Source organism: Dendrobates tinctorius, unplaced genomic scaffold (genome assembly GCF_039654945.1).
Source record: "Dendrobates tinctorius isolate UK_male_01 unplaced genomic scaffold, ASM3965494v1 ptg000114l, whole genome shotgun sequence".
NCBI classification, from domain to species: domain Eukaryota; kingdom Metazoa; phylum Chordata; class Amphibia; order Anura; family Dendrobatidae; genus Dendrobates; species Dendrobates tinctorius.
The window spans coordinates 9,146,736-9,435,093 of record NW_027361782.1 but is presented as its reverse complement, the minus strand read 5'-3'; the positions used below and the strand labels follow the sequence as shown (position 1 = coordinate 9,435,093).

The following is a 288,358-nucleotide window of genomic DNA, read 5'->3' as shown; positions in this document are numbered from 1 at the left end:
TGGAGCCCAGGTGAGTGCAGCCACAACACTGCAGCACAGGTGAGCGGAGCCACAGCACTTGAGCACAGGTATGCGCAGCCACAGCACTGGAGCAAAGGTGAGCACAGCCACAGTACTGGAGCACAAGTGAACGCAGCCATAGCACTGGAGCACAGGTGTGCGCAGCCACAGCACTGGGGCACAGGTGAGGGGAGCCAGAGCACTGGAGCACAGGTGTGCTCAGCCACAACACTGGGGCACAGATGTGCACAGCACTGGGGCCCAAATGTGTACAGCCACAGCACTGGAGCAAAGGTGAGCGGAGCCACAGCACTAGAGCACAGGTATGCGCAGCCACAGCACTGGGGCACAGGTGAGGGGAGCCAGAGCACTGGAGCACAGGTGTGCTCAGCCACAACACTGGGGCACAGATGTGCACAGCACTGGGGCCCAAATGTGTACAGCCACAGCACTGGAGCAAAGGTGAGCGGAGCCACAGCACTAGAGCACAGGTATGCGCAGCCACAGCACTGAAGCAAAGGTGAGCACAGCCACAGTACTGGAGCACAGGTGAGGGCAGTCACAGCACTGGAGCAAAGGTGAGCACAGCCACAGTACTGGAGCACAGGTGAGGGCAGCCACAGCACTGGAGCACAAGTGAGTGCAGCCACAACACTGCAGCACAGGTGAGCGCAGCCACAGCACTGGAGCAAAGGTGTGCACAGACACAGCACTGGAGTACAAGTGTGCACAGCCACAGCACTGGGGCTCAGATGTGCACAGACACAGCACTGGAGCAAAGGTGAGCGGAGCCACAGCACTGAAGCACAGGTGTGCGCAGCCACAGCACTGGAGCACAGGTGTGCGCAGCCACAGCACTGGAGCACAGGTGTGCGCAGCCACAGCACTGGAGCACAGGTGTGCGCAGCCACAGCACTGGAGCAAAGGTGAGCGCAGCCACAGCACTGGTGCAAAGGTGAGCACAGTCATAGAACTGGAGCACAGGTGAGTGCAGCCACAGCACTGGAGCAAAGGTGAGCACAGCCACAGTACTGGAGCACAGGTTTGGCAGCCACAGCACTGGAGCACAGGTGAGTGCAGCCACAAAACTGCAGCACAGGTGAGCAGAGCCACAGCACTGGAGCACAGGTATGTGCAGCCACAACACTGGAGCAAAGGTGAGCAGAGCCACAGTACTGGAGCACAAGTGAACACAGCCATAGCACTGGAGCACATGTGTGCACAGCCACAGCACTGGGGACAGTCACAGTACTGGAGCACAGGTGAGCACAGCCATAGCACTGGACCACAAGTGAGGGCAGCCACAGCAGCACTGGACCACAAGTGAGGGCAGCCACAGCACTGGAGCACAGGTGAGTGCAGCCACAACACTGCAGCACAGGTGAGTGCAGCCACAGCACTGGAGCACAGGTGTGCGCAGCCACAGCACTGGCACCAGATGTGCACAGACACAGCACTGGAGCACAAGTGAATGCAGCCATAGCACTGGAGCAAAGGTGCGCAGAGCCACAGCACTGGAGCACAGATGTGTGCATCCACAGTACTGGAGCAAAGGTGAGCACAGCCATAGTGCTGGAGCACAGGTGAGCACAGCCATAGCACTGGAGCACAAGTGAGGGCAGCCACAGCACTGGAGCACAGGTTTGCGAGCCATAGCACTGGAGCACGGGTGTGTGGAGTTCAACCATGAATTAGACCCGGTGAGGTCTAAACGCGCTGGCTGTACCACCTGAGACATCACTTGCTATTTTGTCCATCTATTTTTCACTCATGTATTTTTAAGTATATGTTGCATTTTCAAAAAAAACGAAAAAAAATTTTTCAATAAATGTTTGTATTTTAACATCCAGTCAGCGCTGGAAATTCCTCTTCTCATTTAGTTGTTTCAATGGAACCTCATGTTGGCAGGATAGTTTTAAGTTGGCCACTTCATCAGGTCTTTATTGATCAATTGGTATTGATGGTTATATTTGTGTCTTGGCTCACACCGGGCAGACAATATTTGGCCAGAGTCATGGAGATCTCGTCTTGTTAATAAGAATTTTATGGTTTTAGAATTATTTTCATTGTTATTTGCTTTGGAGTTATGGACCCCTGAATTAGCGAATTTGAGAATTTGTTTCCCAACCAATGATAAGGGAGTTTTATTAGCTTTGAATACGATGACTTCGAAATGTGTTTGAGCATTGCGTTTGTTGCGTTGTATTGTTTTAGTGTGTCGTCGCCATAATACTTGTTTAAAAGGTGTTTCTACGAAAGCAGAGGCGAATATTTCAGTTGAATTTTTATCTTCACAGCAGATTCATCTTTTCAAATCATTTTTCCCAGAAGCCGACAAAAGCAGGATCATCTTGCCTGACAAATTTATGGAGCATCATTTAAATATAGTTCCTTCATGCATTCAAAATTCACTAGCTCCCAGACCTTGGGCCGATTATGTGGCTGCTAGGCAGGAGTGGAATACCTTTTGTATATTTAATGGTCTTAAAGGGAATCTGTCACCACTTTTTTGAGATATCATATAATGATATCATTCAATTGTGTGTCACATAAGGATTCTCTTAGTACTTTTGCTTCCTCCTGACCCCGCACCTTTCATGCATAAATACCTTTTTTATATTGGTTCAGATGTATGTAAACTGCCGCTGTCTGGTCCGCTGGGCGGGGCTTATTCAACTGCTCCCACCCTCCCTGCCTTGCTCTACACAAGAAGAAATACGCAGCGCAAGACAGGGAGGGGGGAGCAGGTGAATAAGCCCCGCCCAGCGGACCGGACAGCGGCAGTTTACATACATCTGAACCGATATAAACAAGGTATTTATGCATGAAAGGTGCGGGGTCAGGAGGAAGCAAAAGTACTAACAGAATCCTTATGTGACACACAATTGAATGATATCATTATATGATATCTCAAAAAAGGGGTGACAGATTCCCTTTAAAGAGAATTCTGGTTCTGCTCAGGCAGCGGTTTTATTTGTTGAAGCAATGTTTCGTCGTGGTTTGTGTTAGGGTACGTGCACACGCTGCGGATTGGTCTGCGAATTTTTCCGCGCGGATTTTGCAAAATCCGCAGGTAAATCCACAGGTCAGAAGACCTGCGGTTTATCTGTGGATTAGCCTGCGGGTTTGCCCTGCGGTTTATCACCTCTACAATGGAGGAGATGGCAAACCGCAGCGGAATCCGCAGAAAGAATTGACATGTCAATTCTTTCTGTGCACTGCGGTTTCCATTTTCCATAGGTTAAAATGGTACTGTACAACGCAGCAAATTCTGCTGCGGATCCGCAGGGCCAAATCCGCTGCGGATCCGCAGCAGAATCCGCAGCGTGTGCACATACCCTTATTCGTCGGTAGCAAAAGTCATTGCAGGTACTTCATTCTTTTTGAAATTATTGGGTTGCCCACCTTTGAATAGTTTCTTTGCAGTTAAACAAGCTTTGAAAGATTTTTAAAAAGTGTTTTCTCAAACGGATGGTCAGTGCCCTATATCAATAGAGCTACTTTGTAAAATATGCTCGGTATTGGATGAAGTTTGTAGCTCACATTACGAGGCAATGGCTTTTTTCGCACTGCATTCGTATTGGCCATTTTTGCGTTACGGGTTTCAGAATTAATGGCAGAGAACAAATTTGGTGTTTCCAGCTTGATGGCTTCTGATGTTCAGGTTTCTCATTCCTCAGCTAGGCTTCTTTTATGATATGTGCACATGTCCGGAATTCCCGCGGATTTTATGTGTTTTTGCCACGAAAACGCTGCAAAAACGCATAAAATAAGCAACCCATTGAATTCAATGGCATTCTGCACATGCTGTGCTAATGCTGCGTATTTTTCCGCAGCGGAATTGCATTGCGGAAAAATGCGCAGCATGCTCATTCTTTTTGCAGATTTGCGGGAATTCCGCACACATAGGAATGCATTGTTCCGCTTACTTTCCGCATGTGGCTATGCCCACCATGCGCAAAGTAAGTGGAAAATGTGCGGATGGTACCCACGGCCCGGAGGAGAGGAGACTGTCCTACAGACCCTGGGTACCATATCCCTGTAAAAAGCAGAATTAAAATAAAATGTTATTCTCACCTTCCCGCATCCCCCGCAGTGTCCCCAGGCCTCAGCGATGCTCCCGGCAAGTCCCTTTCCCAGTGATGCCTTGCAGCAATGACTTTTGATGACGTAGCGGTCTCGCGAGATGCTACATCATCTGGGGTCATTGTCGCAAGGCATCACTGGGGAAGGGACTTGTCGGGAGCATCGCTGAGGCCTGGGGACACTGCAGGGGATGCCGGAAGGTGAGAATAACATAATTTTTTATTTTAATTCTATTCTTTACAAGCATATTTTCCACTTACTTTGCGCATGGTGGGCATAGCCACATGCAGAAAGTAAGCGGAACGATTTTTTTTTATTATTATTATTTTAAACTTTATATCTTTTTACTACTGATGCCGCATAGGCAGCATCAATAGTAAAAAGTTGGTCACACTCTTCAAACACTATGTTTGACGAGTGTGACCAACCTGTCAATCAGTTTTCTAAGCGATGCTACAGATCGCTTGGAAAACGCTAGCATTCTACAAGCTCATTACACTTGCAAAACGCTAGTTTTTCGTGGGAAATATGCGGGAATTACACATGCGGATTTCTCGCGTATTTCCCACGGCAGGGAGTTGCAGAATTGACGCAGAAATTTCCGTGGGAATTCTGGACGTGTGCACATGGCCTAAATTAAATCGAAAATAGATCACCATGGTGTAGGTAGTATTATTGTTCTTCATCAGGCTGGGATTGGAGCGATTTTCCCAGTGGCAACTCTTCGTCGATGGCTATCCATGCGTTCGGGAAATGCTAGTCAGCTTTTAAATCATATGAGAGGTTCTCCAGCCACGAGGTATCAGTTTTGTTATTTTTTTTTGAAAAGGTGTTTAAAAAAATTAGGGTTACATGATCACAAAATTTCATCTCATTCATTTTACACAGGGACGGTCGCGGAAGCTTTCTCTATGGGTTTGGGTGAGCAATCCATTAAAAGAATTGGCCACTGGAAATCTAACAGATACCAGTTATATATTAGTCCTCATCTTTCTCTGAATGTTTAATGTTTCTGTTTTGTTTCCCCCTTTTTAGGCCCGGCAGTAGTTTGGGTGGAAGGCCACTCATTCATATATTGGGCTCAAAAGAAGGCGGCAAGATGAAATTATGCAGAAAATCTCTCATTCTCGCCAGATAGTGTTCAGGTATTGTGGCATGGAAGTATGTTGTGAGTTCATTTTCCACTTCACTACTGAGGCCCGGGGAGCTCCCTCTTCTGGTGGAGAAAGGTGGTGAGCCTGATTATCAAACACCTGAGTCTGATGATGATGACTGGCTGAGTGGAGTTACTGACTGGATATAAGGCTGCCGACGCCCTTCTGCCCTGCGGGTGATTTCTCTGTGGACTTCTTTGAGACCAGTCTGATTCCTGCTCTTCTAAAGCTAAGTTTTCTGCTCGGCTTTTTGCATTTGTGCTTAGACTTTGTTTTGCTTTGTTTTTCTGGATTTCTGCCATTCCCTGCTGGGGTGTGCTGAATTCCTTTAGCTCTGTCTTCTGAAAATACCTGAGTGCTGATTTAGTTTTTGAAGCCTAGCTGCTTCATGGTCTTTTTCATATCAGCTTGTTGGCTTATGTCTTTGATAGGGTTTTGGCAGATTGCAGACAGCAACCTTCCTTTCCTGTTCTGTTTAGCTAGCTTGGGCCCCATCGTTTGCTCAGCCTATCTTTCTATCTGTGTGAGTGTTTTTTCATCTTGCTTCACCGTCATTATATGTTGGGGGCTGCCTTTTACTTTGGGGTCTGCTCTGGGGCAGTTTAGATTTCCTTTTCTGTCTTTAGGCTATTTAGCGCTCCGGCTGTTATCGAGGGGTCTAGGGCATCGTAGGAACCCCCCACGGCTACTGCTAGTTGTGTTGATAGGTTCAGGGGTCTGCAATCTGATAGTTGCCAACTTCTCTGGTTTTCTGAACGTAGCTTCTATTTTTGTGTCTGCCTCTTACGGTGACTCAATCATAACAGAATCACCCGCCATACCGCAGATCCTAGGGTACTCAATAGCAGGAAAGAATTGTTAAAAAAAAAAAAAAAAAAGTGTGTATATTTTTTCCTCTATATCTCTGAGGCCGTAGGGGGAATTTTTTTTTCTCTCAATGGAGATAAAGCAATTGTCTGATCGTGTGGAGCAGCTCGCTGCGGAAGTGCGGGGAATTTCCGCCTACCTTGCTCATTCACATGCTGCTGAACCAAAGATTCCTACACCTGATGTATTTTTTGGGGATCGGTCTAAATTTTTGAATTTCAAAAATAATTGTAAATTATTTTTTGCCTTGAAGCCTAACTCGTCAGGGAGCTCTGCGCAGCAAGTTAAAATTGTCATCTCTTTGCTGCGTGGCGATCCCCAGGATTGGGCGTTTTCTTTGAAACCAGATAATAATAATAATAATAATCTTTATTTTTATATAGCGCTAACAAATTCCGCAGCGCTTTACAGTTTTGCACACATTAGCATCGCTGTCCCTGAAGGCTCACAATCTAAATTTCCTATCTTTTCCTATCTTTGGAATGTGGGAGGAAACCCACGCAAACACGGGGAGAACATACAAACTCATTGCAGATGTTGTCCTTGGTGGGATTCAAACCCAGGACTCCAGCGCTGCAAGGCTACAGCGCTAACCACTGAGCCACCGTGCCGCCCAGATGATCCTATTCTGACTAATGTCAACGCATTTTTTCAGGCCTTGGGGTTGTTGTATGACGAACCTAATGCCATTGATCAGGCTGAAAAGACCCTGCTGGCATTGAACCAGGGTCGTGATTCTGCAGAATTGTACTGTCAAAAATTCCGAAAGTGGGCAGTACTTACTACCTGGAATGATAATGCCTTGGCTGCTCTCTTTCGGAAGGGGTTGTCAGAAGCCGTAAAAGATACTATGGTGAGATTTCCTGTTCCCTCTGGTCTTGACGATTCTATGTCATTAGCCATTCAGGTTGATCGGCGTTTGCGCGAACGCAAAGCTGCACGAGAGGTGTTGCCACCTGTTGAACAAATGTCTGAACCTATGCAATGTGATAGAGTTTTTTCCAGAGAGCAGCGTCAGGAGTTCAGAAGGCGTAATAAGTTGTGTTTTTTCTGTGGAGATGCCTCGCATATTATTTCTGTCTGTCCTAAACGAGAGAAACGCTTTGCACACACGTTTTCTGTTGGTGGTGTTCAACCTAAGTTTCTTCTGGCTATTACTCTGATCTGCTCCCTGTCCACATTTTCCGCCAAGGCTTTTGTGGATTCGGGAGCAGCCCTAAACCTAATGGACTTAGATTTTGCTAAACGTTGTGGATTTCCGATGACACCTCTGCAGACGCCTATCCCTTTGAGGGGGATTGATGCTACTCCTTTGGCTAAAAATAAACCTCAGTTTTGGACCCAGGTGGCAATGCGGGTCGCCCCAGACCATCAAGAAAATTGCAGATTTTTGGTGTTGCATAATCTGCATGATACTATTGTTCTGGGGTTTCCCTGGTTACAAATTCATAATCCAGTTTTGGATTGGAAATCTGTGTCTGTGGTGAGTTGGGGTTGTCGGTGTGCCTTTAGTGAGGCTCCGGTGTTTTCCACCTCTCCTCAGTCGCATGATGTTCCTGATTATTTGGCGAACTTTTATGATGTAGTTAGTGAGAATGAGTCTGCGTCTCTGCCTCCTCATAGGAGTTATGACTGTGCAATTGAACTGAGCCCAGGGTGTAAATTTCCCAAGGGTCGGCTCTTCAATTTATCTGTACCCGAGCACGAGGCTATGCGATCCTATATTAAGGAGGCGTTGGAGAAGGGTCATATTAGACCATCCTCGTCACCCTTAGGTGCCGGTTTTTTTTTTTGTAGCCAAAAAGGATGGATCATTAAGACCTTGTATTGATTATCGTGCCCTCAACAAAATTACTGTTAAATATCAGTATCCGTTACCCCTGATTTCTGATCTATTCTCCAGAGTTAAAGGTGCTTGCTGGTTTTCCAAGCTTGACCTCAGGGGGGCGTATAATCTTATTCGCATTAAGCATGGGGATGAATGGAAGACGGCGTTTAATACTCCGGAGGGACATTTTGAGTACCTGGTGATGCCTTTTGGGCTCACTAATGCCCCTTCTGTCTTCCAGTGCTTCATGAACGATATTTTCCGAGATTTTGTCGATACATTTTTGATTATCTATCTGGATGATATTTTGATCTTCTCCAAGGATTGGGATTCTCTTGTGGAACATATTCGGACTGTGTCCCGGATCTTGAGGGAGAATTCCCTGTATGTCAAAGGATCTAAATGCCTTTTTGGAGTACAGAGGATTTTTTTGGGGATTTATTTTGTCCCTGTCAACTATTGAAATGGACCCGGCCAAGGTACAGGCCATTTACGATTGGGTTCAGCCCACTTCTTTGAAGGCCCTCCAGAAGTTTTTGGGTTTTGCTAATTTTTATCAGAAATTTATAGCAAAATTTTCTAGTATTGCCAAGCCATTGACTGATTTGACTAAGAAGGGTGCTGATGTGTTAAATTGGTCTCCGGAGGCTGTTTCTTCCTTTCAGGAGCTGAAGCGAAGATTCACCTCCGCCCCGGTTTTGCGGCAACCTGATGTCTCACTTCCGTTCCAGGTAGAGGTGGATGCTTCTGAGATTGGTGCAGGAGCTGTTTTGTCCCAAAAGGATCCTGTAACATCTAAAATGAATCCCTGTGCTTTCTTTTCCCGAAAGTTCTCTCCATCTGAACGTAACTATGATGTGGGGAATCGGGAACTGTTGGCCATGAAATGGGCATTTGAGGAGTGGAGACATTGGTTGGAGGGAGCTAAGCATTAAGTCGTGGTCCTCACTGACCACAAGAATTTGATTTACCTAGAGTCGGCTAAGCGCTTGAACCCTAGACAGGCTAGGTGGGCCTTGTTTTTTACACGTTTTGATTTTGTGGTTTCTTTTCTTCCTGGAACTAAGAATGTCAAGGCAGGCGCCCTCTCTAGGAGCTTCTTTGCTGATTCTCCTGTGGTGACCAAGCCTGCTACCATCTTAGGCAAAGGGGTAGTTCTTTCTGCCATCTCGCCCGATTTGAGACGTGCTCTGGAAGAGTTCCAGGAGGACAAACCTGAGCGTTGTCCCAGTGGAAAGTTGTATGTTCCTGACCAGTGGAAGAAGAGAGTGATGTCTGAAGTTCATTGCTCTGCTTTGGCTGGTCATCCAGGTATTTTTGGTACTAGAGATCTGGTGAGTCGGTCTTTTTGGTGGCCCTCCTTGTCTCGTGATGTCAGGAATTTTGTGCAGTCCTGTGGGACGTGCTCCCGGTCTAAATCGTGTTCTCGCTCTAGTGGGTTGTTGATGCCTTTGCCTGTCCCCAAGAGGCCATGGACCCATATTTCAATGGATTTCATCTCTGATATGCCTGTCTCTCAAAGGATGACTGTTATTTGGATGATTTGTGATAGGTTCTCTAAGATGGTTCATCTTGTACCACTCCCTAAGTTGCCGTCTTCCTCTGAGTTGGTGCCCCTGTTTTTACAACAGGTGGTTCGCTTGCACGGGATTCCTGAGAACATTGTATCTGACAGAGGAGTCCAGTTTGTGTCTAGATTTTGGAGAACTTTCTGTTCCAAGCTGGGAATTCAGTTGTCCTTCTCCTCTGCTTTTCACCCTCAGACCAATGGGCAGACAGAGAGAACAAACCAGACCTTGGAGTCATATTTGAGATGTTTTATTTCTGCTGATCAGGATGATTGGGTTTCATTTTTGCCCTTGGCCGAATTTGCTTTAAATAATAGAGCTAGTTCTGCCACTTTGATGTCACCTTTTTTTTGTAACTTTGGGTTTCATCCTCGATTTTCTTCAGGGCAGGTGGAGCCCTCTGCCTGCCCAGGTGTTGACACTGTGGTGGAGAGAATGCACCAGATCTGGGACCAAGTGGTGGATAAGTTATCTCTCTCCCAGGAAAAGGCCCAGCGGTTTTCCAACCGACATAGGACCATTGGTCCCCAGTTTAAGGTTGGTGATATGGTGTGGTTATCATCAAAAAATATTGCTATGAAGGTGGCTTCTCCTAAGTTTAAGCCTAGATTTATTGGACCTTGCAAGATTTTGGAGATTATTAATCCGGTCTCTTTTCGTTTGGCTCTTCCTGTCACATTTAAAATCCATAATGTGTTCCATAAATCTTTGTTGAAGAGGTTTGTTGAACCTGTTGTTCCGGGGGTGGCACCTCCAGACCCTGTATTGGTTGAAGATAACATGGAATATGAGGTAGAGAAAGTACTGGATTCCCGTCTGGCTAGACGGAGACTCAAGTATTTGGTTAAGTGGAAGGGTTATGGTCAGGATGATAATTCCTCTGTCTCTGACTCTGATATTCATGCCAAAAGATTGGTGCGTGCCTTTCATCGGGCTCACCCTGATCGCCCTGGTGGCGTGGTTGAGGGTTCGGTGACCCCTCCTCAAGGGGGAGGTACTGTTGTGAGTTCATTTTCCCCTTCACTACTGAGGCCCGGGGAGCTCCCTCTTCTGGTGGAGAAAGGTGGTGAGCCTGATTATCAAACACCTGAGTCTGTTGGTGATGACTGGCTGAGTGGAGTTACTGACTGGATATAAGGCTGTCGACGCCCTTCTGCCCTGCGGGTGATTTCTCTGTGGACTTCTTTGAGACCAGTCTGATTCCTGCTCCTCTAAAGCTAAGTTTTCTGCTCGGCTTTTTGCATTTGTGCTTAGACTTTGTTTTGCTTTGTTTTTCTGGATTTCTGCCATTCCCTGCTGGGGTGTGCTGAATTCCTTTAGCTCTGTCTTCTGAAAATACCTGAGTGCTGATTTAGTTTTTGAAGCCTAGCTGCTTCAGGGTCTTTTTCATATCAGCTTGTTGGCTTATGTCTTTGATAGGGTTTTGGCAGATTGCAGACAGCAACCTGCCTTTCCTGTTCTGTTTAGCTAGCTTGGGCCCCATCGTTTGCTCAGCCTATCTTTCTATCTGTGTGAGTGTTTTTTCATCTTGCTTCACCGTCATTATATGTTGGGGGCTGCCTTTTACTTTGGGGTCTGCTCTGGGGCAGTTTAGATTTCCTTTTCTGTCTTTAGGCTATTTAGCGCTCCGGCTGTTATCGAGGGGTCTAGGGCATCGTAGGAACCCCCCACGGCTACTGCTAGTTGTGTTGATAGGTTCAGGGGTCTGCAATCTGATAGTTGCCAACTTCTCTGGTTTTCTGGACGTAGCTTCTATTTTTGTGTCTGCCTCCTACGGTGACTCAATCATAACAGAAGTAGAGGGTTGTTATGGAATAAATTGTGTTCTGTGTTAGTTGTACTGGCTAGTTCTCTTCCTCCACCTGACATGATTATTTTGCATGTAGGGGGAAATGATATAGGGCGTGCTAGGACCTTAGATTTATTGAGCAACATGAAAAAAGATATAGCTTGGATTAAATATCAGTTTCATAACACATTTTTGATTTTTTTCCAAAATAATTCCCAGATTGCTTTGGCAATCACATAATATGTTTTTTTTTTTTTTTTTAAATTTGGAAAAGAATTAACAGGGACCTTCACAAATTCATGCCTGTGGTAGATGGCTTTACTTCTAGGCATTCAGAATTGGAAGGCTTTGTTTCAGGATTGTCCCGGGCTGAGTCCACTCATTTATCTGAAGTCGGTTTGGACATATTTAATGTAGGGATACAGAATGCTTTGGAACAATGGTTGAGGTGCTCGGGGGGGGGGGGGCGCTTTGTTAATGCGTCCGGTGGGTAAAATCACTTTAGGTTGGGTCGATTGTTTCTTGAAGTTAGGAAAATATTAACTTATTCTTATTAAGTTATTTATGGTTTATTATTTTATTTACATTTATTAATTATGTAATCGCATAATAAAGCACCTCGGCCATTGTTTTTACCACTAAGAAGTGTCCTGTGTCGTTTATTTATATATACCGAGATGTTATTTTTTGGGGATAGCTAATGGGCCTTGTGCCCCCATGAGAAACCCCATTGACCCTAGCAGGGGGTGGGCTTGGGGGCACAGGTCCTTCCCTCATTTAATTTGTTATTCTTGTAATAAATTTGGTTAAGCGTATATATCTAATTAGGGGATTTTGGGGTATGTTATTAACATAAAGATGGTGTTATTATAATTCTGAGGACTGCCAATAACTTCTTCATATTTGTGTTTGTCCGAGTAATGTATTTCAGGAACAAGGATAATGGTGGTGAATGGTTTCTTCCACCCTGTGTGACCATTGGTGATTGGTCAGTTGAAAAAGGGCGGGAAAGTGAACTATATAAACAGCTGTTTTCAGTCAGCTGCCTCACTCCAGCTGTGGAGAAACTGACAGCCGCCCTCCCTGTTGATGTGATTGATCTTCATGGATTCCTCGAGGTGCAATATTAGTGAGAATAGTCGCCTCATGGTATCAGGTGGATTGTTCTTGTTGGAGTAAAGTCTCCTTGGGTAAAATCGCCCCTTTAGGTTGGGTCGATTGCTTCTTGAAGTTAAGAAAATATTAACTTATTCTTATTAAATGAATTTATGGTTTATTTTATTTACATTTATTAGTTATGTAATCTCATAGTAAAGCACCTCGACCATTGTTTTTACCATTTATAAGTGTCCTGTGTCGTTTATTTATATATATATATATATATATATATATATACCATGATGTTCTACTTTGGGGATAGCTACTGTAATGGGCCTTGTGCCCCCATGTACACAGACGCGCACACTACGGACGATAGAGACTAGTGACTGATACATTGTGTTCATCTCATCTGTGACATTGTAATAAAATCAGCAGATGGGTGAAATGTTCCGGACGAGCCCAAGAAACGTTCACTGACAGTAAGCAGAGCTCTTCCCGATGAAGTAAAAAAATGTCATTATAAAGTGTCATTACTGTTATTAAAAATGGTTCTTCCTCCTTCCATTTCATTTTACAGTGTCGGAAATTCCGGAAATTCACAGCACATCAGGTGTCAAAACGTCTAAACGTAACTACGTCCATCCAGCTGATGAAAACTACAAATCCCAGCATGCCTTCAACTGCCAGGGCATGCAAGTAATGGAACTCCCTCAACAAAGAGACAGCTGCAGGTTGTAAATCACTGAGTTACAATGTCCTCTACCAATAGCTGGTGAGTTCAGGGTTTGGCAATCAAACGATTTACACGGTGGGTTGTCAGCGCATATTGGGAGTTGTAGGCTTTTCCTGTGTGGAGAGCATTAGGTCGCAGGTCACTCATTTACCTTGTGTATATTGATCAACACACACATAATTTGCACTGCGCCTTTAAAAAAAGCAGGACCGTAATACTGTGAATTGTGTGGTTTGTCCACTAGATGTCTCTGTTGTGCCTTCTCAGAGTCTGCAGCACATTGATTTTCTTTCTGGCACAGGAGGATGTATAGGATGAAGGAGGCAGGAGATTGTGCAGCTCATCAATGTGTTATCCTGGAGAATAACATGGCCGGAGAAGGAGCCGTCTAAGCCAATGGTTATATTACCTGGAATCACATTCTGGGACCCCCAGGAAGCCCCCCAGCATTGCTGCAGCAATCTGCTCCTCCTACACACATTTACTATTAGATGAATGGAGCTGATACTTGGTGCAGTGTATTTTAATAGATTTCATAGGAAAATAACAGCTTTGACGACCATATTGTGTGATGTTCTTCCAAGCACACATTAATATTCAGATATGGAGGAGACCGCGGGCTTATATACACCAAAGAGGAAAACTCCGTCTCCCCCGATGCCGAGATCCTGAGTCCCCTAAGATTGGCCGTCCCTTTGCAGCCGAAAGATAGCGATTTAAAGGGATATTACACCTTTTCCTGAATTGCTTTATTATTTCGGAGTATCGGCTCCGTCTCATATGAGCCGCGATTCATCCAGCAGTTTTCACCAGAATTCTGCGCTTTTGCATTGGTGTTTTTATGTTATGGCCAGTGGGCAGCACTCCGTCAGGAAGCAGATATAGGTGCTCACTGCAGCACAGAGTATTTAAGGAGAGGAGAGCACAGCCTTAACGACTATGAGATTTGGACTAATTTTCACAGACTCCTCAGTAGCAAAACTGCTATGTTTTAGCTTTTTGTGATATTTTGCAGGTTTTTTGGGGTGTGATCCGGGCATTGTTGTTATTCACATGTAGCGGAGGTGGCAGCTCGTTAGCGGAAATTTGCTCTTGGTTCGTTAGCAATGCTTGGCGATGATTTAAAGTGCTCATCGTCATCTCGTGTTCAGTGCATGAAACTTCATTGCGGTCTATTAAAAAAGTTCTGCCACTTTCTGATGAATCATGTGCTTTAGTTCTGCGTTTTCAAGATCTCTGCTTGCGGTCAGCATTTTTTTTAGCTGGTGATAGTGATTTTTTTTATTTAGCTCGCAGAGGATTTCCTGCACTAATATCGTGCCACAAGTAGTGTTGAGCATTCCGATACCGCAAGTATCGGGTATCGGCCGATATTAGCTGTATCAGAATTCCGATACTTAGTTCCGATACTTTTTTCATATCGAATACCGGAATCGGAAGTTCCCATAATGCTAGGAGCCCGCTCGATTTGATTCAGCCAATGGGGATCCTCAGAAGTGTGGGCATATCCTGTTAGGCATGTAGGCATGTTAACTACTGGCATGGCTGTGATTGGCTGCTGAAATGATGTCATGATGCACTATAAAAAGCGCTGCAGCCGCCATTTCTGGTCACTCTGCTGTGAATTCAGTTAGGGACAGGCTGCTGTTGAAGACTGTGAGGGACAGTTAGAAATAGCGATTCCACAAAACATATAGTGCTTAACCCAGGCTACATAAACCACCACTGTAGCTTGCTTTTCCCTAGCAGCGCTGTTTTCACAGCTGTCTGCAAGGGCTGTGTGAGTGCAGACCCACGCTGTGTAGTGTGTCCTGCAGGCACGTCTGCTTGTAGGCCGGCCAGCGTGTGTCTCTGCCTCATACACATTTTTCTTTTATTGCTGCTTTTTTTTTCTCCTGTATAGTGTGCTTCCATACGTATCCATATACGTTGGTTGCAAACACTAAAGGAGTGGACAGCGGAGCCTTTCAGCAGCCTTTCAGTGCTATAGCCCATTTCTCTGCACTGTTTTTGGCTGTCTGATAGGTCTCTCTGTGTGTGAGTGCAGCTCACGTTGCAGTGTGTTCTACAGCCACCGCTAGCTGTAGTCCGCTCAGCGTGCGTCACTGCCTCATACATAGTCCTTTTTTTGCAGCTAATTTAGCCAGATTTTTGCTCCTATATTAGTGTGCTTCCAACCGCATCCATTGTCATTGGTTGGTTGCAAACACTATATAGGATTAGATAGATGAGCCTTTTTGCTGGCTTGTGCCCTTCAGGGCCAGCCAGGCTAGTATCACCCTATTTTTTGGAGCCTCATCAATTGCATTGTAGGTTAGCTTCCTGCATTGTAATCGCTCCAAAAAGTTTGTGATACTATAGCTTTCAAACTTTGGTCACATCCTTTCCTTTCCCCCCACCCAAAAAAAAAAAAGGAAATAAAGTTCACCAAACACTCCACTTTACAGTTGTCTAGGCCACATTAGATCATATTAAAGTGTAGTACACACACTCTTAGCCAAATTAGTGTTTCTTATACTGGTTAGCAGGTGTTCAGGAATAAGAACACTAAGCCACCCCTTTTTTACTTTTCTGCCTATCTTTATCAGTCTACCAAGATGAAGAAGGCAGGGAGTAAGGCACGTGGTCGTGGCCGTGGAGTTTCAGCAGGGAGAGGACGGGGGGATTCAGCAGGGAGAGGACGTGGGGATTCGGTATCTGCTGCGGCCACCAGTGACCCGGCATCCCCCACTTTTACCAGGCAACAGTCCTTCATGCGCAGCTTTGTAGGACCTCGCCGTACCCCACTGCTGCGTGACGAACAAATTGAAGCCGTTGTCGGATGGATGGCAGCTAACGCATCCACTTCAATGACTTCCGCATCCTCCCAAGGCCAGAGCACTGAAGAGCAACCATCTGTCTCTTCACCACCTGCCAAATTGCCCAGGCAGTCTGAGAGCCCTGGACAGGAGCCATCTCAATCTTTACTTTTGTTCTCAGAATCTGTTGGCTTGGAAAGAGGTGGCCAGCCAAGCAGCATTCTAGAGCGTGAAGAAGAGGGAGTATGCAGTGATGCGCAACTGCTTTGTCCCTCTGAATCTGAAGAGGCGGGTGGGCCAGTGCCTATGGTCAGCACACCTCAGTATGCATCAGATGATGATGAGACTCAGTTGCCAATTTCTGGTGCGTACGGTGCTGGCGAGACAACCCAGGACCAGCCGGTGCTTGAAGAGGGGAGTGGAGATGATGAGGTCCTTGACCCATCATGGCGTCAGCCACAGGAAGGTGGTGGGAGCAGCTCTGAGGAAGAGATTCCCCGAACGGCCAAAAGAGGAGGGAGAGGGCGGGGGCAGACTTGGTTGCCTGTAGCCTCCACTTTGGCACCCGTGAGGAGCAATCCTCTTCCAAAACACAAAACGGGCGCTCCCAGGACTTGCAGTGCGTGGTCTTTTTTTGACACAGTTGCAGATGACATTTGCTTTGTCAAATGCAAGCTGTGTCATCAGAAAGTGAAACGAGGCAAAAATGTGACCAACCTCAATACCACAAATATGTGGAAACATGTGCGTACCAAGCACGAGGTGGAGTTACACAGACACACTGAAGATGTAGGCCAACCTTCAGCAGCACCTACCACCTCTTCAGCTCGTGTTGGGGCCTCTTCCTCCAGCTCACACACAGCTGGTTCGGCTTCCTCACTGGAACACCATGGAAGAACCACTGCCACTGTTGTCCAGAGACCCAGTGAAATTCCACCCACTGAACCACGTTCGCAGTCATCAGCACCCTCCCAGGCCACTCACCAGCAATCGGTAGCACAGGCATGGGAGAAAAAGCGGCCATACTCGGCAAACCATCCCCGAGCACTGGCTCTGAATGCCGGCATTGCCAAACTACTGGCCCTTGAGATGCTGTCATTCAGGCTGGTGGAGACTGACACATTCCGGAACTTTATGTCATTGGCAGTTCCACAATACAATGTGCCGAGACGCTTTTATTTCAGCAGGCAAGCTGTCCCTGCCCTGCAAAAGCATGTGGAGGGAAAAATTAAAAATGCGCTACTAAATGCCGTCAGTAGCAAGGTCCACCTGACCACCGATGCGTGGACCAGTAGCCATGGACAGGGACGATACCTTTCCCTCACTGCCCATTGGGTCAATGTTGTGGAGCCAGGTACAGATCTGGAGAGTGGCTCTGTACGTATTCTGCCAACTCCAAGGATTGCAGGAATGCAGTCTGTACATATTGAGTCCTCCTCCTACTCTAGTTCCTCGGAATCAGCACTGCGTGAGCCTGTTAGGCCAGATATGAGCACAGGTGTGGCCAAACGTCAACAGGCCGTCCTTAAATTAATTTCTTTGGGGAATCGGAGCCACACAGCACAGGAGCTCTGGAATGCCATCAAGCAGGAGAGCGATGTGTGGTTTGTGCCAGCGAATCTCCAGCCAGGTTTGGTAGTGAGTGACAATGGCCAAAATCTAGTGGCAGCTCTGGACCTAGGCAACCTCACTCACATACCATGTCTGGCACACGTGCTCAATTTGGTCGTGCAGAGCTTTCTGAGGGACTATCCGGATCTTGATGCACTGCTGCACAAGGTTCGCCTAGAGTGTGCTCACTTGCGGCATTCCAGCATGGCAAGATCGCGCATTGCATCTCTGCAACGCCGATTCCGCCTGCCAGAACATCGCATCATATGTGACCTCCCCACCAGGTGGAATTCAACGTTACATATGTTGGAGCGGTTGTGTGAGCAGCAGGCAGCAGTAATGGAGTACCAGCTGCATCAGGCGCAAACAAGTCGCACTGTGCGCCGGACACACTTCACCACCACTGAGTGGGCCACTATGAGGGACATCTGCCAAGTTTTGCGTGCCTTCGATGACTCCACGCGGAAGGCCAGTGCAGATGATGCACTAATCAGCATGACTGCCCCCCTCATCTGTCTGCTTCAAAAAACCTTACAAGCACTAGGTGAGGAGGTTTTTGAAGAGGTCGAGGATGAGCAGTCAGAAATGCCATCTGCTTCTGGCAAGTCTGCGCAACGTGCTTCCACACAAAGGCCCAGGCAGGGGACACTTAGTGAGGAGGATGACGAGGAGTCAATGGAGGAGGAGGAACACATCTCTCCAGAGGAGGGAGGTACACAAGGCTCTAGTAGTCAGTGTGTACAGCGAGGGTGGGGTGATGCTGAGCAGGCAGAGATGCTGCCTCAAGCTGGGGACAGCGTTTCCGGTCCAGTTGGCAGTCTGCAGCACATGGTTGATTTCATGCTGCAGTGCTTGTTAAATGACCGCCGCATCGCCAACATTCTCCACACGGCTGATTATTGGGTGTACACCCTCCTAGATCCTCGCTACCGGGACAACTTACAAAGCCTCATACCACAGTTGAACCGGGAGCGAAAAATGCGGGAGTACCAAGAAACACTTGTGCAGGCCATCATGTTCTCCATTCCCCCCACAAGTGTTGCTGGTAGTGCTTTTCAAACCAGCCATGTGGGTAGAGGCAGTGGAGGAAGCTCTGCACAAAGAGGTAGCAGAGGCAGTGCCGCAGGACAAGGCAAGGCCAGTATGGCCCAAATGTGGAAAAGTTTTGTGGGTCCGCCACAAACGGCTACACCATCACAGACGGCTCCAGTCTGCAGGAGGCAACGTTTCCGTCAGATGGTGACAGACTACTTGTCGTGCCCTGTTAGTGTTCTCCCAGACGGCTCTTCCCCGTTCAAGTATTGGGTCTCTAAGCTGGATACATGGCCAGAGATTAGCCAGTATGCATTGGAGGTGCTGGCTTGCCCTGCTGCCAGTGTATTATCGGAACGTGTCTTTAGTGCTGCAGGTGGTGTGGTAACAGACCGTCGCACGCGACTATCCGCCGATAATGTTGACCGGCTTACTTTTGTGAAAATGAACAAGGACTGGATCTCACCTGAATTTGCCAGTCCTCTTCCAGAATAAATAATTGGCTGGCAACAGGATCCAGGTCTCCTGTTGTGTTCATGTTTCTATGACCTGAACTTTATTTCCTGGGCTACAGCAACGCCCGTTGTTGCTCAGAAGTGCTGTCCGCACAGACAAAACACTCGCTCATGTGTAAGTGGGGTTCAGTAACGTCAGCTGATCCCCTGCTGTGTGTACGGCAAACTCTCCTGCTGCCTACAACTTCTGACTACCTCTGATTTAATATGTTCTCTGATTTGCCCTCTGTCTCCACTCTGTTTTGAGTATTTCCTCCGGCCTACAACAGCGCCTGTTTCTGCTCTCAAGTGCCGTCTGCACAATCCACACTTGTTCCTGTGGTACCTGGGTCCTGTAACATCTGCTCATCTCCAGAGTTGAGCACGTCAATGTCTCCTGCTTTGTCTACATTCCCACTACTTGTAGTGGAAATGTGGACAGAGCAGGAGACATTGCCTGACTCACCTCTAGGGAGAAGCTGCTGTTACAGAACCCCAGTAACACAGGAACAAGTGTGGGTTGTGCAGACGGCATTTCAGAGCAGCAACTGGCGTGGTTGGAAGCCAGAGGAAATACTCGAAACAGAGTGAAGACAGAGGCCTAATTGGAGTACGTTGACAGTTAGTAGTAGTCTAGAAACAATCGCAAACTGCCACCAAGTAGGCCTCGGCCTACTACCTGATTTTCCCTGGGTTCCGACACCGCCAGTTGGTGCTCAGAAGTGCTGTCCGCACAGACAAAACACTCGCTCATGTGTAAGTGGGGTTCGGTAACGTCAGCTGATCCCCTGCTGTGTGTATGGCAAAGTGTCCTGCTCCCTCCACAGTCAAACAACCTCAGATTTACACCTTGCTCCAAGTAGGCCTCGGCCTACTACCTCATTTTCCCTGGGCTCCGACAACGCCAGTTGGTGCTCAGAAGTGTTGTCCGCACAGACAAAACACTCGCTCATGTGTAAGTGGGGTTCGGTAACGTCAGCTGATCCCCTGCTGTGTGTATGGCAAAGTGTCCTGCTCCCTCCACAGTCAAACAACCTCAGATTTACACCTGGTTCCAAGTAGGCCTCGGCCTACTACCTCATTTTCCCTGGGCTCCGACAACGCCAGTTGGTGCTCAGAAGTGCTGTCCACACAGAAAAACACACTCGTTCATGTGAAAGTGGGGTTCGGTAACGTCAGCTGATCCCCTGCTGTGTGGCGGGCAAACTGCTGCTGCCTCCAAATTTTAGCTACTTCAGATGTAAACATTCTCTGATTTGGCCTCTGTCTCCACTCTGTCTCTAGTATTTCCCCTGACCTCCAACACCGCCAGTTCCTGCTCACAGTTGCCGTCCACGCATTCCACACGTGTTCCTGTGTTACTGGGGTTCTGTTACGTCAGCAGATCCCCCAATGTGTGTCCGCCACTGTCTCCTGCGCTGTCCACCTTCCCACTGCAAGTGGTGGGAATGTGGACAGAGCAGGAGACATTGGCAGACAAACATCAGGGGATCTGCTGACATTACAGAACACCAGTAACACAGGAACACGTGTGGATTGGGCAGACGGCTACTGTACGCATAAACTGGCGGTGTTGGTAGTCACGTGAAATCCTGGAAACAGAGTGGAGACAGATGCCTAATTGGAGCACGTTGACAGTCTGTTGTAGCCTACAAACAATGTAAAACTGCCACCAAGTAGGCCTCGGCCTGCACCCTGGTTCTCCCTGTGCTCCAACAACGCTAGTTGGTGCTCAGAAGTGCTGTCCACACAGAAATACACACTCGTTCATGTGAAAGTGGGGGTCAGTAACGTCAGCTGATCCCCTGCTGTGTGGAGGGCAAAGTGTCCTGCTCCCTCCAAAGTCAAAATACCTCAGCTTTACACCTGGCTCCTAGTAGGCCTCGGCCTGCTCCATGATTGTCCCTGGGCTCCAACACCGCCAGTTGGTGCTCAGAAGTGCTGTCCACACAGAAAAACACACTCGTTCATGTGAAAGTGGGGTTCAGTAACGTCAGCTGATCCCCTGCTGTGTGGAGGGCAGTGTCTTGCTCCCTCCAAAGTCAAAATACCTCAGCTTTACACCTGGCTCCTAGTAGGCCTCGGCCTGCTCCATGATTGTCCCTGGGCTCCAACACCGCCAGTTGGTGCTCGGAAGTGCTGTCCACACAGAAAAACACACTCGTTCATGTGAAAGTGGGGTTCAGTAACGTCAGCTGATCCCCTGCTGTGTGGAGGGCAAACTGCTGCTGCCTCCAAATTGTATCTACTTCAGATTTAAACATTCTCTGATTTGGCCTCTGTCTCCACTCTGTCTCTAGTATTTCCCCTGACCTCCAACACCGCCAGTTCCTGCTCACAGTTGCCGTCCACGCATTCCACACGTGTTCCTGGGGTTCTGTAACGTCAGCAGATCCCCCAATATGTGTCCGCCACTGTCTCCTGCGCTGTCCACCTTCCCACTGCAAGCGGTGGGAATGTGGACAGAGCAGGAGACAGTGGCAGACACACATCAGGGGATCTGCTGACATTACAGAATCCCAGTAACACAGCAACACGTGTGGATTGGGCAGACGGCTGCTGTACGCATAAACTGGCGGTGTTGTTGGTCACGTGAAATCCTGGAAACAGAGTGGAGACATATGCCTAATTGGAGCACGTTGACAGTCTGTTGTAGCCTACAAACAATGTAAAACTGCCACCAAGTAGGCCTCGGCCTGCACCCTGGTTCTCCCTGGGCTCCAACAACGCTAGTTGGTGCTCGGCATTGTCTTTGGCACGGGGACTCCCTGTTGCCCAGCCTGGTTCCAGCACGCCTGCTGTTTCCGGGTAGTGTCAAGGTCACTATGCCACCAATCCGTTGTCCTGTCGTCTTGCGGCCGGGTTAGCCGACTCTACGGTGCCTGCAGTTTAGGTGACTCCTATGTGGGCTGCGGGAACTGGCACTGAAGGCTGGATCCGTAGTGCCAATGGGACATGGACCCCCTGTAGGACTGTGGGTTTCGGTAACTGCGGCCGCCTTGCGGCCTGGCTACTTTGCTTTGAATGGGTACCTTCTGCTACCCACCCGGGTTCCAGCACTGTCTGCTGGTTCTCGCCAGAGCCTTTGGCCTAGGTGCCTCCATCTCGGTATCCGAGTTCCAGCACCGTCAGCTGGTCCTTGGTAGTGCTTTCTAGCACAGGTACCTCCTGCCTAGTAACCGTGGTCCAGCACCGTCAGCTGTTCCTCGGTAGTGCCATTGGCTCTTGTAGCTTTTGCTACCCATCTGGGTTCCAGCACCGTCAGCTGGTTCTCGGCAGTGTCTTTGGCACGGGGACTCCCTGTTGCCCAGCCTGGTTCCAGCACGCCTGCTGTTTCCGGGTAGAGTCAAGGTCACTATGCCACCAATCCGTTGTCCTGTCGTCTTGCGGCCGGGTTAGCCGACTCTACGGTGCCTGCAGTTTAGGTGACTCCTATGTGGGCTGCGGGAACTGGCACTGAAGGCTGGATCCGTAGTGCCAATGGGACATGGACCCCCTGTAGGACTGTGGGTTTCAGTAACTGCGGCCGGCTTGCGGCCTGGCTACTTTGCTTTGAATGGGTACCTTCTGCTACCCACCCGGGGTCCAGCACTGTCTGCTGGTTCTCGCCAGAGCCTTTGGCCTAGGTGCCTCCATCTCGGTATCCGAGGTCCAGCACCGTCAGCTGGTCCTTGGTAGTGCTTTCTAGCACAGGTACCTCCTGCCTAGTAACCGTGGTCCAGCACCGTCAGCTGTTCCTCGGTAGTGCCATTGGCTCTTGTAGCTTTTGCTACCCATCTGGGTTCCAGCACCGTCAGCTGGTTCTCGGCAGTGTCTTTGGCACGGGGACTCCCTGTTGCCCAGCCTGGTTCCAGCACGCCTGCTGTTTCCGGGTAGAGTCAAGGTCACTATGCCACCAATCCGTTGTCCTGTCGTCTTGCGGCCGGGTTAGCCGACTCTACGGTGCCTGCAGTTTAGGTGACTCCTATGTGGGCTGCGGGAACTGGCACTGAAGGCTGCATCCGTAGTGCCAATGGGACATGGACCCCCTGTAGGACTGTGCGTTTCGGTAACTGCGGCCGCCTTGCGGCCTGGCTACTTTGCTTTGAATGGGTACCTTCTGCTACCCACCCGGGTTCCAGCACTGTCTGCTGGTTCTCGCCAGAGCCTTTGGCCTAGGTGCCTCCATCTCGGTATCCGAGGTCCAGCACCGTCAGCTGGTCCTTGGTAGTGCTTTCTAGCACAGGTACCTCCTGCCTAGTAACCGTGGTCCAGCACCGTCAACTGTTACTCGGTAGTGCCATTGGCTCTTGTAGCTTTTGCTACCCATCTGGGTTCCAGCACCGTCAGCTGGTTCTCGGCAGTGTCTTTGGCACGGGGACTCCCTGTTGCCCAGCCTGGTTCCAGCACGCCTGCTGTTTCCGGGTAGTGTCAAGGTCACTATGCCACCAAGCCGTTGTCCTGTCGTCTTGCGGCCGGGTTAGCCGACTCTACGGTGCCTGCAGTTTAGGTGACTCCTATGTGGGCTGCGGGAACTGGCACTGAAGGCTGGATCCGTAGTGCCAATGGGACATGGACCCCCTGTAGGACTGTGGGTTTCGGTAACTGCGGCCTGGCTACTTTGCTTTGAATGGGTACCTTCTGCTACCCACCCGGGGTCCAGCACTGTCTGCTGGTTCTCGCCAGAGCCTTTGGCCTAGGTGCCTCCATCTCGGTATCCGAGGTCCAGCACCGTCAGCTGGTCCTTGGTAGTGCTTTCTAGCACAGGTACCTTCTGCTTAGTAACCGTGGTCCAGCACCGTCAGTTGGTCCTCGGTAGTGCCATTGGCTCTTGTTCCTTCTGCTACCCATCCGGGTGCCAGCACTGTCTGCTGGTTCTCGCCACAGCCTTTGGCCTAGGTGCCTCCATCTCGGTATCCGAGGTCCAGCACCGTCAGCTGGTCCTTGGTAGTGCTTTTTAGCACAGGTACCTTCTGCTTAGTAACCGTGGTCCAGCACCGTCAGTTGGTCCTCGGTAGTGCCATTGGCTCTTGTTCCTTCTGCTACCCATCCGGGTGCCAGCACTGTCTGCTGGTTCTCGCCACAGCCTTTGGCCTAGGTGCCTCCATCTCGGTATCCGAGGTCCAGCACCGTCAGCTTGTCCTTGGTAGTGCTTTTTAGCACAGGTACCTTCTGCTTAGTAACCGTGGTCCAGCACCGTCAGTTGGTCCTCGGTAGTGCCATTGGCTCTTGTTCCTTCTGCTACCCATCCGGGTGCCAGCACTGTCTGCTGGTTCTCGCCACAGCCTTTGGCCTAGGTGCCTCCATCTCGGTATCCGAGGCCCAGCACCGTCAGCTGGTCCTTGGTAGTGCTTTTTAGCACAGGTACCTTCTGCTTAGTAACCGTTGTCCAGCACCGTCAGTTGGTCCTCGGTAGTGCCATTGGCTCTTGTTCCTTCTGCTACCCATCCGGGTGCCAGCACTGTCTGCTGGTTCTCGCCAGTTTCTCAGCCTTCTTGTACCTTCTGCTACATTTCCAAGATCAAGCTTTTTGAAATTGTCTTTGGTAATCCTTATTGATCTCCATGACGATGACCCTGATGATGACGACCCTGAAGACCACACCAAAGAAGACCAGAAATATGACCCTAAATAATAAGACCAAGAGGACAAAGAACATGAAGACAACCACCAAGATACAGAACAAAAGACAGAAGAACAAGAAGCAGAAGAAGCAAAAGCAGAAGAACAGAAAGCAGAAGAACATTAAGCATAAGACAAAAAATCAGCATAGAAGAAATCAAAATTATAAGCAGAAGAAGACTAAGCAGTAAATGGGGGTGAGTCCGTTCCTCCTCGTGATGCCCCTGGAAAATGCCTGCTGCTGCAGGCCAAACTGAACGCGGACAAATCCTGTTGTAAATCTTTTGTGACAGGCAGAACGTAAGGTGTAATCTTATAACTTTTATAGATAAGTACTACAGGAATGCCTGTCACCATAAGAAAATGAAGAAAAAGAAGAATAGGAAGAAGATGAAGAAATAGCATATGAAAATTAATAATAGCTGAATAAGAAGAATATGAAGAATGGAAAAAAAAAATTAATGGGAAGAAGGTGAAGAAGAAGAAGATGAATAAGGTGAAGAAAAAGTTGATGAAAAAAATGCTACTGCTGCGGATCATGAAGGAGAAAGTGTGGGAGAAGTACAAAAGAAGGTGAAGAGCATGGAAGTTGTGAAACATACAGTACATATCTGACTAAATATAAAAAAGTTAACATAGTCAATATCTTTTTAACTCCGAACGTCTTGAAAAAAAAAAAATTGGAATTAATGCTATGCCATGTGATTTGAATAAACCACTATGCTTTTAATGTCTCCTCCACCTCCCACAATACATTCTACATGATTCTTATTTGTTTTCAATTATGTAGAATTAGCCAACAAGGAAATAAAGGCCTTTTTTTTAATTCCGATACCGGAAGTCCCATTGACTTGAATGGGACTTCCGGTATCGGAATCGGCGATACCCGATATTTTTTTCGTATCGGGCGATACTATCAGATACGATATTTTTGGGTATCGAACGGTATCGCTCAACACTAGCCACAAGACCTCAGGTGTGAGAGCGGGATGTTGTCAGAGCTGGCCATGTTTCCATTCACTGACAGTAAGCAGAGCTTTTGAAGTTTAAAGTTTGTAGTATGGAGTTAAAAAAAAAACGCAGAATATTAAATTGTAGCATAGATAAGCTTTATTTCCGTAAGAGTGAACAATCTGATGTGAATTACACACAATGGCCTCTTTATGGTGAATTACATCATGGTTTTTCCGGCTGTGACCACCAGGGTGCGACGCTGTAACACAGACATCTGGAGGCTCCATACACAAGGAGTTAGCTGGCCCCTGTTATGTGGCTGCACGTTCCCCTGGGCTGCACAATGGCATCCCGGCACTTATATATACTGAGTATAAAGATACATATGTTTACTGAAGCAGTCCTGCGCCCCCCTGTTTGTTGGCATAGGTGTATATATTAGTGAGAGAGACTGGCTGTCACCTTAGAACAGGAGACATGATAAAAGAGTTCATGGAATAAGACTAGAAAAACATGGCTGCTTCCCTCCTGAAACAGCGCCACTCTTATTCTTGGTTGTGTCTAGTAATGCAGCATTTACTTGAATACTAGCAACTTCCTATGGACAGGAGTTAGGCAGCACTGGATCCATTCATCACCTGGTGGTCCTATGTAGGATAACATCACTTGGGAAGTGTCATGAAACGTCCCGTGCTACATACACTTCTGTTGTTCTCCTATATGGTTTTCAGGGTTTAGCCTAAAAAGTAGTAGGAGAGCCCACTTGTGACCCCCCCACCTCAGCACCCCCAAGAGCCGCAATACAATTTAGCAAATTACCAAATTTGAAGGGTTCCTTAATCACTATTCACTTCAGTAATGTGTTGTTACAGTGGTTACGGAAAGTATTCAGACCTCTTTAAATTTTTCACTCTTTGTTTCATTGCAGCCATTTGGCAAACTCAAAAAAGTTCATTTTCTACTCATTAATGTACACTCTGCACCCCATATTGATTGATAAAGACAGAAATGTAGAAATGTTTGCAAATTTACTAAAAAGTAAAAACTGAAATATCACATGGTCTTCATGGTCATGATATTCAGACCCTTTGCTCAGACACTCATATTTAAGTCACATGCTGTCCATTTCCTTGTGATCCTCCTTGAGATGGTTCTACTCCTTCATTGGAGTCCAACTGTGTTTAATTAAACTGATAGGACTTGATTTGTAAAGGCACACACCTGTCTATATAAGACCTCACAGCTCACAGTGCATGTCACACCAAATGAGAATCATGAGGTCAAAGGAACTGGCCAAGGAGCTCAGAGACAGAATTGTGGCAAGGCACAGATCTGGCCAAGGTTACAAAATAATTTCTGCAGTACTCAAGGTTCCTAAGAGCACAGTGGTCTTCATAATCCTTAAATGAAAGAAGTTTGGGACCATCAGAAGTCTTCCTAGACCTGGCCGTCCAGCCAAACTGAGCAATCGTGGGAGAAGAGCCTTGGTGAGAGAGGTAAAGAACCCCAAAATCACTGTTGCTGATCTACACAGATGCAGTAGGGAGATGGGAGAAAGTTCCACAAAGTCAATTGTCACAGCAGCCTCCACCAGTTGGGCCTTTATGGCAGAGTGGCCCCACAGAAGCCTCTCCTCAGTGCAAGACATATGAAAGCCCACATAGAGTTTGCTAAAAAACCACATGAAGGACTCCCAGACTATGAGAAATAAGATTCTCTGGTCTTATGAGATAGAACTTTTTGGTGATAATTCTAAGTGGTATGTGTGTAGAAAACCAGGCACTGCTCATCTCCTACCCAATATAATCCTAACAGTGAAACATGGTGGTGGCAGCATCATGCTATGGGGGTGTTTTTCAGCTGCAGGGAAAGGATGACTGGTTGTAATTGAAGGAAACATGAATGCGGTCAAGTACAGAGATATCCTGGATGAAAACCTTTTCAAGAGTGCTCTGGACCTCAGACTTGGCCGAAGGTTCACCTTCCAACAAGATAATGACTCTAAGCAAACAGCTAAAATAACAAAGGAGTGGCTTCAGAACAACTTTGTGACTATTCTTGACTGACCCAGCTAAAGCCCTGACCTAAACCCAATTGAGCATCTCTGGAGAGACCTGAAAATGTTTGTCCACCAACGTTCACCATCCAACCTCATGGAACCGGAGAGGATCTGCAAGGAAGAATGACAGAGGATCCCCAAATCCAGGTGTGAAAAACTTGTTGCTTCCTTCCCAAGAAGACTCATGGCTGTACTAGCTCAAAAGGGTGCTTCTACTCAATACTGAGCAAAGTATGACCATGTGATAGTTTTAATAAATTTGCAAAATGTGTACATTAATGAGAAAAAAAATGAACTTTTTTAATTTATCAAATGGCTGCAATGAAACAAAGAGTGAAAAATTTAAAGGGGTCTGAATACTTTCCGTACCCACTGTATGTCTGCATACAGCTGAAAAGGACATGAAGGAGGTGCATAATGAGGAGAGTCCTGCCAATCAAATACTATCTGCTAATCTGCATTGCTGGTCATGCCTTATGAAATGATGGCTGAGAAAAGATGACTGACAAGACTCCTCTCATAACGATTCTCTCCTGTCCTTTCTAGTTGGATGCCAGCCAGTCACATGTGATGGTTTCACTTTACAACAATCAATTGGATGCAGAATAATTACTGTTACCCTTCTTTCCCAGGAAACCAAAACTTGGGGTAAGTGTGGTGACGACGTGCACATGCGCCATACCCACACAGCCGGAGATAGGCTGGATCACGTTTTTCACATGACCTGTATCCATGGATACTTAAGGTCCTGTAGGAGTGTGATACCAAACCTCCCCTTGAGAAAGCGAGGCTGACAGCAGCGAAACGCATGTCGGGGTGTGTTCGGTGTGGCATCACAGCACATGGAGAGAGCTCAGTTTTCCCTCTGCGTCCCCCCAGTTTTCTGTAATTTGTGCACTAAGGAAAGAGTGGATTACTCATGGATGGGCATACTTGGGTTTAAAGAGTGCAACTTCTAAAGCAGCCTTTATGATATGGACAGAATGGAGACAAGGGAGTCCTTATGGATAATTGATTTTCATCAGGCATGCTTTGGGTTATTATATGAGAGGGCTGTCTCACCTATAATGAGACAATATATGGGATATGATTAATATATTTTTGCTCTGTGCCACAATTTTGGTGTCTATTACAACACATCTTTTTATCATGTTTGTCTTTTTTACTTATTTGTATGGTGACAATAAAATGTTTTTGTATTTTTTCTAAATGCCTATGATTCTCTGGTTTTGTGGAACAATCAATTGGAAGCAGAATTATTACTGTTATCCTTCTTTCCCAGGAAACCCAAACTGCAAAGCTTTCACCTCTGACCATTTGTCTGTTGCCTCTTCACCTTCCTTCATAGAGACACTTATGGCAAGAGGCGAGACCCTTCTTAAATGCAGCTCCAGATGGCGGTAGGAAAACAAAAGTGAAAATTAGAAAATGACAATACAGAGAATTCACCTTTAGAAATTTGCAGAAATCTCGTCTTCTTATTGCACCAGCTCTCAAAAAGTCTTCTAGCACTGGTGTAAAACGCGTGGGTTTCGCCTGATAAGATTTGTTCAATATTTAATGATCATGTAGATTCTTTTATTTGCTCCTATTTCCTGTCTGCTGTTCTAATAATTAGTTGCTTGTGATTTGCAGAACAGTTGGGATGATTAGTCACAGGCTTATCGTGTGCAGGTTCAATGTGCTGCCACAAAGCAGGAGCCCACTGTTAAGCAGAGACAGGCAGAACAGACTCTGCTCTCAGGTAGCAGTGTCAGATACAGAACAATGGCTTCTGCCTCTACTGATACATGCTGCATGAATACATTGTATCCACTATCTACCTCCACTGATACATCCTGCATGATGATATACAGCAGTATCAACTGCCTGCCTCCACTGATACAGTCTGCATGATGATATACAGTAGTATCAACTCCCTGCCTCCACTGATACTACTCTATATCATTATGCAGAATGTATCAACTGCCTGCCTCCACTGATACAGTCTGCATGATGATATACAGTAGTATCAACTGCCTGCCTCCACTGATACTACTGTATATCATCATGCAGGCTATATCAGTGGAAGCAGGCAGTTGATACATTCTGCATAATGATATAGAGTAGTATCAGTGGAGGCAGGGAGTTGATAGTACTGTATATCATGCAGACTGTATCAGTGGAGGTAGGCAGTTGATACATTCTGCTTGATGATATACAGTAGTATCAGAGGAGGCAGACAGTTGATACTACTGTATATCATCATGGAGACTGTATCAGTGGAATCAGGCAGTTAATATTACTGCATATCATGCAGAATGTATCAGTAGAGGCAGGCAGTTGATACAATGTAATCATGCAGAATATGTCAGTGGATGTAAGTAGTTACATTCTACATACTGTAGTATTATCAGTGGAGGCATGCAGTGGATACTACTGTATATCATCATGCAGATTGTGTCAGTGAAGGGAGGTAGTTGATACCACTGTATATCATGCAAAATGTATCAGTTTAGGCAGGCAGTGGCTAATATTATTATTATTATTATTATTTATTGTTATAGCGCCATTTATTCCATGGCGCTTTACATGTGAGGGGGGTATACATAAAAACAAGTACAATAATCTTAAACAATACAAGTCATAACTGGTACAGGAGGAGAGAGGACCCTGCCCGCGAGGGCTCACAATCTTCAAGGTATGTATTCATGTAGAATGTATCAGTGGAGGCAGGCAGTTGATACTACTGTATATCATGCAAAATGTATCAGTGGAGGCAGAGAATTGATACTACTGTATATCATCATGCAGACTGTATCAGAGGAGACAGGCAGTTGATACTACTGTATATCATCATGCAGAATGTATCAACTGCCTGCCTCCACTGATACATTCTGCATGATGACATACAGCAGTATCAACTGTTTGCCTAAACTAGTACAGTCCACATGATGATATAGTATCAACTGCCTGCCTCCACTGATATATTCTGCATGATCACATACAATAGTATCGACTGCATGCCTCCACTGATAATACTGTATATCATCATGCAGAATGTATCAACTGTCTGACTCCACAATGTATCAGTGGAGACAGGAAGTTGATACTACTGTATATCATCATGCAGAATGTATCAGTGGAGGCAGGAAGTTGATACATTCTGCATGATGATATACAGTAGTATCAACTGCCTTCCTCCTCTGATACATTGTGCAAGGTGATACACTATCAGTGGAGTCAGACAGTTGATTCATTCTGCATGATGATATACAGTATTATCAGTGGAGGCAGGCAGTCGATACTGTTGTATGTGATCATGCAGAATATATCAGTGGAGGCAGGCAGTTGATACTATATCATCATGCGGACTGTACTAGTTTAGGCAGACAGTTGATACATTCTGCATGATGATATACAGTAGTATCAACTGTCTGCCTAAACTAGTACAGTCCGCATGATGATATAGTATCGACTGCCTGCCTCCACTGATATATTCTGCATGAGGATATACAGTAGTATCAGTGGAGGCAGGCAGTTGATACATTCTGCATGATAATATGCAGTAGCATCAGTGGAGGCAGAGAATTGATACTACTGTATATCATCATGCAGACTGTATCAGAGGAGGCAGGCAGTTGATACTACTGTATATTATCATGCAGAATGTATCAACTGCCTGCCTCCACTGATACATTCTGCATGATGATATACAGTAGTATCAACTGTCTACCTAAACTAGTACAGTCCGCATGATGATATAGTATCAACTGCCTGCCTCCACTGATATAGTCTGCATGAGGATATACAGTAGTATCAACTGCCTGTCTCCACTGATACATTGTGCAAGGTGATACACTATCAGTGGAGTCAGACAGTTGATACATTCTGCATGATGATATATAGTTTTATCAGTGGAGGCAGGCAGTCGATACTGTTGTGTGATCATGCAGAATATATCAGTGGAGACAGGCAGTTGAAACCATATCATCATGTGGACTGTACTAGTTTAGGCAGACAGTTGATACTACTGTATATCATCATGCAGAATGTATCAGTGGAGGCAGGCAGTTGATACATTCTGCATGATGATATACAGTAGTATCAATTCTCTGCCTCCATTGATACATTTTGCATGATGATTAGTGTTGAGCATTCCGATACTGCAAATATTGGGTATCGGCCGATATTCGCTGTATCGGAATTCCGATACCGAGTACCGATATTTTTTCAATATCGGATACCGGAATCGGAAGTTCCCATAATGCAAAGAGCCACTGCTGTGGCTCTGATTGGCTGCCGAAATGACGTCATCACGATGCGCGGTCTGTGCGCATCATGATGCGCCGTCAGTTCGGGCCTTCCGGGGGGTCTATGCCGACTGCCCGGGGGTCTGTACCGGCCTGCGGGGGGTCTGTGCCGACTGCCCGGGGGTCTATGCGGACTGCCGGGGGTCTGTACCGGCCTGCCAGGGGGCTGTGCCGGCCTGCCGGTGGTCTGTACCGACTGTCCGGGGGTCTGTGCAGGCTGCGGGGGTCTGTACCGGCCTGCCGGGGGGCTGTGCCGGCCTGCCGGTGGTCTGTGCCGACTGTCCGGGGGTCTGAGCGGACTGCCGGGGGTCTGTACCGGCCTGCCGGGGGGCTGTGCCGGCCTGCCGGTGGTGTGAGCGGACTGCCGGGGGACTGTACCTGCCTGCCGGTGGTCTGTGCCGACTGTCCGGGGGTCTGAGCGGACTGTCGGGGGTCTGTACCGGCCTGCCGGGGGGCTGTGCCGGCCTGCCGGTGGTCTGTGCCAACTGTCCGGGGATCTGAGCGGACTGCCAGGGGTCTGTACCGGCCTGCCGGGGGGCTGTGCCGGCCTGCCGGTGGTCTGTGCCGACTGTCCGGGGGTCTGAGCGGACTGCCGGGGCTCTGTACCGGCCTGCCGTGCCGGCCTGCCGGTGGTCTGTACCGACTGTCCGGGGGTCTGTGCAGGCTGCGGGGGTCTGTACCGGCCTGCCGGGGGGCTGTGCCGGCCTGCCAGTGGTCTGTGCCGACTGTCCGGGGGTCTGAGCGGACTGCCGGGGGTCTGTACCGGCCTGCCGGGGGGCTGAGCCGGCCTGCCGGTGGTCTGTACCGACTGTTCGGGGGTCTGAGCGGACTGCCGGGGGACTGTGCCGGCCTGCAGGTGGTCTGTACCGACTTCCCGGGGGTCTGAGTGGACTGCCGGGGGTCTGTACCGACCTGCCGAGGGGCTGTGCCGGCCTGCCGGTGGTCTGTACCGACTGTCCGGAGGTCTGTGCAGGCTGCGGGGGTCTGTGCAGGATCATCCGATGGGACTACAAGTCCCATCGGGCGATGCCTGCTACCATGACGGTGATTGACACATTAGCCAATGATGGGACAGTAGTAGTCCCATCACCCGGCTAATGTGTTGAATGTAAAAAAAAAAAAAAAAAGACATACATACTACATACATGCTACATACATACTACATACATGCTACATACATACTACATATATACCACATGCATGCAACATACATACTACATATATACCACATGCATGCAACATACATACTACATATATACTACATGCAATATACATACTACATATATACTACATGCATGTAACATACTGTACATATATACTACATATATACTTAGTGTTGAGCATTCCGATACTGCAAATATCGGGTATCGGCCGATATTCGCTGTATCGGAATTCCGATACCGAGTACCGATATTTTTTCAATATCGGATACCGGAATCGGAAGTTCCCATACTGCAAAGAGCCACTGCTGTGGCTCTGATTGGCTGCCGAAATGACGTCATCATGATGCGCGGTCTGTGCGCATCATGATGCGCCGTCAGTTCGGGCCTTCTGGGGGGTCTATGCCGACTGCCCGGGGGTCTGTACCGGCCTGCGGGGGGTCTGTGCCTACTGCCTGGGGGTCTGTGCCGACTGCCCGGGGGTCTGTGCCGACTGCCGTGGGTCTGTACCGGCCTGCCAGGGGCCTGTGCCGGCCTGCCGGTGGTCTGTACCGACTGTCCGGGGGTCTGTGCAGGCTGCGGGGGTCTGTGCAGGATCATCCGATGGGACTACAAGTCCCATCGGGCGATGCCTGCTACCATGACGGTGATTGACACATTAGCCAATGATGGGACAGTAGTAGTCCCATCACCCGGCTAATGTGTTGAATGTAAAAAAAAAAAGACATACATACTACATGCTACATACATACTACATACATACTACATACATGCTACATACATACTACATATATACCACATGCATGCAACATACATACTACATATATACTACATGCAACATACATACATACAACATATATACTACATGCAATATACATACTACATATATACTACATGCATGTAACATACTGTACATATATACTACATATATACTTAGTGTTGAGCATTCCGATACTGCAAATGTCGGGTATCGGCCGATATTCGCTGTATCGGAATTCCGATACCGAGTACCGATATTTTTTCAATATCGGATACCGGAATCGGAAGTTCCCATACTGCAAAGAGCCACTGCTGTGGCTCTGATTGGCTGCCGAAATGACGTCATCATGATGCGCGGTCTGTGCGCATCATGATGCGCCGTCAGTTCGGGCCTTCCGGGGGATCTATGCCGACTGCCCGGGGGTCTGTACCGGCCTGCGGGGGGTCTGTGCCGACTGCCTGGGGGTCTGTGCCGACTGCCTGGGGGTCTGTGCCGGCCTGCCAGGGGGCTGTGCCGGCCTGCCGGTGGTCTGTACCGACTGTCCGGGGGTCTGTGCAGGCTGCGGGGGTCTGTACCGGCCTGCCGGTGGTCTGTGCCGACTATCCGGGGGTCTGAGTGGACTGCCGGTGGTCTGTACCGACTGTCCGGGGGTCTGAGCGGACTGCCGGGAGTCTGTACCGGCCTGACGGGGGGCTGTGCCGGCCTGCAGGTGGTCTGTGCCGACTGTCCGGGGGTCTGAGCGGACTGCCGGGGGTCTGTACCGGCCTGCCGGGGGGGCTGTGCCGGCCTGCCGGTGGTATGTGCCGACTGTCCGGGGGTCTGAGCGGACTGCCAAGGGTCTGTACCGGCCTGCCGGGGGGCTGTGCCGGCCTGCCGGTGGTCTGTGCCGACTGTCCGGGGGTCTGAGCGGACTGCCGGGGGTCTGTACCGGCCTGTCGGGGGGCTGTGCCGGCCTGCCGGTGGTATGTGCCGACTGTCCGGGGGTCTGAGTGGACTGCCAGGGGTCTGTACCGGCCTGCCGGGGGGCTGTGCCGGCCTGCCGGTGGTCTGTGCCGACTGTCCGGGGGTCTGAGCGGACTGCCGGGGGTCTGTACCGGCCTGCCGGGGGGGCTGTGCCGGCCTGCCGGTGGTCTGTACCGACTGTTCGGGGGTCTGAGCGGACTGCCAGGGGACTGTACCGGCCTGCCGGTGGTCTGTGCCGACTGTCTGGGGGGTCTGAGCGGACTGCCGGGGGTCTGTACCGGCCTGCTGGGGGGCTGTGCCGGCCTGCCGGTGGTCTGTTCCGACTGTCCGGGGGTCTGAGCGGACAGCCGTGGGTCTGTACCGGCCTGCCGGGGGGCTGTGCCGGCCTGCCGGTGGTCTGTGCCAACTGTCCGGGGGTCTGATCGGACTGCCAGGGGTCTGTACCGGCCTGCCGGTGGTCTGTGCCGACTGTCCGGGGGTCTGTACCGGCCAGCCGGGGGGCTGTGCCGGCCTGTCGGTGGTCTGTACCGACTCTCCGGGGGTCTGTGCAGGCTGCGGTGGTCTGTACCGGCCTGCCGGGGGGCTGTGCCGGCCTGCCGGTGGTCTGTGCCGACTGTCCGGGGGTCTGAACGGACTGCCGGGGGACTGTACCGGCCTGCCGGGGGGCTGTGCCGGCCTGCCGGTGGTCTGTGCCGACTGTCTGGGGGTCTGAGCGGACTGCCGGGGGTCTGTACCGGCCTGCCGGGGGGCTGTGCTGGCCTGCCGGTGGTCTGTGCTGACTGTCCGAGGGTCTGAGCGGACTGCCGGGGGTCTGTACCGGCCTGCCGGGGGTCTGTGACGGCCTGCCGGTGGTCTGTGCCGACTGTCCGGGGGTCTGAACGGACTGCCGGGGGACTGTACCGGCCTGCCGGGGGGCTGTGCTGGCCTGCCGGTGGTCTGTACCGACTCTCCGGGGGTCTGTGCAGGCTGCGGTGGTCTGTACCGGCCTGCCGGGGGGCTGTGCCGGCCTGCCGGTGGTCTGTGCCGACTGTCTGGGGGTCTGAGCGGACTGCCGGGGGTCTGTACCGGCCTGCCGGGGGGCTGTGCTGGCCTGCCGGTGGTCTGTGCCGACTGTCCGAGGGTCTGAGCGGACTGCCGGGGGTCTGTACCGGCCTGCCGGGGGGCTGTGACGGCCTGCCGGTGGTCTGTGCCGACTGTCCGGGGGTCTGAACGGACTGCCGGGGGACTGTACCGGCCTGCCGGGGGGCTGTGCCGGCCTGCCGGTGGTCTGTGCTGACTGTCCGTGGGTCTGTGCAGGCTGCGGGGGTCTGTGCAGGCATCGTCCGATGGGACTACATGTCCCATCGGGCGATGCCTGCTACCATGACGGTGATTGACACATTAGCCAATGATGGGACAGTAGTAGTCCCATCATCCGATCTATGTGTTGAATGTAAAAAAAAAAAAAAAAATACATACTACATATATGCTACATACATACTGCATGCATGCAACATGCATACTACATATATACCACATATATAATACATGCATGCAACATACATACAACATATATACTACATGCATGCAACATTCATACTACATATATACTACATGCATGCAACATACATATATACTACATGCAACATGCATAGTACATATATACTACATGCATGCAACATACATACTACATATATACCACATATATACTACATGCATGCAACATACAATATATATACTACATGCATGCATACTACATATATACTACATATATACTACATGCATGCCACATACATACTACATATATAACACATGCATGCAACATGCATACTACATATACCACATATATACTACATGCATGCAACATACATACTGCATGCAACATACATCATATATACTACTATACTATAATCAACAGACAGCCCTGGCACACCAGCCTGACCAAAGAGCTGAGGCGAGCTTCCAGGGCTGCTGAGCGCAGATGGAAAAGATCCCACTCCAACGAGCATTTCATCGCATTCAAACAGTCCCTCACTACTTTCAAGACCACACTCGCCACAGCTAAACAAACCTACTTCTCATCTCTCATATCCTCCCTGTCTCACAACCCTAAACAGTTATTCAACACCTTCAATTCTCTCCTCTGCCCCCCAGCACCTCCTCCCTCCCCACTCATCTCAGCTGAAGACTTTGCCTCATTTTTCAAGCAGAAAATTGATAACATCAGGGACAGTTTTGGTCAACAACCCCCAGAGCCCTTCCTCCCGACTTCCCAGCCCTCCACCTTCAAAACCAACTTCTCCACCATTACAGAAGATCGACTCTCCACTCTACTCTCAAGATCACATCTCACCACCTGTGCACTCGACCCGATCCCATCCCACTTCATCCCAAACCTCACCACAGTCTTCATCCCAACCCTAACCCATCTCTTCAACCTATCACTAACAACTGGTGTTTTCCCCTCAAGCTTTAAACATGCCTCCATCACACCTATCCTCAAAAAGCCCTCTCTTGACCCATCCTCTGTATCTAGCTATCGCCCTATATCACTTCTCCCATACGCCTCCAAGCTACTGGAACAACACGTCTACCTTGAACTGTCCTCCCATCTCTCTTCTTGCTCCCTCTTCGACTGCTTACAATCTGGCTTCCGGTCACACCACTCCACTGAAACTGCCCTTACTAAGGTCACCAATGACCTCTTAACTGCCAAGAGCAAGCGACACTACTCTGTCCTCCTCCTCCTGGACCTGTCGGCTGCCTTTGACACAGTGGACCATTCCCTATTATTACAGACCCTCTCATCCCTCGGCATCACAGACTTGGCCCTCTCCTGGATCTCATCATACCTAACAGACCGGACATTCAGCGTCTCCCACTCACACACCACCTCCTCACCTCGCCCCCTATCTGTCGGAGTCCCACAAGGTTCAGTCCTAGGGCCCCTGCTGTTCTCTATTTACACCTTTGGCCTGGGACAGCTCATAGAATCTCATGGCTTTCAGTATCATCTTTATGCTGATGACACACAGATCTACATCTCTGGACCAGATATCACCTCCCTACTAACCAGAATCCCTCAATGTCTGTCCACTATTTCATCCTTCTTCTCCACTAGATATCTGAAACTCAACATGGACAAAACAGAATTCATCATCTTTCCCCCATCTCACGTGACCCCCCCTACGAACCTATCAATTACAGTAAATGACTGCCCACTCTCCCCAGTCCCACAAGCTCGCTGCCTCGGAGTAATCCTTGATGCTGATCTCTCCTTCAAACCACATATCCAAACCCTTTCCACTTCCTGCCGACTTCAACTCAAAAATATTTCACGCATCCGTTCATTCCTCACCCAAGAATCTGCAAAAACCCTAGTCCATGCCCTCATCATCTCTCGCCTTGACTACTGCAACCTCATGCTCTGCGGCCTCCCCTCAAACACTCTCGCACCCCTCCAATCTATTCTAAACTCTGCTGCCCGACTAATCCACCTGTCCCCCCGCTATTCCCCAGCTTCTCCCCTCTGTCAATCCCTTCACTGGCTCCCAATTGCCCAGAGACTCCATTACAAAACCCTAACCATGACATACAAAGCCATCCACAACTTGTCTCCTCCATACATCTGTGACCTCGTCTCCCGGTACTTTCCTGCACGCAACCTCCGATCCTCACAAGATCTCCTTCTCTACTCCCCTCTTATCTCCTCTTCCCACAATCGCATACAAGATTTCTCTCGCGCATCTCCCCTACTCTGGAACTCTCTACCACAACATATCAGACTCTCACCTACCATCGAAACCTTCAAAAAGAGCCTGAAGACCCACCTCTTCCGACAAGCCTATAACCTGCAGTAACCACCGATCGACCAAACCGCTGCACGACCAGCTCTACCCTCGCCTACTGTATTATCACCCATCCCTTGAAGATTGTGAGCCCTCGCGGGCAGGGTCCTCTCTCCTCCTGTACCAGTTATGACTTGTATTGTTTAAGACTATTGTACTTGTTTTTATGTATACCCCCCTCACATGTAAAGCGCCATGGAATAAATGGCGCTATAACAATAAATAATAATAATATACTACATGCATGCAACATGCATACTACATATATACTGCATGAAACATACATATATATACTACATGCAACATGCATACTACATGCATGCAACATACATCATATACACCATGCATGCAACATGCATACTACATATATACCACATATATGCTACATGCATGCAACATACATATATACTACATGCAACATACATACTACATATATACTACATGCATGCAACATACATACATACTACATATATACCACATATATACTACATGCATGCAACATACATACAACATATATACTACATGCATGCAACATGCATACTACATATATACTACATGCATGCAACATACATATATACTACATGCAACATGCATACTACATATATACTACATGCATGCAACATACATACTGTACATACTACATATATACCACATATATACTACATGCATGCAACATACATACAACATATATACTACATGCATGCAACATGCATACTACATATATACTACATGCATGCAACATACATACTACATACATATATACTACATATATACTACATGCAACATACATACTACATATATACTACATGCATGCAACATACATACATACTACATATATACTACATGCATGCAACATGCATACTACATATATACTACATGCATGCAACATACATATATACTACATGCAACATGCATACTACATATATACATACTACATATATACCACATGCATGCAACATGCAAACTACATATATACCACATGCATACTACATATATACCACATGCATGCAACATACATATATACTACATGCAACATATATACTACATGCATGCAACATACATACTACATATATACTACATGCATACTACATATATACCACATGCATGCAACATACATATATACAACATATATACTACATGCATGCAACATGCACACTACATATATACCACATATATACTACTTGCATGCAACATACATATATACTGCATACAACATGCATACTACATATATACAACATATACTACATGCATGCAATATACAACATATATACTACATGCAACATACATACTACATATATACTACATGCATGCAACATACATATACACTACATATATACTACATGCATGCAACATGCATACTACATATATACCACATATATACTACATGCATGCAACATACATATATACTCCATGCATGCAACATACATATATACTACATGCATGCAACATACATATATACTACATGCATGCAACATACATATATACTACATATATACTACATGCATGCAACATGCATACTGCATATATACCACATATATACTACATGCATGCAACATACATGCATGCAACATACATATATAATACATATATACTACATACTACATACATACTACATATATACCACATGCATGCAACATACATATATCCTACATGCATGCAACATACATACTACATATATACCACATGCATGCAACATATATACTACATATATACTACATGCATGCAACATATATACTACATATATACTACATGCATGCAACATATATACTACATATATACTACATGCATGCAACATACATATATACTACATAAAATACATTCATACAATACATACATATAGACATACAGTACATATAACAGAGTACATACTCACCATCACTTGTCACTTTGATCCCCGAAGCCATTGTCATCTATGGAATAAATATTAAAATAACAAAGCACCAATATACTCACCCCTGATCCGCAGAAGTCCACGAGTGTCCCACGACGATCTTGCGTGGAGAACGGCAGCATCAGCTGATGCTACCGTTCTCTACGGGCCCCAGGAAACCAGTGTCGGGGGGTAGGTATCCTTCCGCCCTGTATTCCTCCGCCACTGTAAAAAAAAAAAAAGTCCCTAGTCTCATTTTATGGCACTGTTGTGTGAGAAATTTCCCACGCAGCTTTTGCCATAAAGTGAGACTAGGGACTTTTTTTTTTTTTACAGTGGCGGAGGAATACCTTGCATGCATGTAGTATATATGTAGTATGCATGTTGCATGTAGTATATATGTATGTTGCATGCATGTAGTAAATATGTAGTATGTATGTTGCATGTAGTATATATGTATGTTGCATGCATGTAGTATATATTTAGTATGTATGTTGCATGTAGTATATATGTTGTATATATGTATGTTGCATGCATGTGGTGTATATATGTGGTATATATGTAGTTTGCATGTTGCATGCATGTGGTATATATGTAGTATGTATGTTGCATGCATGTGGTATATATGTAGTATGCATGTTGCATGCATGTGGTATATATGTAGTATGTATGTATGTTGCATGTAGTATATATGTAGTATGCATGTTGCATGTAGTATATATGTACTGTATGTTGCATGCATGTAGTATGTAGTATGTATGTTGCATGTAGTATATATGTTGTATATATGTATGTTGCATGCATGTGGTATATATGTAGTATATATGTGGTATATATGTAGTTTGCATGTGGTATATATGTAGTATGTATGTTGCATGCATGTAGTATATATGTAGTATGCATGTTGCATGCATGTAGTATATATGTTGTATGCATGTTGCATGCATGTAGTATATATGTAGTATGCTATGTACTGTATGTATGTTGCATGCATGTAGTATATATGTAGTATGAATGTTGCATGTAGTATATATGTATGTTGCATGCATGTAGTATATATGTATTATGTATGTTGCATGTAGTGTATATGTAGTATATATGTATATTGCATGCATGTAGTATATATGTAGTATGTATGTTGCATGTAGTATATATGTTGTATATATGTATGATGCATGTGGTATATATGTAGTATGTATGTATGTTGCATGCATGTAGTATATATGTTGTATGTTGCATGCATGTAGTATATATGTAGTATGTTTGTATGTTGCATGCATGTAGTATATATGTAGTATGTATGTTGCATGTAGTATATATGTATGTTGCATGCATGTAGTATATACAGTATGTGGTATATATGTAGTATGCATGTTGCATGCATGTGGTATATATGTAGGATGTATGTATGTTGCATGCATGTAGTATATATGTAGTATGCATGTTGCATGCAGTATATATGTATGTTGCATGCATGTAGTATATATGTGGTATATATGTAATATGCATGTAGTATATACTGTATGTGGTATATATGTAGTATGCATGTTGCATGCATGTAGTATATATGTAGTATGTATGTTGCATGCATGTAGTATATATGTAGTATGTATGTTGCATGTAGTATATATGTAGTATGCATTTTGCATGCATGTGGTATATATGTAGTATGTATGTATGTTGCATGCATGTAGTATGTATGTAGCATGTATGTAGCATGTATGTAGCATGTAGTATGTATTTTTTTTTTTTTTTGCGCATTCAACACATTAGCCGGATGATGGGACTACTACTGTCCCATCATTGGCTAATGTGTCAATCACTGTCATGGTAGCAGGCATCGCCCGATGGGACTTGTATTCCCATCGGACGATCCTGCACAGACCCCCGCAGCCTGCACAGACCTCCGGACAGTCGGCACAGACCACCGGCAGGCCAGCACAGCCCCCCGGCAGGCCGGTACAGACCCCTGCAGCCTGCACAGACCCCCGAACAGTCAGTACAGACCACCGGCAGGCCGGCACAGCCCACCGCAGCCTGCACAGACCCCCGGACAGTCGGTACAGACCACCGGCAGGCCGGCACAGCCCACCGCAGCCTGCACAGACCCCCGGCAGTCCGCACAGACCCCCGGGCAGTCGGCACAGCCCCCCGGAAGGTCCGTACACCCCCCCGAGAGGCTGTACAAGGACAGAAAAGGGTTTTTCTTATTCCGATACCGGAAGTCCCATAGACTTGAATGGGACTTCCGGTATCGGAATCGGCGATACCTGATACTTTTTTCGTATCGGGCCGATACCATCCGATCCGATATTTTAGGATATCGGATGGTATCGCTCAACACTAATGATGGTATACAGTAGTATCAACTGCCTGCCGCCACTGATACATTCTACATGAATACATATTAGCCACTGCCTGCCTAAACTGATACATTTTGCATGATATACAGTGGTATCAACTGCCTCCCTTCACTGATACAATCTGCATGATGATATACAGTAGTATCAACTGCATGCCTCCACTGATACATTCTACATAATGTAGTATTAACTACTTACATCCACTGACATATTCTGCATGATTACATTGTAGCAACTGCCTGCCTCTACTGAAACATTCTGCATGATGATATACAGTAGTATCAGTGGAGGCAGACAGTTGATATGTGGCGCCCCTGAGGCTCAGTCGCCACAGAGGTACTGCACCTTCTCTTAAGGTGTGGTGCCCCACCGTCTGGCTAAGTTGGGAGCTCCTTTCCATGCTCCAACACTCGTACCCCACACAACAAGGTAGTTCTGCACAATCACATTGCGGCTCAGTGCTTAGAGAGTAGCAGAGCACCTCTGGTGGCTCCCTGCTTGAAACACTGAATGTGTTGGGAGATGGGTGGAGTTTAGATCCATATAAAAGATTGGGAAGGCTTAGAACTACAAGTTCAGTCTGACAGAAGGTCGGCGGAGTAGGAAGTCACTCAGAGAGGAGTGAGAATCCCTGGAAGAAGGGATGGAGGAAGGAGTGCTGCAGCTGCCTCAGTGACCGTATGCTTGACTCGTCTTGAGATCACTTCCGGTATTCGGCGTCTGTATGCTTGTACCTATGTGTGGCTGAATGGGCGTTTCGCTATGTTACGGATGACGTTGATTTCCGGTTTCGTCGCCTATGTGCCTGAGATTGATTATGCGGATGGTGCGTCATTTTTGCAATTACACTGGCGATATTATTCTGCGCGTTCATTGGTTGCCTGTTCGTTTAAAAACCCTGTTGTTCTCTGTCTGTTTACGCCCCTGACGAAGGCTAGGCCGAAACGCGCGTTGGGGTGGGTGCAGGTCCCAGGGCATCATTACTATTACTTTGGTAAGATCAGCTGTGCTGCGGCGCTCCCATGTTTATTATATATATATTCTATACTTAATACTTTTCATATATGGGTTGGCGCATTGAATAAGCATTGCCTATATGGATATTGATGTGCTTAATATTTTCTGATGCCCTGTGTAGATCTGTACCCTTTTGGTATTTTGTTTGTCATGCACAATTGCACTTTATGTCTCCCCCATGTGTTCGTTCTTCTTTGATGTAACAATAATAAATTTTGATCTTTATTAAATAAGTGAGCTTTTTTTTGATCGTAGTCTCTTTTCTATGTCCCTGTTTGTTTATGATTAGCTCCATATGTAGTCCTAATTTTTCTGCATCAAAAATGTGTTATTTTGACATGGTAATTATTGATCTACTATAATGATGCGTGGTTTGCTGCTATGTGTGTGTTTTATGATGATATACAGATAGTATCAACTGCCTGCCTCCACTGATACATTCTGCATGATGATATACAGTAGTATCAGTGGAGGCAGGCAGTTGATACTATCTGTATATTATCATGCAGAATGTATCACTGGAGGCAGGCAGTTGATACTATTGTATATTATCATGAAGAATGTATCAGTGGAGGCAAACGATACTACTGTATATCATCATGCAATATGTATCAGTGGAGGCAGACAGTTGATACTATATCATCATGTAGACTGTACTAGTCTAGGCAGACAGTTGATACTAATGTATATCATCATTCAGCATGTATCAGTGGAGGCAGACAGTTGATACAACCTGTATATTAACATGCAGAATGTATCACTGGATGCAAACAATTGATACTACTGTATATCATCATGCAGAATGTATCAGTGGAGGCAGATGCTGATGGAATGTAATCATGCAGCATGTAGCAGTGGAGGCAGGCAGTGGATACTACTGTATATGACCATGCAGAATATATCAGTAGAGGCAAGCAGTTGATGCTACTGTATGTCATCATGTGCAATGTATCAGTGGAGGCAGGCAGTTGATACTACTGTATATTATCATGCAGAATGTATCAGTGGACGCAGACCATTGATACTACTGTATATCATAAGGCAGACTATCAGTGGAGGCAGGCAGTTGATACTACTGTATATCATTAAGCCCTTGAGAAAGCTGTAGTGTTGACAGCGAACCTTAGGGCCCCGTCACACATAGCGACTCACCAGCGATCCCGATAACGATATGAACTTGTCAGGATTGCTGGTGTGTCGCTACATGATCGCTGGTAAGCTGCCACACGGCGCTTAGAAACCCGCTGATTACCTTGGTTACCAGCTCCCTGCACCAGCTCGCTGGTAACTAAGGTACACAGCGGGTTTCTAAGCGCCGCGTGGTGCTTAGAAACCCACTGTTTACCTTAGTTACCAGCTCCAGCTCGCTGATCGCTGGTCTGCCGCCTGCCACACGCAGCGATGCGTGCTGGCCAGCGGGAGACCAACGATCAAAAAAATGTCCAGGGCTTTCCACAATGATTAGCGATACCCGGCAGGGGTGCCGATAGGTGTCACACACAGCGATCTCACAGGTGAGATCGCTGTTGCGTCACAAAACTTGTGACTCAGCAGCGATCTCGCTAGCGAGATCGCTGTGTGTGACGGGGGCTTTACGTCGGGGCTCTTTTTCCAAGTGGGGTCACCCTATCCTCATTACTAACCTGGTAAGTCTTTATATATGACTGTATCACTAGTCTTTTATTTACTCTGACCTTTTGACTGTTGTTTACATTAACTCCTAGGCTTTCCTGGTGTTAGATTTTTTGGACACTATGTTACTATTGTGATATAAAATGTCTTCTTTTTTTGTAATGAAGGGGTGATTCCCACCCATGTTGTTATCATCTTGTGCCCTCAGTATTACATGCCTTTAAAATGATTGTGGTTTTAACTCTTTTTGATGGGTAACTAATAAAAATTTTGATATGATTTTTGATAATCATGCTCGTAGCTCATTTGTTCTCCTGGATTGTCATGTTAATGTTTGAGTGATTATAGTCTTCCGGGGTGTTTAGGCCTGCCATTTGGCACACCTTCCCCTAGGGTTCTTACTAATACTATGAAACTGGATTGGTTTTCAGCATTATATCATTGTATTAGGTTCCCTCAGAATCAGTGGTACATGCAGAATACTTATACAGGCAGGTATGTGATCAATGTCTGTCTCCAGCTGCGGAGAATGTGCTTCTTATAAAGATACTGAATGAGATCCATTAATAGTTTCCATTACACAGCACCTATAGCGAGTGCCACCAGAGATAACGACGACCATCAAGTCCCACAGATGCCATCATAGTAATTGTTTTCAGGATGAATGACGGCGCACTGGAGGAATGATTGTTATGTATCTACCACTAAGCACTGGTGAGGCGCATTCTGCAATGGAACTACAACCCTCAGCATCTCCAGTCAGTGTAAGGGGCCAAAATCAGTGATATACCAACCATACAGTCAGGGCATACAGCTGGGAGAGGGACACAGATGGGAGGGCACAAAGTACTGAGGTGCTTGCGTTGCTTGCACTACAATTACCTGCTTACAGATCTACAGAATGTAGCAATACTCAGGATCTTACATTGTGATGTCATCATTTAGATGCAGTGGTGTCACTATTTCTAGCTCAGGATCTTACATTGTAAAGTTATTATTTAGATGCAGTGATGTCACTATTCCTCTCTCAGGATCTTACATTGGGATGTCATTATTTAGATGCAGTGATGTCACTATTCCTCACTCAGGAACTTACATTGTGATGTCATTATTTAGATGCAGTTGCAGAAAAGAGGAAAAATGTGGATATAAACCGCGCTGCTGTAGAATTCACAATCCAGGTATATGGATAAAAAGGACTGGTATTTGGTCAGATGATCTGATCTGTGTATCTGCGGCAGCTGTTGGCTCTGAGGAGTCATATATGCGTATTTAATATGGATGACTAGGTGAGCCTATTTGTGCCTTTCTCTCCGAGAGGTGTTTGTATTATTATTTAGATGCAGTGATGTCACTATTCGTAGCTCAGGATCTCACATTGTGGTGTCATGTGTAGGATGCAGTGATGTCACTATTCCTAGTTCTTGATCTTACATTTTTGTGTCTTTATTTAGATGCAGTGATGTCACTATTCCTCGCTAAGGATCTTACATTGTGATGTCATTATTTAGATGCAGTGATGTCACTATTCTCGCTCAGGATCTTACATTGGATGTCATCATTTAGATGCAGTGATGTCACTAATCCTCACTCAGGATCTTACATTGTAATGTCACTATTTAGATGCAGTGATGTCACTATTCCTCACTCAGGATCTTACATTGTAATGTCATTACTTAAATACAGTGATGTCATTATTCTTCGTTCAGGATGTTACATTGTGATGTCATGTAGATGCAGTGATATCACTATTCCTCATTATGGATCTTACATTGTGATGCCATTATTTAGATGCAATGATGTCACTATTCCTAGCTCAGTGTCCTACATTGTGATGTCATTATTTAGATGCAGTTATGTCACTATTCCTCACTAAGTGTCTTACATTGTGATGTCATTATTTAGATGCTGTGATGTCACTATTCCTCAATCAGGATCATATACTATGATGTCATTATTTAGATGCAGTGATGTCACTATTCCTCACTCAGCATCTTACATTGTGATGTCATTATTTAGAAGCAGTGATGTCACTAATCCTTCCTCAAGATCTTACATTGTGATGTCATGTGTAGGATGCAGTGATGTCATCATTTGGATGCAGTGATGTCACTATTCCTAGCTAAGCGTCCTACATTATGGTGTCATTATTTAGATGCATTGATCTCACTATTTCTCACTCAGGATATTATGTTGTGATGTCATTATTTAGATACTGTGTTGTCTCTATTGCAAGTTCAGGATCTTACATTATGGTGTCATTATTTAGATGGGCTGATCTCACTATTCCTCACTCAGGACCTTACGTTGTGATGTCCTTATTTAGATGCAGTGATGTCACTATTCCTAGCTCAGGGTCTTACATTGTGGTGTCATTATATTGATGCAATGATGGCACTATTCGTCACTAAGGGTCTTACATTGTGGTGTCATTATTTAGATGCAGTGATGTCACTATTCCTCGCTCAGGATCTTACACTTTGATGTCATTATTTAGATACAGCGATGTCACTATTTCTCGCTCAGGATCTTACATTGTGATGTCATTATTTAGATGCAGTGATGTCACTATTCCTCGCTCGGGATCTTACATTGTGATGTCATTATTTAGATGCAGTGATGTCACTATTTATTGCTCAGGATCTTACATTGTGATGTCATTATTTAGATTTGGTGATGTGACTATTCCTAGCTCAAGGACTTACATTGTGATATCATTATTTAGATTCAGTGATGTCACTATTCCTCACACAGGATCTTATACTGTGATGTCATTAATTAGATATAGTGGTGTCTCTATTCCTCACTCAGGGTCTTACATTGTGATGTCATCATTTAGATGCAGTGATGTGACTATTCCTAGTTAAGGGTCTCACATTGTGATGTCATTATTTAGAAACATTGATGTCACTATTCCTCATTCAGGATCTTACATTGTGATGTCATCATCTAGATGCAGTGATGTCACTATTCCTAGCTCAGAATCTTGCATTGTGATGTCATTGTTTAGATGCAGTGATGTCGCTATTTCTAGTTCAGGGTCTTATAAAGTGATGTCATTGTTTAGATGGAGTGATGTCACTATTCCTCACTCAGGATCTTACATTGTGATGTCATTATTTAGATGCAGTGCTGTCACTATTCCTAGCTCAGGATCTTGCATTGTGATGTCATTGTTTAGATGCAGTGATGTCACTATTTCTAGTTCAGTGTCTTATACTGTCATGTCATTGTTTAGATGCAGTGATGTCACTATTCCTCACTCAGAATCTTACATTGTGATGTCATTATTTAGATGCAATGATGTCACTATTCCTCATTCAGAATCTTACATTGTGATGCCATTATTTAGATGCAGTGATGTCACTATTTCTAGCTCAGTGTCTTATACTGTGATGTCATTATTTAGATGCAGTGATGTCACTATTCCTCACTCAGAATCTTACATTGTGATGTCATTATTTAGATGCAGTGGTGTCACTATTCCTAGCTCGGGATCTTACACTGGGATGTCATTATTTAGATGCAGTGATGTCACTATTCCTCATTCAGGATCTTACATTGTGATGCCATTATTTAGATGCAGTGATGTCACTATTTCTAGCTCAGTGTCTTATACTGTGATGTCATTATTTAGATGCAGTGATGTCACTATTCCTCACTCAGAATCTTACATTGTGATGTCATTATTTAGATGCAGTGGTGTCACTATTCCTAGCTCAGGATCTTACATTGTGATGTCATTATTGAGATGCAGTGATGTCATTTCTCCTAGCTCGGGATCTTACACTGGGATATCTTTATTTTGATGCAGTGACGTCATTTTTCCTTGTTCAGGGTCCTATAAAGCAGATGCCAGAATATTCCTCCCATTTTGCAGTGTGTAATTATAGGCGGTAATGACATGGCGGAGGATTTGCTTTTCTCCCTTCCTGAGCTCTAATAGACATCTGCAGATAGACTTTCTATTAGGTCTCTCCTGGGATCCGGCTACTGCTCGGCTCATTCTCTCTTGTTGTGTTCATACTTCTTTTTTTTTCTCTGTAAAGTTAATAATTTTACCTGAGTAATTCTTCCATTTCTAGTTACCTGGGGGATTGTTAATAGCAGAGCAGCCCATTCAGACTCTTCTCTGCTGCTCAATCAAATCTTCAAGGCGCCAGTTCCTTGTATTGATCACTGGGTTCCTGACAGACTTTGCCACAAGGATGCAGCATCTTGTACTTCAGCCATCGTCAGGCTCTGGCTAATAGCCTGTGTGCATGTCTGCAGCACAAGAGCAGGCGGCTGTCCGCCCCAAGAATCACACATTATTCTCCTAACCACATGTGCAGAGCCCCCACCCCATTACTGCAGCACCCCCACTCATTAGTCCAGCACCCCCACCCCATTACTTCTTCACCCCCACTCATCACTCCAGCACCCCTACCTCATCACTCCAGCACCCCACCCCATTTCTCCAGCACCCCCAGTAAATTACTATAGCACCCCAGTCCCCCACACCATTTCTCCGGCACACCACCCCATTACTCCAGCATCACCACTATATTACTCCAGCACCCCCACCCCAGTACTCCAGCACCCTCATCTTATTACTCCAACACCCACAGTCCATTACTCCGGCACCCTCACCCCATTACTCCAGCACTCCCCAGTAAATTACACCAGCACCTCCACCCCATTACTCCAGCACCCCCAGTCCATTACTGCAGCACCCCCAGTCCATTACTCCAGCACCTCCACCTCATTACTCCAGCACCTCACCCTATTACTCCAGCACCCCCAGTAAATTGCTACAGCACCCCCACCCCATTACTCCAGCTCTCCCACCCCTATTGCTCCAGCACCCCCAGTCCACTACTCCAGCACCCACACCCCATTATTCCAGCACCTCTGCTTTACTCCCACCCCACTACTCCAGGACCTCAACCCTGCAGGTCTCATCACCTCCTCCCAGGTTATGCACATTGCATACTCCTGACTGGTGCACCATCAGAGGGGATAACATTACACTGCCTCCTGCCTCTTGTCAATACATATTTGTATCCAGCCTTGTATACATATATCTTCATATTCCCTGCCCAAGTCTCAGCTTTCCATAATGTGATCGCTTCATGGCTCTTACTTTTGACATGCACTCTGATGAGCTTAACCCTCTATGCGCTAGTCAACATTGGAACAGAACAGTTACCCTTTTGTACTAAATGCTGAAGATAATCCATTATAATGAAGATCTATTCATCTATCAATTCCCTGTATCTGTTAATTGTTCTGTATTTGTACTCCGTATCTAATATATATCTTTATAGTATAGTCTATTCTCACAGCTGACAGTGCAGCCCTCTATAATGTGACACCTAGAGTTGGCTTATATCTATTTATCTCTCCATCTTCACAGCCCCCTCTATACACACCTTTACCAGGCTGTTATCTATTATCCATCCCTCCAGTCATCCTTCCTTCTTATCTATAGATACCCTAGTCTGTCATCTATCTATCATCTATTCTCTATTACCTATGATCTATCATCTGTTAACTATATATTATCTATCATCTATCTATTACCTATCATCAATTAACTATCTATTATCTTTCAATTATATAACTACAGTATCTATTATTTATTTAGCTGTCTATTATCTATCTATCATCTATGTATCTATCTATTATCCATCTATGTATCTATCATCTATCCATCTTTTATATATCTATTTATTATCTATCTATCTATAGATCTATCTACCTATTATCTATCTATTATTTATATGTCCATTATCTATTTATCTATAGATATATCTACCTATTATCCATCTATCTACTATCTATTAATCTATCTAATCTGTTATCTATCATCTATTATGTATCTATCTATTATCTGTCTACTATCTATCTATCTATATGTTATCTATCCATTATCTATCATCTATCTATTATCCATCTATGTATCTATCATCTATTATCTATCTATTATCTATGTATCTATCTGTTATCTATCCATTATCTATCTATCTATCCTTCTATCCCTCCCCCAGCCCCCCACCTTGCCCGCTGTAACACTAGATGAACATCTCACCATTAACCATGGCCATTGATTTCCGATCCCAGTGATCCACCTCTAAATAATGTGACAAGATCTCCTCTAATCTGGATATTAAGCGTCTGGAATCAATGGATCTGATTAAAAACACATTAAATAAAGCAGGTCCCCGATGGCGAGCTGTCAGTCTGCGCTGTCACCCCGGTGTATGATGGCGGCTCCATCCGGCGCTATTAGCACCTCCAGCCTCGGAGCCGCGTCTTTACCGCAGGTGCAGGATGCGGCTTTATTATTGGTCTGGAGATGTCAGCAGAGGCAATGAGTGCAGCCGGGAACGGGTTAATGGACGGTGCGTGCCGGGGTTAACGAGCTGCTCCGGGACCCCAGGAATTCTCAGTCACACCTGGAGCAGCAGGGGCACCCGGTGGAGCCCCCTCTGCGCATGCCCAGCCGGCAGTGATGGGGGGCTGCAGGCTCGGAAGCACAGGCACAGGCTGCAACCCAAAGCTCAAGTACATCACCGACCCTCACACCAGCTGATGGAGGGGCTGCGGCGGACTGCACATAGGAGAGCGCGGAGGCACCGATCCGGCGGCAGCACCCCGGACAGCTCCTCCCGCGGCTCCACTGCTGCTGACTGCTGAAGTTTTACTCCCTGGCCGAAATTTGAAGCTCCCCAGCTCCAATGAGAGAGGCCCGCACCCCCTCCTCCCCCAGCAGCGCCGATTGGCTGCAGCCTAAGCGCCCCCTCCCTGCTCCTCTCCTCGGTCTCTCTCCTTACAGACTGCACTGGCAGTAGTTAGCAGCAGCAGAGACAGCGAGGTGCCTATGTCTGGGAGGTGCAGAGGGGCACTGGGGGCTGCAGAAGGAGCCTGGCTGCCAGCGGGGGCAGAGGATGGATTGAGCGCAGCCTAACGCTTGGATTTTAAACTACTTGATTGGGATTTTGTGCATTGATTTGTGGCGGAGCAGGACCTCACCTGGAGATTACCGACTGGACTGGATGTATCTGCTGGCGGGGGGCTCTGTGTGCACCCACCTGCTCGCCTCGGTGACACCCTCACTTTCTGGAGATCACACGCATAGGTGGGACTTGGCTTTTTTTGGCAGCTCCACAATTGCAGATGCCGGTGGGCGCCGAGGTCTGCGCAGATGAATGAGCGCTGCTGACACTCATTATCGCCTGTGTGCGGCTATGGAGCGGCAGCTGGGAGCTCACTGACCGGACTCCTCATCATCCCGGCAGCTGTAAGCTCACTGACACGGTCCGGACTCCTCACCATCCATGGTCCCGGACTCTTCATCATCCATGGCAGCTCTGAGCTCCCTGATGGAGTGACTGCGAGTCATGAGGACGCGCTTAAAGTGTCCATCCAGAGCGCTCTGATGCCAGTCGGCTCATTACACTGGGTGTCCCCTAAGTCCAGTGCACGCTCCTGCCCCTGAGCCCAGTACGGACTATGTGGCTGTGGAAGGAGATGGACGCCCTGCACTTACTGCTGCTGCTACTGGCGGCGCTGTCCTGGCCCCGGACCCGGGCGCTCATTAACCTCAAGTACTCGGTGGAGGAGGAGCAGAGAGCCGGCACCCAGATCGCCAACGTCGCTAAGGACGCCAAGGATGCCGGCTTCGTGCTGGACCCCCGGCAGCCCGCCTTCAGAGTGGTCTCCAACTCTGCCCCCCACCTGGTGGACATCAACGCCTCCGGGGTGCTGGTGACCAAGCAGAAGATCGACCGGGACCTGCTCTGCCGGCAGCTGCCCAAGTGTGTGATCTCCCTGGAGGTGATGTCCAACTCCATGGAGATCTGTGTGATCAAGATCGAGATCAAGGACCTGAACGACAATGCCCCGAGCTTCCCCACCGACCAGATCGACCTGGAGATCTCGGAGACCGCCAGCCCCGGCACCCGGATCCCCCTGGAGAGCGCCTACGACCCCGACTCCGGCATCTTCGGGGTGCAGACCTATGAGATCACCCCCAACGACCTGTTCGGCCTGGAGATTAAGACCCGGGGGGACGGCTCGCGGTTCGCCGAGCTGGTGGTGGAGAAGCCCCTGGACCGGGAGACCCAGTCCCACTACAAGTACATCATCACCGCCCTGGACGGGGGCGACCCCTCCAATTTCGGCACCGTGGAGCTGAACATCAAGGTGATAGACTCCAATGACAATAACCCGGTGTTCGAGGAGGCGGCTTACACGGTGACCGTCCCCGAAAATGCCCCCCTCGGCTCCACCGTCATCGACCTGAACGCCACCGACCCCGACGAGGGCACGAACGGGGAGATCGTGTACTCCTTCCACAGCTACGTGTCCGACAAGACCCGGGAGCTCTTCAGGATCGACCCCAAGACCGGGGTGATCACCGTGAGCGGCGCCATCGACTACGAGGAGGGCCACGTGTACGAGATCGACGTGCAAGCCAAGGACCTGGGACCCAACTCCATCCCGGCCCACTGCAAGGTGACGGTCAGCGTGCAGGACGCCAACGACAATGTGCCTGTCATCAACCTGCTGTCCGTCAACAGCGAGGTGGTGGAGGTGAGCGAGAGCGCCCCCCCTGGCTACGTGATCGCCCTGGTCAGGGTCTCCGACCGGGACTCGGGCGTCAATGGCAGGGTCCAGTGCAAGCTGCTCGGCAGCGTCCCCTTCAGGCTGCAGGAGTACGAGAGCTTCTCCACCATCCTGGTGGACGGCCGGCTGGACCGGGAGCAGCGGGACCAGTACAACCTCACCATCCAGGCCAAGGACGGGGGCAGCCCGCCCCTGCAGACCACCAAGTCCTTCACCGTGAGGATCACCGACGAGAACGACAACCACCCGCACTTCTCCAAGACCTTCTACCAGGTGATCGTGGCCGAGAACAACACCCCGGGGGCCTACCTGCTGTCCGTGTCCGCCCGGGACCCCGACCTGGGGCTGAACGGCAGCGTGTCCTACCAGCTGGTGCCCTCCCAGGTGCGGGACATGCCGGTGTTCACCTACGTGTCCATCAACCCCACCACCGGCGACATCTACGCCCTCCGCTCCTTCAACCACGAGCAGACCAAGGCGTTCGAGTTCAGGATCGCGGCCAAGGACGGGGGCACGCCGCCCCTGCAGAGCAACGTGACGGTCAGGGTGATCGTGGTGGACGTGAACGACAACACCCCGGTGATGACAGCGCCCCCGCTGGTCAATGGCACCTCGGAGGTCTCCATCCCCCGCAATGCCGGCATGGGCTACCTGGTGACCGTGGTGAAGGCGGACGACTACGACGAGGGCGAGAACGGACGCCTGTCCTACGAGATCACCGAGGGGGACCGCGGCTTCTTCGAGATCGATCAGATCAATGGGGAGATCAGGACCACCAGGACATTCGGGGAGAACTCCAAGACCACCTATGAGCTGATCGTGGCCGCCCAGGACCACGGGAAACCGTCCCTGTCCGCCTCCGCCCTGATCCTCATCTACCTGTCCCCGGCCCTGGACGCCCAGGAGTCCATCGGCTCCGTCAACCTGTCCCTCATCTTCATCATCGCCCTGGGATCTATCGCCGCCATCCTCTTCGTCACCATGATCTTCGTGGCTGTGAAGTGCAAGCGGGACAACAAGGAGATCAGGACCTACAACTGCAGGTAAGCAGCAGTGTGAACGGCGCCCGAGAACCGCAGCTGCGGCTTTGTGCTACACTGGATCTGCCGCACTGTGTGAACTGCTTCTTTGTGGGTCTGCGGACTCCAGTGCATTGAATTAGGAACCTTGTATAAGCTGTCCGGCAATGAAGGAGTTACGGCTAGATGTAGAAGTCTGAATGCATACCAATGATGGGGTGAGAACTGTGCCAGACTAGATATTTTAGGAAGTGAATAGCAGTGAGTAAGAGCCGCAGGTGTGTACAGAGCCCAGCAGTAAGAGCCGCAGGTGTGTACAGAGCCCAGCAGTAAGAGCCGCAGGTGTGTACAGAGCTCAGCAGTAGAGCCGCAGGTGTGTACAGAGCCCAGCAGTAAGAGCCGCAGGTGTGTACAGAGCCCAGCAGTAGAGCCGCAGGTGTGTACAGAGCCCAGCAGTAGAGCCGCAGGTGTGTACAGAGCCCAGCAGTAGAGCCGCAGGTGTGTACAGAGCCCAGCAGTAGAGCCGCAAGTGTGTACAGAGCCCAGCAGTAAGAGCCGCAGGTGTGTACAGAGCCCAGCAGTAAGAGCCGCAGGTGTGTACAGAGCCCAGCAGTAGAGCCGCAGGTGTGTACAGAGCCCAGCAGTAAGAGCCGCAGGTGTGTACAGAGCCCAGCAGTAAGAGCCGCAGGTGTGTACAGAGTCAGACTGGCACCGTGCGGCTGTCAGTGGAGCAGGTTGTCAGGAGCCAGCTGCACTTCCCACTTGTCACCACGAGGTGGCGCTGTGAGCACGGGGATCGCGCAGCCCTGGTCGTGAAGCGCAGTTGGAATTTGAAAGAAAACCAGAATGAAATGAAAACATAATGATTTTTCCATTTGATTGCGTGCCTTCGGAGGGGATCACATTGAATCCAAGCCCCTTTTCTTATCACAGCCCCCTCCCCGTAATAATGGCAACAAAAAAATATTTAATGAAATCAGAAAATACTGAAAAATAAGCAGCAGTTAGAGGCAGATTAATTATTGATTCCGGTCTTATCAGCTTCTGTCAGATTTTTAAGCGCTTATTTCTATCACACATATTGCAAAAAGCAGAAATCAGCATCGGCCCCCCCCCCCAGAATGAGGTGGGAGCCCCCTGTATAGGGGCTGGGGGGCTGCTGATGCTGCCTGCTGTAATGGAGGGTGGCAGGCTTATGAAGCCGTCATACAACATTTCTTTCATTTACTCTATTGTCAGCGGAACAAAAAAAGTTTGGTAGACAAATGCTAACCCCACATGAATATCAATCAGCTCCCATGTGGGGCAGCTGCAGCCGAATATTCCGCTAATCTGGGTACAGAGGAGGCTCCACATATTCATCATCACATCACACGCCATGGGCGAGCGCCGAAACACTGCCAGGCGCCCACTAGTAGGCATGGAATAGGTACTGAATATGCAGGTAGGAATGGCACTGAATATAGGGAGAGAAAACGATAGATAATAGATGGATGATAGATAGATATTAGATAGATAGAGAGATAGATAATAGATAGATAATACATAGATGATAGATAGAGAGATAACAGATAATAGATAGATGATAGTAGATAGATAATAGATATATAGTAGATAGATGATAGATATATAACAGAGAAATAATAGAGAGATAACAGATAGATAATAGATAGATGATAGTAGATAGATAATACATTGATAATAGATAGAGAGATAGCAGATAGATAGATAATAGATGATAGTAGATAGATAATGGAAAGATAGATAGATAATAGATAGATAATGGATATATAGTAGATAGATGATAGATAGATAATAGATAAAGAGAAAAGCAGCAGTCAACAGTGTGTCTGGGTGCAGTGCTTCTAAGGCAGCAACCAATCCTCTATATAGTAAACAAAAAATGGAGGCAGCACACCAGTATACAATGACAAAATTGCTTATTTAATAGCCCATAGTGGCAAAGTTTCGGCATAAAAACTATGAGAAAGGCTCAGTTTTTGAGCCAAAAATGCCACCACTCTGGGTTATTAAATAAGCAATTTTTTCACCTTATACTGGTGTGCTGCCTCCATTTTTTGTTTACTAGATAATAGATGGATAGATATTAGATGGATAATAGATAGAAAGATGAATAATAGATAGATGATAGATAATAGATAAATAATAGATAGATGATCGATAGATAATAGATAGATAGATAGTAGATAGATAGATGATAGATAGATAATAGATGGATAGATGGTAGATAGATAGATAATAGATGGAAAATGGATAGATAATAGATAGATAATAGATAGATGTTAGATAGATGATAGATAGATGATAGATAGATGATAGATAGATGATAGATAGATAATAGATGGATAATGGATAGATGGTAGATAGATGATAGATAGATAATAGATGGATAATGGATAGATAATAGATAGATAGATAGATAATAGATGATAGATAGATTAATAGATAGATTAATAGATAGATAATAGATAGATAATAGATAGATAATAGATAGTAGATAGATGATAGATAGATAATAGATGGATAATGGATAGATAATAGATTGATAGATAGATAATAGATAGATAGATAATAGATAGATAATAGATAGATAGATGATAGATAGATGATAGATAGATGATAGATAGATGATAGATAATAGATAGATAATAGATAGATAATATATAGATAATAGATAGATGATAATAGATAGATAATAGATAGATAATAGATAGATGATAATAGATAGATGATAATAGATAGATAATAGATAGATAATAGATAGAGAAAAGAGACAGACAGATGTGACAGAATGTAATAATGAATCCGTGCAGCCCAGATTGCAGCTTTTCCCCCCAGCTAGTTACGGAACCTTCTCTAGATGTCCGGAGATCGGAGGCAGCCCACCATTCAAGTGAGAAAAGCTTCTTATTTTGTAGTCTAACATGGCGACGCTGAGCTATTGAATAAGAAGCTTTTTTGACTTGAATATTGTGATAGAATGTAGATAGAATGCTGTGCACCTACATGTTCCACATCAGCCTGATGGAAGGGCGTGCTGTGATTTGTACTTCCACAGCAGGTGCTTATTTTGGCTGCCCCCCAGAGCCCCCTGTGCCCATGAGAGGTGGGCTGCGTGTATATATGTACGATGCCTGAGTGTTGATGTGAGGGGCACAGATGATGTTGGTTGCTCCCTGGTTGTGCAGACATCCCTGATATCCGCAGAGCCCCCTGACTACTGTGTATAGTGTGATTTCTGCAGGCCGGGGGTCCCTACGGTGCCCATGCAGGATAATGCAATTTTACAGCCCCCCCTCCCATGTTTTCCATGAAAAATCCACAATTTTATGAAATTCAGTCAAAATGAGAAAATGATGGGCAGGCGAAAATGAATCTCGTGTCCCCGGCAGCCTGCGTGTGCATCTCACCTGGCGCCGGCGACGTTTGCCCGCCCCGCTCTTTAATTCTCTGCTTTTATTTCCCTCATGATGGAAATGTCATCGGGGCTGGAGAATAAATCCATGTCATATTTTTTAGTTTTATGTGACATTTCCAATTGCGGATCGTGGTCCTCATTCATTATCGTCACTTAGGTCGCTAAAAAAGTGACTGTGGCATTAACCTCTCATTGCCTGCAGCCCCACTGACCATCCTAGTGCAATAAGACCCCCTGATGACGACCCTAAATATAATATGAATGTAATACAAGTATCCAGGCAGCTAATAAATGCCAATAATACAAGTCATTGTGGAATTTGACCCCTGGCATCAAAACCTATAGGGCCCCCGTGGCCCCCAGCTATACACCTTCCCAGTGTGTCGATATGAGCCCCAATCACTGTCACAATAATGAGAGAAATCAGAAGAGGCACCAACCCCATAGGAGTAAGAGGGATCTGCCCTGGCGCGAGTCTCTGGGCCCCCAGCAGGACAGCGGCAGTCCAGGAGCCAGGGCTTCCCATGGCGGCTGCAGCTTCCTCACTGCCTTTATTGTCTGCACTTATTCCGCAGGATTTTGGCTTTGCATTCCCGTCCTCTGTCATTGGGGGCTGCTCAGCTATCAGAGAGCTCCTCACACTCCAGTGCTTGGAGAAAAGAAGAGCCTTAGGTGAGAAGTGACTGCTCAGTGACTAGTCATCAGAGGTAGACATTCCTGCAATCAGCGGAGTAGTGTTCTCCAGGCAGGACAGGTAATCATCACACACATCCTCACACCACACATCATCGCCTCTGATCATGCAGATGTAGCAGAGCTGAGAGCGATGTTTTACATAGGTAACGCTATCTGCCAGCGATGTGCAGTGTTGCTCCGCCAGCTGTGCTGGGAATAGGGGCTGTCATATGGTGCAGCCTGGAGAGATTGGTAGCATTCACAACATGAGGATAATTGTGGGGACAAATCAAGTGATGCAGCGCACAGTCAGCTCTGCTACATATCCAGGCAACGCACACTCAGCTATGCTACATCTCCAGGCAGCACAGTCTGCTCTGTTACATCTCCAGGCAGCACACAGTCAGCCCTGCTACATCTCCAGGCAGCGCACAGTCAGCTCTGCTACATCTCCAGGCAGCACACAGTCAGCTCTGCTACATCTCCAGGCAGTGCACAGTCAGCTCTGCTACATCTCCAGGCAGTGCACAGTCAGCTCTGCGACATCTCCAGGCAGTGCACAGTCAGCTCTGCGACATCTCCAGGAAGCACAATCAGCTCTGCTACATCTCCAGGCAGCACAAATTCAGCTCTGCTACATCTCCAGGCAGTGCACAGTCAGCTCTCCGACATCTCCAGGAAGCACAATCAGCTCTGCTACATCTCCAGGCAGCGCACAGTCAGCTCTCCGACATCTCCAGGAAGCACAGTCAGCGCTGCTACATCTCCAGGCAGCACAAACTCAGCTCTGCTACATCTCCAGGCAGCGCACAGTCAGCTCTGCTACATCTCCAGGCAGCGCACAGTCAGCCCTGCTACATCTCGAGGCAGCACAGTCAGCCCTGCTACATCTCGAGGCAGCACAGTCAGCCCTGCTACATCTCCAGGCAGGGCACAGTCAGCTCTGCTACATCTCCAGGCAGGGCACAGTCAGCTCTGCTACATCTCCAGGCAGGGCACAGTCAGCTCTGCTACATCTCCAGGCAGCGCGAAATCAGCTCTGCTACATCTCCAGGCTGAGTACATTCAGCTCTGCTACATCTCCAAGCAGCACACAGTCAGCTCTGATACATCTCTCGGCAGCACACAGTCAGCTCTGCTACATTTCCAAGCAGCGCACAGTCAGCTCTGCTACATCTCCAGGAATCACACATTCAGATCTGCTACATCTCCAGGCAGCAGTCAGCTCTAAAACATCTCCAGGCATCACAGTCAGCTCTGCTACATCTCCACGCAGAGCACAGTCAGCTCTGCTACATCTCCAAGCAGCGCACAATCAGCTCTGCTACATCTCCATTAATCACACATTCAGATCTGCTACACCTCCACGCAGCAAAGTTAGCTCTCCTACATCTCCAGGCAGCGCACAGTAAGGTCTGCTACATCTCCATGCAGCACAGTCAGCTCTGCTGCATCTCCAGCCTGCGGCAGCTCTAACATGTAGCACCATTCTTTTCTTTATTTTTCATGACCAAATGCGTCTTACTGGACATACTGGATATAGTGCAATAACTGCAGTGAGGAGCTGGGACCAGGGCATTCTCGGAGTTGTAGTTCCACCCCACAGATGCTGCCCGCTCTCCAGTACACAGCTGAATGCACACTGTATTTTTTCCCATCCACCATAGAGTCTAAGCCTGGAAATCTCGGCTAATTAGAGCTTATTCTGTAAATCTATAAACTACCTACTAATTAGGAGGCCATAAAATATCAAATCGACTCTCCAAAGTGCAGATAACAATGAGACAATTAGTCTCTTCCCCATAGAAAAAGGCCCAACGATGGCAGAACCAGACCAACGTGCAGGATGCAGCGTTTGTAGGTTTCTTCTCGTCCCAATTATCCCAGAACTTCCCATTAATAGGCTGGAAATCATATGGCCACGTCTCCTTACATGAGCGTAATTATAGGGTGTAGTAAGAGACACTTGTAAATCATCCGAGCATCCACCTCTGGAAAGATGGAGCTGAAGCCGCAGAGTGATAGAGGGGTTCAGATGAGAGGTGCTGATGAGGGGTGCAGATGGTTCATGTAGGATTGGTAGAGTTTTCTTCTGGATCATTAATGTTGGGTTGCCATGTATTGCACAGAGCCGTAATACAACTTGCATGTGTTTGCACCTTATTAATGTTGTCTTGCAGAATAGCGGAATATTCCTATGGACACCAGAAGAAAGCCAACAAGAAGAAGAAAATCAGCAAGAACGACATCCGACTGGTGCCTCGAGATGTGGAGGAGACGGATAAAATGAACGTGGTGAGCTGTTCCTCCCTTACTTCATCACTAAACTACTTTGACTACCACCAGCAGACCCTTCCACTTGGCTGCAGGCGATCAGACAGCACCTTCCTTAATGTGGAGAACCAAAACACAAGAAACACCGGGTCTAATCACGTCTACCACCACACCTTCACCAACCAGAGCCCACCTCAGCCCGACCTCATCATCAACGGGATGCCCCTTCCGGAGGTGAGTACATTGAGCAACCACCTTCTCTTCCGCTAGCCTCATGAGGTCCGTAGCATGCCCAGCATGGCATCTGAGAAGTGTTATGGGTCACACATAGCCACTAGTCATTGAAGTTGTATCTTTGTCTATTTGCTTTTCCACCATTTTTCTTTTACAGTAGCTCCTTGGCTTGATCAACATTTCTTTGGTTGACTTTATCGGATTGACCATGAAAAGTGGAATTTGGTTCTTGGGAATCTCATGATTATGAGTATGGTCCTTACTGGTCATATATCATGGAGAAATCCATGATAAATGGGTGGCTGTGAAATGGTGGTCTTTTCACTGCCCTCCATGATCCTTGTATTCGGGAGCCATTGTACACAATGTCTACATTAGTCATGGTTGACACAGTAGAACGAATGCTAGGAATTGTCCATGGTTTATTTCTCTAGTGGATGACACAGGGTCAGTTCTCTACTCTCCATCCTAAACCTTCATGTTCACCCCTGTTGTGAGGGTTTGGGGGAATGTGACATCTTTGTTAAGAAACTGGAGAAGTTTTTACGTTGGGTCAAAATGTTGCAATTTATAAAACTGTTCCGTCCTATTCAATGGTTTCATCTTTGCTCTGATTGCTCCTTCAGTCGGTTCCATGAGTGGCCATGGACTGGGAGAGCTTTACATTTCTGAAGTGTTGTTAATATCTCCTCTACATTGTTCACATTTTCTATTCAATGTTGCAGTAACTAATAGAAGTTTTGGGGTGCAGGTTTTCCTTGAAGAGACCTCCAGTGGTCACAGGGAGACCATTGAGCTGGGCAGTGGTCCCTGGGAAAGGGGATGAGAATGATCTCTCCTCCAGGAGCCTGGAAGCTGGTGCCCTCGCTTTCTTATTGTAAGGAGCACATAGAATAGTGCCCCCATGTCCCATACTATGGAGATGTTAGCACATTATGTTTTCTGTATGGTGCTTCTATAACATGGCATCCAATGGAACATGGCACAGAAAAGCCAAGAAAAAATTCAAGTGCATATCTAGGTACATACACCTATGTTAGTGTCAGGTTATGGCTCCGTATATCATAAAATATCCCTGTAGGTCAGGTTTAAAGGGGTAGTCCAGGATTAGAACAACATGGCTACCTGTTCCGAAAAACATCGCCACCCATATCTGCAGGTTGGGTGTGGTATTGCTCCTCTGCACCATTCACTTCACTCGATCCACCTGTTCACACGGCTGACACTGCTTTTGGAAGAAGGCAGCCATGTTTTTCTGAGCAAAATTTTTTAAGATTTTTCAAAAAGGCCAAACTTTTTGAAAGGTGTGATTGTTGGGCGTTTTGCTCAGAGTTATAATGTATCAGGATGAGCTGAGACTTATAATGTACTGGGATGAGGTCAGGCTTATAATGTACCAGGGGGGGAGCTCAGACTTATAATGTATCGTGATGAGCTCCGACTTATAATGTACCGGGATGAGCTCCGACTTATAATGTACCAGGATGAGCTCAGACTAATAATGTACCAGGATGAGCTCAGACTTATAATATACCAGGATGAGCTCAGACTTATAATGTACCAGGGGTGAGCTCAGACTTATAATGTATCAGGATGAGCTCAGACTTATAATGTACCAGGATGAGCTCAGACATATAATGTACCAGGATGAGCTCAGACATATAATGTACCAGGATGAGCTCAGGCTTATAATGTACCATGATGAGCTCAGACTTATAATGTACCAGGGGGAACTCAGACTTATAATGTACCAGGGTGAGCTCAGACTTATAATGTACCAGGGGGGAGCTCAGACATATAATGTACCAGGATGAGCTCAGAGTTATAATGTACCAGGATAAGCTCAGACATATAATGTACCAGGATAAGCTCAGACATATAATGTACCAGGATGAGCTCAGACTTATAATATACCCGGATGAGCTCAGACTTATAATGTACCGGATGAGCTCAGGCTTATAATGTACCAGGATGAGCTGAGACTTATAATGTACTGGGATGAGCTGAGACTTATAATGTACCGGGATGAGCTCAGGCTTATAATGTACCAGGATGAGCTCAGACTTATAATGTATCGTGATGAGCTCTGACTTATAATGTACCGGGATGAGCTCCGACTTATAATGTACCAGGATGAGCTCAGACTAATAATGTACCAGGATGAGCTCAGACTTATAGTATACCAGGATGAGCTCAGACTAATAATGTACCAGGATGAGCTCAGACTTATAATATACCAGGATGAGCTCAGACTTATAATGTACCAGGATGAGCTCAGACTTATAATGTACCAGGATGATCTCAGACTAATAATGTACCAGGATGAGCTCAGGCTTATAATGTACCAGGATGAGCTCCGACTTATAATGTACCGGGATGAGCTCCGACTTATAATGTACCAGGATGAGCTCAGACTAATAATGTACCAGGATGAGCTCAGACTTACAGTATACCAGGATGAGCTCAGACTAATAATGTACCAGGATGAGCTCAGACTTATAATATACCAGGATGAGCTCAGACTTATAATGTACCAGGGGTGAGCTCAGACTTATAATGTATCAGGATGAGCTCAGACTTATAATGTACCAGGATGAGCTCAGACATATAATGTACCAGGATGAGCTCAGGCTTATAATGTACCATGATGAGCTCAGACTTATAATGTACCAGGGGGAACTCAGACTTATAATGTACCAGGGTGAGCTCAGACTTATAATGTACCAGGGGGGAGCTCAGACATATAATGTACCAGGATGAGCTCAGACTTATAATGTACCAGGATAAGCTCAGACATATAATGTACCAGGATAAGCTCAGACATATAATGTACCAGGATGAGCTCAGACTTATAATATACCCGGATGAGCTCAGACTTATAATGTACCGGATGAGCTCAGGCTTATAATGTACCAGGATGAGCTGAGACTTATAATGTACTGGGATGAGCTGAGACTTATAATGTACTGGGATGAGCTCAGGCTTATAATGTACCAGGATGAGCTCAGACTTATAATGTATCGTGATGAGCTCTGACTTATAATGTACCGGGATGAGCTCCGACTTATAATGTACCAGGATGAGCTCAGACTAATAATGTACCAGGATGAGCTCAGACTTATAGTATACCAGGATGAGCTCAGACTAATAATGTACCAGGATGAGCTCAGACTTATAATATACCAGGATGAGCTCAGACTTATAATGTACCAGGATGAGCTCAGACTTATAATGTACCAGGATGAGCTCAGACATATAATGTACCAGGATGAGCTCAGGCTTATAATGTACCATGATGAGCACAGACTTATAATGTACCAGGGGGGAACTCAGACTTATAATGTACCAGGGTGAGCTCAGACTTATAATGTACCAGGGGGGAGCTCAGACATATAATGTACCAGGATGAGCTCAGACTTATAATGTACCAGGATAAGCTCAGACATATAATGTACCAGGATAAGCTCAGACATATAATGTACCAGGATGAGCTCAGACTTATAATATACCCGGATGAGCTCAGACTTATAATGTACCGGATGAGCTCAGGCTTATAATGTACCAGGATGAGCTGAGACTTATAATGTACTGGGATGAGCTGAGACTTATAATGTACTGGGATGAGCTCAGGCTTATAATGTACCAGGATGAGCTCAGACTTATAATGTATCGTGATGAGCTCTGACTTATAATGTACCGGGATGAGCTCCGACTTATAATGTACCAGGATGAGCTCAGACTAATAATGTACCAGGATGAGCTCAGACTTATAGTATACCAGGATGAGCTCAGACTAATAATGTACCAGGATGAGCTCAGACTTATAATATACCAGGATGAGCTCAGACTTATAATGTACCAGGATGAGCTCAGACTTATAATGTACCAGGATGAGCTCAGACATATAATGTACCAGGATGAGCTCAGGCTTATAATGTACCATGATGAGCACAGACTTATAATGTACCAGGGGGGAACTCAGACTTATAATGTACCAGGGTGAGCTCAGACTTATAATGTACCAGGGGGGAGCTCAGACATATAATGTACCAGGATGAGCTCAGACTTATAATGTACCAGGATAAGCTCAGACATATAATGTACCAGGATGAGCTCAGACTTATAATATACCAGGATGAGCTCAGACTTATAATGTACCGGATGAGCTCAGGCTTATAATGTACCAGGATGAGCTCAGACTTATAATGTAACAGGTTGAGCTCAGGCTTATAATGTACCAGGATGAGCTTAGACTTATAATGTACCAGGATGAGCTCAGACTTATAATGTACCAGGATGAGCTCAAGCTTATAATGTACCAGGATGAGCACAGACTTATAATGTACCAGGGGGAGCTCAGACATATAATGTACCAGGATGAGCTCAGACATATAATGTACCATGATGAGCTCAGACATATAATGTAACAGGATAAGCTCAGACATATAATGTACCAGGATGAGCTCAGACTTATAATATACCAGGATGAGCTCAGACTTATAATGTACCGGATGAGCTCAGACTTATAATGTACCAGGATGAGCTCAGACTTATAATGTACCAGGATGAGCTCAGACTTATAATGTAACAGGTTGAGCTCAGACTTATAATGTACCAGGATGAGCTCAGGCTTATAATGTACCAGGATGAGCTCAGACTTATAATGTACTAGTGGGGAGCTCAGACTTATAATGTACCAGGATGAGCTCAGGCTTACAATGTACCAGGATGAACTCATAATTATAATGTACCAGGATGAGCTCAGACATATAATGTACCAGGATGAGCTCAGGCTTATAATGTACCAGGATGAGCTCAGACTTATAATGTACCAGGATGAGCTCAGGCTTATAATGTACCAGGATGAGCTCAGACTTATAATGTACCAGTGGGGAGCTCAGGCTTATAATGTACCAGGATGAGCTCAGGCTTATAATGTACCAGGATGAGCTCAGACTTATAATGTACTAGGATAAGCTCAGACATATAATGTACCAGGATGAGCTCAGGCTTATAATGTACCAGGATGAGCTCAGGCTTATAATGTACCAGGATGAGCTCAGGCTTATAATGTACCAGGATGAGCTCAGGCTTATAATGTACCAGGATGAGCTCAGGCTTATAATGTACCAGGATGAGCTCAGGCTTATAATGTACCAGGATGAGCTCAGGCTTATAATGTACCAGGATGAGCTCAGGCTTATAATGTACCAGGATGAGCTCAGGCTTATAATGTACCAGGATGAGCTCAGACTTATAATGTACTAGGATAAGCTCAGACATATAATGTACCAGGATGAGCTCAGGCTTATAATGTACCAGGATGAGCTCAGGCTTATAATGTACTGGGATGAGCTGAGACTTATAATGTACTGGGATGAGCTCAGGCTTATAATGTACCAGGATGAGCTCAGACTTATAATGTATCGTGATGAGCTCCGACTTATAATGTACCGGGATGAGCTCAGACTTATAATGTACCAGGATGAGCTCAGACTAATAATGTACCAGGATGAGCTCAGACATATAATGTACAGGGATGAGCTCAGACTTATAAAAGGGAATAATAATATTAATATCACATATGAGCTCCATACAGTACGCTACAGTTGTACTTTAACTCTTTCACAGGGTATGAAACTATCCAAGTAATGGAGTCTTCGATGTAAAGTAAAAGCCAGTTGTTTCTGTGATTCAGGAGTCGATGTGCGGCTCGAAAATAAAGGACTTAATATTGACATGCCAAAAATGCGCCACTGTATGGCGGTGACCGATAATGTTATTATTATAGACAGGCCGCAGTGATACAATGTAACCCATTCATCTCCTGCTGTGGAAGCCGTTCCAATATTAATACACTTGTATCTGAGGAACCTCCCTGTTTTACAATCTGGTCATCGCGTTTTGCAGAGTATTGTTTTCTTAATTGTTCAAATTGGCCACATCGGGACGGGTTGTGAAGTTTAGATCTCATTATTAGCTTGTTACAAAATTAAAACAACAACAGCCAAATTGGCAGAAGAGATGAGTCGATGTGATGTGGAGAAATTAATTATCTGAGGACTTTTTACATTTCAATCAAAGATATTAGAGTAAAAGGACATCTCCCTCCTCTCGGCGCTCGCATCGCTTTCATGATGAAAAAAACGGCTATGAAGTTTGGTGCAGGAATTAATATGTGGAAGCGAGGGCATTACAATTAATTCTTCTTATTAATGAAGGGATATGGGAGAGAAATTGTAACCAATAGGAGGATGCTTTAATTACTAAGGCGGATGCTGGGATTATTAGATGCTTTGTTTGTCTGGTTTCTTGGTCACAGTTTGGATATTCCGGTGTTACATTGATTAGTGTTTAGCTTGTTGCAAAGCTGATCAGTTGCTTATTTGGTAGAACCATTGTTGTTCTCCAGATCATTGTTCAGGAGCGCACCGCTCCCCCGCCTCCAGGCTTCCTGCCTGCTGAGGGGCAGTGTGCTCCTGATGATTGGCAGTTCGGACCGCTGCTCCTGACTGTGGGCTCTCCAATGTTGCAGGCGGAGGCAGCTTTAAATCTACACTGACCATGTTTCATCATCTTACCATAGATTCCAGATTTTATCTCTATTGACGATGACTACGTATAACTAAATAGGCAGATATTGACTTACATAGGGGGTGTCCAGGAAATGATGCCCTGTCCTCAGGATAAGTCACCAGTATCAGGTTGGTGTGGGGTCAGACACCTGGTACCCCCACAGGTCCGCTGTTAGCAGGTCCTGCACTACTGAAGAGCACAGCACACAGAGCAGGAGCGCCATAACTCTGTAGTGGTTTTTCTCAGTACTGCAGCTCAGATCACCTTCACTTCATGCTTACTACCTATCTCCTTGCACTATGTGCTTCTGACAGCCAGGGGTCCTGCTGTCATTGCTGGTGGCAGGTGGGGCTGGACGGGGAATAGAGTTGGGGAGGCAGAGGTTTGGTAAGTGCTTTGGCACGCCCAGAGCACTTAGGCCTCATCTACGTATTAATTAAAACAGCGATTTTACACTCTGAGAGCAACGGCTTGTATAAATATAAGCATGAATGGCGTTAGTAGTTTAGTTAAATCAGCAGTTTGGGGACAGGATCATTCTGACGGGGTCCCTTTAAATCTTTGTTTCGGGGATAGATAAGCAAATGTAGAGTTTTCTGAACCGTGACTTCCGGACCCCTCTGAACATTCCTGATGGTCTATAGTGAGATACAGTTTGGATTAGGGATTGTGCCGCCAATGGCAAACCTCACCTATGAGAGGGATGTGGACCGGATGGGGCTGGGCTCCTGCGCACCTGGATACAGAGTGCAAAAAAATTGCTACTTTATTGTAAAGTGATCCATTCATCTTCAGGTGTTAGGAGCTTTCTTTGCTCTCTCGGCAGCAATACCAAAGGCATCAGACAAACATTTCCTTCTCCAGTCTTCAGAGAATGGATACAAGTTATCTCCCCAGTGTGCACAATTCTCTGCAGAGCCCCTCACAATGGCCACTATCTCGGCTGCATATTTTAGGTTTTGTGCATTTTCCTGCCGGCCCGATCTTCTCCCTCAGGATTAAATGCCTCATTCTGTTTATTTGTGAGGGCCCGGGCCCGATAAACACAAATGAAAATGAATTGGAGGCTGAGTGGAGGCGCTCGCCCGCTATTAGGGTCTGGATCCCTTTCTTCTGATGCAGTTCGCAGCTCATTATTTTTACTTGCTGCAGAAATCAGAGCAGGCGGCACATAATGTAATCGCATATGCTTATCGCTGGAGTGTGCCGCCGCTCCGGCACAATGCTGCAAGGGAACTCTGGAAAATGACCACCTGTCTGTCAGGGAACGCCGCGCTTGTTGTAATGTGCGGCTGCTTTTTAATGAGAGAAGCTTTTAGCTTAACAGTTGTGATTCTTGAAGAAGAGATCCCCAGAGAGGACATGTTCTCCTGAAGAAATATTCTGCGTAGACTGGAAGGGGGTCGTTTTCATTTTCCTCATATTTACACATCAACGATCATTTTATTAATTTTTATTATTGCGTAAAATTAATATTTTATTGCATCCGAAAAATAAAACATTATTAAAAATATATGTTCATTTTACAGTGATGGTTTTACAGCTCTATAGAGAGATGCAACATTATTTACTGAGGATAAATCCAGACTTTCTGGACCTGTTATTCCACTATCTGTTCACCCTGGGGATAACATGCCTGCGGTTCCTAAACTTCACAAGGTTGTGAGAGAGGAACATGTATTGAAGATGACACCGACTGCTGTAACGTCAACCATTGAGCTTGATACTTGGCTTGTTACATCGAGGTCTATTTTGTGGTCGGTTGGGCAGTTGCAGGGTTTTTTTAGGGGATTGGATGGTTTATAGATTGGGTGGTTGGCTGGTTGGTTGATTCGTTCGATTGATAGTTTGTCTAGCTGTCTTGTTCTATTATTTAGTTGGGTGGGTAGTAGCATTGTTGATTCATGGGTTGGTTGGTTGGCTTGGTAGTAATATGGTTGGTTTATGGGTTGGTTGGGTAGTAATATGGTTGGTTTATGAGTTGGTTGGTTAGCTGCTTAGTTAGGTAGTAATATGGTTGATTTATGGGTTGGTTGAGTACTAATATGGTTGGTTTATAGTAAGGTTAGGTAGTAATATGGTTGGTTTATGAGTTTGTTGGTTATTTGCTTGGTTGGGTAGTAACATGGTTGACTTATGGGTTGGTTAGTTAGTTGGTAGTAATATAGTTGGTTTATGGGTTGGTTTGGTAGTAATATTATTGGTCTATGAGTTGATTGGTTGAGCACTAATATGGTTACTTTATGGTTTTGTTTAGGTAGTAATATGGTTGGTTTATGAGTCAGTTGGTTATGTGTAGTGTGCATGCTTTGTTATCTGGTTACACTGTATGTAATTGGTTGAATATTACTTTGGTTCATTGCTTGGTTGGATATAATATGGTTGATTTATGGGTTGTTTGGTTTGTTGGTTAGTTGGGTAGTAATATTGTTGGTTTATGGGTTGGTTGAGTAGTCATATGGTTGGTTTATGAGTTGATTGGTTGAGTAGTAATATGGTTGGTTTATGGGTTGGTTGGGTAGTAATATGGTTGGTTTATAGGTTGGTTTGGTAGCAATATTATTGGTCTATGAGTTGATTGGTTGAGTACTAATATGGTTACTTTATGGTTTTGTTTAGGTAGTAATATGGTTGGTTTATGAGTCAGTTGGTTAGGTGTAGTGTGCATGCTTTGTTATCCGGTTATATTGTATGTAATTGGTTGAGCATTACTTTGGTTCATTGCTTGGTTGGATAGATAGTTGGCTGTTGAGTAGTGGATGTGAGGACACTAAAGACTATGTAAAGGCAGAGATTAGTATTTGCTAAGATTTATCTCTCCACCATGATTCATAAGGAGAATTCAGCAATGGTGGAAGGGAATTGTTAAAAACTCTTTTTGAAACCTAAAATAATGTTATAATAGAAAACCCTTGTGGTGACCATAACTGACTCTAAGAATATGTGCACACAATGTCTTTTAGACACTGATGACCTTGTGGTGTTTTTCCTGAAGCATATGATGACATCTTCTTTTACTTGCTTTGTGGCTGCCAAGCAGAAGCCGCCGACAGAAGGGTCAGGTCGCCTCCTTGATCCGCTTGGCATCTTTGGAAGCGTGCAGCTGCTGAAAAAAATGACATAAAAGTGAACATGTGAACGGCAAGTCGATTGTACAGCGCTGTGCGTATGTGCTTTCCTCTAGGCGGTTTTAGTGCTCTTTCAGGTGGTTTACAGGCAGAATCTCCTGTGCACAAAGCTTTAGAGTAAAGTTTTCTTATCAATTCTCTAGTAGCCATGAATGAAGCCTCTCGAATCCCCTAAAAGGATAATGTAACCCTATATCAAGGCTATAGAATTGGCTTGGCGATCATACAAAGGTTGGTCCCGTCAGGACCACTATACTGGGCGACTTCGTCTCTGATGCACATGTACACAGGACAGCCCTTTATGTCTTCATGCCAAAAATGAAGACTGGTTCCATTGGCAACAATGCTGCGTAGAATTAGCCATAAGCAGACGGATGGCGTTAAGACATTAACCACAATGCGAGATTCTCTGCCCAGTATTTGCTTCCATTTTCATTGTTTTCTTTTGCGGCATCTTCTGTCATCTCACTCTGCTTTGTATCTATTCCAAAGAAGAGAATGTAACATCTGCAAAAGCCGGATCCTTGTCTTTCCCTCCTCGTGGCCCCGGCTTGACACGTGCTCAGAATCCCCTATTCAAGGCGTAGAGGAGCTTCCAAGGGGATCCTTGTTGTTCACATCACAGGGCTCGGCACATCCTACACAAACCTTATTGCTTGAAATTGATTTTGTCTTCCGGGGCTTTTTTGTGATTTACTTAAACAAGATAATGCCAGAGAGAATGCGGCGTTTGGATCCATCCGATATGCGCGGTTTATTTATCGCCCTCCAGCATTTGCCTGTTTATCCTCCGCGCAGTCTCTTATGATTGAAGGAGATCTAAGCAAAACCAAAGCCATCGAGAAGCCGGTGAGGAGTTCTGACACGCAAGGAGTCTTTTCACTTTGTGTGTGAAGTCTTCATGTTGGCTCAGTGATTACACGCGGATGTGACCGAGCTTCCGAATGATTACAGAGGAGATAAATACGTGTTTAATGGATCGGATGTAAATAAAGCGCTATCTTTAATTGTAGCTGGTTGTGCTGGTGACCGATGGCTCAGATAATGGAAACTTCCAGGCGGGAACAGCACTTATTTACTGGTTAGGTGATAAATGTGAGTTTGGGGAAGGTTTATCCACTTGAACCCCATTTGATGCCTCAGTTAGGATTTTGGCATTCCCCTTTAATCACCCCAAAAATCTGTGTGAGCAACTATGGCTGATGTGCAGCGAGAGCTGCAGAAACAACCTAGCAAAATGCTTTTGTTCTCTGCGCAGCCCCATTAAGGCCCCAAATCTGTAAAAACAGGAGGACTTATTGCTGGTCCCTTCTTGTCGTGTAAGGAACCGCTTAGTGAATCCTTATTTTGAAAGTGAAGCAAATCATGACTGGCCACTACTGCAAAAGTATATCTGTCTTCTGGCCTTTAGAAAGATGCATGAATTAGCGAATAACACCCCATCTTGTCCTCTTTTTCCTAATGATGCAAAGATGTCAATTTCTCTTTCAAAGATGATCTGTGGTCAGGAGAAGTGTCCTGTTCGCGCTCTTATTTTATTAACGCTGCTCCAGAGTTTTATGCTTTTCTTAATCCACCAAAGGATTCCAGAGATGTGGGCTTTTTTTTTATTTAGTACTGATTTGTATGGTCTTTACCAAGGGGGCATGGCTCACAGGGTAATTATGCAGAGCAGCCTCAAGACACGCCCCCAGAGAATCCTGGGAGCCACAACCTCTTGTATCGATCACAGGAAATGGCAGTAAATAAAAAGGTGCCACTCTCTGGAACTGAAAAATGGAAAACTCAGGGGAACAGTTGGAATAAAACAATATCTGGTGACTCCGGATCTGGAGATTAGTCCTATGTAAATGAGACAGACCCCTGATTATAGACTCCAGTCTGTGAGATGTATTTCCTGTAGTCTCAGTGGTTCCTGGTATTCTGTGATAATGGAGAAAAGGATTCAACTGCGGGAAAAGGAAAGATCCAACAGGACTGTGAAGACCCTTGGCATGAATTCGGGGGGCATCAGGGCATGAGGCGGAAAATCCCATATGGACGTAGGAAGACAAGACTGACAGCACAGGTTTACTTGCCAGCACTTCTGGAGCCACAGACCCTCACAAGACCCTGAGAATACTATGGGCAGGCTCACAGCAAACATTGGAAAAACTTGAGCAGACTCTCATCAGACCCTCAGCAGATCCTGAATAAATCCTGGGCAGATCAGAAGACAATAGTCAGACCATGGAAAGACCTGGGGCAGGCCCTGGGTAAATCCTCGCCAGACCCTGGGAAGACCCTAGTTAGATCTTCAGAAGACCCTGGGCAGACCCTGAGTACATCCTCGGCAGACCCTGGGCAGACCCTAGTTAGATCTTCAGCAGACCCTTGGCAGACTCTTGGAAGACCCTGTACAGACCCTTAGCAGATCTTCTGCAGACCCTGGGCAGAATCTGGACAGACCTTCGGCAGACTCTCTACAGACCCTAGGCAGACCTTCAGCAAACCCTTTGCAGATCCTCAGCAGACCCCCCAGCAGACTCTCAGCAGAACCTGGTGAGACTCTTGGCAGATCTTCCGCAGATCCTGGTGAGATCCTGAACAGACCCTCACAGACCATAGGGGGACCCTGGGCAGACCCTCAACAGACGCTAGGATGACCCTGGGCAGACCCAGGCCCCTGTGAACTTTGATATCTCCTGTAATCTCAGGTTGTGTACCAGATGAGGCAGTGTTGAATATGCTGATGTCTTAATGCTGTGCAATCCTTCCTCATCCTCATCTACCCTGAGGTGTTTACTTAGAAGCCCTAAAAATAAGATTTCATGCAAATCCAAAGTCCTGAATGATGAATCCCTGTCCTGCATGTTTTGCATGTAGAGGCACATGCCTGGCACCGCCTGCACCTGTCCCAGCTGTCGGGGTTATTTGAATGTAGGAGACATCGACCCATCGGATTATTCCCTGATCATCGTGGCTACGGCAGTCAGGGAAAACACTGGTTTTCTCTAGAGATTTGTCAATTTCAAAATAAATAAATTCTAATCATGACATAGACGTCACCAATGGGGAAAGTTACACAGGACTTAGCAGTACTTTGATGGTTTCCGTCCATGGTTTGTGCTTAAATCCCTGAAAAATGAAGTTCAGAGGAGCCAGGATGGAGCCATTCAGTACAACGAGACAGAGTCCAATGTTCTCCATTTCTGCTGTTATGCATCTTATTAGATGAATACAAGAACATAGTAATTGATATCTCAGTCCTGAGTAAACGCCTTGGCAAGGTCCTTATAGTTCTGCTCCACGGAGCAGTGGGCGCTTTGTGTGCCACCATTTACTGCCTCCATATCGCATCAAATGGAACATGGCACAGGTTCTAATCTGCTGAATTTCATATGATCAGAGGCAAAGACTTCAATTGATGCGGGATAGGTGCAAAGATTTGTATAAGTGCATGATAGACCCATAGCATCTTATACATGCAGTATAGACCCATAGCTTCCTATACATGCTGTTTAGATCCATAGACTTCTGTATGTGCAGAATAGACCCAAAGGTGCAGTATAGACCCATAAACTTCTATAGGTGCAGTATTGATCCATAGCCTCCTATATGCGCAGTATAGACCTATAGGTGGAGTTTAGATCCATAGACTTGTATAGGTGCAGTATAGACCTGTAGGTGTAGTATAGACCCATAGCTTCCTATACATGCAGTATAGACCCATAGCCTTCTATATGTCTAGTATAGACCCGTAGGTGCAGTATAGACCCATAGCTTCATATACCTGCAGTATAGACCCATAGACTTCTATATGTGCAGTATAGACCCATAGGTGCAGTATAGACCCATAGCCTCCTATACATGCAGTATAGACCCATAGACTTCTATATGTGCAGTATAGACCCATAGACATCTATAGGCGCATTATAGACCCGTAGGTGCATTATAGACCCATAGCCTCCTATACATGCAGTATAGACCCATAGACTTCTATATGTTCAGTATAGACCCATAGGTGCAGTATAGACCCATAGACTTCTATACGTGCAGTATAGACCCATAGGTGCAGAATAGACCCATAGACTTCTATATGTGCAGTATAGACCCGTAGGTGCAGTATAGACTCATAGCCTCCTATACAAGAAGTATAGACTTCTATAGGTGCAGTATAGATCCATAGCCTCCTATATGCACAGTATAGACCTATAGGTGGAGTTTAGATCCATAGACTTCTATAGGTGCAGTATAGACCCATAGCCTCCTATACATGCAGTATAGACTCATAGCCTCCTATATGTGCAGTATAGACCCATAGGTGCAGTATAGACTCATAGACTTCTATAGGTGCAGTATAGACCCATAGCCTCATATGTGCAGTATAGACCCATAGGTGTAGTAAAGACCCATACACATCTGTAGGTGCAGTCTAGACACATAGGTACCGTATAGGCCCATGCACTTTTATAGGTGTAGTATAGACCGATAGACTTCTATAGGTATAGACCAATAGACTTCTATAGGTGTATATTAATAGATTCCTATAGGTATAGACTCATAGACATCTGTAGGTATAGGCCCATAGACTTCTATAGGCATAGACCCATAGACTTTCTATAGGTGTAGACCCATAGACTTCTATAGGTGTAGACTCATAGACTTCTGTAAGTATACACTCATAGACTTCTATAGGTATAGACTCAGACTTCTATAAGTATAAACCCACATACTTCTATAGGTGTAGACCCATAGACTTCTATAGGTGTAGACCCATAGACTTCTATACGTGTAGACTCATAGACTACATGGGTGCAGATCCATAGACTTCTGTAGGTAAAGACCCATAGACTTCTATAGGTGTTGACTCATAAACTTCTGTAAGTATACACTCATAGACTTCTATAGGTATAGACTCAGACTTCTATAAGTATAGACCCACATACTTCTATGTAGGTGTAGACCCATAGACTTCTATAGGTGTAGACCCATAGACTTCTATACGTGTAGACTCATAGACTACCATGGGTGTAGATCCATAGACCTCTGTAGGTGTAGACTCATAGACTTCTATACGTGTATACCCATATATTTCTATTGCTGCAGTATAAACGTCTATAAATGCAGCATCACTTTCTATAGGTGCAGTAAAGACTCATAGATTACTTTAGGTGCAGTGTAGACTTGTAGACTTTTATAAGTACAGTATAATCCCATGCAATCATCAACCGATCAGTTTCTATAGGTGCAGTAAAGATCCATAGAAAACTATAAATGCAATAGAAAAATATTCCGAATTGAGAGTCCTCAGTAGTTGATACCTTTTAATGGCTAACTGAAAAGATGGTAACACATTGCAAGCTTTCCAGACTACTCAGGTCTCTTCATCAGGCAAAGACTTAACCCAACATCTGAAGAATCACATATCTATTGCATTTTTTCTGTGCTGTATTGTGTATAAATATGTGATTCTTCAGATTTTGTATTAGTCTATGCCTGATGAAGAGACCTGAGTAGTCCTGAAAGCTTGCAATGTGTTACCATCTTTTCAGTTAGCCATTAAAAGGTATCAACTACTGAGGACTCTCAATTCTAAATATTCTTCTATCTACTGGCTGACATGGTACAAAGATATACATCTTTCCTGTAGAAATACAATATACATTTCTATAGGTGCAGCATATACTTCTATTGGAACAGCGTAGATTGATCATTTTTCATGGGCACATTATAGATCCATAGTCTTCTATAGGTTCTTCATTGTACTTGTACCTGACTGTAATGTGAGATCTAAGACTGAGTTCGCACAAGGCATGTCTTTGAAAAGTTATACAAATCACACATTTTTGCTTTAATTTTTTTCTAACTCCAGGGAACAAACCCCTTGTGCCCCAATGACAAATGAAGAACAAAAGTGTAACAGAATTGTGGTGGTAGTTCTGTGCTGTCAGTGCCGCAGTCAGCTCCGTGGTCGGGGCCGTGGTCAGTGCCCCTGTCATCTCCGTGGTCAGTGCCCCTGTCATCACCGTGGTCAGAGCTGTGGTCAGTGCCCCTGTCATCGCCATGGTCAGCGCTGTGGTCAGTGCCCCTGTCAGTGCCATGGTCAGTGCCCTTGTCAGTGCCATGGTAAGCACATGGTCAGAGCTGTGGTCAGTGCTGCGGTCAGAGCTGTGGTCAGTGCTGCGTTCAGTGCTGTGGTCAGTGCTTCGGTCAGTTCATTGCTGCGCTCAGTGCTGCATTCAGCGCGGTGGTCAGTGCTGTGGTCCGTGGCGGTGGGATGTTGTCCATGGTCATTAGAATTGTTGGTGTTTGTGTGGCCACAATAGGATGAAGCTTCCGTCAAGCTCCTGGAATAAGGATATTATCATGAGACCTTTCTCGTCACTTTCTTGGTGTCAGATGCCTCTTTTATGGATCTCTTGCTGCTCCGTTTTGCTGTCGCTGACCAGCACCTGCTAATGTGGGGACAATGATTAATCAGGCGGCCATTGTACAGACAAAACCGTCAGCTGAGTCAATAATCCAGACGGGAATGAAAAGGGCCACAACAAGGAACAATGGGCATGTAAATGGACCGTACAGTGCGGGCGGTGCTTGTCTAGTTTATCACTACTTACATCTCACGTGCCACTGAGCCCCAGGGCAATTACCCAGCAACAAATACTGATGGGAGGATGCAACTTCCCAGACACCCAAGAAGGGATTCTCATGGAAATCCACTGGACAAACACAGGAAAGGCTGTAAAAGTGGTGGTTGGGGGCGAGGAGGAGAGAAATGGAGCGTAATTATCCCACTTGCAATCTTCAGCATCGGAGCAAAACCTCCTCTATCCTCCTCTGTCCCACATTATAAATGAAGAAAATAAAATATAAAGGCGGCAAAACAGGGATAATAGATATAAGATAGATTGATAGTAGATAGATAATAGATATTAGATGATAGATAGATAATACATAGATGATAGATAATAGATCGATAGATATCTATTATCTATCTCTCCATCTTTCCGTTATGATTTATTATCTATCCATTATCTATCTATTATCTATCTATCTATTATCTATCTATACAATAGATAGATGATAAATAGATAGATAGATAATGGATAGCTAGATGATAGATAGATTGATAGATAAATAGATAGATAATAAATAGATAGATAATAGATAATAAATAGATAGATAATAGATAATAGATAGATAGATAATAGATAGATAGAAGCCCACGTCACGGCAAACCTCGTAGTGGGTCCCTAACGCCCTCTGTCTTGCAGCATGGGTGCTGTGACACACCAGGCTGTCTGCCCTGCTGCTGCATTGCCGCTGTGGCTGTAGTCGTTGTGCGGCTCCGCTCCATGGGGGCGATGGCGACTCCTTTCCTTTGGTGTTGGTGCTGTGTGGCGGCCATTGTTACTGTGGTTTCGTGCTGGTAGGGCGGCGTGGTCTGGAGACTCCGGGCCATCTGCCCTGCTGGTGCATGGCTGCTGTTGCGGTGGTCAGCGTGTGGCTCCGCTCCGTTAGGGCAGTAGGACCCACTATGAGGTTTGCCATGACATGGCAGTGGGCTTCATACAGTCTGACCAGAATGTTAAACTAAAAACCTCATGTTCAGTCATATATATTTTTGCCTAGCAGCATTAGATCAATGTATGATTTTTGGAGGTGCCGTTCATTCTTTTTTTTCAGCATATTGTACATTTGTCTCTTGTGCATGCTGATAAAGTATAGTGCATAAAAAAATCTACTTCATCGGGTTTTGGCACAAAAAATGCAGCAAAGCCCGATGCCTGCATTTCTTCACAGTTTTTTTTTGCACCACTCATTGCTTTCAGTAGGTGACAAACCAAAGTATTGCACAACATACTGAGGACAAAAAACAATGTGTGTGCATGAGATTTCCGAAACCTCATAGTCTTTGCTGGTACTGTAAAACACAGCTGAAAATTTGCGTTAAAAAACGTATTATATAAGTACATTGAATTTCCTGGATTCTTTTTACTCTTTGATTATTTTTCCCCAATTGAACCCTAGCAATAACCAGAGGTGACATTTCTGTTTCTGCCTGTTGAGTCCGCTGTCTGATGGCCAAATGTGTTTTTTGTTACTTTTCTTGCATTTTACGTTCTTTCTTAGATCACAGTCAGACTCTGAGCGAAGTCTTCCTCCAGTTTTTCCTGATTGCTAAGCTCAGGTTCTCGGTGATTTACGAGGTGATTTCTTTGCTTCTGATACATTGATTCATCTTCTTTGGACAGTTAGATAATGAATCATCCGGTCGTATTGGAAGCCCCAATGAAGATTTAATGAAATGAACTTCACCAAATCAGCGCTGACCCGGTGACCTTTTTGGTCGGTTCAGGCCAACATTATGATAATCAGGATTGTTTTTGAAGGTCAGATTATTGTAATGATGAACCCAGCGCTGCCATCACTCCGAGCCATGGACTCAGGAAGCAGAATTTCCCTGTTTCGTCAGCAGAAATACATATTTTACATGTTTTATTTGCACCTCTTTTTTCATAAGAACATGTGATGGAGCCGATTGAGAATGCAGCATGACACCACTGATCATCACGCACATTGAGCAAATATTCCAGAAATGCCAGTAAATCTTTTACATTTTCTAAGATTTCAGAATGTCAAATTAACACTTTGAAAGGGGCTTTGTGCTGAAGTTCTACAAAAACTTCTCTAATCAGGACAGGAAAATTCAAGGCATCCAGATAAAGAGAAGGGGAACGTATGTGCTGAATACCAAGCGGCCGTCAATCAGAGCGTCATTGTATCTGACACGGAGCAGTGTTTTTGTTGTGCTGAACGAATGGAATTAATTTCTAGCATTAACTGGTATGAAAATCAGGTCACCTCTTCATATAGATGAGGGATTCTGACTTGTCTCGTATACTAGTCTGGATTTTGTCAGGGTTGTTGAGATCCTTGATTGCTTCGCTAATCGAGAAGCTTGTGATTGACGCAAAAGTTTACAAAAACATTTCAAAAAGTTCTTAAAAGATCTTGTAGCTTTATGGGGTCTTGCTCTAATTTTTTTTTCTAGTGATTCGATCTTTTGCATCCATCCATTTCATCTACTCAGTCTTTCCATTGTACTCTTCAGTACTTTTCTGGATTATTTTTAACTATTTTGATTGATGTTTAAAGAGTAAATGAACTTTTGGGGAATTTGTTAAACATGTTTTAGACCTTAACGCTTTAATTCTGGGTAGGAGAGATCCTAAAACCTCACTGATCGCCCAGAAGCCCCTACTAGACGTGCACAGATCAAGAATGGGAGGTGCAGAGATCCCGCCTAAGAGCGTGGAGCGAAGTCAAGAAACAGTAGAAAGTTATTGGCTTCTGACCACACGTGTACTTCTCTGTTCATACTCCTGTCTCCTGAGCTGCACAGTTCTCAGAGCTCTTGTGAGTAATCAGTGGAGGTTTCAGGACCTAGACCCCATTAATCTGCTCTGAATTTAGGGTGCTAAAACAAATTTAAAAAATCCCAAAAGTTAACTCTTCAAGTTCTATAGTGTTCTTGCGGGGACTCACCCGAATAAACGACTAAGAGCGAACCCCTCATCATATCCCTCCATTTCAAAGTATCGGAGCTTTTCACTGGACTATTCAAAAGTTCTAAGGTGTTTCAAATACTTTTCGATTGATACTTTAATGTTGTGGTGTCATGCAGTTAAAGGTCTAGATAGGATTAGCCGGCCTTTGATGTGGTTCATGCTGCCATATCCCTCCATTGAAGTATTAGGCTATGTGCACACGGTGCGGATTCTGCTGCGGATCCGCAGCAGATTTGGCCCTGCGGATCCACAGCAGAACTGCAGGTGATGTGCAGTTTCATTCTAGCCTATGAGAAATGGAAACCGCTGTGCAGATGGTGTGGATTTTTCAGCGCAGTGTTTGCTGCGAATTCAAATCCGCAGAAAGAATTGACATGTCATTCTTTTCTGCGGATTCCGCTGCGGTTTGCCATCTCCTCCATTGTGGAGGTGATAAACCGCAGGGCAAGACCGCAGGCTAATCTGCAGGTAAACCGCAGGTCTTTTGACCTGCAGATTTACCTGCGGATTTTGCAAAATCCTTGTGGAAAAATCCGCGGGTGAATCCGCACCGTGTGCACATAGGCTTAAAAAAGTTTTTGAACTATTCAAAAACTCTGTTATTTTATTTTTAGAGCGTCTAGCATGAGCTTTAAAGATTTGTGCCATGTTTTGTGTGAAGGAGCACGTTGCTCCCCTATGTCCCAGCTTCTTGCTTGCCGGACGCAGTGCATTCTTGATTGATGGACCTTCTGTTGGCAATGTTGCAAAGATAATCTGACATGGGCGCTCATCGACAGGGCTGTGGAGTTGGTAAGCCAAACCTCTGACTCTGACTCCTCAATTACCATGACTCCGACTCCACCAAAGTGGGCTCCAACTCTGACTCCATGACTCCGACTCCACAGCCCTGTCAGGGTTGTGGCATCAGTCAGCCAAACCTCCGACTCCTCAATTACCATGACTCCGACTCCACCAAAGTGGGCTCCAACTCCGACTCCACGACTCTTACTCCACAGCCCTGCCAGGGTTTTGGCGTCAGTCAGCCAAACCTCCGACTCCTCAATTACCATGACTCCGACTCCACCAAAGTGGGCTCCAACTCTGACTCCACGACTCCAACTCCGCAGCCCTGCCAGGGTTGTGCCATCAGTCAGCCAAACCACCGACTCCTCAATTACCATGACTCCGACTCCACCAAAGTGGGCTACAACTCCGACTCCACGAATCCAACTCCACAGCCCTGCCAGGGTTGTGGCGTCAGACAGCCAAACCTCCGATTCAGACTCCTCAGTTACCATGACTTCGACTACACCAAAGGGGGCTCCAACTCCGACTGCAACTCCACAGCCCTGCTAGGGTTGTGGCGTCAGTCAGCCAAACCTCCGACCCCTACTACTCAATTTCCATGACACTGACTCCAACTCCACCAAAATGGTCTCCAACTCTGACTCCCTGACTCCACCAAAATGGGATCCGACTCTGACTCCATGACTCCACCAAAATGGGATCCGACTCTGACTCCACAACTCCGACTCCACAGCCCCGCTCATCGATATTGCTATATCAGACAGTTTTACATGTGCAGCAATTAGTAACACTACAGTAGGGACACTACAACCAGCAGAATCTAGTGATCAGAGCAGCGCTTGCATGTTCTAAGCCAAAGAGCTTGTAAGCGCTGGGCTCCTTGTCTAGGAAGGCGACCACTACTGATAGAAGTTGGCACTTAGCAGTAAACTAATAATCCCTTTATTCTACAGAATGGAGAGGTTGTAATAAGACGTAACTTGTAAACTTCCTTGATTTTACCAACACTTTGAAATTTCAGTGATGTAGGACAAGCAACAGACAAAGGCTCCAACAATGCTGCTCGCTGACCTTTAGGGTTGTTCCACCACCCAGTGTGCCACCAAGATAATGTCCTGGCCTAGATATGTCTTCCGTGAAGATAATTGTGTGTAACTTTGCTCAGAAGCCCAGATGGAAGCAGTTTTTTAAATTCCTTAGTATACAAAATTGTGCTTGGGGCTCATAGGGGCAATCAATAAAAACATTTTCGGTCTTAGTGTCAGGGAACATATATGTTTTCGGATTACTTCAGGGCTGGATCATTTCTTTTGTATTTTTCTGTATTGAGCCCCTTTGTATTCTGCCTCCTTTCTGGCTTCACATAACGGAGAGTGATTTATTACGTATTTTTGTGAGTAACCAGGACATTGTGCCGCCGCGCCTCTGCTCTTAGTTGTATCAGTGGGAGGTTCTGTATATATTATTCTCCACTTGTTACATTGTTTCCAATCATTACTCTGTCAAGAAGCATTTTTAGAACATCTTTTCATGCATATGAACTCGCACAATGTCTCAGTGAGTAACTGACGTGATGGAAATCTGGGAATAGACTAATATAGCAATGCCTGAGCAACCGCTTGTGTCTCGCTCCACACATGTGAAAAGCAGGTCACCCAAGTGTTAAGATGCCCCACCAAGGGTTCAAGCCTGACCAGGAGCAACTTCTTCCCAATGTGCCTCTGTTCACTCCATCCACGGTACATACATGTGAACTATGTCCTGTAGGTACAAACAGAGCCATAGAAATGGAAACAGATTCTGTAAAAATTAGCAATAATGGAAGGAACAAAATGACTAAAAATAAATGAACAGATTAAAATGTGATGATAAATAGTAATAGTCATCCGTTATATGAGGACATATTCCCACGTGTGTATGTGTAGATCTATCTGCATTAACAATTGCACAATATCAACCTTCAGAGAATCTGTTTCATTGTCTGATTTAAACTGAGATCGGATTATTTAAATCTATTGAAATATTTCTCGACATCGACATCCGCACTGAGATTTGTGTTATTATTTACATCACAGAAAATGAATGTCTTTACATATAGTCAAATCGTAATTCTTAAATAATCCTCTTTGACTATGCAAATCAGCCAAACAAATTATCTCTGACCTAAAAATGCTGAGAGAACTGAAACATATACAAAAAAAAGTTTTCTTAACACTTTAGTACATAGTAGTTTATAATATGCAAGTTTGTGCTATATACTCCCCTATGTACAGGAAGATAATTACTATAATACAGCCCCTATGTACAAGAATATAATTACTATAATACTGCCCCTATGTACAAGAATATAACTACTATAATACAGCCCCTATGTACAAGAATATAACTACTATAATACTGCCCCCTATGTACAAGAATATAACTACTATAATACTGCCCCTATGTACAAGAATATAACTACTATAATACTGCCACTATGTACAAGAATATAATTACTATAATACTGCCCCTATGTACAAGAATATAACTACTATACTACTGCCCCCTATGTACAAGAATATAACTACTATAATACTGCTCCCTATGTACAATAATATAACTACTATAATACTGCTCCCTATGTACAAGAATATAACTACTATAATACTGCTCCCTATGTACAAGAATATAACTACTATAATTCTGCTCCCTATGTACAAGAATATAACTACTATAATACAGCCCCTATGTACAAGAATATAATTACTATAATACTGCCCCTATGTACAAGAATATAACTACTATAATACTGCACCCATATGCAAGAATATAACTACTATAATACTGCTCCTATGTACAAGAATATGACTACTATAATACTGCCCCTATGTACAAGAATATAACTACTATAATACTGCCTTCTATGTACAAGAATATAACTACTATAATACTGCCTTCTATGTACAAGAATATAACTACTATAATACTGCTCCCTATGTACAAGAATATAACTACTATAATACAGCCCCTATGTACAAGAATATAATTACTATAATACGTCCTCTATGTACAAGAATATAACTACTATAATACTGCCCCCATATGCAAGAATATAACTACTATAATACTGCACCTATGTACAAGGTTATAACTACTATAATACTGTTCCTATGTACAAGAATATGACTACTATAATACTGCCCCTATGTACAAGAATATAACTACTATAATACTGCCTCTATGTACAGGAATATAACTAGTATAATACTGCTCCTATGTACAAGAATATAACTACTATAATACTGCTCCTATGTACAAGAATATAACTACTATAATACTGCCCCTATGTACAAGAATATAACTACTATAATACTGCTCCTATGTACAAGAATATAACTACTATAATACTGACCCTATGTACAAGAATATAACTACTATAATACTGCTCCTATGTACAAGAATATATCTACTATAGTACTGCCCCTATGTACAAGAATATAACTACTATAATACTGCTCCTATGTACAAGAATATATCTACTATAATACTGCCCCTATGTACAAGAATATAACTACTATAATACTGCTCCTATGTACAAGAATATAACTACTATAATACTGCCCCTATGTACAAGAATATTACTACTATAATACTGCCCCTATGTACAAGAATATAACTACTATAATACTGCTCCTATGTACAAGAATATATCTACTATAATACTGCCCCTATGTACAAGAATATAACTACTATAATACTGCTCCTATGTACAAGAATATAACTACTATAATTCTGCTCCCTATGTACAAGAATAAAACTACTATAATACAGCCCCTATGTACAAGAATATAATTACTATAATACTGCCCCTATGTACAAGAATATAACTACTATAATACTGCACCCATATGCAAGAATATAACTACTATAATACTGCTCCTATGTACAAGAATATGACTACTATAATACTGCCCCTATGTACAAGAATATAACTACTATAATACTGCCTTCTATGTACAAGAATATAACTACTATAATACTGCCTTCTATGTACAAGAATATAACTACTATAATACTGCTCCCTATGTACAAGAATATAACTACTATAATACAGCCCCTATGTACAAGAATATAATTACTATAATACTGCCCCTATGTACAAGAATATAACTACTATAATACTGCCCCCATATGCAAGAATATAACTACTATAATACTGCACCTATGTACAAGGTTATAACTACTATAATACTGTTCCTATGTACAAGAATATGACTACTATAATACTGCCCCTATGTACAAGAATATAACTACTATAATACTGCCTCTATGTACAGGAATATAACTAGTATAATACTGCTCCTATGTACAAGAATATAACTACTATAATACTGCTCCTATGTACAAGAATATAACTACTATAATACTGCCCCTATGTACAAGAATATAACTACTATAATACTGCCCCTATGTACAAGAATATATCTACTATAATACTGCCCCTATGTACAAGAATATAACTACTATAATACTGCCCCTATGTACAAGAATATAACTACTATAATACTGATCCTATGTACAAGAATATAACTACTATAATACTGCCCCCATATGCAAGAATATAACTACTATAATACTGCACCTATGTACAAGGTTATAACTACTATAATACTGTTCCTATGTACAAGAATATGACTACTATAATACTGCCCCTATGTACAAGAATATAACTACTATAATACTGCCTCTATGTACAGGAATATAACTAGTATAATACTGCTCCTATGTACAAGAATATAACTACTATAATACTGCTCCTATGTACAAGAATATAACTACTATAATACTGCCCCTATGTACAAGAATATAACTACTATAATACTGCCCCTATGTACAAGAATATATCTACTATAATACTGCCCCTATGTACAAGAATATAACTACTATAATACTGCCCCTATGTACAAGAATATAACTACTATAATACTGCCCCTATGTACAAGAATATATCTACTATAATACTGCTCCTATGTACAAGAATATAACTACTATAATACTGACCCTATGTACAAGAATATAACTACTATAATACTGCTCCTATGTACAAGAATATATCTACTATAATACTGCCCCTATGTACAAGAATATAGCTACTATAATACTGCTCCTATGTACAAGAATATATCTACTATAATACTGCCCCTATGTACAAGAATATAACTACTATAATACTGCTCCTATGTACAAGAATATAACTACTATAATACTGCTCCTATGTACAAGATATAAACAAAATATCTGATCAACATAGTGGGTATCATAAATGTCACAGTAAAAATTTACACAAATCAGAAACCCACAGTCAGGACAAATACCTTAGACAACTGCATTAAGATACAGGCGGGCTGACCCTGTGCAGTATCCACCTGACCGGAGGTATGTTCACAATGTTTATATTATGATTCTTTTGTCTGTGGGCAGGTTTTTTCTCCCTACCATGAGCTATGTGGATATGTTTTGGGGTGATGTTGCCCCACTTACTTTATGATTTTCCATGTTGGGGAATGGCCAATGCAGCCTTGACATATTTGCTCTGCCCATACCTATATTCATTGTGCACTATATTTAGTGACACTCCTACTTTTCTGCTGTGTGGATTCTTCTGCACTGGGTTCTAGCCCTCCCTGGGTATTTTTATGCTAGAATTTCATCTTATTCCATCTTTTAGCGCCATTGTTGCAGTCTGTCTGTTTTTTATGAAGTATGTGTTCAATAAAGATATTCTATTATTAACTCTTCTTGGACGCTGTGACTGCGTTCCTATGTACAAGAATGTAACTAGTATAATACTGCTCCTATGTACAAGAATATAACTACTATAATACTGCCCCGTATGTACAAGAATATAACTATATAATACTTCCCCCATATGCAAGAATATAACTACAATAATAATACCCCTATGTACAAGAATATAACTACTATAATACTGCCCCCTAAATACAAGAATATAACAACTATAATACTACTCCCTATGTACACGAATATAACTACTATAACACTGCCCTTATGTGCAGGAATATAACTACTGTAATACTGTCCCTGTGTACAAGAATATAACTACTATAATATCCACTATATACAAGAATATAACTACAATAATACTGCTCCTATGTACAAGAATATATCTACTATAATACTGCCCCTAACTACTATCATACTGCTCCTATGTACAAGAATATAACTACTATAATACTGTTCCCTAGGTACAAGAATATAACTACTATAATACTGCTCCCTATGTACAAGAATATAACAACTATAACACTGCTCCTACTGTATGTACAAGAATATAACTGCTATAATACTGCTCCTATGTACAAGAATATAACTACTATAATACTGCTCCTATGTACAAGAATATAACTACTATAATACTGCTCCTATGTACAAGAATATAACTACTATAATACTGCCCCGTATGTACAAGAATATAACTACTATAATACTGCCACTATTTACAAGTATATAACTGCTATAATACTGCTCCTATGTACAAGAATATAACTACTATAATACTGCCCCTATGTACAAGAATATAACTACTATAATACTGCCCCGTATGTACAAGAATATAACTACTATAATACTGCCACTATTTACAAGTATATAACTGCTATAATACTGCTCCTATGTACAAGAATATAACTACTATAATACTGCTCCTATGTACAAGAATATAACTACTATAATACTGCCCCTATGTACAAGAATATAACTACTATAATACTGCCCCGTATGTACAAGAATATAACTACTATAATACTGCCACTATTTACAAGTATATAACTGCTATAATACTGCTCCTATGTACAAGAATATAACTACTATAATACTGCCCCTATGTACAAGAATATAACTACTATAATACTGCCCCGTATGTACAAGAATATAACTACTATAATACTGCCACTATTTACAAGTATATAACTGCTATAATACTGCTCCTATGTACAAGAATATAACTACTATAATACTGCTCCTATGTACAAGAATATAACTACTATAATACTGCTCCTATGTACAAGAATATAACTACTATAATACTGCCCCGTATGTACAAGAATATAACTACTATAATACTGCCACTATGTACAAGTATATAACTGCTATAATACTACCCCTATGTACAAGAATATAACTACTATAATACTGCCCCTATTTACAAGTATATAACTACTATAATACTGCCCCATGTACAAGAATGTAACTACTATAATACTGCCCCTATTTACAAGTATATAACTTCTATAATGCTGCTCCTATGTACAAGAATATAACTGCTATAATACTGCCCCTATGTACAAGAATAGAACTACTATAATACTGCCCCTTATGTACAGGAATATAACTGCTATAGTACTGCCCCTACTATACATACAGTAGTTGAAGGAGTATGAAGGGAAGCTTTCTGTATCTATTCTTTTCCATCTTCTCTCCCTGTTTTTCTGCACAATGGTTTATAGCTCCATGGGGACACAATATTCGTGAGTTGTAGTGACCACTGTGGGACCTCAGTGTTTTTCAGTGGATTTTTTGCACTGGTGATAAGATTGTGTGGAATGTTTTGTTCCATATGGAGATTGTGGTAATTCTACAACTGTTCATTAACCCTTTGGTGTGACGTTGCTGTCTTCGCTTTATACCCTTGCCATCATTTGTATTGATAGCTGGTTAATCACATGAATGAACCTCTGGAGGATTTAGGGAGCTTCTCTGTAATCACAGTGTTTTCAGATTCCTGCCAGGGCTTGTGAGGTTTTCTAATATGAAAATGGTTTTGTTGCCCTTTAAAGGTAAAATCCAATCTCCTTTTCTGTGAAGCGAACAATACATTTCATTTTGGCTACTGCAGATATAGGAGGGAGTCTTTAAAATAACGCGTGGGATTGAGCCTGTCGGATTATGCCATCTTTTGTAGTGGCAGGTGTATGCCCGAGGGCAGGTTTAGAAATCCTGGTGTTTTAGAATTGCATTAACCCAGCCCTAAGTCAGGTATGTACAATGCTATTAAGTTAGCACACCTCCTGGCGTTGTCTGTGCGCAGCCCGACATCCGCCGGCTCCACGCAGACACTCACTGTCCGGTCTACTAGTGTGATGAAGGTTTACTTAAAGTAACAACATCCATCTCTCGTACTGAATGACCTATAATGCAGCGCAGTGGGTAATGGGCTCGGAAATGGCTGAACAGATTAAAACGGGTCAAACAAGATTGATTAAAAAGTTTACGGGAAGGAAACCATTTTCTAGTTACTGTGATGTGTTTAATCTGCTGAGATGCAGAAATACAAAGAGTTACAGAATAAGGCTGGAGTCACACTAGCGAGAAATACGGACGAGTGCTATGCGAGAAAAAATCACATAGCACTCGGACCAATGTTAATCTATGGGGCAGCTCCCATCATCCGATTTTTTTCTCGCCCGTATTATACGAGCGTGTGAAATAGCAGCATGCTGCAATTTTCAGCGTATTACACCCGACACTCGCCAATGCAAGTCTATGGGTGCGAGAAAAAAACGGATTACACACGGACCATGCGTGTGACTTGCGAGAAATAAGCATCGGTGTCCTTTAGAAAAGCCGGCAATTCAGTGAGCTATACTGTAAAATCACACTGACAGGTTTAATAAATAATAGAAAGAATAGATATATACACATATATACAGTATATATACAGTATATATATATATATATATATATATATATATATGTCATTGAGACACACACATATATTTATATTTATATTTCATAGAGTTCTACATAGCAGAATAGCCGCTAAATCAATTGCCGGCTTCTGTAAAATCATTACAGAACCCAACATGGTATGACACATGGTTTACATATAGTAAACCATTTCATATCAAAATGATCTATATACTGTATGTCAGTGTTTAATAAATTCATTAGTTTGTGTTAGGAAAATTTGGAACTCTAGGGGTTAAATTTAAGGCTATAATCGCGGAAAAAATTGCTTTGGCTCCCACACTATTTTCTCCGCCAGAGAAGGAAAGCCAGTGAGAGCATATATTAATAGCCTAGGAAGGGACCATGGTTCTCCCCCCCCCCCCCCCCCCGGCTAAAAATATCTGCCCCCAGCCACACTAGAAAAGGTGCATCTATAAGATTCACCAATTCTGGCACTTAACCTCTCTATTCCCATTGCCTGTAGCTGTGGTTCATGGGTTAATAAGGGGTTAATGTCACCTTGATATTGAAAGGTGATAGTAAGCCAGGTAAATAATGGAGAGGGGTCAATAAGAAACCTATCCGTTATTAATCCTATAGTAGTAAAGGGTTAAAAAAGACACACACATTAATTAAAAATTATTTTAATGAAATAATTACACAAAGTTTTTGACAAAATTTATTAACCCCTTGTGATGGATTGCAGCGGGGGACCTGATTGAACTGCGAAGAGGTATGGATATTGTTATTTTTATTTATTTTTTTTACAGGAGAACAAGGGCTTTTGTTGGATTGGCAGCATAATAGATTTGGCTGGGGGCAGATGTTTGTCAACGGGGGGGAGGAGGGCAAAAACCATGGTCCCTTTCTAGGCTATTAATATCTGCCCTCACTCTCACTGGCTTTCCCTTTCTGACGGATAAAATACCGTGGGAGCCCATGCAATTTTTTACAACGAATTTACCCGCTAATTAACACTTATATGTCCCAAATTTTACACACATACCCTAATCTAATTATTAGTCATAGACATATATAAAATTAAATGAAATGAAATGGTTTACTGTATGTAAACCATGTGTCATATCATGTCGGGTTCTGTAATGATTTTACAGAAGTCGGCAATTGATTTAGCGGCTATTATGCTTTGTAGAGCTCTATGTATGCATGTATTCTATGTGTATATATTTATTCTATCGTTTGTGTTTTAACCTGTCATTGGGATCCATTATATGTCCATTTTGCAAGCCGGCAAGAAAATCTCGCCATAAGGATGCCAAATGGATGTCACACGAATGCTTGCAAGAACATCGCATCCTGGCCTTACAATCGGATGATATACGGATCACTGTTCAGGGAACATTTCCGCGATTCTGACCTTTTTTTATACGTTGTGTGTGACTCCAGCCTAATTTACTACATTCCTGCATGAGGCCATATTTGTTACAATGTCTCAGGTTATGGATTTATAAAGTGCAGATGAACAGATCTGTCACATTGTGTTTACCCTGTATAGCTCAGCTACAGCCGTTATGTTGGCTTTGCTTTTTCTGTGTGATGCATGTATAAGTGAAGAACAGCCCGCCTGCTAATACTATGGGCGTGATCAATAGGCTGTTCAGACACTTTGCACAGCACTGTGTGACTGAGGTCCTATGCAAGCCTTATCTGTGTGCATTTTTCCCACTAGGCAGCCAGCTCCTCTTTTTCTTTTGGATACTGGCTGTCTTCATCAGTGGGTTGCACCTGTGCTGCCCTAAGCCTTTATCAATGGAGGTCTGCTGCATCCTGCTAGTGCATCAGTCAGGGTTTGGTGAGTCTACCTTTCATATGTAAGTTTTTTTGAATTTTTTCTTATGTTATCTGTTGAAATCCAAGAAGCAGCATTTCTCCTTGTGGAGAATGACATGCTAAGCATGTCGAGGTGAGGAGACTTAAAGCTTCAATGCTTTTCTGGGAAATATGCTAAATTGTCTCTTCAGAGAGAAAGAGGACTAGAACTCTAATGCCACATATTGGAAGTAGTAATCCTAAAAGTCAATGTTGACCCTTTAACGAGCCTTGTTACATGACTTAGAATAAAAGCCAAGCCAGAATCTCAATTTGCAGAATTGAAAGAAAACACCATTTCTGCTTTGATGAAGTCATCTCATCTGGATATTCCCAGTCCTGCAACTATTAAGTTATCTTAATATACACAATGACTGCACATTCAGAATAGTGAGTGCAGCTCTGGAGTATAATACAGGATGTAACTCAGGATCAGTAATGTAATGTATGTACACAGTGACTGCACCACCAGAATAGTGAGTGCAGCTCTGGAGTATAATACAGGATGTAACTCAGGATCAGTAATGTAATGTATGTACACAGTGACTGCACCAGCAGAATAGTGAGTGCAGCTCTGGAGTATAATACAGGATGTAACTCAGGATCAGTAATGTAATGTATGTACACAGTGACTGCACCAGCAGAATAGTGAGTGCAGCTCTGGAATATAATACAGGATGTAACTCAGGATCAGTACATGTTCAGTAATGTAATGTATGTACAGAGTGACTGCATCAGCAGAATAGTGAGTGCAGCTCTGGGGTATAATACAGGATGTAACTCAGGATCAGTAATGTAATGTATGTACACAGTGACTGCACCAGCAGAATAGTGAGTGCAGCTCTGGAATATAATACAGGATGTAACTCAGGATCAGTACATGTTCAGTAATGTAATGTATGTACAGAGTGACTGCATCAGCAGAATAGTGAGTGCAGCTCTGGGGTATAATACAGGATGTAACTCAGGATCAGTAATGTAATGTATGTACAGAGTGACTGCATCAGCAGAATAGTGAGTGCAGCTCTGGGGTATAATACAGGATGAAACTCAGGATCAGTAATGTAATGTATGCACACAGTGACTGCACCAGTAGAATCGTGAGTGCAGCTCTGGAGTATCATACAGGATGTAACTCAGGATCAGTAACGTAATGTATGTACACAGTGACTGCACCAGCAGAATAGTGAGTGCAGCTCTGGAGTATAATACAGGATGTAACTCAGGATCAGTAATGTAATGTATGTACACAGTGACTGCACCAGCAGAATAGTGAGAGCAGCGCTGGAGTATAATACAGGATGTAACTCAGGATCAGTAATGTAATGTATGTACACAGTGACTGCATCAGCAGAATAGTGAGAGCAGCGCTGGAGTATAATACAGGATGTAACTCAGGATCAGTAAATGTAATGTATGTACACAGTGACTGCATCAGCAGAATAGTGAGAGCAGCGCTGGAGTATAATACAGGATGTAACTCAGGATCAGTAATGTAATGTATGTACACAGTGACTGCACCAGCAGAATAGTGAGAGCAGCGCTGGAGTATAATACAGGATGTAACTCAGGATCAGTAAATGTAATGTATGTACACAGTGACTGCATCAGCAGAATAGTGAGAGCAGCGCTGGAGTATAATACAGGATGTAACTCAGGATCAGTAATGTAATGTATGCACACAGTGACTGCACCAGTAGAATCGTGAGTGCAGCTCTGGAGTATCATACAGGATGTAACTCAGGATCAGTAACGTAATGTATGTACACAGTGACTGCACCAGCAGAATAGTGAGTGCAGCTCTGGATTATAATACAGGATGTAACTCAGGATCAGTAATGTAATGTATGTACACAGTGACTGCACCAGCAGAATAGTGAGAGCAGCGCTGGAGTATAATACAGGATGTAACTCAGGATCAGTAATGTAATGTATGTACACAGTGACTGCATCAGCAGAATAGTGAGAGCAGCGCTGGAGTATAATACAGGATGTAACTCAGGATCAGTAAATGTAATGTATGTACACAGTGACTGCATCAGCAGAATAGTGAGAGCAGCGCTGGAGTATAATACAGGATGTAGCTCAGGATCAGTAATGTAATGTATGTACACAGTGACTGCACCAGCAGAATAGTGAGTGCAGCTCTGGAGTATAATACAGGATGTAACTCAGGATCAGTAATGTATGTACACAGCGACTGCACCAGCAGAATAGTGAGTGCAGCTCTGGAGTATAATACAGAATATAATGCAGGGTGGAAGGTTGAAAGTGAACATATGCCTTTGGTGAATTAAAGCCCAGTTACGACAGGGGGAAGATCTGGTCAGTCCTGGTGGATTATGCCATGGGCTATTTTCCTGTTTGCAGTTAGAATCCTTTTCTTCTCACCCTTGGTGACTATTTTGCAGACATTAATCCTTTTGATAGTGTTTGACTCCCATAGTCAGTCATTAATTATTTAGACACTGTGGTTGGGCCTGTAGATTGGAGTGTGTAGCCCCTGTAATTTGGGGCTTCCAGGAGTCAGACCCAGTGACAGAGCTTCCAGTCCTGTAGGATTCAGTGGTTGTTTCCTTTATAATAGGAGATAAGAAGCCAATTTACCCCATGTATTTATGTCAGAATTAAGGGATGTTGTACTCTGCGAAAAGATAATGAAACGCTCATCCCATGAGAACCGTTCCTGAACACTTTGCAGAGAAAGCCCCCTTCTTATTCCAGCGTGTGATGAAGGCATGTCTGGTGTGTGAGTTACAGCAGGGACTTTTCTCATGGGACCGATCATCCTGCTGACGGCTGTTAATTATTAATATTGTCCCTTTGAATAATTCTGGCTTTTGTGGCGTTAAAACCACATCAAAGTTCCCAAGAGCACAAGCCGCTCATTCACGAGTCATCGGGTGATTTCACTGCTTCTGTGCAGGAGACAATGGCGGTCTGACAATTATGGGCCTATATGGACTTTACATGGGATTTGCTTCCTCGATGACATCTTCACTTTCAGCAACTTTCATCCTCTAACAACAAAGTGATTGTTACAAACTGTCGCAGCTCTGAGATGGCGGATCCTGCGGAGGGCGGCTGGTGACAGCGCCATATTAGTCAGTGCACACTACACCAGACGGAGCGGATCAGTTACTGCACTTTTATCTTTTGTGGATATTTCTATGAAAGGTTGACTCATCTTATTATGACACATTCATTTTATTCAGTATTTGGGGATACAGTCTAGGGACACACCTTGTATTAATCTGCTGCCAGTGTTACTGGTCACATGTTCAGATTGACTGGATGTCATGTAATTACGGGTTAGGCCTGTTTCACACTTCCGTTTTTTGACTTCAGTCAAAATCCGCCAATTTTCGAAAAAAACGGATCCGCCAAAAAAGGGGCGGATCCGTGTTTTCCTCCATAGACTTACATTAGCGTCGGATCTTGACTGACGGTCGTCCATCCCACCCGTTTTTTGACGTCTCTGTCAAAATGTTAGCGTCTCCCGGGCGGATGGGACAGACTGCAACGTTTTTTCGGAGTGACAGTCTGCTAATTTATACTGCGCATGCCCGGCAGATTCACTGGAGCAGGGCTTTTAACCCCTGAGTAGCGTTCCGGAACAGCCATGCAAAAAAAAATTTCTCTCTCTCTCTCTCGACTCGTTTTCCTTTAAATTTCGGTCACTACCTGCTAAAGCGGATCCGTCCGAAAATGGATCCCGTGGCATCCGTTTGTGTCACAACGCTGACGGATCAATTTTTTTTCACAACCTGGGGAATTTGGACTGACGTCAAATAACTGAAATGTGAAACTGGCCTTACACATGGGCGACCACCCAAAATCTCCTCTGCGATATCAGCTGACTGACACTCATTGTAGGAGGGGTTCATATTGGTTCTTCAGGACTTGGGTTTTACTCTGTATTCTTTATCTTATCATGTCATAGATCTTTAGATCTTCTTACCCTGCTCTCGCTCTGTATCCTCTTACCCTGCTCTCGCTCTGTATCCTCTTACGCTGCTCTCGTTCTGTATCTTCTTACCTTGCTCTCGCTCTGTATCTTCTTACCTTGCTCTCGCTCTGTATCTTCTTACCTTGCTCTCGCTCTGTATCTTCTTACCCTGCTCTCGCTCTGTATCCTCTTACCCTGCTCTCACTCTGTATCCTCTTACCCTGCTCTCGCTCTGTATCCTCTTACGCTGCTCTCGCTCTGTATCTTCTTACCTTGCTCTCGCTCTGTATCTTCTTACCCTGCTCCGCACTGTATCTTTTTATCCTGCTCTCTCTGTATCTTTTTACCCTGTTTTCGCTCTGTATCTTCTTACCCTGCTCTCGCTCTGTATTTTCTTACCCTGCTCTCGCTCTGTATCTTTTTATCCTGCTCTCTCTCTGTATCTTTTTACCCTGTTTTCGCTCTGTATCTTCTTACCCTGCTCTCGCTCTGTATTTTCTTACCCTGCTCTCGTTCTGTATCTTCTTACCCTGCTCTCGCTCTGTATCCTCTTACGCTGCTCTCGTTCTGTATCTTCTTACCTTGCTCTCACTCTGTATCTTCTTACCCTGCTCTCGCTCTGTATCTTCTTACCCTGCTCTCACTCTGTATCTTCTTACCCTGCTCTTGCACTGTATCTTCTTACCCTGCTCTCGCTCTGTATCTTTTTACCCTGTTTTCGCTCTGTATCTTCTTACCCTGCTCTCGCTCTGTATTTTCTTACCCTGCTCTCGCTCTGTATCTTTTTATCCTGCTCTCTCTGTATCTTTTTATTCTGCTCTCTCTCTGTATCTTTTTATCCTGCTCTCTCTGTATCTTTTTACCCTGTTCTCACTCTGTATCTTCTTACCCTGCTCTCATTCTGTATCTTCTTACCCTGCTCTTGCTCTGTGTTTTCTTACCCTGCTCTCGCTCTGTATCTTCTTACCCTGCTCTCGCTCTGTGTTTTCTTACCCTGCTCTTGCTCTGTATCTTTTTACCCTGTTTTCGCTCTGTATCTTCTTACCCTGCTCTCGCTCTGTATTTTCTTACCCTGCTCTCGTTCTGTATCTTCTTACCCTGCTCTCGCTCTGTATCCTCTTACGCTGCTCTCGTTCTGTATCTTCTTACCTTGCTCTCACTCTGTATCTTCTTACCCTGCTCTCGCTCTGTATCTTTTTACCCTGCTCTCACTCTGTATCTTCTTACCCTGCTCTTGCACTGTATCTTCTTACCCTGCTCTCGCTCTGTATCTTTTTACCCTGTTTTCGCTCTGTATCTTCTTACCCTGCTCTCGCTCTGTATTTTCTTACCCTGGTCTCGCTCTGTATCTTTTTATCCTGCTCTCTCTGTATCTTTTTATCCTGCTCTCTCTGTATCTTTTTATCCTGCTCTCTCTGTATCTTTTTATCCTGCTCTCTCTGTATCTTTTTATTCTGCTCTCTCTCTGTATCTTTTTATCCTGCTCTCTCTGTATCTTTTTACCCTGTTCTCACTCTGTATCTTCTTACCCTGCTCTCATTCTGTATCTTCTTACCCTGCTCTTGCTCTGTGTTTTCTTACCCTGCTCTCGCTCTGTATCTTCTTACCCTGCTCTCGCTCTGTGTTTTCTTACCCTGCTCTCGCTCTGTGTTTTCTTACCCTGCTCTCGCTCTGTATCTTTTTATCCTGCTCTCTCTGTATCTTTTTACCCTGTTCTCACTCTGTATCTTCTTACCCTGCTCTCGCTCTGTGTCTTCTTACCCTGCTCTCGCTCTGTGTCTTCTTACCCTGCTCTCGCTCTGTGTCTTCTTACCCTGCTCTCGCTCTGTGTCTTCTTACCCTGCTCTCGCTCTGTGTCTTCTTACCCTGCTCTCGCTCTGTATCTTCTTACCCTGCTCTCGCTCTGTGTTTTCTTACCCTGCTCTCGCTCTGTATCTTTTTATCCTGCTCTCTCTGTATCTTTTTACCCTGTTCTCACTCTGTATCTTCTTACCCTGCTCTCGCTCTGTGTCTTCTTACCCTGCTCTCGCTCTGTGTCTTCTTACCCTGCTCTCGCTCTGTATCTTTTTATCCTGCTCTCTCTGTATCTTTTTACCCTGTTCTCACTCTGTATCTTTTTACCCTGTTCTCACTCTGTATCTTCTTACTCTGCTCTCATTCTGTATCTTCTTACCCTGCTCTCATTCTGTATCTTCTTACCCTGCTCTCGCTCTGTGTTTTCTTACCCTGCTCTCGCTCTGTATCTTCTTACCCTGCTCTCATTCTGTATCTTCTTACCCTGCTCTCGCTCTGTGTTTTCTTACCCTGCTCTCGCTCTGTATCTTCTTACCCTGTTCTCGCTCTGTGTTTTCTTACCCTGCTCTCGCTCTGTATCTTTTTATCCTGCTCTCTCTGTATCTTTTTACCCTGTTCTCACTCTGTATCTTCTTACCCTGCTGTCATTCTGTATCTTCTTACCCTGCTCTCGCTCTGTGTTTTCTTACCCTGCTCTCGCTCTGTATCTTTTTACCCTGCTCTCTCTCTGTATCTTCTTACTCTGCTCTCATTCTGTATCTTCTTACCCTGCTCTCATTCTGTATCTTCTTACCCTGCTCTCGCTCTGTGTTTTCTTACCCTGCTCTCGCTCTGTATCTTCTTACCCTGCTCTCATTCTGTATCTTCTTACCCTGCTCTCGCTCTGTGTTTTCTTACCCTGCTCTCGCTCTGTATCTTCTTACCCTGTTCTCACTCTGTATCTTCTTACCCTGCTCTCGCTCTGTGTTTTCTTACCCTGCTCTCGCTCTGTATCTTTTTACCCTGCTCTCTCTCTGTATCTTCTTACTCTGCTCTCATTCTGTATCTTCTTACCCTGCTATCGCTCTGTATCTTTTTATCCTGTTCGCGCTCTGTATCTTCTTACCCTGCTCTTGCTCTGTATCTTACCCTGCTCTTGCTCTGTATCTTACCCTGGCCCAGATACAATTGGTCTTAATTTTGCCCCCCTGTTCCCAGAGGCCCTGAGTGCAGACACCCTATCACCTCTTCATAAGTTACACCCTGTAATCTGTATACACTCAGATAAGTATATTGAGGGCTTTCTGTCATGTACGATACATGAAGATTATCTGAAGTCTTTTCACTAAAGAACATTTTTATCATTTTAATTAGAAGTAAATGAACTTCCTGAACAATTTATTAACCATTTAATTTTCAGCTGTCAGGTTTTGTCCCTTTTTTTCATTAACGCTCTTTGCATAATCTAGTGAATGTAATTAGAGCGTCCCCGAGTTCATTGTATTTGATTTTTATTTTGTATCCAAACATATTATATTACTGCAGAGACCATAGACTATTCGTTATCAGCCCATTCAGAGCAGAATTAATCTCTGAGCACTGGAGCCCGCATATTTCCCGGTCTGCGGAGCTGTAAGACGTTGACTTCCCCCTTTTATACCTGCAGAGTATTGAGTTTCTTTTCAGGAAGAAATTTAATAGTCATGTAATCACATCACAACGTATTAGGTAACTTGTTACATTTGTCCTGTGAGAACTCATTGCATTTTCCTTTTACTTCCAGACCCGAGTGAGTGAATGGGGCTTTCTGCAGACTTCAATTACATCCATTTGTTGGGATGGCGACTGCACGCCCCAGTGCTGTATGTTACTGAAAGCACTTATTCCTAAAAAGAAAGGAGAAATTGTATAACACAGGTCAACGAAAAAAAATTTTTTTTCTGGTGTCCAAAATATTTTAATGAATTTGGGGTATTTTTGGGGTGCTGATTCTGAATATGTCATCAGTTTTGCCAGATTGGCTCAAGTTTTTGAGATTTTTGGTATCTTATTTATAGCACTTGTTGGTAAATGCGACGCATCATCTCATTAATTTCTTTGGATTAGTACTTGAACTGAGCAGTTCTCAATATAGTTTTGTGTTAATTAGTGTTCTAAAAGTTTGTTCATAGCTTGATTTTTGCACTAACTTTATGTTGTTGTCTGTTTTCCAGTGAAAAGCATGAACTCATCATGAAGAAGTTGTCTTAACGATCCAGACTCATTCTGTTACATTTGTGGTGAATATACACTGCCAAAACATAGAAGAAACATAACAAACTTCGTAAAAAAAGTGTATTTTGCCTATTTTGGGGTTATGCTTGGGGACCAAGACAAGTTTTGGGCACCACACATAGTGTGCAAAGCATGTATCGAATTATTACGAAAATGGAGCAAAGGACAAAGAAAAAGCTTCAAATTTGGTGTTCCAATGGTGTGGAGAGAGCCAAAAAATCATCATGATGACTGTTATTTCTGTGCAGTGCAAGTGCAAGGATTCAATAAGCATAAGAAACGAAAATGGGAGTAACATGGAATCTGCAAGAAGGCCTGTCCCTCATTGTGAAGATGTGCCTGTACCTGTGTTTACCATAAATAACAGTCATCATGATGATTTTTTGGCTCTCTCCACACCATTGGAACACCAAATTTGAAGCTTTTTCTTTGTCCTTTGCTCCATTTTCGTAATAATTCGATACATGCTTTGCACACTATGTGTGGTGCCCAAAACTTGTCTTGGTCCCCAAGCATAACCCCAAAATAGGCAAAATACACTTTTTTTACGAAGTCTGTTATGTTTCTTCTATGTTTTGGCAGTGTATATTCACCACAAATGTAACAGAATGAGTCTGGATCGTTAAGACAACTTCTTCATGATGAGTTCATGCTTTTCACTGGAAAACAGACAACAACATAAAGTTAGTGCAAAAATCAAGCTATGAACAAACTTTTAGAACACTAATTAACACAAAACTATATTGAGAACTGCTCAGTTCAAGTACTAATCCAAAGAAATTAATGAGATGATGCGTCGCATTTACCAACAAGTGCTATAAATAAGATACCAAAAATCTCAAAAACTTGAGCCAATCTGGCAAAACTGATGACATATTCAGAATCAGCACCCCAAAAATACCCTAAATTCGATGAAATATCTTTGGCACCAAAAATGCTGTTGACCAGTGTAATTAATGAGTTCATTTATGTAGATAGGAGGGTAATCGAGGGGACACAGGGGTTCCATTGTCCTTGGAGCTCTCTAGGTTTCTAGATAAGTTCCTTTTACTATACTTTATTCTCTTTGCTCATTAATTACATACTGACACTTTGGAGTTGAGGGCTGGAAAAAACAGATTTGTGACCAAAGCAAGAACACATACTATCTAATGGCCCCGTCACACATAGCGATCTCGCTAGCAAGATCGCTGTTGAGTCACAAGTTTTGTGACACAACGGCGATCTCACCAGCGAGATCGCTGTGTGTGACAGCAATCAGTGTCCGGCCCCCCTGCCGGTATCGCTGATCGCTCTTGCAAAGCCCTGGACATTTCTTTGATCGCTGGTCTCCCGCTGGCCAGCACGCATCGCTGCGTGTGACAGGCGGGAGACCAGCGATAAGCTGGTAACTAAGGTACACATCGGGTTTCTAAGTGACGCACATCCCTTAGAAACACGATGTGTACCTTAGTTACCAGCTCCCTGCATCAGCGCGCTGGTAACTAACGAACACAGCGATGCCGCGCGCTCGGTGTCGCTGTGCTGATCGCTGGTGAAGCTGGCTGTTTGACAGCTCACCAGCGATCATGTAGCGACTCACCAGCGATCCTGACACGTTGATATCGTTGTCGGGATCGCTGGTGAGTCGCTATGTGTGACGGGGCCCTAAGTCCACCGGCCTTCCACGTCCATAAATCCAGGCTGTTATCAATTGTAGAGAATTGAGCCAACACCAGTAGTGCGGCTAGGAGTGGACACCCACCAGAGAGGACACCATGCCAGATGTAGCATACTGGACCCTTCCCCCTGGGATGACGAAGACAAAGCCTCAGCCCTGACCATCATTCATGGTACTGAGTGAACGCCATTTGGTGCTGCTTGAAAGTTTTTAACCTGAACTCTCAGATACTGAAGTTCTTTGAACTGGTTTCCCAAAGTCATAATGAATTGAGCATTTATGACAGACCACCATGGACATCTCTGAGTCCTCTCAGTGTCGGAGAGATCCAGTTTTGGACTTTACTCTAAATGGTAATGAATGGCTCTGGCTCTGATTTTGGGATCCTTTCTTCAGGGTGTTTGTAGTCCCTGCATTCTCCATGATATAAGTTTAACTCCATCCATCCCAGCACTAAAGTAAGACTGTCACATTATACATGCTGTCCGAGCTGCCGGCAACGTATTAGAGAGCAGAGTTTATCCATATAAACAGTCGTTCTGTAGAAAAAGATTCAGCATAACTTATTGACATCTAAATCTCAGCATATTCTGGGCTTCAGAGTCCAGAGGGCGGTCCTATGTGCTGGAATGGCTTTCAATCACCAATTAAGACCGCCTACTGGACTCGTTGATTATCATATTACAGGTTATAATGAATATTTTCCTATAACGTGTATATATATATATCTATATACAGTATATATATCTCTGTTCAGCTACTCCAGACCCATACCGTGATGCCTGCACAATACATTGTACTTTCAATGTCATGACATTTTCCCTTTAGCCCGTATGTTTGGCCTAACAACTGAAGCCATTCCCTTGAATCCGTCACCATCATTCTTTTTTTTACAGAAACTGTAATTTGCCATTATGAGAATCACTTTTTGTCTTATTTTATTCTATTTCAGGATCGCTTTCCCCAGCCAATTTTCTGCAGTAGTAGAATAAATTATTGATCGAAATGTGAAACTTTCTCTTAATTCCACTGAAGTCCTATCAGATAATCAAAGCCTCGTCTCTGCCTTTTTTCTTTCTTTACCTTAGCTTGATTTTCTTCATTTCTGCCAAGGCCATTTCATAAATAGTTGACAGGGCCTCGTCTTTTTTGTGCGGATCCCTCTCCCACCCCTAACCCTGGCTCTTTGAAAATTTCGGAACAGCTGTCACGCTTCTTGGTTTTAATTGGACCATTGTGAAACTCATTTCATGGGAATCATCTCCTTCTCCTCTCCCTCCTAACGCCAGAATCACAGAGTCGTCTACACAAATCTTCCATCTTGTCCTTCCTCCGGCAGATACAAAGTATCTTCCTGGTCATTGAGAATGAATCATCAGTAAGGAAAGAAGAAAAAAGCAAGTTGTCGTCCTCTCAGTCATAAAGTGTTTAGTGTGACCTTCTGCGCGGTAACACTAATTATTATAACACAAGTCAGAAACGCGATCGTGATAATTAGCAGAGATTTATCTGAATGGACGGTGAAAGGAAAGCGTTAGCGAGCTAGCCATCCATGTTGTCATGACAGCATCACAAATCAGTTTTATAGCGCCGGTTAATTACGATAATTAAGAACTTCTCTTGTCTTGTTGTATGTTTTCTCTTTTTTTGTCGTCAGGTCTGTGTGAATGCCGCCATCTCGCACTGCTTTACTACGTTACTAAACCGCATCTTGTTATTCTCACTTCCTACATTTACTAATTTACTAATTTGTTACATTTTGTGATTACATTTAGCTACTTTAGTAGGACATTTGTTATCTAAATATCCTCTTTCACCCCAAATTCCAGCAGGACAGCACTGGGTGCAAGGCTTATTATGGAGGAGACCTGTTGGGTCACATTAGGTATTGTCACAGGAGATAGTGGATGGAATATATCAAGGTCAATATGGCCATTCCCTGGTATAAAAAAGGTTCCATGGTTTTTCACAAGTCACATTTGCACTAATTTGTGTTTCGCCCACCACAGTAGAGATTAGTGGGTTTTGGAGGGAAATGTATAGTTCCAAATCATTTTATCATCACTTTTTTTTATCAGAAATTGGCCCAAATTATAGCAAAAATGTGCACAGAGACACACGCAGAGTCATTGTTAGGACATGTCACTGCTGGCATTCGGCATGCTGATTTTGGTAAATTTTCCATCGTTCTTATTTACAATTTGATCCTCAAGAAAAATGCAAATGTTTCAAATGAATGTATCTGTGAATGTCCTGAGCCAACGTAACCTCTCCAAATCTCTGCATGAAGTGGATCTAAGGCTTCGTTTACATTGCTCCACTCAGAGCCTCCATTGGCCGTTCTGTCATTGCGATTTTTGCAGCTAAATTGATAAAACTCCAAAAATCTTTTTATAGGTCAAGGGAATCTGACAGTGGTTATCCAGTGTGCAATAGATCCAGCGGGGCGGCATGGCTGTTATCATGAATTCCTGTTCTTATCCCTATGACACTAATTAGGAGAATTGAGAATGAATTATTAATAATTATGACATTTGGATTTTTACCCCAAGTGGTTGTCACATCTATCGCTGATAACTCCATGTTTATATACTCAATGATATTCATAGGGTTAAATGTAAGGACTGGTGGATTAATGGTTACGTAGGGAACGTCCCAGATCAGGAGACCTTGGTATCCTTCAGTGAGTGGTGGTGGGAAGCCTGTGACATAAGATATACATAGGATATAAAGCCTCCTCATGTCGCCATGATATTTGCACATCTCTGAGACGGCTGAAGATTATACAGAAAACCATAGTTTATCTGCTGAAGTTTCTCCATTCATTTCTCTTCTTATCAATGATCATTCTCTGTAATAAAACCCTTCACAGCTGGCTAACCGTGTGCATAATGATAGTGGTGACATAATGTTCACCCATCATTGCTGTGAAAATGTGTCCAAAGATAGAAAAAGATGACGTCATGGAACTGGAGAAATGATGTCACAGAACTGAAGAAATGACATCACGGAACTGGAGAAATGACGTCACGGAACTGAAGAAATGACATAAGGAATTGAAGAAATGATGTCACGGAACTGAAGAAATGACATCTCTGTACTGAAGAAATGACATCTCTGTACTGAAGAAATGACATTACAGAACTGAAGAAATGGCATACGAAACTGAAGAAATGATATCACGGAACTGAGGAAATGGCGACACGAAACTGAAGAAATGACATCACAGAACTGAAGAAATGACATCATGGAACTGAAAAACGACGTCACAGAACTGAAGAAATGATGTCACAGAACTGAAGAAATGACATCACGGAACTGAAAAAACGACGTCACAGAACTGAAGAAATGATGTCACAGAACTGGAGAAATGACGTCACAGAACTGAAGAAATGTCATCACGGAACTGAAAAAGTGACGTCACGGAACTGAAGAAATTACATCGCTGTACTGAAGAAATGATGTACGGAACTGAAGAAATGACATCACAGAACTGAAAAATGACATCACAGAACTGAAAAATGACATCACAGAACTGAAAAATGACATCACAGAACTGAAAAATGACATCACAGAACTGAAGAAATTATGTCAAGGAACTGAAAAATGACATCACGGAACTGAAGAAATTACATCGCTGTACTGAAGAAATGACATCACCGAACTGAAGAAATGACATCACAGGACTGAAGAAATGACTGCGGTACTGAAGAAATGACATCACATAACTGAAGAAACTACGTCATGGAACTGAAGAAACGATGTCACGGAACTGAAGAAATTACATCTCGGAACTGAAGAAATGACTTCACGGAACTGAAGAAATGTCCGAACCTCCCACAGGCTTGCTATAACTGGAGCACGAAGTGTACCGGATCGGTGCAGGAACACCCGGGGGCAGTGCCGTCAGAAGGTTCTCAGAGGGTGAATCAGTCTGCAGGATATTGGCGTATGTGGCGTTAGTAGCCGGAGCAGTGGGAAGGGATTCAACCTTCACCCTTCTCCCTTGTCGCCTTCCCGCCAAATCTCTCGCACTCAGCACCTTTTATCTCCCCCCACGCCCCCTACTGTCCCATGAAAAGGTCCTCTCCACCCAGAAGAATTATCCCCCGTCAACAGTGGGACAGTCCCAATAGTTCCGGCCCTAAAGTGTACCGGAAACCACTGGCTCTGACCTGGCTCATCTTCTTACACCTTGATGAATTTTGTTTTAGCTTCCAAAATATAAATTTGCACAGGGGCGGAAAAAGGGAATCAATCACCTTCAAGTTCCCCATGATCAAGGGATCGTGATGCACAATCACAGGTGGAATTGTGAGCGAATGAGAGACGTTGGCTTGGCCCCTGACTTGCTCCTCTTATAAGACAAGGACGGGGTATGAGGTAGCCCCTTACGCAGTGTTAAGTCCCTGATGAGGCTCCAATGGGAGCCACAATGTAAGAAAAGCTACTCTCCAACCACATGATGGGACAGCAATGTACTGGAGTTAAGTCTATGTCCACATGTCATTGCTCCGTATTTCTGCATTACTCTGCTCTCTACAGTCCTGGGTTGGATCATTACCCTTGTGGTATACATTTTATTTCTGACCACAGCCATTGATTCTTATATTACTAATCATCAGCTATTAGATTATTCATTGTTGATTGCCTTGTTTCGGTTATTCGACTTCTACAAATGCCGATACGTAATTTGCACTGACCGTTTGCCTCCGGAAACGCCGACGATATGCTCCTGGCATTGTAGCGAGCGCTGTCCATGACAGCCAGACAGACTTGCCTTATGAATTGAGTTGTTTAGGGTAATTAGCAATTGTTTTTGGTACTTTTGTCAAATGGACCGACTTAGACATGATTGGGCAAGGCTTCAAAAAGACAATCGGTATAAAAACCGCTCTGCCAGCCAGGGACAAAATAACTTCTGCCAAGAATTCTCCTTCTCCAGTGAAATAATTTATCTGTGCTGTGAATCCGGCTATTCTGCTAATGTAATTATAAAATTACCTTCCTTTCTAGTGCTCCATTCTCCTATTTTGTAAGATTTATAGTTGGACGACAAGTAATGGACTTTTTTTTTCTGCTACCGCTTCATCCAGTGCTTTTCTGTGCCAGAACATTTCCAGCTCTTTCCGTACAGATGTTCTACGGTGACATAGAAGTCGCACAGTTATGGCTTCGTTCAATTTATCTCTGAAGTAGAAAAAGTTTGAGATGTTTAGCCCACAAGATCCTGAGGGATTCACATTCACGTAGGCAGTAGGCAGCATTCACACAGGAAATGCTGTTTGGGCCAGACAGGTGCAGGTTTATTGCTTTCATAACACTACAAATGATTGAAAACCAAAACAGCCTCTTCTGGGCACAAAAGTATCACAGCAAACAAACCATGCATTCAGCAGCACATATGTCAGTGTTGTTCCCCCCAACTGTGCAGTCCTTCCTCCCGAACCAGACTTCATACACAGGAGAGGCCGATCCCCCTAGTCTCGATATCCCCTGCAGCTTGCAGCGCTAAACAGAAGTGTTCCCCTTCGGGTACAGTTCACACTGAACAGGCTGCATCTTTCTCACATTTCTTTGCAGCTCCAGCACATAGACTGCTCAGCTTTCCTAGCTTACAGCACACTAGACTTTGCTCCACCCAGTAGACTGACATTTAGCAAACACAGGCCCTGGTTCTAGTAAAAAGCCAGTCATGTGCATCTAATCGAGACCTCTGCGGTGCTAGGATTTAACCCTGTCCTACCTGGCTTTGCTACAACCCATAGCGCATTTGTAATAGAATGAACAGAAAAGTAAAGTCTCTGATCATCAACAATTACTGATACATTGGAAATGAAGGTGGTCATCAATACACCGCGTCCAAGGCAAGAGCATGAAAGAGTTTCTCAAAGTTTTCCACTATCAGACATTTACCAAAGCTTTATGGCCATTTGGTCCAGTTCAAGAATTTTGTAATCTCATTGCAACTTCATTACTAAAAACGTTATCGTGATGTAACCCCAGTAGATGGCAAGCCGTGTTTGCTGCTCCTTTTATTATCACAGGGAGGACACATGGGCCATAGCACAGCAAAGAGGTTGGGAGGATTGAGGACCGAAGTCCATGTATGTTATAATGACCTGTCCTGTCTGACTTTTCATGAAATGACCATCTCTGCCCATTGACTTTGCCGTGATTTGGTTTGTTGGCTGTGAGGCCAATAAATGGTTGGATAGCTCTTTGTGGTTGACGTGTTGTTGGCTTCCACAGTCATGAAGTGATGGCCGAAGGTGATGTGGTGTCCGAGTAATTGACACCATATAGGGGTCGCACATTCATGCTCAGATCACATTTCTAGGATAAGAATTTGCTGAACTTTGGTTGAAGTGGTAAAATTGAGTCAATCCCCAAATTTGATTAACAAAGCATCTGTGCATGCTGGAAGTTGTAGTGTTGACCCCTCTGGGGAAATACAGGTTGGAGACCCCTGAATGGAGATTGTATATTCGGTAATATACTCTCATTACCCCAATCAATCCCTTCACAAGCAAGAGCCGTGACCGCTCCTCCATGGGCTACATATGTATTAGCATCTCTTTTCCCCTTTCTCTACTTAGTATGATTTATGGTGTCACTTGTTTCTCACAGACTGGAAGTCGATATTTTTGCCACAAACCAGCATTTAGAGCTCTGCTACGTCACTGCACAAATTGTATCACTATCCAGAATGAGTCAGACGCAGATGTCTTTTCATTCCAGTGATTGATCTTCTGTAGGTTAAAAATACATTGGAAAGAATTCATTATACGAGTGATCCTGATTTCAGCAGTACCCGTCCTACCGGTGCTCATGCTGCCCCCACTATCATGGCCCCCTCTAAATGTATCACATATGTTTCCCAAGCATTTTGCTTCTGCTGATTCGAAGCCTTGGCTGAGCTCGTGCCTTATACATTCTCTGTGAAGATTTCAAGGCTTTGATCCTCAAATTGTCCCACTTTACTGAGTCCAAAAGTAGCTGACTATTTCCAGCTTCAATTTATCTTCTCATAAATTGAATATCCTCAGCCTGGACAATAATAAATAGATCCTAAGAACTATATGGAACATGAAGGAACCTTGTCACGTATTGGATGGAGAATGAAACCTCTCTAATCAAATAAATAAGTGCAAAATAAATGAAAAGGAGAAACAATAAAGAATCACCGAATAGATGCAGAAATATAAATGCAAAAAATAAATACAAAACAGTAAAATTAAAACACAATATAAACTAACAGACTCAATAGGAATAAAAATGGAAATATAATAAGCTAAAGACAGTGTAAAATTGTGAAAAAAAAATAGAAATAAAATAGACATTAAAACAGATGAAAAATGTAAATATATGAAATAGTCTTTAATTAGACATACTGTAGTATTAATCATTCATATACAGTTACATCAATATTGTTTCTAGTTGTCCATACACTGGAACATTAAGGGTAATTGACACCATGAAGTCCATGTAAAATTTGTAAAGGTGTCGGCATCGCTCCAGGGCGACCAGATGTAACAGTGTGCACAGTACATCACCGGACCCTCCACCTCTGACCTGGGGTCTGTATCCCGAGCGGTGATACTGGGGATAGTCATGACCATTCCCCCTGGCAGATCAGGTGTGCCTGGCGACCCTGCAGGTTTCCCATATGTCTGACGAGCCCATTATCATGGTGCTCAGTATTCTATTCTTGTGCCTGTCGTCCCCGGCCATACTGACAGCCTGTAATGTAATAAAGCCTTCAGCCCTGGAATTAAGATACTCTTCAGTTGTCATTATCAATTGTTTGGGTTGGTTATAGCCCTAAAAGATCTGACCCCAAACAAATTACCTTCATGTTCATCCATTATGTTCTCATTGGCATCAGCTGCCAGCGAGGAACATGAGACAACATGGAAACCGTCTGACTCTGCATTGTAGTAACAGTCCATCCATGGACCTGAATAGGTTCAATATCCTGCAGTGAGTAATGCCATAATACACCTCTCATCGGTTGTTACATGTCATATGCTGGCCTGAAGGTAAAGCACTGCTGATACAGATGCAGCAGGTGTCAGAGCAATGTTTGTTCTGCACCGCGGCCCGCTATGCAATTTGCTGAATGATCCCGCTCCAATACAAGGTGAATAAGGCTTTGTGCACATGTTGTGTTTTAGTCACGGTTTTGTCTCATTTTTCTACTCAGTTTTGACACAATTCCTGAAGGATTTCCTGATGCAGCAAAGTGAATGAGAATCCTGGAGTCTCATTCACACATTACTTACAGTGAAGGATATAGGGTAAGTATTTGATCTCTTGCTGATTTTGTAAGTTTGCCCACTGACAAAGACATGAACAGTCTATATTTTTAAGGGTAGGTTAATTTTAACATTGAGAGAGAGAATATCAAAAATAAAATCCAGAAAATCATAATGTATAAATTATACAAATTTATTTGCATTCTGTAGTGAGAAATAAGTATTTGATCCCGCTGGCAAACAAGACTTAATACTTGATGGCAAAAACCCTTGTTGGCAAGCACAACAGCCAGACATTCTTTGCAGTTTATCATGAGGTTTGCGCAAATGTCAGGAGGAATTTTGGTCCACTCCTCTTTGCAGATCATCTCTAAATCATTAAGATTTTGAGGCTGTCGCTTGGCAACTCGGAGCTTCATCTCCCTCCATAAGTTTTCTCTGGGATTACGGTCTGGAGGAGGGAAGGAGGTTGTCACTCAGGATTTTACGGGACATGGCTCATCCATTCTCCCATTGATGCGGTGAAGTAGTCCTGTGCCCTTAGCAGAGAAACAAAAAAAACATAATGTTTCCACCTCCATGCTTGACAGTGATGACAGTGTTCTTTGGGTCATAGGCAGCATTTCTCTTCCTCCAAACATGGCGAGTTGAGTTAATGCCAAAGAGCTCAATTTTTGTCTCATCTGACCAAAGCACCTTCTCCCAATCACTCTCAGAATCATCCAGGTGTTCATTGGCAAACTTCAGACAGGCCTGCACATGTGCCTTCTTGAGCAGGAGGACCTTGCGGGCACTGCAGGATTTAAAACCTTTACGGCGTAATGTGTTACCAATGGTTTTCTTGGTGACTGTGGTCCCAGCTGTCTCGAGAACATTAACAAGTTCCCCCCATGTAGTTTTAGGCTGATCTCTCACCTTCATTGTGATCAAAGATACCCCACGAGGTGAGAGTTTGCATGGTGCCTCAGATCGATGTTGGTTGACAGTCATTTTGTATTTCTTCCATTTTCTTACTATTGTACCAACAGTTGTCTCCTTCTCACCCAGCGTCTTACTTATGGTTTTGTAGCCCATTCCAGCTTTGTGCAGGTCTATGATCTTGCCCCTGACATCCTTAGAAAGCTCATTGGTCTTGCCCATGTTGTAGAGGTTAGAGTCTGACTGATTAATTGAGTCTGTGGGCAGAAGTCTTTTATAAAGGTGACTATGTAAGACAGCTGTCATTAATGCAGGTAACGAGTTGATTAGGAGAGTCTAACTGGTCTGTAGAAGCCAGAAATCTTAATGGTTGGTAGGGGATCAAATACTTATTTCTCATTGCAAAATGCAAATTAATTTATATAATTTATACAATGTGATTTTCTGGATTTTATTTTTGATATTCTATCTCTCAATGTTAAAATTAACCTACCCTTAAAATTATAGACTGTTCATGTCTTTGTCAGTGGGCAAACTTACAAAATCAGCAAGGGATCAAATAATTATTTCCTTCACTGTATTTGTGACTTGCAGATTCGGTGCAGATTTAAATCTACATCTCGCAAATACTCAGCGCTTTTGGCGCAGATCTCACCCCGTACTAATGAATGGGGAAAAATCTGCACGAAAAATATGCATTTTTGCCGCTGTGTTATTCCGTCCATTAGATGCAGAAATGGCGCAGGAATACTGAACACAAGCACATTCCCAGAGACCGTCATTCAGGTGTACTTGATAAATGCCACATCTGCATATTGAACGATCAGAGAGTGCCCCCTGTGGACACTGCGGCCGGGGACAGGCGCCTGATTGTATCTTGTATCTCTTTACAAGGAATTCTAAAAAATAAACAAATAAAAATGTATCTCTGATTCTGGAACGTTGGACCTAAAAACGGCAAAGAGGCGATCTGTGAATGGATCACGTTAGATGGATCTCTGCATCAGTTTTAGCGAAGAACACGCTTCGGTCAGGAAGGAGTTACCGTGAAGTCTGCAGGGATTCTTAATGAAGAAGTATCTCATGCTAGAATTCAGCAATACCAGGTCTAATGATTTGTGAAGCTGCGACTTGGACTTCAGAAACTCAAAATCACTTTCTATAACATTTCTAATGGTTGTTTTTAAGCTCACAATAACTAGCAATTCATATTCCTCAATGCTACATTTAACGGTGCAGCTGGAAAGTGTCTCCTCTTTTGAGGACCCTAGATCTTATCCAATGAATATTTCTTTCGAGTACGTTGCAGCTAAGGATCAGTCAATGCGCCAACTTCCATCTTTTATATTATCTTTATGTAGCTATTTTTATTGTATCATGTTTTGTTATATATTTATGTATCTATTCCATTATTCTTTATCCTGCATTGTAGCTGATGATTATATTCCATTTACTGCAGAGATATCAGACCTTTTATTTATAGACCTTTATTTGCAGCAGTCTTGGAATATGTGCCGCTGGCGGCTAGGATAGAAAGTTATTTGTAAAGTGTAAGGGCAATGTTCTTTGGCTGAACAGAATAATTAGTTATTTAGAGCTTGTAGGCAGTATTCGCACCTGTGACATTCTTCTACATGGAGAGAAAGCCTATGGGAGCGGGGAGTCTGGAGATGGCGGAGCAGAACAGCGCAGTATTGTGCCACTAGTACAGAGAAAACCTTGGAAATGAATCTGTTTCTCATGCAGCTGCTTCTTTTCTAGATACCTGCGAGAAGCACCAGGGACGCCCGCACCATTACTATACTGGAAGTTAGAGTATGTTCACATGGACTTTTCTGACATAGATTGTGGTGCAGATTCAGAGTCAAAATCCACATGTCTAAAAAGCTGAAAATCTGCTTGTCACAAGATTTTGGTTCATTCGAGTGAGAAAATGACAAATTGTGTCACCCTCTTTTAATACATTTTAGCAAAAAGCGTCATGTCGGTTCTTTGGCATCTTTTCTACTTGTAAGTTGTGGCAAAAAAGCATTTGTTTTACATGAATACAAGTATTTTGTAGTGGAAACACACTATAAAAAAGCACTGAAAAAAAAAAAAACGCATCAAAGCTGCACCAAAAAAAGGAGTCTTTCAGAAGCGGTATTTAGAAGTGTATTTTTTCTTTTTTTCAGCCAGAAAATCCTCATAAAAAATTCCATGTGAACATTTCCCCTGAGCTTAGTACAAGTCTCATTACAAGAGTTTTCCGCAACTGTCACCCTCATCTGAATACAGGAGAAATCGTTGTGGTTCCTTCCAAAAAACCGGGGTCACACTTGCGATTGCAATGCGAGAAACTCGCACGAGTCTCTCGTCGCAATACCTGGCACTGCCCCCGGCACTCGGAACCGGTCTCTCGCAGTGCCGGGTATTGAGGCGAGAGACTCGCATTGCAATCACAAGTGTGACCCTGGCCTAAGTTGGAGAAACATTTGCCAGGAACTAAGAGAAAAATGCTGTGCCCGAGCAGGCCACTATATATGTGTATATATATATATATATATATATATATATATATAATGTGAAAGAAAAAGTGGATATATAGCAAAAAACAACTGTTAGCCATTTACCAGTAATCCTGAGAAAGAAAAAATGATTATTTTTCTTTTTTTTAAATATAACTTAAAAAATAGTAATAGTTTTTTTTACTATTTTTGTTAATTCTTTTTTTGTGATCTAATTACTTTATCCAATTTTTTTGTCATGTAGAACTCTTATTACTTAGAATATGGGACGAGTGGTGAAGGTCAGGCTAAAGTTTAATGTTTTTCTCACTCGGGTGTTCTAAACTACTCCCTTTGTCAAGCAAAAGTGAGGAAATCCATGGCGCTCGCTTCACTCCTGCTTGGCAGCCTCTCTATCAACAAGGAATCTACAATCTTTCGAAATCAGCTTTGTTTTTTCGTTGGGGCGCCGCTAATCTCCTTTGGTAAGAAAAATAAATACATTGTATATGTCACCTTTGCCGATATTGATTGTGGAGCTGTGATAAGACATTGGCAGACCTATAATTCAGCAGCGTGACCACGTTCTCATTACGAGCGGGTCGGCCTCAATGGCAGCACAATACAATCCTGAACATATATACTCTGCGGCACCCGGAAGCTTTTATCACCAATTCAGAAGGGAAATCAATGGCAGGACTGCAGCGGCATCTAATATTTCCCGTGAAATATCTTTTCAAGAAAGCTTGTATTTAACTGTCGCCCTGAATTATGGCGCGCCAGGTCCTGGAGATTTCATGGCCAAGAGTCTGCCTCTCCCAGGACATTTTTTATTAAAGTGGCCTTGTACTTAGAGGTTAGTGTTTTGGGGGCAATATTATACTGACTGACAGCCATTATGGATTTATCTATGGGGTTCACCATATCCAATACTTACTGTTAAATTGGGGATTGATGTCAATCATTTATGGTGTCTATGCCCTTAGGACCTGTAGCATACAGGATGAATGGACACCTCTAATGTCAATGATTGGATGGAGAAAGTCCACAGCTAACCAAAGATGGTCGGCACGTTCGCACACAGTCACTCAAAACTTATATTATGATTTGTTATTACAATACAAAATGTTGTTGCCTTCCCAAATTCAACATTGAGGTGCAGCTGGAGGGGCTGCCAGGGCACAAGTGCATCAGCTTGCCTTCACCGGGGGTAATAAATACAGGCTGAGATTAGGGAAGAAAAGTCTGACTATGATTTTGCCCAACACGTGAAGAAATGTCAATCACTGTGTGAAAAGCAGTGCGAGTAAATGGGGAGGCAGGACTCACAGGCTTTTTCTATGAATTGATGGAGAAGCAGGACTCATAGGCTTTCTCTATGAGTTGGTGGGAGAGGCAGGACTTGCAGGCTTTCTCTATGAGTTGGTGGGGAAAGCAGAACTCACAGGCTTTCTCTATGAGTTGGTGGGAAAAGAATGACTCACAGGCTTTCTCTATGGGAGGGGGGGAAGCAGGCCCCACAGGCTTTCTCTATGAATAGGTGAGAGAGACAGAACTCACAGGCTTTCTCTATGAGTTGGTGGGAGAGGCAGGACTCACCGGCTTTCTCTATGAGTTGGTGTGAGAGGCAGGACTCACAGGCTTTCTCTACAAGTGGGTGGGAGTGGCAGGACTCACAGACTTTCTCTACAAGTGGGTGGGAGTGCCGTGGCAGGACTCACAGGCTTTCTCTATGAGTTGGTGAGAGAGGCAGGATTCACAGGCTTTCTGTATGAGTTGGTGGGAGAGGCAGGACTCACAGGCTTTCTCTATGAGTGGGGGGTAGGCCCCACAGGCTTTCTCTATGAATTGGTGAGAGAGACAGGACTCACAGACTTTCTCTATGAGTTGGTGGGAGAGGCAGGACTCACCGTCTTTCTCTATGAGTTGGTGGGAGAGGCAGGACTCTCAGGCTTTCTCTTCAAGTGGGTGGGAGTGGCAGGACTCACAGACTTTCTCTATGAGTTGGTGGGAGAGGCAGGACTCACAGGCTTTCTCTATGAGTTGGTGAGAGAGGCAGGACTCACAGGCTTTCTGTATGAGCTGGTGGGAGAGGCAGGACTCACAGGCTTTCTGTACGAGCTGGTGGGAGAGGCAGGACTCACAGGCTTTCTCTATGAGTGGGGGGTAGGACTCACAGGCTTTCTCTATGAGTTGGTGGGAAGCAGGACTCACAGGCTTTCAGTTCTAACACCAGTTTTCCAGCTTTAATGTAAAAATAATGGCAAAAATCACAGTAAACTGTATTTTCCCTAAGCTATTTCTTCCTCCACTGTAAGATCGTTCCCTAAGACGGAGACCTGATAGATCCACTGGCCACTGATCTTATGCTCCAGCATTTTATCCTTCTGGGTTTTGAGCTGAACTAGGTAGCATTTCCTACTGATCTGCAGGCACATTGGTGGATTTCAGGATCTTATTTGTCTGTAATAAAGGGGCATACACTAATATAATGTAATTGTGACAAAGCCGTCTGCTCCGGTCAGTGTCCGGCCAGCCTGGCTCATCCTCGCTCGCCCTCCTCCCTCCTGACCCTCTTCTGATACTTCCATGCTCCTTGGCAGTACAGGAGTTAATCTCATCTGTATGGGAATCTCACAGGGCTGACGGCAGATGAGCGTTTCCTAATTCTGGTTTATGCTTTTTAATCTAATCTGCGTTGATATACAGAATTATATTTCTTTTTATGCCTCCGTTTTTTTCCATATATCAAATGAGGAAAATTATTAATTTGAGAGGGAAAGTCACAATTTAAAGGGGATTAGTCAGACGTTTAATCTTGTCTATGTTTCTGTTCATTATGGAGAGACGAGTTACGGCGGGATTTAAGCCGCGCCGTCGTATTTGTAGGGAGCCTTTTACTCTATTAGAAAAATGGAGTCGGACTTAGTCCGGCGGTGGGCGCTTTTTTTTTTTTATTCCTTGTATTATCCTGGTTTCTGTGTAATTATTACAAGGAGGTTTATGTTCGGCAGCAGCGAGAGGCGATCACTGAGCCTCATTAAATCTGAAATTAGTACTTGAGAAAGGTCAGCCATAAATATTCTGTTTGTACAACTTCTCCCTGACATGAAGATAGAGGACACTGGCTGCAGATGTGCTCCTTCCCCTGGTAGACCCCCATTCTGCTTTCAGATGCGGCTTTGTTAAGCAGGAGGGAAAAAAATCAGGGAAGGCATCCAGCTCTTCAGACGCTGCAACCTCTTCCATTTTATTAGGTCTAATTATGAAAAAAAGCAACATCGAGCCTTCATTACTCCTCCAACAGGCTGTTTCCCCAACCGTCTGCTCCCTTTTTCCGTATGATATACAACCTCATAGAATTTTATGTACTGTCTGACCCACTTAGAAAAGGCACGCTGAGTCTTGTGCATCACTAAATTTGATGAAGTCTCTTAAATCGGTGACTCTCCCTTCTTTATTTTCTCTTCCTGGCAACAATGTATTCGATAGAAACCTTTATACGGAGAGACCCGACCACGGAGCCGCTCTCTACAGATGACATTACAAGCCCACTTGGGGCTTAAATGAAGTTTACTTAATCTCAGTCACATATGTTAGGCTAGCTGGCCTACTTTACAGGGCTGGAAATCTGGAAAGAAAAGTAAGTCAAGTTTGATATGGATAATTTAGTGGTGTCGGCCTAGAGGCTGCGGAGTAATCTCACGAGGTCCACCGAGCTGTCTGGAGCCCCCTGGCTTGCTTTCAGCAAGAAAGTGGCTAAGAAGCTGCTCGGGGGTGCGATATTCTTCATAAAACATGATTGTCTCTTAATCTAGACATGGATACATTGTGGCTGCTGCTTATTGTAACATCAATTCTCTGCTTTCTGTTCTTCTCCTGCGATAGCTTCATATAAAGCCGTCAAACATGGAGACCAGTCTTATAATCCGGAGATCGCTGCGGTTGTGTTGTTGCTTCCAACCTATTGGGTAGTAATGGGGAGGTCGGCTTTGCAACTGGGGTCTTGTGAGTTGGGAACTCTTGGTAATACAGGGGAACAGGGGCAATATAGATGGTCAATGTAGAGGTACAGTGACTCTACGAGGGCCTACACCATCTCCCTATATAAATCAATACTTTATATATACAGCTCTGACAAAAACTAAGAGACCACTGCAAAATTTAAAATGAGTAAAATGTAAATTGCTCTTTTATTCTATAAACTACTGACATGCATCATGTCTTTGAATTTCCAAGCACTAAATTTTGTATTTATTTTCAGAGAATGAGAAATGGTCAAAATAACAAAAAAAATGCAGTGCTTGCAGACCTCAAATAATGCTAAGAAAACAAGTTCATAATCATTTAGAAACAACAATACTGTTTTAACTCAGGAAGAGTTCAGAAATCAATATTTTGTGGAATAACCATGATTTTTAATCACAGCTTTCATGCGTCTTGGCATGCTTTCCATCAGTCTTTCTTTCACACAGCTTTTGGGTGACCTTATGCCACTCTGGATACAAAAATGTAAGTAGTTCTTCTTTGTTTGATGGCTTTTGACTATCCATCTTCCTCTTTATTACATTCCAGAGGTTTTCAATGGGACTCAGATCTGGAGATTGGGTTGGCCATGACAAGGTTTTGATGTAGTGGTCTCTTAATTTTTGCCAGAGCTGTATAGATATAGTGTGTATGGATCTTGTACAACGGGATCTCCTTGTACAGTGGCATGTGCTATCATTAGTAATTGGAGATTAGGCCACTAGACAAGATTTTTATAAGGGTCTGGGGACTCACCACCTTATCTTAATGGCCGTGGCCCAATAGCCTAATATTACAAGACTGTCATAGGGGGTGATGTATTATAACTTATGTTTATAATTTATATAGATCTTAGAAAAAGGAATGTCCATGCGGGCAGTGGTATTAGATATAGTCAGTGGTTGAGAATTTGGCCAACATCACTGGATATATAGTGGGGGGGGAGTTCTCCCACTGACTATATCCAGTGCTATTGGCCCAGAACTACTGACAATATCTAGTGCTGTTGGCCCAATACTCAACCACTGACTATAGTGAGGAAAAAAAAGTATTTAGTCAGCCACCAATTGTGCAAGTTCTCCCACTTTAAAAGATGAGAGAGGCCGGTAATTGATATCATAGGTAGACCACAACTATGAGAGTCAAAACAAGAAAACAAATCCAGAAAATCACCTTGTCTGATTTGGCAAGATTTATTTGGCAAGAGTTCTGGGCCAATAGCACTGGATATAGTCAGTGGTTGAGTACTGGGCCAATAACACTGGATGTAATCAGTGGTTGAGCACTGGACCAATAGCACTGGATAGAGTCACTGGTTGAGTACTGGACCAATAACACTGGATAGAGTCAGTGGTTAAGTACTGGACCTATAGCACTGGATAGAGTTAGTGGTTGAGTACTGGGCCAATAGCACTGGATAGAGTCAATGGTTGAGTAGTGGGACAATTGAACTGGATATAATCAATTGTTGCGAATTGGATCAATAGTACTGGATAGAGTCAGTGGTTGAGTACTGGGCCAATAGCACTGGATGTAGTCAGTGGTTGAGTACTGTTCCAATAGCACTGGATATAGTCAGTGGTTGAGTACTGGACCAATAGCACTGGATGTAGTCAGTGGTTGCGTACTGGACCAATAGCACTGGATAGAGTCAGTGGTTGAGTACTGGGCCAATAGCACTGGACAGAGTCAGTGGTTGAGTAGTGGGACAATTGAACTGGATATAATCAATTGTTGTGAATTGGGTCAATAGCACTGGATATAGTCAGTAGTTGGGTCCTGGACCAGTAATCTTGGATATAGTCAGTGGTGAGGTTCTGGGCCTGTAACATTGGATATAGTCAGTCGTTGGGTTCTGGGCCTGTAACATTGGATATAGTCAGTGGTTGGGTCCTAGGCCATTAACATTGGATATAGTCAGTGGTTGAGTTCTAGACCTGTAACATTGGATATAGTCAGTGGTTGTGTCCTGGGCCAGTAACATTGGATATAGTCAGTGGTTGGCTCCTGGGGCAGTAACATTGGATATAGTCAGTGGTTGGGTTCTGGGCCAGTAACATTGGATATAGTCAGTGGTTGAGTCCTGAGTCAGTAACATTGGATATAGTCAGTGGTTGGGTCCTAAGTCAGTAACATTGGATATAGTCAATGGTTGGGTCCTGGGCCAGTAATATTGGATATAGTCAATGGTTGGGTCTTGTTCCCATATTTAGAAGGGCATCGGAGCTGTCAGACATGTTTTTGCTACCCTGGCCCACTTTTCCCAATATGCCAGCCTGTACTGGGGAATGATATGTAACACACATTGCATGTTCAGCCCTAATACAAGAGATGACTCTTCCCAGGAATAGGGTAAGAAACGCTGTATATCACTATCATCATTGATATATGGATATATGGAAATGGTTAACGTCTATGGAGAAGTAGCAGTGGTGTCGTCATGGACAGTACATGATGATGATGCTTTAGGTTTACCACAATCCATTGTAAAATCACCAATAATCCCATTTTATTGAATAATTGTGACAAATCTGCTACATCTGTATTTAAATTTCACAACATGTCTCATAGTATATATACCCAGCCATTAGACAAGTAGAATGGCCACCATGGCAAGGAAATAATTGGGACTGTGGTTTCCAAGCCAATGGAAGGAGTTGGGAATTCCTTTGAAACTTTTTGAAACATTGTAAGTTTCTCTGAAGAATGTGAACCTCCTCTGTATGATTCTATGGAGTCTCATTTTCAGTTTTCTGAAAGACTTCTAATCGGTGGAGTTCATCAGAAAAGACGTTGTTCCATGGATGAACGGCTTCGGTCTATGAGGAGTCTATAAAAGAAGTTCATTTCTTTAATGTCGCATTTCACAAAAGAAAGTAATTGAATGTCGCCCCCTCGGAGGGTGACCCAGGTCAGCCATACTGAATGATGGAAGGTTAAGTGGGGCTGATGTTCGGCTTGTCCCTATCTGAACTCTACTCAAGGCCACGATGAACTCAACCAGCAAAGAAATAAAGAGCGAGAAGCCGAGCCCCAATTCTCCAACTCTATAAACATCTCAGCTCGTTATTTCCCACCAATATCACAGTCTGGAAATTCTGTCTCACAATATCCTTTGTTACAAGCCGTCAACTAATTGCCTCTTAGATTAGTTACATTTTTACGCGGAAACTCCAACAATTGTTTCAGACTCAGTAAAGAAATTCCATTATTTGTCGCCGAGCAGAAGAAAGAATCAATTATTTGTGATTGTAGAATATTCTGAGCCCAGCGCTCGCGCACATTATGCCTTGTCTTGGTGGATTATTACAAACGCTGTCTTATATCTGACATCTCGTCGCTCGCTAACATGCTTGGCTTGTGGTTCCACCGACTGGTAAACATGGCAAGGAAGGTGAACGTGAGACTTAGTGGTGGGAGTGGTGGAGCATCCAGTAGTGGTTATATTTCACGGAGCCATATCTGTTACCCTTTCACCTTGTACTTACATGTTATATTCATATTATAGTGTAGCAGTGCCCAGTGCCAACACCATCCAACCTGGGCAAGGGCTTTACTAGGGGTAGTAGAGAGCTTACTCTATGACGAACTATATCCTGAACGTTGGGGTGACAAGAACATAGCGCTGACCACAGATTGCAATGTTCTCTGTGCATTTCTCTAAAATAATTGATTTTGCAGGTTCTCTTGAACTGTACAGTGATGCACGGTGAGGATGGTATTCTGTGGTCATGGATATTACAGAGCGATATTCTCAATATTTATAGAGTGAAGTCTCTTAGAAAGGGCTAATAATTTCATTGAAGAGTGGTCCTCTAGTAAGGTGGTCTTCTCATAGAAGATGGTTAGCATGCATAATGTATGGTGGAAATGGGAATCTGGTCTGAGTACACGGGCTGCCTTCTCAAAGGTGGGCTTTTGCAGGTGCTTTGGATTATACCACTGCCTATTTCAGGATTGATGTAAGACAGAGAGATGATAGAGAGATAGATAGATATACTGTATAATAAATAGAAAATAGATAGGTAATAGATGATAGATAGATAATAAATAGATGATAGATAATAGATAGATGATAGGTAGATAATAGATAATAGATAGCTGATAGATAGATAGGTAGATAATAGGTAGATTAACTAGGTAGATAATAGATAGATAATAGATGATAGATAGCGATAGATATATGCCAGATAATAGATAGATAATAGACAGGTAATAGATCGATAATAGACAGGTAATAGATGATAGGCATTATGGAGAAGTCTGCGTGACCGTGCATGAGGTCATGTGAGCAGAGGCGTATCTAGGCTTTCTAGCACCCCGGGGCAAGAATTTGGTTCGGCACCCCCCCACCCCCAAGTACATATGCGACTTGCACACTTAGCCATGTACCCACGAGCTGCTCTCCCTAATGCTCTCAATGTTCAGTAAAGAACTGACAGCAGGATGAGAAGCTCGTTGTCACAAGACCATAACTGAAAATCGCATAAGAGTGAAGTGTCCATGTGATGACTGAATTGTCACAACAAATGCACTGCACACTTTTAGGATTCTCCCTTGCCGATATACAGTCATGTCAGCACAAGTATGTGATTTATATACTTCTGGCCACACTCCGACTAGACGTGCCCGGCCTCGCTCTGTTCATTTTCATTGAGTGAGGCCACACACGTCTAGTCAGCATGTGACCGTATGTATGTAAATTACTGGCACGAGAGAATCCTGACAGCGTTCAGTGAGCACTGTGAGAATTCAGAAGTCTGCAGTCACATAGAATGTCTGCAGACTCAGCACAAACCTGGACAACCCCTGTAATGCTCCTAACAAATAAAAACATGAGAATTAGTCAGTATCACAAATAATATTTACATCCAGGTACCTTATAGATGACGTCTCTGGAGTCGTTCTCCTTTTCTTCTCGTCCAGACCCCATGATGAGTTTTCTCATCCACAGCCATCTCTGCAGACTTCCATCTTCTCCGGTCTTCTGCAGCAAATCTCCACACGATTCCCTTAAAGATAGAAGTGTCATTATAATGCTCCTAAATAAAAATATCTGCAATATACTGTCGCCTCACACAATTCCCCTCCTTCCTCATACTGTCTCCTCCAACATCCCTCTGTTCACCATACTGTCTCCTCATATATTTACCCCCTCACTCTCTATACTGCCTGCTCACACATACCCCTGACTCCCCATACTGTGTCTGCACACATCCCATCACCCTCACTCCCCATACTGGGTCCACATACATTTTTCCAATCACTACTCATACTGTGTCCACATACATTTACACGTTCGCACCCTTTACTGTCTGCACCCATCCCGCAAACTGTTTCCTCATACATGCCTCAGCACACAAAATTTATGAAATATAATGCTCAACTTTATAAGACTAAAGCAATTCTGATAAAGTTATTTCAATACATACATGCTGATACAAAGTAAGTACCTCAGATTACCACCACAGAGATAAACATTTCAATACATACATGCTGATACAAAAATAGAATACTTTTTATCTCTGTGGTGGTAATCTGAGGTACTTTCTTTGTATCAGCATATATGTATTGAAATAACTTTATCAGTAATGCTTTAGTCTTATAAAGTTGAGCATTATATTTAACACATTTTGTGTGCCGAGGTTTTTCTACTGTACAATATATGTCTTTTAACTCTGAGCACCTAAATTGGCAGTGAGCACCCCATTCTCTACAGTATTCCTTATACATGCCCTCATACATACTCTTCATTTTTTGTCCTCAAATTCCTCACACACATTAAATCCCCCTCCAAATCCCCCATCCCCAATCCCCCACACACATTAAGTACCCCCATCCCCACTCCAAATCCCCCCACATTAAGTATCCCCCATCCCCACTCAATAACCCCCATCCCTACTCTCAAATCCCCCACACATTATGTACACCCACTCATTATGTAGCCCCCACTAATTATGTAGCCCCCACTCCAAATCCCCCCACACATTAACCCCCATCCCCACTCATTAACCTCCATCCCCACTCATTAACCTCCCAAACATTAACTCCCCCACTCATTAACCCCCATCCCCACATTAACCCCCATCTCCACTCATTAACCCCCACACATTAACCCCCATCTCCACTCATTAACCCCCCATTCATTAACCCCCCCATCCCCACATTAATCCCCATCTCCACTCATTAACCCCCATTCATTAACCCCCATCTCCACTCATTAACCCCCATCCCCACATTAACTCCCATCTCCACTCATTAACCCCCCACACATTAACCCCCATCTCCACTCATTAACCCCCCACTCATTAACCCCCATCCCCACTCATTAACCCCCACACATTAACCCCATCCCAACATTAACCCCCATCTCCACTCATTAACCCCCACATATTAACCCCCATCTCCACTCATTAACCCCCCCACTCATTAACCCCAATCCCCACATTAACCCTCATCTCCACTCATTAACCCCATCTCCACTCATTAACCCCCACTCATTAACCCCCATCTCCACTCATTAACCCCCCATCTCCACTCATTAACCCCCATCTCCACTCATTAACCCCCATCTCCACTCATTAACCCCCATCTCCACTCATTAGCCCCCCAAACATTAACCCCCATCCCCACTCATTAACCCCCCACTCATTAACCCCCATCCCCACTCATTAACCCCCACATATTAACCCCCATCTCCACTCATTAACCCCCCCACTCATTAACCCCAATCCCCACATTAACCCTTATCTCCACTCATTAACCCCCATCTCCACTCATTAACCCCCATCTCCACTCATTAACCCCACATATTAACCCCACCTCCACTCATTAACCCCCACATATTAACCCCCCATCTCCACTCATTAACCCCCCACTCATTAACCCCCATCTCCACTCATTAACCCCCCCACTCATTAACCCCCATCTCAATAGTAACATAGTAACATAGCTAGTAAGGCCGAAAAAAGACATTAGTCCATCAAGTTCAGCCTATAAAATTCTGTCAGAATAAATCCCCAGATCTACGTCCTTCTAAAGAACCTAACAATAACTGTAAGATACAATATTGTTACACTCCAGGAAGACATCCAGGCCTCTCTTGAACCCTTCGACTGAGTTCGCCATCACCTCCTCCTCAGGCAGGGAATTCCAGATTCTCACTGCCCTAACTGTAAAGAATCCTCTTCTATGTTGGTGGAAAAACCTTTTCTCCTCCAGACGCAGAGAATGCCCCCTTGTGACAGTCATTAGACGCCAGTACAATTGCTGTCTGGGAGCCGGCGCGGCCTCCTTCTCTGCGCCGCCGTCAGAGAGAACAGCTGACTCAAAGGACGGGAAGCGGCAGAACCAGCCGCCGAGGGGAGACACTGCAGACCGCTGCAGTAGGCGGGGCAACTGCGCCGGCCGCCCCCCGGATACGCCTCTGCATGTGAGTCTTTTTCGGCTGATGCAATCTTCTACAATCTGTAATATGGTGTTGACCATTTTAGGTGAATCGTGGAAAGTAAATCTCATATTTTTCTAATTTGGTTCTGAAATCTCCTAAAAATTTGAATATAATTGATGTGCTCATCTGTAAGACACACCAACTTACCTAGGAAAAGTCCTATCTCCAGAAAAAGACATATTGTTTTCTTGTTTGTCCTTACTGAGATGAGTAAAATGATAGAAAATAACTAAACAACGTCTCTTTACTGAACCTTACACAATGTTACCTTGCTGCTTAATAGAAAGAAGACACGTTTTGTCAGCGATGTTTCAGGGCGTAACGAGCATTATATTCCTAAATGTGTCATATGATATGTTAAAATTTAATACTGGCTTCTGGAAAGCTTCGGGCAACTGCATGGTCCTTGAAACCTCTGTATAATTGTGAACATTGAGATACTTTCTGAATCAAGTCAAGTCCCTATTGAGGACAAGCTGTGGACAGAAATTGACCAGCTGCAATAATAGCTTGGATGGTTGGCCCTGCCAGCATGAAGGGCCAATTTTCAGCTCGGTTAGGCTAAGTAGAGTCTTTAATATGGGGCGTGGAGTGATTATCATACCTTCTCCACAGGAGACAAGCATAGAGCAGAGGTTCAATGTCTCCAGTTGTTGACCCAAGCTGTAAACTCAAAGGCTTGACCAGGTGCGAGGGTCTGCACTTTACATGGGAGTCCACTCCTATTGTCTTCATGAAACCCATAAATATGGTGATTTGTATTCCTGACAGGTCAGTAGAAGCTGGTGTATCACAAAGGAATCTTTGTATTCCAAGGAGAGTCGAGTAAGATTGATGATGCTCCTCTGATGCTAGAACGCATTCTACCACCAAGACTAGAGAAGTGACCCACGTCTTTATCCAGACGTTTATTGCAAGCACCTTCCCCATTGTAATCAGATAAGAAGAAGAACACCTAAGGCGTCTTATCTAATAGTCTACCTCGCTCAATCAATATTACTCAGGTTCCTTGTAATGAATATCTGGGAACAAGGGACAAGTATAAAAAGTAGAAGGATATAACTCTACAAAGATGCCATCAAGCGTCACATCTCTTTCCTGTACCTTTAGAATAGTTTACATGTGATGCTTTGATTGTTTTTCACCTCCATGACCTCTACTTCATAGTTTACAGCGTGTCTGGGGTCGTTGTACCTGCACCTCTCTGTGTACACCACGTTCCTCATATGTCACTGTAGGGCGCCGTGGTTCTGGAAGGTGACTACTGGAGACCCAAATGAAATATCAAGGACCTTAGGACCTTACATGCAGTTTAGGCTTCAACTGCTCGCTGTAGTCAATGGAATTATGGTCACTGTCAAGTTCACTTGCGCCATCTAAAGATAGCGACCTGTGACCACATTGAGATTTTCAAGACCTCAGGACCTGATGAAAATTAATTTAATGTAAAATTTACAGATGAGCGAATCAATTTAATGAAAATCAAATTGTTTTGGAAATTGCTGAACCCAACAAGGTCAAACAATTTGTTAATTGATTTGTACAAATCCCCAAAAATATCCACTGCCATTTCACACATTGCAGAAGATTGTATCAGTCACGGAAAGCTGATGTGACATAAGGAATGGCTGTCCACTGTCCAGGCTTCCCCATAATGCTTTGCAGCTAGCTTATCACATGGTATAGCACAACTAATCAGGGAGGACTATCATAGCCTGTATGAAAGCCGAAGCCAGAGAATGCAGTAGCCACGGTGAATCTGGATAGGGAGAGGATGACACAGTTCAGCAATAGAGACAGGATGGAAAAGTCATAAAGCACTGATGAAACTGTATAGCTAGAGTGTGACAGCACAGCAGGGAGGAACGATATATGGTGAGATCACTTGGACATCAATATGGGTATGTTTGTGGTAAAGGTCTTGAAAGTGTCTAATGCAGTCCTAGGAGACCTCAGAGTGTTACACACCTCTTTTAGAGCACTTTTAGAGCAATTGCAGTACTTGCGATTCACTGCCAATCACATTTTTTGAAACTTCATCAAGGTTGGTAGAGACTCCATCATCACTAAAAAAAAATTCCTTCTGTTGTAATCAGTTGAATTATGGTCATCAGAAAATGTGACTTTCTGGTAATTCTGTTCTGGAGTCTCATAAATGTCATAAATCTTCTGCTTGAAAATTACCCGAATGCCTGTTTAACATGGTAATCCATTGGATCATAGTATAACCTGCTGGCATATTGTGCCTGATATCAGGTGTTTAGACTCTGAAGATCCTGGCAGAAGGCAAATGGAGGAGATTTGTCCAGTTTGGACCCCTATCTGTTCCATCAGACTGGACCTGAACCCAGTCTCCTGGTGCTGCGGCCAAGGCGCAGGATTACTGCAGCAGAATTGTGTCTCATCATCATTGTATCATTCACTCGCAGCCACTGTGGCTTTCAGAGGGGCGAGCAGAGCCGAAATGTCGTCCAGTCAAAACGCGACAGTCCGTGTGGAATTTCTCGTCATGTTGGCTCTTACGGAGCTAGAGCTAGATTTTCCTTTAGGTGGCAAAATATTGAGCTGGAGAAAGGATCTCTATGTAATTCTTCACCTCCTACCCCCTCTGGAAGGTCTTCCTGGCAGCCAATCGATTATCATAGGTCTCACATAGCACTTATGTGCACAGTACTATTTAGGGGGCGGGGAATTCCTCAGACGATAAGTCAGCAGACCGGGACATAGACTGCAGGAGAGCATGGGAGCGACTGGAAGCTAGAGCGACCCACCTGTGCCAGAGAGGACGCTCACCGAGGACTCCAGAGGGACGGTGCCAAGGGGACCGGCGGAGACTTGCTGCCCCGCTCCAGCCCGCGGCCTCAGTTCAACCCGCGGCTGCTGCCGCCTCCCCTCAGCCTGCGGCTGTGGCCTGTTCCCCGCCACCCGCAGCTGCCCCACTCTCGCCCATGGCCGCGGCAAGTACCGTGCCAACGGCGGCCACCACTGTCCCGGTCCGCAGCAGGGGCCGGGCCTCTGCTGACCGCGGACTCCCCATCGCAGCCGCTAGCTGCGCAGGTGGCCTGTCATTCGCCACCACCCATCGCTACTGCTTGCCCCATCCAAGGACTCCGCCGGGGCCTGTGGGGCTCCAGTGTCACCAGCGTGCCGGAGGGCGCGAAGACTTCGTCAATGCCTCAGCAACTGAGCCCAGCAACTACTACGCCGAAAGACCACCAACCTGAACGGCGAGGGATGTCTGGACAGCTAAGTTGACTTTACAATTAAGGACCCGTAGTCAGCCATACCGCGGCCCTATAGTGACCGGCTATTGCCAGGAGTAGTCGTGTTCTACCTATTTGTGTTTGCTTGTCTAGAGCCCCTGCGAGGGCAGCCCGTGTTACCCCTGTTGGTGATCAGGCCGTGACTGAGGAAAGTTCCCTCTGGTCTTATAAACGTTATTTTAGAAAGCACCAGATTGTCTCACGACTCGTCACTGCATCCTGCATACCTGCAAATAACACAACATGTCCAATCCTTGGGAGCCATAAGCAGAGTTGTTTGGCAGCAGTTTACTTTCCCTTCTCCAGTGAGAACACATGGACGCTCAGCTGAGCCCAGAGTGCATGTGTATTGGGGGCAGCGGAGAGGAATAGTTGTAGGGGCATCTTTAAGCTCATGTATTAATCAGTGCATGCCTTAACCGAGATAATGGCATTCATGTGCAGAAAATATGGTGGCCGAATAGTTATCAACATCCTGTTAGATTAATAGGGTGGAGTAAAGCCCCCCAGAATAGTGGTGGCACGGCAGCTCGGCCCCATTATCGCGGTTACACACGATACAGGGACCGATGACATGCTCCACAATGTGGTGTGGATTCGGAGTCCATTGTGCGGAGCTAGAATCCCCATTGATACACCAGCCCTTTCTTCTTTATCCCAGGAATGTTCCCAATTGTGGCTGAACCTTTCGTCCGCGCTGCAGTAAAATGTCTTTGTTCTCAGCTGCTGCAGAACCTAAAGAAATCCGGGCAGGGGGACGGATGGAGGGGACGTTAAAAGCCTCGTGTTATTTGTAAAGTGCGCTGCAGCCTCGCGGGGAGTTACCGCAGATAATCTCTCCATAGACCCTTCACAATAGTGGGGTAAGGGGCGCCGAGCTGCGGTGTCGGGCTGTGCACGATTCAGAAAAGACCAAGAAGCAGAATTATTTGCTGCCGGCTCCTTCTGTCTGGGGCCGACAATGGAGCCATCTGCAATTCTAATTCCAGGCAGGCGCGTTTCACTTTTTGCAAGGTCTCTGGCGTTTTCTAGTAGTAGGACGCTGTGTAATAAGCCCGTGCGTCTGACACCACCCACCGCGATGTGTCTATTATGTTTTCCATTAAAGAACATTTTCCCTTAAAATACAAGTTCTCGAGCCTTCAAGTTGTTACAAAGAAAGCTATTAGGATGTTTTCTAGGTATATCTGTATGTGGGAAAGAACAGAGAGAAGCAATTTGGCCCTTAGTGCTGATATTACAGCTGTTACTCAGCTTTCCTATGGTCCTGATTGGAAGACTGAAAACCTCTGCACAGACCCAAAGCTTCTCACAGCTGAGGTGTTGTTACAATTGTAACCAGTCTGCCTAATTCTCTATGAGCTGTCTACAGCAGCACAACTCTCTCTGCCATCTTGATGGTTGGATACAATGTATCAGCCTGTTTGGCTCCCAGAGGATTGTCTATGGTGGCTTCAATTGCAGCAAACTCTCTGCTGTGAGAAGCCTCCATTTTACAGGAGCTTCCCATTCACTGACAGGGAGAAGAGATCTGTAAAGTGGGGAGGAATTGATACAAAAGTATAAAGTAATGGGAGTCTCTATTATACTTCATATAAAGACGCTGGAATCAAGTGTAGAATCTGGACGATAGGCCCAAGAGCCCAGAGGACCCATGCATCTTCCCAGGTTTGTCTAGTCCTGGACCCCCCGGGGACACTATCCTTAAGATAAGTCATCACATGTTGGCTCAGTGGTTAGCACTGCATCACTGAGGTCCTGGGTTCAAATCCCACCAAGGACAACATCTGCAAGGAGTTTGTAGGTTCTCCCCATATTTGTGTGGGTTTCCTCCAGGTTCTCTGGTTTCCTCCCACATTCCAAAGTCATAATGATAGGGGATGTAGCTTGTGAGCCCCAATGGGGACAGTAATGATAATGTCTGTAAAGCGCTGTGGAATTAATGGCGCTATATAAATGAGTAAAATAAATAAAGCACTGTGGAATTAGATAGCGCTATATAAGAAAGGCATAATAAATCAATATCATATTGGTGGGATTCTAACACCCGGCCCCCCACGATCAGATGTTCATATTTCCTGGGGCTGGTCCAGCACAGCGCCATACACTGTGCAGTGGCCAATGAGAGAACTGCAGCTAAGATCACTACTATAGGAGCTGAGCTGCAGTATCAGGTACGGCGCTGTGCTGCCTTGTACATTATGGACCTCTGGCGGCTGCAGGATCTGTTGATCTCATACTGATGCAATTTCTTAAAAATAGCTCATCAATATCTTAGCCCTTGAAGTTTTGCACCATTTTGACATGTTCTAATTTCAGTGCTATATAGAAAGTTCTATAATAGAAGTTTCCCTAAACTTTTGTATCTTGCACGGACTGGCTCATCCCTAAAGAACAAGCACTCTCTTCTGGGCGTATTAATAGACACCATTGTTCCCGCTCGCTCACATTTCATAGCTGATGTATTTTAATTCCATTTTTTACAGTTATTAATATTAGCCGCCGCTCTCGGATTGAGCTTCTTCTCTGACACAATGGCAATCATCACATTAAGATGTCTTTTATTCCGTTCTTCTTACTCTCTCACAACCAGATCGAACCTTGTTCTCCAGCAATTAGGGGAGCAATTTGGCAGCTGCTCCTGGACATTCGCTGTCAGGTCCGGCGAGATGAAGATGAATTGTCTGAGCGGCCCGGTCCAGCACTGGTTAAATCTGACATGTTTTATTTTTGTCTTATAAAACATTTTGAAAGTGTTTTCCGTGGAGATACCCTTAATGTTCATGCATCCTCTATAGCTGGGTCACCAATGAGACCCCCTTCTGTGTGAGGACTGCCCACCATGTGAGGCCCTCTTCTGCATGAGGACTGCCCATCAGGTGAAGCCCCCTTCTTTGTGATGACTGCCCACCAGGTGAAGCCCCCTTCTGTATGAGGACTGCCCACCAGGTGAGGCCCTCTTCTGTATGAGGACTTCCCACCAGGTGAGGCCTCCTTCTGTATGAGGACTTCCCACCAGGTGAGGCCTCCTTCTGTATGAGGACTTTCCACCAGGTGAGGCCCTCTTCTGTATGAGGACTTCCCACCAGGTGAGGCCTCCTTCTGTATGAGGACTTCCCACCAGGTGAGGCCTCCTTCTGTATGAGGACTTTCCACCAGGTGAGGCCTCCTTCTGTATGAGGACTTTCCACCAGGTGAGGCCCTCTTCTGTATGAGGACTTCCCACCAGGTGAAACCTCCTTCTGTATGAGGACTGCCCACCAGGTGAGGCCCCCCTTCTGTATGAGGACTTTCCACCAGGTGAGGCCTCCTTCTGTATGAGGACTGCCCACCAGGTGAGGCCCCCTTCTGTTTGAGCACTGCCCACTAGGTAAAGCCCCCTTCTCCATGAGGACTGCCCACCAGATGAGGCCTCCAGCCCCATGATAAGAACAGAATGAGACTGTGACCGTTTCCATCCTTTATGGGAACATTTCCCATTTTGTGCAGGTTTTATGGCACCTTGTAATTCGTGAGTGGCTGTAAACTGCAGAAGTGAAGCAGGCGACACTTGAGAGAGGTGCTCATTACACGCTGAGGCTTCCTGAGGTTTTCCTAATTCTCCGGATCCAATGTCCTCGACTCCAGCGTCCTTTTATTTCAGTGCTCAGTATTTACCGGAACGAGAGAGCCGATAACGAATAACGGCACAGGAGGAGCAGTGCAGCATGACCACATTAACTTAGTGAGATGCCACAGATAAATCCACTGTTACCCTCTACACTGCCAGGAGTGGGGCAATGACACTCTCTTAAAGGGACAGGAACAAACTGTTAGCATTTCAAGGGGCATAGATTGAGAGGTGGGACCACCATGCTGGTGCAGCGGTTTACCCTCATCATAAGGCCTCATTCAGACGTCGTGTGTTTCACTGACACAACTCACACCCGGTATAATGTATGCTGCTGTTCACATATCGATGCTTTTTTCCGGCAGAACACAGATGGCACCAGCAGAGTCTGTGCACTGTACGTGATTAATGAGCAGGAAAAGATTTGTCATTTATGTATCCAGATGTAAAAACACTGATGTGTGAATGAGACCTAAGGTGGCGTGGCTCGTGGCTCCGTTTCATTACTCCCACACAAGAGCTCCCGATGGGACTCGTTTTCTGTGGATTAGAAGATAATGGGAGAATTAAGTATTTTAATTTTTTTTTTTTTTAGATTTCTTGTGTAAAGTTGTTTTAAATACCCTTATGACACATGCACACATGTAGTATTTGGTGAGTTTTTTACCCCAGTATTTGTAAGCCAAAACCAGGAGTGGGTGAAAAATGCAAAAGTGGTGCAAATGTTTCTATCATGATTTTCCTCTGACCGTTCCATTCCTGGTTTTGGCTTCCAAATTCTAGGGTAAAAAACTCACCAAATACTCAATGTGTGCACATTGCCTTAGGGGTAATGTGGGCGATAAAATTCAGCTTTAGTTCCTCTCAGTGGTCCCCACTGTCAAACAGAACGTGTTGTTTCTAGAAGCCCCCTTCTGTATGAGAACTGCCCAGTAGGTGAGGCCCCCTTCTGTATGAGGATGCCCACCAGGTGAGGCCCCCTTTTGTATGAGGACTGCCCACCAGGTGAGGCCCCATCTGTATGAGGAATGCCCACCAAGTGAAGCCCCCTTTTTTTTGAGGACTGCCCACCAGGTGAGGCCCCCTTCTGGATGAGGACTGCCCACCAGGGGAGGCCCCCTTCTGTGTGAGGACTGCCCACCAGGTGAGGCCCCCTTCTGTATGAGGACTGCCCACCAGGTGAAGCCCCCTTCTGTGTGAGGACTGCCCACCAGGTGAGGCCCCCTTCTGTGTGAGGACTGCCCACCAGGTGAAGCCCCCTTCTGTATGAGGACTGCCCACCAGGTGAGACCCCCTTCTGTATGAGGACTGCCCACCAGGTGAGGCCCCCTTCTGTATGAGGACTGCCCACCAGGTGAGGCCCCCTTCTGTATGAGGACTGCCCACCAGGTGAAGCCCCCTTCTGTATGAGGACTGCCCACCAGGTGAAGCCCCCTTCTGTGTGAGGACTGCCCACCAGGTGAGGCCCCCTTCTGTGTGAGGACTGCCCACTAGGTGAGGCCCCCTTCTGTATGAGGACTGCCCACCAGGTGAAGCCCCCTTCTGTATGAGGACTGCCCACCAGGTGAGAACCCCTGCTGTATGAGGACTGCCCACCAGGTGTGGCCCCCTTCTGTATGAGGACTGCCCACCAGGTGAGGCCCCCTTCTGTATGAGGACTTCCCACCAGGTGAGGCCCCCTTCTGTATGAGGACTGCCCACCAGGTGAAGCCCCCTTCTGTATGAGGACTGCCCACCAGGTGAGGCCCCCTTCTGTATGAGGACTGCCCACCAGGAGAGGCCTCCTTTCTGTATGAGGACTGCCCACCAGGCAAGGACCTTTCTGTATGAAGACTGCCCACCAGGTGAGATCCACTCTATATAAGTACTGCCCACCAAGTGAAGCCCTCTTCTGACCCCTTTATCAAACAGTAGATGAGTTGTTTCTAGAAATATAAAAGCGAAGTAACATAATAACAGTCAGGTCACAGAAACACTTTGTGGCTGATAAATGAAAGGGTTTATGCCAAAAATGTGTAGAAAAAAAAGGAGTTGCAGAAAAGTTTTTGACTTTTGGTGTTTTCTCTCAAATTTCAGACAGCTCCACCAAAATGGGTGAAGACTAGAGGGAGAATTTGGGGCGAGAAAGAGGAGTCTTGATGCTGTTCATGAAATTCATGGAAAGTAGCAGCATTTTTAGAATATTACTAATATTCCAGCCCCTACCTGGAGTAATATTTCCGGGGAGGTGCACGCCTGGTTTGGTGGTCCTTTTAGTGTTTTGACCCTGTTATTTTTTTTGCGCCGTTCATCTTTTCATTTGTATCTTTTTTTTTATATAATTCTATATTTGTTCGCCTGTTTCTTTTGTTTGGGGTTTCCACATTAGTTTTCATTATTTGTAATCTTTCATAAGGACTCAAACAAAGTTTGTAACGTTTCAACCACCAAGTGGTCTTTCTCGAGAAAGACCACTTGGTGGTTGAAACGTTGCATTTCTTCATGGCTGAATAAATTTATACTATTTCTCACCTGGATTGGATGCTGCTCTTCTTCTTCCTATTGGGATTCCTGCTGTCCGACTGGGTCTTTGGACTTTAAGCGTGCGTCCCCCTGATCCTGTAAGTGCTGTTTGCCATTTTTTCTATTCATCAAACAAAGTTTGTGTCTTGTGTAAGTTCTCCCCCAGAGATACTTTATGTACAGCAGAAATTTTTGACCAGTTTTTGCAATATTTTTCTTGCTCGAAAAGACAAAATACTTTTTTTTTCACTGTGTACAAAATACATGAGCTGTGAACGCCTTTTTGATGAATTTGTGTGTGGGGGGGGGGGAAACATCAGCGAATACAAGACAAAAAAATAAACGCAATTTTAAAATATTGCAAATGATGAATCGAGGTCACGGACTCCTTGGCCAAACTGAAGCAATTGGGATTAGTTTGTAATGGGGCCAATAAAGTAATGCAAATAGGTAGCAAGCCGAGTGCAAGCGTTCCAGAGATCTATGCAAGACGGATCCGCGTCATCCAGACGAGTCATCCTGCGAGGGTCTTAGTACATGTGTCTGTCACCTCCAGCATTCTGGGTGCGCGGTGCTAAAGACGGGCTAAGCAGATGATCTTCTATTGTGACCAATAATGGATCCATTTTTTTGTACGGACAGATGCCATTTTCTGATCCGTTCTATCCCTGAGTAGTAGATGCAGCGGCTGCTCTTTTAGGAAACATAAAAACCTTATAAACTGTTGCGGTAACGAAACATTTTCTGCCATAATGCAGATGTGAACACAGGCTTGTCCTGATGGGTAGCGGGTGCGAGCTCCTGCGCCATTGGTGAACCCCCCACACCGTACGTGACGGCTGCGCCTCAGGACGTGACACCAGCTATCAGCGAAGCCCAGCAGAGTACAATGATGGTGCCGGCTCCTTTAAGCGTCTCTGTTACAATCGCACAATGTCTTTCCCATTTTAATGAAATCACACACAACACCTGGGGCGATTTTTTTTTTATTTATATTTTTTTTTTATGATGCATTGCTGCGTGAAAGCCATGAAAATATGTGGGGTGAATGTAGGAAACATATGGAGTCACGGATCGCACCTCCGTGCAGTAATATTTAAAGGGTCAGGCGTATAAATAAGCAGTGCATGAGCAGAGACCCATATGACATATACAAAGGGTTAAAAATAAGACTAATGGCATCCAATGTGATTGATGTGAAGAACTACAACTTCCAGCAGCCATATTCAGCATATGCTTACGCTGTGAGCTGTGTTGAAGGTGTAGCAGTGACTGTACCTAACCTGCGTAATCTGGTATTACATCGTATCCTATACTCCAGTCACAGCTAAAGCTGCATAGTGTAGCTCTTCTGGCAGCACCGCAATAACTTATGGGCCCAACACACAACTCCCAACAGGTAACTGCTGTGCGCCCTGGAGAGGAAAGGGTTAACAATGAACGCAGCTTCAGAGATATACAGAATGTTCCTGTGTCTACCATGCGCAGTGTCATCAAGAAGTTTAAAGCCCATGGCACTGTGGCTAACCTCCCTAGATGTGGACGGAAAAGAAAAATTGACAAGAGATTTCAACGCAAGATTGTGCGGATGTTGGATAAAGAACCTCGACTAACATCCAAACAAGTTCAAGCTGCCCTGCAGTCCGAGGGTACAACAGTGTCAACCCGTACTATCCGTCGGCGTCTGAATGAAAAGGGACTGTATGGTAGGAGACCAAGGAAGACCCCACTTCTTACCCCGAGACATAAAAAAGCCAGGCTGGAGTTTGCCAAAACTTACCTGAAAAAGCCTAAAATGTTTTGGAAGAATGTTCTCTGGTCAGATGAGACAAAAGCAGAGCTTTTTGGGCAAAGGCATCAACATAGAGTTTAGAGGAGAAAAAAAGAGGCATTCAAAGAAAAAAACACGGTCCCTACAGTCAAACATGGCGGAGGTTCCCTGATGTTTTGGGGTTGCTTTGCTGCCTCTGGCACTGGACTGCTTGACCGTGTGCATGGCGTTATGAAGTCAGAAGACTACCAACAAATCTTGCAGCATAATGTAGGGCCCAGTGTGAGAAAGCTGGGTCTCCCTCAGAGGTCATGGGTCTTCCAGCAGGACAATGACCCAAAACACACTTCAAAAAGCACTAGAAAATGGTTTGAGAGAAAGCACTGGAGACTTCTAAGGTGGCCAGAAATGAGTCCAGACCTGAATCCCATAGAACACCTGTGGAGAGATCTAAAAATGGCAGTTTGGAGAAGGCACCCTTCAAATATCAGGGACCTGGAGCAGTTTGCCAAAGACGAATGGTCTAAAATTCCAGCAGAGCATTGTAAGAAACTCATTGATGGTTACCGGAAGCGGTTGGTCGCAGTTATTTTGGCTAAAGGTTGTGCAACCAAGTATTAGGCTGAGGGTGCCAATACTTTTGTCTGCCCCATTTTTGGAGTTTTGTGTGAAATGATCAATGTTTTGCTTTGTGCTTCATTCTCTTTTGTGTTTTTTCATTTAAGACCAATTAAATGAAGATAATAATACCAAAGAATTTGTGTTTGCAATCATTTTCAGGAAGAAACTGAGTATTATCTGACAGAATTGCAGGGGTGTCAATAGTTTTGGCCACTACTGTAGCTGCTAGGTGACACAATTTCTCCCCCTGTATGTATCTGCTGGGTGACACAATGTCACCCTCTGTATGTATCTGCTGGGTGACAAAATGTCGCCGCCTGTATGCATCTGCTGGGTGACACAATGTCGCACCCTGTATGTATCTGCTGGGTGACACAATGTCACACCATGTATTTATCTGCTTTGTGACACAATGTCACCCCGTGTATGTATCTGCTTTGCGACACAATATCGCCTCCTGTATGTATCTGCTGGGTGAAACAACGTCACCCCCTGTATGTATCTACTGGTTGACACAATGTCGCCCCTGTATGTACCTGCTGGGTGACACAATGTTACACCCTGTATGTATCTGCTGGGTGACACAATGTCGCCCCCTGTATGTATCTGCTGGGTGACACAATGTCACCCCCTGTATGTATCTGCTGGGTGACACAATGTCACCCCCTGTATGTATCTGCTGGGTGACACAATGTTACACCCTGTATGTATCTGCTGCGTGACACAATGTAGCACCATGTATGTATCTGCTTGGTGACGCAATGTCACCCCCTGTATGTATCTGCTGGGTGACACAATGTCACCCCCTGTATGTATCTGCTGGGTGACACAATGTTACACCCTGTATGTATCTGCTTGGTGACACAATGTCACCCCCTGTATGTATCTGCTGGGTGACACAATGTCACCCCCTGTATGTGTCTGCTGGGTGACACAATGTAGCACCCTGTATGTGTCTGCTGGGTGACACAATGTCGTCCCCTGTATGTATCTGCTGGGTGACACAATGTCGCCCCCTGTATGTATCTGCTGGGTGACACAATGTAGCCCCCTGTATGTTTCTGCTGGGTGACACAATGTCGCCCCTGTATGTATCTGCTGGGTGACACAATGTCGCCCCCTGTATGTATCTGCTTGGTGACACAATGTCACCCCCTGTATGTATCTGCTGGGTGACACAATGTCACCCCCTGTATGTATCTGCTGGGTGACACAATGTAGCACCCTGTATGTGTCTGCTGGGTGACACAATGTCGCCCCCTGTATGTATCTGCTGGGTGACACAATATCGCCCCCTGTATGTATCTGCTGGGTAACACAATGTCGCCCCCTGTATGTATCTGCTGGGTGACACAATGTTACACCCTGTATGTATCTGCTGGGTGACACAATGTCGCCCCCCTGTATGTATCTGCTGGGTGACACAATGTCACCCCATGTATGTATCTGCTGGGTGACACAATGTCACCCCATGTATGTATCTGCTGGGTGACACAATGTCACCCCATGTATGTATCTGCTGGGTGACACAATGTAGCACCCTGTATGTATCTGCTGGGTGACACAATGTAGCACCCTGTATGTATCTGCTGGGTGACACAATGTCGCACCATGTATTTATCTGCTGGGTGACACAATGTCGCCCCCTGTATGTATCTGCTGGGTGACACAATGTCGCCCCCTGTATGTATCTGCTGGGTGACACAATGTCACCCCATGTATGTATCTGCTGGGTGACACAATGTCACCCCCTCTATGTATCTGCTGGGTGACACAATGTTACACCCTGTATGTATCTGCTGGGTGACACAATGTCGCCCCCTGTATGTATCTGCTGGGTGACACAATGTCGCCCCCTGTATGTATCTGCTGGGTGACACAATGTCACCCCCTGTATGTATCTGCTGGGTGACACAATGTCGCCCCATGTATGTATCTGCTGGGTGACACAATGTCGCCGCCTGTATGTATCTGCTGGGTGACACAATGTCACCCCCTGTATGTATCTGCTGGGTGACACAATGTCACCCACTGTATGTATCTGCTGGGTGACACAATGTTACACCCTGTATGTATCTGCTGGGTGACACAATGTAGCACCATGTATGTATCTGCTTGGTGACGCAATGTCACCCCCTGTATGTATCTGCTGGGTGACACAATGTCACCCCCTGTATGTATCTGCTGGGTGACACAATGTCACCCCCTGTATGTATCTGCTGGGTGACACAATGTCGCACCATGTATTTATCTGCTGGGTGACACAATGTCGCCCCCTGTATGTATCTGCTGGGTGACACAATGTCGCCCCCTGTATGTATCTGCTGGGTGACACAATGTCACCCCATGTATGTATCTGCTGGGTGACACAATGTCACCCCCTGTGTGTATCTGCTGGGTGACACAATGTTACACCCTGTATGTATCTGCTGGGTGACACAATGTCGCCCCCTGTATGTATCTGCTGGGTGACACAATGTCGCCCCCTGTATGTATCTGCTGGGTGACACAATGTCACCCCCTGTATGTATCTGCTGGGTGACACAATGTAGCACCCTGTATGTATCTGCTGGGTGACACAATGTCGCCCCTGTATGTATCTGCTTGGTGACACAATGTCACCCCCTGTATGTATCTGCTTGGTGACACAATGTCACCCCCTGTATGTATCTGCTGGGTGACACAATGTAGCACCCTGTATGTATCTGCTGGGTGACACAATGTCGCCCCTGTATGTATCTGCTTGGTGACACAATGTCACCCCCTGTATGTATCTGCTTGGTGACACAATGTCACCCCCTGTATGTATCTGCTGGGTGACACAATGTAGCACCCTGTATGTGTCTGCTGGGTGACACAATGTCGCCCCCTGTATGTATCTGCTGGGTGACACAATGTCGCCCCCTGTATGTATCTGCTGGGTAACACAATGTCGCCCCTGTATGTATCTGCTGGGTGACACAATGTCACCCCATGTATGTATCTGCTGGGTGACACAATGTCACCCCCTGTATGTATCTGCTGGGTGACACAATGTTACACCCTGTATGTATCTGCTGGGTGACACAATGTCGCCCCCCTGTATGTATCTGCTGGGTGACACAATGTCACCCCATGTATGTATCTGCTGGGTGACACAATGTCACCACCTGTATGTATCTGCTGGGTGACACAATGTCACCCTCTGTTTGTATCTGCTGGGTGACACAATGTCGCACCATGTATGTATCTGCTGGGTGACACAATGTCACCCCCTGTATGTATCTGCTGGGTGACACAATGTCGCCCCATGTATGTATCTGCTGGGTGACAAAATGTCGCCCCCTGTATGTATCTGCTGGGTGACACAATGTCACCCCCTGTATGTATCTGCTGGGTGACACAATGTCACCCCCTGTATGTATCTGCTGGGTGACACAATGTTACACCCTGTATGTATCTGCTGGGTGACACAATGTAGCACCATGTATGTATCTGCTTGGTGACGCAATGTCACCCCCTGTATGTATCTACTGGGTGACACAATGTCACCCCCTGTATGTATCTGCTGGGTGACACAATGTCGCACCATGTAATTATCTGCTGGGTGACACAATGTCGCCCCCTGTATGTATCTGCTGGTTGACACAATGTCGCCCCTGTATGTATCTGCTGGGTGACACAATGTCACCCCCTGTATGTATCTGCTGGGTGACACAATGTTACACCCTGTATGTATCTGCTGGGTGACACAATGTAGCCCCTGTATGTATCTGCTGGGTGACACAATGTCGCCCCCTGTATGTATCTGCTGGGTGACACAATGTAGCACCTTGTATGTATCTGCTGGGTGACACAATGTAGCTCCATGTATGTATCTGCTGGGTGACACAATGTCGCACCATGTATGTATCTGCTGGGTGACACAATGTCACCCCCTGTATGTATCTGCTGGGTGACACAATGTCACCCCCTGTATGTATCTGCTGGGTGACACAATGTCACCCCCTGTATGTATCTGCTGGGTGACACAATTTCACCCCCTGTATGTATCTGCTGGGTGACACAATGTCACCCTCTGTATGTATCTGCTGGGTGACACAATGTCGCACCATGTATTTATCTGCTGGGTGACACAATGTCGCCCCCTGTATGTATCTGCTGGTTGACACAATGTCGCCCCTGTATGTATCTGCTGGGTGACACAATGTCACCCCCTGTATGTATCTGCTGGGTGACACAATGTTACACCCTGTATGTATCTGCTGGGTGACACAATGTAGCCCCATGTATGTATCTGCTGGGTGACACAATGTCGCCCCTGTATGTATCTGCTGGGTGACACAATGTCGCCCCCTGTATGTATCTGCTGGGTGACACAATGTAGCACCCTGTATGTATCTGCTGGGTGACACAATGTCGCCCCTGTATGTATCTGCTGGGTGGCACAATGTCGCCCCCTGTATGTATCTGCTGGGTGACACAATGTAGCACCCTGTATGTATCTGCTGGGTGACACAATGTCGCCCCCTGTATGTATCTGCTGGGTGACACAATGTCGCCCCCGTATGTATCTGCTGGGTGACACAATGTCGCCCCCTGTATGTATCTGCTTGGTGACACAATGTCACCCCCTGTATGTATCTGCTGGGTGACACAATGTAGCACCCTGTATGTGTCTGCTGGGTGACAATGTCACCCCCTGTATGTATCTGCTGGGTGACACAATGTAGCACCCTGTATGTGTCTGCTGGGTGACACAATGTCGCCCCCTGTATGTATCTGCTGGGTGACACAATGTCGCCCCCTGTATGTATCTGCTGGTTGACACAATGTCGCCCCTGTATGTATCTGCTGGGTGACACAATGTCACCCCCTGTATGTATCTGCTGGGTGACACAATGTTACACCCTGTATGTATCTGCTGGGTGACACAATGTAGCCCCTGTATGTATCTGCTGGGTGACACAATGTCGCCCCCTGTATGTATCTGCTGGGTGACACAATGTAGCACCTTGTATGTATCTGCTGGGTGACACAATGTAGCTCCATGTATGTATCTGCTGGGTGACACAATGTCGCACCATGTATGTATCTGCTGGGTGACACAATGTCACCCCCTGTATGTATCTGCTGGGTGACACAATGTCACCCCCTGTATGTATCTGCTGGGTGACACAATGTCACCCCCTGTATGTATCTGCTGGGTGACACAATTTCACCCCCTGTATGTATCTGCTGGGTGACACAATGTCACCCTCTGTATGTATCTGCTGGGTGACACAATGTCGCACCATGTATTTATCTGCTGGGTGACACAATGTCGCCCCCTGTATGTATCTGCTGGTTGACACAATGTCGCCCCTGTATGTATCTGCTGGGTGACACAATGTTACACCCTGTATGTATCTGCTGGGTGACACAATGTAGCCCCATGTATGTATCTGCTGGGTGACACAATGTCGCCCCTGTATGTATCTGCTGGGTGACACAATGTCGCCCCCTGTATGTATCTGCTGGGTGACACAATGTAGCACCCTGTATGTATCTGCTGGGTGACACAATGTCGCCCCTGTATGTATCTGCTGGGTGGCACAATGTCGCCCCCTGTATGTATCTGCTGGGTGACACAATGTAGCACCCTGTATGTATCTGCTGGGTGACACAATGTCGCCCCCTGTATGTATCTGCTGGGTGACACAATGTCGCCCCCGTATGTATCTGCTGGGTGACACAATGTCGCCCCCTGTATGTATCTGCTTGGTGACACAATGTCACCCCCTGTATGTATCTGCTGGGTGACACAATGTAGCACCCTGTATGTGTCTGCTGGGTGACAATGTCACCCCCTGTATGTATCTGCTGGGTGACACAATGTAGCACCCTGTATGTGTCTGCTGGGTGACACAATGTCGCCCCCTGTATGTATCTGGTGGGTGACACAATGTCGCCCCCTGTATGTATCTGCTGGGTGACACAATGTCACCCCCTGTATGTATCTGCTGGGTGACACAATGTCACCCCCTGTATGTATCTGCTGGGTGACACAATGTCACCCCCTGTATGTATCTGCTGGGTGACACAATGTCGCCCCCTGTATGTATCTGCTGGGTGACACAATGTAGCCCCCTGTATGTATCTGCTGGGTGACACAATGTAGCACCCTGTATGTATCTGCTGGGTGACACAATGTCGCCCCTGTATGTATCTGCTGGGTGGCACAATGTCGCCCCCTGTATGTATCTGCTGGGTGACACAATGTAGCACCCTGTATGTATCTGCTGGGTGACACAATGTCGCCCCCTGTATGTATCTGCTGGGTGACACAATGTCGCCCCCGTATGTATCTGCTGGGTGACACAATGTCGCCCCCTGTATGTATCTGCTTGGTGACACAATGTCACCCCCTGTATGTATCTGCTGGGTGACACAATGTAGCACCCTGTATGTGTCTGCTGGGTGACAATGTCACCCCCTGTATGTATCTGCTGGGTGACACAATGTAGCACCCTGTATGTGTCTGCTGGGTGACACAATGTCGCCCCCTGTATGTATCTGCTGGGTGACACAATGTCACCCCCTGTATGTATCTGCTGGGTGACACAATGTCGCCCCCTGTATGAGGAGCATTTTCTGGATGTGCGGTTTTCTCTTTCTGTAACTTGGCTCTTACTCCATTGTGAAGGTCAGTAAGGCAAAAAGTGACCACTTACTCTGCGGTTCACCACAAGCTCAATTACTTCCTAAACTGGGGAGTTGGCTGCCATTTAGGATAGGATACAGTAACCCCCAGAGATTCCTACAGTCTTCACTGTGGGGATGAGGAGGGAAAGGAAACCTTGAAATGGGATAAATAATTAAAGAACATAACAAACATGAAAAATGTGCAATAATAATAATAGTAGTAATAATAGTAATAATAATAGTAGTGATATTACTGCTACTGCTAATCATAACAATAATAGTAAAAGTGATATTAGAAATATTTATATTAGTTGTATCTAATAAAAGTAGTCAAATATCCAAATTTTAATTAACCCCAGGATGAAGAGCCAAGAAACGGAGAATTTCTGTATATAGCTGTCACACAGGTGTCAACCCATATCTGACGCAGCAACATATGATACAATATTTCTAGTTATAAAATATAACAGACTTCTCTGGTTACTGCACAATCTGCACATGTGGATAAGCCGTGTAGCAATGAGAAAGTCAAAGGGCTGCTCATCAATGGGGAGAGCGCCACCTAGAGGTGAAAAATAAATATAATTGAGATGTGGTAGGGAGAGCGCCACCTAGAGGTTAGAAGGTCATTGGTTGAAGGGCAATGAAGAGATCGTCACCTAAAGGCAATCATCTGATTGACACAAAGTACAGAGCGCCACCTAGAGGTGCGACAATCCTCTGAATGACACAGAGTACCACCTAGAGGTGCGAATATCATCTGATTGACACAAAGCAGAGAGAGTGCCACCTAGAGGTGCGACAATCCTCTGAATGACACAGAGTACCACCTAGAGGTGCGAATATCATCTGATTGACACAAAGCAGAGAAAGTGCCACCTAGAGGTGCGACAGTCATCTGATTGAGACAGAGAGAGCGCCACCTAGAGGTGTGAAAGTCATCTGATTGACACAGAGAGAGCGCCACCTAGAGGTGCGACAATCACCTGATTGACACAGAGAGAGCGCCACCTAGAGGTGCGACAATCATCTGATTGACACAAAGTAGAGAGACGCCACCTAGAAGCCACAGTATCAGTTCCCTCCGATCAGGCGCAGTATCCATGCATCTCTGTCAGTATCTCTGTATTCTCAGGCTGATAATAGCTTGATTTTCCTGCTTGGCCCTTCAGGCCGCGCTGTATATTTCGCACTCGTTACAGCTATGTATCATATATCATTACCGGAGAAGTGATATTTCTTTTTTATCTCTTCGTTACGCTGTTGGTCACCAATTTCAACCATGGAGAGAGAGGCAACATGGCAGCGCTCTGCAGGTATACATCACTCCGTGGGGAGGTGGGCTGACACCACAGGCTAATTTCACACTGGACTGGCTGAGACTATCACTCTGCCCTCCTATACATTTACCTTCTGGAACCATATAGTGAAAATAGCGACATGAAGATGATGGTTAGGGGATGGTTCATACATAGGAAGCAAGGAAAACCCGAAAAAGAAAAAAAGAAAATGCCTACATTTAGGATTTATGCCCAGATGTAGCAGTTTGCTTTGTCCATTTTAAAATTAGCATTTGCTTTGTCCATTGTAAAATCTTCCTGCACTTGAGTAATGCAGCAGTAGTATGATAATCCACAGATAACACAGCGACACCATCCAGAACCGGACAAACTCCCAATTCACATTCCTTACAAATCGCTGAAGCTGGACAAGATAGTGACAGTATGTAACAATGGACGTCACCCAACGCAAGATACAAAGTATCCTCCACCCAAGGCCTGTTTCACACTTACGTTTTTCAGATCAGTTGTAATCCGCGAAAATGGCGGAAAACGGATCCGTCTCCATTTTCACAGCAACGTGTGCCACCGGACCATTGTTTTGACGGAACGTGCCCGGAAAAAAGGGCACGCTCTTACATTAGTGACTTACATTAGTGGCGGATCTTGACTGACGGTCGTCTGTCACATCCGTTTTTTGACGGATCCGCCAAAATTTTACCCTCTCCCGGGCTGATGAGACGGACTCTGCAAGGTTTTTTTTTGTTGACAGTCCGCTATTTTTAACTGTGCATGCCCGGAAGTTCTGCTCCGGGAACATTTTTAACCCTGAATGCCATTCTGGGACGTGAAAAAGTCTCTCTCGCGCGTGCGCACTTTATCTTTTCTAGAATCTTCTGACTCACAGTTTTGGTGATAATGCTGGAGATACATCATCAGTCACATACGTAGCAGTAAATTCGTCACATCACAATTGGTGGATTCCAGGAACGGCTCCCATCGGACATGACAAACACATCCATGGGACGGGGATCACCCAACCAGTGCCAGAAAGTCTCCTTTGGCCTCCGTTGAGCTGGAGACTCTGTCCAGCCAGAGATGCTAGTGTGGCTGGGACCGGTGAGTCCATCCTGTCTGCCAGCATTGGTGTGCGGGTCAGTGCAGCACCCTCCGTAGTGCTGGGAGTTACCACTTATAGCTTGTTATGAAGAATATAATCCCTGGCTCCCCCAAATGTCCCTTCAGCTTCCTTTACCCATGGAGAGAAGGTACATGGAAGCACAGGACCCAAAGCCACAGACTGCCATTTAGCACGTGAATATGCTTTCTATACACCATCAAGGTTACGTACCAGTTCTCTTGCTCAGTTTAGTCCTTATCCTCAATCTCATGGTGCTTGGTTCCTGACCTCGGCTTATATTTTGGCTACCTCTTTGTATATTGATTTTGTACCAGACTTTGACCTCCTGGTAACGACTCTGCTTGACAACAATTCTCTCTGCCAGCTTGGTCCTCTAGCCAGCAGTCACTCCATGGACATAACCAAAGGCCCCTTGGCCTAGTCCAGATCCCTGTAAAAGGCTTAAAGAGTTGAAGGTCAGGTTTCCTTTGGTATATGCTTGACTTGTGCAAAGTCTGTCCATGGAAACCCTATAAAGAGCTGCCAGCACCCTGCACTATTACACCATGGGCCGTACATTGGGAAAGAAGTCCAAATATCCAAAGAATGAACGTTTATCCTATTGATTAAATATGGAGACTATGAAGACATTTCACCCTTCCCTCAGGTGAGAGCCCTTGGATGGAGATTGACCCCTAGGCTGTTTTAGGGCTTGACTCCATTAGTATCTCCCATTATGACTCAAGGCCGAGAATGAATTCTGTGCAGATTAAGCCCCACTATTTCCTCCCATTAACAAAATTGTGACAAGTAACCCCCAAATCCAATTCCCTTTCCTTCATCCATTGTGGTGCTTCCATAGTAGAAAGGTCCTGGGGCCAGCAGAGCTGGACCAGAAGAAGCGTCCCAATAGTGCAGGCGTCTGGGGCTCCTCCACGTTCTTTGTGTCTTCCAAATGTACATTGATCGGGGAGATTTATTAACACTTTCTTAAGCTGTAGTTCTTGGGAATAAAATCCAAATTTATTAAAGTCTGCACTCATTCCAACTGGTGCAAATCTCGTGATTATCCGCAGTAATAGGGGCTTTGGATATGTCAATCAGCTGAGACTTCATCCATGAGGAGTCCCAACTCCCACCGCCCCAGACAATGACACCTCAGACAGGTGACACTCGCTCATGTATTATAATTGCACGATGATGTAATTGCTCCAGATTATACAAATCCCCCGTTATTATGGTGGATGTAGACCCTATGCAGCATGAAGTCATCCACAAGCCCTCATTATTGTAATTCATGGATCCAGACTTATTAATACACTAATGCAGAATGGTTATATTATTAAAAGCTGGGCAGCGCCATTCCATCATCTTCCACTCAGCGCGGCAGTGTTACATCTGGATTTATCACTTCTGCTTAAAGACTTTTCATTAGTTCATTACATTCCCTCCAATACTGACTGTCTTCACTTCCAGGTCAAGCGATTTGTTCTCATAAGCCCTCACGGCCGAGTCATGACTGACATGTTTCAATTGGCCCCAGCGGTGGACAAATCACCGCGTTTCGGGGGCAGATGTGATTATTTTCGTCTCCTGAGGGAAGCCGTCCTTTAACGAACTCTTCTGATGTGGAGCAACTTGTGCTTCCTCCGGTCTTCAGGCCTCGTTGATGTGATATTAGCGCAGATATTGTATCCTCCATAAGAGAAATACTATATATAGAAACGTAGAGATCGGGAGCGGTAAAGAAAAGCAGTCGCTGGAGAGAGCGGCAGATCAGTGAGCTAGACAGCACCCACCAGACCACCAACCTGCTCCCACTTTGTGCCGCAGTCTTCTCTTCAGGGTCTGTATCGTAAAACTATTTCACAGAGGTGAAATAACTGATGTGGTCGATTTAAAAATGGAACATTGTTTTGTGAAATTTCCCCAAACTGCGCATTTCAGGCCAGCATCGTCCCGCCGTCAGGTCATGTCCAATGTAACCGTTTACTGTGATACTTACCGTTAGGGACGGCGGAACACACTATATATTAAATAATAGAAAGTGCATTCTCCGCCCGGGGTCCACCGTGCAGTAGGTGTTAAAACCGCTGCTAGACAATGGCAGACGCGCTATATGGCAGTATAATGCGCACGGGTTCAACGTCACCCGATGTGCGCAGAGCGGACTCTGTTAACTCACAGAGGCGCTGTAAAATAAACATAAACACCGAGCCTGTTAGACTCACAGGTCTCAGCGAAATTACACGCACGGTATCAGGTCACAGAACAGGGTCCAAGACAGGGGACGGTGTCGGTCTAGACATACCATGCGTGCAGCGTCGCTACTGCCGACGCCGGTAAGTGCTGCTGAATGCAGCGCGGCGGCAGACACAGCTGCTATGCGATAGTGCCGTGAGAGACGTGACACCACCGGACGCTAGTGTAGAGGTGCGGTGTGCACAGTGGCCTATGGCTTGCCACTGACTGGCGCTGACTCTTTCTATAGTTCCCTATCCACATGCGTAATATCAGAAGGAGGGGAATCTTAATGAGTCAGTCAACAGAATCATACATCCATCACCATTCACACATCTAGCAAGAAGAGTGTATACTAGCGCATGGCCGAGCGGCCATGCGGGCCTTTCATAGCCGTGCGCTGCCGGGACCTTCCAGATCTCTGAGATGGACCAATCAGATCTGGAGAAGGACCTGAGCAGGTGACTCCCGACCTCCAATGGGAGATCGTATCGTGAGCATTCTCAGTGGAGCGGCAGAGGAACTTAGCCTCAGGAATGACTTGCTGCAGAGCAGCATGTGAGGCTCTGGATTCCTGTTGTGTAGCTGCAGGAATCTGGCGCCTAACACTTACTATGTAACAAATGATTGGTGTATTTTGATTGGTCTGTTCTTTGTATGTATATATTTGTTTCATTGCATGTTTTTGTACCCTATGACTAAGAGTGCATTTGACACACTCGAAACGCGTCAGATTTCTTGCTTTTAATATGGCTTGATTTGCCAAAATAACCTTTTTTTATTTTTTCAATTTTGGAGTGCCGTCATTTTCTTCTTTTTGTTACTTACTCTGACACTGACCAATAATCAAGAAGAGACCGAAACGCGTGGCTGTAATCTCAGACCTTTATTGTTTCCCATCTGTTTATGATACATCCTAAGACTAGTGTGAATATCACAAGAGATGGAGGACATGAAGCAGAGACGGAGGGCGCACCATTTATTCATAGTATGCCAGCAGCCCCTTATGTGTCCCCCGCAGGCGACAATGGACGTCTTTGTGTTGATAGCGGTTTCTCGTGATGTGCAGATACAAACAGCACTCCGAGGAGGCTTCTCAAATCCTGCACAACGTTGTAGGCACTAATTACCGGGGGAAGTTATAACCGCGCAGCGCAGGGTGATCCCTACTCGCGGGGCTTTAGCAGGATAACATGCTCCTGACTAGGAGTCTGCTGCTTGGTAAATGAGATATTGTATTTCAGGAAAGGTCAGTCTTAAGCAGCGTTTGCTCTGCTTTATTATCTCGACTCAGCAGCCTCCTCCCCAGCATTGGTCACACTTTGATTTCTAGATTAATCAGCCCGGATCCGCGGCTCTGCTGTAGAGTCTCCTTCCACCCTCCAGTGTCTGATTATCTCAGCTCCAGACTTGTTGATGCATTTACTGAATTTATTAACCGGCCATGGATGGATAATCATTTTTATTTTTTTTTTTATAAGTGGAAGCAGCTGCAATATTTTTTATTTCAGGCTTTTATTTATTTTTCCAAATGAGTTATTAATTTGATAAATGAATTATGTCCCGTTCTGATGAGGAGACGCTCGTGTAAATGAAGGATGGCTCTTTGGATGGAGATTGCATGTTTTCTCTGGCAGGTTGCCTGCATTTTGAAATATTTTGCAGCATTTTTTTCCATTTCATCAGAATCGCGGATGCTGGGAATAAAATGACTTCACAAGTAAATAACTTGTTTTTATCCAGGTAGTAAAAATTCTTTTGGTTGCATCAAAATCTACTGCTCTATGTAAAGTAGATCACATCACTGTGACGTTCTGAGTTATCGTATCAGTGCTGAAATATCGTCTCAGGCTTGTAAGTCGTCAGTTAGCACTTTTTTTTTTAGTTTTTTTTTAATCTCATCATAAAGTTAGTCCAGGATTGAGAAATATAAGTGTCGATGGACATGAAAGTCCTGGGGAGTCACGTAAAAGACTTCGGCAGCATAGGATGATGATTCCATATTTATTAAGACATCCAGACACCTTCTCCCTCCACCATTGCTGGAATAAATATTATTTATATCACTATCTGAGCACCTGACCTTATACACGAAACATATACAAAAGTATTGTGTACCAAGAACCAGAAGAGTGAAGAGAAACAGAGACCAACCCCCACTTCCTGTAGAGACAAAGACCAACCCCCACTTCCTGTAGAGACAAAGACCCGCCCCCACTTCCTGTAGAGACAAAGACCCGCCCCCACTTCCTGTAGAGAGATAAAGACCTGCCCCCACTTCCTGTAGAGAGATAAAGACCCGCCCCCACTTACTGTAGAGAGATAAAGACCCGCCCCCACTTCCTGTACAGAGATAAAGACTCACCCCCACTTCCTGTATAAAGAAACAAAGACCCGCCCCCTCTTCATGTAGAGAGAGATAAAGACCCGCCCCACTTTCTGTAGAGAGAGATAAAAACCTGCCCGCACTTTCTGTAGAGACAAATACCTGCCCCCTCTTCCTGTAGAGATACAAATACCCGCCCCCACTTCCTGTACAGAGATACTCACCCTCACATCCAGTATAGAGAAATAAAGACCTGCCCTCACTTACTGTAGAGTGAAATAAAGACCTACCCTCACATCCTGTAGAGACAAAGACCCGCCCCCACTTCCTTTAGAAAGACAAAGACCCGCCCCCACTTCCTTTAGAAAGGCAAAGACCTGCCCCACTTCCTTTAGAAAGACAAAGACCTGCCTCCCCTTTCTGTAGAGAGGTAAAGAACTGCCCCCTCTTCCTGTAGAGAGGTAAAGAACTGCCCCCACTTCCTGTAGAGAGGTAAAGAACTGCCCCCACTTCCTGTAGAGAGGTAAAGAACTGCCCCCACTTCCTGTAGAGAGGTAAAGAACTGCCCCCACTTCCTGTAGAGAGGTAAAGAACTGCCCCCACTTCCTGTAGAGAGGTAAAGAACTGCCCCCACTTCCTGTAGAGAGGTAAAGAACTGCCCCCACTTCCTGTAGAGAGGTAAAGACCCGCCCCCACTTCCTGTAGACAAATACCCGCCCCCATTTGTTGTAGGGAGACAAAGACAGCCCCCCCACTTCCTCTACAGAGGTGAATACCCGCCCCACTTCCTTTAGAGCGATAAAGAACTGCCCCCACTTCCTGTAGAAAGGTAAAGACCCGTCCCCACTTCCTGTAGAGAGAGATAAAGACTGCCCCTATTTCCTCTAGAGAGCACATGCTGGTAACATATGTGCTGGCGAGAACAATGATTTCTAGGGCAGCTGAAGCATCATGCTGCCCAATGGATGAGCATTTTTCTTGTCCATCAGGTGATTGGCAGCGTGTTTTCTCCGCATGCTTATCAGGAAACGAATGGTCCTAGGAATGATCCGGATAATCGTGCAGTGTAAATCTGGCTTCACAGCCGCTCACAGGTCACATTACAGAACCTTAGATCGTATTTCAGTGCAATAAGATAAAATCCAGCACCAGGAGCTCAAGCATCGGCAGCTCTGAGCTTCGGGATCACTTTCCCTCCACGTTTAAGTGCAGATATTGCCTTTTTTCCAACTTATTGGAGGAACGTCATTCAAAAGTTATTTGGAAAAGAGTCATTATCTCCAAGACCTACAGATCCAATATTTGTATCAGACACGTTCAGCAGTTACCAAAACCAGGGCGGTAATTATTCATCGGAGAATGACAAAATGTCACTTTCCCTCATTAGATCGGTGGAAAATTCTACAGAATGAAACTATTTTTGGCTAAATCTGCAGATAGCAGGCAAATGAAGACGAATGTAAAAAATAGGAGAATATTAGAGTCATCTAGGGTGGTAAAAAATATAATTTTTCACCCAAGTTGCGTAAGTAATGTGAATATATATTTGGCGCACGGCTCATCAATCATGTGCATTATTTAAGCTGAATGTATGCGATTCCTGCATTCTCATAATTTAATATATCACAACTCAATCTTTTTTGTATCCGGGAACAAAAAAATGCAAAATGTTCAATATTTATGTGATGCGCCGAGTTCTCCTCAATCCGGAGATGTTAATTGTATGCTAATGGCGCGTTACCTCTGAACTCGGAGCCGCATTGCCGCACACACAATTACACTCATTGGGGAGCGTGAAGCAATTAGTTTGGAAACAGATTGTGGTCACATTGACCGTCCTTTGCGGTCTCTTGTGATCCATTTGCGATCGGTTCCCTCCTTGCGCCTTAATGATGAGGAGGGAGGAAAATCCTGCTAAAAACGGCCACTTTTTTCTTTTCGTAATTTATATGTTAATGTCGCTTTTGCAAAAATCGTTTATTTATTTTTTTTAAATTGACCAATATTTGGAAGGTAGTTTTGGACAATTGAATTTGACTCCTTCTGCTCCGTGAACCCATGCAAAATCATTGCGACGAATCTGAGCGTGACAGGAGCGGTATTAACTCCAAGCGATAATGTTTCATAGTCAAGTGGAATGAATCCAATTCAGTATTTAGAAAAAGCAAAACTATTTTATGTTCTATTTTGACGTTGGTTATTTGGAGAATCTGACGATGTTTCTAGTGGTTTCTTCCTTTAAACCTTCTTGTCCATTGTCCATGTGTGACCTGCAGTACCACTTTTCACCACAGATGTTAGTGAATATCTTCCATAGACACCAAGGCAACAGCGCTCCCAGCCCTAATCCTCTATTTAAAGTAAACTGATCGTGGAAATTAGCAAGTAATTAAAACTGATCTTGGAAATTAAGTAACTTTGGAAAAAAGTGTCACACGACCATGAAAAACAGCTTATTAGCAATAATTAATTTGTATTATTACTATAAAATAGGCGTCATAACCACTGATTAAATGGCTGTGTCTTTCTTAAAGATATTGGTTATTTTTAAGAATTTTATAGTTTTGAAAGTGGAAAATATGAGCAGTGTTTAGTGTTGTTTCTATGTGTGCAGTATATTATTGTCCAGTGGGATTGCAACTCATCTTAATAGGTTGTTAGCTCATTGCCTGGAGCAGTGAGATCATCAATGTATCAGCCGTCCTATATATCACTAGCTCACAGCTGTGCCACATACATAGAGTTTCTCAATGATTTCCATGTGTCCATCTTCCAGCTGTGGAATAAGCAGATCTATACAATGAGCCTGTAAACGTGGCACAAGCCGAACCACTGAGATGCCAATTCTTGGGGGCTGATAGGATGAACTTCCATGGACGCCTACAAGTTGGCGCCAATAGCTCCCATTGTGTATGGAATGACAGTAGCCGGCTGTGTCCTGCAAGGACCCCTGTGCTGATGGACAGACAGGTCGTTTGCATTGTGCATTGAGGCTGACAGAAGTTACGATGGTTGCTCAACAAGGTTGGATGGTAAAGGGTTAATGCCTAATTGATGGCGTTCATCTGGCGCCAAGATCACCGGCGGAGACCGTAGACTCATTAGGATTTTCCTTCCCTTAGAACCTGATTAAAGATTCACCTCTGCAATAAACAACATCAAGGATTCAATAAAAAGATGCATGTTGGGGGCTGCCATGTTTAATCATGAGGCGTAGTAGTCCAGTAGGCGGAGCTATAGTTAGGAGCTGGTCTGGAAGTCGTGATGGACATTATTTATGGGGTCTACATTACTTCTAAAACTGCAGGAAATGATAGGAGTATTGTAACTTTTGGGTGAAAACATTGGGAGTTGTCAAAGTTGGGTTCTTACAAGAATTGATGTATCAGAGATCCAATGAACTATCCATCAAGAACAAAGGGATGGAATCATTTTCCTGAGTGGGGAGAAGCCTAAAAAATGGCATCTAGACCCCGTTGTTGAGAGTCAGGTCCAGCTTAAAAAAAACAAGAAACAGTTCAGTAATTTATTTACTTTGTGTTTTTATGCAATTCTAGTGTTCGGGTTATTGTATAAATTGCTTCCAATGAATGGAGCAGATCTAGTGAAGGAGCTGGGGGTGGGAGTTTAGGAAGATTGATACTCTGATGCGGTAATTAGGAAAAATCCTATCGCTGGACACATTGTATTCATGTACCAGGAAGAGCAGGATGAACAAGATTGGTTGAGATAGGGACAATTTATGAAACTGTGCTGAGATCTTAAAAACAAACGCACCAGAAATGATATGTTAGCCAGTAACTAGTGCTGCACTGGTGATTGGCACCAGTAAGCAATGTGGCAGCCGTCCCTGAAGGCTTTGGGGCTCCTGGAATGACCCTTCCAGAACACCAGTGAATAATGTCTGTGATCGGCCCCATGCACAGGTTTGGAGTGATGGAGCGCGATGCACTGAGCCCCTATGACTGGCAGTAAGCGTGCTGGAGCTCGCCTCTGAACCCACTGATACAAGTTACTGATTGCTTGGGATTCGCAAGCAAAATGGCACTTTTAGTTTCCGCACAGGCCACTGACAGGGTTAATGCGGGTCATACCTGGCATATCCAGCAGCCTACCTGTAGTTATCAGTGCCATATTCGCACTTCACATCTGTCAGGATCCAGTTACTAACAGGAAAGTGTCGACTGAATCAAAAATAGCCAAAAAATGGCAAAATATAAGATTTCAATAAGAAGTAAAAAAATAAAGACATTAAAAATATACATTGAAAAGATTTGACAAGTTTTTTTAATTACTGTATATGATGAACTGATTAACTTTTTTTCACTTTTTGCCTTTTCTTTTCTTTACTTGTGTCTTGTATCTTGTGTTTATCTTGTTACATCCTCTCTCTTTCTCTGTTTCTCTTTCTGTGTCTCTCTCTCTCTGTTTGCATCAGTTCATTCCTTTACTTTTCATCTCTCACCTTTCCCTGTTTTCTTCTGTATTTTATGTCTTTTTTGCCTTTTTCTTTCTCATTCCATTATTCTCACTTTTGTTTTCCTCCCCCTCCACTTTCTTTCTCATCTTTCTCTTTCTTGTTCTCTCTCCCTTTTCTCGATCTCTGCTATGTATTTTCTTATTGTTTTTTTAAGATTTAACATGTCTTCTTTTCTTTTCTTACTCTTCCTATCTTTTTCTTTATTTGTCTTCTCCTTTTCTTCTCTCTTGCTATGTCAGGATCTAACACTTCCTCTCATCTTTTCTTTATCTCTTTTCTCTATATTTATCTCTTCTCTCCTTTCTATCTCTACTTATTTATTTTGCTCTGTCAGGCTCTAACTCTTCCTCTGCTCTCTCTTTCTCTGTGTCTTTTCTCTCTCTTTCTCTGTGTCTTTTCTCTTCTATTTCTTTCTATCTTGCTCTTCACTATTCTCTCTATTTTTTGCTCTTTTCATTTATGTTCTCTTCTCTCTTCTCTCTTTTCCTGTTCCTTCTCTCTCTTCTTTGTTCCTTTTACTTGCTGTCTTCTCTCTTCTCTGTTTCTCATCTTGTTTCTTTTCTCTTTAATCTTTTCTCTCATTTCTGTTTATCCTCTTCTTTCTTTCTGTCTTCTCTCCTCTCTCCCTTTGTCCTCTATTCTCTTCTCTTTTTCTTCTGTCTCTTTCTTGTTAACTTCTTTATCCTTTCTCTCTATCTTGCTGTTCTCTCTCTCCTAACTCTCTTTCCTTTCTCCTCTCTCTATCCTCTTTTCTCTTTTTCCTGTTTTGTTCTTGCTAACTTCTCTCTCTTCTCTTTAATTTTTCCTCTTATCTCTTTTCACTATTTATTTTTTCTCTTTCTTGCTGTCTTCTCTGATATTTCTCTTCCCTTATTTTATCATCTCCCTATTCATACTCTTCTCTCCTGTCTTTTTCTTGCTATTTCTTTCTCTTTCTCTTCTCTCTATTTTTCATCTTCTTTTCCCTTTTTTATGTATCCTCTTCTCTCTCTTCTTGATGTCTTTTCTCTCCTCTCTTTTTCTCTTCTCTTTTTTTCCTCTTCTCTTTTCTCTATTTATCCTCTTTTCTTTTTTTCCTGTCTTCTCTCCTCTCTCTTTCGTTTCTCTCTGTTATTCCTCTTATCTCTTTTCTATTTTTCTTCTTTACTCATCATTCACTATTTGTACTTCATGCTCTTGTCATCTAGCTCCTATCTTTCTTCCCTGTATTTATCCTCTCCATATTTATACTCTTCTATCCTGTCTCTTTCTTGCTATTGCCTCTCTCTGTTTCCTCTTTTCTATATTTATCTTCTTTTTTTCTTGCTATCTGCTCTCATCTTTCTTTTCTCTTTATTATTCCTTTATCTCTTTTTTTCACTCTTTTCCCGATATCCTCTTCTCTCTTTCTTTCTGTCTTCTTTCTCTTCCCTCTCTTTATTATCTCTCTAAATATCCTCTTCTCTCTTCTCTTTATCCTATTTCTCTCCTGTCTCTTTCTTTCTGTCTTCTCTCCTCTCTGCTATTTTTAATCTTATCTCTCTCTTTCTTGCTGTCTTCTCTCCTCTTTTCTATTTTTCCTCTTCTCTCCTTTTTTCTATGTATCCTCTTCTCTTTATTGCTGTCTTCTCTCCTCTCTTTTCTATTATTCCTATTTTCTCCTTTCTTTTACTTTTCCTCTTCTCTTTCTTGCTGCCTTCCCTCCTTCTATTTTCCTCTTCTCTCCCTTTTTTTCTATGTATCCTCTTCTCTCTCCGATTTTTCCTCTTCTCTCTTTCATTTTCTCTCTCTTCTCTTTTACGCTGCTCTCTATTTTTCCTCTTCTCTCTCTTTCTTGCTATCTTCTCTCTCCTCTCTTCTATTTTCCTTTTCTCTCTTTCTTGCTGCCTTCTCTCTTCTCTCTTCCTCTGCTCTCTATTTTTCCTATTTTCTCTCTTTCTTGCTGTCTTCTCTCTCCTCTCCTATTTTTCCTCTTCTCTCCTATTTTACCTCTTCTCTCTTTCTTGCTGTCTTCTCTCCTCTCTCTTCTATTTTTCCTCTTCTCTCTCTTTCTTGCTGCCTTCTCTCCTCTCTTCTATTTTTCCTCTTCTCTCTTGTTCTTGCTGTCTTCTCTCTCTTTTCTCTGAAGAGGAGTATTTTAACTTTTGGGTGAAAACATTGGGAGTTGTCAAAGTTGGGTTCTTACAAGAATTGATGTACCTATGCTCTCTATTTTTCCTCTTCTCTCTCTTTCTTGCTGTCTTCTCTCTTACTCTGCTTTTTATTTTCCCCTGCTCGCTTTCTCTCTTGCTGTCTTCTCTCTCCTCTCTTTTCTATTTTTCCTCTTCTCTATCTCTCTTGCTGTCTTCTCTCTCTTCTCTCTTACTCTGCTCTCTATTTTTCCTCTTCCCTCTTTCTTGCTGTCTTCTCTCCTCTCCTATTTTTCCTCTTCGCTCTCTTTCTTGCTGTATTCTATCTCTTCTCTCTTACTCTGCTCTCTATTTTCTTCTATCTCTTCTCTCTTACTCTGCTCTCTATTTTCTTCTATCTCTTTCTTGCTGTCTTCTCTCTCTTCTATTTTTCTTCTCTATCTTTCTTGCTGTCTTTTCTCTTCTCTCTGTTCTATTTTTCCTCTAGTCTCTTTCTCGCTGTCTTCTTTCCTCTCTTTTCTATTTTTCCTCTTCTCTCTTGCTGTCTTCTCTCTCCTCTCTCTTCCATTCTTCCTCATCTCTCTCTTTCTTGTTGTATTCTATCTTCTCTCTATTTTCTTCTCTCTCTTTCTTGCTGTCTTCTCTCCTCCCTCTTCTATTTTTCCTCTTCCCCCTCTTTCTTGCTGTCTTCGCTCCTCTCTAGTCTATTTTTCCTCTTCTCGCTTGCTTTGTCAGGATCTAACTTTTCCTCTTTTCTTCTCTTTCAGACTGAGAACTATTCATTCGATACAAACTATGTGAACAGCCGAGCTCATCTGATTAAAAGGTACGGCTCTCCTTTCATTGCTTCTGAAAATCGATTCCTTCTCCGGCTGCCGTCGCCGCGTCTCACAATGACTTTCCTCAGTGCTAACATATTGTTGTTGCTCCATTAGGGATTTTTTTGTAAACTCATAAACGAATAATGGAGTTGAGATTCCGAGGTGTCCCTGCTACAAAGTGGTTTGTGGCATTTATAATAGACTTTATGATGTTTTAAAGGGCAATAAATAAATTAACCCCAAATTGTCCCATAGACCCCCAAACCCTGAACGTTTGACAATTGATATCAGTAGATGCCACGAATCTCGTCCCACCAAAATCCAGCAAACATGAGAACAAGGCTAAAAATGACGAAGGCTGCAAATACTAAGTAACTGCACCCAGCAATTCTGTAATGATTGAGTCCCTGCTGCTGATTGGCTGAGATGTACAGTTGCTTCATCACAGTCACATGATTCTCAGCCAATCAGTGTGGTGACAATAATCATGTGATCCCAGTGGTGTAACTTAAAGCTTCAGGGCCCTATGAAAAGTTGATAAGAGGGCCCCAACTATCACGTGTCCACATAGAACGTGTCTTCTTTATGTGGCAGCCGGACTTTTTGGGCCCCTCCAGACTCCTGCTTCTGCCCTTATATGTTCACCTCTGGTGGGATCTGTTGGGAATTTCTTATTACTCCCCCAGTTTGCCGATTATAGGGACTAAGAAATTAGAGAAAAACAGCGTTACATTATAAGATATCTTGTAATACAAGGTAACAAACCATCAGCCATTAATTAAAGGGATATTCCCAACTCATACATTTATGGCAAATCCATGTGATAGATGATAACTTTTACATTTTAGATTGACGGGGGTCCAATTTCTTGAAAGGCAGTGCGCCTGATGAGCACCAGTATGTTCATTGCCAGTTCAGTGCTGAGCTCTGTAGTTCCATAGGGGATGGATAGAGCTACATACGTAAGAAGCCCCCCATTTTGGCAATTGTTGGGGGTCTCAGTGATCAGATGCACACTAATCTATTTTTTGTCACCTTTCCTCTAGAATAGGTGCTGAGTCTTGTGGCCGGAATACCCCTTTTATGTTCTTATATTTAGATCAGAGTTTGGACCCCCATCAATCTGTAGCTCATCTCCTTTCCTCTAGGATAGCTGCTGACTCTCGTGGCCAGAATATCCCTTTAAGGATCTTCTATTTCTTCCACTCTTTTGTATCTCATCACTTTGTATCAGCTACTCACTGAGCACAAGACACAATGTTTCCTATTAACCCTTCATATACCAGGAGAGCACACCACCTCACTGCAACCTTCATTACCTGTAATAGTGGAACTACAACTCCCAGAATGCTCTTGTGACACATAACAATGCAGACAGTGAGAGTGCGTTGTAGACAGACAGGTGACCCCACATTATGTGTGACATGGAGCCTGTGAATGGCAGAGGACACGCTCTGCCGAGAATCCCACAGGTGCATTGTGAGCGAAGGATGTGCGCAGACACCACACCTGCTCTGCAGACACAGCGCCATTGTCAGCACCAGCCGAGCAAACACCAGGCAGGAATGTGAGAGCAAACAGCGCCCGGTGCAGCGCAGGGGCCGCCATTGTCAGGGGGATTTATTCTGCAAGAAAAGACTCTGCTTCAAAGCAAAAACTAAATGATCTTCAAAGAGTCTCTTCCCCGCGACTAATTCCAGGTCTGGGATCCATGTGCTGAGGCTTTATGGCTTCTTGCACGCAAACCTGTCCAAAAAGGGAGCGCCGGCTGCTCCAATCCTGCTGGGAGGATGTATCAGAGGGGAGTTTGTCATCAGTTTGTTACAAAGGATTTCAGGTGAAACCAACATGTGATATAAAGAAGTTTCCACAATGCAGCCAGACCGATGACAACCTCAGCTCTGCTACATCCGCGATCAATACCTTTATAGTTTGTCATCTGTTATCTATCTATGTTTGGCACAACCCCATGCCGAGACTCTCTATAACCTGTGTACAAGTGACTGGAAGAAGTGATTGACGAGACGGGCGGTCACCAGATACTGATGACGGAGGAGACGAGCGGTCACCAGATACTGATGATGGAGGAGACGGGCAGTCACCAGATACTGATGATGGAGGAGACGGGCAGTCACCAGATACTGATGATGGAGGAGACGGGCAGTCACCAGATACTGATGATGGAGGAGACGGGCAGTCACCAGATACTGATGATGGAGGAGCCGAGCAGGACGATCATCAGACATCTGCTGACTGCCCATCACCTCTATCATCAGTATCTGGTGACCACCCATCACCTCCATCATCAGTATCTGGTGACCACCCGTCACCTCCATCATCAGTATCTGGCGTCCATCCATCATCTCCATCATCAGTATCTGGTGAGCTCCCGTCACCGCTATCATCAGTATCTGGTGACCGCCCATCTCTTCCATCAGTATCTGGTGACCGCCCGTCTCCTCCATCAGTATCTGGTGAAAGACAGTCACCTCCATCATCAGTACTGTATATTGTGACCGCCCGTCGCCTTCATCATCAGTATCCGATGACCGCCCGTCACCTCCATCATCAGTATGTGGTGACCACCCATCACCTCCATCATCAATATCTGGTGACCGCCCGTCACCTCCATCATCAGTATCTGGTGACCGTCTGTTGCCTCCATCATCAGTCTCTGGTGAGCTCCCGTCACCTCAATCACTTCTTCCAGTCACTTGTACACAGGTTATAGAGAGTCTCGGCATGGAGTTGTGCCAAACATAGATGGATAAGGTATCTGGTGATCGCCCGTCTCCTCCATCAGATCAGGTATCTGGTGACCGCCCGTCACCTCCATCATCAGTATCTGGTGACCGCCCATCGCCTCCATTATCAGTATCTGGTAACCGCCCGTCACTTCCATCATCAGTATCTGGTGACCGTCCATCTCTTCCATCATCAGTATCTGGTGACCGCTCATCACCTCCATCATCAGTATCTGGTGACCGCTCATCGCCTCCATCATCAGTATCTGGTAACCGCCCGTCACTTCCATCATCAGTATCTGGTGACCGGCCATCTCTTCCATCATCAGTATCTGGTGACCGCTCATCACCTCCATCATCAGTATCTGGTGACTGCCCATCGCCTCCATCATCAGTATCTGGTAACCGCCCGTCACTTCCATCATCAGTATCTGGTGACATGGCCAACTCTTCCATCATCGGTATGTGGTGACCGCTCATCGCCTCCATCATCTGTATCTGGTGTCCGTCCATCCCTTTCATCATCAGTATATGGTGACCGCCCGTCACCTCCATCCTCAGTGTACGATGACCGGCCATCTCTTCCATCATCAGTATCTGGGATGTGATTTACATTTTTCTTTCCTTTAGTCACTTTGTGGCTTAGGCCGGGATCACACTGGCGATTTAAACGGCCGAGTTTCGCATGGTAATACACGGCGCTGCCGCCGGGACTCAGGAGCGGGGCATGCGGCCGCATAGCAATACATGGAGCTGCACGCCCCGCTCATGAGTCCCGGCGGCAGCGCCGTGTATTACCATGCGAAACTCGGCCGTTTAAATCGCCAGTGTGATCCCGGCCTAATAAGTAAAAAAGAATAAACTATCTGAAGCTTCTGATCTGAAGCTTCTGACTCTGCAGCATTTTTCCACCCCTGCCTAAGACTTTTACACATGATTGCATAAACTGTATATAATTACCATAGAATTTTCCTTTTTTCTGTTGTGAGTTAGATGTAGCTGATGGTGGTGGTTGTAATAATGATGGTGGTGGTTGTAGTGAGGGTTGTGGTAGTGATGATGATGGTGGTGGTTGTAGTGATGGTGATGATTTACCGATGTGACTATATTTTGGTGTCGTTTTCTCTGTGATCAAAGCTGCAGATTTGTCCGGACGTTTCTTTATTCCGCAGATTTTTCTTTTACAGTTTTTTTTTTCTGATCTTTGAAAACAAGAACTTTTATATTCCTTTTCTCTACAGTTTCTTCATTTTTTTATGAGGTCTCTGAGCTCTTGGGTGCAGTAGTATCTCAGCCCATTCTTCAGAGCTGCGGTGAATGGTAGGTGGTCGCCCTGGTTTCTATGGATACAGAGAAAAAGAAGAAAAGTCTCTGCGAGCTGTGTTCAGTACCGCGCCAAAGGCTCCTAATGTATCTAATCCTACCTTGTGTGATACTGTCTGCTGAGCTGTGTATCTAATCCTATCCTGTGTGATACTGACTGCTGAGCAGTGCATCTAATCCTGTCCTATCCTGTGTAATACTGACTACTGAGCTGTGTATCTAATCTTATCCTGTGTGATACTGTCTGCTGAGCCCTGTATCTAATCCTATTCTGTGTGTTACTGTATGCTGAGTCGTGTATGTAATCCTATCCTGTGTGATACTGACTGCTGAGCCGTGTATCTAATCCTATCCTGTGTGATACTGACTGCTGAGCCGTGTATCTAATCCTATCCTGTGTGATACTGCCTGCTGAGCCGTGTATCTAATCCTATCCTGTGTGATACTGCCTGCTGAGCTGTGTATTTAATCCTATCTTGTGTGACACTGTCTGCTGAGCTGTGTATCTAACCCTATCCTGTGTGATACTGTCTGCTGAGCTGTGTATCTAATCTTATCCTGTGTGATACTGCCTGCTGAGCTGTGTATCTAATCCTATCCTGTGTGATACTGACTGCGGAGGCGTGTATGTAATCGTATCCTGTGTGATACTGACTGCTGAGCCGTGTATCTAATCCTATCCTGTATGATACTGACTGTTGAACCTTGTATCTAATCCTATCCTGTGTGATACTGACTGTTGAACCTTGTATCTAATCCTATCCTGTGTGATACTGACTGCTGAGCTGTGCATCTAATCCTCTTCTGTGTGATACTGACTGAGCTGTGTATCTAATCCTGTCATGTTTCGTAACGTCTGCTGAGTTGTGTATCTAATCCTATCCTGTGTGATACTGCTTTCTAGGCCGTGTATCTAATCCTATCCTGTGTGATACTGACTGCTGAGTTGTGTATCTAATCCTATCCTGTGTGATACTGACTGCTGAGCCGTGTATCTAATCCTATCCTGTGTGATAATGTCTGCTGAGTTGTGTGTCTAATCCTATCCTGTGTGATACTGACTGCTGAGCCGTGTATCTAATCCTATCCTGTGTGATACTGTCTGCTGAGATGTGTATCTAATCCTATCCTGTGTGATACTGCCTGCTGAGCCGTGTATCTAATCCTATCCTGTGTGATACTGCCTGCTGAGCTGTGTATGTAGTCCTATCCTGTGTGATAGTCTGCTGAGTTGTGTATCTAAAACTATCCTGTGTGATACTGCCTGCTGAGCCGTGTATCTAATCCTATCCTGTGTGATACTGACTGCTGAGCTGTGTATCTAATCCTATCCTGTGTGATACTGACTGCTGAGCCGTATATCTAATCCTATCCTGTGTGATACTGACTGCTCAGCTGTGTATCTAATCCGATCCTGTGTGATACTGACTGCTGAGCTATGTATCTAATCCTATCCTGTGTGATACTGTCTGCTGAGCTGTGTATCTATTCCTATATTGTGTGATACTGTCTGCTGAGCCGTGTATCTAATCCTATCCTGTGTGATACTGCCTGCTGAGCTGTGTATCTAATCCTATTCTGTGTGATACTGACTGCTGAGCTGTGTATCTATTCTTATTCTGTGTGATACTGACTGCTGAGCTGTGTATCTAATCCTATCCTGTGTGATACTGACTGCTGAGTGTATCTAATCCTATCCTGCGTGATAATGACTGCTGAGTTGTGTGTCTATTCCTGTCCTGTGTGATACTGACTGCTGAGTTGTGTATCTAATCCTATCCTGTGTGATACTGACTGCTGAGCTATGTATCTAATCCTATCCTGTGTGATGCTGTCTGCTGAGACGTGTATATAATCCTATCCTGTGTGATACTGACTGCTGAGCTATGTATCTAATCCTATCCTGTGTGATACTGTCTGCTGAGCTGTGTATCTATTCCTATATTGTGTGATACTGTCTGCTGAGCCGTGTATCTAATCCTATCCTGTGTGATACTGCCTGCTGAGCTGTGTATCTAATCCTATTCTGTGTGATACTGACTGCTGAGCCGTGTATCTAATCTTATTCTGTGTGATACTGACTGCTGAGCTGTGTATCTAATCCTATCCTGTGTGATACTGTCTGCTGAGCCGTTTATCTAATCCTATCCTGTGTGATACTGCCTGCTGAGCTGTGTATCTAATCCTATTCTGTGTGATACTGACTGCTGAGCCGTGTATCTGATCTTATTCTGTGTGATACTGACTGCTGAGCTGTGTATCTAATCCTATCCTGTGTGATACCGACTGCTGAGCCATGTATCTAGTCCTCTCCTGTGTGATACTGACTGCTGAGCTGTGTATCTAATCCTCTCCTGTGTGATACTGACTGCTGAGTTGTGTGTCTATTCCTATCCTGTGTGATACCGACTGCTGAGCCGTGTATCTAATCCTATTCTGTGTGATACTGTCTGCTGAGCCGTGTATCTAATCCTATCCTGTGTGATGCTACCTGCTGAGCCGTGTATCTAATCCTATCCTGTGTGATACTGTCTGCTGAGTTGTGTATCTAATCCTACCCTGTGTGATACTGACTGCTGAGCTGTGTATCTAATCCTATCCTGTGTGATACTGACTGCTGAGCTGTGTATCTAATCCTGTCCTGTGTGATACTGTCTGCTGAGCTGTGTATCTAATCCTATCCTGTGTGATACTGACTGCTGAGCTGTGTATCTAATCCTATCCTGTGTGATACTGACTGCTGAGCTGTTTATCTAATCCTATCCTGTGTGATACTGACTGCTGAGCCGTGTATCTAATCCTATTCTGTGTGTTACTGACTGCTGAGCCGTGTATCTAATCCTATTCTGTGTGTTACTGACTGCTGAGCTGTGTATCTAATCCTATCCTGTGTGATACTGACTGCTGAGCTGTGTATCTAATCCTATCCTGTGTGATACTGACTGCTGAGTTGTGTATCTAATCCTATCCTGTGTGATACTGACTGCTGAGCTGTGTATCTAATCCTATCCTGTGTGATACTGCTGAGCCGTGTATCTAATCTTATCCTGTGTGATACTGTCTGCTGAGCTGTGTAGCTAATCCTATCCTGTGCGATACTGTCTGCTGAGCTGTGTATCTAATCCTATCCTGTGTGATACTGACTGCTGAGCTGTGTATCTAATCCTATCCTGTGTGATACTGACTGCTGAGCTGTGTATCTAATCCTATCCTGTGTGATACTGACTGCTGAGCTGTGTATCTAATCCTATCCTGTGTGATACTGACTGCTGAGTGTATCTAATCCTGCGTGATAATGACTGCTGAGTTGTGTGTCTATTCCTGTCCTGTGTGATACTGACTGCTGAGTTGTGTATCTAATCCTATCCTGTGTGATACTGACTGCTGAGCTATGTATCTAATCCTATCCTGTGTGATGCTGTCTGCTGAGACGTGTATATAATCCTATCCTGTGTGATACTGACTGCTGAGCTATGTATCTAATCCTATCCTGTGTGATACTGTCTGCTGAGCTGTGTATCTATTCCTATATTGTGTGATACTGTCTGCTGAGCCGTGTATCTAATCCTATCCTGTGTGATACTGCCTGCTGAGCTGTGTATCTAATCCTATTCTGTGTGATACTGACTGCTGAGCCGTGTATCTAATCGTATTCTGTGTGATACTGACTGCTGAGCAGTGTATCTAATCCTATCCTGTGTGATACTGTCTGCTGAGCCGTGTATCTAATCCTATCCTGTGTGATACTGCCTGCTGAGCTGTGTATCTAATCCTATTCTGTGTGATACTGACTGCTGAGCCGTGTATCTGATCTTATTCTGTGTGATACTGACTGCTGAGCTGTGTATCTAATCCTCTCCTGTGTGATACCGACTGCTGAGCCATGTATCTAATCCTCTCCTGTGTGATACTGACTGCTGAGCTGTGTATCTAATCCTCTCCTGTGTGATACTGACTGCTGAGTTGTGTGTCTATTCCTATCCTGTGTGATACCGACTGCTGAGCCGTGTATCTAATCCTATTCTGTGTGATACTGTCTGCTGAGCCGTGTATCTAATCCTATTCTGTGTGATACTGTCTGCTGAGCCGTGTATCTAATCCTATCCTGTGTGATTCTACCTGCTGAGCCGTGTATCTAATCCTATCCTGTGTGATACTGACTGCTGAGCTGTGTATCTAATCCTATTCTGTGTGATACTGTCTGCTGAGCCGTGTATCTAATCCTATCCTGTGTGATGCTACCTGCTGAGCCGTGTATCTAATCCTATCCTGTGTGATACTGTCTGCTGAGTTGTGTATCTTATCCTACCCTGTGTGATACTGACTGCTGAGCTGTGTATCTAATCCTATCCTGTGTGATACTGACTGCTGAGCTGTGTATCTAATCCTATCCTGTGTGATACTGTCTGCTGAGTTGTGTATCTAATCCTATCCTGTGTGATACTGACTGCTGAGCTGTGTATCTAATCCTATCCTGTGTGATACTGACTGCTGAGCTGTGTATCTAATCCTATCCTGTGTGATACTGACTGCTGAGTTGTGTATCTAATCCTATCCTGTGTGATACTGACTGCTGAGCTGTGTATCTAATCCTATCCTGTGTGATACTGACTGCTGAGCTGTGTATCTTATCCTACCCTGTGTGATACTGACTGCTGAGCTGTGTATCTAATCCTATCCTGTGTGATACTGACTGCTGAGCTGTGTATCTAATCCTATCCTGTGTGATACTGTCTGCTGAGTTGTGTATCTAATCCTATCCTGTGTGATACTGACTGCTGAGCTGTGTATCTAATCCTATCCTGTCTGATACTGACTGCTGAGCTGTGTATCTAATCCTATCCTGTGTGATACTGTCTGCTGAGCCGTGTATCTAATCCTATTCTGTGTGATACTGACTGCTGAGCTGTGTATCTAATCCTATCCTGTGTGATACTGACTGCTGAGCTGTGTATCTAATCCTATCCTGTCTGATACTGACTGCTGAGCTGTGTATCTAATCCTATCCTGTGTGATACTGACTGCTGAGCTGTGTATCTAATCCTATCCTGTGTGATACTGCTGAGCTGTGTATCTAATCCTATCCTGTGTGATACTGTCTGCTGAGCTGTGTAGCTAATCCTATCCTGTGTGATACTGTCTGCTGAGCTGTGTATCTAATCCTATCCTGTGTGATACTGACTGCTGAGCTGTGTATCTAATCCTATCATGTGTGATACTGACTGCTGAGCTGTGTATCTAATCCTATCCTGTGTGATACTGACTGCTGAGTTGTGTATCTAATCCTATCCTGTGTGATACTGACTGCTGAGCTGTGTATCTAATCCTATCCTGTGTGATACTGCTGAGCCGTGTATCTAATCTTATCTTGTGTGATACTGTCTGCTGAGCTGTGTAGCTAATCCTATCCTGTGTGATACTGTCTGCTGAGCTGTGTATCTAATCCTATCCTGTGTGTTACTGACTGCTGAGCTGTGTATGTAATCCTATCCTGTGTGATACTGACTGCTGAGCTGTGTATCTAATCCTATCCTGTGTGATACTGACTGCTGAGCCGTATATCTAATCCTATCCTGTGTGATACCGACTGCTGAGTTGTGTATCTAATCCTATCCTGTGTGATACTGACTGCTGAGTTGTGTATCTAATCCTATCCTGTGTGATACTGACTGCTGAGCTGTGTATCTAATCCTATCCTGTGTGATACTGCTGAGCCGTGTATCTAATCTTATCTTGTGTGATACTGTCTGCTGAGCTGTGTAGCTAATCCTATCCTGTGTGATACTGTCTGCTGAGCTGTGTATCTAATCCTATCCTGTGTGTTACTGACTGCTGAGCTGTGTATGTAATCCTATCCTGTGTGATACTGACTGCTGAGCTGTGTATCTAATCCTATCCTGTGTGATACCGACTGCGGGTATTGAATTCTATTATGTATGAATCTATTAGGGAATATGTTCTATGTCTTCGCCCTGAAGTATAACCCTTATCGTGTGCTCCGTGTGTGGAGTAGTCATTCTCTCCCCATTTCCACAAACCAATATCTCTTCTCTATTATTCAGTGACAACAAGATCAAATGGGAATCAGGTGACAAAATGATAAATCCGCTGAGATTTAGAGCCGCCAACGCTGCGAGTAATGCGGGAATCAGTGAGCACTCAACCCAACGTCCACCAGCCGCTATCAGAGCCACAAATAATCCATCGGAAGTAGAATATACGACCCGGGCCCTGCTGTTATTATGGGGCACTGTGGATATCACTGTTATTATGGGGCATTGTGGATATCTCTTTTATTATGGGAGCACTGTGGATATCACTATTATTATGGGGCACTGTGGATATCACTTATTATGGGGCACTGTGGATATCACTATTATGGAGCACTGTGGATATCTCTGTTATGGGGCACTGTGGATATCTCTGTTATGGAGCACTGTGGATGTCACTGTTATTATGGGGCACTGTGGATATCACTATTATGGAGCACTGTGGATATCTCTGTTATGGAGCACTGTGGATATCTCTGTTATGGAGCACTGTGGATGTCACTGTTATTATGGGGCACTGTGGATATCTCTGTTATGGAGCACTGTGGATATCTCTGTTATGGGGCACTGTGGATGTCACTGTTATTATGGGGCACTGTGGATATCTCTGTTATTATGGGGGCACTGTGGATATCACTGTTATTATCAGGGCTGTGGAGTCGGAGTCGTGGAGTCGGAGTCGGTGCTCATTTTGGTGGAGTCGGAGTCGGAGTTGGAGTCGGTATAAAATGGACCGACTCCGACTCCTAAAATATATAATAAATTGGGTACAGTAATTCAATGCAGGATGTGCTGAATATTTTTTCATAGGAGTTTGGGAAAGTTATGAAATGTCCTATAAATGGCTGTTCTATTCCTGATCTAAGGCTACATTCACACACAGCGTTTTTCCTGTGTTTTTTGAGGATACGTTTTTCAGCTGCAAAAGCAGATCAGCTTTTTAAAAAACCGCATCACCTGAAAGGTTTTTGAGCTCATAGATAATGTTTTCAATAGCAAAAGCAGATTAGAAATCTGCTCTATCTATCCATTTATCCATATCTGTCTATCCATATCGTATCTGTACCAAAAAGAATGAAAACCGGGTAGTACACCAATATATATTCTGTTCTATCTAAATATCTTGATTATTGGATCATAAAAATGATTAAATGTCTGAGGTTCACATTGTACTACAATAAATTTTTCACTTAAATATAAGCAATATGTGTGGGAGTCGGAGTCGGAGTCGGTGTAAGGGAAATTGAGGAGTCGGAGTCACAGGTTTGGCTTACCGACTCCACAGCCCTGGTTATTATGGAGCGCTGTGGATATCACTGTTATTGTGGGGACACTGTGGATATCACTGTTATTATGGAGCACTGTGGATATCTCTTTTATTATGGGGGCACTGTGGATATCACTTATTATGGGGCACTGTGGATATCACTATTATGGGGACACTGTAGATATCACTGTTATTATGGGGGCACTGTGGATATCACTGTTATTATGGGGCATTGTGGATATCTCTTTTATTATGGGGCACTGTGGATATCACTATTATTATGGGGCACTGTGGATATCACTTATTATGGGGAGCACTGTGGATATCTCTTTTATTATGGGGGAACTGTGGATATCACTGTTATTATGGGGACACTGTGGATATCACTGTTATTATGGGGAGCACTGTGGATATCTCTGTTATTATGGGGGCACTGTGGATATCACTGTTATTATGGAGCACTGTGGATATCACTGTTATTATGGGGGCACTGTGGATATCACTGTTATTGTGGGGACACTGTGGATATCACTGTTATTATGGGGCACTGTGGATATCACTGTTATTATGGGGGCACTGTGGATATCACTGTTATTGTGGGGACACTGTGGATATCACTGTTATTATGGAGCACTGTGGATATCACTGTTATTATGGGGGCACTGTGGATATCACTGTTATTGTGGGGACACTGTGGATATCACTGTTATTATAGAGCACTGTGGATATCACTGTTATTATGGGGCACTGTGGATATCACTTATTATGGGGCACTGTGGATATCACTATTATTATGGGGCACTGTGGATATCACTTATTATGGGGCACTGTGGATATCACTATTATGGGGCACTGTGGATATCTCTGTTATTATGGGGGCACTGTGGATATCATTGTTGTTATGGGGCACTGTGGATATCACTATTGTTATGGGGCACTGTGGATATCACTATTGTTATGGGGCACTGTGGATATCACTATTATTATGGGGCACTGTGGATATCACTATTATGGGGCACTGTGGATATCTCTGTTATTATGGGGCACTGTGGATATCTCTGTTATTATGGGGCACTGTGGATATCACTGTTATTATGGAGCACTGTGGATATCACTGTTATTATGGGGCACTGTGGATATCACTGTTATTATGGGGCACTGTGGATATCACTGTTATTATGGGGGTACTGTTATTTGATGCTATAGTTACTGTTACCGACTCTGTTAGACTTTGTGCACACGTTGCGGATTCTGCTGCGGATCCGCAGTGTTTCAGGCTCTGCAGGTCCGCAGCAGATTTAGCTGCGTTGTACAGTACCATTGTTTTCAATGGTCGACTGAAAAACGCTGTGCACATGCTGCAGATTTTTCCGCGCGGATTTGCTGTGGGTTCGAATTCGCAGCATGTCAATTCTTTGTGTGGAATCCGCACCGGTTTCACTCCTTCTCCATTGAAGAGGTGTGAAACCGCATGGCTAAACCGCTGGCTAATCCGCAGGTAAACTGCAAGTCTTTTGACCTGAAATTTTACCTGCGGATTTTTCCAAATCCACGCGGAAAAATCCGCAGGAGCAAAATCTACGTGTGCACATAGCCTTATGGAATGCTGCAGTTTGTGTTTGTCATTGTTATGTGGCACTCTGGTTGTCAATGATTGGCATTGTTAGGCTATGTGCCCACGTATTGAAACACAAAAAGAAAACACAGAATGACAAATGTGCAGAAATACCCTGCAGTAACAAATATGACAGTAGTCAGCAAGTGCTGGTAAAAAGATGGCAACAAATACAGGGTATTTAGTCGATACTTTTTTTGCAAAAAAATGTATACCAAGCTACTCCACCTCGTCAAGGTAATCCTTAATGGAGCAGTCCCTATCTAATGTATTTAAAACCTGCAATTTGTGTTTGTCATTGTTATGTGGCACTCTGGTTGTCAATGATTGGCATTGTTAGGCTATGTGCCCACGTATGCAGAAAATTTCTGCTTCAAAACCGGACACCTTCCCTGAAAACGCGCGTTTTATTTCCGCACGTTTTTTGCGCGTTTTTGCTTAAAAACTGCGCATTTTTTATGCGTTTTTTCCGCGCGTTTTCTGACTCATAGAAAATAGCAAAAACGCAGACTTTTCCGCAAAATTAATGAGCATGCTGCGTTTTTTACCGCAAAGCTTTTTTTTTTCCGGAAAAAAACGCATCAATGTCCACAAAAAGAATGTCCACAAAGTGCGGAATTCATTTAAAATGAATGGGATGCTTCTTTTATGCGTTTTTGAAGCGTTTTTACCATGACAAACGCTTCAGATATGCTTAAAAAACACTTACATGGGAACACAGCCTACTAGCCATCAGCTCTGTGCTATATACGCAACTGACATTAAGGGTATGTGCACACATTGCGGATTCTACCGCGGATCCACAGCGGATTTGGCCCTGCGGGTGCGCAGCAGAATCTCCTGCGTTGTACAGTACCGTTAAAGTCAATGGAAATTTAAAAACGCTGTGCAAATGTTGCGGAAAAATTCACACGGAAACGCATTAAAACTGCAGCCAAAATGCATCAAAAATGCACCTGCACTTTCTGCCTAGAGCTGTGGTTTTTGTGCAGAAAAATCCACGGGAGAATCCGCACTGTGTGCATATAACCTAAGGCACAATGTTTCCTATAGCGGCAGAACAGTATCCGATAATATCAGCCATGGCATGTGAAGTCCTACTTCTGATCTCATCTGTGCTCTTTGTTATGGAGAAGCACTTGTAAAGCTCGATAGAGCACAACACCCTCAGCTCTGCTACATTTACATACAGTTACATACATGCAACGAACCGAACATTCACTGTCTACCTCTCACACACCACCTCCTCACCTCGCCCCCTGTCTGTCGGTGTTCCCCAAGGCTCTGTCCTAGGACCGCTACTATTCTCCATCTATACCTTCGCCTTGGGACAGCTCATAGAATCCCACAGTTTGCAGTATCACCTCTATGCCGACGACACACAGATCTACCTATCTGGACCCGACCTCACCTCCTTACTGACTGAAATCCCACAATGTCTGTCTGCTATCTCAGCCTTCTTCTCTGCTCGCTTTCTCAAACTGAACATGGACAAAACAGAATTCATCATCTTCCCCCCATCTCACTCTACCCCTCCACCAGACCTATCCATCAATGTCAACGGCTGCTCTCTTTCCCCAGTCCTGCATGCCCGGTGCCTTGGGGTGATCCTCGACTCTGCACTCTCTTTCAAACCACATATCCAAGCCCTCGCCTCCTCCTGCCGCCTCAAACTCAAAAATATTTCCCAGATCCGCTCATTCCTCAACCACGAAACCACAAAAACACTAGTGCACGCTCTTATCATCTCCCGCCTCGACTACTGCAACCTCCTACTCTCTGGCCTCCCCTCTAGCACTCTGGCTCTGCTCCAGTCCATCCTACACTCTGCTGCCCAACTAATCCACCTGTCTACCCACTATTCCCCAGCCTCCCCCCTATGCCAGGCCCTTCACTGGCTTCCTATTGCCCAGAGGATCCAATTCAAAACCCTAACCATGACATACAAAGCCATCCACAACCTGTCTCCTCCATACATCTGTGACATGGTCTCTAGGTACCTACCCGCACGCAACCTTCGATCATCCCAAGATCTCCTTCTCTACTCTCCCCTTATTTCTTCCCACAACCGCATACAAGACTTCTCCCGTGCTTCCCCCATACTCTGGAACTCCCTGCCGCAACACATCAGACTCTCACCATCAACGGAAACCTTCAAGAAGAACCTGAAGACCCACCTGTTCCGACAAGCCTACAGCCTGCAATAATCCTCGGTCTACTGAACCACCGCACGACCTGCTCTACCCTCTCCTACTGTATCCTCACCCATCCTTGTAGACTGTGAGCCCTTGCGGGCAGGGTCCCCTCTCCTTATGTACTTGTGTGTCCCTTGTCTTACACATGTTTATTATACTTGTCTATATTTCCCCTTTTCACATGTAAAGCGCCATGGAATAAATGGCGCTGTATAAATGCATAATAATAATAATAATAATTTGTCTGGAATATTTATTAAGAAATAGACCTAAAATAAATGAATACAAAATGTTTCTGGTGGTCCCTGTGGAACGTTGTGGCCCTTAGTTGGAGCGCTGGTCTCGTCACATAGAGGTGATGACACCTCAGTGTGCGCCATCACTTCAGGGATGGACTATTACTTGCTATAGACTGGAGTCCGCACAGGGGGAGCTGACTCTAAATCATTGTTGTTTCTTCATCCCAGCAGTTCAACCTTCAAGGACTTAGAGGGAAATAGTCTCAAGGACAGCGGCCACGAGGAGAGCGACCAGACTGACAGCGAACATGACGTCCAACGAGGCTTGTACTGTGACACTGCTGTCAACGACGTCCTCAACACCAGTGCCAATTCAGTGGGGACTCAGCAGACAGAACAAGGTACCGTGCACAACATGGCGGGGACTTCTGTCTAATATCTAAAAAGTAACAGTATCTGCAAGGACAAAGCCCAGATATCAAAAGCAAATCCGGTCACATCAGCCAGAAAAACTAATGAGGCAACAATTAATCCCGAGTTACATGGTGAAGACATCGCAAAAAAAGTTGCCTTATTACAGTATGCTCTATAAAATATCCTCTTACCTCCCACCCCCACCCCACTAACAACTCCCCTCACAGATCTAAAAGTGACAATGGCATATAGCCCAACAACAATAATGCTGTTTTTTATGTACCGTAATTGACTAGGACTATTATAATACTGCCCCTATGTACAGGAATATAACCACTATACTACTGCTCCTATGTACAAGAATATAACTACTATAATACTGCCTTTTATGTACAAGAATTTAAATACTATAATACTGCCCTTTATGTAGAGGAATATAACTACTATAATACTGCCCCGTATGTGCAAGAATATAGCTACTATAATACTGCTCCTATGTACAAGAATATAACTACTACAATACTGCCGCTAGGTAATAGAATATAACTACTATAATACTGCCCCTATGTACAGGAATATAACCACTATAATGCTTCTCCTATGTACAAGAATATTACTACTATAATACTGCCCTCTATGTACAATAATATAACTACTATAATACTGCCTACTATGTGCAAGAATTTAACTACTATAATACCACTCCTATGTACAAGAATATAACTACTACAATACTGCTCCCTATGTGCAAGAATATAACTACTATAATACTGCCTCCATTGTAAAAGAATATATCTACTATTATACTGCTCCTATATTCAATAATATAATCTCTAACAGCCTAGAAAATAAAATACATGTACACACATATACATATACACACAATTCTATAATACCACCTATGTACAATAATATAACTACTATAATACTGTCCTTTATGTGCAAGAATATAACTACTATAATACTGCCCCAATGTACAAGAATATGACTGCTATAATACTGCCCCTATTCACAAGAGTATGACTAACAGAATATTGCTCATATATACAAGAATATATATACTATAATACTGCCCTATGTACAAGAATATAACTAGTATAATACTGCTCATATGTACAAGAATATAGCTACTATAATACTGTCCCTATGTACAAGAATATAACTACTATAATACTGCCCCCTTTGTATAAAAATATAACTACTATAATACTGCTGCTATGTACAAGAATATAACTACTATAATACTGTCCCTATATACAAGAAAATAACTGCTATAATACTGCTCCTATGTACAAGAATATACCTACTATAATACTGCCCCCTATGTACAAGAATATAACTGCTATAATACTGCTCCTATGTACAAGAATATAACTACTATAATACTGCCCCTATGTACAAGAATATAACTACTATAACACTTCCCCTATGTACAAGAATATAACTACTATAATACTGCTCCTATGTACAAGAATATAACTGCTATAATACTGCCCCTATGTACAGGAATATAACTACTATAATACTGCCCCCTATGTACAAGAATATAACTACTATAACACTGTCCCTATGTTACAAGAATATAACTACTATAATTCTGATCCTATATACAAGAATATAACTACTATAAAGTTACTCCTATATATCAGAATATAACTACTATAATACTGCTTCTATGTACAAGAATATAACTACGATAATACTGCTCCTATGTACAAGAATATGACTACTATAATACTGCTCCTATGTAAAAGAATATAACTACTATAATACTGCTCCTATATACAAGAATATAACTACTATAATACTGCCCCTATGTACAAGAATATAACTACGATAATACTGCTTCTATGTACAGGAATATAACTACTATAATACTGCCCTTATATACAAGAATATAACTACTATAATTCTGCCCCTATGTACAAAAATATAACTACTATAATACTGCCCCTATGTACAAGAATATAACTACTATAATACTGCCCCTATGTACAAGAATTTAACTACTATAATACTATACCTATATACCAGAATATAACTATTATAATCCTGCCCCTATGTACAAGAATATAACTACTATAATACTGTTCCTATGTACAAGAATATAACTACTATAACACTACTCCTATATACAAGAATATAACTACTATAATACTGATCCTATATACAAGAATATAACTACTATAATACTACTCCTATATACCAGAATATAACTATTATAATCCTGCCCCTATGATCAAGAATATAACTACTATAATACTGCCCCTATGTACAAGAATATAACTACTATACTACTGCCTCCTATGTACAAGAATATAACTATTATAATCCTGCCCCTATGTACAAGAATATAACTACTATAATACTGCCCCTATGTACAAGAATATAACTACTATAATACTGCTCCTATGTACAAGAATATAACTACTATAATACTGCTCCTATGTACAAGATTATAACTACTATAATACTGCTCCTATGTACAAGAATATAACTACTATAATACTGCCTCCTATGTACAAGAATATAACTATTATAATCCTGCCCCTATGTACAAGAATGTAACTACTATAATACTGCCCCTATGTACAAGAATATAACTACTATAATACTGCCTCCTATGTACAAGAATATAATTACTATAATACTGCCTCCTATGTACAAGAATATAACTACTATAATACTGCCCCTATGTACAAGAATATAACTACTATAATACTGCCTCCTATGTACAAGAATATAATTACTATAATACTGCCTCCTATGTACAAGAATGTAACTACTATAATACTGCCCCTATGTACAAGAATATAACTACTATAATACTGCCCTCTATGTACAAGAATATAACTACTATAATACTGCTCCTATGTACAAGAATATAACTACTATAATACTGCCCTCTATGTACAAGAATATAACAACTATAATATTGCTCCTATGTACAAGAATATAACTACTATAATACTGCCCTTATGTACAAGAATATAACTACTATAATACTGCCCTCTATGTACAAGAATATAACAACTATAATATTGCTCCTATGTACAAGAATATAACTACTATAATACTGCTCATATGTACAAGAATATAACTACTATAATACTGCCCCCTATGTACAAGAATATAACTACTATAATACTGCCCCTATGTACAAGAATATAACTACTATAATACTGCCCTCTATGTACAAGAATGTAACTACTATAATACTGCTCCTATGTACAAGAATATAACTACTATAATACTGCTCCTATGTACAAGAGTATAACTACTATAATACTGCCTCCTATGTACAAGAATACAACTACTATAATACTGCCTCCTATGTACAAGAATATATCTACTATAATACTGCCCCTATGTACAAGAATATAACTACTATACTACTGCATCCTATGTACAAAAATATAACTACTATAATACTGCCCGTATGTACTAGATTATAACTATTATAATCCTGCCCCTATGTACAAGAATATAACTACTATAATACTGCCCTCTATGTACAAGAATATAACTACTATAATACTGCTCCTATGTATAAGAATATTACTACTATAATACTGCCCCTATGTACAAGAATATAACTACTATAATACTGCCCCTATGTACAAGAATATAACTACTATAATACTGCCCTCTATGTACAAGAATATAACTACTATAATACTGCCCCTATATACAAGAATATAACTACTATAATTCTGCCCCCTATGTACAAGAATATAGCTACTATAATACTGCTCCTATGTACAAGAATATAACTACTATAATACTGCTCCTATGTACAAGAATATAACTACTATAATACTGCCCCTATGTACAGGAATATAACTACTATAATACTGCTCCTATATACAAGAATATAACTACTATAATACTGTTCCTATGTACAAGAATATAACTACTATAATACTGCTCCTATGTACAAGAATATAACTACTATAATACTGCTCCTATGTACAAGAATATAACTACTATAATACTGCTCCTATATACAAGAATATAACTACTATAATACTGCCCCCTATGTACAAGAATATAACTACTATAATACTGCCCCTATGTACAAAAATATAACTACTATAGTACTGCCTCCTATTTTATTGTGTGACTGTGTTTTCTCTTGATTGTGCATTTGTCGTGCTTTGTGATATTACGTTATGGAGCGTTCTCTCCCGTCACTCACTTCTTCCTCGGTTTTCAGTAACACTTGGTGCATTGATCCCTCTTTTCCCCGATGTCTGTGGGATCACAGATTTTCGTCACCTCCTTTTTGCTGTGATTTGTAGCGGTTACTGGGAGATTTACTAATTTTGCTCGGTATAAACCGTTTCTCTGGAGATTTCTTCTATAACAAGTCACATTTGGTGATTTTTTTTCTGTGTTTTTTTTTGCTCATTGTAAATGATTAGAATTTATTGTTGACATTTCCGCGGTTTCAGCTTTTTCTCTCCTTATTGAATTGGTAACACTTTGCCTGGAGGACGGCAGGAAAGGCGCAATAAATTAAATCCATTTATTAAGATCCGATGTGGCCCTGATGCTTGTTATACAACATTTTAATGGCTCCTTGCACAATATTACCGCCTGAAGCCGAGGAAGTGTTTCTAGGAAAAAGGGGCAATTATCTGTAAAGACACATTCGGTCTGTAATGTGTCCCCCATACTCCGCTCCAGCAGATTTCCAGCCACATTGGATGTAGGATTTCAGTGGGTTTATACAGCTGATGTGTATTCTCTAGGGCCCAAGACAAATGGGGACTAGGCTCTGAGTTAAAGGGGTGATCCCCCTTTTTTTTTGGGGGGTGGGGGGTGGATGACCCATTTTTGTGGTGTGACTGCTGCACCCCATCCTCTGTTACGTCCATGAGCAGTGAAGCCTCTCATATGGTAACGGTGACAATAACGCACCGTTATATTTGGGCGCTATAGTGTCTGCCGCAGCTCATCGGAGGGGTTACATCTAAACGTGCCATGATACAATGTACACCGGACTGAGGAGTTGCTTGTCGATACTTGTGATGATAATGGCTTCCATTAATCCAGCATGTGAATTAAAGGGTCAACTATTGATTCTTTAGCTAAAGGCTCCATAAATTTGCAACATTTACCGGCTGTAAGTTGCAATGTATCCGGCGTCCGTCCGCTGGACAGATGGACACTGGTAACCTTATACTGTACTGGGGATCGATCTGTGTGGCCCCCGGACATGGACTTCCCATCTGAACGCCTTGTACACGGTCATTTACCATAAGGAGCAGATATATATATATACCCTTGTGCGTCACACGGAGTGAGGTTTCATGTTCCTGAGCAGAGGAAGCCTTGGGGACTGGAACGGCCACGACATCGGTCATCTGTGTTCTGATCTCCCGGCTTCTGGGGAAAGTTTAGGACTTGACACTTAGTCTTTGTTTTCTTAATGATCAGACATAGAAGACGGCGAGGATCCGATGTGAGCGGCCACCATGACATGGCGCCTTCTGCATTCATTCAAGTGAATCTGTTTTTTTCTTCAAATCCACTGTCAGGTGTCAGAATTGCTGCTTTTTGGAGTTTTTTCGGTTCCAGGGTGCGAGTTTAGGGCTCTGTGGGAATGTTCCTGCAAGTCGGATACAAAGCAGATTTTCTGTCTGGATTTTCCGGATTCAGAATCTGCTGTTTTGCAATCCGGATCTGATTTTATGAATTCTCATCCCATTATGGCGGCTCTGCACATTGTACCGCGGCGCCTCTGCGCATTGTACCGCGGCGGCTCTGCGCATTGTACCGCGGCGCCTCTGCGCATTGTACCGCGGCGCCTCTGCGCATTGTACCGCGGCGCCTCTGCACATTGTACCGTGGCGCCTCTGCACATTGTACCGCGGCGCCTCTGCGCATTGTACCGCGGCGGCTCTGCCCATTGTACCGCGGCGCATCTGCTCATTGTACCACAGCGGCTCTGCGCATTGTACCGCGGCGCCTCTGCGCATTGTACCGCGGCGCCTCTGCGCATTGTACCGCGGCGCCCCTCGCATTGTACCGCGGCGCCTCTGCGCATTGTACCGCGGCGCCTCTGCGCATTGTACCGCGGCGCCTCTGCGCATTGTACCGCGGCGCCTCTGCGCATTGTACCGCTGCGGCTCTGCACATTGTACCGCGGCGCCTCTGCGCATTGTACCGCGGCGGCTCTGCCCATTGTACCGCGGCGCCTCTGCACATTGTACCGCGGCGCCTCTGCACATTGTACCGCGGCGGCTCTGCACATTGTACCGCGGCGGCTCTGCACATTGTACCGCGGCGGCTCTGCACATTGTACCGCGGCGGCTCTGCACATTGTACCGCGGCGCCTCTGCACATTGTACCGATGCGGCTCTGCACATTGTACCGCGGCGGCTCTGCACATTGTACCGCGGCGGCTCTGCACATTGTACAGCGGCGCCTCTGCACATTGTACCGATGCGGCTCTGCACATTGTACCGCGGCGGCTCTGCACATTGTACCGCGGCGGCTCTGCACATTGTACCGCGGCGGCTCTGCAGAATTGCGATGCAAAGGTTGAAATCTGCAGTATATCCACAACATCAGCCAATCAATATATGCAGATATTTGCTGCAGAATCTGCATGGCGACATTGTGTAGCAAATCCCCCCTGTGTGAACGCAGCCCTGATGGCTTCCATGACCAGACAGTGTTTTGCACACACCGTGTCGTCTGTTTTCTAGGCTCTGTAGATGGAGGTTGGGCAGTCTTCCTTTTGTGCCCTATTCGGGTGCTGAGCTCCGCTGCTCAATACGTCCCTGTGATAACCTAGAGCCGCGTTCACACTGGTGCCTTGCGCAGCCATTGATTTGTGGCTGTGCACAGAATATCAGCTGCTCCATGACCGAGAACATGAATGCACATATACAGGCAGCTCATGAGGCTGCTCCGAGGCCCTTGCACACAGGTTGTTCCTGTGCGATGGGAACCTGTCAATGTCGCCGCACAGCGCTGTAGTGAGGAAATCCTCTGCTATTGATCCGCCGGCTGCTGTATTTTGTGTTTTGGACTTTCTGCGTATCATCGGGGTCAGGTTAGTAACGCTGCACCTGATGATCGATGGCGGCTCCTACGCCTGCTCTCCAGCTGGAGGAGGGAAGCGGCCATACTTCACACTAATCCTATCGATCCTTTCTCATCACTCAGCAAACGGAAAGTTACAAAAACACTAATCTGGTGGCGGCAGGTGGAGCAGACTTTAGTGAAGCCCACGGGGCAACAAGCTTCTATATCATGAGAAATGCGAGAGTATCGCCATCTTGTAGCGCAGCAGCTCAGCCATGCAGCTCTCACTGCACAGGTGGACGTGTATTCATCTGATGTGTGAGCTCTGAGAAATCAGCCTGGAGTGCCCGGGGGGCGTGTCCGTGTGCGGACACGCCCTCACGGCTCTGCCACGCTAATGCATGACAGCAGACCTGTGGATGTTCGGACTGGTGGGGTTCCACCGAACTTTAGTCCAAAGTTCATTTTGTGTGCCAGAACTGTACTTGTACCCGAAACCATAAAAGTCAATGGGGACCCAAACTTTGGTGCTGTAAAATGATTATATTAAGAGCTGGGGTCTGCCAGAGGGCGCAGAGCACCCCCAGAGCATCTCAACACACAAGAACATACATCCAGGTTCACTCTTCTATAGCTGCACTGCCAAGATCAGTCCTAGCACAACTATGGAAATGATTTCTGTCAGGTCATAACATCAGATGCAGTTGTAAAATCCTCCGGACAGGTTCGCACCACAGGGACGCGCCATGAGAAAAGGCCTTGTTGCTTAAATCAAAGTTTTGTGTTAGATTTTATGAAAATGTATTTATTGCAATGTTTCCATATCACAAACTGCATTAAAAATGAGAAATCTTGTAATTCTCACACCGGCCACTAGGGCTGTTTTAGACTTTAATTTCCTGTTCTTTTTAGGAAATTCACATGTAAATTAGCTGTGGTGAACAGACTCTGACCCTGTGATTACAGCATCTAATGAGCGTGTGCAAAGGTCATTGTACAGGAGGAGGAGGTGAGCTGTGACATCACCTGCTGTGAATGGTGGATCCTATGTTATCAGCTGTATATAGAGGTGTTATCAGTCATGGTACAGGAGGAGGAGGAAGTGAACTGTGACAACACTTATTGTGAATGATGGATCCTGTGTTATCAACTGTATATAGAGGTGTTATCAATGTACAGGAGGAGGAGGAGGTGAGCTGTGACATCACCTGTTGTGAATGGTGGATCCTATGTTATCAGCTGTATATAGAGGTGTTATCAGTCATGGTACAGGAGGAGGAGGAGGTGAACTGTGACAACACTTATTGTGAATGATGGATCCTGTGTTATCAACTGTATATAGAGGTGTTATCAGTCAATGTACAGGAGGAGGAGGAGGTGAGCTGTGACAACACTTATTGTGAAAGATGGATCCTGTGTTATCAACTGTATATAGAGGTGTTATCAGATATTGTAATCCTACCTCTAATTATAATGAGCCTGCTAAAAGTCTTCCTTAGGCTATATGCCCACGTAGCGTTTTTCAAGCGTTTTTTTCCCGAGCAGAAATGCATGCCCTTGCCAGGGAAAACGCATGCGCTTTTTGACGAGATTATCAAGCGTTTGACATGTGTTTTCCTATGCGTTTTTGCAATTACAGTGTATGTATGCGGAATCGCATGCGATTCCGCACAATTAATGAACATGCTGCATTTTTTTCCGCTAAGCGTTTCCGCAGCACAAAAAACGCACCATTAGCACAACATGTGCGTTTTCCATTCTATTACATTAGATGCTTTTCTTAAGCGTTTCCGCAGCAGAAACGCTTGTCTAAAAGCGCTGCGGAAACGCTTAAAAAAAGCAACGTGGGCACACAGCCTAAAAGGACTGGACTTATAATCCATGTGGCCAATGTGAAAATTGCAATATTACTATATTTATTTATTTTACTCATTTATATATCTCTAGCATATTCCGCAGTGCTTTACACACATAATAATCGCTGTCCCCGATCTAAATTCCCTATCAGTATGTCTTTGGAAACCGGAGTACCCGGAGGAAACCCCCACAAACACAAGGAGAACATACAAACTCCTTGCAGATGTTGTCCTTGGTGGGATTTGAACCCAGGACCCCAGCGCTGCAGTGCTAACCACTGAGCTATATTATTATTATTTTATTTTTAAATTAAGATCATACTAAAATTAAAAAAATACATGCAGCACAAAGCCAGATTGTAACAATGGGCCATTTTCTGATGACACCGTCCCTTTAAGGTGCAATGTGCAGGTGATGCAGTGGCTGCAGGATTCCTTGCATGAGTCGTGGCCTCGGTATTAGAATTAGTTATATAAACCCTTCTTAAAGGAACATAAAAAAGAAATAAGGAGAGGACTTGGCGATTTATCAAAGCCAATATATTAGCAAGGCGGACGGTGCGGTGCGTTCTGGAAGTCGTCTCTTATGGTCGGATTTCTAATTCCAGGAGAGATAAAGAGCGGCCACGTCTGCTGCGGTTTGGGTGGCGCGCGGCCTCCAAGGCTTCGCCGCCATCACTCACTTGTGTTGGGCAGAATGTTGTTTTTTCTCGTCTTCCTGATGCAAACATCCAATGCAAACATCTTGTCTTTTTCAATTAAGAAGCCTGCGTTCAGCCCGGTGCTGGCGCTCATTGAAGCCTCGGGGTGCGCGGATCTGTCTTGAGATAAGCTCTAGCTGCATCTCAGCTGGAAGCCGCGCTGCTCCAAGACTTAAGGATGTGAAAACACAATTCTGTGATTATGGCGACGGGTCTTGGGCTGTTTAATGCAATTCACGGTAAACATCATTAAATCCTTTTGTTTTGATTTTCATAAATGAGTCAAATGGAAAGAAAGGTTTTACCCGGCAGTTCTTATCTGCTCGTATGCACTCTGCATACTTAATGTTCCAAGGAAACATTTGCTTCATCAATTCTGCTGATGGGACCGAAGGAAATGGTTGGAAGGAAAAGGTTTTCTGCAGGTGCCGCAGCCTGTGCTGCAGCAGAGCTTGTGGCGGAACCTTTGTGCACGCTGCAGATTGCATTATATGCAGCAATTCCCTAAATATTGGGGTAAAGCAGCCAATAGAAAGCCAGATGGCAAGCTCCTGCTCTACAGTGGCAGTATAACATTAGAGCCTGTGCTGCAGCAGAGCTTGTGGCGGAACCTTTGTGCACGCTGCAGATTGCATTATATGCAGCAATTCCCTAAATATTGGGGTAAAGCAGCCAATAGAAAGCCAGATGGCAAGCTCCCGCTCTACAGTGGCAGTATAACATTAGAGCCTGTGCTGCAGCAGAGCTTGTGGCGGAACCTTTGTGCACGCTGCAGATTGCATTATATGCAGCAATTCCCTAAATATTGGGGTAAAGCAGCCAATAGAAAGCCAGATGGCAAGCTCCTGCTCTACAGTGGCAGTATAACATTAGAGCCTGTGCTGCAGCAGAGCTTGTGGCGGAACCTTTGTGCACGCTGCAGATTGCATTATATGCAGCAATTCCCTAAATATTGGGGTAAAGCAGCCAATAGAAAGCCAGATGGCAAGCTCCTGCTCTACAGTGGCAGTATAACATTAGAGCCTGTGCTGCAGCAGAGCTTGTGGCGGAACCTTTGTGCACGCTGCAGATTGCATTATATGCAGCAATTCCCTAAATATTGGGGTAAAGCAGCCAATAGAAAGCCAGATGGCAAGCTCCCGCTCTATAGTGGCGGTATAGCATTAGAGCCTGTGCTGCAGCAGAGCTTGTGGCGGAACCTTTGTGCACGCTGCAGATTGCATTATATGCAGCAATTCCCTAAATATTGGGGTAAAGCAGCCAATAGAAAGCCAGATGGCAAGCTCCTGCTCTACAGTGGCAGTATAACATTAGAGCCTGTGCTGCAGCAGAGCTTGTGGCGGAACCTTTGTGCACGCTGCAGATTGCATTATATGCAGCAATTCCCTAAATATTGGGGTAAAGCAGCCAATAGAAAGCCAGATGGCAAGCTCCCGCTCTACAGTGGCAGTATAACATTAGAGCCTGTGCTGCAGCAGAGCTTGTGGCGGAACCTTTGTGCACGCTGCAGATTGCATTATATGCAGCAATTTCCTAAATATTGGGGTAAAGCAGCCAATAGAAAGCCAGATGGCAAGCTCCCGCTCTACAGTGGCAGTATAACATTAGAGCCTGTGCTGCAGCATACCTTGTGGCGGAACCTTTGTGCATGCTGCAGATTGCATTATATGTACCAATTCCCTAAATATTGTGGTAAAGCAGCCAATAGAAAGCCAGGTGGCAAGCTCCCGCTCTATAATGGCAGTATAGCATTAGAGCCTGTGCTGCAGCAGAGCTTGTGGCGGAACCTTTGTGCACGCTGCAGATTACATTATATGCACCAATTCCCTAAATATTGGGCTAAAGCAGCCAATAGAAAGCCAGATGGCAAGCTCCCGCTCTATAGTGGCGGTATAGCATTAGAGCCTGTGCTGCAGCAGAGCTTGTGGCGGAACCTTTGTGCACACTGCAGATTGCATTATATGCAGTAATTCCCTAAATATTGGGGTAACGCAGCCAATAGAAAGCCAGATGGCAAGCTCCCGCTCTATAGTGGCGGTATAGCATTAGAGCCTGTGCTGCAGCAGAGCTTGTGGCGGAACCTTTGTGCACGCTGCAGATTACATTATATGCACCAATTCCCTAAATATTGGGGTAACGCACCCAATGGAAAACCAGATGGCAAGCTCCCAATCTATAGTGGCGGTATAGCATTAGAGCCTGTGCTGCAGCAGAGCTTGTGGCAGAACCTTTGTGCACACTGCAGATTGCATTATATGCACCAATTCCCTAAATATTGGGGTAAAGCAGCCAATAGAAAGCCAGGTGGCAAGCTCCCGCTCTATAATGGCAGTATAGCATTAGAGCCTGTGCTGCAGCAGAGCTTGTGGCAGAACCTTTGTGCACGCTGCAGATTGCATTATATGTACCAATTCCCTAAATATTGGGGTAAAGCAGCCAATAGAAAGCCAGATGGCAAGCTCCCGCTCTACAGTGGCAGTATAACATTAGAGCCTGTGCTGCAGCATACCTTGTGGCGGAACCTTTGTGCATGCTGCAGATTGCATTATATGTACCAATTCCCTAAATATTGGGGTAAAGCAGCCAATAGAAAGCCAGATGGCAAGCTCCCGCTCTATAGTGGCAGTATAGCATTAGAGCCTGTGCTGCAGCAGAGCTTGTGGCAGAACCTTTGTGCACGCTGCAGATTGCATTATATGTACCAATTCCCTAAATATTGGGGTAAAGCAGCCAATAGAAAGCCAGATGGCAAGCTCCCGCTCAATAGTGGCAGTATAACATTAGAGCCATGCTGCAGCAGAGCTTGTGGCGGAACCTTTGTGCACGCTGCAGATTACATTATATGCACCAATTCCCTAAATATTCGGCTAAAGCAGCCAATAGAAAGCCAGATGGCAAGTTCCCGCTCTATAGTGGCGGTATAGCATTAGAGCCTGTGCTGCAGCAGAGCTTGTGGCGGAACCTTTGTGCACACTGCAGATTGCATTATTGGGGTAACGCAGTATTGAGGTAACGCAATATTGGGGTAACGCAGCCAATAGAAAGCCAGATGGCAAGCTCCCGCTCTATAATGGCAGTATAGCATTAGAGCCTGTGCTGCAGCAGAGCTTGTGGCGGAACCTTTGTGCACGCTGCAGATTACATTATATGTACCAATTCCCTAAATATTGGGGTAAAGCAGCCAATAGAAAGCCAGATGGCAAGCTCCCGCTCTATAGTGGCAGTATAGCATTAGAGCCTGTGCTGCAGCAGAGCTTGTGGCGGAACCTTTGTGCACGCTGCAGATTGCATTATATGTACCAATTCCCTAAATATTGGGGTAAAGCAGACAATAAAAAGCCAGATGGCAAGCTCCCGCTCTACAGTGGCAGTATAGCATTAGAGCCTGTGCTGCAGCAGAGCTTGTGGCGGGACCTTTGTGCATGCTGCAGATTGCATTATATGCAGCAATTCCCTAAATATTGGGGTAAAGCAGCCAATAGAAAGCCAGATGGCAAGCTCCCGCTCTATAGTGGCGGTATAGCATTAGAGCCTGTGCTGCAGCAGAGCTTGTGGCGGAACCTTTGTGCACGCTGCAGATTGCATTATATGTACCAATTCCCTAAATATTGGGGTAAAGCAGCCAATAGAAAGCCAGATGGCAAGCTCCCGCTCTATAGTGGCGGTATAGCATTAGAGCTTCTTATCTATGGCGTTGAGGAAGACAACCAGACCCCGCGCTCCCCCAGTGCTTCCCACTCTAATGTGGGCTAATATTGTCAGATAGCTTTGCCCCATTTTGCTTTCACATCAGAAGGCATATCGGTCTGGATATGTAGACTTTTTCACTCTCTCTCAACTTCCACCGTTTTGTGTTCACAGCTTTCATGCAGAATTATGTTAGACATACACCAATGCTCTGCAGGCTGCTCCTGCCTGTCACAGCCCATCCCCCCCACACACATTACTAATATTGGAGAGGATATCAAGAAGTAGAGAATAGATAGATAGAAACCACTATGACTGTAGAACACGACTACACAGGGTAACCATGGAGAGATATGGAGCAGTGTACATAAAACCGTAGGAGATTTTTAATCAGGCTTTTTTGCAAAGTTGCTTCATTTTTTTTTCTTCCTTTTAAAAGTATGAGAACAAATTAAAAAAAAAAAAAGTTGCAAAAGTTTTCATACTGTTTAGGTTCTAATAATGGTGGGGAATATAAAGGCTGTAATATAATACCGCCTGACGCATTCTTATGGATAACAGTTGTTTTTAGTGTTATCATATGACCATGACTATTTATTTTTCTTATTTTAACTTTTTTTCAGTTTTTTTCCACAATATAATTAAACTTATAAAAATTTGTCATGTTAAAAAACAAAAAATAGTTTCTGAGACAGATAAATTGTTCGGCACGCGGTGCGGGGACTTGTTCGCGCCGTCTCCTCGCCGTAGAATGTGCCACTAATGGCGGATCAGAGCAGATGTTCACCGACTAATTGAAAATTCCATTTTATTAGAGCAGCATTTGCTGTCAAAAAGTTTTATCTGTACTTCCACAAAGAGGTTGATGAAGTCCCCCGGGAGGGGAATTTGCATGTTTGAGGTCAGACCGTCTACTTTGCAATTCATGGAGCCAGATCTCCCCAGGTTTCGCTGTGATGCCGACACTTCTTCCTACTTTACTTTTCTTGTAAACTGATTGAATGCAGAAGTTAATGTTTCCTTCCAGGTCAACGGAGAGAGACTTTGACCTGGAGCTTTGCTATTGCTATCACTACTGCTGGTGATAAAAAAAAGGGGGAAAAACTGCAAAATAATAAAGAAAAAAAGTAATTATTAATTGGGGAACGCTACTTGGGCTTTTTGAGCCGGACTCGCTGTTACTTTTGAACTCTTTCTGTTTTTCCCTTATTGCAATTTTTTTTTTTAAGTGTGGCTTCCCCTTTTAAGCAACTGGAGCAAAATGATCCCACAACCTGCGGACCCTCAGCGCGCGGTAAATTACAAGTCACCAATGAAGGGTGAGTCATCACCAAGGAATCTGGTGCATTTTGGATACAATAAACTTGGTTGCCATCACCTCGATAGAATGAAAAATGGCTTCACTTTATGGACACCGCAAGTTCTCCGGTTCTTGTGCCTTTAATAAACGAGTCCATTGTGTGGAGACGCCGTGCAGCTGCGTCTGTTACCGCCCTCCAGTGCTACCACGAAGGGTCCGGAATCTGCAACATTCGCAATTGTTTTGTACATTTTTGCGCCTTGATCCGGAGTGAATGTTTCGCCTCGATCTAAAGTGAATGTTTCGCCTCTGGTTCGTATAGCTTTTTGCAGAGATTCGCCACATTGCATCTTCTTATTATAGTCTATGATATTTGGAGGCAATAATAGCGCAATGCATGATAAATATGGCGCACCATCCGTATTCCCTGACGGCGGACGTGCCATTTGTTGCCATGCTGCACAGATTGACACATGGAGCCATTTATATGCAGCACAGGTGCAGCACTGAAGTCGGCCCTCACTGCCTGCGCGATGCTTGAAGGCGCTGTCTGTGGAGAAGCCGCACAACCTTCCCGATAACACGGCGACTCATTCCTCTCCACATTATAATATTCTCCAGCCTTATCTCCTATCTCTTAGGCAGAGACCTGAGGGCAGGATCAGGATCCGCCTGTTTACAGTGGAGTCTAGGACCCGGCTCGGTGAGACGGAGATGATGGGTTTTACCGCGCGTCGAGGAGATATTAATCAATACGGGAAGAGTGGGGGAAAGTCTGCGGATAACTATTGTTCCGTATTTCCATAACAACAGCACCGCTGACTTTAAGAGTGCACAGGATCGCCATTATTTATGGAGATCCACCTGAGCGCCGCAGACTTGGCTGCAAATTTGCATCATATTCTGGTAACCTACGAAGGCGACGCTAAGAATAATTCTGGAAGATATTTTTTCTCCAGTCGATTTTCTCTCGACGTGCTTAATTTACTTGAGTATGTAAGAAATTCGCTCTAAGCATCGATCCATAATGGGCCATCACCCTAACGAGCCATAACGTCTGCTTACCGATTAGCAATGACGAGAGACGGTTGTACTTTGCCACTGACGCACCAGGTGTTATTTCGGCTCATGTATCTTATCCACGTGTTAATATATCATCGTATTAATCTGAACAAGCCGGGGCCCTGTGACAGTCACAGATAAAATGGACGCTTTCTGTCAGGAAAATGAGCTATTTCTTAATATCCTAAGTACCCATCCAGAGCTGCATGTTGCCTCTCCTTTGTTTGTGAAATACAAGCTCACAAGCGATTCCCCCCCTCACAGTTGCAGCCCCCCTGTCTCTGCCTCTGTGAAATTCCAACCACTCCCCCCTCGCTTCAGCAGCTGATCACTGCTATTACCCTGGCCAGCTAATTGCGGTTTTCTCCCTCCAAGATCTCCTTTGTCTATTCCAGGTCAAATTTAATAACACACAATAATCCTAGAGACAGGAAAAATATATTTCCAGAATCAGTATAATTAAGGCCACGCACGGCAACGTTTTGCAGCCGGTACAGCCATCAGAAAGCGGGGAACTAGTTTCTGCCCCCCAGTAACAAGCAGACATGTCATATTTGGTCTAAAAAGAATGGTCACGTCACAGAAGAAAAAGTAATGCCCCTGTCATCACCCTGTGAGCCCCCCAGCCAAAGATATGGAACATAGTAGTTTTTAATAACTTTTCAAAGAGTGCGTACGTCCTCTAACACCACCCACCAAGTGAGGTCAGCAAGGGAGGCGTCCGTTGGTTTTGGGAAAAGCATAAAGCTGAAGCACTCATTGGAGGGGGGTGTCAGATGCCTGGAGAACCAGCTAAGATGCTGTGCTGCTGAACAATTTTCCTTGGGAAGGTTCTCCTCCCCTTTATTGACACGTCATATCTGTGACTGAGTAAGTTTCTTATTTTAATCCCTTTTATTTGTAGCTGTCTATACATACTGTATTTTGACTCCTTTGTAATATATTTTGTATTTTTGTAAACACTGCCTATATTTTATGGAGTAAACTTATAAATTTACTAGTTTTGTTCTTTTTGCTCTATGATCGAACCGACACATACTCCGCGCCAAATTAGGCTACCTGCGGGTTGGTTCCTGACCCGATATAGTCTTTAGTACCAAACGAGGAACTGGTGGCAGCATAGCGTCCTGGTTATATTGGGGAATCCTGGCAGTGACGGATCGGAGGTTTATGTGTGTATTCCCTGCCTGGGACTGGTGATATACATACCGCCCTCACTGCAGAATGCCCAATAACCAGTATGCGACAAGGCAACCGTTCCGGCGACTACTTATCCTAGGTGCAGTTCCCTAACTGACCTGAGGATAAAAGAGTCACCAGAGAGCTGCAAGTTCCTAACCGGAACTGAAAGTGGAAACAAAAGTTGTGGGGTATTATATCTCATGACATCGTGATGTTAAAATCCGTGACGCTTTCTATGGAATATTCCGGAATGTGACTGGCACAGAACAAATGGCAGAAACACTACAAAAATGAAGAACCTGTGGAAAATGTGAAAATAATAGATGGCGCCCTAAGACCAAACCCTGGGTGAGGGTCATAAAATGGCGGTGTTTGGTAGAACGTTCTAGATAGTGATAGAAAATGATGTCGCAATGAAGAAGGTCTGTCCGCCAGTTTGGAGCAATGACGGAAACTATGTGGGAAAAATGACTGACGCTGACCATAGTGACTGGTCCAGATTGGGTCCATGGCACATTGATTGATGATGATATAAGGGAGACTGGTGGAAACTAATGAAAACTTAGGAGAAATTGTCCACGGCGACCATTAAAGGTCTGAAGGTCTGCACCATGAATTCTGAATGTTACACAAGAAGACCATTGTTGGTGGAGCAGTCTGAGGATCTGCCATTCTGGGTCGTATCAGGGATTAACCATCGTCCAGGGAAATCGTCTGTTCACTGCCCAAACATTCCGAATCTCCCAGAACAGCTTGTTGGCCCCTTTCCAGTCTTCCAGCATCAGGGGTACCTGCCCCCCAAGACCTCTATAGATCCCCCCTCTTGTTTCAGGCAGAATAGAAGCTCCGGACCTCCCAGAGCAGCTTGTTGGCCGCTTCTTGGTCTTCCAGCACCATGGGTAGCTGCCCCAGAGAAACATATAGATCCCCCCTGTTACTGCAGGCAGAATAGAATCTCTGGACCTCCCAGAGCAGCTTGTTGGCCCCTTCTTGGTCTTCCAGATCCAGGGGTACTTGCCCCCGAGACCCCTATAGATCCCCCTGTTACTGCAGGCAGAATAGAATCTCTGGACCTCCCAGAGCAGCTTGTTGGCCCCTTCTTGGTCTTCCAGAACCAGGGGTACTTGCCCCCGAGACCCCTATAGATCCCCCTGTTACTGGAGGCAGAATAGAAGCCCCGGACCTTCCAGAGCAGCTTGTTGACCCCTTCTTGGTCTTCCAGCACCATGGGTAGCTGCCCCAAGACCCCTATAGATCCCCCCTGTTACTGCAGGCAGAATAGAAGCTCCGGACTTCCCAGAGCAGCTTGTTGGCCCCTTCCCAGTCTTCCAGCACCAGGGGTACCTGATCCCCGAGACCCCTATAGATCCCCCTGTTACTGCAGGCAGAATAGAAGCTCCGGGGTCAGTGGATCCTGGTTTTAAAAGTTGCTGGTAAATGTATTTTAAATGTAAGAATTGTTGATAAGTCATTGATTCTTCTGAGATCTCCACATATCCCAGCGTGTAATAATAAACAGAGGGGTAAATATCAGAGTCCTCCCACTTATCATGGGTCCACAGCTCCCTGGCCGGACCTCTGCTGGCTCACATCTTTCCTCCAGCTGTTTTTTCTTTTGCCTTCACCTACCCTAACTTCTCAGAACCTCCAGCGCTCGTGCACCATCATGACATCAGTTAAATGGGTTTCCACTTTTTTTTTTTTCAAATGGTTTTGTTTTCCTGTAAATTTAACTTTGATGTGCTTTGTGGCAAAAATCAGAACTCAGAAAAATCAGAGTTGCAAATTCTCCATCAGGCCATGACAGCGACTGACTGACACATTCTCAGTTCACTCATTCTACAGCCAGCGACGAAATGAATTCAATTGTAAAAAAAAATGTTTTTAGCCGCAATTTCATTCACTTAAAGATTTGTCCACATTCATGAAAGTGCAGCCCAAACTGAGGAAAATGCCAAACTCAGCAAATGCCACCCTCCCCAGGTCCAACTCCACTCACAACTGCCGCTCTGGTCCCAGAGTTAGCGCTACTGCTATAAGTCAGGACGTCTTTAGCTGAAGAGACACACATTATATAGACATGTTTCACTCTCCAGACTGCTCCTCACAGGTCCAGAAGAGTCACAATGACACCGGGAGCTGAAAGCGCATTTTTACTACTCACTATAGATTGATATGGATGAAAGATGATTGTCTGCAGCATCGGGCGTCATATGTGACTGCGGGAGAATTCAGAAGAGCTGAAATATGCAAATTCTCAAACTAAAGGGTGAATATAGAGACAGTATTATAGTAGATATAATCTTGTACATAGGAGCAGTATTATAGTAGTTATATTCTTGTACATAGGGGCAGTATTATAGTAGTTATATTCTTGTACATAGGAGCAGTATTATAGTAGTTATATTCTTGTACATAGGAGCAGTATTATAGTAGTTATATTCTTGTACATAGGAGCAGTATTATAGTAGTTATATTGTTGTACATAGGAGCAGTATTATAGTAGTTATATTCTTACACATGGGGCAGTATTATAGTAGTTATATTCTTGCACATAGGGACAGTATTATAGTAGTTATATTCTTGTACATAGGAGCAGTATTATAGTAGTTATATTCTTGTACATAGGAGCAGTATTATAGTAGTTATATTGTTGTACATAGGAGCAGTATTATAGTAGTTATATTCTTACACATGGGGCAGTATTATAGTAGTTATATTCTTGTACATAGGGGCAGTGTTATAGTAGTTATATTCTTGTACATAAGGGGCAGTATTATAGTAGTTATATTCTTGTATATAGGGGCAGTATTATAGTAGTTATATTCTTGCACATAGGGGCAGTATTATAGGAGTTATTCTTGTATATAGGGGCAGTATTATAGTAGTTATATTCTTGTACATAGGGGGCAGTATTATTGTAGATATCTACACATAGCAACAGTATTATAGTAGTTATATTCTTGTACATAGAGGGCAGTATTATAGCAGTTATATTCTTTTATATAGGGGCAGTATTATAGTAGTTATATTCTTGTACATAGGAGAAGTATTATAGTAGTTACATTCTTGCACATAGGAGAAGTATTACAGTAGTTATATTATTGTACATAGGGGCAGTATTATAGTAGTTATATTCTTGTACATGGGAGAAGTATTACAGTAGTTATATTCTTCTACATAGAGATACTGTAAGTATTATAGTAGTTATATTCTTGTACATAGGAGCAGTATTATAGTAGTTACATTCTTGTACATGGGGCAGTATTATAGTAGTTATATTCTTGTACATAGAGGACAGTACTATAGTAGTTATATTCTTGTACATAGGAGAAGTATTACAGTAGTTATATTCTTCTACATAGAGATAAGTATTATAGTAGTTATATTCTTGTACATAGGAGAAGTATTACAGTAGTTATATTCTTCTACATAGAGATAAGTATTATAGTATTTGTATTCTTGTACATAGGAGCAGTATTATAGTAGTTACATTCTTGTACATGGGGCAGTATTATAGTAGTTATATTCTTGTACATAGGGGCAGTATTATAGTAGTTATATTCTTGTACATAGAAGTATTAGAGTAGTTATATTCTTCTACATAGAGGTAAGTATTGTAGTAGTTATATTCTTGTACATAGGAGCAGTATTATAGTAGTTATATTCTTGTACATAGGAGCAGTATTATAGTAGTTATATTCTTGTACATAGGGGCAGTATTATAGTAGTTATATTCTTGTACATAGAGGACAGTATTATAGTAGTTATATTCTTGTACATAGGGGGCAGTATTATAGTAGTTATATTCTTGTACTTAGGGGCAGTATTATAGTAGTTACATTCTTGTACATAGGAGCTGTATTATAGTAGTTATATTCTTGTACATAGAGGACAGTATTATAATAGTTATATTCTTGTACATAGGGGGCAGTAATATAGTAGTTATATTCCTGTACATAGGAGCAGTATTATAGTAGTTATATTCCTGTACATAGGAGCAGTATTATAGTATTTATATTCTTGTACATAGAGGACAGTATTATAGTAGTTATATTCTTGTACATAGGGAGCAGTATTATAGTAGTTATATTCTTGTCCATAGGAGCAGTATTATAGTAGTTATATTCTTGTACATAGAGGACAGTATTATAGTAGTTATATTCTTGTACATAGGGGGCAGTATTATAGTAGTTATATTCTTGTACTTAGGGGCAGTATTATAGTAGTTACATTCTTGTACATAGGAGCTGTATTATAGTAGTTATATTCTTGTACATAGAGGACAGTATTATAATAGTTATATTCTTGTACATAGGGGGCAGTAATATAGTAGTTATATTCCTGTACATAGGAGCAGTATTATAGTAGTTATATTCCTGTACATAGGAGCAGTATTATAGTATTTATATTCTTGTACATAGAGGACAGTATTATAGTAGTTATATTCTTGTACATAGGGAGCAGTATTATAGTAGTTATATTCTTGTCCATAGGAGCAGTATTATAGTAGTTATATTCTTGTACATAGCAGCAGTATTATAGTAGTTATATTCTTGTACATAGGAGCAGTATTAGGCTGGAGTCACACTAACCTGCGCAAAATGCGGTCAGTATTTTACATGCGTAATACGGATGACAGACCCCTAAACAGTGCTCCGTATGTCATCCGTAATGAAGGTGTGGTCGCGTATTTTGCGCATGTCAGCATCCGTATGTAATCCGTATGGCATCCGTATGGAGAGATTTTCTCGCAAGCTTGCAAAATGGACATATAATGGAGCCCTATGACAGTTTTAATAAAGAAATGAAAGAATAGATATACACACATAGAATGCATATATATATATATGTATTCTATGTGTGTATATCTATTCTTTCATTTCTTTATTAAAACTGTCAGTGTGAGTTTACTGTATAGCGCACTGAATTGACGGCTTTGCTAAAAGACACCTGGTGCGTATTTCTCGCAAGTCACACGTGTGGTCCGTGTGTAATCCGTATTTTTTGCGCACCCATAGACTTGCATTGGCGTATTACGGGCGTAGTACGCTGACAATCGCAGAATGCTGCGAGTGGCACGGAGCGTAGGATACTGAGGAGAAATATACGGCTGGTGCGAGGGACCCCATAGAGAATCATTTGTCCGTGTCTAATGCGTGCTTTTTGCGCCTCTCACTCTCCCGTATTCCTCGCCAGTGTGACCCCGGCCTTATAGTAGATATATTCTTGTACATAGCAGCAGCATTATAGTAGTTATATTCTTGTACATAGGAGCAGTATTATAATAGTTATATTCTTGTACATAGGGGGCAGTAATATAGTAGTTATATTCCTCTACATAGGAGCAGTATTATAGTAGTTACGGTATATTCTTGTACATAGGAGCAGTATTATAGTAGTTATATTCTTGGACATAGGGAGCAGTATTATAGTAGTTATATTCTTGATCATAGAGGACAGTATTTTAGTAGTTATATTCTTGAACATAGGGAGCAGTATTATAGTAGTTATATTCTTGTCCATAGGAGCAGTATTATAGTAGTTATATTCTTGTACATAGGGGGCAGTAATATAGTAGTTAAATTCCTGTACATAGGAGCAGTATTATAGTAGTTATATTCTTGAACATAGAGGACAGTATTACAGTAGTTATATTTTTGTACATAGGTGCAGTATTATAGTAGTTATATTCTTGTCCATAGGAGCAGTATTATAGTAGTTATATTCTTGTCCATAGGAGCAGTATTATGGTAGTTATATTCTTGTACATAGGAGCAGTATTATAGTAGTTATATTCTTGAACATAGAGGACAGTATTATAGTAGTTATATTCTTGTACATAGGGGCAGTATTGTAGTAGTTATATTCTTGTACATAGCAGGCAGTATTATAGTAGTTATATTCTTGTACATAGGGAGCAGTATTATAGTAGTTATATTCTTGTCCATAGGAGCAGTATTGTAGTAGTTATATTCTTGTACATAGCAGGCAGTATTATAGTAGTTATATTCTTGTTCATAGGAGCATTATTATAGTAGTTATATTCTTGTACATAGAGGACAGTATTATAGTAGTTATATTCTTGTCCATAGGAGCAGTATTATAGTAGTTATATTCTTGTACATAGAGGACAGTATTATAGTAGTTATATTGTTGTAAATAGGCAGTATTATAGAATTGTGTGTATATGTATATGTGTGTATATATATTTTATTTTCTAGGCTGTGAGAGATTATATTTTTTTAAGTGATTTCTCTATAATTGGCCCTGCAGACCCCGTTGTCAGGCTGAGGAGTGGGCTCGTCTCACTTGCAGGGATTGTGTGGGGGGTGTTAATAACTGTTAGATTCCATTTCTCTGACTTGTTGATAATTCACATAATGATTTTGTAATTCATCAGGTTACTGAATATTTATTGAGATTCTGCCAGAGAAATAATAATTTTCCTTCCCCCGTTGAGCAGCCTGAAATACTAGTGACGTCAATCAGAGTAAAGTGCAGTCTTGTATTTCGGGAGCAGCGCTCGGTCTGCTGTATCCTTGCGAGTGTCGTCCGTCCTTGGGAAAAAAAGAATGATGTATTTGTCAGTTGTTAATGGCGGTGACAGTTCTAGTTGCTATGGAGATAGAATATATGGACGGCTACATGGATTTACTGTTGAGTTTAAATTGTTGTAACCAATAAAGGAGGACGTGCCATGAACGGCGTCAGATATACAACGTCCTGCCGTGAGGGCGAGAAAATGGTGCAGCTCTCCATTCTGTGGACAGCCAGAAAAGGGAACATGACACATTTCTCAGTGCTGCTGCGCTGTTTGCTCCGAGCCGCGGTGTCTTCATGACCGATCCATTATTACACGAGTCGGAGCTGTTCTTTATGTAATCACTGGTGTAGATTAAATGTATAGAATTTGTGCTGGATCTTCATCTATAGGAAGCTCCGACGTAATTGTAAAAACGTCATCTCGTCGATGATTGCATGGTCTCATGTGACACTGCCATTAATGACCATCGTCTGCCTCATCCTCCAATTGGCAAAGCCACATGGTCCCCGGCATCAGGACAGCGTCTCAGTGTCCGGCCACCTATCGTACTTTAGCATTAGGTGTTCGTACTCTTGGCTACAATGGTGAGTGCCGATGCATCAGGTTCAGCTTCTGATCATTTACTTGTTTCAATGTTATCATTTCAAAAATTCCTCAAGATGTGGACGGAGATGGAAATTATATGGCCGGTACTTTCCAGTAACAGCACCCCTTCTGCATATGGTTCTGTCTGGTATTGCAGCTCAGACCAATTTGGTTGAATACCAGAAGCAGCTCATATCCTTGAGCATTTTTTCCTTAAATAATCAGCCATCCCTTTTGACTCCTCTTCAGCTTCTCCAAGGGCATCATTTTTTGTTGATGCTGATGGGATGTTGTTGCTGTTATATTTTCTATTGTTGTTCCTGTTGCAGTTTTTGCTGGTCTTGTGCTGCTTTTGTTGCTAATGTTTTTCCCATTGTAACGCTTCCTCTGGTTGCTGCTTTTTTTCTCGTATGTATTTTTGATGTTGTTGTTTTGGCTGTTATTGCTGCTGATGCAGTTGTTGTTCTTCCTGTTGCTTTTGTTGTCATTGCTGCTTCTAAAGTTGCTAATGTTGTTGCTATGATATTGCTCTTTATATTTTCGCTGTTGTTGATCATGTAGTGGCTATTCTTGTTTATAGCTCATGTGTTTGTAACTTGTTAATGCTGATGTTGTTGCGCCGGTGGATGTGTTTTTTTTCTTTTTCATTGTTGCTGTTGTTGCTCATGTGCCTGTTGCTGCTGATAATCTTGCTTTTGTGGTTGATACTGTTTTTGTCACAGTTGTTGCTCCATGTATCTTTTTCTGTTTTTGCTGCTAATGTTGCTGTTGCTCATGCAGTTTTTACTGTTGTCATTGTTGCTGATTTCATGGCTTCTGTTTTTACTCTGGTTGTTCCTTTTTATTGTTGCTGTTGCTTACTGTCACTGGCTGTTGTCACTGTTGCTCATGTTTCTATTGCTGTTGTTGCTAATGTCGCTGATATTTCTTTTGGTCTAGTGGTTGCTGCTGCTGTTGTTGCTCCTGTGTTTGTTATACTTTTTAGTGTTTCTGTTATTCCTCTTTTTGTTCCTGTCATTGTTGCTGATATTATTGTTCCTGTTGTTGCTCCTTTGCTTTTGTGGCAGCTGATGTTTTTGCTGCTTTTGTGGTTGTTATTCCTGTTATTGTCCCTGTTGTTGTTCATACGGTTTTTGCTTTTTTCCTTATTGCTGATATCATTGCTCCTGTTCTTGTTGCTCCTGTGTTTGTTATACTTTTTAGTGTCACTGATTCCTCTGTTGCTCCTGTTGTTATTGCTCCTGTGTTTCTTATACTTTTTTGTGTCACTGATTCCTCCGTTGTTCCTGTTATTGTTGCTGTTGCTCATGCAGTTTTTATTGCTTTTTTTGTTGTTATTGTTGTTCCTGTCGTTTCTCCTTTGATGCAGTTGTCGCTGCTGATGTTTTTGCTGCTTTTGTGGTTGTTGTTCCCGTTATTGTCCCTGTTGCTGCTCATGCTGTTTTTGCTTTTGTCTTTGTTGCTGATATCATTGCTCCTGTTGTTCTTGTTCTTTTTGTTTTGTGTTATGGAATTCTGTCTTGTCTGAATCTATATATATTGTACAACCCTATATCTTTGTGAAATTACCTTACACTCTTGGATCCTATGACTTCATTATGCCTGAAGTGATAATTGGAACTCAAAGCCTTTTAGAGTCACAAGACACAATCTATGTAGGAAGAGCAGAGGCCAAAGAAATATAAAAAAATCTCAATTATTTATTCAGGAGTCTGCGGCCACTACCACAGAGAATGGGAGAATTCATTCATCTCTCAGCTATCAGGTGATAAGAATAATCCCCAAAACACTGCAGTGAGCATCTCCTCATTATTATTATTATTATTATTTATTGTTATAGCGCCATTTATTCCATGGCGCTTTACATGTGAGGGGGGTATACATAAAAACAAGTACAATAATCTTAAACAATACAAGTCATAACTGGTACAGGAGGAGAGAGGACCCTGCCCGCGAGGGCTCACAATCTTCAAGGGATGGGTGATAATACAGTAGGCGAGGGTAGAGCTGGTCGTGCAGCGGTTTGGTCGATCGGTGGTTACTGCAGGTTATAGGCTTGTCGGAAGAGGTGGGTCTTCAGGCTCTTTTTGAAGGTTTCGATGGTAGGTGAGAGTCTGATATGTTGTGGTAGAGAGTTCCAGAGTAGGGGTGATGCGCGAGAGAAATCTTGTATGCGATTGTGGGAAGAGGAGATAAGAGGGGAGTAGAGAAGGAGATCTTGTGAGGATCGGAGGTTGCGTGCAGGAAAGTACCGGGAGACGAGGTCACAGATGTATGGAGGAGACAAGTTGTGGATGGCTTTGTATGTCATGGTTAGGGTTTTGTAATGGAGTCTCTGGGCAATTGGGAGCCAGTGAAGGGATTGACAGAGGGGAGAAGCTGGGGAATAGCGGGGGGACAGGTGGATTAGTCGGGCAGCAGAGTTTAGAATAGATTGGAGGGGTGCGAGAGTGTTTGAGGGGAGGCCGCAGAGCATGAGGTTGCAGTAGTCAAGGCGAGAGATGATGAGGGCATGGACTAGGGTTTTTGCAGATTCTTGGGTGAGGAATGAACGGATGCGTGAAATATTTTTGAGTTGAAGTCGGCAGGAAGTGGAAAGGGTTTGGATATGTGGTTTGAAGGAGAGATCAGCATCAAGGATTACTCCGAGGCAGCGAGCTTGTGGGACTGGGGAGAGTGGGCAGTCATTTACTGTAATTGATAGGTTCGTAGGGGGGGTCACGTGAGATGGGGGAAAGATGATGAATTCTGTTTTGTCCATGTTGAGTTTCAGATATCTAGTGGAGATCTGAGGACTAATCCATCTAGGTAGCTAATGAGCCTGAATGTCTGGTCCTGGCACCAGAAAACTCACATTTCAGGCTGCCCTATTCTATTAACCTTTTTGCTTCCTTCTCTGGACTATATTTGGAATTCTAAAGCAAGATTTAGTGTTGGAGACAGAACTGTTGCATTGCGACTCCAACAAGTCAATTGTAATGCGGAAGAGAGAAGCTGAGAAACGAAAATGTTTTCTGAGGTTTAGGAGGAGAATCGGAAGTTGTCATATCATCAACAGCGGAGTGTAATATTCTGGATGGACGCCATCTTCATATAACTCATTATAATGATATTCTTAGAATTATTACATCTGAAAGTTTGATAATCTGGCACTTCTATCCAGCAGAAAAAGAAGACCAAGTAGAGAAAATCATGTTCTTCCTAAAAGTAGAGGTGTGCATGGAGGAAAAGGGGCAAAAATGCAAATTGTCCCCCTATCATGGTACTGGGTTTCATCACCAAAGGCAGAAGAGCTTGGAGTTCATTTCCTCACCAGCAGCTTTCCATGACCTTTGTGCCAATCCCCCTCCATTGCTTTGTAAACCTGTCCTCTCCTCAAGGGCCCGAATAGTCTCCTTTATTGTTTTATGATTCTATGGCTCTGATAATATGTAACAATCCAGGACCCGGATAGATTAGATTATGATTCTATGGCTCTGATAATATAATATGCAACAATCCAGCACCCGGATAGATTAGATTATGATTCTATGGCTCTGATAATATGTAACTATCCAGGACCCGGATAGATTAGATTATGATTCTATGGCTCTGATAATATGTAACAATCCAGGACCCGGATAGATTAGATTATGATTCTATGGCTCTGATAATATGTAACAATCCAAGACCTGGATAGATTAGATTATGATTCTATGGCTCTGATAATATGTAACAATCCAGGACCCGGATAGATTACATTATGATTCTATGGCTCCGATAATATGCAACAACCCAGGACCCGGATAGATTAGATTATGATTCTATGGCTCTGATAATATGTAACAATCCAGGACCCGGATAGATTAGAAGATTATGATTCTATGGCTCTGATAATATGTAACAATCCAGGACCCCGATAAATTAGATTATGATTCTATGGCTCTGATAATATGTAACAATCCAGGACCTGGATAGCTTAGATTATGATTCTATGACTCTGATAATATGTAACAATCCAGGACCCGGATAGATTAGATTATGATTCTATGGCTCTGATAATATGTAACAATCCAGGACCCGGAGAGATTAGATTATGAATCTATGGCTCTGATAATATGTAACAATCCAGGACCCGGATAGATTAGATTATGATTCTATGACTCTATAATATGTAACAATCCAGGACTCGGATAGATTAGATTATGATTCTATGGCTCTGATAATATGTAATAATCCAGGACCCGGATAGATTAGATTATGATTCTATGGCTCTGATAATATGTAACAATCCAGGCCCCGGATAGATTAGATTATGATTCTATGGCTCCGATAATATGTAACAATCCAGGACCCGTATAGATTAGATTATGATTCTATGGCTCTGATAATATGTAACAATCCAGGACTCGGATAGATTAGAAGATTATGATTCTATGGCTCTGATAATATGTAACAATCCAGGACCCGTATAGATTAGAAGATTGATTCTATGGCTCTGATAATATGTAACAATCCAGGACCCCGATAAATTAGATTATGATTCTATGGCTCTGATAATATGTAACAATCCAGGACCCGGATAGATTAGATTATGATTCTATGGCTCTGATAATATGTAACAATCCAGGACCCGGATAGATTAGATTATGATTCTATGGCTCTGATAATATGTAACAATCCAGGACCCGGATAGATTAGATTATGATTCTATGGCTCTGATAATATGTAACAATCCAGGACCCCGAGAGATTAGATTATGATTCTATGGCTCTGATAATATGTAACATTCCAGGACCTGGATAGATTAGATTATGATTCTATGGCTCTGATAATATGTAACAATCCAGGACCCGGATAGCTTAGATTATGATTCTATGGCTCTGATAATATGTAACAATCCAGGACCTGGATAGATTAGATTATGATTCTATGGCTCTGATAATATGTAACAATCCAGGACCTGGATAGATTAGATTATGATTCTATGGCTCTGATAATATGTAACAATCCAGGACCCGGATAGATTAGAAGATTATGATTCTATGGCTCTGATAATATGTAACAATCCAGGACCTGTATAGATTAGAAGATTATGATTCTATGGCTCTGATAATATGTAACAATCCAGGACCCGGATAGATTAGATTATGATTCTATGGCTCTGATAATATGTAACAATCCTGGACCCGGATAGATTAGATTATGATTCTATGGCTCTGATAATATGTAAAAATCCAGGACCTGGATAGATCAGGTTATGATCCTATGCCTCTGATAATATGTAACAATCCAGGACCCGGATAGATTAGAAGATTATGATTCTATGGCTCTGATAATATGTAACAATCCAGGACCCGGATAGATTAGATTATGATTCTATGGCTCTGATAATATGTAACAATCCAGGACCTGGATAGATTAGATTATGATTCTATGGCTCTGATAATATGTAACAATCCAGGACCTGTATAGATTAGAAGATTATGATTCTATGGCTCTGATAATATGTAACAATCCAGGACCCGGATAGATTAGATTATGATTCTATGGCTCTGATAATATGTAACAATCCAGGACCCGGATAGATTAGATTATGATTCTATGGCTCTGATAATATGTAACAATACAGGACCTGGATAGATCAGGTTATGATCCTATGCCTCTGATAATATGTAACAATCCAGGACCCGGATAGATTAAACTTTAGCACAAAAGGATCCTTGTCTTTAGGTTACACCAACAGACTGTCACTTCCGGCAACTAGAACACCCGGATGAAGGCGGAACATGTTGTGACTTGTTCTTTATCCATCATGATAAAACTAGAAGGAAATATCTGACCAAAAGCCAATCTGTGACCCGACACCGCACACAGCTCATTACATGGAGGCTCGGAGAATATGGGACTGGCAGCGGATTTCCTCATTAGAGTAATGGTCTGCAAAACTATTTTCTCAATGATCCGGAACTTTTGTTTCCTCATATTTACAACGTATAAAAAGGTCAAAGAGATTAATGTCGAATTGAAGATCCAAATAGGAAATGAATAAGTCGGTGGATAGTGATTAGTGATGGGGATACATGACAGAAGTGTCAGTGAGCCAATATGGAATGAAGAGCGGCAGGAAGAAGTGATTTAGGACTGGCTGATGGAAGAGGGAAGTGAGGAAGACTCTGAGACCATAGATCCTGAATGAATCAATGAGGATTTAATTATTCAATGCTGGAGATCATAAGATGTGACTATAAGTAATACAGGACGGATGCCGTATGCGCTCTACGACGTGTGGGACGAAGAACAACCACAAATGAGCAAAGCAAAAAAGTAACAGTATAAAAACAGCAACAACAGTATCATCATCCGCAGACCACAACCTTAACATAGCACAGGATGCAGTGCCCTATAATTAGAGGATGCCCAACAACGTCTCCGAGAAGCAGAACCTTCTACGATGGACATCATCCAGGATGTTGTACTTGGCACATCGGCGTCCATCTGCCGGCACTCCCTACGAGACGCCATCTCTTGCTCACACCATCTCATCCCTGGCATGCGCCATGGTTAACTCTTTCTCTGGACACTTCAATACCGATGAGGTCGATCACAAAACATTAGATATGGTGGCGGCCACTTGTTTTCATTTTTGGTGCCTTTTTCCTAAACATGGTACTCCATTCATTATTCCTTTATTTCATATCTTCAGTCAGTGAGCTCCTCTTCTTTATTATGGTGTCTCATTTTCATTGCGTCTCCCGGTCCCTTATAATTTCCATTGTCACCTAAGAGCCTCCACTGTCGGTATAATAACAGCCAAAGCTTCCCCACAGGAATAACACTGAGGCAGTATATGTACATCCAGGGTCCCCACCCCCATTGGGTATTCTTGCACCAGGCGCTCCCACCACTATATCACATCCCACTTCACGCACCCCCTCTATCTGGCGGTACATTTATCTCTCCACCCCGAGTCCATTAATCTGTGACTCCACATCTGCTGTTCTATGATGGCTGCTCACAAACGTCTTCACCTGGAGGCCTGGTCTTCATACTGTGAGGAGAAGGCACCAAGTTGTCAGACAGACACGAGCCCCTCATCATGGGTCCGCAAGCTACAGCTTTGGGATCCCTGTTAACCATACGATTCATTGCACACGAGGAGGGTCACAAAGTAACTTTTCCAGAAACTTTATGAAATTTTTCTCCATTTCCAGGCTGCATTTCTGGGGATTTGCTATGGATCCATCTTTCATTTCTGCCCTTGGCGTTCGTGCAGCGCATGCTGCAGGGTTAACAATCCATCCTCACATTGATTTTACAAGTCCTGTCATATATCTGTCGTAGTTAATTCCTTGGTCGGCATCCAGCTCTATTAATATTTATTTTCTCTCTGATCACACCGCGCTAAATACCTACGATTCCTTTCATTTTCGCACAGGACACAATGTTCTTCAAAGCCAAGCATCGGATCACTTTTTGCACCAAATATTCCCTGTTTGATATCCTCTCCGCTGCCACACGCACTGCCAACGGTGGAGAATTCTTGTTTGTTGTCATGACTGTCTTCTTGGTTGTACTTTGCCATGACGGGGAGAATAAGACCCCAAGGCACAGAACCGATTGCACAAGTGAGATTTACAAAGACCTTCATTGTTCGGCTTAATGAAATCTAGACTCTTCAATTTCCAAGACAAGCTATCATTTTTCTAAATTGTAGCAGTAAGTCACTTTCTGTGCGAACAAGAGCAAGACTTAATAACAAAATGAGGGGAAAATTCTAATTTTATCCACCGGCCTCAAAAGTGAAGATAATTCATAAGAAATTCCTCCAAATATTTTGCATTGTCTGTGCGTCTCGTGTGATCGGAGTCTCGTGTAGAAAGTCAAAGACTCAAATCTATTTGTCGTACTGGACGTACCCTTCCTCCGCCTGCACTCCCATTCTGAGGTCACCGCATCACTGCACCCTGGAAGGATAACTCTCAGCCAGCAGAGTGGGAATCATTGGAGAGAGGGACATGTTTGCTCAGGTCCTCCGGGCGGCCGAGTTGGAGGCTTCTCATGGTTGGACCCTTCGCACTGACATATTATCCATCCACACCGTCTGTCTCTACCATTATTCCCCCAGTATATGCAGTGGGTGGATGGGGGGGCTAATTGGCTTGTTTGGCTGATGGACTCATTGCCATATACTAATATGCTGTATTTTGCGTCCGCTGCGTTTCTTCAAGTGTCTGCATCAAAGTATACAGGCAATCTGCTCGGATTATTGTGTCTTTCTGGTGTTTTTCGGGCCATTCCCTGGGCCGTGAGCGTGCTATTCCCGGGGCCGTGGGCAGGCTATTCCCAGACTGTGGCGGGCTATTCTCGGGGCCGTGGGCGGGCTGTTTCCGGGCTGTAGCAGGCTATTCTCGGGGCCGTGGGTGGGCTATTCCTGGGCCGTGGGCAGGCTATTACAGGGGCCGTGACGGGCTGTTTCCGGGCTGTGGCGGGCTATTCCCAGGGCCGTGGGCAGGCTGTTTCCGCGCTGTGGCGGGCTATTCCCAGGGCCGTGGGCGGGCTGTTTCCGGGCTGTGGCGGGCTATTCCCGGGGCCATGGGCGGGCTGCCTGCGATGCACTTACAAGCTGCACATTGCGTCTGCACTAAATAATTCATTGTAACAAATATTAATGACTGTACACCGTATTCCAGTTGCTGCATTTTCACATCCCTTGATTTTCCGTTCTTCCTCACTCTGATCAGGCAATTACAATGATATGAGTCACTATAAAACGACACAATGTATCAGATCTGTTAGTGATGGCGTTAGGATTTCAAGGGCAACTTCGTAAAAAGTCATAACTATTAATTCCTGGGAAAAATGAAGGATAAACACATTTTGCATCAGAAATCGCCTTCTTTAGAGGATGGAAGGGGCAGGTGGCATCATCAGAGCTGGAACTGGAAAGATCTGTCAATTTAGGAAATGTTCTTGTTTTCTTCCCTTGTGATGGGATTCTCCAGGGTCACCCTGTTGCCTCAGCAAGAGGCTGAGTGAGGCCTCCATATTTGTAGTGGTGCCGGTGTGATAAGGAGCGTTATCCATTTTTCTACTTATCTCATTGTCTATTTATAGCCGGCGACAGAATTAATACATTCAGGGACCTAGTGAGATTTTCACAGCGCTCGGATTCTGCTGTTGAGAATACTACAAACTGGTTGAGGTACCTGGAGCGGGCGGCCAGGCTCACATTGGGAGTCCGGACCCCAGACAGCTAGAATGGAGACCCCCGGGTCAGCAGTGGGCTGGGTGTGTGCAGGAGAATGAGCCAAAGGTTTATTAATCAGGATTATACCATGCATTACACAAGAGGGATGACATTATGTCATGGTGGCTGCTCCGAATCCCCTTATCAGAGGTGACAAATGCAAAAAAAAAACGTGAGCACGATGGCAAGGACCATGTATATGGTCACCTTAGAGGGGTCCTCCAACATGAAAAATCCCCTTTTGTAATGATTGACAAAAAATTCCCTACGTAATCAGCTGTGTCCTATGAATTAATTTACTGCAGCTTTTTAGCTTTCCTGCGGCACCACCACAGGGCGAATGGTGCATTACAGCATGTATACACCAATAGTCTGTCTGCATAATGCGTGGATGTGCTGGATCCTCCTGAGTAAGAGACGCTCCTTATATCAAGGGGTTAAAGGGTTTGTCCACTCCTGAACACCCCCAAAGAAAATAACTACAGCGGCGCTGTCCCAGCAATGTCAGCACTGCTATTCCCGGCGGATGACATGACATCGTTGTGCCGTGATCGCTGCAGCCTTTACTATTTCATCTACTCTGACGGAACATTAATGAGCTGCAGCCGATCAGGAGCCACTGACTGTCTGCAGTGGTCACATGACACGGCAATGAATAACAGCGCCTACATCATTGGATCGTCCCCCGCTGCAGTGGGAGTATGTATTGTTATTATGGAGTCCTAATGTGATTGTGCTGGAGCTGTCCAGCAGTCGACAGCCCTTTAATATTATGGCTCCCTGATGGAGGCGGATGCTCAGATAAATGCTTTTGGCAGATCCCATCAAGTTTCAGGCTCGGCTCTCCTGCCGTCTGGGGCAGTCACCTATTCGGGGATGTGGATGGAATAATTGGCGCAGACTTTCCCGTGAATCCCTGCTCAATCTGCCTATTTTGCGTGCAGGTTTTGCTGCCGATTTGCTGTGGATTTCGTCCTGATCTCTAAAAACTGACAAATGCACTAAAGCAATTGACAAGCAGCAGATTTGATATCTGAACTTTGTGTCCATTTGTAACATCTCATCCACGTTGTGGCTCCTTTAAGGCTTCATTCACTTGTTGTGGAATTGCAATAAATCCGTATCGTCTTTCTAAGCATTTACTACAATTGACTCAAAACAGCAACGTTTTTGTTACCCGTTTTGAAAATCGTATAAAGATGATGCGGTTCCCAGAGATTCTGCAACGTGCGGCCTCAGACTTCAATCCATGCCAGTCGCTCATTTACATCCATAGCAAAAAATAACAAAAAGCAAAGCTGAGGAGGATCGATCTAAGGATTGCGTGGAGATGGACACAGATTTAGTGCAGCAGAAGTCCACATCTCGCAGAAGACCCCTCGTGCTACTCTCTGAATATTTGCTTTCTGCCATTTTCTGGATGTGGAGTTTGTCCATGTGAAGTCCCGGTGCCTCCCAACTTGATGAACTGTTACTCCATTCCAGGGATAGCCAGAGAGGAATTGGGCCTATGGCTTTGTATACCTTAGTAAGGTGAACGAGGCACCGATCGATGTTATTGGGGAGACGTGAGACGTTCCATTCAATACAAATCCAATTTATCTACATTTTTTACAAATTCGCTGAATCCTTCAAATTTGAACATTTTGTGTTTTGATTCAGGCAAAAAGCTGCTGCCATCTTATACATTGCAAAAGAGTTCATGAACCAAAGAAGGCTCACATGACCTCACGTGCGGCCAGGCAGGCTTCCCCATAATGTCTTGCAGCAATTGTCAGATGACATAGTGCAATCAATCAACATCAAATATCACAGCCTGTATAAAAGCTGAGGCAGAAAATGCAGCTATCATCTTATAGTCAATGAATGATTGACATATATATATATATTGTGATGTACCGACTAGTGGTATTATGAGAGACAGGTATGTATTGCAGAGGTCTGCTGCGATCTAAATCCAAGACAGTTGGCTGGGTCTTGTTGTCCCACAAACCTGTATATTTTATTAGGGTTGGATTTAAGGGTTAACCAGAAAGTGATAGGTGGGTCTGGTTAACCACATACCTTCCAGGGGGTGGAGTTCTGTGATGTCAGAAAGGTCCTATATGCTTCCTTTCTGCACCACACAGAGAAAAATAGGCCATGTGAGAGTCTGAAGAGGGCTGGAGCTCCTGAAAAGTCCAGGAAGTTACTGAGGGTCTGGACTGGTGACAGGACCAATATAAAGCCAGTGTTTGAAGCCTGAAAACCTGTTAAACAGGTAACCCTGAGCATGGGTAATGGTGTGAACTGACGGGTCTCAGTTGTTGAACTGGACTGTATGTCGGTTATGTGATGTTACATGGCCTACAGTGGTTTATGGTGTAATAAACCAGAATTGGACTTATTTAAATGAAGAAACTGTTGCTGTATGCTTGAATATCGTTGACAAGTGAGTATACCGCAACCAGTTTAGTGATCACTACGTCGCAATATATATATATATATAATATAAATTGTACAGATAGTGTGTGTGATGGCACCACAGTGATAATCCACTCCCATCCTTGTATGATGAGGTCGCATGGACATTACTAAGGTTGTGTTTGCGTTAGAGATTGAATGGGCTTGTGTACAGTCCCAGGAGACCCCAGAGTGTTACACACATGTTTTCTGGATGTCTGTGATATTCAGTGAATCGATTCAACACAAATCCAATGTTTTTGGGAAAGATTCACTAAACTTTGCGAGTTGGAATTTCAAATTTCTCCCTTTTCAGTGTTCAGATCTCCAACACAAACCCCCCACTATCCTATTGGAGCACAGATTCTTTTTTGTATTTTTTGGCTTCTACCTTCATCCTCTATTCAGTGATGAGGACTTTAAGCTGAGATTTCTTAGCAGTCGATATTTTTTTTTTTCATTTTTGCCCTCCTTCCATTTCTTGCCATTCTTGACTCGTGAACTGTTCTGTTTTCCTTTCTATGTTTGTGTAATGGCCGTCTCCCACAACCTGAATCCTTTTGTTTCTTGCCCAGACATTGTTATTTTAGATACCGGTGAAGTTCTCGTTCTTCTCTTCTTTTCGTCCGTGACCTCTTGATTTCTTTTGTTCAATTACAACTTTCTACTGGTAATTGGCATCAATCAATTCCGGTCTTTCTGGAGACTTCTCTCTGCCTAATAGAATCTCAGTTAAGTCTCAGCTATTCAGGCCACATGTGATTAATGTTCCTTCGCCGCGTACACCCCCAAGGTATGATTCATCCGTCTTGTCCTCCGCAGTGCCATTCCAATCTTATCTATCAGTTTGTACAGTAATACGATGACCACTGTTCTCATGGTTTCCGGCTGTGTACTCACAAATGCCCTACAATGGAAAATGTAACAATACAAGTTAAAAATATATCATGGATGTCTTTTCCCCCCAGAGATGTCCTAGTGCTGGACACTTACAGAAAACCTCCAATCTGCACATAACTTTCCCCAGTGAAGACCCCTCTGGGGTTCCCTGATGAATGGACTGAAAAGTGTAGAATACAATTGTATCAACTCAGATATTTTTTTCGCATTCATTCCTAATAGTCCTTGTATTTGTCTCTTCCACTTTTTGTGGAAACAGAAATAATATAAGTTAGTGGAGCCTGACGTCTGGCTGGGAGCAAGTCCTGTTTCAGAAAGTATCACAGAATGGTTACACTGTAGAGAGTTCTGTAAAAATGTAGGGAGCTCATGAGGACCCAGGACAAGAGAAGAGGTCTCATTTCTGACCCAAATTTCTATCCATCCAGCTGCGATTTCCATCTTACCAGTACTGGACATCTTGGATGTTACTTAGAAATTGATGCCATCACTGGGTGCAGAAACTGATTTACTTGGACCCGTGGTTTCACCAGAGTAGACCATGTTCTAGAATGCTTTATCCACCCAAGATCTATGGACTGCGGCATCTACTAGGGGTCTTCGGGATGTCGATGCCACCTGGTTATATTAGTGGTCCAATTTAATTAGCACATGTGGACCCCAATGAGATGAATATGGCTGACCGATGTTGAAAGTGGATTTCTATTGAAAGAGTATTTACGCTCCTGTTTTATATTTTGTTTATTTCATTGATGTGAGGATGACGTGTCTTCACATTCTTCACAAAGTCGTTCACCTCTCTGGCAGAAAATAAAAACATGTCCTGTAAATAATATATCCAGAAGTCGGGCAAGGTGGCAGCTGGATGTATCTTTATAATGGTACTTGAAAGTTAATAATGTTTTGCAGCAAGAGACAGAATAGCGGTGTGCAGCCCGGCAATATCCTACACCTCATCCAACTGACAGCTGTCATAAAACAGCGGAGGAACCAGTTATTACCATCATTAATTCAAAGGTTACAGAATACGAGTTCGCGTAGAAAAGTTATTTAGCCAGAATTTCAACTCAAGGACAACCTGTAACTTCAGAACTTTCTGAGAAAAACAGGATCAGCAATTGTGCAGAACATCACCTTACCTGGAGCTTACACCCAGTGGTGACTATGTGTTTCCAGAATGGTAGAAATGACCAGGTTCTGTCTCATCAGTGTTTGACATATCTAAAAATGTCCTGCTTGTAGTTACAGCATGCAAACCATAATAATAATGAAGGACCATGACCTTCAGGGCAAGTGTGGCGTCCTGGCTGCACCTCACCACGGGAAGCTTAGGACGGAGACCTCTACTATAAAGGACTCTGGAAGGATAAAAAACCTAGAACATTAGTCAGCAGCCATCTGAACATTCACTGTTCTGCTTTGTGACTCCAGAGAAAAGCAATTTTATGTCATTTTTGTGCCTAAAATTCTCAATTTGATGTGCGATTTAGATGATGGAAAGCCAAATGTTCCACAGTGGCGATTAGCTGGACGGTATTGCTTTACTGGCATGAGATGGACCACATCCTTTTCTTCTCTTATCCATAGTATAATGACATTGCACAATTTCTGGTTTTCCAAAATCTTGGAAAAATAATTATGAATGTAATAAAGATTTTGTAGGGGGCTTCTTAATGGCAAATGACAATGAGCTATGACTTCTGTATCGAATATGCACCAAGCCTTATGGATTCAGGTTCCATGTCCTTCCTCAAGCTCCAGAGGTAAGACATGACACCATGAGCAGGGGCTGTAGAGAAGGACTGATTCCATGACGAGATCTGGACAGTAGTGATGAGAGAATTGATTCCCAAGCCGGTCAGTGGATATGGGCTTGTCCTACCTCCTGGAATCATTTCTAATTTGTAGGTCCATTACAACTTCATAATTGTGGTGTGACGCACGCATGAGGTTGGATGAGACCTAACAATCAGAAGAACCAGGGATGTCAGCAGCTAGGAGGAAGCCTGCCAGGCTCCCAGCCGGCAGCAATGGACTACCGACAAGTCTCTAGACCAGGGTCCTGCAAATCGATTCACTCAACTCTAATGGAAGAGAGAATCCTTGAGATATCAGCAATCAAGTGATGGTGTAAAGAGAGGGGCATGGAAATGAGGACAGAGAGCACTGGCACCACTGACCTTACTAGAAGGTCACTTGGTCTTGTCTGGAGGAGGTTTCCATAAGATTTTATGCCTACTGTTGAGTTTTGGTTCTTCAGTGAGATCGTATCCGTTTTAGGGCTTTCTTAGGTCTAACAAAGGTCTGAATACATGAATATTGTAATGGATTCTTGGCTTTACACAATTAGATGTTTTATTGGATCTCTTTTGGTTGCCATGTCCTTGTGGCGTGCGGAGAATACCGTGAAACAGAATCTTGAGAAAAATAAGATGCTCAGAAATTGTGAAGCTTTAAGGATGCCGGGCTGCGCATTGTACGGAGTTAAAAGCTTCGGAGCTTCCAAGATACGAGCTCTGAAAATTGCTTAAGTATTTAAATAGCCCAGAGAAAATGTATCCACCGAGCCGCGCGTTGGTTGTAAGCGTATTAATGTCAGTGCATATATATAGCGCCGGACTGTATGTAATTTGGTTTTCATATTTCTGTCTGCTCTTCAGCATTATAAATGTGTCCTCAGAGCTACCAGTGTCACTTGCAATCTGTCTCAACAAAATGCCTCATTTGCACCACGGTTCCCAGATCATCTCTAGACATCCCCTGCTCTGCCCTCACTAACCTTCAAGCTTTCGCCTGTCTTTCCTCACTTGCGTCATTCGTCCATTTGCTTAGATGTGTTTGCAGAATATCCATAATACCGATTCTTGGATCTTGTAAGTGCAGATCGGTTCCTGCTTTTATTGTGTAGACGTTAAACTTACATGAAATGTATACAGATTTAAATAATATCAAAGCCGAAGAGAAGGAGAAATGATTGTGAGTCTTTGTTGAATGGCTGCACGTCCGTCTCCCTTTCTTTGATGTCAATTTGCGGTGGCTCGGCGCAGCTGGACCAGTTCTAGATAATTTATCTGTTACAGACATTACTGGTTGTGAGAGCTGATAAATAAAGCAATTAGGTTTCTCTGAAGAAAACAAAAGGATTTTTAAGGCTTGTGACAATCTCCCCTCCGCTTGGCACTTTCCTTGCATGTTCTGCTCCTTTACAACTGATTTTCCTAAATGGCCATTAAATGTGGTTCTTTTATGCTCCTTGGAAGAAGCCGCCCTGACAATATCTTGAGGAGTTTAGAGAAGGAGTCTTGTTGGGGCATAAACCGGCATAGTTCTCCGGACTCGGCCTCCATGACTCCCAAGACCTACATTGGGTCGAAACGTTCTTCATTTGATGGCGGAATACACACTAATTTTGGCTACTGAACACCCTGGAATGGACGCTGTTTTTTCTCTTATATTTGGCCTCCATAACTGACCTCACACACATTCACTTATCTCTATAAATTAGAACATGTGTTTAGGGAATTCTGTCCTCCCAATATACAAGGCAGGTTTCTGTGTGAAGTTTCATTCTTGTTGCATAGTCCTTATACCCTACATTCTATGCTATATCATGGCAAATTATCTGCTCCTACTCCAAGAATGGTGATGCGTTGGCTGTCCAGTGAAGCTTGGACCTGGTTTGCTCACAATAGTTGTTAACTGCTCCTTATTTGTGGGGACAATGCCAGGTTTTAGAGCAAAGCTCAGTCCTGTTCTCAAACTCTGGTGTATAAAACATTTGTATGTTCACCAAGTACCCTTAATCTCCAAGGATGGTGTTAATTTTCAGAATCATATACAAGACTATTGCATATACTGACTCTATGCCTGGGTTTAGTATGGATGATTCTTTGGATTAGTCTTCCACAATTTATTATTCTTAATCTTCTCAGGTATTGTCAGATTTCAGATTCTTTGTACTAGTCTCAGCACTAGGCATATGAGACAACTTTTTGTTGTATCCGAATGGAATGGTTTAAGGTTCAGGACAATTCTGCTTTCAGTTACCATAACAATATTTAATGACCACATGTTCACTAAATACCCCTAATGTCCAGGGCTGATTTCAGAACAGAGATGTTTAGTCCTTTTCTCAGTGCTGTGTCGTTAATACTAGAGTGGCATAGGAACTAAATTCCTTTATTGACTAGATACAATCAGGTTTAAAAATGAATCTTAGTTCTTTATCCAGGCGCCAGCAGTTTAGTTCATAACTTGCATCTTCACTAAATACCCTTATTCTCCAGGGGTGTTGTCAAGATTTTCAGTCTGGGGCAGCTGTTTAGATAATGCTGTAAAGCGGTTTGCTGAAATCATAGAATCGATCATCTGATGAGGTATCAATGGCAATAATAAACCTATCAGTAATAATTGCAGCCGTCTCCTCTATATTTTAGTTTTATTGAATGAAATCTAAATCAGTGAGTTACGCTTGGGACAAGGTCAGAAGCAGCGTAAGCTAGAAGCAAGCGTCAGTAATGCCTTAAATCTCATGTTTGGGATGTATTTGCCCTCTGATCGGAGCAAGTCATGTTTCTGATAATTAAATGCTCTAAAACACTGGATTTCTGCAAATAGTTTACATTTATGTGGATTACACAGCAAACACTTGATTCTGTCCGTGGAAAGCGCGGAGCTTCCGCAGCTGATTGTGTTTTTAAGCCTTCCTTGTTTAATACAATCTCTCCAGCTTTTGTAATCTGTGGTTTTATTTTTAACCATTTGTTTGCCGAGGACGGTTCAAACAATGTAATTTTTTTTGTTGCTGCAGTAAGATATTGTCTACATTGCTTCTTGTTAGTATCCACAGCACCTGGCCGGCCTCGTCATTGCATACGCTTTTAGAAAAGATTATTTTAACTCTTCCGAAACCAAAATGGTTTACAGAAGGATTGGGAATGGGCGACTGCCGCTAATGAATTTCAGTCTGTAATCAAAGCCTGAATATACATATTCAAGAGACTCCTTCCAAAATTAACAGCATTTATCATCTCCAGTCATATCTCCCGACAATTCCCAGAGGTCATATTATCTCCCAGCTGTTTACTCCATGTAGTTCATTCATGATTCCTCCGCACCCGTTTAGCAAAATCATAATCGGTTATGATTTACAAAGGAGGATTAAGTAATCTGGGACCGAACAATTATATAATCTGCAAAAATTAAATCAAAATAAAATACAAAAACAGAGATTTTTAATACAATGGAAATAAATGCAAAAGTAATAAAGAATGATAAATATTTAAGCAAAGTCCAAAGAGATTTCAGGTCAGTTTTTGTGCCATAGACATGAAGCTGGGATCCTTACCGCCAGAAACCGATATTATTTATTATTATTATTATTATTTTTTTTTCTACAATTCACCATAAACACTGGTCATCCTTTAGCCCTTCACATTAAAGACGTTTTTGCCTGTTAGATGGATCGCTTTGTCATTACCCGATCGGATTGTCCTTTTTCCAGGACCCCCAGTAATTAGATAAAACCTGAGGGACATAAGCATTCCATTTCCCTGCGGCACCACCACAGGGCAGATGAAGTATTGCAGAGTCCTCAGCTTATCCGTGGGTCGCCTGTGTAATGCAGGACAGGGCAGGTTCTCCATAGCAAGAGATGTTCTTTGTAACCGATCTCCATGCTGAACAAGAGGTGAAGATCCAAAATCAAAACTCTCCCCCTATGAACTCCTAATTTCAGGGTGTTCAGAATGAGATTTCTATACTGAAAACCCTCCAGACTAGAGACTGTCTCCTAGACATGGCCGGTGGGATCACTATAGCTTGTATGTCTGTGCAGCTGGAGGAGAGATCACAGTTGGACGCTTTTACTGCCATTTTAAGGTTTCGGGGTCAACAACGGATAAAGGTTGGAAAACTGTCAACCATCCAATGGATATTTCATCTGACATCCCCCAAATATGTCTGATGATGGCCATAAATCCAGTGCACAAAGTTGTCAAAAATTACCCAAAGTGGAAACCAGTTTCCTAAAAACTTTTCTAAGGACAGCAGGAAGGATGTGGACTTTCTGCAAAATAGATGACTCAAATTCAAACATAGAGAAGACTAATCGTGTAGATTCTCCTATAAAGGGAACCAATGGCCAATCAAAGACTAATCAGATCTTTTGGAAGAAAGAAAAAGCTTAAACGGTTAACAAGTGACAATCGTGTATAGACTGATCCACAAGTAATGATGCCGTGACATAAAAACAAGCCGTAATTCGCCCCCGGGCTGCAAATGACTTATCAGAATTCCTTCAGACACACTTCCAGGAGAACCTCGCGGGAAATGCATGTGTCAGTAGGTAAATTTAAGGAGGTGTCGCCTTTGTCATAATTCTTCCATGATTTTGAAAAATGAGCAGATGGCGATCCATTTGTCTTATGTGTCAGGCTCCATTTTGTGCTCTTAAGCTATTGGGATCAGTAAGCGGCTGGGACGATGCCACCGACTGAAAGCAAGTTCTTGTGTCGCGGAGTAGACGGCTCTTGTGGATAGAGTTTGGCCAGAGAAGAGCTCATTAGTCAAACTGGCTATAAATGACACCAGAGATTAGTGCCCACCGGGATAAAGTGTCTGTCCTTACGTCCTGGCCCCGCGCCAAACTGTGAGCGAAGAAATGGAGTATTCCTGCTACCCCAGAGGCGCCTGCACATCACTATATACAGCGTCCTGTGCACCGTTACGTGTAGTGCTCCATAGATCAGCCTTCTGCACATCAATATATACAGTGTCCTGTGCACTGCTACGTGTAGTGCACTATAGATCAGCTATCTGCACATCGCTACATACAGTGTCCCGTGCACTGCTACGTGTAGTGCACCATAGATCAGCCATCTGCACATCGCTACATACAGTGTCCCGTGCACTGCTACGTGTAGCGCACCATAGATCAGCCCCCAGAACATCACTACATACAGTGTCCTGTGCACTGCTACGTGTAGTGCACCATAGATCAGCCGCCTGCACATCGCTGCATACAGTGTCCTGTGCACTGCTACGTGTAGTGCACCATAGATCAGCCCCCTGCACATCGCTACATACAGTGTCCTGTGTAGTGCACCATAGATCAGCCTACTGCACATCGCTACATACAGTGTCCTGTGCACTGCTACGTGTAGTGCACCATAGATCAGCCGCCGACACATCACTACATACAGTGTCCTGTGCACTGCTACGTGTAGTGCACCATAGATCAGCCCCCTGCACATCGCTACATACAGTGTCCTGTGTAGTGCACCATAGATCAGCCTACTGCACATCGCTACATACAGTGTCCTGTGCACTGCTACGTGTAGTGCACCATAGATCAGCCCCCTGCACATCGCTACATACAGCGTCCTGTGCACTGCTACGTGTAGTGCACCATAGATCAGCCATCTGCACATCACTACATACAGCGTCCTGTGCACTGCTACGTGTAGTGCACCATAGATCAGCCCCCTGCACATCGCTACATACAGTGTCCTGTGCACTGCTACGTGTAGTGCACCATAGATCAGCCATCTGCACATCGCTACATACAGTGTCCTGTGCACTGCTACGTGTAGTGCACCATAGATCAGCCATCTGCACATCGCTACATGCAGTGTCCTGTGCACCGTTACGTGTAGCGCACCATAGATCAGCCCCCTGCACATCGCTACATACCTCGTCCTGTGCACTGCTACGTGTAGTGCACCATAGATCAGCCATCTGCACATCGCTACATACAGCGTCCTGTGCACTGCTACGTGTAGTGCACCATAGATCAGCCATCTGCACATCACTATATACAGCGTCCTGTGCACTGCTACGTGTAGTGCACCATAGATCAGCCATCTGCACATCACTACATACAGCGTCCTGTGCACTGCTACGTGTAGTGCACCATAGATCAGCCCCCTGCACATCGCTACATACAGTGTCCTGTGCACTGCTACGTGTAGTGCACCATAGATCAGCCATCTGCACATCGCTACATACAGTGTCCTGTGCACTGCTACGTGTAGTGCACCATAGATCAGCCATCTGCACATCGCTACATGCAGTGTCCTGTGCACCGTTACGTGTAGCGCACCATAGATCAGCCCCCTGCACATCGCTACATACCTCGTCCTGTGCACTGCTACGTGTAGTGCACCATAGATCAGCCATCTGCACATCGCTACATACAGCGTCCTGTGCACTGCTACGTGTAGTGCACCATAGATCAGCCATCTGCACATCGCTACATACAGCGTCCTGTGCACTGCTACGTGTAGTGCACTGCTACGTGTAGTGCACCATAGATCAGCCACCTGCACATCACTATATACAGCGTCCTGTGCACTGCTACGTGTAGTGCACCATAGATCAGCCCCCTGCACATCGCTACATACAGTGTCCTGTGCACTGCTACGTGTAGTGCACCATAGATCAGCCCCCTGCACATCGCTACATACAGCGTCCTGTGCACTGCTACGTGTAGTGCACCATAGATCAGCCATCTGCACATCGCTACATACAGCGTCCTGTGCACTGCTACGTGTAGTGCACCATAGATCAGCCATCTGCACATCACTATATACAGCGTCCTGTGCACTGCTACGTGTAGTGCACCATAGATCAGCCGCCTGCACATCGCTACATACAGCGTCCTGTGCACTGCTACGTGTAGTGCACCATAGATCAGCCATCTGCACATCGCTACATACAGCGTCCTGTGCACTACTACGTGTAGTGCACCATAGATCAGCCCCCTGCATATCGCTACATACAGCGTCCTGTGCACTGCTACGTGTAGTGCACCATAGATCAGCCATCTGCACATCACTACATGCAGTGTCCTGTGCACTGCTACGTGTAGTGCACCATAGATCAGCCCCCCTGCACATCGCTACATACAGCGTCCTGTGCACTACTACGTGTAGCGCACCATAGATCAGCCATCTGCACATCGCTACATACAGCGTCCTGTGCACTGCTACGTGTAGTGCACCATAGATCAGCCCCTGCACATCACTATATACAGCGTCCTGTGCACTGCTACGTGTAGTGCACCATAGATCAGCCCCCTGCACATCACTACATACAGTGTCCTGTGCACTGCTACGTGTAGTGCACCATAGATCAGCCATCTGCACATTGCTACATACAGCGTCCTGTGCACTGCTACGTGTAGTGCACCATGGATCAGCCCCCTGCACATCTCTACATACAGTGTCCTGTGCACTGCTACGTGTAGTGCACCATAGATCAGCCATCTGCACATCGCTACATACAGCGTCCTGTGCACTGCTACGTGTAGTGCACCATAGATCAGCCCCCTGCACATCGCTACATACAGCGTCCTGTGCACTGCTACGTGTAGTGCACCATAGATCAGCCCCCTGCACATCACTACATACAGTGTCCTGTGCACTGCTACGTGTAGTGCACCATAGATCAGCCATCTGCACATTGCTACATACAGCGTCCTGTGCACTGCTACGTGTAGTGCACCATAGATCAGCCCCCTGCACATCGCTACATACAGTGTCCTGTGCACTGCTACGTGTAGTGCACCATAGATCAGCCCCCTGCACATCGCTACATACAGTGTCCTGTGCACTGCTACGTGTAGCGCACCATAGATCAGCCATCTGCACATCGCTACATACAGCGTCCTGTGCACTGCTACGTGTAGTGCACCATAGATCAGCCCCTGCACATCACTATATACAGCGTCCTGTGCACTGCTACGTGTAGTGCACCATAGATCAGCCATCTGCACATCGCTACATACAGCGTCCTGTGCACTGCTACGTGTAGTGCACCATAGATCAGCCATCTGCACATCACTATATACAGCGTCCTGTGCACTGCTACGTGTAGTGCACCATAGATCAGCCGCCTGCACATCGCTACATACAGCGTCCTGTGCACTGCTACGTGTAGTGCACCATAGATCAGCCATCTGCACATCGCTACATACAGCGTCCTGTGCACTACTACGTGTAGTGCACCATAGATCAGCCCCCTGCATATCGCTACATACAGCGTCCTGTGCACTGCTACGTGTAGTGCACCATAGATCAGCCATCTGCACATCACTACATGCAGTGTCCTGTGCACTGCTACGTGTAGTGCACCATAGATCAGCCCCCCTGCACATCGCTACATACAGCGTCCTGTGCACTACTACGTGTAGCGCACCATAGATCAGCCATCTGCACATCGCTACATACAGCGTCCTGTGCACTGCTACGTGTAGTGCACCATAGATCAGCCCCTGCACATCACTATATACAGCGTCCTGTGCACTGCTACGTGTAGTGCACCATAGATCAGCCCCCTGCACATCACTACATACAGTGTCCTGTGCACTGCTACGTGTAGTGCACCATAGATCAGCCATCTGCACATTGCTACATACAGCGTCCTGTGCACTGCTACGTGTAGTGCACCATGGATCAGCCCCCTGCACATCTCTACATACAGTGTCCTGTGCACTGCTACGTGTAGTGCACCATAGATCAGCCATCTGCACATCGCTACATACAGCGTCCTGTGCACTGCTACGTGTAGTGCACCATAGATCAGCCCCCTGCACATCGCTACATACAGCGTCCTGTGCACTGCTACGTGTAGTGCACCATAGATCAGCCCCCTGCACATCACTACATACAGTGTCCTGTGCACTGCTACGTGTAGTGCACCATAGATCAGCCATCTGCACATTGCTACATACAGCGTCCTGTGCACTGCTACGTGTAGTGCACCATAGATCAGCCCCCTGCACATCGCTACATACAGTGTCCTGTGCACTGCTACGTGTAGTGCACCATAGATCAGCCCCCTGCACATCGCTACATACAGTGTCCTGTGCACTGCTACGTGTAGCGCACCATAGATCAGCCATCTGCACATCGCTACATACAGCGTCCTGTGCACTGCTACGTGTAGTGCACCATAGATCAGCCCCTGCACATCACTATATACAGCGTCCTGTGCACTGCTACGTGTAGTGCACCATAGATCAGCCCCCTGCACATCGCTACATACAGTGTCCTGTGCACTGCTACGTGTAGTGCACCATAGATCAGCCCCCTGCACATCGCTACATACAGTGTCCTGTGCACTGCTACGTGTAGTGCACCATAGATCAGCCATCTGCACATCGCTACATACAGCGTCCTGTGCACTGCTACGTGTAGTGCACCATAGATCAGCCCCCTGCACATCACTATATACAGCGTCCTGTGCACTGCTACGTGTAGTGCACCATAGATCAGCCCCCTGCACATCGCTACATACAGTGTCCTGTGCACTGCTACGTGTAGTGCACCATAGATCAGCCCCCTGCACATCGCTACATACAGTGTCCTGTGCACTGCTACGTGTAGTGCACCATAGATCAGCCATCTGCACATCGCTACATACAGCGTCCTGTGCACTGCTACGTGTAGTGCACCATAGATCAGCCCCCTGCACATCCCTATATACAGCGTCCTGTGCACTGCTACGTGTAGTGCACCATAGATCAGCCCCCTGCACATCGCTACATACAGCGTCCTGTGCACTGCTACGTGTAGTGCACCATAGATCAGCCCCCTGCACATCGCTACATACAGCGTCCTGTGCACTGCTATGTGTAGTGCACCATAGATCATCCGCTATATGCAGCACCCTGTGCACTGTTATGTGTAGTGCACCATAGATCAGCCCCCTGCACATCACTATATACAGCGTCCTGTGCACTGCTACGTGTAGTGCACCATAGATCAGCCCCCTGCACATCACTATATACAGCGTCCTGTGCACTGCTACGTGTAGTGCACCATAGATCAGCCCCCTGCACATCGCTACATACAGCGTCCTGTGCACTGCTACGTGTAGTGCACCATAGATCAGCCATCTGCACATCACTACATGCAGTGTCCTGTGCACTGCTACGTGTAGTGCACCATAGATCAGCCCCCTGCACATCGCTACATACAGCGTCCTGTGCACTGCTATGTGTAGTGCACCATAGATCATCCGCTATATGCAGCACCCTGTGCACTGTTATGTGTAGTGCACCATAGATCAGCCCCCTGCACATCACTATATACAGTGTCCTGTGCACTGCTACGTGTAGTGCACCATAGATCAGCCCCCTGCACATCGCTGCATACAGCGTCCTGTGCACTGCTACGTGTAGTGCACCATAGATCAGTCCCCTGCACATCGCTGCATACAGCGTCCTGTGCACTGCTACGTGTAGTGCACCATAGATCAGCCCCCTGCACATCACTATATACAGCGTCCTGTGCACTGCTACGTGTAGTGCACCATAGATCAGCCGCCTGCACATCGCTACATACAGCGTCCTGTGCACTGCTACGTGTAGTGCACCATAGATCAGCCATCTGCACATCGCTACATACAGCGTCCTGTGCACTGCTACGTGTAGTGCACCATAGATCAGCCCCCTGCACATCGCTACATACAGCGTCCTGTGCACTGCTACGTGTAGTGCACCATAGATCAGCCCCCTGCACATCACTATATACAGCGTCCTGTGCACTGCTACGTGTAGTGCACCATAGATCAGCCATCTGCACATCACTATATACAGCGTCCTGTGCACTGCTACGTGTAGTGCACCATAGATCAGCCATCTGCACATCACTATATACAGCGTCCTGTGCACTGCTACGTGTAGTGCACCATAGATCAGCCCCCTGCACATCGCTACATACAGCGTCCTGTGCACTGCTACGTGTAGTGCACCATAGATCATCCATCTGCACATCGCTGCATACAGTGTCCTGTGCACTGCTACGTGTAGTGCACCATAGATCAGCCATCTGCACATCACTATATACAGCGTCCTGTGCACTGCTACGTGTAGTGCACCATAGATCAGCCCCCTGCACATCGGTACATACAGCGTCCTGTGCACTACTACGTGTAGCGCACCATAGATCAGCCCCCTGCACATCACTATATACAGCGTCCTGTGCACTGCTACGTGTAGTGCACCATAGATCAGCCCCCTGCACATCGCTACATACAGTGTCCTGTGCACTGCTACGTGTAGTGCACCATAGATCAGCCCCCTGCACATCGCTACATACAGTGTCCTGTGCACTGCTACGTGTAGTGCACCATACATCAGCCCCCTGCACATCACTATATACAGCGTCCTGTGCACTGCTACGTGTAGTGCACCATAGATCAGCCATCTGCACATCGCTACATACAGTGTCCTGTGCACTGCTACGTGTAGTGCACCATAGATCAGCCCCCTGCACATCACTATATACAGGGTCCTGTGCACTGCTACGTGTAGTGCACCATAGATCAGCCCCCTGCACATCGCTACATACAGTGTCCTGTGCACTGCTACGTGTAGTGCACCATAGATCATCCATCTGCACATCGCTACATACAGCGTCCTGTGCACTGCTACGTGTAGTGCACCATAGATCAGCCCCCTGCACATCCCTATATACAGCGTCCTGTGCACTGCTATGTGTAGTGCACCATAGATCAGCCCCCTGCACATCGCTACATACAGCGTCCTGTGCACTGCTATGTGTAGTGCACCATAGATCATCCGCTATATGCAGCACCCTGTGCACTGTTATGTGTAGTGCACCATAGATCAGCCCCCTGCACATCACTATATACAGTGTCCTGTGCACTGCTACGTGTAGTGCCCCATAGATCAGCCCCCTGCACATCGCTGCATACAGCGTCCTGTGCACTGCTACGTGTAGTGCACCATAGATCAGCCCCCTGCACATCGCTGCATACAGCGTCCTGTGCACTGCTACGTGTAGTGCACCATAGATCAGCCATCTGCACATCGCTACATACAGCGTCCTGTGCACTACTACGTGTAGTGCACCATAGATCAGCCCCCTGCATATCGCTACATACAGCGTCCTGTGCACTGCTACGTGTAGTGCACCATAGATCAGCCATCTGCACATCACTACATGCAGTGTCCTGTGCACTGCTACGTGTAGTGCACCATAGATCAGCCCCCCTGCACATCGCTACATACAGCGTCCTGTGCACTACTACGTGTAGCGCACCATAGATCAGCCATCTGCACATCGCTACATACAGCGTCCTGTGCACTGCTACGTGTAGTGCACCATAGATCAGCCCCTGCACATCACTATATACAGCGTCCTGTGCACTGCTACGTGTAGTGCACCATAGATCAGCCCCCTGCACATCACTACATACAGTGTCCTGTGCACTGCTACGTGTAGTGCACCATAGATCAGCCATCTGCACATTGCTACATACAGCGTCCTGTGCACTGCTACGTGTAGTGCACCATGGATCAGCCCCCTGCACATCTCTACATACAGTGTCCTGTGCACTGCTACGTGTAGTGCACCATAGATCAGCCATCTGCACATCGCTACATACAGCGTCCTGTGCACTGCTACGTGTAGTGCACCATAGATCAGCCCCCTGCACATCGCTACATACAGCGTCCTGTGCACTGCTACGTGTAGTGCACCATAGATCAGCCCCCTGCACATCACTACATACAGTGTCCTGTGCACTGCTACGTGTAGTGCACCATAGATCAGCCATCTGCACATTGCTACATACAGCGTCCTGTGCACTGCTACGTGTAGTGCACCATAGATCAGCCCCCTGCACATCGCTACATACAGTGTCCTGTGCACTGCTACGTGTAGTGCACCATAGATCAGCCCCCTGCACATCGCTACATACAGTGTCCTGTGCACTGCTACGTGTAGCGCACCATAGATCAGCCATCTGCACATCGCTACATACAGCGTCCTGTGCACTGCTACGTGTAGTGCACCATAGATCAGCCCCTGCACATCACTATATACAGCGTCCTGTGCACTGCTACGTGTAGTGCACCATAGATCAGCCCCCTGCACATCGCTACATACAGTGTCCTGTGCACTGCTACGTGTAGTGCACCATAGATCAGCCCCCTGCACATCGCTACATACAGTGTCCTGTGCACTGCTACGTGTAGTGCACCATAGATCAGCCATCTGCACATCGCTACATACAGCGTCCTGTGCACTGCTACGTGTAGTGCACCATAGATCAGCCCCCTGCACATCACTATATACAGCGTCCTGTGCACTGCTACGTGTAGTGCACCATAGATCAGCCCCCTGCACATCGCTACATACAGTGTCCTGTGCACTGCTACGTGTAGTGCACCATAGATCAGCCCCCTGCACATCGCTACATACAGTGTCCTGTGCACTGCTACGTGTAGTGCACCATAGATCAGCCATCTGCACATCGCTACATACAGCGTCCTGTGCACTGCTACGTGTAGTGCACCATAGATCAGCCCCCTGCACATCCCTATATACAGCGTCCTGTGCACTGCTACGTGTAGTGCACCATAGATCAGCCCCCTGCACATCGCTACATACAGCGTCCTGTGCACTGCTACGTGTAGTGCACCATAGATCAGCCCCCTGCACATCGCTACATACAGCGTCCTGTGCACTGCTATGTGTAGTGCACCATAGATCATCCGCTATATGCAGCACCCTGTGCACTGTTATGTGTAGTGCACCATAGATCAGCCCCCTGCACATCACTATATACAGCGTCCTGTGCACTGCTACGTGTAGTGCACCATAGATCAGCCCCCTGCACATCACTATATACAGCGTCCTGTGCACTGCTACGTGTAGTGCACCATAGATCAGCCCCCTGCACATCGCTACATACAGCGTCCTGTGCACTGCTACGTGTAGTGCACCATAGATCAGCCATCTGCACATCACTACATGCAGTGTCCTGTGCACTGCTACGTGTAGTGCACCATAGATCAGCCCCCTGCACATCGCTACATACAGCGTCCTGTGCACTGCTATGTGTAGTGCACCATAGATCATCCGCTATATGCAGCACCCTGTGCACTGTTATGTGTAGTGCACCATAGATCAGCCCCCTGCACATCACTATATACAGTGTCCTGTGCACTGCTACGTGTAGTGCACCATAGATCAGCCCCCTGCACATCGCTGCATACAGCGTCCTGTGCACTGCTACGTGTAGTGCACCATAGATCAGTCCCCTGCACATCGCTGCATACAGCGTCCTGTGCACTGCTACGTGTAGTGCACCATAGATCAGCCCCCTGCACATCACTATATACAGCGTCCTGTGCACTGCTACGTGTAGTGCACCATAGATCAGCCGCCTGCACATCGCTACATACAGCGTCCTGTGCACTGCTACGTGTAGTGCACCATAGATCAGCCATCTGCACATCGCTACATACAGCGTCCTGTGCACTGCTACGTGTAGTGCACCATAGATCAGCCCCCTGCACATCGCTACATACAGCGTCCTGTGCACTGCTACGTGTAGTGCACCATAGATCAGCCCCCTGCACATCACTATATACAGCGTCCTGTGCACTGCTACGTGTAGTGCACCATAGATCAGCCATCTGCACATCACTATATACAGCGTCCTGTGCACTGCTACGTGTAGTGCACCATAGATCAGCCATCTGCACATCACTATATACAGCGTCCTGTGCACTGCTACGTGTAGTGCACCATAGATCAGCCCCCTGCACATCGCTACATACAGCGTCCTGTGCACTGCTACGTGTAGTGCACCATAGATCATCCATCTGCACATCGCTGCATACAGTGTCCTGTGCACTGCTACGTGTAGTGCACCATAGATCAGCCATCTGCACATCACTATATACAGCGTCCTGTGCACTGCTACGTGTAGTGCACCATAGATCAGCCCCCTGCACATCGGTACATACAGCGTCCTGTGCACTACTACGTGTAGCGCACCATAGATCAGCCCCCTGCACATCACTATATACAGCGTCCTGTGCACTGCTACGTGTAGTGCACCATAGATCAGCCCCCTGCACATCGCTACATACAGTGTCCTGTGCACTGCTACGTGTAGTGCACCATAGATCAGCCCCCTGCACATCGCTACATACAGTGTCCTGTGCACTGCTACGTGTAGTGCACCATACATCAGCCCCCTGCACATCACTATATACAGCGTCCTGTGCACTGCTACGTGTAGTGCACCATAGATCAGCCATCTGCACATCGCTACATACAGTGTCCTGTGCACTGCTACGTGTAGTGCACCATAGATCAGCCCCCTGCACATCACTATATACAGGGTCCTGTGCACTGCTACGTGTAGTGCACCATAGATCAGCCCCCTGCACATCGCTACATACAGTGTCCTGTGCACTGCTACGTGTAGTGCACCATAGATCATCCATCTGCACATCGCTACATACAGCGTCCTGTGCACTGCTACGTGTAGTGCACCATAGATCAGCCCCCTGCACATCCCTATATACAGCGTCCTGTGCACTGCTATGTGTAGTGCACCATAGATCAGCCCCCTGCACATCGCTACATACAGCGTCCTGTGCACTGCTATGTGTAGTGCACCATAGATCATCCGCTATATGCAGCACCCTGTGCACTGTTATGTGTAGTGCACCATAGATCAGCCCCCTGCACATCACTATATACAGTGTCCTGTGCACTGCTACGTGTAGTGCCCCATAGATCAGCCCCCTGCACATCGCTGCATACAGCGTCCTGTGCACTGCTACGTGTAGTGCACCATAGATCAGCCCCCTGCACATCGCTGCATACAGCGTCCTGTGCACTGCTACGTGTAGTGCACCATAGATCAGCCATCTGCACATCGCTACATACAGCGTCCTGTGCACTACTACGTGTAGTGCACCATAGATCAGCCCCCTGCACATCACTATATACAGCGTCCTGTGCACTGCTACGTGTAGTGCACCATAGATCAGCCCCCTGCACATCGCTACATACAGCGTCCTGTGCACTGCTACGTGTAGTGCACCATAGATCAGCCATCTGCACATCACTACATGCAGTGTCCTGTGCACTGCTACGTGTAGTGCACCATAGATCAGCCCCCTGCACATCGCTACATACAGCGTCCTGTGCACTGCTATGTGTAGTGCACCATAGATCATCCGCTATATGCAGCACCCTGTGCACTGTTATGTGTAGTGCACCATAGATCAGCCCCCTGCACATCACTATATACAGCGTCCTGTGCACTGCTACGTGTAGTGCACCATAGATCAGCCCCCTGCACATCACTATATACAGCGTCCTTTGCACTGCTACGTGTAGTGCACCATAGATCAGCCGCCTGCACATCGCTACATACAGCGTCCTGTGCACTGCTACGTGTAGTGCACCATAGATCAGCCATCTGCACATCGCTACATACAGCGTCCTGTGCACTGCTACGTGTAGTGCACCATAGATCAGCCCCCTGCACATCACTATATACAGCGTCCTGTGCACTGCTACGTGTAGTGCACCATAGATCAGCCCCCTGCACATTGCTGCATACAGCGTCCTGTGCACTGCTACGTGTAGTGCACCATAGATCAGCCCCCTGCACATCACTATATACAGCGTCCTTTGCACTGCTACGTGTAGTGCACCATAGATCAGCCGCCTGCACATCGCTACATACAGCGTCCTGTGCACTGCTACGTGTAGTGCACCATAGATCAGCCATCTGCACATCGCTACATACAGCGTCCTGTGCACTGCTACGTGTAGTGCACCATAGATCAGCCCCCTGCACATCGCTACATACAGCGTCCTGTGCACTGCTACGTGTAGTGCACCATAGATCAGCCCCCTGCACATCACTATATACAGCGTCCTGTGCACTGCTACGTGTAGTGCACCATAGATCAGCCATCTGCACATCGCTACATACAGCGTCCTGTGCACTGCTACGTGTAGTGCACCATAGATCAGCCATCTGCACATCACTATATACAGCGTCCTGTGCACTGCTACGTGTAGTGCACCATAGATCAGCCATCTGCACATCACTATATACAGCGTCCTGTGCACTGCTACGTGTAGTGCACCATAGATCAGCCCCCTGCACATCGCTACATACAGCGTCCTGTGCACTGCTACGTGTAGTGCACCATAGATCATCCATCTGCACATCGCTGCATACAGCGTCCTGTGCACTGCTACGGGTAGTGCACCATAGATCAGCCATCTGCACATCACTATATACAGCGTCCTGTGCACTGCAACGTGTAGTGCACCATAGATCAGCCCCCTGCACATCGCTACATACAGCGTCCTGTGCACTGCTACGTGTAGCGCACCATAGATCAGCCCCCTGCACATCGCTACATACAGCGTCCTGTGCACTGCTACGTGTAGTGCACCATAGATCAGCCGCCTGCACATCGCTACATACAGCGTCCTGTGCACTGCTACGTGTAGTGCACCATAGATCAGCCATCTGCACATCGCTGCATACAGTGTCCTGTGCACTGCTACGTGTAGCGCACCATAGATCAGCCCCCTGCACATCGCTACATACAGTGTCCTGTGCACTACTACGTGTAGTGCACCATAGATCAGCCCCCTGCACATCGCTACATACCTCGTCCTGTGCACTGCTACGTGTAGTGCACCATAGATCAGCCATCTGCACATCGCTACATACAGCGTCCTGTGCACTGCTACGTGTAGTGCACCATAGATCAGCCATCTGCACATCGCTGCATACAGTGTCCTGTGCACTGCTACGTGTAGTGCACCATAGATCAGCCATCTGCACATCACTACATACAGTGTCCTGTGCACTGCTACGTGTAGTGCACCATAGATCAGCCCCCTGCACATCGCTACATACAGCGTCCTGTGCACTGCTACGTGTAGTGCACCATAGATCAGCCCCCTGCACATCGCTACATACAGCGTCCTGTGCACTACTACGTGTAGCGCACCATAGATCAGCCATCTGCACATCGCTACATACAGCGTCCTGTGCACTGCTACGTGTAGTGCACCATAGATCAGCCATCTGCACATCGCTACATACAGTGTCCTGTGCACTGCTACGTGTAGTGCACCATAGATCAGCCCCCTGCACATCACTATATACAGCGTCCTGTGCACTGCTACGTGTAGTGCACCATAGATCAGCCGCCTGCACATCGCTACATACAGCGTCCTGTGCACTGCTACGTGTAGTGCACCATAGATCAGCCCCCTGCACATCGCTATATACAGCATCCTGTCTCTATATCTTTTGTACAGATATAAGATTCGGGGACATTGCTCGGGTTTTGGTAAATGCAGCCTTTTCTTTTTTTTTCCATAATGTAAAAAAATAAAAATAATTTTTAGAAATAGTATTGATGAAATGAAAATGTCATTTTTTGGCGTCGTCCAGCTGAATAAATCAAATGGTTTCTACCTGTCCAGTAGTTTTACTGGCACCGTCCTCTAGAAATGATTACTGCATTACCGAATGCCAAAAAACCACTACTGCAGATATTATCCATAAAGCAGAGACACCCGTGTCCGGCAGCCGACTGACCGGGCAAGAAATAGCAAAATGCCAGGCTCCGGATTAAATATTCATCATTAATGTTCCACAAGAAGAATTCGTGATTAATCGAAAAAAATGAGGCACAAAAGGCTATTTATCTATTATCTATCTATCTATTATCTATCTATCTATTATCTGTCTATCATCTATCTATCTATTATCTATCTGTCTATTATATATCTATCTATTGTCTATCTATTATCTATCTGTCTATTATCTATCTATCTTTCTATCTTTTATCTATCATCTATTTATTATCTATCTTTCTATCTATATGTTATCTATCTATTATCTATCATGTATTTATTATCTATCTATTATCTATCTATTACCTATGTATTATCTATCATCTATCTATTATCTATCTATCTATTATCTATCTGTTATCTATCTATTATCTCTATCTATTATCTATATATTATCTTTCTATCTATTATCTATCTATTATCAATATGTTATCTATCTATTACTATCTATTATGTATCTTTCATCTATCTATTATCTATCTATCTATTTATCTTATCTATCTGTTATCTATCTATTATCTATTTATTATCTATCTATTATCTATCTATTACGTATGTATTATCTATCATCTATCTATTATCTATCTATCTATTATCTATCTGTTATCTATCTATTATCTCTATCTATTATCTATATATTATCTTTATATCTATTATCTATCTATTATCAATCTGTTATCTATCTATTATCTATCTATTACTATCTATTATGTATCTTTCATCTATCTATCTATCTATTACTATCTATTATGTATCTTTTATCTATCTATTATCTATGTAGCCATCATTATCTTTCTCTTCCAGCAATTCCTTCTTTCTATCCATGTGATACAATACACAATCTAGAAATTAACGATTCCCTTTGTATATTATACATTGTAAATATGACGTTATTTATTCTTTCCCTACAATGAGTGATACTACTACTACTAATAATACTCTTCATCCGGAGGAGGGGGAATAACATCACGCTTCCTGGTGTGAACATCAAACACAATGACGCGGTTCACACAGATGAGTCTTTTTGTGTCACGCAGAGCCGGATATTCACAGTAAATGTTTGATACTTGTAGTCTGCTGCTTATTATTCATAAATTCCATTACAAATGTTCGGCCTGCACCCTGGTGACATATTTGCATTTATTTCTTCAAATGGCTCCTTCTTTTTTTCTGATTCTTGATTTGCAAAGAGATGAATGTATCCCATCCACCCTATTCTGTCGCTTTAATGTTTGGGGAAAGATTTCAAGCTCAGAACTAAGATATTTTAGCAAAATTCCTCCAGGGCAATCAATTTACTTTTAATTTGTCTGGAATGAGACTCTTTTGTGTCATAATGAGGAGAGGAAATAAAACTTTGAAATATTTTGGATATACTGTGATATTTTTAATTCCTTTATTGCTAAATGAAATCCTAGAAAAGAATTGAGAGATTTTGTTGTTTTTTTCAGGAACTGATGGAATATTGGGAGCAGTTATGTAACTCAATCAATATGTTAGAAAACCCACTTTTGGAAGAGTAGTGTGGAGTTAGGAAAGTTCTATATTTTTGGCTGCCATCACTTTACCTAACTACTGTGATATCTCTCATACACGGCATACACAGACATGAGGGACTCCTGCTCTATGGTCTTTATATTCATATGAAGTAGCATGGAGGACATTATACAACATTACTGAGCACGGTGCCTGTGAATCCAGAACTGGTGTGAGATAAAACACTTACAAGAACATGTCAGCATGGAGGACGTTATACAGCAGTATTGAACATTTAGAGCTGTGAATCCAGCTTTGGTGAGTTAAACACTTAGAGAAAGCATTAGCATGTAGGGTATTATACAGCAGTACTAAGCAGTGTTGCCGGGAATCCATTTTTGTGGTGAGATAAACATTTACTAGAAACATCAGCATAGAAGACTTTTTACTGCAGTGCTGAGCAGTATAACTGTGAATTCAGCTATGGAGTAAGATAAAAAGTTACAAGAAATTATCAGAATATGCTAAACTATATGGCAGTACTGAGCAATGTAACTGTGATTTCAACAATAGGGCTAGATAAAACACTTACTAGAAATCAGTAGCACTTGTGTGAGTTTACCTGTCTCTTTTTCTCATTCTGCTTCTCATTCCTCTTCCCTTTCTCCGATTCCTAAATTTCATTCGACAGCTGTAATCTGGTTCCTCATTGACCTTGCGGTCGGTCTTATTTTACTTAGAGAATTTAAAGTCAATGCTGAGTGGAGGATCTGGAGAATTATAAGAAGTGGCTCATGAGTGGAGAAAGAAGCAGATTTCTCTGGTCATATATATTACAAACTTTCTTATACTCATTTGCATTATTGATTTATGGAAAGTTTGTTGACAAAAGTTCATGTTTGGTGGGGCTGCAGATACTTTGGCGTGCCTTGTCTTGTCACACCTCAGTTTTGTGAGCATATCTATATCTGTAATGAGTAAAGGTTCACTTTGGGTAATTATTGGTTTAGCTATGGTTATTATTCTTGCCAACCTGGACAGATTTCCTAGGTCCCATCATAGATGTAATTCTACTGGGCAATATGATATATTCACAATATATAGAAGCCCAAATATGATCAGAGTAAATGGCTTTTAAAATCAAATTTTACCACCAAATCATTTGGTGCTTTTCGATTTTACCTGATTTTAAATATTTGGAACAGAAGAACTTGACTTGTTTTATTTTCTATTTGATCAATACTTCATTTCTTCATAGGATTTAATAATTTCAGAGGGGCCTGTCAGTGGTTTTTCCCCTCACCGTCGCTGAAAAACTTGCTCAGCTATTATGATCTTACGGTCATCAAGTGTACACAGAGACATGTGAGGTTCAAGCTCACCTGTCTATGTAAAACACGTTCAGAAGTAGCAGCAAGTTGAGGGAAACTATACAGCTGTCTTGAGCATTGTAGCTGTGAATCCAGCTTTGAAATTGTATATAAAACTTACTATGAGCATTAATAAGGAGGATGTTATAGAGAAATGTATACAGAAGAACTGCATAGTACAGCTGTGAATTCAGCTATCAGGTGATATAAAACACTTACCAGAAAGCAGCAGCACCAGCATGGAAGACATTTTATAGCAGTACTGAGAAGTGTTTCTGTGATTCCTACTCTGGGGGTGGAACAAAAATTACTTGAAGCAAGCAGGAAGGAGGATATTATATAGAAGAACTAAGCAGCACAGCAGTGGGTGAGATGAAACAATTATAGAAATCATTGGCAGCATTCAGAATGTGAAACAGCAGTACTGAGCAGTTTAAGTGTGAATCCTGCTCTATGGGAAGATAAAACTCCTATAAGAGAGCGTAGCAATATTAAGGATATTAAAGAGCAATACTGAGCAGTATAACTGTGAATCCAACTCTATGTGAAGATAAAACCTGTATTCACATTTCTATTTATGATTTTTTGGACCTATTTCTGTTAGGTACCCTTGGGCCCTGCACTAATGCCCACATATGTAGTCTATCCCTAGATTTACGATATAACTAGAAGTTTTGTCCCCACTGATTTTTTCGTTCCATAATTGTCCTCGAGGGTTTGTATGAAAAGACAAATCTCTCTTGGAGAATCATAATGATATTTCACTTTAAGCCATAATCTAATCCATTCCTCACAATTTCCTGAGGCTTTAACACTAAAAATAGCCCCGTGATTAAGCTGGGAGAAAAGAAAATCAATGGGCGCCGATAAATATATATTTTTGTACAAAGATCATATTTAGTTAATGGTTATTGTTCTGTCTGCAATAAATCATGTCTGCGGTGGAGATCAACCATGACCATTGTTGTAAATAGCGGCGGATGCTACTTTGTATCGGAGCTGACCTTAAACAAAAAAGATAATAAAAATATATGTGTCAAGGTACAAAAATACACAATAAGCCGCATTGATCTTCAGTTGACCTAAACCACGTTTGTCCTTGTGAACAAGGCATCCACAGAGCTGACATTTTAGCCTATTCATACACATGACGTCTTCGATGGGTCACTTGTGTAGTTTTCAGTGTGCGTGTTACTTTTTTGGTCTCTATAGAAGGGAGGGATTAAATGTGAGCTAAGCAAACCTCCATTATGGGAACGGTAACCGATTTGGCTAAATGAGAGTCCAACGCGTCTGTAGAATCCTAATGCCATTTCCACATCAGACTGGAGAAACACAAAGCCCAGGAAACCTTCCCCTCGCTGCTTTATGCTTCTCTATGCAGACCAAAATAAATTCCGCCTTCCAACCCAGTTTAAATCAAAGCGCAGTTTACTGAGATCTTTAAAGACTTTGCTGGAATGCATGATGTGTTAGAAAAAGGAGAGAAAGGAAAAAATACATAATTGTAAGAATAGATTTGTGGGATGATGTCTGAAAAAGGCATGAAATCAACAGTGACAATCTGGAGAGCTGCTCTTCCCTCTCTCTCAGAATGATACCTATAAAGCATAAATATGCAATCATCAGGCTGCCATTAAATGGAAACTAATATCCATGCAGTGAAGTGAAGTCGATTTGCTGCATTTTTTTTCTTATTTTCTGCAGAAATTTATCCACCCAAGCTCCAGGGAACGGTATCTGCATAGGAGTTCCAATATTCTGAGCCTTTGCCAGTAAAGAAGGAGCCCTGTGCGGGATAATATACTAGTTTCACTTACTCTGACCTCAAGTCTGTATTATTTTTTATAAAGAGTTTGATGCAAAACATGTGTACATGAAACCTGAAAATGCAACTCATCCCCTGACATCACATGTAACAATGCAGGGTGGCAGGCTATCAAGAGTGGCCGCCCTATGAATATCAGCAGGCTTTCAAAAGTGGCTGCCCTATGAAGAGCACCGGGCTTTCAAGAGTGGTCGCCCTATGAAGAGCAGCGGGCTTTCAAGAGTGGTCGCCCTATGAAGAGCAGCGGGCTTTGAAGAGTGGCTGCCCTATGAAGAGCAGCGGGCTTTCAAGAGTGGCCACCCTATGAAGAACAGCGGGCTTTCAAGAGTGGCCGCGCTATGAAGAGCAGAGGGCTTTCAAGAGTGGTGCCCTATGAAGAGCAGCTGGCTTTCAAGAGTTGCCATCCTATGAAGAGCAGCAGGCTATCAAGAGTGGCTGCCCTATGGAAAGCAGTGGGCTATCAAGAGTGGCCGACCTATGAAGAGCACTGGGCTATGAGGAGTGGCCGGGCTATGAAGAGTGGTCGTCTCATGCATTTGGCACCTTAAACATCACAATCCTTTACCGGACCAATCAAAACATATTGGATTTAGTAACAGGGCGTTAGATGGCACGTAACACTGACCAGCCTCTAAATCCCAGTATTATGCCAGCAGAAGCATGGTGGTCCAGGGCTGGAGTCAGCATCAGAAAACCAGGCACATGGGCAGGAGCAGGGACAATTGGCTGTAGGGTAGCCATGGTTTTTGCGTTGAGTGGAGCAGAATGGGATTCATTTAAGGGTGGAGTGTGCAGTGGGTAAAATGTCCCCACCAGCCGAGCATTGCCACAGGATATTCGATACATGACCTAAATAAGAAGTCTATGAACATAAGGATGAGTGACCTCATGGAGATCAACATCCAACACTGCGGAGACACCATCACATGTTTCTCAACGCAGTGATCTAGAGCAATGCCCCCATCCCTTATGGGAAATATGCAAAAGCATGTAAATCAACAGCCGCGGAGACACCATCACATGTTTCTCAACGCAAGCAATGACTAGCCAGGTCTTTCCCCGGGAAGGAACAACCACGGGAAGGGCAGTCTCCAATGAAGGAAACCACCTATGCCAAAACATGGTATCCATCCACAGACAGCTGTTTCGGGGTATTGCCCCTCATCAGTGTGGAGTAGTCATTGCTTGCGTTGAGAAACATGTGATGGTGTCTCCGCGGCTGTTGATTTACATGCTTTTGCATATTTCCCATAAGGGATGGGGGCATTGCTCTAGATCACTGCGTTGAGAAACATGTGATGGTGTCTCCGCAGTGTTGGATGTTGATCTCCATGAGGTCACTCATCCTTATGTTCATAGCCTTTCACTAGGCATTGCTCCTACTAGCCAGTTTCCTACTCCACACTGATGAGGGGCAATACCCCGAAACAGCTGTCTGTGGATGGATACCATGTTTTGGCATAGGTGGTTTCCTTCATTGGAGACTGCCCTTCCCGTGGTTGTTCCTTCCCGGGGAAAGACCTGGCTAGTCATTGCTTGCGTTGAGAAACATGTGATGGTGTCTCCGCGGCTGTTGATTTACATGCTTTTGCATATTTCCCATAAGGGATGGGGGCATTGCTCTAGATCACTGCGTTGAGAAACATGTGATGGTGTCTCCGCAGTGTTGGATGTTGATCTCCATGAGGTCACTCATCCTTATGTTCATAGCCTTTCACTAGGCATTGCTCCTACTAGCCAGTTTCCTACTCCACACTGATGAGGGGCAATACCCCGAAACAGCTGTCTGTGGATGGATACCATGTTTTGGCATAGGTGGTTTCCTTCATTGGAGACTGCCCTTCCCGTGGTTGTTCCTTCCCGGGGAAAGACCTGGCTAGTCATTGCTTGCGTTGAGAAACATGTGATGGTGTCTCCGCGGCTGTTGATTTACTAAATAAGAAGTCTGGCTGATTTAGTTTGGATGATGCTCATTCACCTTCCATCTCTGCCTCCCAATCTTACTACTCAAGCGCACACACATCTTAGCTGAGCATGCATGTGTTGAGACTGCAGAGGGGACAAGCTGGTGCCAGACTCCTGTGGTAATGTCTCTACTTCGTGAGAACAAAGGATCAAGCATGTTCATGTTTGACATGCCCAATCCTTCTTACCCCACATGAGATTGTGAGGCCCATACAGACAGGACAGTTGGTGGGTTGGCCTGATCTTTGGACTTTGCTGTTGTGTGTGGGAAACCTAACTCGTGCCCTATGTGATGACCATGTCAATGTCGGAGAAGCTTCCACCTTCAGAGTCAGGACAAACCTACAAGACTTTGCATGAAATGTAAACCCGAGGGACGGTGACAAACATCAAGTCCTGTGTGTGGATGCAGCAGATTCACCATTATCCAATCCTGTGTGTGGATGCAGCAGATTCCCCAGCGTCCGGTCCTGTGTGTGGATGCGGCGGATTCCCCAGCATCCGGTCCTGTGTGTGTATGCAGCAGATTCCCCAGTGTCTGGTCCTGTGTGTGGATGCGGCAGATTCTCCAGTGTCCAGTCCTGTGTGTTGATGCAGCAGATTCTCCATCGTCCGGTCGTGTGTGTGGATGCAGCAGATTCCCCAGCATCCGGTCCTGTCTGTGGATGCAGCAGATTTCACAGCGTCCGGTCCTGTGTGTGGATGCAGCAGCTTCTCCAGCGTCCGGTCCTGTGTGTGGATGCGGCAGATTCTCCAGTGTCCAGTCCTGTGTGTAGATGCGGCAGATTCTCTTGCGTCCGGTCCTGTGTGTGGATGCAGCAGATTCTCCAGCGTCCAGTTCTGTGTGTGGATGCAGCAGATTCCCCAGTGTCCAGTCCTGTATGTGGATGCGGCAGATTCTCCATTGGACTGTCCTATGTGTGGATGCGTCAGATTCTCCAGTGTCCTGTCCTATGTGTGGATGCGGCAGATTCTCCAGCGTCCGGTCCTGTGTGTGGATGCTGCAGATTCCCCAGCATCTGGTCCTGTGTGTGGATGCAGCAGATTCACCAGCGTTCGGTCCTGTATGTGGATGCGGCTGATTCTCCAGCATCCGTTCCTGTGTGTGGATGCGGCAGATTCTCCAGTGTCCGGTTCTGTGTGTGGATGCGGAAGATTCTCCAGCGTCCGGTCCTGTGTGTGGATGCGGCAGATTCCCCAGCATCCGGTCCTGTGTGTGGATGCGGAAGATTCTCCAGCATCCTGTCCTGTGTGGATGCGGCAGATTCACCAGCGTCCGGTCCTGTGTGTGGGTGCGGCATGTTATCCAGCGTCTGGCCTGTGTGTGGATGCGGCAGATTCTCCAGCGTCCGGTCCTGTGTGTGGATGCGGCAGATTCCCCAGCGTCCGGTCCTGTGTGTGGATGCGGCAGATTCTCCAGCGTCTGGTCCTGTGTGTGGATGCGGCAGATTCTCCAGCATCCAGTCCGGCGGATCGGAGGATCTCAGCGTGACCAGAGCACATTTCTACCAGCACCGACATTTATTACTCATGTACTCCAGCTCTGTCACCGCTCTGGCTCCTTTATCACCACAAATGATCAGACATTTAGGATGTAGATTTAACACTGATGAGCATTGCAGCTTTGAGCCCAAAGTGCTTAAGCCACTCAGATTTTTTTCTTTTTTGGTGCAGTGAGCAGTGTGCTGTGAATTTTTATTAGTTCGCCTCATGTGTGGTAGAAAAAATAGATTTAGAAGACTCCGCTTAAACACAACACTGGCAGTGCTTCAAAAAGATGTGCATCAGGCTGGGGTGAAGAAAAAATGTTGTTCTTAATTGAAAATTGAATTTAAATGTTTAATTGCAGAAGGAATTCTCCGGTGTCTTGGTAGAATATTCACATTACAGAGGTTGTTGGATTGGAAACATATGTGTGTGTGAAGGATTAGAGCGCTGGAGCTGTTCAGGATCCTCATCTCTTGGCCCAAGAAATGGAGAACAACTACAAAGCTTCTCTTTCTCTGGAGGAGCTATCCTCTCTGTCATTACTCACATAATCCATTGATGTGAATGGATGCAATGTAATTCCTCACCCTCCCTGCGGAGGCACTGCAGGGAAATTAAACACTTACTGCCAAGTGCTCCCCACCGATCATAAGTGATCATTGGTGCTTCTACAGCTTTTCATCAAGGCATAATTCTAGCAAGTAGTGAATGTCTTTAGCGGAGAGCCCCTTTATTGGGAAGATCTGTCGTTGTGTGACTTGTTTGTGTACAGGTTGTGGGGTGAGACTGTCATACCTGTTGGGTAAGACTGTCATGTGTTACTCAGCTTTTCTTCCTACGGGGGGGGACACTGTGCATGATTTTGGTTGACCTCGTGACTGAGGCTGTGTGCCCACGATGCGTTTTTTTAAGCGTTTCCGCAGCGTTTGTGCCAGCTCAAACGCTGCAGAAACGCTTAAAGGAAGCTTAAAATTAATTTGCATGCGTTTTTGGCTTTTTGTGCCAATGCAACGCTCAGGAATCGCTTAGCGGCTAAAAACGCAGCATGCCCATTAATTTCCGCATTGCTGAGCGTTTTTAGCCTCCCCCAATGTTCCCAGAAAACGCACGTCAAAAAACGCATCAAAAACGCGCGTCTTTTGTGCACAAAATGCGCGGAAAAAAGTTGCGCGTTTTCTGGGAAGGGGATCCGTTTCCTGAGCGTTTAAAAACGCTAACGTGGGCACATAGCCTTATGGGTTTACTCTCGAATCTTAGAAGTCCATTGCATCCCTTGTTATTGTGAGATCCCGGCTGTAATATCACATAGGTTCTGCCACAAATGCCTAGAAGTGAAGCAGATCACGACATGTCCGATATTTTATTTAATAGAATATTACATAGTGTCGAATTTTACAAAGTGATCCCTGGTCCATCGGAGCCAAACTCCCTATTCATCCCAGTGGTGGACACAGTTCTTGGGGGTCCACACTCCTTTATGGCAGATTCACCCCCATTAAAGGCCATAACTTACCTACTGGTGATTGTCAATTGATACAATTAACTCTAAGTATTTGTGACAAATTATTAAAGCTCCTAATTTAACGAGGCTCCAATCATATTGACTATAAAGGGACAATGCCCAAAATACATGAATGTCGTCCCCGTCGTGGGGTTTGTGGTTCTTCAGTCTCTAATAGGTAGGGGAAGTCCTTATTTTCCTTTCCTTCATTAATCTGATTTTTGCATGCATTATTCTGTTACTTCAGAGAGTAGGAAAGCGAGTACCAAGTAATAATGGCTGAAATCTTCGCTTATGAATTCTTAACGCCATCTCCACTTTGAACTGAAGAAGAAACATAAAAATTGTAATAATATTTGAAGGAAATTGCTGGAGAAGGTGCGAGGAGGTTTCTTTTTTTCCTCCACTTCTCTCTCCCTTTTATTTCGGTCATACTAATTATGTCTGTCTTGTTTTCTTTCTATAATCCCCTTTCAGGCCGAACACAAAGCTGATTCTGAAATCTTTTCTAAAGCAGTTTTTCTAGTATAATCAGCAAGCTGTGCAAACACGCCGAGGCCAGGAGGAAAGTGGGATCATTCTGAGAAAAAAGTCAAATTCAAAAAGAAATAGAGAAAAACTAAACCCAGAAGTCTCCCCTGAGTCTTTGCATTTTGTTATGGTGTAAAGTAGAATTCTTACTGATTTATTTCTAGAAGTATCGAATATGACGATATTACGCTGCGATCACTAAATTAGATATTCATCCATCAAATGTGTAGTACACAAATGTAATGATAGAGCTGGTATAAAAGATGTACTGGAGCACCGTCCACCAAAATGAGGCGCGCGCCTCGTAACGTTAGGTGCCTCAGAAAATGAAACATTTCAGCCATAAGATTTTAGAGATGAAGTCCGCCAGTTCTCTGGAGCGGGGGCTGCAGATTCTTTACTGAGCCCCAATGACTCTTCAAAATGATTTGGAAAAATAACAAAATTTGTTGCAAAAATGTTCACTTTTTCACGGCATAAACACACCGCCATGTTAGTACAACTAAAAGGGATTAAAAAATTGTTAAAGTCAAATTCCAGAAATATATTTCTCCGTAGTGGTTTGGCTACCGGCCCTGCAATAGCTAGCGGACTCGATTCATTATTGCTTTTGCATGTTTTAATTGTCTAATTTTTCATTTATTTTAAGGCTTATTTTTATTTTATGCAGACTTTTTTTTTTTTTTAAATCATGCTTATTTTGTAGACTATTTTTTACTTGTTTATGTGTCTTCTTTTCCCTGTTCGCCATTGTTGGCATGAGGTCTGGTCAGTCCAGATGTTTGCAGCAAAATTGTCGTGCAAATGGCCCCGGTCTCCCCGTCCAGTGACGTTGGAATTGTTAGTTATGTGCATTGGTGACTTTGTGCTTGGAAAAGAGGCAAAAAGGATAAAAGACAAAAATAAAGAGCATTTCTGAGTTAGCAATCGCCTGCACCTTTTTGAAGAAATTGTAAGAGGACATAGAAAAAAAGACACGATTGACTTTCACCACGAGAACCGCTGTGTAGTGATTTGAACACTGTGCTCCCTAGGCTGTGTTGTGTGATGGTTTTTGGCTCAAGCACATCGGCATAGTATGGGTTGTATGTTGTGGCGCAATACGGCACCATGTAGGGGCTATCAAATGCCTACTGGGATTCAACAAGAAAACATTGTGCCCTGTTCTATCTGAAGGCGAATTATATGTCTGTAATACGGAGTGGCGCGAACCGCCATGTGGCGTCACACAAAATGGCCACAACCAACAGTAAAGAGTGGCTCGGTGCATGGGACTGCTGTGACCATCGGTCATGTCATTTACAGCCCGAGGATTGTGGCTGATGGAGGCCCCGATGAGCAGGACGCCACCTCTCCATCAGGTGTGCCCCCTTACGATGCCTTCCTGCACCTGCTCCCCCATTAACAACGTGCTGGACTGACGCTTCCCATCTCCTTTATGTGCGGCTACCTGACTGCGGAGTATTTATCGTCTTACTGTACAGCGGCAAGAAGCCATACGTCATATTCAAGAGGCTTAATAAGATTGAAGCAGCTGTCTGTTTGTTTGAAGTCATGGCTCAACTTCCTTGTCTGAATCAATGCTGGAAGTGCTGTGTATAAATCTGTCTTGTTAGCAGCCGTAAAGCAGAGCGGCGTCCGGCCTCCGCTAAACCGGGAACTTTCTCATGCTCTCAATTATGTTGTACAGAAGGTAGAAGGTGATTGTCCTTAAATTACCGTCTGCCTGGTGCGGATTTACACCCCTGGTAGAAATTAGTAAAGTCTTTTCTATTTCTTTTATTTTTCTACATTTTGTTTATTTTTATCCTCTTTAATTATTTTACTTTTTATCATTTTCTTATTTTCTCGTAAATATTAAATATTTTAGGTAAATAATATATATAAAAGTGAACGATGAAACTTTTTTTTTTATTATTGTGGCATTGACAGAAGAGATTGTTACTCATTCCTATATTGTGGCTTCTGTGGATTAAACCCCTTTCTGTTCTCAGACCACTCAATAGCGCACGTGAAAATAAGAAACGTTGTAGAATATCTTCTCAGAGACATCTGCTTCTTTCTGCTCTGGGACAAATTGATTGCTGTCAGTTCACGGGTAAAATCTGTAAAGAAAGTTGATCCCAGAACTGAGAGAGGACAGTTGGTGCTTTTACAACTCTATGGAGATGTGTGAGGAGGAGGAGCTGGAGGCAGACACAGGGGTGGAAGTGTAATGGCAGACACAGGGGTGGAGGTGTAATGGCAGACACAGGGGTCAAGGTGTAATGGCAGACACAGAGGTGGAGGTGTAATGGCAGAAACAGGTGGAGGTGTAATGGCAGAAACACGGGTGGAGGTGTAATGGCAGAAACAGGGGTGGAGGTGTAATGGCAGACACTAGCGTTTCTCTGTAGAGCCTTATGAGCACCAATTGTCATCTCCCAGCTCAGTAATGGGAAAGTCTGTATTCAGTGAAGATGGATTTTTACCTGTGAATGGAGAATTTATAAGAAAGAATGATCAGTCCGGGAGGAGAAAGAAGCGGGAAGCCGATTTCCCCAATAATATATAATACAAAGTTTCTTATTTTCATGTGCACTGTTGATTGATGAAAACAAAAACATTTGTAATAACAATTACTGTTTAGCAACTTTTGCCCAAGATCACTAAAGCACAACAAGGAATTTATTGTAATATTAAAGGCATTGTCTAGGACTGTGATACTGGGACCCTGAGGATGTGTCATCATGACAGTTTTGGAGGTCTGACTCCCGTTATCATCACCGATCAGCTGTTAGTGAAGTGAGTGGGAGTTGTGCTGCAGTACCGAGAATGGTCACTACACAGTGTGGCGCTGTGCTATTCCATTACGTATACTATATACATCTGGTCGCTGCCAGAGCTGATCAGCGGGTGCCAGGTGCCAGCCCCCCACCAATCTAATATTGATTACTTATCCTAAGGAAGAGTGATCAATATCTATGTCCAGGACAATCCCATTAACTATGCAGCAGAAGCAGTCGTGATCGCTCACCACGTGTGATGCATACCAACTAGTCAATGAGGTCCAAGGGCAAAATACAGCAGAAGTTTCTAGGAAATTGGGGTGGGAGGAAGAGTTGGGAAAGGTTTTACTATTCTTCAGCACGGATTCTAATTGTGGTCTGTATTTCCAGATCTGTCCATCACCTATACGACCACTTATTAGGACTTTCTACTTTTTTGCAGTTTTTAGTACAGAAGTAGATTATAAAGTAATGGGAAATGTAAAGCAGGAAACATTGTTCTCCCGTCTGCTGAAATAATTGCTGATTATGGCTAAAAAAAAACAAAACTGCTCTGCAAACTTCATTAACACTGCATTGTGTGTATCTAGTCTTATAGGTGAGAATCGATTTAAGTGCAACTAGTGTGACGTCCATTGCTCCGTTCTGTGCCAAGTCCCTACACCTGCCATGGGCACCCTGTGAGCCCCGTACCCCATGAGTGGGCACTAACTCTATAACTACTCTGTGCATTGTTAGACTGGAACACTACAGAACAGGCGGACCCCACAGCAAGACCCCTAAGGTCTAACTTGTTTATATCTGGATGGTGGGCATTTGATCCTCTTTGGTGGTCTGTCCCCATGCCCATGGACTGATAGACCATACAATGGTTCCTACAGACTGGTTTCCTGTACCCTTCACCGAGGCGCACTGAATATTCAGCCGGCGCACAGTCTCTGTCTCGGAGCCATTAGACCCCGGCATTGACAAGCCATTTGTTCTACCATTGCCCGGATTCATAAGACGCACTTTATAAAGCTCATCCCCGTGCTGATAACTCAATAAGCACTTGGCTGATTGGTGGCCATGATGATTACTCCTGTCACCGGTGCCAGAGATGGAGCGCCAGGACGGGAGCCGCCGTCTCCTAATGCACAGCAGATCTATGCATTTCCTCCTCTGCTGTTGTCGTTTGCACATATTAATAAGACACATTTAAGCAAATATAATAAGGATACAAATTATAGCGCGTAATTATGGCTGTAAATATGAGGCGCGCGATGCAGCTTCCCTCTAATGGTAATTACAGCTTATTATATGACGTGCCAAATCAAATACTGAGTTCACATTTCTTTGTTTTAATCCTTTTTTTTTCCTTCTCTTTTGTTCAGATCAGAGTGAAGGTTTCCACTGCAGAGAAGAATGTCGAATCCTCGGTCACTCCGATAGATGCTGGATGCCCCGTGTCCCCATCCCAAACCGAGCCAAGTCCCCAGAGCATGGAAGAAATGTGATTGCTTTGTCTATAGAGGCGACCAACGTGGACACTGAAGCTTTCGAGGACTGCAACACTAAAAGAACTTTTGCAACTTTTGGCAAAGATGGAAGTGAGCATACTACTGATGATAGGTCTACCTTGAAAGCGAAAAGGACAGTGGAGCTGCCGATCTGCAGCCCCAAGGTAAACGGCGCCATCCGCGAAGCAGGGAACGGCTGCGAGGCCATCAGCCCCATCACTTCTCCTCTGCACTTAAAGAGCCCTCTGCCCGCCAAGCCGACGGCAACGTACAACATCATGCACTGCACCGGAAACCGTGACATGGAGCAGTTTGTAAGCAATGGTCCTTCTAGACCCTCAGAAGCAGAGCCCCGGGGGGCAGACAGTGAAAACGTATTGCATGAGATCAACCCTTTATTGCAAGAATGTCGAGAAAAAGACTCAATGGCTGTAAAGAGACTAAAAGACATTGTTCTCTAAGCCCCACGCCTCCTGTATGGAGAGAATCCATCAAACAAAAGAATGACTTAAAAAAAAAAAATACAAAAAGATTAAAAAAAAATGCCAGTTGGTTTTTAATGGCTTACCAATGGTTCACAAACTGCTGTATTTAAGCTTCCCTAAATGTATTGTTTATAAATAAAGGCTATCGTTCTGTGACAATCCCAAACTCTCGATATGTGGCAGGGGTGATCCATCCAAGCAAGCAGCCCAAGACGAAAATTTTTCTTTCTTTCTTCCTTCTCCTCTCGAAACATGGAACCAGTTATTACCATCAATGTACAAAGTATTATGTATGTATTAAGTATTTTGAATTTATATATTTTTATAAACATATATATCAAAATTATAATATAAATTAGCTTATTTGTACAGAATGGGGAAAAAAATGAGAAAAAAAAAAATCAACTTTTAGGAACCGATTTCCAAAAATACGCCACGGCTGATAATTTTGTAGCCTAGTTATGGCTGGGCCATGCCTTGTGGGCTGTCACACTGATGAGGTGACAGATGGATGCCAGTCCCATCGGTTGCGTTGCCGCCCCGGACACCCCTGCGTTCCAAGCCCTTTTGCTGTTACATGCTATCTGTACTATTACTGTATTTGATATTTAACATTTTTTTTTTGTCCAGTGATGGCAAAAGGCATTCAAGTAAAAATGGAAGAAAATTAAAAAATTGTAATTTGTAATCTCTATTTATTTATTATATTCTATTCACTAAAATATGGGATTTTTTTTTTTTTTTTATGTTTTACGCTAAACTTTTTTTAAAAATGATTTTTTTTAAAAAAACTTTTTTTAATAACAATTCTCAGTGTACGTTTATGATTTAGTTTGCTTATTTAAAATGCTATTTATCGAAAATAATGTGAGATTTTCTGAATATACTTTTTATATTCATGGAGACTTTTTCAATTACAGTTATTTTACTGATTTTTTTCGGCCGATTCCAATTCTGGTTTTCTTTTTTTTTTATATATATATCTTTCGCACATTTATTATTTTTTTGCTTGTTTTTCATTATGAAGTCAATTTATATTTTCTATCTCAACTCTTCTTCATATATTTTTTTCTGCGTGCTCCCAAGAAAACAAAAATTTTTCTGAAATGTTCTGATATGAGAGCCTGTTTTTTTTGACAATTGTATAATATAGAAAGGGTTTACATGATATTCTGTTTGTAAAATAGTCTTACGAGATGTTACGACAAAAAAAAAAAGTTATAATTCACTGACCGGAAGTGAAAAAATAAGATGAAAAAATTAAAACGTTTTTAATTTCAAAATGGCGTGATGGCCATGCTTGGAGCTACAGAGGTACGTGACGGACCCTTCCTGTGTTGTCTTTGCTAGAAATGTAGCAAATATTGCTAAGTTTATATTTTTCTCCAGGAGTGGGATTATTTTTCTGTTATTTTGAGGTTTTGGAGTTTTTTCTTTCTTGTGTAGTCTCTAGTAGGGCCAAAGGCCAACATCTGCAGGACCTACACTAGTCCTTAGCCAAGGGTCTCGTTCTGGAGATCGACATGGCTGGATGCCAGGAAGAGCGAAAAGCCACCTTATCTTCACCTGGGGGTCGGATGGGGAGCAGGGTCCTCAAACTGAACCTTTTCACATATAGGAAACCTAGCTATTGGGAGAAAGATGAAAGTTAGAAGGTGCAAAGCAAAGCGTTCAGAGCTTCATTCGGCAGCACAAAAGCATAAACAGCACATTCTTGGCACAAGGTTTTCCTTAAGCCGATGCTGAAACGTTACTCGTTTTATGCTTCTCTTCCCTAAAATCAAGATTGAACGCTCTGCACCGATGCTTCCTTAAACCATGTTGATCTTTTGGAACTTGCAGCTTAGCAATCATGCCTGCTTCCACCCTGGTGCACACATTACTACTACTGGGTAGCCTTCTGGACCAGCGTGGCCTACAAGTGATAGGTTGTTCTTAGAAATGAATGCCCCATTCACACTCACTATGTGCAAACATTTCTACATTTGTGATTTGTCATCATAAGACTTTAAAATGGCATTCTACAGCAGTACTGAGCAATGCAACTGTAAATCCAGCCCTTGGGTGTGATAAAATACTAGGAAGCATCTGCATAGAGCACATTATACAGCAGTAGTGTAACTGGGAATCCAGCATGTATGTGAGAGAGAACAACAGTACCACTACAGCAATATGGAGGACATTATACACAATACTAAGCACTGTAGCTGTGAATTCACTGCAATGAGAAAAACACTCACTGGAAGGAGCATTTGCAAAGAGATCAGTATTCACAGTGGGGAAAATAAGTTTGATACACTGCCGATTTTGCAGGTTTTCCCACCTACAAAGAATGGAGAGGTCTGTAATTTTTAGCGTAGGTACTCTTCACCTGTGAGAGATGTAATCTAAATATAAAATCCAGAAAATCACATTGTATGATTGCTACATAATTAATTTGCACTTTATCGCATGAAATAAATATTTGATACAGTAGAAAAACAGAACTTAATATCTGGTGCAGAAACCTTTGCTTACAATTACAGAGGTCAGACATTTCCTGTAGTTCTTGACTAGGCTTGCACACACTGCAGCAGGAATTTTGGCACCCTCATCTATACAGATCTTCTCCAAATCAGGTTTCGGGGCTGTAGCTGAGCAACATTGAGTTTCAGCTCCCTCCAAAGATTTTCTGTTGGGTTCAGGTCTGGAGACTGGCTAGGCCCCTCCAGAACCTTGAAATGCTTCTTCCAGAGCCACTTCTTAGTTGCCCTGGCTGTGTGTTTAGGGTCTTTGTCATGCTGGAAGACCCAGCCATGACCCATCTTTATTGCTCTGAGGGAAGGAGGTTGTTGGCCAAAGTCTCGCAATACATGACCCCATCGATCCTCTCTTCAATGCGGTGCAGTCGTCCTGTCCCCTTTGCAGAAATGCACCCCCTAAGTATGATGTTTCCCCCACCATGCTTTATGGTTAGGATGATGTTCTTGGAATTGTACTCATCCTTTTTCTTCGTCCAAACACAGTGAGTTGAGTTGATACCAAAAAGTTCTATTTTGGTCTCATCTGACCACATGACCTTCTCCCATGCCTCCTCTGGATCATCCAGGTGGTCATTGGTGAACTTCAAACAGGCCTGGACATGTGCTGGCGTGAGCAGGGGGACCTTGCGTGCCTTGTAGTGTTTTGATCCATGACGGCGTGTGTGTTACGGTAATATTGGAGACTCTGGTCCCAGCTCTCTTCACGTCATTGTCCAGGTCCTCCCATGTATTTCTGAGCTGATTCCTGACATTTCTCAGAATCATCCTTACCCAAAGAGGTGACATTTTGCATAGAGCCCCAGACCGAGGAAGATTGACTGTCATCTTGTGTTTCTTCCATTTTCTCATAATTGTGCCAACAGTTGCTGCCTTCTCACCAAGCTTCTTGCCTATTGACCTGTAGCCCATCCAAGCCTTGTGCATGTATACAATTTTGTCTCTAGTGTCCTTAGACAGCTCTTTGGTCTTGGCCATGGTGGAGAGGTTGGAGTGTGATTGAGTGTGTGGACAGGTGTATTTTATACAGGTAACAAGGTCAAACAGGTGCAATTAATACAGGTTATGAGTTGGGGTGGGAAAAACACTTACTAGCGTGGACAGCTGCATGGAGGTAATTTCACAGCAGTGCTGAACATTATAGTTGTGATTCCAGCTCTGGAGTGAGACAATTAGGCTGGGGTCACAGTTGTGAGTGTGATGCGAGAAACTCGCACGAGTCTCTCGCATCAATACCCGACACTGCCGCCGGCACTCGGGACCGGAGTGTGCGGCTGCATAGAAAAACATGCAGCCTCACACTCGAGTGCCAGCGGCAGTGCCGGGTATTAATCACAAAGTCACAGCAACAATTCTGTTTGTCTGCCTCTGCATCCCTTCTACTACCCTTTCTCACTCCATAGACTATAATGGGCAGCAGCTGTTCCCTCAGAAAATGATCAGTATCTGATAAGTGGAGAAAGGCACATATTTCTCAGATAAATTTTATTTCTTATCTTTGCCTTTACTATCAATTTATGGAAAAAAAACATCTAAATATGGAAGACCCGAGCCTTATCCAGTTTACTTGGAAATCAATCCTAATCCTTCATGCTGCAGACTGTTTGCATAGAAATTGCAATGATGGATGGTGTAAACCATTTCTAATATCTGAATGTTAATAAATTGCTCAATGCTTTCATGAAAATTTATCTGTCAGATGGAAAATATTCACAGATTCATCTCAATGAGATCAGCCTAGCTCCGTGCAGGAATATATGGACTGCAGCTTCCGTGGCTGATCACCATTGATTTACTGCGCATTTCACAACAGACTCTGACAGTTTTTTTGCAATTAATTAAACAATATTTTTCTGTGGCGATTGTAAAATTACTTTCTACAGATTTCTATCCACCTGAAATTTAAAGGGTTATTTTCATTATATCAAATTGGTAAAATTGAAAAGTGCTTGGAAAAAGAAACAACTTTGCAGTTTACACGCCATTAAAAATCCTCATCCTTCTCAAGAACATCGGGATTTTTAATTTTAATGTTACTTACGATCCCGGTCACTTCTGCAGTCTATCAGTGGTGGTCGGTTTCCTAGGCAAGCTTTTTCCAAGAGAACTATTAGGCATTGCTCTGAAGCTGGCAAGAACCTTGGATTTGGCGCGCTCCACTGCCATCTGGCTCCATTGATGCTGCAGAAGTAAAGCCGCCTCTGCTTGCATCTTCAGAGGTTGCACAGTTTGGGCCATTCTACTGCAGGTCCAAATTCTCAATCATCAGGTAAGCACTGCCCATCACAGTAAGGACAGCCTCTCACAGTAAGCACTGCCCATCACGGTAAGCACTGACACACAGTATGCACTGCCCCTCACGGTAAGCACTTCCCCTTATGGTAAGCACTACTGCCTCTCACAGTAAGCACTGCCCCTCATGGTAATCTCTGTCCCTCACGGTAAACACTGCCTATCATGGTAAGCACTGCTACTCAAGGTACGCACTGCTTCTCACAGTAAGCACTGCCCTAGTAAGCACTGCCCCTCACAATAAGCACTGTCCCTCACAGTAAGCACTGCCAATCACAGTAAGCACTGCAGCTCGTGGTAAGCACTGACCCTCACAGTAAGCACTGCCCTCACAGTAAGCACTGGCCCAGTAAGCACTGCCCCTCACGGTAAGCACTGCCAGTCATGGTAAGCACTGCTCTTCATAGTAAGTAATGCAACAGGAAGCACTGTGCCTCACGATAAGCACTGCCCCTCATGGTAAGCACTGCCCTAGTAAGCACTGCCCCTCACAGTAAACACTGCCTGAGTAAGCACTACCTCTCACGGTAAGCACTGCCTCTCACAGTAAGCACTACCTCTCACGGTAAGCACTGCCCCTCATGGTACGCACTGCCCCAGTAAGCACTGACCCTCACGCTAAGCACTGCCCCAGTAAGCACTGCCCCTCACGGTAAGCACTATCCCTCATGGTAAGGACTGCCCTAGTAAGCACTGACCCTTCACAGTAAGCACTGTCCCAGTAAGCACTGCTGCTCCCAGTTAGCTCTGCCCCTCACGGTAAGCACTGCCCCTCATGGTAAGCACTGCCCCTCACAGAAAGGCGGAAGGCAGCAGAGCAGTCTGCTCCTATCAAGAAGATGAGACAGCTCCTTGGGAAAGGCTATCAATCAGTGGGAGCCTCACACCACACTTGTGCCAATAATCTGTTTAAAGGGGCTACTGCACTCATGGATCCCTTGGTGGTTTGCATTGCTCCTGTATACCTAGTAATGGCTGTCTGGGGTGTTGCCAAGTTAAAGTTAATTGGATGAATCTAGAATTCCCGACACCAGCTCTACGAAGACCTTGAATGGTATCCAGGAACACAAAATCTATGACGTATCAATCATTCCAATGCTTGGGACCCCAGGTTAGCCAACCGAAGGGGCCTTGCTGCTCTAGCCACCACCAGATCATCTTCATTATGGTGCCTGTACCCGGATTACAGCTTTACGGTAAGTTGTCGTGGCCTAATATAGAGCCAAGTAGTCAGTGACCTCTACATTAGTGGTGGACCCCAATATGGCACCAAGAAATCTGCAGATATTAGAGAGCAGCAGGTACTGCTGGTCAGACATGTGGATTGGAGCCACTGAACCTAAAATGTAACAATGGAGGAGTCTTCATTGCCCTCTGACCACTCATACGTCTAATCCCCCTTTTAGGAAAGGATTGGGGGTGACACTGGATGACAGCATGTTAATACCACTATGAGGACACGGACTGCGATATACTTCATTATAGTGGAGCAGCGATCCCGGGACATGCAGACGACTGATCCCACCTGTCACTGGTAAGACTCCGCTGGGTAGGAAGGTTTCAGGGAAGACATCAAAATGGGATCTGTTGTGCTACTCCATCCAGTCTCTGATGTCCTTTCTCTGACCTTCCGTCTTTGACCTCCCATCTCTGATCTCCTGCCTCTGACCTCCTGTCTCTGACCTTCCGTCTCTGACCTCCTTTCTCTGACGTCATGTCTCCAACCTCCTTTCTCAGCCCTCCCGTCTTTGACCTCCCATCTCTGATCTCCTGCCTCTGCTCTCCTGCCTCTGACCTCCTGTCTCTGACCTCCTGTCTCTGACCTAGTTTCTCTGACCTCCTATCTCTGACCTCCCGTCTGACCTCCCTTCTCTGACCTTCTGTCTTTGACCTCATATCTTTGACCACCCATCTCCGATTTCCTTTCTCTGACCTCCTGTCTCTGACCTCCCATCTCTGACCTCCTTTTTCTGACCTCCCGTCTGACCTCCCGTCTTTGACCTCCCATCTCTGATCTCCTTTCTCTGACCTCCTGTCTCTGACCTCCCTTCTCTGACCTTCTGTCTTTGACCTCATATCTTTGACCACCCATCTCCGATTTCCTTTCTCTGACCTCCTGTCTCTGACCTCCCATCTCTGACCTCCTTTTTCTGACCTAATTTCTCTAAGCTCCTTTCTCTGTCCTCCTTTTTCTGACCTCACATCTTTGACCTCTCATCTCTGATCTCCTGCCTCTGACCTCCTGTCTCTGACCTCCCATCTCTGACCTCCTGTCTCTGACCTCTTTTCTCTGACCTCCTGTCTCTGACCTCCTGTCTCTGACCTCCTTTCTCTGACCTCCCTTCTCTGACCTCCTTTCTCTGACCTTCTTTCTCTGACCTCCTTTCTCTGACCTCCTGTCCCTGACCTCCTGTCTCTGACTGCAGCACAATCTGAATCAGATGTATGATCCTTAGTTTTTTATTATTATCATTATTATTATTATTATTATTATTATTATTATCATTCTTATGAATTGTTGTGCCGCCCTTGCCCCTTTCTCGTGCTTTCTGGATGCAGGGTGCAGGATTCCTGCTGGATAATGCATCACTTGATCCTTATAGTTGCAACAATACTAAAAATGTCAAGTTTATATAATTTGCATATTTTCATTTTTTAACCCTGATAAGTTTACAGAAAAAAATAGTTTTCACTTAGTTAATTTTCTCAGTAAGTTTATTATTTTTTTAACATTTATTCTTGATGCCAATAAAGGAATTGCCCTTGCAGTTATTTAGCCACGGCTATAATATGAGGCAATACTCCTGTAATCAGTGCGTGGCCCGTGACTGCCATGTAAACCCATTGTTCTCGTCTGATTGTGCCACCATATTAGGGATTGTACCCTACATGTAACCGTAGTAGTAACTGCCCCATGAGATGCTCAGTGACCTGGGTCGGAGCTGTCTCCTTTCCCGGCCTTTACCACGCAGTATTTAGTGGTGAGTGACGCTGTGAGAACTCCCCACTTATCGTCTCACACTGGTGCGTAATGGTTACCAACCTCTAGTAGGTAAGAAACAGTTAAGAGGACCTGTCCAGGAGGCTTCCCAGGGCATACCCTTTATCTCTCCATGATGGGGCATATGGGGTGAGCAGAGTGGAACCACAAAGTCTGTCTGATCAATGCTTCAGTGGCGTTTCATTAGCGGTGATCCCCTGAAGCCCCGTGGTAGGCAATTTGGGGAGAACGTTGCTTGGCTCCAGGTTATGCTCTATACTGTCGGGATTACATCTCATGTCAAACAGCTACCCCCTTATCCACAGGATGTCTCTGGTATTGCAGCTCAGTGGCATTCAAAGAAATGACCATGGTTAGAATTAGAAAGAAGCAGAAGTAGCTTTCGCTAATCATGCCGAGCTCCATTACTTGGAAATCACTGGCATTTCTTCTTTGCTTCTATTTCTGATCCTCCAGCATCACAGCAGCGAGTAAGAATGTACGACCACGAGTATTCTGTTATCAGAGCCGTTAATCCTGCGTAAATTAATACAACGTTCATCCTTCCATAACCTTCTAGACATTTCTTTAACAACAAGCATTAAGGCGTTAGTTTCTCGCTGAATCTACAAGAGATAATTTTGTCAATTCCAAGTGGCACCAGGGAGTACACCAAATAAGCGAGTAAATTACTTCCTCCGCCGTGTGCTCTTGTTTACAGGGCAGCAAAAATAAATATGGATTTATGGCAAACAAATCTGATTGTTTGGATTAAATCAAATTACCATCCGGCTGGAGACAACCTTTCCTGTAATGTTCTCCGAGTATCTCAGTGTGATCAGATGTTTGCCGGAGCAGCTCCGAGGTTACGACGTTTCCACCCCAGGAACAGGCGCAGTTTTTAGTATTTTTATTTGTTATTATTATTAGTATTAGTTTGGCCGGCTCAGTATTGTAACTTAATTGATACAATGAAAATTTTGGTTTGAGAAATGGTTTAGTACGGACCCAAAACGCATAAATAACTACTAGAATTACAACTACCAGAATGGACTACTCTGTATAGCTGCACGGTCAGCCAGACGTCTACCCCGACCACTCTCCATTGTGTCAGATACCACAAAGGTCTGGTGGTTGGCGCTATAACGTTTCATTCTGTCCATGGGGTTCCATCATGGCGGTCAGTCTTTTTTCAACGGGATGAATGTTACGACATGTCTCATCATAAAATGAGTCCAGCATGACAACATAAATGGTTGGACTGGAAATAAATAATACCTGTCTTAGGCTGGTTTCACATTTGCGTTTTTTAGCGCTGGAAAAAAACGCATACGTGCGCATGCGATTTTTCCCCTATATTTAACATGGGTGCGCATACCTGCGCGCTTGTAAGCGCATGTATGCGATTTTCATGCGCTGCGTTTTTTTGGGGTGTGCGTTGGTATTTTCCAGACGCTGCATGTTGCATTTTTTGGTCCTTGAAAAAATCGCATGCGCACGTATGCGCACGTTTTGCGCTAAAAATGGCCATTATAGCCTATGGATGCGCATACGTGCGCACTGGCATGCGCAGGTATGCGATTTTTTAGCGCTGCGTTTTTTGGGTGGTGTCCACTTTTTATCCTAGTTAGAATCTTCTAAAGTCAAAAAAAAAAAGTCTATATAAAGGAGGTGCCTGCCAAAACTCTGCCAATACTACACTAGACAGATTGAAGAGCAGACATTCAACCAAGAACCCATTATATCAGCGAAGAATGTGAGTATATTACATTATATGCCTGTCCTTTTAAATTATGTATGTACTAATGATTTTTATTATTTTTACATGCAGTATGTCTTCAGAATCTGAGTATTCCCCATCGCGGCAGGAATTGGCGCAAGCAGACCGTGAGGTGATTATTTTTGTGCATCTGGTAAGTATATCTGCTGCTTCTCCAAATCTCTTACGTTTTTTTCAACTTTTTTAAGACATCGTCATCATCCTCTTCTGTGGACGGGACTAGTGAGGGCGAAGAGCAGGAGCAGCGAAGCCAAGTCCCGGTGGTGATACGGAATGTAAGTATCAAATGATTTGTAATGTTCTTTATTTTTTATCTTCTATTTTTACTCTTTTTTATGTTTCTTTTTTTGTAACTTTTTATTCAATTTAAATTGGATTATTCTAATGAATGTGTTTTGTCTAGGTTCCACAACGAGATGAAGACGTGTACCTGGATAATGAGCAGCTCATCAGCCTGGTCCAGGAGCGTTCGCCGTTGTGGGACAGCCGTGACCGGCTGTACAAGGACAATGTGGTGACCCGGCGGCTATGGAATGAGGTGGCCGCAGCGTTGATGGATGGCTGGGACAGCGCCACAGCATCCGCCAAAAAGGCGTTTAGTGAGTATTTCCCTGCTCTGTATTGTGCCGCAGTGACTGTTGTCCTTGACGGCACTGTTGGGTTTCGTGCTAGGCGTATTCTAGCAGGAAACCCAACAGTGTCATCGGGGTCTACAGTGACTGCTTTGAGTATTGTATTGCTACATTGTGCCGCAGTGACTGTTGTCCTTGACGGCACTGTTGGGTTTCGTGCTAGGCGTATTCTAGCAGGAAACCCAACAGTGTCATCGGGGTCTACAGTGACTGCTTTGAGTATTGTATTGCTACATTGTGACGCAGTGACTGTTGTCCTTGACGGCACTGTTGGGTTTCGTGCTAGGTGTATTCTAGCAGGAAACCCAACAGTGTCATCGGGGTCTACAGTGACTGCTTTGAGTATTGTATTGCTACATTGTGCCGCAGTGACTGTTGTCCTTGACGGCACTGTTGGGTTTCGTGCTAGGCGTATTCTAGCAGGAAACCCAACAGTGTCATCGGGGTCTACAGTGACTGCTTTGAGTATTGTATTGCTACATTGTGCCGCAGTGACTGTTGTCCTTGACGGCACTGTTGGGTTTCGTGCTAGGCGTATTCTAGCAGGAAACCCAACAGTGTCATCGTGGTCTACAGTGACTGCTTTGAGTATTGTATTGCTACATTGTGACGCAGTGACTGTTGTCCTTGACGGCACTGTTGGGTTTCGTGCTAGGTGTATTCTAGCAGGAAACCCAACAGTGTCATCGGGGTCTACAGTGACTGCTTTGAGTATTGTATTGCTACATTGTGACGCAGTGACTGTTGTCCTTGACGGCACTGTTTTTTTTTATCAACAGTGGACAAAGTCCGAACACGTTGGCGTTCGATCAAGGACCGCTTCAACAGTGATGTTCGTGCTGAGGGCCAGGTTCGCAGTGGATCTGCGTCAAGGACCAGAACTAGATACCGTCACTATCACGCGTTGCAGTTCCTAAGACCGGTCCTTGCCACAAGATCGTAAGTATTATACATTTTGGGTTTTTATTTTTATTAATCTGTGTTTTTCTAATCCACAGCTGATGCTTCTTGTAAAGGCATGGTAGTAATGATTTTCCTTTCTTCCACAGCACCTGGAGCAGCACCCTGCAACCTGGCCCTGGAGCGGTCCTTCCTCGGACGTCCTCTGACCCGTCCCAGCCATCCGACAGCCAGGAAGCACCTTGCAGGTCCCACACACACACAGCTGGTGACCAGGAAGCTGGGCCATCAGGTGTTCCCCTGTCCCAGGTCTCTGCCACTGGTTATGCGGGCACTACCCGCCAGCGGCAGAGGGCCTTGGACAGGAATGTCTTGCCCGAGTTTATGCATTTGAGCTAGACATTTAATTCCAGCCTCAAGTCACTGTCCGACAGAGTTGAAAGCGGTTTTGCACTGATGGAACGTGGTTTTAACCACTTTGAACACCGCTTCAATTCTGTAGAACAGCGCCTTGACCGTCTGGAGGCCGACCTCAACAGACCAGCACACCATTTTTTTAGTAAGATTGAAAAGGGCATGGCGGAACACCTTAGTCCTGATCAACAGCTGAATGTGCTGCAGGCCTGCAACAATGCTTTCTTGCAGGCTATGCAGCATAATCGGTACGGTCAGCAGTCAGTGGTGTCCTTTCCACCTGTGCCACCATTGACTCGCTTCACCTCACTACCGACTTGTGCTGCATACCACTGCACGGACACCTCTCTTCAAAGCCAGGACACCCACCGTTACACCACCACAAGTCTGAGTGCAGCTGGTCACTTCACCGACACCACCATGGCAAGCGCTGCTCCTGTCTGGAGCACCACCGCCAATCCCATGCATGCGTGGAGCTCAGCCACCACTAGGCAAACATGGAACAGCCCTGCCGCTACAACAACATGTAGTAGCCCTGCCACCACCACTCTGCAAACCTGGACCATCACTGCCGCCACCAGTCCTCCTGCAAGGACGAGCACTGACAACGAAGAGCAGCAGCAGCCACCTCAGCAGCAGCAGCCACCTCAGCAGCAGCCGCCACCTCAGCAGCAGCCGCCACCTCAGCAGCAGCAGCAACCACCTCAGCAGCAGCAGCCACCTCAGCAGCAGCCGCCACCTCAGCAGCAGCAGCCACCTCAGCAGCAGCCGCCACCTCAGCAGCAGCAGCCACCTCAGCAGCAGCCGCCACCTCAGCAGCAGCCGCCACCTCAGCAGCAGCAGCCATACCAGCAGACGGGGGACCTGCATTCCATATTTGCCCCTAGTTCAAGGCGAAATCAATCAAGGCGGGCATTGGGCCAAAGTCGGTCCAGGCACACAAGCCTACGGCGACATGCCATTACAACTAATGTACCTGAACAGATTTCCTCTCCTACAAGTGTTCCTACTTTAATTCCCTTAACTGGACTACCTTCCCCCACAAGTTTTGTTGCCCCTTCCCCTCAAACACCGTCTTCAACTGCAAGTGTTGCATATTCCCTGCACACCCCCAAATTGAAACCATCTGCCCCCAAACGCCGTAAAAAATAATTTTTAGTTTTATTTTTGTGATAAAAAATAAATTTACATTTGTGGTTCACCATTAATAAGTTTCATTAATGTTGTTTGCGCCGCTCACACACACTGATGGGTAAATACATGTTAAAAACAAACCCAAGGGCTAGTATAGTCATATGTGAAATAACATGGACTAGTATAGTCATTCCAAGGCCTAGTGTAATAACTCTATTTTTACCAAATAGAATCTGGTTTCATGAAAAACAAACTGTTGAAACTTGTCTAAAAAATAAGTTTCTTTCTAGTTTCACCAGTTTGTTTTTTGTGAAACAAGATGCTAGTTGTTAAAAATCGAGTTATTACAGAAGGCCTTGGTATGACTATACTAGGCCGTGGTATTTCACATATTACTATACTACTAGCCCCAAGGCCTACTATACTCATATTTGAAATACCACGGCCTAGTATAGTCATTACAAGGCCTAGTGTAATAACTCTAGTTTTACCAACTAGAATCTATTTTCAAACTGTTGAAACTTGTCAAGTTTTGTGAAACAAGATACTAGTTTGCCAAAATCGAGTAGGCCTTGTGGCCTTGTTATGACTATACTAGGCCGTGGTATTTCACATATGAATATACTAGTAGGCACAAGGCCTAATATACTCATATTTGAAATACCACGGCCTAGTATAGTCATTCCAAGGCCTAGTGTAACTTACTTGTATTCCCCATGGACTTTCATTGGGGTTGGGTTTTGAGGGTTGTGTTTTGAGAAAATCACATACTTTGTTTTAAACTAGTTGCACAATTTTCTATTGAAAAAAAAATGGTTTCATGATTCATGGCCTGCAGCTTTGCTCATTCCAATATATTTCACGCAGACTAGCAATGCTGAATTTTAACTCATATGTGTATTTACCTGCCCAGGTGTGTGAACATAAAAAAATTCAGTTATACATGGGAAGTTTTTTAATTAATTGGAGTTTAAAAAATATAGTGCACTCAGTAATGGTATCAAATAAGGATTTTTATTACCATAAACAACAACATTACACCATTTCATCTTGCCAGTGCACCCGTCCTACATCAGAAATAAAGTAGGCCGCAAATTTGTCCCTCATTTGGCCAACTTCAACGGATGACCTGAGAGTGTGCTGAGTGAATTCAGGCAATGGGTTAGGAGCATCATCGTCCAGTTCAAAGGTCGGGTGCTCTTTAGCCATCACAAAGTTATGTAGAACCACACAGGCCTTCACCACCTCATCGACTGTTTCAAGTTTAAGATTAATGGCCGTGCCCAGAATTCGCCATCTGGAAACAAGAATCCCAAAAGCACACTCGACAGTTCTTCTGGCCCTGGTCAGCCTGTAATTAAATATTTTTTTGGTGTGGTCCAAGTCCCGGCTGGAGTAGGGTTTCAGTAAGTTTCCGCACATTTGAAAAGCCTCATCGCCAACCATTACAAAGGGCAGTGGCGGAGCTTCGGTGTGAGGAAGAGGCCGTGGCATAGGGAAATTAAATTGGTTGCCATACAACCTCCGGCCCATGTCTGAGTTTTTAAAAGCCTGCGAGTCATTACCACGGCCAAATGCTCCAATGTCCACTGCTACAAACATACATCCGGCATCCGCAATTGCAATGAGTACTATTGAAAAGTACTTTTTGTAATTATAGTACTCAGATCCCGTTCTTTGGGGTTTGATGATCCGTATGTGTTTCCCATCAACAGCTCCCAAACAGTTGGGAAAATTGCATACTGTCCAGAATTTGTCAGCAATTTCCATCCACTTTTCAGCGGTGGGCAGGGGCATAAATTCTGGGCAAAGAACATTCCAGAGAGCCCGGCAGGTGTCAGCAACAATTCCAGACAAGGTAGAGATTCCAATACGGTACTGGAAGTGTAGTGAGGATAGGGTTTCTCCAGTCGCCAGGAATCTGTGAACAGACAAAGAAGTAAAATTAATATTTATGTATATTATTTTTAAAAACTATAAAATAAGATATTAGTACAGTCACGAAAACTAATTACCCAAGGTTTTGAATACTAAATTTCCAAAAAAAAACATCAGACCACACCCCTTTGTTTTTAAAACATACCGTAATGTCACCAGTAGCCGTTCCTCAGGAGGAATCGCACGACGGAGCTGTGTGTCCTGTCTCCGGATGGATTGTTGGACACGAGCAAGCAAATCCATGAAACTTTCGTGGGACATCCGGATATAATCATTAAATTTCTCCGGGTTTGCACGTAGCTCGCTGTAGAGGGTGTGGTATGCCCCACGGCTCTCCCGGAGTTCAACAATCGGATGTATCCACATACGCCGCCGTCTTCGCTGCCTCTCTCTCTTCCTTTGTTCATGGCAAGCAACTGCATACGCCTGAGCCATCGCGATGTCCAAATCCAAGTTGAAGTGAAAACTCTTCCAGCGCAGATCCATGGTCACGAGAAGAATCAAGCAAATGTGAAGAATACTGTAGACAAGGTCTATATATATTAACATACCACACCCACAATGAAGTCCCATTGGTCTTGTGTGTTGTTGAATGGTTGTATTTTCTTTTTTGTGGGGTTTTTCCAAAATCTGTAAAAAAACGCAAACGCGCAAAAATGCTGCGTTTTTTTCCTGCATGCGCATTAAAATGCTGGAAAAAAACGCAGCGTTTGTATGCATTTGTATGCGTTTTTTTAATGCGTTTTTTTGCGGGAAAAACGCGCTGCAAAAAAAAGCAAGTGTGAAACTAGCCTTAATTAGGGATTATACCAGTGTTAGACAGAATTCTAAAAAAAATATGCATACATTTTCAGTCTCACAAAATGTTTTCGAAATTCATAAATATGCAAACATTCTACAAGTTCTGACGTTGTGACTCCAGTCCCGGCCTGTCCATTCTGCTTTGCCAACTTTTTAAACTCCTTCACCCGGAAGCCTGCTTTCACCTTCCTGACCAGGCCAATTTTCTCAAAATCTGACCAGAGTCACTTTATAAGGTAATAACACTGGAACGTTTCAATGGTTCAACCGATTCTCAGATTGTTATCCCGTGACATATTGTACTTCATGATAGTGGTAAATATCGGAAATATGGTGAAATTGCAATTTTCAAACTTTTAATTTTAATGCCCTTAAATCAGATAGTTATGTCACACAAAATAGTTAATAAGTGACATTTCCCACATGTCTACTTTACATCAAAAAAATTTTTGAAACAATTTTTTTTGTTAGGAAATTAGAAGGGTTAAAAGTTGACCAGGGACTGCTCATTTTGCAAAAAAAATTGACAAAACCATTTTGTTTTTTAGGAACCCTCTCACATTTGAAGTGACTTTGAGTGGTCTATATGACAGAAAATACCCAAAAGTGACACCATTCTAAAAACTGCACCCCTCAAGGTGCTCAAAACCACATTCAAGAAGTTTATTAACCCTTCAGGTGCTTCACAAGAACGAAAGTAATGTGGAAGGAAAAAATGAACATTTTAGTTTTTTTCACAAAAATGTTACTTTAGACCTGATTTATTTTCACAAGGGTAACAGGAAAAAATGGACCCCAAAATTTGTTGTGCAATTACCCCTGTGTATGCTGATACCTCCTATGTGGGGGAAAACTACTGTTTGGGTGCACAGCAGAGCTCAGAAAGGGAAGTACCACCGTTTGACTTTTTGAGCGTAAATTTTGCTGAAATCGAGAGCGGATGCCATGTCGTGTTTGGATAGGACTGATGTGTCTAAACAGTGGAAACCCCCTAAAACTGACACAATTTTGGAAAATAGACCCCTCAAGGGACATATCTAAATTTGTGGTGGGCACCTTGAACCCCAGGTGCTTCACAGAAGTTTATAATGTTCAGTCGTGAAAAAAAATCTGTTTTTTTTCCACAAAAATTATCTTTAAGCTTTTAAGCCCCAATTTTTTTATTTTCACAAGGGTAACAAGAGAAAATGGACCCCAAAATTGTTTTGGAACCATGGACGTTGACAAGGGAGCTGTTGTCACGGTGTATGGTGGTCAGGATCAGTACATCCCTCTTGTCTTTATACTTGACCACCAGCATGTTGTTACTGCATTCGCTCTGTTTTCGCCCTTCCTCAGCAGTTGCCCAGTAGCGGCTTTGGGAGGCATCTCTGATTTTTTTTGTACGGTGCCAAATGCAGCTGTACTTCTGACAGAGAGGGTCTTGAATGCTGGTGTAACAGTTATCTATGTAGTGGTGAAAACCCTTATCCAGCAGTGGGTGCAGCAATTCTCACACAATTTTCCCACTCACTCTCAGAACAGGGGGGCCAATGTGGGTATCCTTCCCTTCGTAGACCCTAAATGTGTGGGTGTATCCTGAGGTACTCTCACACAGCTTGCACAGTGTAATTCTGTGCCAGGCAGGTATTGGCAGAATTTTGGCCTCCCTGTGAAATGAACCAGAGATTCTTCTATAGTGATATCCCATTGGGGTTGTGGCCTCAGAAAATGTTCTCCTGAAGTGTTTAACCACTGGCCGAGTTATATAAAGACAATCAAAGTTTGGATCGTCTCGGAGAGGACACTGCGCAGTATCACTATAATGCAAAAATTTATGAATAGCTTCAAATGGTGTCCTTGTAATGGCCATACGGCACACTGGTGTGCTGTAGGGTATAAAGTGCTGCAGAGTATATAGTGTGCTGTGGAGTACATAGTGCTGTAATGTATATAGTGTGCTGTGAAGTATAAAGTGTGATGTATAGTTCTGTAGAGTATATAGTGTGCTGTAGAGTACATAGTGTGCTGTATATTGCTGTAGAGTATATGTGAGGGGAGCCAGGGTCGTAGTCGTGGCCTGCAATTATAGCTGCTGGAGTGCACCCTGGCCACCCACCACATACATACAATGTCTCCTTTGCAGCATACCTTCTTTAACGCCTTCTGAACCATCAGGGTCCCCTCTGGTCTACTGTGTGTTCAATCCTGCTGGTTCCATGCAAAGAGAGACAGACTCCAGTTTCAACTTGTAATAGACAACTTTACTTGAATTCTTTCGCAGTACGTCCAGCTCAGTTACAACAACTTCCCAGGGAACATCACAGAACACATCCTTTTCTATTCCTGTGCTTTTACCTATGTCCTCTAGAATGCTCTCAGGTTGTACTGTTTCATCTGGTACCGCAGCATTCCTTCTGTCCAGCTTTACTACCTTCAGTAGTTCCCCTGTCCGTTTGCCCCCATACATAAGGGCATCTGCCAATGTAGTAAGCTGCCACATCTTGGTGTTGCCCTGCATTCCACTGTTGCTGTGTCCTTCAGTTCCCAAGCCCTGGATGACTGGGCTCATAGCTTGAAACGTTGTGGGGTCACTGTGTTGTCCGGGTTCTAAGGCCCTACAGGACTGTCTGGGCTCCCTGGCCCTACAAACTATAATCTGGAAATACTCCTGTCTTACTCACAGTAGGCCCCTCCTATGTTAACTATTTATTATACTAAGCTCCTATTCCTATCCTACTATGCCCCCCTCTAGTGGCTAACCCTGCACTTTCCCTATCTACACAACATATATATATATATATATATATACATAGCAGCATCAGGAGAATTATATATACAATATATGAATACCAACATGAGAAAAAGGAGCATAACTTGATCTTGTTACTTCCCTTACACTCTGCCCTCCTTTAACATTGGTCATCTCCGACCAAGTAAAGAATAACATTTTTAACCTCTTTGTGACATTTCATGTACTATACTGTCCATGAGCCCTGGGCCTTAATGCCCATGGACAGTATAGTGCGTCATGTGCGATCAGTTGCACTCACGGGGGCTGATCGCGTCCGGGTGTCAGCTGATTCTCACAGCTGGCACACGGCACTAAGTGCCAGGAGCGGACTGCTCCCGGCACTTTAACCCCCGAAACACTGCGATTTTACATGACTTCAGCATTCTGGGAGCAGGCAGAGGGGCTGTCAGCTCTGACAGCCCCTCTGGTTTTCGATCAGGGTCCCAGTCGCTGCCATGGAGACCAGATGTCATCTTGATGACATCCGGATCTCCAGAGCTGAGAGACTTCGTGTCAAGGGCAGTGCATGTCAGGAAGTCTCTCAGGTTAGTGTTATAGAAGCTAAAACACAACAAAGAGCACAGAGTGACAATTGTGCAGAAATATCCTGCAGTAAAACATATAGCAGTAGTCAGCAAGTGCTGATAAAAAGATGATAACAAATACAGGGTATTTAGTCGATATGTTTTTTTGCAAAAAAATGTATACCAAGCTGCCTCACCGCGTCAAGGTAACCCGTATTGAAGCAGTCCCTATCTAATGTATTTAAAACCTGAACATGTGAACAGTGTCTAAATGAACAGGATGAAGACAGGTGCTTCCTAGTATGGGCATGTGGTGCAAGCCAGCTCTTTATGTGCATGTCACACAAGAGAGGGGTGGGGTCTCTCAAATCATGCATAGGCACGGAAAAAACTGGATTAAAAACACATGTGACATGCACACATATGAACAAGTCGGTAGGACACTGTTCATACCACCCACTGACTCAAACACAAACAAAGAGCACAGAGTGACAATTGTGCAGAAATATTCTGCAGTAAAACATATAGCAGTAGTCAGCAAGTGCTGATAAAAAGATGATAACAAATACAGGGTATTTAGTCGATACTTTTTTTTGCAAAAAAATTGTATACCAAGCTGCCTCACCGTGTCAAGGTAACCCGTATTGAAGCAGTCCCTTTCTAATGTATTTAAAACCTGAACATGTGAACAGTGTCTAAATGAACAGGATGAAGACAGGTGCATCCTAGTATGGGCACGTGGTGCAAGCCAGCTCTTTATGTGCATGTCACACAAGAGAGGGGTGGGGTCTCTCAAATCATGCATAGGCAAGGAAAAAACTGGATTAAAAACACATGTGACATGCACACATATGAACAAGTTGATAGGACACTGTTCATACCACCCACTGACTCAAACACAAACAAAGAGCACAGAGTGACAATTGTGCAGAAATATCTTGCAGTATAACATATTGCAGTAGTCAGCAAGTGCTGATAAAAAGATGATAACAAATACAGGGTATTTAGTCGATACGTTTTTTTGCAAAAAAATGTATACCAAGCTGCCTCACCGCATCAAGGTAACCAGTATTGAAGCAGTCCCTATCTAATGTATTTAAAACCTGAACATGTGAACAGTGTCTAAATGAACAGGATGAAGACAGGCGCTTCCTAGTATGGGCACGTGGTGCAAGCCAGCTCTTTATGTGCATAAAGATCTGCAGATATACACTCACTGGCCACTTTATTAGGTACACCTGTCCAACTGTGTGTTAAGACTTAATTTCTAATCAGCCAATCACATGGCGGCAACTCAGTGCATTTAGGCATGTAGACATGGTCAAGACAATCTCCTGCAGTTCAAACCGAGCATCAGTATGGGGAAGAAAGGTGATTTGAGTGCCTTTGAACGTGGCATGATTGTTGGTGCCAGAAGGGCTGGTCTGAGAATTTCAGAAACTGCTGATCTACTGGGATTTTCACGCACAACCATCTCTAGGGTTTACAGAGAATGGTCCGAAAAAGAAAAAAAATCCAGTGAGCGGCAGTTCTGTGGCCGGAAATGCCATGTTGATGCCAGAGGTCAGAGGAGAATGGGCAGACTGGTTCGAGCTGATAGAAAGGCAACAGTGACTCAAATTGCCACCCGTTACAACCAAGGTAGGCAGAAGAGCATCTCTGAACGCACAGTGCGTCGAACTTTGAGGCAGATGGGCTACAGCAGCAGAAGACCACACTGGGTACCACTCCTCTCAGCTAAGAACAGGAAACTGAGGCTACAATTTGCACAAGCTCATCGAAATTGGACAGTAGAAGATTGGAAAAACGTTGCCTGGTCTGATGAGTCTCGATTTCTGCTGCGACATTCGGATGGTAGGGTCAGAATTTGGCGTAAACAACATGAAAGCATGGATCCATCCTGCCTTGTATCAACGGTTCAGGCTGGTGGTGGTGGTGTCATGGTGTGGGGAATTTTTTCTGGGCACTCTTTGGGCCCCTTGGTACCAATTGAGCATCGTTGCAACGCCACAGCCTACCTGAGTATTGTTGCTGACCATGTCCATCCCTTTATGACCACAATGTACCCAACATCTGATGGCTACTTTCAGCAGGATAATGCGCCATGTCATAAAGCTCGAATCATCTCAGATTGGTTTCTTGAACATGACAATGAGTTTACTGTACTCAAATGGCCTCCTCAGTCACCAGATCTCAATCCAATAGAGCATCTTTGGGATGTGGTGGAACGGGAGATTCGCATCAGGGATGTGCAGCCGACAAATCTGCGCCAACTGTGTGATGCCATCATGTCAATATGGTCCAAAATCTCTGAGGAATGCTTCCAGCACCTTGTTGAATCTCTGCCACGAAGAATTGAGGCAGTTCTGAAGGCAAAAGGGGGTCCAACCCCTTACTAGCATGGTGTACCTAATAAAGTGGCCAGTGAGTGTAGATCTGCATGCTATAGAAGCTATCAGCCTGCACAAAATGAGTGTCCCATAGTGGGACACAGTGTAAAAGTAAGAATTAAATAAAAATTTTTTTTAAATAATTGTAAAAATATTTAAAAAACGTAATAAAAAATAATAAAAAATCAATATTTATTCTATCAATAAATAAATATTTAAATAAAAAAATCTAAGTAATAAAAGTACGCATATTTAGTATCGCCGAGTCCGTAACGACCTGACCTAGAAAACTGTCCCACTAGTTAACCCCTTTAGGGAACACAATTAAAAAAAAACTAGGCAATAAAACAATGCTTTATCATCATACCACCGAACAAAAAGTGGAATAACACGCAATCAAAAAGACGGATATAAATAAACGTGGTACCGCTGAAAACATCATCTTGTCCCGCAAAATACAAGCCACCATACATGTCCATCACCAGAAAAATTAAAAAAGTTATAGCTCTTAGAATAAAGCGATGCAAAAATAATTATTTTTCATATAAAATAGTTTTTATTGTATAAAAGCGCCAAAACATAAAGATATAAATGAGGTATCTCTGTAATCATACTGACCCAAAGAATAAAACTGCTTTATCAATTTTACCACACGTGGAACGGTGTAAACATCCCCCCAAAAAAAAGAATTTCATGAATTGCTGTTTTTTGTTCATTTTGCCTCCCAAAAATCGGAATAAAAAGCGATCAAAAAATGTCATGTACTCAATCATAGCACCAATAAAAACATCAACTCGTCCCGCAAAAAACAAGATCTCACATGACTCTGTGGGCCAAAATATGGAAAAATTATAGCTCTCAAAATGTGGTGATGCAAAATCAATTTTTTGCAATGAAAGAAAACTCATGGCTGTACTAGCTCAAAAGGGTGCTTCTAAACTATTCAATACTGAGCAAAGGGTCTGAATAACTTATGTATACCATGTGATATTTCTTTTTTAATAAATTTGCAAAAATGTAATTTCTGTTTTTTTCAGTCAAGATGGGGTGCAGAGTGTACATTAATGAGAAAAAAAAGAACTTTTTTGAATTAACCAAATAGCTGCAATGAAACAAAAAGTGAAAAATTTAAAGGGGTCTGAATACTTTCTGTCCCCACTGTATATGTCGCATGTCACAAAAGGGTTAGAATAAAAAAAGCTTCTCCAGGAGGGTGGTGTGGCACAGAAAAAATCATAAAGTTTAACAACACATATTTCAAGTAACTTACGACAGCAATGTGCTCCCACCCTGAATTAGAGCACATTTCTTGCAATGGTGAAATTTAGCTGAAAATATCCCAATTTCAACAGGAGACACAAACAAATGAATGAATCTGACTCTGGTGCATGCTCTTTTCCAAATAGTCTCCAGTACAGCTTGGTCCCAGGCGGCATTTAAAGTATTTTTCAGAGTTTCAATGTGAAACATGTTTGGTTGGAATCATGCACGCGCACCTTCTATCAGTTGTCAGGTTCCCTTTACAGTAGAAGTCCAATCAAATGTAGCACTATCCACTAGAGATGAGCGACTTTGCCTTTTTTAGGGTCGAGTCGGGTTTCATGAAACCCGACTTTCTCAAAAGTTGAGTCGAACGAAATCGGCCGACTATCGTGAAGTGTCGGAGGTCCGACTGAACACGAAACCCAATGCAAGTCAATGGGGAAGCAAAGTCGGCAGGGAGTGGAGGACAGGAAACACACCTACAGTGCCCACTTCAATGCCAACGACATCAATTCTTATTACTTAAGCTTGTCAACCTTAATTTACTTTATAATAATAGTTACGCATTGAAAACGGGGTTATTTGGGTAAAGTTGTGGGGGGGGGGTAGGGCTGGCCTCGGGCGAAAGAGTGTCAGTGCGCCCCTTTAACACATACAACAATTCATGATGCTCCATTATGGCAGAGAAATATTGGTATAGTGCAATGACAAATACTTCACTTCTTACATTACATGACTGATATCTATTTTAAATTCTACAATAGCTCAAAAACCGGACAGTATATTCCTCCATACAGTATTATGGCCACCACATGGTGCACCAAACAGAATAACGAGCCCCATATATTGCTCCATACAGAATAATTGGTCCCATATAATGTTCCATACAGTATATGATGAGCTCCACATAATGCTGCAGTATATGATGGTCCCCATATAATGTGCCATACAGTATAGGACGGTCCCCATAGAGTAGAATGAGCCCCACATATTGCTCCATACAGTATAATGAGTCACATATAAACCTCCATACAGTATATGATGGACCCCATTTATTGCTCCATACAGAATGGGCTCCATATAATGCTCCATACAGAATAGGCCTCATATGTGCTCCATATAATACTCCATACCCTATATCAGGGGTCCCCAACCGCCGGTCCGCGGCCCAGCACCGGGCCGCTGCAGTGCCCTTGCCGGTCCGCGGACACAAGGGGAGCCAGGGGCGGTCAGTGGCGTAGCGGGGGCTGGGGCGGCGCGCAGCAGTTCTTAGCGGCGTGTGTAGTGGCGGCCAGGGAGCGATCCAAGCAGCTCCGCTGCCTGCAAGAGGGAATGTGTGTGTGTGTGTGTGTGTGTTTGTGTAGGTGGAGCCTGGCCCTGGAGGAGATGGGGACATGAGGAGAAGACCGTGATGGGGAGAGAAGGCCATGAGGGGGTAATGGGAGAAGGCCATGATGGGAGTGATTAAGAGACGGTAGTGATGGTGTGAATGGAATGATGGGGAGAAGGGAGTGATGGGGTGAAGGCAATGATGGAGAGACAGCAGTGATGGGGTGAAGGCAATGATGGAGAGACAGCAGTGATGGGGTGAAGGTAATGATGGAGAGACAGCAGTGATGGGGTGAAGGCAATGATGGAGAGACGGCAGTGATGGGGTGAAGGTAATGATGGAGAGACGGCAGTGATGGGGTGAAGGTAATGATGGGGAGACGGCAGTGATGGGGTGAAGGCAATGATGGACAGACGGCAGTGATGGGGTGAAGGCAATGATGGGGAGAAGGGAGTGATGGAGTGAAGGTAATGATGGAGAGACGGCAGTGATGGGGTGAATGCAATGATGGGGAGAAGGGAGTGATGGGGTGAAGGCAATGATGGGGAGAAGGGGGTGATGGAGAACTCATTCAAAACCTATGGTGAGTTGAGTCACATTATAAATGTTATTTAATTATAAGTATGCACTGCTACACTACAACCGTGTCCATAGCCCCGCCCCCTTATGACCAAAGCCCCGCCCCTGCCACACCTCCATCCCCGCCCTGCCGGGCCATGGAAGAATGGTCTTGCTTGAAACCGGTCCCTGGTGCAAAAAAGGTTGGGGACCACTGCCCTATATGATGCCACATAAATAATGAACCCCATATGATGCTCCAGTATATGAATGGGCCCCATGGATGATGCTCCATTGTATGATGGGCCTATATAATGCTCCATATATAATGGGCCCCATATGATGCTCTAGTATATGATGGGCCCCATATGATGCTCCAGTGTATGATGGGCCTATACACTGTGTGCACAATTATAAGGCAAATGAGTATTTTAATCACATCATCCTTTTTATACATGTTGTCCTTCTCCAAGCTGTATAGGCTTGAAAGCCAACTGCCAATTATGTAAATCAGGTGATTTGCATCTCTGTAATGAGGAGGGGTGTGGTCCAATGACAGAAACACCCTATATAAGGTGTGCTTAATTATTAGGTAACTTCCTTTCCTTTGGAAAAATGGGTCAGAAGAGAGATTTGACGGACTCTGAAAATTCAAAAATTATGCGATGTCTTGCAGAGGGATGCAGCAGTCTTGAAATTGCCAAACTTTTGAAGCGTGTTCACTGAACAATCAAGCGTTTCATGGCAAATAGCTAACAGGGTCGCAAGAAGCGTGCTGATAAAAAAAGGCTCAAAATAAGTGCCCATGAATTGAGGAAAATCAAGTGTGAAGCTGTCAAGATGCCATTTGACTCGTTTTGACATATTTCAGAGCTGCAACTTTACTGGAGTATCAAAAAGCACAAGGTGTGCCATACTCAGGGACATGGCCAAGGTAAGGAAGGCTGGAAAACGACAACCTTTGAACAAGAAACATAAGATAAAACGTCAAGACTGGGCCAAGAAATATGTTAAGACAGATTTTTGTAAGGTTTTATGGACTGATGAAATGAGAGTGACTCTTGATGGGCCAGATGGACAGGCCCGAGGCTGAATCAGTAAAAGCCAGAGAGCTCCACTTCGACTCAGTCGCCAGCAAGGTGGAGGTGGGGTACTGGTATGGCTGGTATCATCAAAGATGAACTTGTGGGACCTTTTCGGGTTGAGGAGGATGGCGTGAAGCTCAACTCCCAGATCTACTGGCAGTTTCTGGACACCTTCTTCAAGCAGTGTTACAGGAAGAAGTCTGTATCGTTCAAGAAAAACATGATTTTCCTGCAGGATAATGCTCCATCACATGCATCCAAATACTCCACAGAGTGACTGGCCATTAAAGGTCTAAAAGAAGAAAAAATAATGAAATGGCCCCCTTGTTCACCTGATCTGAACCCCATAGAGAACCTGTGGTCCCTCCTAAAATGTGAGATCTACAGGGAGTGAAAACATTACACCTCTCGGAACAGTGTCAGGGATGCTGTGGTGGCTGCTGCACGCAATGTTGATCGTAAACAGATCAAGCAACTGACAGAATCTATGGATGGAAGACTTTTGAATGTCATCGTAAAGAAAGCTGGCTATGTTGGTCCCTTTATTTTTTTTTTTGTTTTGAATGTCAGAATATATTGGTTTACCTGGTGAAAACAAACAAGTGAGATTGGTATATATTTGGTTTTTATTAAGTTCCCTAATAATTATGCACAGTAATAGTTACCTGCACAAACAGATATCCTCCTAAGGTAGCCAAATCTAAAAAAAACCCACTCCAACTTCCAAAAATAGGAAGCTTTGAAATTTATCAGTCTTTTCGGTTGATTGACAGCATAGTTGTTGTTCAATAATAAAAGAATCCTCTCAAATACAACTTGTCTAATAATAATTATGCAAACAGTGTATAATGCTCCATATATAATGGGCCCCATTTATAATGCTCAAGAGTATAATGGGCCCCGTATATGATGCTCCAGTGTATGATGGGCACCATGGATGATGCTCCAGTGTATGATGGGCCCCATTTATAATGCTCCAGTGTATGATGGGCCCATATAATGCTCCATATGTAATAGGCCCCATATGATGCTCCAGTGTATAATGGGCCCTATCTATGATGCTCAAGTGTATGATGGGCACCATATATAATTCTCCAGTGTATAATGCTCCCCATATATTGCTCCAAACATTAAAAAAATGAAATACCTCTCTTCGCTGGGCACTTCTCTACTCTAGACTCATCAGCGTCACCATCTTACAGCTCTGTGCACTTGGACTGTTCAGGCAGAGGGCGTACAGGCGTGACGTCATCGTGCTCTCTGACCTGAATGTCACTGTCAGGAAATGTGGAAGAGGTCACAGCGGTGGAGCAGGGAGAGGTAACTATTGCAAGTGCTGGTGCCCTGAGCAAGCAGAGGGGCCTACTCATGGGCTGTGTGCAACACGAACACCTCTTCCATTTGGCCCATTACGGCTCGTGGTAGAGCCTGCACCGCTGCTGTGTGCTGGGTATGCCTCTAACAAATGGTTTACCAGAGTTGCTTGTTTGTTCGCCAATATTATCTCTAGGTTCTCCTGTGGCATGATGTTATGTAATTTGCCTTTATATTGTGGATCAAGGATGCTGGCCAACCATAATCGTCATCCTTCATAATTCTGACAAAGCGGGGGTCCCTTTTAAGGATCCGCAAGAGATAATCACACATGTGGGTCAATGTTCCAGGTGTCAATGATGCAATGACAGTGGCGGGTGGAGGAGCACTTTCTGCCAAATCCACATCCCTCCAGTCACGCACAAACCCTGTACCTGACCTTGGCAAGCCAGCATTTTCTCTTGCCCCCGAGAAGCATCCTCCTCCCCAAAATAATCATCCCCTCATCCTCCCTCTCCTCCTCTTCCTCTTCTTCCTCCACCTCGTCCAGGACAGTTCCCTGAGCAGACAATGGCTCACTGTCATCAAGGCTTCCCTCCTCCTCTTCCTCCTCCGCTGCAGACACCTGATCCTTAATGTGCATCAAAGTTTGCATGGGCAGATGTATAAGTGGGATGCTCAGGCTTATGATGGCGTCGTCTGCGCTTACCAGCCGTGTGCATTCCTCAAAACACTGAAGGACTTTACAGAGGTCTTTCTGCTTTGACCACTGCACACCCGACGACTCCATGTCTGCCCTCAAACTGCCTGCCAGTGTATCCTCCCACAAATGCATTACAGCCTGCCTCTGTTCGCACAGCCTCTCAACCATGTGCATGGTGGATTTCCACCTTGCTGCAACGTCTATGATTAGGGGTGCTTGGGGAGGTTGAGCGATCGCTGCAGCCTCTGCATACAACTGGAGTCTATGGGCGAGCGACAGATGTGCGAGCACAGTCTTTGCAACCTTTTGGAGCAGGGCTGTTAACTCCGGATAATTATCTAGGAAGCACTGCACCATGAGGATCAAGGTGTGAGCCAGGCAAGGTATGTATCCCCCCCCCCAGGGCCGGTGTCAGCACCTGGCGCACCCGGGCAAATGCCAGGGCCCTGAGCAGGTGGGAGGAAAAACTCGTGTGCGACGGCACTGGCACAGGGCCCCTCACAGTAGGCCGGTGTCTCTGATGGTGGGGGGGCCCACTTGCCGTTACAGACACTGTCGTACTATGAGCGACTCCATGTCTGCCCTCAAACTGCCTGCCAGTGTATCCTCCCACAAATGCATTACAGCCTGCCTCTGTTCGCACAGCCTCTCAACCATGTGCATGGTGGATTTCCACCTTGCTGCAACGTCTATGATTAGGGGGTGCTTGGGGAGGTTGAGCGATCGCTGCAGCCTCTGCATACAACTGGAGTCTATGGGCGAGCGACAGATGTGCGAGCACAGTCTTTGCAACCTTTTGGAGCAGGGCTGTTAACTCCGGATAATTATCTAGGAAGCACTGCACCATGAGGATCAAGGTGTGAGCCAGGCAAGGTATGTATCTGAGCTTGGCAAGGGCTATGGCCGCCACAAAATTACGGCCGTTATCACTGACTACCTTGCCCGGCTCAATATGTAGACTGCAAGTAGTCGGCCAGTACCTCCGCGGTGTGTCTGTTGTCGCCCAAAGACATCATTTTTAAAACAGCCTGCTGACGCTTACCACTTGCTTTTCAATAGTGGGACATCTCGTGTGCAACACTGGCAGCAGTGGATGGAGTGCTCGTGCGACTGCGCTCTGTCGACGAGCTTTCGCTTCTGGAGGAGGAGGAGGGTCAAACGCCTACAGCCAACTGTTTCCTATACCGTGGGCTAGGCAGCACTGTTCCACCGCCGCTGTCCCCTGTGGAGCCTGCATCCACCACATTTACCCAGTGCACAGTGATGGACATGTAACGGCCCTGGCCATGCCTACTGGCCCATGCATCTGTTGTGAGGTGCACCTTTCCACTCACTGATTGTTTGAGTGCATGGACAATGCGGTCTTTCACATGCAGGTGGAGGGCAGGGATGGCTTTTCTAGAAAAGAAATACCGACTTGGTAGGTCATAGCGTGGGACAGCGTATGCCATGAGCTCTCGGAATGCTGTGCTTTCAACCAAACTGAAGGACATCATCTCTAATGAGATCAGTTTGGCAATGTAGGCGTTCAAAGCCAGTGTATGCGGATGAGTACTTTCTTGTCCTACTCAGAGTGTCTGCTAGGGTGAGCTGGACTTGAGAGCTGCATATGGGGGAACTAGTGGTGGATCTGATGGACTGAGAGGGGGTTGGTGATGGTGATGGTGGTGGTGCTGGTGTTGATGGCCTAGATTCAGTCTTTCTTTGCAAAAACATTGTGATTCTTTGACTGCTTTGGCCTTGCGACGACACCTCAACATTTCTTGCTGGTGGTGTGCTTACCGGTCGGCTTACAGTGAGGGAAGCGATGGAGCGTTGCTGGCTACCTTCAGTCGGAGCAGGTGCACATGTGCTACCTGATGTTTTGTAGTCCGTCCATGCTTGCAAGTGCATGGTGATTAAATGTCTAAGCAGGCAACTGGTATTCAAATTTTGGAGATTTTTCCCTCGGCTAAAGGTCCTTCCGCACTTCTTACAGATAACCTTTGCCTCATCAATAGGATTTAGGTCCAAAAAGTGCCACACTGCACTCTTCCTACTATGGTATAAATTTTCAGGGCTTGCACGCTGTGCTAATTTGACCGTCTGGGCAAGCTGTCCTGCAACTCTTTTTGTTTTTTTACCACGTTTTTGGACAGTTACAGGCGTGCCAGAAAACCGCTGCTGTGATGTCGATGCCTGCTGCGGATCCTTCTCCTCTTCTGAGCTATTGCCAGTGGCACCCTCTTCTCCCAATGGATGCCAATCCGGGTCATCCATCACCTCCTCTTCAATTTCAGCGGCACCTTCCTCTGTGTCACCATGTAAGGTGGTATAGTATGCGAGAAGGGGCACCTGAGTTTCATCAGGGTCAGATTCTGGCTCAGTAGACTGTGAGGGCAATGTAGTGCTCTGGGTCAATGTACCAGCAGAATCATCTAGCAGTGGCTGTGCATCAGTGCACTCCCTGTCAAATTAATCTTGGACTGGGGAATTCAGGATTTGACTTGGTAACCCAGGCATGGTATGTGAAAAGAGCTCCATGGAGTAATCTGAAGTGTGGCCTGTCGCATCCTTCACTTTTGGTGGGGGTGAAGGACACAAGGAAAGGTGTTGTTCCTGACCAGAAGCCTGCACTGACGACTCGGTGCTTGCATTTTTGGACACTTCAGAAGAGGAGGCGATAGAGCTGGAGGCTGTTTCTGCAATGTAAGCCAAAACCTGTTCCTGATGCTCCGGCTTTAAAAGCGGTTTACCTACTCCCAGAAAAGGGAACCATCCAGGCGTTCTTGAGCCAGACGATGACACAGGATCAACACCTCCTGCCTTAGCTGCTGTTGTGCTTTTGGGATAACCAGCAGATGCACAACCACCACCATCAGTACCAGCTGCTCCCCCCCCCCCGCCAATGTCCGCGGCCTCTTCCACCAAACTTCCTCATGTTTGGGAAAATGTACCAAAAATACCAGCAGATATATGGTACTGTATGAGGAGTATACTGCTGTATACAGTGTAGGGGAAAATTTAAATCTTGGTATTTATTTCCATAGTCACACCCAGATGCTCTCCCAGTATGTATTTGACCATAATCCAAACAGCAGATATACGGTACTGTATCAGAAACGTACAGCTGTATAAAGTGTAGGGGAAAATTTAAATCTCCTTTTATATATTCCCTTAGTCACACCCAGACGCTCTCCCAGTATGTATTTGACCATAATCCAAACAGCAGATGTACGGTACTGTATCAGAAGCTGACAGCTGAATACGGTGTAGGGGAAAATTTAAATCTCTGTTTAATTCCGGAGTCACACACAGACAGCATGTATTTGTCCGTGATACCAGCCGCTGCACAGTAGTGTGTGAGGAGAGCACAGCTCTATACGGTGTATGGAAATATTTAAATCTCCGTATATATTTCCGGATTTGCACACAGACGCTGTCTCAGTATAGATTTGACCGTAATCCAAACAGAAGATATACGGTACTGTATCAGAAGCGGACAGCTGAATACGGTGTAAGGGAAAATTTAAATCTCCGTATATTTATTTCTGGTGTCACACACAGATAGTCAGCATCTATTTGTCTGTGATACCAGCTGGTACACGGTAGTGTGTGAGGAGCGTACAGCTCTATACGGTGTATGTAAAAATTTAAATCTCTGTATATATTTCCGGAGTCACACACAGACGCTATCTCAGTATGGATTTGACCGTAATTCCAAACAGCAGATAAACAGTACTGTATCAGAAGCGGACAGCTGAATACGGTGTAGGGGAAATTTTAAATCTCCGTATATTTATTACTGGAGTCACACACAGATGCTGTCTCAGTATGGATTTGACCGTTATCCAAACAGCAGATATATGGTACTGTATCAGAAGCGGACAGCTGAATACGGTGTAGTGGAAAATTTAAATCTCTGTATATTTATTTCCAGAGTCACTCACAGATAGTCAGCATGTATTTGTCCGTGATACCGGCTGGTACACGGTAGTGTGTGAGGAGCGTACAGCTCTATACGGTGTGGGAAAAAATGACCGCTCGGTAACGGTACAGAAAAAAAGAATAAAAGTATGAGTGCTGTGTAAAAAGCAGTCTGCACAGCAGTGTGCACAGAGCAATGCAGCTATCAGGCAGCCTAATAACCAGCGCTGCTGCACACAAAAAAATCCTCCCCTGTCACTGCACACTAACTGTACAGCACAATTGCTATCAGCAGAAGCACATATTCTTTTTTCTTTCCTGCCTTTTTTCTTTCCTGTCTAACACTCTCCCTATTGAGAAACAGCGGCAGCAACCTCTCCCTATGCTAAGATCGGCAGAAGTAGGGTGTACAGTACCATTATTCCCTATGGGAATAAAAAACCACAGTGCAGACGGTGCAGATTTTTCCGTGTGGTTTTCCTGCGGTTTTGAAACCGCAGAAAGAATTGACATGTCAATTCTTTCTGCGGATTCCGCTGCGGTTTGCCATCTCCTCCATGGTGGAGATGAAAAACCGCAGGGCAGAACCGCAGGCCAATCCGCAGGTAAAACCGCAGGTCTCTTGACCTGCAGATTTACCTGCGGATTTTACAAAATCCGCGCGGCCAAATCCGCACCCCAATCCGCAGCGTGTGCACATACCCTTAGGAATCGCATCCCCTTTCCCAGAAAACGCGTGTCTTTTTCCGCGCGATTCTTGCGTGGGTTTTGTCAAAAAGCCGCGCGTTTTTGACGCGTTTTTTGACACGCGTTTTCTGGGAGCATTGGGGGAATGCTAAAAACGTTCAGCTATGCGGAAATTAATGAGCATGCTCTGTTTTTAGCCTCTAAGCGATTCCAGAGCGGTTAAAAACGCATGCATTGGCGCAAAAAGCCAAAAACGCATGCAAATTAATTGGAAGCATCTTGTAAGCGTTTCTGCAGCGTCTGATCCAGCACAAACGCTGCGGAAACGCTTACAAAAACGCAACGTGGGCACACTGCCTTATTCTCACGCAGCTATATACAGATCTAATCCATTCTAGGATATGTTGCAATTGTTCTGTACAAAAAACTTTGCGAAAATGAAATACAAATGTAAAAAGCTTAGTGTCATGGTTAGGCCAGAGTCACACTAGAGAGCAATACGGACGAGTGCTATGAGTGAAAAAATCACATAGCACTCGTCCCAATGTTAATCTATGGGGCAGCTCCCATCATCTGATTTTTTCTCGGCTGCATGTGCACCATATTACGGCCGAGACTCAGGAATGCAAGTCTATGGGTGCGATAAAAAATGGATTACATACGGACCATGCATGTGACTTGTGAGAAATACGCACCGGTGTCCATTAGAAAAGCCGGCAATTCAGTGCGCTATATTGTAAAATCACACTGACAGGATAATAAAGAACAGAGAGAATACATGTATACACATGGGTATATATCTATTTATGTAATTAGCTTGTAATCTTTTAATTTCCTGTTCTGTCCAGATGTCACCGTATCCCAGAATTCCAAGCGGAGGAAGTTCACCGACTGCCATATTGGGACACCCAAGTGATGGGTGTCTCAATATGGAAACTGCTCCTGGTACAAACCTATTGAGCGGTACCACCAGCGGAACACAGTCGCACCACACACACACTCTATACGCTGTATGCACCACACACACTCTATACACCATACGCACAACACACACACTCATACACTCACACACTCAGACTTACACACTCACACACTCTCACACTCACACTCTCACACTCACAGTCACTCACACACTCACACTCAAACTCACTCTAACTCACTAACTCATGGACTCATGCAGCCTCTTGAGCGGTGCCACCAGCGGAACACCGTCGCATTGCTCCTGTGTGAATTCCGCGCAGGCGCAGTGAATCATTTGGCTGATCCCGGCGGCAGATGCATGACGTGTCTACAAGCAGAGGAAGCCGGTCACATTAAAGGGGTTTTCCCACGAATGAAACTTCATATTAAAAATTGCCTGTGTCTGACCTTGTACGGAGCATTCCACATCTCCTGGGCAAGGGAGGAAGCAAAAGACAATACAATACTGACATTACAGCAGCAACAACAGCATTTTGTGAGGTAAAATATTTCACTGACTGTTTTTAAACAATATTTTTCCTCACAAAATGTATCCTCTGCGATTTCCTGCTGTAATGTCAGTATTGTCTTTTGCTTCCTCCCCTTCCCAGGAGCTGTGGTATGTTCTGTACACGGTCAGATACAGGAGTGAGGGAGACAGAGCACAGGGGAAAGACAGCTCAAACAGGACAGCACATGAGGGGAGAACACAGCACAGGAAGGAGAGAGACAGCAGACAAGGGGGATAGACATGGGGTAGACAGGTCAAAGAAGAGAGCACAGATGGGAGAAGTCAGCACATGGGGAAAGAGAGAGTGAGTAGATAGGTGGGTGAACAAATGGTGGGAGATATTCTCAACGCTGTAAAGACTGCCCCCATCGTGACATTACCGCCCTGCTGATGCGATAGCATCGAGCCTCCATCTAGTATATATACAGTGCCTACAAGTAGTATTCAACCCCCTGCAGATTTAGCAGGTTTACACATTCAGAATTAACTTGGCATTGTGACATTTGGACTGTAGATCAGCCTGGAAGTGTGAAATGCACTGCAACAAAAAAGAATGTTATTTCTTTGTTTAATTTTTTTTTAAATTGTGAAAAGTTTATTCAGAGGGTCATTTATTATTCAACCCCTCAAACCACCAGAATTCTGTTTGGTTCCCCTAAAGTATTAAGAAGTATTTCAGGCACAAAGAACAATGAGCTTCACATGTTTGGATTAATTATCTCTTTTTCCAGCATTTTCTGACTATTTAAGACCCTCCCCAAACTTGTGAACAGCACTCATACATGGTCAACATGGGAAAGACAAAGGAGCATTCCAAGGCCATCAGAGACAAGATCGTGGAGGGTCACAAGGCTGGCAAGGGGTACAAAACCCTTTCCAAGGAGTTGGGCCTACCTGTCTCCACTGTTGGGAGCATCATCCGGAAGTGGAAGGCTTATGGAACTACTGTTAGCCTTCCACGGCCTGGACAGCCTTTTAAAGTTTCCTCCCGTGCCGAGGCCAGGCTTGTCCGAAGAGTCAAGGCTAACCCAAGGACAACAAGGAAGGAGCTCCGGGAAGATCTTATGGCAGTGGGGGACATTGGTTTCAGTCAATACCATAAGTAACGTACTCCACCGCAATGGTCTCCGTTCCAGACGAGCCCGTAAGGTACCTTTACTTTCAAAGCGTCATGTCAAGGCTCGTCTACAGTTTGCTCATGATCACTTGGAGGACTCTGAGACAGACTGGTTCAAGGTTCTCTGGTCTGATGAGACCAAGATCGAGATCTTTGGTGCCAACCACACACGTGACGTTTGGAGACTGGATGGCACTGCATACGACCCCAAGAATACCATCCCTACAGTCAAGCATGGTGGTGGCAGCATCATGCTGTGGGGCTGTTTCTCAGCCAAGGGGCCTGGCCATCTGGTCCGCATCCATGGGAAGATGGATAGCACGGCCTACCTGGAGATTTTGGCCAAGAACCTCCGCTCCTCCATCAAGGATCTTAAGATGGGTCGTCATTTCATCTTCCAACAAGACAACGACCCAAAGCACACAGCCAAGAAAACCAAGGCCTGGTTCAAGAGGCAAAAAATCAAGGTGTTGGAGTGGCCTAGTCAGTCTCCTGACCTTAACCCAATTGAAAACTTGTGGAAGGACCTCAAGATTAAAGTCCACATGAGACACCCAAAGAACCTAGATAACTTGGAGAAGATCTGCATGGAGGAGTGGGCCAAGATAACCCCAGAGACCTGTGCCGGCCTGATCAGGTCTTATAAAAGACGATTATTAGCTGTAATTGCAAACAAGGGTTATTCCACAAAATATTAAACCTAGGGGTTGAATAATAATTGACCCACACTTGTATGTTTAAAATTTATTAAAATTTAACTGAGCAACATAACTTTTTGGTTTGTAAGATTTATGCATCTGTTAATAAATCCTGCTCTTGTGTGAAGTTTGAAGGCTCTAACTTATTTGCATCTTATCAAACCTGCTAAATCTGCAGGAGGTTGAATACTACTTGTAGGCACTGTATGTATGTCAGTGAGACATATATATATATATTTCATAGAGATATAGATAGCAGAATAGGAGAAAATTCAATTGTCGGCATCTGTAAAATCATTACAGAACCCGACAGGATATGACACATGGTTTACATATAGTAAACCATTGCATATCCGTTATTTTTTTATATGTCCCTCTATAATAATGTTAGTAGTGTATGTATGTTAAATTTTGGACCTGTAGGTGTCAAAAAACTGGCGTGGGCTCCCACCCAATTTTTTCTGCCAGAGAAGGCAAGCCAGTGACTGAGGGCAGATATTAATAGCCAAGAGATGGACCATTGTATTTGGGCCCCCCTAGCTAAAAAAAAATCTGCCCCCAGCCACCCCAGATAAGGCACATCTGTAAGATGCACCAATTCTGACACTTACCCGCTTTCTTCCCATTGCCCTGTGGCGGGTGGCATATGGGGTAATAAGGGGTTAATGAGACACCTCTCCATTATTAATCCACTAGTCTGAATTGGGTTAAAAAACACACACACACACACACACACATTAAGAAAAAAGACTGTTTCTGAATAGTGGGAATACTGCCCCTACTGTACATAGGGGCAGTATTATAGTAGTTATATTCTTGTACATAGGGGCAGTATTATAGTAGTTAAATTCTTGTATATAGGGGCAGTTTTATAGTAGATATGTTCTTGTACATAGGGAGCAGTATTATAGTAGTTATATTTTTGTATATAGGAGCAGTATTATAGTAGTTATATTCTTGTACATAAGGACAGTATTATAAAACTTATATTCTTGCACATAGGGGCAATATTATAGTAGTTATATTCTTGTACATAGTGGCAGTACTACAGTAGTTATCTTCTTGTACATAGGGGGCAATATTATTGTAGTTATATTCTTGTACATAGAGGCAGTATTATAGTAGTTATATTCTTGTACATAGGGGCAGTATTATGGTAGTTATATTCTTGTACATAAGGGGCAGTATTATAGTAGTTATATTTTTGTACATAAGGGGCAGTATTATTGTAGTTATATTTTTGCACATAGGGGGCAGTATTATAGGAGTTATATCCTTGTACATAAGTTTTAGTATTATAGTAGTTATATTCTTGTACATAGGGGGCAGTATTATAGTAGTCATATTCTTGTACATAGGGGACATTATTACAGTAGTAATATTCTTGTACATAGGAGTAGTGTTATAGTAGTTATATTCTTGTACATAGGAGGCAGTATTATAGTACTCATAGTTATATTCTTGTACATAGGGAGCAGTATTATTGTAGTTATATTCTGTTACATATGGTCAGTAATAAAGTAGTTATATTCTTGTACATGTGGGCTATATATAGTAGTTATATTCTTGTACATAGGAGGCAGTATTATAGCAGTTGTATTGTTTTGCATAGGAGCAGTATTATAGTAGTTATATTCTTGTACATGGAGGCAATATTATAGTAGTTATATTCTTGTACATGGGAGCAGTATTATAGTAGTTATATTCTTGTACATGGGAGCAGTATTATAGTAGTTACATTCTTGTACATAAGGGGCAGTATTATAGTATATATATTCTTTTACATAGCAGGCAGTATTATAGTAGTTATATTCTTATATATATATGATCAGTATTATAGTAGTTATGTTCTTATACATAGGATCAGTATTATAGTAGTTACAGTTGTGATCAAAAGTTTACATACCCCGGCAGAATTTTTGTTTTCTTGGGCTTTTTTCAGAGAATATGATAGTTATTACAGTAGTTATATTCTTGTACATAGGGGGCAGTATTATAGTAGTTATATTCTTGTACATAGGGGCAGTATTATAGTAGTTATTTTCTTGTTCATAGGAGCAGTATTATAGTAGTTATATTCTTGTTCATAGGGAGCAGTAATATAGTAGTTATATTCTTGTACATAGAGGAAGTATTATAGCAGTTATATTCTTGTACATAGGAACAGTATTATAGTAGTTATATTCTTGAACATAGGAGCAGTATTATAGTAGTTATATTCTTGTACATAGCAGCAGTATTATAGTAGTTATATTCTTGTATATAGGGGCAGTAGTATAGTAGTTATATTCTTGTACATAGGAGCAGTATTATAGTAGTTATATTCTTGTATATAGCAGCAGTATTACAGTAGATATATTCTTGTACATAGGGGCAGTATTATAGTAGTTATATTCTTGTACATAGGGGCAGTTTTATAGTAGATATGTTCTTGTGCATAGGGAGCAGTATTATAGTAGTTATATTTTTGTATATAGGAGCAGTATTATAGTAGTTATATTCTTGTACATAAGGACAGTATTATAAAACTTATATTCTTGCACATAGGGGCAATATTATTGTAGTTATATTCTTGTACATAGAGGCAGTATTATAGTAGTTATTTTCTTGTACATAGGGGCAGTATTATGGTATTTATATTCTTGTACATAAGGGGCAGTATTATAGTAGTTATATTTTTGTACATAAGCGGCAGTATTATAGTAGTTATATTCTTGTAAATAGGGGGCAGTATTATAGTAGTCATATTCTTGTACACAGAGGCAGTATTATAGTAGTGATATTCATTCATATAGGGGGCACCATTATAGTAGTTATATTCTTGTACATAGGAGCAGATTTAAAGTAGTTATATTCTTGTACATAGCAGCAGTATTACAGTAGTTATATTCTTGTACATAGGGGCAGTATTATAGTAGTTATATTCTTGTACATAGGGGGAAGTAATCTAGTAGTTATATTCTTTTACATAGGGGACATTATTACAGTAGTAATATTCTTGTACATAGGAGTAGTATTACAGTAGATATATTCTTGTACATAGGAGCAGTATTATAGTAGTTATATTCTTGTACATAGGGGCAGTATTATAGAAGTTATATTCTTTATATAGGGGCAGTATTATAGTAGTTATATTCTTGTACATACGGGCAGTATTATAGTAGTTATATTCTTATATATATGATCAGTATTATAGTAGTTATGCTCTTATACATAGGATCAGTATTATAGTAGTTACAGTTGTGATCAAAAGTTTACATACCCCGGCAGAATTTTTGCTTTCTTGGACTTTTTTCAGAGAATATGAATGATAACCCCAAAACTTTTTCTCCACTCTTGGTTAGTGGTTGGATGAAGCCATTTATTGTCAAACTACTGTGTTTTCTCTTTAAATCATAATGAAAACCCAAAACATCCAAATGACCCTAATCAAAAATTTACATGCTCTCGTGATTTTGACCTCATAACTTGCTCAGAAATTGACACAAATGGGTTTGAGTGGCTACTAAAGGTAACATACTCACATGTAACCTGTTTGCTTGTAATCAGTGTGTGTGCATAAAAGGCGAGTAAGTTTCTGGGATCCAGACTGACTCATGCCACTGATGTTTCTGGATTGTGAGAATTGGGGAAAGCAAAAGAACTGTCAATGGCTCTATGGGAAAAGGTAGTTGAACTGTATAAAACAGGAACGGGTTACAAAAAGATATCCAAGGAATTGATAATGCCAGTAAGCAGCATTCAAACTGTGATTACCAAATGGAAATTCAGGGGCTCAGTAAAAACAAAGCCACAGTCATGTAGACCAACAAAAAAAAACTTTTTGGCCACAACCATAAATGTCAGATTTGGAGAGAGGTCAACAAGGCCTATGATGAAAGGAAAACCATTCATACTGTAAAGTATGTAGCTGGATCACTGATGTTTTGGGGATGTGTGAGATACAAAGACACAAGAAACTTGGTCAAAGTTGAAGGAAAGATGAATGCAGCACGTCAATACTGGAGGCAAATTTGCAATAATCAGCCCGGAAGGTGTGCATGGGACGTACTTGGACGTTCCATCATGACAAGGATCCAAAACATAAGGGCAAGTCGACATGTCATTGGCTACAGCAGAACAAAGTGAAGGTTCTGAGTGGCCATCTCAGTCTCCTGATCTCAATATCATTGAGACACTCTGGGGAGATCTCAAGTGCACAGTTCATGCTAGACAGTCCAGGAATTTACAGGAACTGGAGACTTTTTGCGAAGAAGAGTGGGCAGCCTTACATTCTGAGAAAATAAAGAACCTCATCCACAACTACCACAAAAGACTTCAAGCTGTCATTGATGTTAGAGGGGGCAATGCACGGTATTAAGAAATTGGGTATGTGAACTTTTGATCAGGGTCATTTGGATGTTTTGGGTTGTCATTACGATTTAAAAAGAGAAAACACAGTAGCGTGACAATAAATTGCTTCACCCAACCACTTTCCATGAGTGTAGAAAATGTTTTGATGTTATCACTCATATTTTCTAAAAAAACAGCCAAGAAAGCAAAAATTCTGCCGGGTATGTAAATATTTAAGTCCAACTGCATATTCTTGTTCATAGGAGCAGTATTATACTAGTTATATTCTTGTACATAGGGGGCAGTACTATAGGAGTTATATTCTTGTATATAGGGGGAGTATTATAGGAGTTATATTCTTGTACATAGTAGCAGTATTATAGTAGTTATATGCTTGTACATAGGAGCAGTATTATAGTAGCTATATTCTTGTACATAGGGGTAGTATTATAGTAGTTATAGTCTTGTACATAGGGAGCAGAAATGCAGTAGTTATAATCATGTACATAAGTTGAAGAATTATAGTAGAGTCTTGTACATAGGGAGCAGTATTATAGTAGTTATATTCATGTACATAAGTTGCAGTATTATACTAGTTATTCTAGTCATATTCTTGTACTTACGGGTCAGTATTATAGGAGTTATATTCTTGTACATAGGGGCAGTATTATAGTAGTTATATTCTTGTACATAGAGGCAGTATTATAGTAGTTGTAGTCTTGTACATAGGGAGCAGTATTATGGTAGTTATATTCATGTACATAAGTTGCAGTATTATAGTAATTATATTCTTGTACATAAGGGGCAGTATTATAGTAGTCATATTCTTGTACATAGGGGCAGTATTATAGTATTTATAATCTTGTACATAGTGGCAGTATTATAGTACTGTAGTTATAATCATGTACATAAGTTGCAGTATTATTGTAGCTATATTCTTGTATATAGGGGACAGTATTATAGTAGTTATATTCTTGTACATAGGGAGCAATATTGTAGTAGTTATATTCTTTTACATAGGGGGCATTATCATGGTAGTTATATTCTTTTACATAGGAGCAGTATTACAGTAGTTATATTCTTGCACATAGGAGGCAGTATTATAGTACTGGTAGTTATATTCGTGTATATAGAGAGCAGTATTATAGTAGTTATATTCTTCTACATAGGGGCAGTAATAAAATAGTTATATTCTTGTACATGGGGGCTATATATAGTAGTTATATTCTTGTACATAGAGCAGTATTATAGTAGTTATATTCTTCTACATAGGAGCAGTATTATAGTAGTTATATTCTTGTACATAGGAGAAGTATTATAGTAGCTATATTCTTGTACATAGGGGGCAGTATTATAGTAGTTATATTCTTGTAAATAGGGTGCAGTATTATAGTAGTTATATTCTTGTACATAGGGAGCAGTATGATAGCAGTTATAGTTTTGTACATGGAGGCAGTATTAGAGTAGTTACTAGCTGAAGAGCCTGGCGCTGCCCGGGCATAGTAACTAACTGTGGTTAGTTATAACAAATTATAATTATCCTCCATCCCATAGTCCCATGCCCATATACCCATCATACATATCCTCCATCCCATAGGCCCGTGCCCATATACCCATCATACAGCCTCCATCCCATAGGTCCATGCCCATATACCCATCATACATATCCTCCATCCCATAGTCGAGTGCCCATATACCCATCACACATCCCCCATCCCATAGTCCCATGCCCATATATATCCATCACACATCCTCCATCCCATAGTCCCATTCCCATATACCCATCATACATATCCGCCATCCCATAGGCCCGTGCCCATATACCCATCATACATATCTTCCATCCCATAGTCCCGTGCCCATATACCCATCATACATATTCTCCATCCCATAGTCCCATGCCCATATACCCATCATACATATTCTCCATCCCATAGTCCCATGCCCATATACCCATCATACATATTCGCCATCCCATAGTTGAGTGCCCATATACCCATCACACATATCCTCCATCCCATAGTCCAGTGCCCATATACCCATCACACATCCTCCATCCCATAGTCCCGTGCCCATATACATATCCGCCACACCATAGTCCCGTGCCCATATACCCATCACACATCCTCCATCCCATAGGCCCGTGCCCATATACCCATCATACATATCCTCCATCCAATAGTCCCATGCCCATATACCCATCATACATATCCTCCATCCCATAGTCCCATGCCCATATACCCATCATACATATCCTCCATCCAATAGTCCAGTGCCCATATACCCGTCATACATATCCGCCATCCCATAGTCCCGTGACCATATACCCATCACACATCCTTCATCTCATAGTCCCATGTCCATATACCCATCACACATCCTCCATCCCATAGTCAACCATAGTCAACCAGCCCGGGCATAGTAACTAACTGTGGTTAGTTATAGCAAATTATAATTATCCTCCATCCCATAGTCCCGTGCCCATATACCCATCATACATATCCACGATCCCATAGGCCCGTGCCCATATACCCATCATACATATCCACGATCCCATAGGCCCGTGCCCATATACCCATCATACATATTCGCCATCCCATAGTCGAGTGCCCATATACCCATCACACATCCTCCATCCCATAGTCCAGTGCCCATATACCATCACACATCCTTCATCTCATAGTCCCATGCCCATATACCCATCATACATATCCGCCATCTCATAGTCCCGTGCCCATATACCCGTCATACATATCCTCCATCCCATAGTCCAGTGCCCATATACCCATCACACATCCTCCATCCCATAGTCCCGTGCCCATATACATATCCGCCATCCCATAGTCCAGTGCCCATATACCCATCAAACATATCCTCCATCCCATAGTCAAGTGCCCATATACCATCACACATCCTCCATCCCATAGTCCCGTGCCCATATACATATCCTCCATCCAATAGTCCCAGGCCCATATACCCATCACACATCCTCCATCCCATAGTCCCATGCCCATATACCCATCATACATATTCGCCATCCCATAGTCGAGTGCCCATATA

At 44.3% G+C, this 288,358-nt stretch overlaps 2 protein-coding genes across 5 annotated transcripts; both read left to right on the top strand.

Moving 5' to 3' along the window:
- The first annotated feature begins 52,365 nt into the window (after positions 1–52,365).
- On the top strand, positions 52,366–246,445 carry PCDH19 (protocadherin 19). 4 transcript variants are annotated; one of them, XM_073589852.1, is made up of 5 exons: positions 52,366–55,215; positions 61,486–61,600; positions 157,964–158,022; positions 173,682–173,851; positions 245,147–246,445. In XM_073589852.1, exons 1-5 carry the CDS (start codon positions 53,057–53,059, stop codon positions 245,731–245,733), a joined length of 3,090 nt encoding a protein of 1,029 aa, XP_073445953.1. In that variant the 5' UTR covers positions 52,366–53,056; the 3' UTR covers positions 245,734–246,445. The 4 variants fall into 4 exon arrangements, with proteins under 4 accessions (XP_073445953.1, XP_073445952.1, XP_073445951.1 ...); XM_073589851.1 differs by having other exon boundaries at positions 52,367–55,215; positions 173,679–173,851; XM_073589850.1 differs by having other exon boundaries at positions 52,370–55,215; positions 61,486–61,813.
- Positions 246,446–254,914: 8,469 nt separating this feature from the next.
- On the top strand, positions 254,915–258,426 carry LOC141101090 (uncharacterized). The gene is made up of 3 exons (XM_073589924.1): positions 254,915–255,927; positions 256,740–256,899; positions 257,010–258,426. Exon 3 carries the CDS (start codon positions 257,317–257,319, stop codon positions 258,424–258,426), a length of 1,110 nt encoding a protein of 369 aa, XP_073446025.1. The 5' UTR covers positions 254,915–255,927; positions 256,740–256,899; positions 257,010–257,316.
- Positions 258,427–288,358: the final 29,932 nt, after the last annotated feature.

Excerpts from the sequence above, each read along its gene's own strand:
- PCDH19 (XM_073589849.1), top strand. The coding sequence starts at position 53,057 with ATGTGGCTGTGGAAGGAGATGGACGCCCTGCACTTACTGCTGCTGCTA. Across the intron at positions 55,216-61,485 it reads ATCAGGACCTACAACTGCAG|AATAGCGGAATATTCCTATG; the intron begins GTAAGCAGCAGT and ends GTTGTCTTGCAG. Across the intron at positions 158,023-173,678 it reads CGAGCTCATCTGATTAAAAG|CAGTTCAACCTTCAAGGACT; the intron begins GTACGGCTCTCC and ends TCTTCATCCCAG.
- LOC141101090 (XM_073589924.1), top strand. The coding sequence starts at position 257,317 with ATGGAACGTGGTTTTAACCACTTTGAACACCGCTTCAATTCTGTAGAA.